At 42.6% G+C, this 288,358-nt stretch overlaps 2 protein-coding genes, 2 long non-coding RNA genes and 1 other non-coding gene across 9 annotated transcripts; 4 read left to right on the top strand and 1 right to left on the bottom strand.

Annotated features, from left to right (window-relative positions):
* Positions 1-49,672: 49,672 nt before the first annotated feature.
* On the top strand, positions 49,673-179,818 carry LOC149870661 (bifunctional heparan sulfate N-deacetylase/N-sulfotransferase 3). Of its 3 annotated transcripts, XR_016440808.1 has the most exons (15): positions 49,673-49,916; positions 66,881-68,013; positions 108,082-108,169; positions 111,300-111,454; positions 125,698-125,883; positions 128,897-129,025; positions 149,703-149,885; positions 155,269-155,365; positions 156,504-156,627; positions 158,159-158,333; positions 162,745-162,915; positions 166,987-167,096; positions 173,228-173,330; positions 174,816-175,010; positions 179,129-179,818. XR_016440808.1 is itself a non-coding variant. In XM_090036648.1 (14 exons), the coding sequence occupies exons 2-14, from the start codon at positions 66,991-66,993 to the stop codon at positions 174,933-174,935; spliced, it is 2,664 nt and encodes an 887-aa protein (XP_089892774.1). In that variant the 5' UTR covers positions 49,673-49,916; positions 66,881-66,990; the 3' UTR covers positions 174,936-179,818. The 3 variants fall into 3 exon arrangements, 2 of the variants coding, with proteins under 2 accessions (XP_089892774.1, XP_089892775.1); XM_090036648.1 differs by having other exon boundaries at positions 174,816-179,818; XM_090036649.1 differs by lacking the exon at positions 49,673-49,916 and adding an exon at positions 50,852-50,993 and having other exon boundaries at positions 174,816-179,818.
* Positions 179,819-186,262: 6,444 nt separating this feature from the next.
* On the top strand, positions 186,263-188,522 carry LOC149870659 (uncharacterized). Its single transcript, XR_016440482.1, has 2 exons — positions 186,263-186,499; positions 187,935-188,522. It is a non-coding gene; the product is annotated as an uncharacterized LOC149870659 (long non-coding RNA).
* On the top strand, positions 186,528-186,657 carry LOC149870660 (small nucleolar RNA SNORA24). Its single transcript, XR_016440902.1, has one exon. It is a non-coding gene; the product is annotated as a small nucleolar RNA SNORA24 (small nucleolar RNA).
* A 3,813-nt stretch (positions 188,523-192,335) lies between the features above and the next one.
* Positions 192,336-267,798, top strand: LOC149870658 (uncharacterized). Of its 2 annotated transcripts, none has more exons than XR_016440806.1 (5): positions 192,336-192,529; positions 243,059-243,244; positions 253,872-253,930; positions 266,305-266,386; positions 266,475-267,798. It is a non-coding gene; the product is annotated as an uncharacterized LOC149870658 (long non-coding RNA). The 2 variants fall into 2 exon arrangements; XR_016440807.1 differs by lacking the exon at positions 192,336-192,529 and adding an exon at positions 237,213-237,336 and having other exon boundaries at positions 253,773-253,930.
* Positions 195,908-286,637, bottom strand: PRSS12 (serine protease 12). Of its 2 annotated transcripts, XM_090036646.1 has the most exons (13): positions 286,355-286,636; positions 274,560-274,698; positions 269,577-269,755; positions 265,259-265,409; positions 252,281-252,459; positions 249,426-249,567; positions 244,265-244,461; positions 237,156-237,297; positions 221,153-221,358; positions 218,019-218,097; positions 208,719-208,841; positions 198,902-199,182; positions 195,908-198,737 (listed from the first exon to the last, which is right to left on the bottom strand). In XM_090036646.1, exons 1-13 carry the CDS (start codon positions 286,584-286,586, stop codon positions 198,430-198,432), a joined length of 2,358 nt encoding a protein of 785 aa, XP_089892772.1. In that variant the 5' UTR covers positions 286,587-286,636; the 3' UTR covers positions 195,908-198,429. The 2 variants fall into 2 exon arrangements, with proteins under 2 accessions (XP_089892772.1, XP_089892773.1); XM_090036647.1 differs by lacking the exon at positions 208,719-208,841 and having other exon boundaries at positions 286,355-286,637.
* Between the last annotated feature and the right edge of the window lie 1,721 nt (positions 286,638-288,358).

Genomic DNA, 288,358 nt, shown 5'->3' with positions numbered 1-288,358 from the left:
CAGCCTTGCTGGGGATGTAGTGACACCCCATCGCACCTGTTTGGATCCTGGTTTGGTGGAGGAGCTGGTGTTCTTCAAGGTGAACCTCCCACTGCTGGGGTTCCCCAAGCTCCAAGTGCAGGCAGACTGAGTGCTACCCTCCTCACTCCATCTGCACCAATTTCCTTTTTTTTATTTTTTTAAAACCTGAGTAATGCCCCACTCTCAGCTGGAGGGGGAACTAAGTGCAACACCAGCCAGCAAGGGAAGAACATGTCCCTGCTGAGCTCATTCCCCTGCCAGGACGAACTTGTAGGTATGGGATTGGAGCTATGAGAAAGAAGAACACCCCAGGTCCTGGGCATGACCAATAAAACTGCAACCTGCCAGGGTAGGGAGGCCTGGTGGGACTGTTGGTGGCATGGCAGCCTCATAAATGCCAGGATCAACCATCCCCTGGTGAAAGGCGGGTAGGAGGTGCCTGGCTCTGGCCTCTGAGATATGATGTGTGGGTGCACGCACACACAAAGTCCTGGGTGGGGAATGCCCAGACCTGTCATGTCTTTGAGAGGCCTCACGCTTGCTGGTTGCAGTGCAGTTGTGAGGCTCCTGGTGAGCACAGCTTAGCTGCCCAGGATGCCAGCTTTTGCATTGAAAACCCCTTTGTCAGACTGAGGAAGTACTTCAGTTGGTCCTGGATGAAAGGAATAGCAAAGAAGCCAGAGGCTGGCCTAGTCCACAATGCAGGCAAGAAAGCTAGTCAGTGAAAATGGAAATGGAGGCATCAGGGGGTCAGGGACAGGCTGGTGTGGGAGGTAGGGGATATTGGGGGTGTAGCAGCACAGGTAAAAGTGCAGTGGTGCCTGGGGAGTCAGATGTCCGGCAGGTCGCAGAGTGCCAGAATTCCACGGTGTATATTGAGTCCATGAGTTTCTGTACCTACTACCTCGGAGGCTGATAAAGGCCAGACAGCAATGCTGGGAGGCAAAGGCTGTGTCCATCTCCAGGAACTGTGATGGGCACCTGCTCCACTCCTTCAGAGGGTCTGGGGCCCCCACAGTCCTATGGGGACTCAGACTATCCCTGAAGTGGGCAGGGAGTGGCTCTGAATACATCAGGAGGGGTATGGGTGGGGTTTTCTACACTTTAAGGGATTGGTATGGGAGGCACTGTTGAGGACCAGGATGGGGCCATGATGTCATGGGAAGGACAGTTGTTTGAAGGGTTGGTATAGTGACTGAGTCTTGGGGTCACCTGGCACCCACAGATTTTCCCCAGGGATCAGATCAGAGGGGAGGGGAAAAGTGCTGGAGTTCCACTTGCAAGCCTCTCCAGGTATATGACTCAGGAGGCACCCTGGCAGCAGGACCGAATCAGCTGAGATAATGGCTCCCATGTGGGATTCCTGCCATCACATCTGTGCCTCTCTTGGACCGGGAGGAAGGGAGAGAGAGGGGTTGTTTGGCAAGGGGAAATTTTTCTCATTCCTGTCTCCTGTCCTTGACCTCAGTATCCTCTCTACCACCTGGCCCTCTGGTGCTGCTAACTGAGATGGGGTACAGAGTACCAGCACTTGTATCTGTTTATTACAGTTTACCTGCAGAGATAAATGTACTGTTTTAGTGTCTTTCCACAAGTGCAAGTGGGGAGAGGGACACTTTCAGTGTCAATGCTCTGGGCAGCTAGGAAGGAAGCTCAGTTTTTCCTGGTAACAGAGTATGGCCCTGAGAGAGAGGCCAAAGAGATGTGAATGAGGTGTACAGGCAGTCCTCGGACTTACAACACAATGGGTTCCTGAAAATCGCGTCTGAAGTCAAAACATCATAACTCAGAACCAATTTTCCCATAGGAACAATGTTGTAAATAGGGAAATGGTTCCTGAACCAAGATCTGATACCTTACTTTCACCAAAATAACCCAGAATTTTGTACTCAATCAATTATACATGAGTAATATAGCTACATTCATGAATTTATATTGAAAATAGTAGAAGTGCACCAATACATCGATTCAATATTGGATCAGTACCAATATAAAGAAAATTTGCTGTATCAGATATTGACCTGATGAAGCCAATAATTTGGCCTATAAATGCCCATGCTGCACTGTGGCTGCATGCAGCATGTATCAGAGCTGGCAGGTGGAGAGCTGCCTCCAGCTGGTAAGTCAGAAGAGGAGGGTAGGGGAATGGAGGGGGCAGATCAATGCCCATCCCAGTGGGGGAGGGAGGTGGCAAGGGCAGGTGCTGCCTAGGTGAGGCAGGGGTGCAGGACAGAGGCACTGCTCATGGAGTGGGGGTGGCTCACACTACTGCTTGCACCCTGAGGCATGTGCCCCTGGATTTGTGTGGGGCAGGCAGGCAGGAGCTGGAGCTGGTGCTGCATGGTGCTCTTCTTGGTGGGGATGACCTCAGAGATGGCACTGGGAGGGGCTGCAGCCACCCCAAAGTTCACCACAGCTTTGCTCCCAGAGCTACCACCACCAGGTGCAGCCTGGCACCATGTCCTGCCTCCACCTGTGCACTGGAAAGAGCCAAGGCTGTGTTGGGCACCTAGTGGCAGCGGTGGTGTTGGGAGTGGACCTGCAGCAAAATTTGGGGTGGCTGCAGCCCCCTCCCAGTGCCTGCTCTCAACCCACCATGACCAAGAAGAGCCCTGCAAAGCTCTAGTACTCTGGAAGCCTGTAGATGTAGGCCAAAAAACCTTTGTGGCACCTAAGTTTCACATAGCCCGGGTACCTGCTGACAGTGGTTGAGCCATGGAGGTAACAGGGTCACCTCCACAAAGGCCTAGTCCCAATGTTCTGCTCCCTGCCACCCCAGCTGACTGGAGGAGAGCTACCTGCACCAGCTTCTTCTTGGGAGTCGGGGGGTGTCTGTGCTGGGGTCTCAGTTGCCTGGCTCTGGCCTCTGAGATGTGATGTGTGGGTGCCAAATTCAGGGCCTGTGGGGCTATGCTTCAGGGGTTCTCCTGAGGTCAGTGTTAGAATCTATGTGTACATCACAGGGTTCTTCATGATGGGGCACTGGGGGGTGCAAGGTCTCGGGACTCAGGTGCCCAGGCCTATAGCTGTCAGATGGCAGGAGGCAGGGCTAGGGAGAGGGGTTGTGCTTTCTCAGCCCTGGGAGAACTCAGGAGTGGGGCCTGCTGGGTGCTTGGCTGGAGCAGCCAAGTGTGGGCCAAGTGCCAACTCACCTCCCTGTGAGGGAGGAATGGGGAGGGGCACAAAGCAGGCTGGGATGCCAAAGGACAGCAATCTAACTTGAATCTCTGGGGAAACAGCACAGAAGTTTTGTGCATTGGTCTAACCTAAACAGATCTGAATTGAGTGTACCTCACACTTGGTCTATCTTAGGCTGCTTGCACCATTTTTAGACCAGTCTATGTGCACCAAATTTCTGTACAGTTGCACATTCACTTACACTGGGCTAAATATAAGGTATATATGTGCCCCTGCTAAAAGCCAGAGGACTGCTCCCCTTTTTACTATCTTGTCAAAATAAACGTATGAGTGACATTCTGGATATGGTATCTTTATGAATATTAGAACAAGAGAGATACCACTTTTTGAAACACTACTGCTTGTGGGTAGCAGTTGAAGAAATGAGTCAAACAGAACATGCAATGTAATTTAAACTCCTATTTCACTGAAGACCAGTTGAACAGGGGGTTGCAGAAAGGTCAATGTGTTTTAACTTCTCCAAGTCTTCCTATAAGACTTGTGCACTCAATTTAATGCAGGAGTAGCAGAATACTTAACATGCTGACAATTTCCTGGCTCTTGAATGGGTATTGGATTTTTTTCTGGTCTCATGAAACAGTTTTAAAGACAAATTGCTTGGTAACTACCTGCTTGCAAAACATAAAACTAATGTACTGTATTTGTTAATGGATAAGGGTATGTTTAAAAATTCATATTCCATCAACTATACTAGAATTAACACTGCATTTTACTAAGTCTTGGCTCCATTTAAAATTTGCATTGACAGATGTTATGCAAAGTTGGATTTTTTTCCCCCTCATGTAAGGTGTACTTCAAATTGTGGATCTAATTCAATAAAGAAACATGAAAAGCTTATGCAGACAATGTGACCATGTGCATGATTCAAAATTCAATTAAGCCAAAAGAAAAAATGCTGCACAAGGGAGCCTCTACTAAAACATACTGGAGAAATTTTCACATGATGAATGGCACATTAGACATATAACTTCTGTGGTAGATACCAAAAATGTCATAGTTCTTAGATCCTATTGAAATATACATTTTGATTTTATGGGAAAATGGTTTTCTTTTAATAAAAGGGGGGGAAAGGGCTTTATTTGTTGTAAAACAAAGGCATCAAGGTCTGCCTCAAGGGCCTAATAATTGGTCATAGGGCTTTTCACATCTAGATAGGATGTTTCAGTTTGGCCACTGTCCATTTTGATGGAAAATCATTATTGTCTGATACCCAGTCCTACATTTCTTGGCATGCAAAACGTGCCCGTAAGTGAATGGTACTTTCGCATGCACAAGGAATTCATAATAAGTCTCTCTTAATTGCTATTCAGTGGCTTTTGTGAAGTTCAAGTTCTCTGTTTAATTCCACTACAGCTCGCTTTGGACCTCTGTTTCATGTCTCAGCTGACAGGCAGGGAGTAAATGGTTACCTACACACATTCCTAGAAGCAGTCTCTCCATATCAGGGTACAGCACATAGGAAGGGCAATATGAAGAATCTTGCCTTTCCAATATTGGTTTCATATCTGTTGGGCGGAGTAATGAAAGAGTTCATGCAGTATTGCTCTGACATCTTTCCTAAGCAATGAATACACTTTAAAAAGGGAAAGCATGACTGGACTAAATGAGATGGGTATAAAGAAGCATACAATCAAAATCTAATGTAAAAGCTTCCAGGACATGTCCACATGGGATAGAGAAATCATAACAATGAGAGGCTTTATGGTCCTTGATCAATATGATTTTTCAAAGCTAAACAAAAACAAAAAAATCTCAGTTAACCATTAGCTTCAGCCCTTAGTACATTGTGTGGTTACTAGGCTGCTATCCAGTCGAGCTCTATTGGTTTTTAAAATGTCTTCACTTCTCTCAGTGAATGTCATAATGCAGTACCAAAAGAGTAGCTATAAACTGCAATGCTGGGGGTATCACTCTGCACAGTTAGCAATACTGACCTATGGCATGTATAATAAATGCAGGTCCTTTCTCCTTTTTCTCAAGACTTTCTAGCAAAAGTTAAACCTCCCACCCTTCAAGGAGTAGAAAGAAATAATTGTAGTGTATCATTTTCAAGCAGTTCATATTGTACAAGGCTCTGTGACAGCTATTAACTAATACAGATGTGTGCAACCTTTGGCCCACAGGTCAAATGCAGCCCACAGAGGTATTTCATCTGGCCCACAGAGATTCACACAGATCCAGATATTTGGTGGTGAGGGAGTGGTGGTGATTAATATGGCCAACCTCCCCTACTGCCAAATTACCAAACCTTGTATGCATCTCCTTCCCCTGCCCAGCTGCTCCACACCCCTTTCCCACTTCTTGATCAGTGCCAAGCCATGCCCCCTTTCCCTCCACACAGGGCCAAGTTGAGGCCAGGCCATGATCCCTTTCCCTGGGGCCAAGTCAAGCTCCTTTCCACTGTGGGGCCACATTGAGGTCAGCCTGTCTGCCATACCTCTTCAGTGCCAGATAAGGACCACCAGCCAGATTCGGCTCATGGCCAGACCAGGCACTGCCCATCTGGCTCACTGGACAAAAATGTTGGGCACCACAGGACTAATGCAAAAGACCAAATTCTGCTACCAGATGCATGTGTACATCTCCCATTGAAATCACCATGAGATGCATATGAGTGCTTGATTACTGTTAATCAGCTTAGCCTCCCAGATGTCAGTGAATGCATACTATATACACCTGGTTCTGAGGGCACATCATTTGTCTGCACAGCCACTGCACTATCCATATCCATCTTGCTATGGTTCTTCATATAGCCCTTACGATGGGAAGGCATGATATAAAACCAGATGCCATTGTCCTACTAGTTTAGCTTGTACTCTTCAAAAAGGGATAGGCTTGGGACAATAGAACCCCATGCTGTTGACTTAGGATTTGTCTCTAGGCAAGTGACTTAACTGTGCAGTGCCTCGGTGTTCCCATTGTATAAAATAAGGTTAATACAACTTTCAAACATCCCAGTTTAGGAACTGGAAGTGCCTCTGCAAGGGAACACCCAGTAAGGCTAGAATTTTAAAATAGGAAGAAAATGGTTTAGTTCCCTGTCCACAAAATTTTCCCTTTTTGCAGGATATTAGAGCTCAATTCTGACAGCCCTTAGAATTTATTACAAAACACACCTGTTTCAAATGACAAAAATGCTGTGTTGGAAGACACTAAATACAGAACAATTTAATCCCATGCATCCAATCAACACAAAGCCAGTTTAAAAAGAGAAGAAAGAAGGATTTTACCTCTTTTTTTTTCTTCAGTATTCAAACACTATGGTGATAAGTGTAACTGGTCAAACTATTATTCCCTAACTTTTTCAGACATAGAAATCTTTTCTGCCTGTTGATTATCTGCAGCTTAGTTGTGATTTTATAAAGTTGTTTTGAATTTTTCCTTGGTGACTAGCATTTATGAACACAGTTTGACCTATGCATTCTCCATAAACTGTTTGTATTCGGTATATGGAATTTGCTGTTTAAACTCTGCAGCTGGTCTCTTATATCTCACAGCAAAGCTTGTTCCCTGCCTGAATATTTGAAATGTTATAAATAAAAGCTACAGCTGAAAAAGATGTGCATTCTTCAGGGAGGGAATCATAACAGGAGATAAGAAGGCCTGAGAACTGTTAGGGCATCACTTTCTTAGCTGCTTTCACCTACCATACTTGTTACTATGGATCCCTTTCTCCTTTACTGGTGCTGCTGTTTACTGGCTCCCTATTCTTCTTTTTTTCTTCTTTTTTTTTTTAAAATACAAGCAGTTCTCAACGTTACATGGGAGGGCAACCATCTATTTGCAGGACTATTTATAGCAGAGGCGGCCAACAAGAGGCATGGACAGCTGCTGTGCGTGGCACGTGAGCCCTGGGAGCTCAGCAAAACGAGGTGCTGGAAAGGCGGCAGGGAGTGGACCACTCAATGAAGCAAAGTGGGAGTAAGATGGTGCTATAAGGAGAGGTGTCAGGTGTCATTGCTGAAAGCCAAATTAACGCTTCCCTGGCTCTACAGCTGCCACTGAATTCAGGATTTTGGACCCTTACTCGCCATATAAAACTGCAGCAGTTGCAAGGCTAGAGAAGGGCTAACCTGGCTCTAGTAGCAGCATCCTGCCCCTGCTCCACTAGGAACTCAAGGCCCACTATCTTCATTCTGGTGCCAAAGGGCACAAGCATTATCAGGTATGCCTGCATTCAGGGAAGGGGCACCACAGATTTGGCCAGCACTGATATGCAGTGTGCGTGCCCCTGTGCCCTGTGTCTTGGTGGTTCAAAAGTATAGCTAAGCATTTTCACCAGTTTCCTTCTTCTTATCTGGTCCATTTTAAGGATTTAAATGTATGCTAAAGGTTTCTGGGCAAGACACTTTTCTGTTGTTTAAGCATTTTTTTTTTACCTGCTCTTCCTTCAGGTATTCAGGCTAACCAATCACTCCATTTTGGGGGGGGAAATCACTGGCTTTCTCCCTCTGCTGTTCTTACACTTTTATTCTTATATGTACACACTTTGAATACCTGAGGAGTGGCTGGATGAGCAGCTTCAGTACAAATATGCTAGTTCATACACCAATAACCAATTGTCTTTGTTCCAATCCAAGTCCTCATGAAAACAGTGTCCATGGAAGAACATTTTTCAAAAATGGATTAAAAGGGCAGGAAGGAATAAGGGCTATGATTTTTCTGTTATATGCCCATTCTAGTGAAGAGTGTTATAGAAATATATGTACATTGGAATTGCTTAATTAGAAACTGGTGCCCAGCTACTTTTGGATGAAATTTTATTAAAATGTTACTGTTGTGGGGGGGGGAAGGTTATATATATTTGAGATCTCTACTTCTGTTCTGTATTTGCATTAACTAGAGAGTGTGGCACCCCCAGCTGGCACTATAAGTATAGTCCTGCTCTGTGGTTGGAGTCCCCAAACTCTCCTGCCACAACTCGATGGAAAATGTAAAGAAGGCAGGGGTTCAGTAGTGTTCCTTCCCCCTTGACCCAAAGCTGGGGTACTCACAGACTTAACGTGGTGGTCCTCAGGGCTCTGCCTCCCCTACATCCTGTCCACTCACCAGCCACTTGGGTCTTCATGCTCCCACCCCAACTCAGGGCTAAGGCACATGTGTCAGCACAAAAAGGAGTTCGCCCCACAACTGTGGGTACAAGTGGGGACTGACAGTCCACCTGGCTACCTGACCCCTAATTCAACCCTGAGGCTCCAGATGCCAGCTTCAGGATCCAAGCTGATAGAGTCGGGGCAATTCTTTTAGAGAGAATTGCCGCCTTGGAGCCCTAATGCTCCGGGGCCAGGAACTGCCCATTCCCAGCAGGGTGCCAGTAACTGCCCCTGCTCCTCTGCCATAGGACAGTGTTGACAGGACCACTTCTGCTAGTGCTCTGGGTCCCTGTGTGCCTGGCGTGCTCCCAGTTGGCTTCTTCACCCTGCCTAACTCCTGGTGGGGTTTTTAAATCTCCCGTGGCAGTGGCTTCAGCTGATGTCATCAGCTGGCCGCCGCCCAGCTTGACTGACAGCTGCTTTAAGAGCCGGTAAAACACTGGCTCACGTGGCTCCTTCTCTGCTCCAGCCTAGGTGTCCCTTTTTCCTTCTTTGGAAGCACTGGGGACTGTTCCCAGTGCTTCCAACCCCTACGGGTATCTCCTGCCACCACAGAGAGGAAAAAGAAACAGGTAAAACTATTGTGAGTTTGCCCACTCAGTGATGAACATTCCTTGTAGGAAAAAAGTAATAATTTTAACTTTTGCATTGGTAATCTTTCTTGGGAGGAGTCATATCTATGGTATCATGAAATTTTCTGACATTCTCTGACTCCTTCCTGGAAGTTGTGATGGGTGGTAGATTAGAATGATTAGCTAATGTAACTTCCAGTTCATTCTAGCCATAAAGGACAATGTGGTTTCTCAATGAAACTTGTGGTGTGCAACAACTATTTATTATTTACAGGAATTTATATACAGGACTATTTACAGTACAGAGGTAACAAATTCTACTAGTGCCCTTGCAAGGCTCTTGCAATTGGTCTGTTCCTGTTCTGCCACTCAAAAGTTCCAGCTGATCTCACCCAGACCATTTCATGGGATGCCATATTTCCTAGACACTCCACATGTCCTGGAGGGCTTACTTTATGTTACATGTCCTTTCTAGGCTGCCTGAAAATAATCACCTCAGTTGCTATGCCTGTATTGGGTGGTGGATCCTCTGATAGGACTTCTAAGTCCAGAATCAAATTAGTGCTCAATTCAATTTATCATGGAGAAATTATTAGTGGCTACTCGGCATATTGAATATAACTAACATGTTTTCTCACATACAATATGCAACTTTTCCCAAAAATCAGTGCCCCAAAAATGGGATGTATGTTTTAAATGGGGAAGCTTTAAAAACTTTTTTTGCTGGATAAGAAGCAAACCTGGAGACACTGTGCATGCCATGCAACTGCCAAGATGGTAAAGTATTAACCCTCCAACAGCCATAGCTAATAGCTTAGCAGTGTAGCTTATGCCTGAAGCAGAGAATGATCTGCTTGCAATATCCAAATGAGGCTGCTGATATGGAAACCATATTTTATTTACAGAGGCTAATATAAAGAACTACTTTTGCTACTTTCCATGTAAGGGTCTGGGGCCTAACTTTATGTGGCATAGAGTACATCATTTCAAAAACATAGTGTGTCCAGGAAGCGAGGCTCCCAGAAGATAAGGAAGGAAGGAGCTGGAACTAGCAACTTCTTGGTGCCACACTTTCTGGACACCTAGTGTTCCCAGGAAGATTTATTCTAAGTCATACGGTTGGCCATAGCCCTGAAAAAAATTTTTTTTACAATTTCCCTTCCAAAAACAAGGTGCACATTGTATCTGAGGGTGTGTTGTATGTAAGAAAATATGGTATAACAACTTTTTTTTTCTTCCCACAGCTGTCCAACTTTTTGTTCCCTTGATTAATAAGATCCTTCCCTCTGTGCTATACAACAAAGAGGAGTTTGGCAGCTTGTTTCAGCCTCATCCAGTTTCCACTTAAGTTGGTGAGAATCCTATTGATTTCAGCATGGACTGGATTTGGTTTTTTGTATGATTAAATACTAATATTAAATAATGATACATACTTTTGTATATCAGTACTTTGTGTATAAAAGAAAGCATCAAACTAGTATAAGTATAGTATGACTCCCTTTAAGATAACAGCTCCAGCTTTCATGCAAAACAACTAGAGGTTTGATAAATATTCTGCGTATAAATCTATTGACTTCTTTAGTAGAAGGTAACTGCTGAGAGATTGAGTGTCACAGATGCAACAAAATGAAGAAAGAAAAAGGGGTGTTATGGGGGAATGATTTCTTAAACAACATCAGCCACATCTGGCAAAAGCTGGAAAATGGCATCTGTCATAGGGTACTCCAGAAGAAATCACTTGTGAAAAAGTAATAAAGAGAGCTTTATCTTGCAGCTATAGCATTCTGCTTGCAGTGGAACTCATCTCAGAACTCCTTCAGGGCCACATATACTGTGCAGCACATAGCAAAGATCACAGAGTGGAAAAATAGCAATAGTATGCTAAAATACATTTGCAGAAGACATGAGATTGAGCATTAGAAATCTACAAAGATGGATTTTTCAGAAGAATGTGTCCCTGTCTAGTATAGTAATTCTTCTTCATCTAATAAGATATAGAACACAGTCAAGTGTGCATAAATCATTTCATGTTTGTTCCATTTGTACTGTATGTGGCTGGGATTGGAGTGCTTTGGACACTGCTTATATCAAGGAAAAGAAATATTACAGAGTGAAGAGAAAGAAAGAGAGAAAGAAAAGAATATTCTTGTGCTACAGGCACAACATTCACCTCTATAGCTTGCAATCAAGAACAAGATCCAAATGGGGTCTGGAAGATGAAAGAGGCTGCATCTAGCAAATTCATTTAAGGGAAATGCTCTTTGGTAACATTCAGCTCACTGAAAACGTGTTTCAAACACCAGCTACACAAAATACCGAGCAATATTACCAGACATGGATTTTTTTTTGTTTGGTGAACTGTCCTGACACACAAACAAACTGAAGTGGAAGTGTTATCTGTGGCTAGAGCTGAGATAAGTGTTAGAATGCCTTAGTTCTGTTCGCAGCTCCGCTACTAATTCATTGTGTGAATCTGAGCATCTAATCTTACTTAACTTTTCTGTGCCTGAGCCTTTCCATTCATCTTAATGAACTGGTTAATAGTTACCATACTCAACCTGGTGTTACTGGCAACAGAGCTCTCTGAAATTATTGGATAAATTCCAGCTGTCATTATAGATGTTAAATGATAGAGCTGGTTTAAAAACTTAAAAATAGTTTTGCATATAATTTCAAAATTTCAGAGTTTTCGTTTTAAAAAGTCAAGATTGAACTCTTTTCCAAGTAACATAGAACTGGGAGGAACCTCATTTATTATCAAGTCCAGTCCCCTGCATTCGCAAGAATCATGGAATATCATTCTCTTCATAAATTTATAAATCTTAGAAGTAGGTAATATTTTTTGCCTCTGCTATTCCGGTTGGTCAGCATGCTAGAAAAAACCACCAATGGTGGTGAATATTATTACTGATATTCTTATCAATATGTTGTCAGCCAGAAGGAGAATGGCAGATTGAAATGGAGACTCAGAGAACCCAAACAGCTGTACCAGCATTTCTGTTGACCTCAGAAGATCCAGTTGTTCTAAGTCTGAAACTCCTGTTCATTATGCTGGAGAGTGAGGATATTCCTATCCACACTGTGGACTGGCAAGCAGCAAACAGAATAGAAATTGCTTATGTGCCTTTCCTATATATACAGTGATTATGCCATCAGTTACTTTTTTATATCTGACATTAGCCTAATGATCTCTTTTTGTTTGATTGTTAGCTATTTTACATTTTATCTTTTACACTACTGTAGCTAAATAATATTCAGTGTTTTATAGAAAGGAAAACAAAAGAAAATTGTTTTTAGGGAAAGAATGAGAGAGGAACACATACCAGATTTTATGCAGTATTTTGCTTCAAATCTGGATTGGTTCAGCTAAAAATCCAAGAAAATTTCTTTGGTGTCTGACTTCAACCCCTACAAGGTCTTCTTGGTATCTGCAAAACTTTTCATCAGCTATTGGTGTCACAAAGCAAAAGAATTCTGCCATATGCAGCCAGAGGATGAACAGTGATTAGGCCTCATGTCACAATGAACTATTGGCTATTATTGTTTACAAGGAGTACTCCATACTAAATGCTGGGGTGAGGATTCAGAACTAGTAGTGCTTGTAACATCTTGTTCTGTCATTCTACTATATCACTCTCTTTGGCTGTAAAATTCTTTTACAAGTACTCTTCAATCAGTTCAGTTTCATCTTGGAGCTCTATCTTCAGATCCCTGCCCTTATTGGAATAAAAGTTGGTGGGTAGGGACTGTTGAATTATTATAGGTTTGCACTTCACAGTGCTATGGTTAAAATTGTGTCAGCCTATCCATAATTTCTGTAATAAACCTCTTTCTTTTAGAAATTTAAAATTTTCTGTGCCTTGAAACACGACATAAGTTCTTAACGAAGTGTGAGAGATAAGGATTAACAAAAAAGAATATTAATTTTTCAGAATTTGAAAGAAAATGAATTTGGTTAAGTGTAAAAAAACCCTACAATAACTGGACTTTTTCTACCGTAATTCATGGAAAATATCAAATTACTCTTTCCAGAATTTGAAATCCAGAACAGATTAAAATAGTACAAAGCAGCCTCTATGCAGTGTACATGTTATAATATATATCAATAAGAAGAAGATATAAATATTCTGAAATCTTATACATTACAGCTAGGTACCAACATTCAAAAAGCCTGAGGCAGAACTGAACCAAGTTATCCAGTTTTCTGTAAGCAGTATAGTTTAGATCAGTAGCAAACAGAACACACATTCCCCTTTTGGTGGGGGTGCAAGTCTTAGACTAGTCAATGTGCACCACATTCTGTTCTGTTACGGATATAGACTGGTTTCTAATAATTTATACCAGTAAAAGTATAATGTATGTACCTGGCTATGCTGAATATAGAATGTTTCTATTTCCTATAGTTGCTCAAATTTGAAAAAATAATTTATTTTCAAATAAGTGTGTGTGTGTGTGTATACATGCACACATGTACACACAAACACATTCATACATATATATATTTTAGCAAAATAGAGTCAGTTGTTAGAAGGATATTATCAGATCTCTAATGTAAAAACTTGCAAAATTTCATTGTCTGATTTAAAAGAGTATAACATTTTTTTTTCCGAAAAAGGAAGACAATAAAATCTCAGTACATCCAGATTCATCAAAATGCAATCTCACTGATAACATCTAAAGTGGAGAGTTTTCTAGTCAGATGGCCTAGATATTTTAATAGAAACTAGGAGCAGCTGGATTTATGTTTTTATAAATTGGCATACAGAGGTTGACAGTGGTTCTAACAAAGAACCTATTGCATGCTTTTTAGCTCATAAATAACAAGGGCTAAAATCCCTCCTCAGTTATGCCAGTATAGCCCCCCTGCCTTCAGTTGCATTGTATAAGTGTAACTGAAGAAGACTCTGTACAGCACGTGGGACACTTGTACATGTGATGAAATTGCCCTTTTTAGTGGTTCATTATACATGCAGCAGCATATTGTGATATCACTTTTCACAGGCAGGCCTATGAACTGTACTTCATCAGCCTCCTAGGTAGTAGGTAAAGAAACTCATGGACTCAATATACACCGTGGAATTCTGGCAGACTACAACCTGCCAGACATCTGACTCCCCAGGTACCTTTCCACTTTTACCTGCGCTGCTACATCCCCCCTCTCCCCCCACACCCCAGCCTGTCCCTCACCCCGTGATGCCTCCATTTCCATTTTCACTGACTGGCTTTCTTGCCTACATTGCTTCTGGCTTCTTTACTATTCCTTCCATCCAGGAACAGCACACACACCAACTGCAGGTGCTTCCTCAGCCTGACCAAGGGCTTTTCAATGCGAAAGCTGGCATCCCAGTCAGCTAAGCTGAGCTCACCTGGAGCCTCACAACTCTGTTGCAACCAGCAAGACTCAGGCCTGTCAAAGATGTGACAGCTCTGGGCTTTCCAGGACTGTGAATGTGTGTGGTAGCTGGAGGTTATGCGCCTCCTACCTGCCTTTCACCAGGGGGCTCCATTGTCTTTCCTGGGACTGCTGCACCACCAGCAGTCCCACCAGGCCTCCTCAACCCTGGTAAAGTGCAGTTTTAGTGGTCATGCCCAAGACCTGGGGCCTCCACCTTCCCCATAGCCCCAGCTCATACCTCCAAGTTTGTCCTGGCACCAAAGCTCAGCAGGGACATGTTCTTCCCCTGCAGGCTGGTGATGCAGTGAGTCCCCCCTCCAGCTCAGAGAGTGGGGCATTAAATGGCTTTTAAAAAATGAAAAAAGGAAATGGGTGCAGACAGAGTGAGGAGGGTAGCATTCACTCCGTCTGAACCTGGAGCTTGGGGAACCCCAACAGTGGGAGATTCACCTTCAGGAACACCAGCTGCTCCACCAAACCAGGATCTAAGCAGGTGCAGTGGGGTGTCACTACATCCCCAGCAATGCTGAACATCCTCTCATGTGGAACACTGGTCAGTGGACAGTAGGGGTGTTCCCAGGCAACCATGGCCACATCTGGCTGCACTTGCCCAGTAGGACAAGGGGTAACACAGCAGCAGCTTCACATCCTTGGTGAGATAGGCAGCCACCAAGGCCTGAGTGCTACCTGACTGATGGTGGGGTCTGGTGCCTCTGGACTCCACCATGGAAGCTAGGTCCTTGGCCCACATTGGCAGCACTTGTGGTGGAAGAGGAGACTGGCTGGTGGATGGCTTGCTAGCATGGGACATTGGATCCCCCTCTTCCATGTCCCCCTGCCTCTGCCATTCTGCCTCCCTGGCTCTCTTCACCAGCATCTCTATCCACTGATTCAGGCTTTGGCTGCTGCATATGCTGCCCTTCACCTTCAGGTCACATATGGCAGCCAGTACATGGACCATACTGGACTGCAAGGGATCAAGCCATTTCCTGATGCCGTACTTCAGCTGCCTCACCAGTGCCTGCATGTCTGGTGACAGTGGCTTGCCCCAGCCAGGAACATTAATCCCCTGGAAGCTCTTCATTTGGTTCTGAAGTTCCCCCACTACAGGGATTACATGGCTAAGGGGGGCATCGCCAGCACTGAGGGTCTCAGTGGCCTTGAGGCAGGGCTTGAGGACCACCAAGATCTGGGAGATGGTATCCCACTCTGTTAAGGGGGCTAGTGATCCCAATCTCCCCAAGCAAGGCCTCTCATGGATGGCCTTTGGTTTCTCCTCCAGCCTTTTGAGCATCAGGTATGTGCAGTTCCACCAAGTCTCCACATCCTGCATGATTTTGTGCTGTGGGATGTTCAGCTCTGCTTGTTTATCCTGCAGCATCTTGCCCCCTTGATGCTCCGGTGGAAGTAGCCTGCCACCTTCCTGCATTTGAAAATAAGCTTGCAGCCCCATCCCCATCCAATGCATCTCCGACTATGAGATGGAACTTGTGTGCCACACAGCAGATGGCAACAAAGTTGGCATTACAGACCACCTTGAATGTATTGACCCCATTGTCAGTGACCGTGTATCCATGGGTGAACTTGCCCTGCCCAGCGAGCCACCCCTGCACCAAGTGGTTCATGGCCCCCTGTGACAGTGGTGCCTCCCTGGGGCCGTTTATTCATGGCCCCGCCACACCAATCCAGAGCCAACCACCCGCCTCCTCGTCTGCCACGCCTTATTGTTATTTTGATTGATTGAAAGATCTTAATCAAACGGGAGGCTGCCTATTTTTGGTCTCGGTGCCTTAGGCACTATCTGCGGCTCCTGTCCTCCCCTTATACCACAGCCCAAGCCTCGCAGATGTATCTGGTGTTGTTCAGGTCTGTCCTACTCCCTGCCACACGGACGCCCTCTGGCTTATCCCTCCATCTGTACCCTGGCTGGCGCCTTCTAGCTCATCTCAGAGTCCGTGCTCCTACCGGCGCCCTCTAGCCTGTCCCACACTGCCCGCTCCGGGCCTTCTCGCCCATGCCAAATCTGGGGCTCCTCACTGCCCCCTGGCTCCGGGGCCTTTCGCTGCCCCCTGGCTCCAGGCTCTTTGCTGCCCCCTAGCTCTGGGCTTCTCACTGCCCCCCTAGTCAGGGCTCTTCGCTGCCCCCCTAGCTCCGGGGCTGGGCCAATGCGCCCCAAACAAAGCTGTACCCCCTCCAGTGCCAGGAGACCCCACGCTATCATGGAGCTCCTATGAGGCTTCCTCCAACCACCTTATAGCCTCACCCGGTCCTCCGGTGAAACAGAAAACACAAAATACAAAGCCCCCGGGCTACAACATAAAAGCTAGACCGTTCTGGTCAAAATACGAATCTCTCCCTACCTGAGCAAGAGAGAGAATGCATCAACCCCCAGCAGGAACCAGGGGATGTTCCAACCATCAGAGTTCTCCCCTTTGTTCTGGCTGAGTTCCTCCTCCCTTGGCTGCCGGAGGGGAACTGCCCTCCTGGCCTTCTGCCTGAGCTTAAGAAGGGCTAAGCTCTGCCCCTTCCTGGCTCTAGGTTTCCCTGGTTGCTAGGGCAACCAGCACCTGGCAGTCCTGGTGACTGGCAGCTGCGCTTCCCCCTTCCTGCCACTAGGGGTCTCTCCCAAGCCATTTCTGCTCTGAGTCGCAGGGCACCTGAGAGCTCTGTGACACCCCCATAATTTCGGTCGCCATGTGGGACTCATCCATCACCTCGGCTTGAATGAGAGGCCACCAACACCCTAACTGATCACACCAGTGCCCTGTGATGGAGAGGTAGGTGTGATCTCCACCCCGGCTGCTCCAAATGTCCAAGGTGAAATGTAAGGCTGCTTGCAGACCTGCCTTGCACAGCTCCTCCCTCAAGTACTCCCTACATACCTTATAAAGGGAGGGCACCACAGTCCTGTTGAAGGTGGTCCATGAGGGCACTTGGTAGGATGAGGTCATGAGCACCATGAGCTGCCTAAACCCTGGCCTCTCAACTAAAGGGAAGGGCTGCCCATCAACAGCAAGCATCTCCTCAGTGCTGTAGGTCATCTTGCTCAACCTTGAAAAGTGCCCCACTTTTTGTTTGCTTTTCCCCCACTGTACCAGGGTAGCCTGCCTCTGCTTCGGAGGAATGGGGGCTTTGGACCAAGAGGGGGACTTCCCTTTGGGCATGCTCCCACTGGTGCCAGGCTGAGGAGGAGCAAGGGCAACTGGGTGGTGCCTGTGGAGATGCATCAGCATCCCTGTGGTGCTCATGTGTTTTGTTCCCTTGCCCCAGCTGGTTTTGGCTTGGCAGTACAGGCAGACAGAGTATGTGGGATCATCTGCCAGCTCAAAATGATCCCAGACCACACTACCTGCTCACTTCTGGAGTGTGGGTGCATGTGTGGATGCTGCAATTCCCCCTACTTGAGCAGGAAGAGGCACAGCAACAGGAGGAGCAGACTCAGCTGAGCTGCCTGCCTCCGCAAGCTCTACCTCAGACTCCTCTGAAGTGCTTTCTGGGAAAGAAGACTTGGCTCTAAGGGAAACTTAAGGAGTGTGGAGCACAAACTTAGCTGATTCCCCCTCCTTCCTCAGAATTTCTCTTGCTAGGGCACTGAAATCCAGATACAGCTCCAGTTCTTCCTCTGGCACTGGAAGGCTCAGAAAGTGAAATGGGGGTGGAGGAGACTGTCATGCTGGTGCTGGTACTGCTGCTTGTTGTCATGGTGGTGGGGGGGGCAGGGATTTCTCTTGGAGAGGATGCAGACTCAGGCACAGACAGTGACACTGGCACTGCTCCCCTCTCCTTGCTGCTTCTAGAAGTCTCATCCCTGCTGGTTGTAGGAAAGAGGCTGTCTCTCAGTTTGGGGGGTGGGGGGACTTACACCTCCCCCTCTGCCCCCTCTTCTGCCCCTCCCTGAAGGCCTGCCAGCTGCCTTTCCACCATGCTTCATGGTGTGTTTCATAGTCTCTTGTTTTTATACAAATATATAAATGTATCTGAGTTCCTATATAAATTCTATAATGTATGTAATATACCACAAGGTATAAATGTATAGAAATAAAATATAAATGTATCTCCCTTCCTGTATAAATTCTATAGTGTAATATCCAATATAATTATAAAATTGAAAAGAAAAAATCAATGAATATAATAATAAAATAAAAGAGTCTAGAAGAAAGCAAAAGGTATTGTGGAATCCCACTTGCTAAGCTAGCAAGTAGGAAATCATTCAAATCAATGCTACAATAGCCTTTGTTGTCTAACACTCCTGAACTGCTGGAAAATAGCTCAGTAACTGTCAGACCCCAAGGCAGAAAGCAAGCCAGTTTAAACAGTGCTGCCTTTTATGCACTAGGATTGGAAGGGACCTCAGGGAAGGATCTCAATCACTGGCCAGCTACACAGTCAATATGAGAGCAGTCCTTCCCACCTTTTCCCCCCTCTTCCCCTTCCCTCTCCATACTTTCTGTTTGCCTGCAGGCAAGCCCAGCTTGAGCTTTGAAACTCAAAATGTTTAGAAACTTTCAAAATGGTTCGACTGCCCTCATTTCGCTTCAAAGCCCATCATTTCATTTCAGTTCATTTCAATTTCTCTGTTTTAAGCTCAAAATGAGTCGAAATGAAACAACCAGCAAAATTTCACACCGCCCTATTGGCAGGCTTCCAGCACCCTGTGTACCATCCCCACCACCTTCTTCAGCCATCAGCACACCCAGCCACCCTCCTGCCACCTTCCACCTTTTTAAATGGTGGAATTTTAATTGTGATTATTGAAAAACTACCATTTCAATTTAGGGGAACTAAACCCCTGTCATGTGTGCAAGCGGCCATGCATTTTAGGTTTAAAATATATGGGTGGTTGTGCACATGATGGGGGTTTAGTCCTCAGGGTTTTATTCTATGCTTTTAAATGAAACCCACTGTTTCAAATTTTCATCATGTTACAGCGAGGGGCCCAGTCCTTTTTTTGTCAGAGCCAGAGCCTGCCCGGGGAACCGCGCTTGGCGGACTTCCAGTAGGCAGGCTCCAGGAACAGTTGGATCAGGCTAGGTGCTGCCTCTGAGCTGGGGCAGCACTCAGCCCACTAGCATCTCACTCTGGCAACCCCAGGGGGCACTGCTGCCACAGAGGAAAGGACCAGGGCCCTCCACAGCTCATGGACCACTCAGTTCATCAGCAGTTTGCTACCTGGCCACAGGAGAGGTGGGCAGGCTCCGCCAAACAAAAACAAAAGATCAGGCCCCACAGAAGCAGTGACGGGCCAGATCCTTTTTTTCTGCGAACCTGCTTGATTTTCCCGTGGCTGGGGGATGTGCTGACAGCTGCAACATGTTGTTGCAAATGAACTACAATTCAACAGTGCAAACTTATCTAAATCCCCCAAAACTGCCGCACATGTAATGTGTGACACCCTTAAGTCACTTTCATCACATGTACATTGTGATAACCATTACCTGTACAAGCACCCTATAGAACTAGGTTCTGAAAGGCCTTTATGTGAGTTAGCAGGAATGAGTGTTATACAAGAAGTCGGCCCCTTCAAGTTTCTATGCCAGAACTTGTCACAGATGCCGTTCCCTTGCTTCCTTTGTGCTGCCTCCAGAGGGGGAAGGAGTTCTGCAAAGAGCTTGTGAGGCCTTCATCCTGTTTCCCTACTCAATCTTTAGATGAAACTACTAAGGGGGAAATATTGTACTGCTTTCACATGCTTTTCACCCCTGAGGAATCCGCTCAATTTGAAACTTTGGTCTGCTCCCTACTGAGGTCATTGATAAACACCACTATTTGTTCCACAAAAGTCACCTGATCAAAAGGGAAGTAAAGGTCCCTATTCATGTGCATTTCTCATGATCACATCACAGCACTGTAAGCTTAGATGTCGTAATCTATCCCTCCTGAAGTATCATTTGAATAAAGGAGCTCTGGAGAATTATTCGAGGCTTTCACACTGATTGGAGAGTATGCTTAAAAAGATGCCATTTGTAAATTGCTTACTATTTTTCTTTGGCCTTTTGTTTCTTCACTTCATAGTGTTCCCATGTTTTTTTGGCTATTTTACTTGGGTATAAATCTACATTCCAAAATGTCACTGATTGATTAAGAGCTGGTTCATAAATGTGTATGGACTGCCATGGCGATGACAACCGGGGATGGGATTCATGCCTTGCAGTGGACAGGTGTCGGGGAGGAACACTTGGATCCATGCTTTAGGGTCCCAAATGGCAGGTGATTTGTGACTGGGACCATTTTCACTTTTCTGCATTCCATTCTTTCCAAAACAGTAAGCCTGCAACTATGGCGGCTGTAGGGAGTGCTTGGACTCCTCTCTTTGGGTTCCCAGGGGCCGAGACAATTGTGATGAAAGGGCATGGTTGAGTAATGAGTAAGGACACCACTGGTTTTGTGAACAAGCAGTGCAAGGGATCTCATTGATTAAAAAGTGCCAACAAAAAGGGGAAAAAGGGCAGTAGAGTTTTGGATGCATACGTAAGCAGGCAGTTGGGGGGGACAGGGGGAGGGAAGATCTACAAAGTGTGATGCCTGGAGCAGCGATGTACTGTGGGATTCCTGGAGGATCGATCAGACCTGTGTTACAAAATACCTGGTGTCCACATGAAACATTGAACTCATACACGGTGAACTAGTTCAAAAAAGTACTTGATTTTCCTGGTATACTTTTGAACTATTCCAGGTAGTTGTAAACATATTGTCTATCCACTTCTGCTTTAAACTGCATTTGAAAAGGTCTGAGTGTTATATGTATCCATATCTTCTCAATCGTATGCTCTGCCAAGAGTTAAGTCCTCTAAGTCAGGGGAAGATAGAGCCTGTGGGCAGGACATGGCCTGTGATGCATTTTACCCATAGAGCTCCTGGAGAGGCCAGGAATTCAGGAGGGGCTGCTGCCACATTTCCAGGTGTGGAGCTTTGTTGGGAATGCATGACACTGGTGGAAGGACACAAATAAATGGCTGTGTTGACTGCAGCCCACCGTCATTTGCCCCAACATTACTGTTTGCCAGGTTGCCACTGCCAGACCCAGATCCAACTCATGAAGACCCCTGGTCTGGACCCATCCCAGTGGGCAGGCAAGATTGACATCAGTGCTCTAAATACAAAGAAATGTCCGAGCTACTAGGTCCCAAACCAGAACACAGCATAATTTCAATAGGACTTCTCCTGTGCTTAAAGTAAATACCTGAGCATTTTTCTGAGCTGGCAAACTCTTTATATCAAGGTATTTGCAAATGAGGATTCTTCATCAGGGGCATCCGTATCTTTATGTTTCCATCTTTTTTGTCTTTCCCTTGAGGAAGAAAGAGGTCACCAAGATACCACAGGGACATCCAAATCAAATGGCCAACAGTGCTGTTGTTTAATATAGATTCTGTGTTGTACCCACCATCCTCAACCGTAAGATTGACAGGATTGTGGTAGAAGTTGAGGCACTGCTTACTGTTTTTCTTATTTCTATGTTGCCAAAATAGTGCGTCAAATTTTACAGGAAAGTTAAAAGAAAAAATTAAAGAGTCATATCTCTATCTGGTACAAATCAGCCTAGCTCCATTGTTCCTTCATTATTTCTGGCCTGAGGGACTTATGTTCTGAGGCAAGACAAAATGCACACAGAGCACACACACAAATACTTATCAGGTCAAATTAAAAGTTGTCTGACATTTTATACTGTGTTGAACCATCATTTTTAAGAAAAATTCCTAATAAATTTCTGTCGGTAATTTCCAATAAAATTTATTGTTCTGGTACCAACTATGAAAGCAAGCCCACTTCAATTTCTTCTCACCACACCAACATGAGCTAAAATTGAACCCTGGGAGATAGGGGATATCATTTTGTCACATGCTTGCGTATTGCAATGGGGGTGGGATATCAGTATGCTACTGCAATGAAAAACATAAAATTACTATCCAGCTCTTAGTTTTATTTTCCTATTTTTTCTGGGTTGTCACAGATCTATAAAGTAGCTTAACATTCTGTATTTAATTACATTCTCTATACCCTTCATATACCAGCCTCGGGGGGGGGGGGGCTGGCCAAGGCAGGGGTCGGGGGTGGGGGGTGGGGTCAGGCAGGGCAGGGGTCAGGGGGCGGGGAAGTGGGCGGAGCCTGTGGGGGTCCCTGCCATGGTCCCCTCCCTCCTCCTCCAACCCTCCCCAACCCTTTACTTACCAGCACTGGCTGGCCACGTGTTGCAGCACCAGAGCGAAGGGCCAACCAGAGACGCTCTGGCAGCCAGAGCATCTCCATGGAGGACCCAGCCTCTGGTTGCCTCAGCGCATGATCCGGGACCATGTCCTGCTACACTTTTTTAAACTTCGATTTTTTTTTAGACCCCTGGATATCCAGGGGTCTAATTTTCTCCCTGTGCTGCAAACTTGCAGCATGGGAAACATTTTTTCATTCTCGCATGTGCCTCTTGCCCCACTTCAAAGGGGTTTGAGGTGGGACAAGGGGCATGTCTGCGCTCATCTGGACACAGCCTAACAGTTTTTTAAATCCCTGCTTGTAAATATACTACAGTACATAGTATGTGACAGTCCCGCAGGAATATGTGCTATCAAGAATCTCCCTCACATAATCAACAGGGGAATTAAATTCCCTGTGTATAATGTATGATCACATATTGGCAACCTATTAATGGAATCTGTTATGACTGAATCAAACAATATATGACATAACACTCCCAGAGTATCTGAATACTTCAAAAAATCTGCTGTCTCTTATAACAGAATGGAAATACTAATAAGCAGAAAAAATAAAGCATTCAGATTAATTCTTGTAGAAAGACTAAGTTGCCTTCTTTTGCTTCTCATTTTTTTAAATAGGTTTGCAAACCTGGTCCATTTCCCTGGAGGCTAGCATATTATGCTCCTGAATCTAAAATTTCATTTAAAAAGTACTTAGAAGGTTATGTTCACATTCATGTGAACAAAATGCAGTTAATATTTTTTGTCTGAGTCCATTGACAATCTGAAACAATCTTTCCAAAGTGCAAATACCCCATTTCAGATAAATGGATGTAAACTTTAAATCCTGTTTATGATAATATCATATCAATAAGCTGATCACTGCTGTTCAAAGTGCATAAAAGAACATAGAGACTAAAAGAATCTTCTGAGTCATGAATTATCATCTCCTGATATTGCTGGCAACCATGTCATATAGCATACAGACATTCAAAGAGTTTTGGGGGAGGTTAGATCATATTAAAAATGGCTGCTTCACCCAGGTATGGACCTTACACTAGTTACTTGGATCCATATATGAACCGTACAGAAGTTCAGAACAGTTAGATTTCATAGCTATGCAAACTTTATTTCTTTAAATAAACTGTACAAACTGTACTAAATGTGCAAGTGTGCTAAATTGTGCTGGGGGGTAGCTATGGGTATACTCACATCCCTTATCTACAGGTCTTCCTGCTGGCTGGGAAGAATCCTGGAAGTGCTGTGGCATGGAAGCAAACCTTCTCATGTCTGAGCTGGATGGTTCCAAGGAGCTTAGTAGCCACATCTGTATGTTCAGATCCAGCTGCACACTGCTAGGAAGCTGGGTGGGGGAAAATAGCCCCAGCCTCCTGTTCCATCATCAAGTTCAGGTAACCTTTTGTGGCACTGCCCCCTTTGCTGATGGGGTTCAGGCACCTGGAAGCGTGGTGACATTCCCTGTCACCCTAGGCAAGGGAAGGGCTGTCTCTGCCATGGTGTTTGGCAGATATGCAGCTCAGACTTCCATTCCCTGCTTGGCATCGAGCCATGCTAGGGGAGTACAAGGCTCTGGCTGGCAAGAGAACCTGGAGAATGGGGAGGTTTCACACAGACTGACAACATTTTCCTTGACGCCATTGACCATCTGACAGCAGCCATTAGCCAGAGGAAGTTGGGGGAGGATGGGATAGAAGTAGCTAGTATCCAAGGTAACCTGAGCTAGCTAGAGGGTGATGGAAATGCCCTCTATTCTGGTGGAGGAGGTTTTGCAGCTACAGGTGCCTGTTGCCTTGCTAGTGTGCTGTTGTTGTTGCCTTGCTGACATACTCCTCCTTAGCAGTAGCCATCCTGTCCAATAAAGACTTGCATGGCTCCACAACAGACCAGATGAATGCATGGGTATGGACCCTCTCTGAGCCACTTAGCAGTCCCTGAACAAGTTCCAGGAACTGGAAGTTATGAACTGCAAAAGTCTGCTGAAGAGTTCTTAGGAGCTCCTCTAACCAGTCCTGCCAGCACTCATAGGCAGCAAGCCAGCCATCGATAATGCTGACTTGGCATGCAGGGGACTCCATGAGGTCCTCCAGCACCTGATCTTGCTGGCTCTGCCAATGACTTGTCTACAATACATCCCCTGATGTCCTCTGAGTGGAAGTGTCCATTTGTAGGACACTTGGGGCAGCATCAGCACTAGAACTTCTGAAGCTGTCACAGGCTGAAGAAAACTCTGAGAAGTAAACATAGTAGAAGCAACCTTGGATGTGTTTCCATATTTAGCAGATAATATAAGGAAGAAGCATGGTGTAGCAGGGCACTAGCGTGCCTGCTACTGATAACAGGAATATGGGCAGCTGCCACTCACCAGGGCAGCACAGGTGTGGATTGCTGGGACAACCCCAGAGGTCAGTTGACCAGAAGGGGGCAGGGCCTGGCCTTTATAAACAGCCTAGGCTGAGGCCAGGGAGCAGTTTCCCTTCTGGCTGCTGAGGAAGTAGGAGCTAGGTGGAAGCGGGCAGAGGAAAGAAGCCCGGTGGCCTGAGCAGTTTCCGTTGGGAGTAGACCAGGTGGAGGAAGCCCTGGTAGGGATTTTTGGGAGGAGAAACTTCTTGATGGTTTAGAGTTTATGTTTAGCCAGGTGGCTTAGTTCTTGAGTTCTAGCCAGTTGGCTTATGATATTGTTTTGTTGTTTGTTGTTGAGACCGGAGGACCGGGCGAGGCTGTAGGGGTAGAGGAGGCCTCAGAGGAGGTCCCCAGTAGTGTGGGGGGTTCCTGGCACCGGAGAGGGTGCTGCGTTTTGGGGTGTCCCGAACCCGGCCCCAGTGTGGGCGATTATCAGGAGGAGCCCCAGTGGGGCATAAGACCCAGGAAAGGGGTCCGGGGCCAGGTAAGGTCGAGGCTGCCTGAGCCCCAATTTACAGGAGTCACGAGCAAGGCCCCAGTGTGGGCGAGCATGAGGCACAGGCCCCAGTGGGACGTAAGACCCAAGAAGGGTCTGGGGGCCAGGTAAGGCCAAGGCCACCTGAGCCCCGATTGTGAGAAGCCCAGTGGGCGCAAGGCCCAGAGAAGGGGGTCTGGGGCCAGGTAAGGCCGAGGCCGCCTGAGCCCTGATTGCGTGAGTGCAAGCCAGACTCCAGTGCAGGCGTGGGCGCGAGCGCGTGGACAAGCCCCAGGAGGGAGCGAGCGCGTGGACAAGCCCCAGGAGGGGACAAGCCTACTGAGAAGCCCCAGGAGAGGGCAAGCACGTTGGTTGAGAAGCCCCAGGAGGGGACGAGAGCATACGGAGCAGCCCCAGGAGGGGGCGAGCACATTGAGCAGCCCCAGGAGGGGGCGAGCATGTCGAGCAGGCCCCAGGGTGGGCGACGCGAGCGCGGGAGACAGGCCCAGTGCAGGCAACAGTAGGACTTACGGATAGCCCCTAAGGCTAGAGTGCACCGGGGCAACTGGACAGTCATTAGCTAAGTTAAATCAAGGTATCGTGTCAAAGCAGATAGAAAAGGCAGCCTTCCCTAAACATGTAAAACATCAAAGATGTGGTGGGTGAGATCGGTGAGGGTGCATTGACACCGGCTTGACACGGTAGCCAGGGGGCACTAGAGGAGGTCATGGCACCTCTAGAGGTCATCCTGCCACACATAGGTTAGATGAATGAACTGTAAGGTGGATAGAAAACTAACTGTAACATTGGACTCAGAGGGTAGTAGTCAATAGCTTGATGTCTATTTGGCAGCCAGTATGAAGTGGAGTGCCCCAGGGGTTGGCCCTGGGGTCAGTTTTGTTCAATATCTTCGTCAGTGACATGGAAGATGGAATAGAGTGCACTCTCAGCAAGTTTGCAGATGACACCAAGGTGTGAGAGTAGTAGATTTGCTACAGGGTAAGGCTAGGATTCAGACATACTTAGACAAATTGGAGGATTAGACCAAAAGAAATCTCATGAGGTTCAATAAGGAGAAATGCAAAGTCTTGCAATTGGGATAGAACAATCCCATGAACTGACATAGGCTGGGGACCAACTGGCTAAGAAGCAGCTCTGCAGAAAAGGACCTAGGGTTACAGTGGACAATAGACTGAATATGAGCCAACACTGTACTCTTGTTGCAAAGAAAGCTAACAACATACTGGTCTGAACTGGCAGAGGCATTGTCAGTAGATCAAGGGAAGTCATTCTTCCCCTCTACTCAGCACTGGTGATGCCACATCTGAAGAACTGTATCCACTTTTGGGTCAGCCATTACAAAAAGAATATGGATGAATTGGACAGAGTCCAGCAGAGGTCAACAAAAATGGTTAGGCACATGACTTCTGAAGAGAGGCTGAGGGAACTGGGCTTGCTTAATGTAGAAAAGAGAAGACTGAGAGGGGATTTAATAGCATCTTTCAACTACCTGAAGGGTGGTTCCAAAAAGGATGGAGCTGGACTGTTCTCAGTGGTGGCAGAGGACAGAACAAGAAACAGTAGTCTCAAGTTGCAGTGGGGGAAGCTTAAGTTAGATATGAGGGAAATCATTCTCACTAGTGTGGTAGGCTGGCCAGTGGGCTCTGTGGCAGCCTAGATTGTTAGCTTGAGCCCAAAGGGCTCAGGATCCCATTGGTAGAGGCAGTTTTCCCTTCTTCAACAATCAGGGGAAGGTAGAAAGAAGGCAGGCCCACCCTGACCCAGGAGTGGGGGGAGAAAGAGGACCTGAAAGGGAACTAACCCCTTAAGCTTCCTTATTTGTCCACTCCCAATCTGGGGACAGAAGCTCTGGAAGGAATAAAAGGCCAGTGTGCCCAGCACATGGGCAGCTTTATGTTGAGGGACAATGGAGACAAGGGCTGTAGAAGAACTGGTTGAGCTGACCAGCAGGGGCGGAGCAGTTGCCCCAGAAGCACTCTGAAGACGCCTCTGGCAGAGAGAAGCAGCAGGTGGCCCCATCCCTGGGGCCATGGGAAAAGCACAGTGACAGTGCATGGGTTGGTGCACAGAGAGTCCGGGAGCGGATGGGACCTCAGCAGCTGCACGAGGCAGCATGGGTCTCCAACCCTGCACAAGGCAGGGGTGATTGTGCACAGGTCAGTGTGCAGGAGCAAATGGGATCCTGGCGGCTGCATGAGGCAGACTGGGTCTCCGACCCTGCATGAGGCAGGGGCAACAGTGCACAGGTTGGTGCACTGAGTGTCCAGGAGGGTTGATAGGCCCTGGTGGCTGCATCAGGCAGCTCAGGCCTTCCTGTTGCACGCAGTGACTAGACGGGTTGACCACCCCTGTGAGGGAGGACGCTGGGAGTCATGAGTTACCCAGAAAGGATATTCCCGCAGTGGAGGAGGGGCCTCCCTCACTGTGGTGGAGGATCAAGGGGAAGCCTCCTGAGGGGTGGGGATGGATCATCCTGGGCACAGAGGGTGCCTCTCTAGGGCCTGTCTTTATTACGAGTGGTGTCATGGTTATGGGCCTTTCCTAGATGAGCAATCCAGGAGGGGATAATGATGTTCTTTTAGGTAATGGGATCTTTCCCTGGGTTGCCATTTCTTCTTCAGGCATAGCTGCTGTGCCATTGATTGCAGTCTGGTTATTTATGCCACTGGGATTCTGTTTGTAATATTGCATCCTTATTGTTGTTATTTGAGAGAATTGTAAGCTGTTTATGTCGGAATCTATTTTAGTGGTTATTTTTGTATATGTGATGTAAACTTATTGTGTTCTGTTTAATTAGTGTCCTGTCACCACCAGGCATTCCTGTGTTGAGCTGATGATTAACTTGTGTTTTGTTATTGAGTTCTCCTTTGCCTGTTGAGGGGCAGAGGCTGCACACTGAATGGAAGGTCACAGGGGATTAGGCCTGTGTCTAAGATAAGGGTGAATAAGAGTTATTGTTGGTGTAAATCTATACTTGTAAATAATATATGTATGTATGTGTGTGTGTGTATGTGTGTATATATATATGTAGAGAGAGAGAGAGAGAGAGAGAGAGAGAGATAAATATTTGTATGTAAGTTTATGATTAAAAGTTTATATTATGTTGTGTCATTAAACCTGTAAATAGTTAAGTATCACTGGGTGTTCTGGTCTCAGCTTTGGTTCTGTAGATAAAGGAGGCAAGCTGGCCTGGTATTAAACCACCATGCTCCTGCAGCATTCCCACACCAACTGACATTTCTTCAATTGAAGAGGGGGTACCCTCCGCATACCGCCCAGGTACACTAGGAGGGTAGTTAAGTACTGGAACTGTTACCCAGAAAGGTTGTGGAATCTCCATCAGTGGAGGTTTTTAAGACCTAGATAGACAAGGCTTTGGCTGGTATGATCTAGTTGGGGATGGTCCTGCTTTGAGGAGGGGGTTGAACAAGATGAACTCCTGCAGTCCCTTCCAACCCTAATTTTCTATGATTCTATGTGTGTGTCAGTTCTACGTTCCCACACATACTCTGTCAGTATACAGACAACTATGCATTGCCAGAAATGCAGACCTTGAAATTGTTGCAAACATCTAGATATTATAAGGGAATATCTGAGCATCTTGCTGTCCCAGCATACTTATAGCAAAAGCCATGTTATCTGCTACTTTACCAGCTGGAAAGCTCCACTAACTGGCATCTGTAAATACAAATCTTCCTTCCAAAGGACATGGCAAAAGCAAAACCAGAAGTCCCGCTTCCAGTTTTGCCACTGCAAACGAAGTTCTTCTTCACTTCTTCCTTGCGGACCATGGCCTGGGGCAAAGCAGCCTGTGTGGGGCCCCCCTTTCTGTCCCCTGGCACACTGACACCAGGGAGTGTACTAGATGGTGTATATTTGTTTAACCAGCATCCCCCATTCCTGGGGGGATGCCGGATAATACAACAGTTAACAGAAAGATAAATGAGATAAGCAGACAATACAGTATTAAAGAGCTAATAGTAAATAACAGATAATAACAACAGATAGATCAATTCTGTCACAGGACAACTGGGCATTGTGAGGGTATTAGCTACTGGCCTGTGTGATTCCAGCGAAGTCAGGTGTCCCTGATCTACATTGTCAGAGGGATTACCAGGGAAGGTCCCTTGATCAGGATCTGATTCTCACTCACACCAGGAATCCAGGGTCCAGGCGTGGAACAGAAATGACCATTCTGTTCCCTCCTTCTTGTTGGTTACCTGATGCATGTGCTTTTTATACCTAGTCTTATGCAAATCTGTTGGCCTTAGAGCCACTCACAATGCTGCCCTATAGCAGTTACCCTATGGGATTGAAAGGTGTTAAAAATGATCATAAAAGGTTACTACCTAGACTTGGGTTTATCCAAGAAGCAAATTACAATGCAGCACCTTTAGGTTTGAAATTGACATTGCTCTGCCTAAGCCCCAACCCCTTTTAGGTTTCATTTGAATATGCTTTCTTGGGAATGTGCTTTCCTGGAATGTGTTGGGTGTGCCAGGCAGTTGGATCCAGTTTTTTATCGTCAAAGCTGAACCCGGAGCAGAAACCGTTAGGTCAGCTACTCTCACATCTACAGCTTTGCCTATGGGGACCAGTCAGTTCCACAAACAGTTAATTTTATCGTTTTGGTTAAATTTATAACAGACAACTTACATTTGCAGTTTACAAACTTATAAGCTTTATATTAACTAGTATTACCTGTTTAGGCAAAATAAAAAATGCCTCTAAGAAGCACATATTTATTGCTTATTAATCCCTCTGGTTCTGGTTGTCACAGAGGTCCAAGAAGGGTATTTTCTGCTTTAGTTCAGTTCAGTTTACATGGCTAGATGGTTCAGTGTTTGCACCAGACCACTCAGGCAAATGTGGGAGGCCTTTGAGAACCTTGAGGCTTTGAATGGGTACTCAGAGTGATAGCATGTGGGCAAGGGTCACCCTACCTCCCACCAGGGCAGGTGGGCATGGGTACCTGTGTATGTGTGAAATGAACTTAAAATGCCTACAATGCCTTCCACCTACCCTGGGAAGTAGTTTGGGCAGGTGGATAAACCTTGGAGTGGGGGCAGAGGCTGGGAGCAGCACATCCCAGAATGCTGGAGGACAGTAAATTGTTTGTATTATATCCATGGAGCTAGCCAGCACATCCCAGAATGCGGGAGGACAGTAAATTGTTTGTATTATATCCATGGAGCTAGCCAGCAGTAGCTGAATAATACATGTTACTTAATACAATCTGGAGAAAAGTTGTAAATGTACTACAATATGATTACACATAGTATGTGTTTTACTGCTTTGAACATATGGATTCTCGCATTTTAAGTTCATTTAACACAAACTAAGTGTCCTGTGCAACATGCCCTTAACTCCACTTTCTTGAACACAGGTAACCAGAACTGGTCAATGTTACAGTTATGGTCTTACCAGGGCTTTGTACAAAGATATAAATACTTCTCTATGTCTCTTGGAAATACTTCAATTGATACATCCTAGAATATACATTTCACAACCATATCAGAATGGCAGTTCAATCATTTTATGATAATTAGTAAACTCTTCCTTCTCAGTCATTTCTAACTGTTCCAACTTATAGCAAAATTTCATTTTATTATTCCCTAAATTCATTACTTTTCATTTTCTACTACTGGATTTCTTCCCTTTTCTATATAACTCTAAACATTATGGTCATCTGAGTTTTCTTGTAGGCCACTCCCATCCCCTTCTGTTCTGACACTGCCTCTTAATTTTGTATCAGCAGCAAATTTTATCAGGGCACTTCTACTTTTTTTTTGCTGAGTTCATTAATGAAAAAAAGTAATCAGTCCCAAGACTGATCTTTGAGGAATTCCACTAGTAACCTCCTACAATCTGATACTTCCCAAAGTTTTTGTGTCCATTTCAAACAGTTCTTTGTGTACCTGATAAACTAGAAAAAATGGTGAAGACATAATAAATAATTTTCTATATGTCACTGTATCATATTACTTACAGAAATCCAGATAAATAACACCTACTCTGTTTCCTTTATCCAGAAAATCCATTTTCTTATCAAATAAAGCTAATAGATTACACAATCTAGGTTTGATAAACCCATATTGCATTTTATCTCACTTCCATTTACCTCCAGTTTTTAAATCGTTCTTTCCTGTGATTTGGCAGGAAATGGCCTGAAGCCATGAGGGAAAGGAAAAGTAGGCCAAAAAGTTTTAAAAGTTAAAAAAAAAACCCCCAAAACCTTACCTGGAGCACAGAGGAGAAAGGCAGCAGAGACCCAGAAACACTGTGCAAGTGTCATGTATTTCCAGGGGCAGCCTAGTCAGGTTGTTTGATTCCCTACTTTGGCAGGGAGTTTAAAAGCCCAACTTAGAGTGGAGCTGGTAAATACCTCCTGCTGTAGGGGCTATGGGCCTAGGCATGCCAGATGCCTGCCCCCCATAGGTGACTAGTAGGGAGTGCATGGAGGTGCACATGCCTCCCCCAACGGGGCCGCTGCTGTTGCCAGTTTCTGAGGGTGCCCCCCAGATTCAGGAGGCACCAGTCACTCATGCTGTCCCCAAAGCTGAGCATGGAGTGCAGGGTTCCTCTGCCGGAGAGGCTTTACCTCACCTAGCATAGCTCTCCCAAGCCCAAGTTTGTTTTGCTGTCACATGGGACTAGAAGGGAATTTCCCCCTCCCCTTCTCTGCATGGTGGGGCAGAGTGGGGCTCGGGAGTGATGAGCTTTACTGAAAAAGTTTTTGTTTAATAAGTCATAAGCTTTACTTTCTTAAAACAGCTGAAGAACAGCCTTTGTGCTGCTTTTCAATAATAATCAGCCCCATAGCAGGCTCCTTCAGCCAATCAGAGGCATGGGAGAGTCCATCCTGAAAATCACCTGAAACTGACTCTGGCAAATCTCCAGGGAGCCCACTTTTCCCCTGACTGGAGCCTGAATTACAGTAATTCCTAATTATATCTATACCTGTGTTGTAGTAAAAATGGCTATTCTGCTATGTTTCTGTTATTCTTATACTAGCCAGTTTTACATTCTGTATCCCTAGCTCAAAATCTTCCCTTTTGTTGCTCAGGATCTGGGCATTATACTGTATTTACTCGAATGGAAGATGACCCTGATTATAAGACAACTCCCTTCCTTCCCCCCGCCCCCCCCCCCCAAATAATTAGATTCTATATAGGAAAAATTTATAAATTTGTTATAATTTTCCAGGTACAGAATCTAATTATTGAAGGTTTGCCTTGTCCCATCCCACTGCTATAGCTATATGTGGTCCTTTTGCTCTCTGCTTTCCCCCAGCTTTTTCCCCAGGCAGCCTTTTCCCTCTCTCCTCACTATCAGGCCCTACTCTTTCTAAGCACATGGAAGTAAGGAGAAAATTTCAAATAATCTTGTTATTAAACATAGCTGTAGCAATTTGTATTTAATACCTCCATTTAATACCTGTGAACTTAGTTCATCCAGAATTGATGCATGTTACCTTTTTTGAAACTGCTACAAGTTTTAACACAGGTATTTACCAACAAGCAAGTATCCTCCCTCCCAGACCCATTGGTCTGGGGCTTCAGATACTCCCCAGGTCCAGGCAGGCATCCTACTGCAAGTCCCAGGCCCAGAAGCCTTGGGGTTCAGATGCCCCATGCCCTCTGGATCCTAGCCAAAAGGCTGATACCATGGTATCTCCCCTGCCAGGTGAACACTTTCTCTTTTTCTTTAAGAACATTTTTTCATGTTCCAAGTCAAATCAACCAAATCAATTCCAAATCCATTAGTCATTCAAGAGCATATGTAGCTTCCAAATCATTTGGTGGGCATCCTACCTGCAGGCCCAGGCCTGGAGGCTTGGACTTCCAATGCCTTCAAGCTTCATTTTCCCTCAGCTACATGGCTGCAGGAGCAAGCTAGGGAAGAGTCTCCCATTTCCATAAAGTGGATTTAAAGCCAAGATCTTTCCACTAGAAGAGAAAGTGGGAGGTACCTTGGTCAAGGTACTACCCCAAACAAGAAAGTGGTTGTCCCCTGCAAGTAGGAAAACTGCCTGATTGGTCATGGTATTTCTCCTGCTCTGTGAATTTTTTTTTAAAGAAAATGTTCATGTTCCAAGCCAAATCAGCTAAATGAAGTCCAAATCCATGAGTCAGTCCAGAACCATACGTGGCCCTACAACCAGCAAACATCCTCCATCCCCACCAGGGGCTACAGATATTTCCAAAGTTTTTTGACGGGCATCCTACATGCAGGCCCAAGCCCAAAGGTTTGGGGTTCAGATGCCCCCAACTTTCACCTGCCCTCAGCCATATGGCCACAGGAACAAGCTAGGGTGGAGACTTCATTTCCATAAAATAGGCATTAAGCCCCAACACCTTGGCAGGTACTAAACTACATCAGAAGAACAGCTATCCCTGGGAGAGGTTAAGGAAAACTGCCTTCTTGGACTCAGATTTTTTTTTTTTTGGAAAAACATGTATTTATATATATATGAGGTTATATATATCTACATTCTGAGTATCACTCTTCAAAGAAAAAACATAACCCATTACAAAAACCCTACCTGTGCACCCATACAAAGGCCTGCTGGCCACCGGACCCATTATAATATCCACCCTGCATGTTACACACACACAAACAAACTCTGGTCTCTCAGACCAGTCAACCCCTTCCTTTCATCTCCACCCTGCCTGTGGGATCACTGACTCAGTTCACCTGTCATCCATGTCACTTGCTCCAGCTCCCGCTGGGGGATCTGCTGCTGTTGTCACTGTCCTTGATTCCGTTTGTCTCTTCCTCTTCCCTTCCCCGTGACGGGGCAGTTGAAAGATCCTGTGCCAGGTGTCTTTGGCCACGTCCTCTCCATCCTCCACTATTGATTTCTGATAGTAGGTGTGGAGTTTGCTTAGAGGCATTTTGACAAACCTATCACCTCTATGTCTGTGTGCCTATACAACAGGAGGGTCCTGGCTTTCCACAGGGTGCTCCTGGCACAGGATGCAAACTGGTCAAAATGGACTGATGGGTTCCCCTGGTATTTGGCAAGGTGCCTGTACAGCGCCATTTCTCTGGTTAGCCAGTTGATACCAGTCACCGCTTCACAGACCTGCTTCACCCTTTTCTATACCTCTTTGGCACAGATGTAGAGCCAGAGGAGATGGTCAATCATCTCAGTGGCTCCATGGCAGTTGGGCCATGGGCAGCTAGGTCTCCCCAGCTGATCCTTGGACCTAGATCTAAGCCAAAAGGTTCATGATTTATACATAGCTCACTGGACTGGGCACCACCAGAGTCAAGAGCATTTCATATCATGATGAAATGCAACATTACATACCCAGAATCTCTCTGTCACGCCCTCGTTCAGCCTGGTTCATATGATTAGTGTGGCCCTGCCCTCCAGCCCTAACTCAGCACTACTCAGTATGCATGCATACTCCAGGTCCCCCCTACAAAAAGTCCATGTGCTAATTAGACCCCACTCATGACTGGAACTCCATGTTTGTGTCATGGGGTGCTCCAAAAATTTATGTGCAAATGAGGTGCAGGGCAACCTGGCCTGGCTAGGTTGGGGGCCACACTAATCATATGCACCAGGCTGAGAGAGGAGTGACAGAGAAAGCAATGTTGTGATTCACCATGATTTGAAAAAGAGTCAGTAGTGAGGGGGACTGTGCTTAACGAGCACTACTTTATTCAGATGGGCTGAACTAATGTTCCATACACTCCCCCTGGTGGTGACATGCTCCAGAACCCTGACCAGAGAAGTGGTTTTCTATGGGCACTTGATCAAACAGGAAAGGGCTCCAACAGCCTGCTTTGACCACTTCATTTTCTGCTTCCAGTATGCCTCGTGGAAGACTTGCTCACAAACAGGCACTCAGGTTCCACAGTTGAGGACTCTATTAAAATGGGGCTGAGTGAAGTGTACTGGTACTACAGGAAGACAGAAGGAGGCGATAGGAAAGAGATGGTGGGCCTCATATGGAAAAGATGGGACTGGCATAAATTTTCAGAGGCAAAGCCTCCAAAGAGAACAACAAGGAAGACAACAGTAAGGACAGCAACTATGATGACAACAGATACGGCAACGATGTGTGAAAGCACTGGAATGGTGATGGGTGTGTGGGCGCGTGGGTATGTGGTGCAAACTTTGTAACAGAACTAAAATAGTTTAACTTCTAAAGTGTGATTTTGGTTTGTCAAGTGAACCACAATGGTTATATGCCTGGTTGTTAGAGGTACAGTTATAGATTTTTATATAGAGAAAAAGAAATATAAAAATATATTAGATTTTTATAATTATATAAAATTATATAGATGTTTAATATAGAGAGAAATAAATATTTGGGGGGGAAAACAAACTTTGACTATAAGCTGATGGGCAAAGTTTCTCCAGTGAGGGAGAAAGCTGAATGCCACCATTCTGAACCTCAACTTGGAGAAGGCCTATGACTGAGTGTCCCACCAGTTCCTATTTGAGACACTGAAGAAGATTCCGACCTTCATTGTCTGGATAAAGACACAGTACAGCAATGTGAGCCACAGGGTGCTGGTAAACATGTTCCTGACAGCCCTGATTATGATGGAGTCAGCTAGCAGGGCTGCCCTCCTATCCCAATCCTGTTTATCTGAAATCCAGAAGCTCAGGTGGGATCCTGGAATCAGCAGAGTAGAGATTTCCAGGAGCAACCAGGAAGAAATGAGGGTCCTGGCCTACATACATGATTTGAACTTCATATGTAGGGACAAGTAGACTTGTAACAGGCTGCAACTGTACCCAGCCAAGTTTACTTGTTAGCAACCATAACAGGCTGTAGTTCCACTGAGCTGAGTTTGTTAGCAACCTCAGCCAAGAAGGTGTACCCCCAACTCCAGACTTTCCTGCCATGACTTGATGTTAAAAGGTAGAATTTTTTTGACAGGAGCCCTCCCATCCTGCTGGGTTGGTAGTTCTGGTTAGCCTTGTCTACTCTTGCATATGTGATGATGCCTGCCATCCGAGCACAACCTTGCCATCTTTACAACATCAGGTCCATCTATCCTTCCCCTTTTGTACGATAGCCAAAAGAGCAGCCCTGTCTCCCCTGCAAATGGACACTGTCCTAAGCAAGGCCAATGGGGACTATTGGGAGCTCCTCCCCCTACACTGCCTCCACAAACCTCTAAGTCTTTAAATCAGTCACAGGGGTCCCGGTTCGGGCTGGGAGCACTTCACAATGTACCTAATCTCCTGGCTCAGGTTGGAGTGCATTCCTAAGCAATAAGTCCTGGGCTTCCTGCTTGGGATCCCTAAAAGTCTATCTTGAATAAACAAACAAACCGCTTCAATAAATAAACAAACAAAAATGCGGGCAGATGTGGGAGTTCCTTCCCCTCACCAATTTCCAGTACTCATTCTTCAGCCTCTCATCCAGTTGCCTTCACTCTCCTGTCCCATCCCTCTCTTACGACTGTCTCCATGGTACTCCAGCTGGTCAGGGTTAGGACAAATGAGAGGACTGTGGAGCTGGAAATGACAGTGGATGGACCCACTCCTCGCTCCAGAAGGGACTGGCTTTGCTCCAGGCTGGCTCAGGCTGTGCTCCAGCAAAGCTGGTGGAGACTGCAGCAGTCCCCTCCCCTTGCTTCAGAGGGGGAAAGGTTCTGCTCTGTACCAGCTTGGGCAGTGAACCAGCAAGGTTGGCAGGCTCTAGGACTCTCTCCAGTAAGAGGGAGGTGTGAGCAGACTTCCTACCCTCTTCCTCTCTCCCTGCTACATGGTCAGTTAAAAGATCATTACAAAAGTATATGAAGCAGCAGAGGGGACCAAAGTCAAACAGAGACTGGGACTGTGGCACATATGCTGCCTGTCAATGCGGAGCACATGGCACTTATGAGGTCAGTGTTACTACCAGTGCTTCTGTACACCATACTGGTCTTTCCCCACTCAGAGCAAGTCATCCATAGAATCCAGCGTGTCATGGGTGTCTTCTTTTGGGGCTCCAGATGAGTGAGAGTTGTGTGGACCACATTATATAAGACTAAACAGACTGGGGGCAGAGGAATGTTATGCTTCCTGCTGTTCCTCTGGGCCAAATACATGAGCCAGATCTTCAAATTGGGGCAGAATCCAAAACAGCCTGTTTGCCTGGCACCTGCTGCGATACTGGAAAGTGTACATACCATCCAACACAATCCCATGGATCATGGAGCCACCATCATTCTACAAGATCCTGAAATGCTTCTGGAATAAATACAATCTGCACAACAAGACCTCAGTGACCCTGATGAACCAGTGTAAGATGCAGAAAATGGTAAGGGCAAGAGACAGTTTGGCAACCATGGACTTTCTAACCGGCAACAGCTGCCAGGCTATATGGGAATGAATCTTCCACAAGGACCTGCAGAAGGAGCACAGGGATTTGAACTGGCAGGTAGCTGAAGGGGCACTCCCCATGAGGGTAAGAAAAAAACAGGAAGGGATAGAGAGGTCCACCAAATTGCCTCAGACAGACCTGCCAGTGGAAAATGGAAACAATTGACCACTTCCTCTGATTCTGCCCATATGCCAGGGAGATATGAAGAAGAGTAATTGTATTTTCCTTATGGTGACAGGGGTCAAGATCCTAACCAGAGATTTGGTGCTGTTCAGTCATTTGACCAAACACAAGGGACCCCAAGGGCCCACTTCAGCCAGTTCAACTCCTACTTCAGGAACACCCTGTGGAACACCTGAAATTTGCTCATGAACAGACACATGAACCTCTCTGCCAAGGACTGCACCAAAATGCAAGGGTACTACAGAGAGTCGGTTGAAAATGATGGGGAGGAGACAGCAAAGATCATGTGAAAGGGAAAGGGTGGCACAGATTTTTCAGAGGCAGAACTACACTAGAGATAATAACAACAGAGATGATGACAGTAATGATGTGACTACATAGACAAATGAAAGGACTGGGGAATCAGGTGGAGAATTGGGGAGCGGGAGAAGGAGAGAAGGGGAGCTCTGAGGCGGTCCTTTGGCAGATTGTGATGGTTAAAGGTGATAGTGATGGGCATGCAGATGCGTGGGTGCACTGGCATGGTTATTGTAATAGGAATGAGAATAGTGTAATTGTAAAGGTGTGATTTGGACTATTAAGTGAACCATATTGGTTACAAGACAGATTGGAAGAGATAGATAGATAGATAGATAGATAGATGTGTGTATAGAAATAAACAGTTTTGCAAAAAACATAGGTTCCCATCAGCATGTGTAGCTGGCATAGGACAGCGGACATAGGACAGAACCCAGACTGGCTAGAGCAGGTACTGTACTACATATGGTGCCAGCTAGATTGTGCCACACATGGCACCCACTCTAGAAACTATGCTGCACATAGATCTGCTTCAGCCAGTCCAGGACCCATGCTGCACATCATGCTCACAGGCACTGTCCCAGAGACACTGGGATGGGCACTGGTAATATGCAGGGAGTACATGCAGGTGCATGTGCATCCCCTGAGCATGGCGGTCCACCCCCTAAGAAAAGGAGTTTTGGCGATGCTTGTGGGTGGTTGCCGCTTGCCACCCCCGCTGCCGACACTGCCGGCAGTGTCTATGAGCAGTCAGTGATTAGTTTTACCTTTCCTTTGCTTTATCCTCATGGTTATATACTTTCACGGCTCATCCTCCTCATCAAATTATTTGTCTTCTAGGTCCTCTTGTTCAGCAGGCTTCAGCAGACTTCTGCAGATCTTGACTTGCCCACTCAGCCTCATCTCTCTTCTCCTTTAATTCTTGTCTGAGCTCCACCATTTTCCCCAGCTGCAGTTCTCGTCCTCAGGTCTTCTTTCCCACAAGTTCTCTCTAGTGACTTTTCATGTATAAAAAACTTCCATCAAGTAACCACTCCAAGGAGTGCATACTCCCAGCAGCATCAGTCATCTTCATAATATCTATAATCTTTACTATTACACCCGCTGCTGCCTCTGTCACCATTCTTCCTTGTTCCTACTGCTAAAGAACTTCTGTCCCTACAACTCTAAACTCCCTCTATAAATTCCCTGTCTTACCACTGTGTTCACATTCTTCTTGGGAATTGTGCTCTGAAAGTAACTGTCTGCTTGGGTTTTAAGGCTTTGCTTAGATCACCCCTACCCACTCATTTAAGCACCATAGTTAACTGAAGAAAAGGAAGGATCAGATTATGAAGATATTCACTGATGGACTGTAGATGGAGTGCAGAGCAGGGCCAAAGGCAAAAATCACTGCTGATTTTTTTACCCATCTAAACCTTGCCTACATTGTTTCTAGACAGACATTACCACTGGCTAAACAGGTTCCTTTTCTTTAGAACTCCAGTGCTTTGCTTTTAAACATAAAATGTGCATAGTGGCAGGGAATTATCACAATAAAAATTGTTATGGAAAAGGAACTGAGATTAAAAGGCTGAGATTAGTGACAGGGGTACAGTATTTGCTTTGCCAATGACTAGACTTTTTTTTAAGACACTTGTTCCTACATGACTGAAAAGGATTTTTTGTGAGTTTTTCTGCAGAAAAAATATTAATTCTTCTTGTTCTAGTTTATGTGCTATTTTGCAACATTTCCTGAAATTAATTTTTAACATAAGTTTTAATTAAATACTATTTCCTGAAATGAGCAAGGTTTCTTTAGTGTATTAATAGCACTGCAGCAACTCTTTAATCCTCTCCTACCCCCATCACCACTTTTCTCTAACCAGCTTCAATATTACCAAGGACCTTTCAATCAACTTGATATATATTCAAAACAGCTAACTAAAATTAATACATTCTGAATTTTCTCCTGCCATTTGTTGAATATTTATTAACTCCCACAGCCCCTTGAAACGTACAGACCTGATATAATGAAAAGGAAAAGTCTTTTCTCTCCTTTCATAAGCAAATTTCCTGGTAAATTGTGACAGAAAATATTCTCTCTTCGCTAATGAATCTATCTCACGGTGTACATGGCTGGGGCTTAAGCAATAAATGATATTTTAATGTTGCAGCTCAGAACTAAAAAATACTTTAATGAATTTTTAGCTCCCTGGGTTCTGGAACTGGCCATCTGAAGTTGCATAGGACTTGTGTTACAAAGATTGCAACTGTTCGGATCCCCTGATTTAAATGGAACAAAACATATTTATTACAATACTTTATAACAAGCCCATAGACAGAAACACATTTTTACTGCCAAGTAGTCATAACCTAACGCATGTAATTAGCAGCTTGCCATCAACTGGCTTGAAAGATATTACTGTAGCGCATGTAAATGGTTGGATTTTTTTCAGGATAAAGTGCTGAAAATGAAACAAAAATTACCAAAGAGAAACCGAAAATGTATTTTCCAGCAAAAGGCTGAAACTTCTTAGAGAAATTTTTCAAGCGTGACTGATTCCCATAGATTATTTGTTTCTACAAATAATCTTTATGAAATTCACAAATGGAAAGCATTGTGATATTTTTTACTGTTTTACCCTGATAATATAATCCCTCATTAATGTTTAACTACCTCCATCTCACAAAGAACATCTATGATTGTTTTTTCCTTTAACTTACATGACTGAAACTCAGTTGAAGCCCATGGAGTTGCCAGCATAACTTGGAAAATTTGCTTTAGAGGAAAACCGTATTTGTTGCTTCAAAACCAGCACCATCTATTATAATAGTGAATTACGTGGCCTGAGCCCAGCACTGGGAATCAAGACCTTCTAAGTTCTAATCATAACCCTGACCCTGGGGCTTTCAGTGACCTTTGACAAATTATAGGCTAATCCTTTTGTCTCGCTTCCTCCATCTGTAAAATGAGAACAATAAGATCCGTGTCGCAAGGCTGTTGTAGGAATTCATTAGTTAATATTTACATAATGCTTAGAAGATGAATGTACTAAGCATTGTAAACATTTAGTATTTTATTTAGACTTTTTTAAATTCTGGATTCTGATTTGCAAATGCTGCCTGCAGTAACTTTGCATTATGTCTGCTAAATCTGGCAATAGTTAAAAAGCAAAGGAAAAATAAACAGAAATAAAAATAGGCAACAAATTACTGCCCAGATGCTCCATGTTTGGAAAACTCCATGTGGCTGTTACAACCCTCCCCAGTAAAATTTATACAACTAAGCTTTTATTTGATAAAAAAGATATAATAAAGCAACCTGGCACCCGATTTTACACTGGTATGGCTGAGTAAAATATTGCCCTACTAAAAGTAAACACTAATCATTATTAAAACAATTACTACTGCTGCTGCTGTTACCAAAAACACTTTTTGGCATATGGCAAGATGTATAAGGCCATTAAAACATTATTAGTGGTATTAATATTCTTATTGATAATTATAGCACCCCAGACTTGCAGTGTTTGCAAAATTTAAGTTGAAGCCAATATGACTGTATGAAAGGCTAAAAGCCCCTTTTAGAATGACAACCATTCCCTGCCCCAGAGAGTTTACAGTCTAAAAAAGAAAACAAGGTAAAACAGGATAGTAGTTCACTTGGCCTAAAGCAGTGAGTATGGCAACAAGGAGCTTGTATTAGAGAGAATGTTCTGGTGTTAAGAATCAATATGATATAAGGCAAGGAGCTGAGAGTGAAAAGAAGAGACAAGTAATGTGTCAATTCCTAATCTCCCATAAAGACAAGGAAAATGGTTTTGCGTGGAGGCAGATAGGGTTCAGAGGCTGGAAGTAGGTCAGCGAGTAGTAGGTTTTGGAAGTTTCTGCAGCTTGCCAGCTTAATTATAACTAATCCAGCTCCCTCCTCTGTAGGCCCACTGTTCAGGCTTGCCCTCAGCCCTCCCCATATTTCAAGATGCTACAGAAAACCCAATTTGTAGTTCAACTGTAAAATGCAAGGGAGGCTGCAGAGTTTATTTGCATGGCTTCTCAGCCTTACACCTATAGGGGAAGTGTGGGGTCGCCACTGCACTTTTAACAGGAAGGAACCAGAAAGATCTGGCTCTCATTCAGTGTAAGGATCCCGTAGAAGTAAGTGTTTAAAGCTATTAATTTCCAAGGAATGGACTATTTATATAACTGATTTTACATTTGCTATAACAAATGCAAAACCAGTTGGCTGAGAGGGATTCTATCCTGCTGTCTTAGGGCCAACTTGAGCCAGGCCCGGCACCAGATCCCTGCTATGAAATGGGGCAAGCATTGAAGCTGAGAATTGGAGATGAATTAAAAAATAAAAGAAAGGACTCAAACAGAGCCCTGGGCCCCTGATCAGTTGAGAGAGCTCAAATGCAGGACAGTTGGCAATGCTGGATCAGAAGTAAGGAGCTGAAAGCCAAAAACAAAATCCAGACCTCTGGCAGTACCCATGCCACCTGTTTGTATTTGCTGGACAGGATTTATCCTGGGATGCTACTACTGAGATGTAACTTCTCTGCAGGCAACACAGAGGGCAACAAAAGTACCAGTTTCAGTAGTTGGAATAGACTAGTTAGAATAGACCAAAATATCTTCCTAATAAAACACTCGGGAGTAGATGAGAAGGACACTTCATGGATAAACCAGTCTGATGGTCCTGGGATCAAAGGACTTTACCCCATCTTTCTAGTGACCTATCACATTTATTATAAAGAATATTAATTACAGGCATACCTTGTTTTATTGCACTTCGCTTTATTGCGCTTCACAGATATTGCGGTTTTTTACAAATTGAAGGTTTGTGGCAACCCTGCCTCAAGCAAGTCTATCAGCGCCATTTTTCCAACAGCATTTGCTCACTTCTCATTTTTTAGCAATAAAGTATTTTTTAATTAAGGTATATACATTGGTTTTTTAGACATAATGCTATTGTACACTTAATAGACTACAGTATAGTGTAAACATAACTTTTATATGCACTGGGAAACCAAAAAATTCGTGTGACTCACTTTATTGCAATATTCGCTTTATTGCGGTGGTCTGGAACCGAACCCACAATATCTCCGAGGTATGCCTGTATTATGAGATACAATTGTTTGCTTTGAAGGCAACCATTTTGGGCAGGAATGGGGGGAAGTAGAAATGTCAATATCATTAATGTCCAGAGTGCTTGTGGGTGCAAATCTACCTTTTTCATTAAAAAAGACAGACATAGGTTCCGAATGATTCTACTGAAGGGTAACAATAAGGGTTTCTAGAAGTATGTCAGTAACAAGAGGAAAATCAGGGAAAGTGTGGGTCCCTGACTGAATGAAGGAGGCAACCTAGGATGCAGAAAAGGTTGAAGTGCTCAGTGTTTTTTTCACCTCAGTGTTCATAGGCAAGGTCAGCTCCCAGACTACTGCACCTGGAAACACAGTTTGGGGAAGAGGTGAGCAGCCAACAGTGGTGAAAGAACAGATTAGGGACTATTTAGAAAAGCTGGACATATACAAGTCCATGGGGCCGATGGGATGCACCCAAGGGTGCTGAGGGAGTTGGTTGATGTAATTGCAGAGTCACTTGCCATCATCTTTGAAAACTCATGGCTATCAGGAGATGTCCCAGATGATTGGAAAAGGGTAAACATAGTGCTCATATTTAAGAAAGGGGAAGAGGGGAGATTCTAGGGAACTACAGACTAGTCAGCCTCACCTCAGTTCCTGGAAAAATCATGGAGCAGGTCCTCAAGGAATCCATTTCTAAGCATTTGGAGAAGAAGGTCATTAGGAACAGTCGGCATGGATTCACCAAGGGCAACTCATGTCCGACCAACTTGATTGCCTTCTATGATGAGATGACTGGCACTGTGGATGTGGAGAGACTAGTGGATATGGTATACCTTGATTTTAGCAACGCTTTTGATATGGTCCCCAACAACATTCTTGCAGGCAAGCGAAGGAAGTACAGGCTGTAAGGTGGCTAGAAAACTGGCTGGAGCATAAGGCTCAGAGGGTAGTAATCAATGACTCAATACCTAGTTGGCAGCCAGTATCAAGTGGAGTGCCCCAGGGGTTGGTTCTGGGGTCAGTTTTGTTCAATACCTTCTTCAACAATCTGGAAGATGGCATAGAGTGCACCCTCAGCAAGTTTGCAGATGACACCAAGTTGTGGGGAGCAGTAGATACACTGGAGGGTAGGGCTAGGATTCAGAGAGACCTAGACAAATTGGAGGATTGAGCCAAAAGGAAACTCATGAGATTCATCAAGGACAAAGATGTAGAACAGAAGAATCCCATGCACCGGTACAGGATGGAGGCTGACTGGCTGGGCAGCAGTTCTGCAGAAAATGACTTTGGGGTTACGGTGGACAATAAACTGAATATGAGACAGTGGTGTGTCCTTGTTGCCAGGAAGGCTAAGAGAATACTGGGCTGCACTGGTAGGAGTGTTTCCAGAGGGGCAAAGGAAGTGATTATTCCCCTTTATTCTGCACTGGTGAGGTCACATCTGGAGTACTGTGATCAGTTTTGGGGCCCCCACTCTAGAAAGGATGTGGACAAATTGGAGAGAGTCCAGCAGGGGGCAATGAAAATGGTGAGGGTGCTGGAGCAAATGATTTATGAGGAGAGTCTGAGGGAACTTGGCTTACTTAATCTAGAGACGAGAAGACTGAAAAGAGATTTAATAACAGCCTTCAACTACCTGAAGCAGGGTTTGAAAGATGATGTAGCTAGACTGTTCTCAGTGATAGCAGATGACAAAAAAGGAAGCAACGGTCTCAATTTTCAGCAAGGGAAGTTTAGGTTACATACTAGTAAGAATTTTGTCACTAGAAAGGTAGTAAAACACTGGAACAGGTTATACACAAAGGTTGTGCACTCGCCATCTTTGGAGGTTTTTAAGACCTGGCTAGACAAAGCCTTGGCTGCAATGACCTAGTTGGGGATGGTTCTGCTTTGAGCAGGGGCTTGAACTAGATGACCTCTTGAGATCCTTTTCAACCCTGATTTTCTATGATTTTCTATCATTCTAATATCATGACATTTTCCAAACTATCCTATAATAATGCTGGTATACCTGTGCTCTGGATAGACCAAGCAGCGAAGCCCAATGAAGATATACCCCTTTTTATCCTTGAACACAAGGGTGTGGTGAAACAGACAAAGAATAGGAATATGAATTCCATATTGCTCTAACACAGTTTGGGAATCCCATAAAGGAAAATTCATCAATAGCTTCCTGGCAAGTGTTTATAATCCATGCCAACAGTATGCTCTTAATAGCAGCATGCACTTCATTCACAACAGCCCCAACAGTCTACTCCAGGGGTACGTAACTTCCATTATGGGTGCCAGAGGTTGGCACATGAAGGCATTTTGCTTGGCATGCACCCCTCAGGGTGGGCAGCGGGGAAGGGGCCAGGATTGGGCCCCTCCTGGCTCCCCCACCATCTGCCCTTGCCACACTAACATCTTACAAGTCAAGGTTGTGGGTGTTTTTCTCACTCTGCCCAAAAACATTGCCAACCCCTGGTCTACACATACCAAGTGGATTAGCTTCTGAACTCTTGTGGTGGTGGTAGCAGTGGCTGCTGCTGTCAGTATTATTGCCAACCCTACTGCAAAAGCTGCTTGGCATCAGGAATCAGAGCAGCAAAAAGGCTGACTAGACCCAGCTGGCCCTGACTACTTATGTGGGCTCAGCTGTCAATGGTCTGACCTTTCCAGCTGGCCCAGTTATCTGCGTGGATGTGTCTGCCTTATAAGGAGCAGTCCTTTTGGTACCCAAAAGGCTGCTCAACAGGAGTGATACCTCTCTGCCAAGTCCCCAGTTCTTGCCTATTGACTCTTTTCACCTGATTCAAATCCAAATCTTTGTTCCCTAACCATCAGCTCCTGGCTTGTGTGCTGGTCCCTTACAGACTTCTGCCAGCTGAGCCAGCTTCTCTTGATCTTCTGACTTCTGATTCTAGTTTGGACCCTTGCTTCCTGACCTTGCCTGCTTAGGCCTGCCACACCTTCAAAATCTTTTCTTGACCTCCTGACTCCCAGGCTCCTGATTCTCTGCTGTTAAGCCTGGACTGCCCAAGCCCTGATCATACCACAATGTTTGTTAGTGCAGCTGCTGCCTTGAAGCCACCTGGCAGCAAAATGTCTAGCACATGTCCATAAACATCCAACATCACAGCACAGAGCACTATTTCATTCAGTCAGCCAGTAACAGTTTGCAAATGGTGCCAGCTAATTTAAGGGGGATTGATCATAGGACAATGGAAGAGCAAGTCCAAACATTTTGCAATTGATGTGACCTCCCAGCGTCCAGAATTTCAGTTGCTTCTGGCTGGGCTTCCATTATGTATCTGCAATAATTAGTGTACCCCACATCAATGCACAAAATGCTCCTCACATGGTTGAGTCCCTTGTCTCACTGAAAGTTAGTGTCTATGTTGACCCCCAGGCAAACCCAGGACTGCCACCACGAAACAAGCACTTAGTCTCTCTCCACTTAAGCCCAAACCCAAACCCAGCAATTAGGATTAGTTAGTTTACAGGGGTCCTGAGCACATACTTCATCATAGTTTTAGGGCTCTCTGTTTTGGGAGAGCCCAAGAACAGCACAAAGATATGTATTCAGTAACCTTTCTCTATCACTTGCTCCCAGCAGAGTAGGAGAAGGCAGGTTTTTTTCCTTCCTCAGTTTGGGAGTGAGGCAGTGTAGACAGGGCTCTAGGCATGCTAAATGCCTAGGCCATTTTGGAAAATGAGACTCAAATGACAAAAGAAGCAACTTCTAAATATCTTTGGGGATCTGGACATCCTAACTCTTCAAATGGGATTGGTTTTTCCCCATTACATATCAATTTTAAAGTTTCTTTTAATCCTTTGAAAGTTTTAGTTGAAAGTTTGATAGCTCTGCAAACCTTTTATGTAGTGCTCTTGGAGGACATTAAACTATGACACAGATAAAAAAGGGAGAACAATCCAATAAAGCAGGAATGGAGGAAAGGACTAAAGTCATGGCATTTTCTTAAGGTGGCATTTTCTTCTAGTTTCCATAAACTATAAATTCAACTGATATTTGGGGATGGAGCAGCTAGATGAGCTAAGCTACTTCCTCACTTGAAATCTGTCCTGAGTGGACCACAGCATGAGACTAAAGCACAAATCATTTCAATGAAAAACAGAACAATGTAGAAGGTATGACTTCAGGCTGTAATCAGTTTGATGTTTAGAGTATTCTTATAATAGGCTATGGAAGCATTGTGCTGATTTATGATGTGAAGAGATTTATGATGGGTTTCAAAGTTTAGGTAGAGAGACAAGGGGTTCACTTTACATTGTATGATGCTGAAACTTGGTTCTTGCAAGATTCGGCTGCAAATAGTTTTGCAAATAAAGCTGATCTTGTAGGATTTCCACCACTGTGGATCCAAAATGAATTTGGAAAACAGGCGTCTCTTAGGTTTGGATCTGATACAGACTGTACTGATATATACTAAAAACAGGGAGGTTTGATTGGAAGATCCAGATGAAATTCCCTCCTTCCCCCCACCAACATCACACTTGGAGTACTGAGGTAGGAGGGAGGTTTGGAGGCTGCAGTCTGAGACTGTATCTTATCATAACTTTATTATTAGCACATTTTTATGTAAGCAAAATAATTTTTATTTTCTTAACTTGGAATTTTGCTGGAGAAAGTAAAGAAGGATTTGACCAAAGTAGCATAATTTATAAGTACCAAGCAAGCTGGGTTTTTTTCTTAGCTGGGAATTTTCCTGGAGTAAAAACAGCAGGATTGGTAGCTCATAACTGACACTCACTGCAGTGCTGTCCACGCCTGTGGCACTTATCATTGCATTGTAATTCTTATTCCCGTCTATATGAATAAAGGACCAAACTTTGCTCATCTCACCCATGAGACCACCCCAGCTATTGCTGTCTCTGAGATCACTGCCATGAGAAAAATGAACAGGATTTGATTATGGCTTCAGTGTTACAAAATGTAGATGAAGGGTATGACACAGTGTCCGATTTCTCATAGTTATACATTCAGTTTAGGACCCAAGTATTTTTCTTCCATTGCCTGGCTTAAAGGAGGTGATTGGAGAAGATGAGAGAGGCATAAAGCATCTTCCTCTGCATGTGAAGTCATGGGAGAAATATAAAATACCAATTCTAGTACTCCTGTGGGTTTCTGTGGCAAGAGCTTGGGTCATTTGGGGTCAGGAAGGAATTTTACCCCATGGTCAGAATGGGACCGACTGGATTTTTGCCTTCCTCTATAGTTGAGGTGCAGCCCTCAACCTGGGATCTCTTCAGCATATATTGGTAACATTTCCTAGAAGCAGGAGGTTGACTGCAATGGTTCCCTGGCTCATCCTGTGTCAGGTTGGGGTATTAAGTCTGTGTGGTGTCAGGGATGATTTATATTGAGTTAAGATTAGGAAGTGTGTGGGATGGTTTGGAGAGGGATGATCCTGCCTCAGGCAGGGGTTAGACTAGAGATCCCTTCCAGCCCTGCATCATTATGATGGTTTTACAAACAGGTGCCAGGTATCTCTATGAGCTGGGAAACACAGCCAGGCTTGCCTTCAACCAGGAAGCCTGGCACTGTAGGGAGTTGTTCAGGGGCTCTCAACAGAGCTGGGAGACCCAGGCTCCTCTCTCAGTTTGTGTGTGCCACTGATGCCACCAGCAGAGCCCTCCCCAACCACACCAATCCCTCTTGCTGTGGGGCACAGCCACCCATTAGGAGCAAGAAGGCTAATGGCATACTGGGCTGCATCAGTAGGAGTGTGGCCAGCCGATTCATGGAAGTGATTATTCCCCTCTATTTGTCCACATCTGGCATACAGTGTCCAGTTTTGAGTCCCCCCCCTACAGAAAGGATGTGGACACAAATTGGAGAGCCCAGCAGAAAGCCATGAAAATGATGAGGGGGTTGGGGGGCATGACTCGAGGAGAGGCTGTGGGCACTGGAGTTATTCAGTCTGGAGAAGAGAAGACTGAGGGGGGAGTTAATAGCCTTCAACTCCCCTAAGGGGGGTCGAGGCTAAACTGTTCTCAGTGGTGGCAGATGACAGAGCAAGGAGCAATGGCCTCAAGCTGCAGCAAGGGAAGTTAGGTGAGATACAAGGAAAAACTCCCTCAGAAGACCAGTAGTGAAGCATGGGAGCAGAGGCTGTGGACTCTCCATCCGTGGAGGTTTTGAAGCCTCGGCTGGGATGTAGTTGCGGCTGGTCCCGCGTGGAGCGGAGTGGCTGGACGAGTACCCCCTCCCAGCCGCTTTCCCTATGAGCCCCTGAACCTCGCGGGGCAGGCCGGGCCCGGGGCTCCCCGGCGGGCGCCGCTTCGGGGCGGGGGAGCCGGGCCGCGTCCTCCCTCCCCCACCTCGGGGCGGCGGCGGCCGGGCGGGCCGAGGCCAGGGGCGGGGGCGGGTGAGGGGAGCCTCCCGCGCCGGAGCGGATTGGGCAGAGGCGGCCGGCGAGGGAGGAGCCGGTGGCGGAGCGCCCCTCTCGCTGCCTCCGCCCGGTACCAGCAGCCGCCGCCGGGGTTCAGGAGCATCCCCTGCCCGCCGCCGCCCCCGGCTCTCGCACGGGGAGCTGGCTCTGCGGGGGCCGGCGGCCGCCCCATCCCCTGCCGCGCTCGGGGCAGCAGCGGGAGGCGCCGCGGGGAGCGCAGCGGCCCGGCATGGCCCTGGGGGGCGCCCGCAGGTGATGGGCGCGGGGCGCGCGAGCGGGCGCGTTTTGTTCCCGGGGAGTCAGCGGGGAAAGTCCGCCGGGGGCGCGGGGCGCCGCCCTGGAAAAGTTTAGGAGGGGGCGGGGCGCTGGTCCGGGGGGGTGGTCCGAGTGTGTTGGGTGGGAGGAGTGTCTGGGTGTGTGTGTTGTGGGGGGTGTGGGTTGGGGGGGTTGTGTTGGGGTGCGTGTGTGGGGTGGGGGTTGTTGGTTGGGGGTGCTGGTTTGGGAGGTGGGGGGCGTGTGTTGGGTGGGGGGTATCTGGGTGTGTATACAGGTGTGTTGGCTGGGGGGGTGTGGAGAGAGACTCTGTGCCTGTCTTCTGGGTGCGTGCCTGTCTGTTGGCTGGGGGCACCTCTGTGTGGGGGGATTGTCAGAGGGGGTGTTTCTGGTGTGGGGGGGTGAGCTTGTTTGTGGGGGTGGGATGTGTGTCTGTTGGCTGGGCGGTGGGGGTCTGTGTGCCTGCATGTGTGGGGGGGAGGTGTTTCAGTTGGGGTGGGGGAACTGTGTGCATCTGGGTGTGTGTCTACCTGGCTCTGGCTGTGTGTGTGTGTGTGTGTGTGTGTGTGTGAATTGGCTGGGGGGGGGGTGTGCACACACGCTCTTCCCATTCAAGCCCCCGCTCATCTTTTAAAAATAGACCCAGCCCAAGTTTAGCATCTGTGCCTTGGAGAAGAGTTTGCCTTGATTAGCTCCGTTAGCCTCTGTGTCCCCGGTGTGGTACCCAGGTCCGCCTGGCAGGAAAGAGGGTTGCCTTTTTTTTTATTTTTTTTTTCTGGCGTGACACGGTTGCCCTCTAGTGTTTTAGGACATTGGGAGAGCCATCAGATTGCTGCGCTCAGTGAGACTAAAACAGGATCGTAGCAGGGCGGTAATAATGCTGGTGCCGCATTCATAATCCTGGTCACTGTTCAACAGCTTGAAGTTCTCTCAAGCCCGTGCAACAATTGGCCTGTGCTGATGTTTGTTTCGAACAGCACGTGAGGAACTGAGAGGTTGACTTAACATTTGGAAATCTGCCTGGGTACTGAGAACGTGAGTGCATCCTTAAAGAAGGTCAGATAATTGTTCTGGAAATGCAGGGAATTTTTTTTTTTAACCAAATGATGACACTAGGAATAATGGTATGTCTTTTCATCCACTCTTGCAGCAACGTTAGTGCTTTATAATTTAGAACATCCCTGTTCCTTAATTTCTTGGCAAGGAGCATGTGGGAGATAAATCATGAATTTGTGAGGAAATAGGGGTTTTGCTGGTGAAGGTTCAGGGTTGGGAGGGAAGGGATCGATGCCTGCCACACATTACCTTTGTGACCTTGGGCAAGTCAGCTAACAGTTGGATGTTTCACCTTCTGCATCTGCTTAAAAGGTTGTAATAGCTGATTCACAGTAGTAATGTGCGAGTTACTTCACTGATGTTTGTAAGGCATTTTGAGATCCTTAGATGAAAAATATGTATGAACATGAGGCAATCATTGGGGTCAGGGAGTGGGGGATAGTTTACTTTTGGGAAGAAGAATTTCTGTCTGGTTTAGATGTTTTTTTAAGAAAGAAACAAGGGCTCTATATGCTACTTCCATGACCTTTACAGACCTTCTTTTCTAACAGACCTCCATTCAGTCACCCCCATCATGCAGGGCAATATACCCTACTAGGACTTAGAGCAATGCAACAAAAAGCTGAGGATAAAAGATATAATGAAAATTAAATACTGGTTGCCAGGAAGATTTGGACCGAACGTTACAAGCATAGGAAATATAAATGGAAAAGATCTTTTGGTCCATCTGATCTATTCCCCTTGTTGGTAGGCACAGCAAGAACTGTTAAATCTCCAGATACTTATCTGTTCTAGCCTTTAAACCATATGATACTTAAAGTTTTCAATTAATTCACTTGGTGGCTCATGACAATATCCCGTCATGTTAAAATTGTATTCCTAATATATAACCTAAATATCTCCTTTCTTAACTTTATTTTCCTTAGTGTTCAGTGCTTGATTCATATGACAAGTGGAGATTAGTATCAAATACTTAAGAGCACTATACATTTTCCATTGATGATCCAAAAATATGAATACTATCATCTATCCTATGATTGCTTTTAATCACCTGTATGTTGCTACTGTGTAGCATGTCATTCTTTGTCAAACTGAAAGGTTTGCATGTCTAGTAACATGAATGTAATAATTTCAAAAAGAACTCCCTTAGGAATGACATTTCATTTTCCAGGAAAGGTTTCATGATAGTTTCCCTAATCCCCCCAAACAAACAAAAACCCTTTTACATTAGAGATGTTAAATAATGTGTCAGCTATTACAGATTTAATGCCTGTCTGTGCTATACTTCCTGGAAAATATTTGCTTTGTTTGTAGCTTTCATTTAAAACAGGTTTTTCATTTTGCATTTGAGTAGTATATTGCTGTTGTGCTGGCAGTGGTCACTGTGGAAAGGAACAGTGCCAAAATGTAATTTTATGGGGTTATTAGGTTAAGAGACAAAGAAATAAAGATCTATGCTATATGTAACTGCAGAAATGTAACGTACAGTAATATTGGATGAGTAACTCATGAGCCCTGATTTCACATATTTTTTGCCTATTCTTTGTAAACCAGTGATGTTTTCCTTATTATACAGCTGTCAGAAAGGATTTATGTAGACCTGTCTGTAAGAAGAGCATAAGCGTGACATGATTTTACTGTTCCTACTGAAGGATCAGAGAGTACAATGTACACTAGAGGTAAATCTTAGGTTAAGCTAAATGTACTTGCTAGCAAGCAAACTGTTTCAAAAAGAGAACTTTATTTTTAAAGGCTTTATTTTCTCTTTGGGTTCTGTACATGATCTTTTCATTAATTTTGCTGAAGAACTTGACTTGCTGTACCTACTGTTTTTAATATAGTTGAGTTTGAGAAAACTGCTTCTGAGTAGAAAGGATTGCTGGACATCAACACAGTTTTAACAGACTGCATTTGCACACACACGTGTGTGTGTGTGTGTGTGCACATGCGCATACATGCACATGTGCACTTGTGTGTAGTGCGCTCAGTTTTCTATCTAGTTGGACATTATTTGCAACACAGACCCAAATAGGGTAGTATTAACCCCAAAGGGTATCATTTCAGTTCTTAGTTCTAAAAACCCACAAATACTAGTTATGAAGCTAAAGAACATAATTTTCATCAGTTATCTGTTACATCTTGTGCATATAAAAATGTGTATATATAATTCTCTGTACAGTATATAGAGAACAGCCCATGCAGAGTAACTTCTTCCTTGTGCATCATTGAGATCTCTGTAGCATGTTGCTGAACCATCCTACCCAGGTCTCATTTTGAGTATCCGGCAACTACATTCACATGGTACAAGTTCACAAGGGTTACATCCCATGACGAATGCTGTAGGTCATCTGCATATATTTGAGTGCCTTATCCACAGACTAAACTGTAAAGATTTATGTGCAAAGGTAACTTGCATGTTTCAGTGGCTTGGGGGTGAGGGGGATTATACTACATTGTGAAACAAGACACGGTATTTATTTATGCTTCAGGCTCAGTGACTACAACCCATTAATGGCTCAGATATTCAAGTTGTCTAAACCACCATAATTCAACTAAAGGTAATGTAGAGCCACACCAGTTTACAAAACTGAGGACTTGTTCCTTATACTTAGGTATGAAGCAGCACATCAAGGAAAATCTGCAAGCAGTATGAAGCAATGTAACACAGCCTCTACGAGCACTTTACAGTGCCATTGTGGTTTCAGTATTGAATACAGAAGCCAATTCAAGATCTGTGACTTAATGTTCAAAACCCATTTCAGGATTGGCCCTAATTACGTGAGTGTAGCTACTACTGTAACTTCCCAGGTATGTTTTGGTGGTACCCTGAAACTCAACTAATAGCTTGTGTCCACAAATGCAAAGGGAACAGAGTTTCTGTAGTAGGAGGACTTGGATTCTGGAAGACCATCCTACAAGAGATGGGAATGACCAGGGACACAGTGCATTTGGAGCTAACTGCAAACTCATCTTTTGGTTTAGCTTTTCCCTTAGTAAGTTCTTTTCATGCTCAGGAGACCCACTTGCATACAATCAAAAATTACTTTTTTGTTAATAGTGAGAACAAATGGAAGAGTGATTTTGCTTGACTTCTCTTTAACTTTGGAAAGCACTTTGAGCCTACGTATTAGAACAACGCGAGGATGTAGGATAGGCATGCATTTTAGCCTGCAGGTGGATGCATGATGAATACAAAGTCCTGCATGAGATCAAATTTGAGATTATCAAGCAGTGTTGAAGAAGTGTAGCTTGTGCTGCTGCTGACTCTAGTATATTTTATAAAATCATTGTATTGGGCTGTAGAATAATGATCAAATGATCTACAACATGCTGTGTTTGAGCTGCTTGCTAAATATTGTGGTACTTCTTACATGTATATCCAGAGCCTTATCTTTGTATAAATTTTTATCGTTCTATTGACATTAATGAACGATGCCAGTTTACATCAGCTGAGGGTCTGTTCCATGCTTTTCACAGATAACAAAGCAAAACAATGCCAACAAACCCATAACTCTTTTGAACAGTGAGATGTTAAAAAGCTGTGACTTCTGGTGGTATTCCTTAGGTTTTTAACTCTGTTTCTGTTTCCTTATGAATCAAACTATCACAACCTCTTTACTATTTTTATAGCATATTTCAGACTACTCCGCCATGAAAAAATAGCCTTAAAAACATAACAAGAAATCTACAAACACTGAAACTGCTCTGAGATCAGCCTCCAATTGCTCACTCAACCAGCACTGATGTATCTAAATTATATTCTTTGTTTGCTTTATGTCTAGTTTTATTGTTTGAAAGGAAATTGGGCAAGAACTGTTTTCTCTGAGGCTATGTATATACTGGAAGGTTACCATCATATGGTCTGCTAGCTTACAACAGCTGGCATTTCCATTTTATGAAAGCACATGCGTACCTGGGGGCTTATACTAGTGCTGCATGACTTTATCGCATCTGTTGTGTTACTTGAAGCTAGAATGTACCCCAGACCAGCAGCAAGTGTTCCCCTTGCCCCCTTCTGACACCATGTACCAAAACACTTTTGCAATGAATTGTGGGATGTTTTTGCCACCACTAGAGAATTATGGGTCTCCAAGACGAATGTCCCATCATTCCCTTTTCCGTGTTCCATATTTTGCATCCTATCATTTGTAAAAGTTTTACAGTTCTTTGTATTTTTTCCCCTCTATCTCTCTGCCAAGTTGCCACAGTTCTTGTGTCTGTTTTACAGACAGGCTGCACAGTTCTTCTGCATTTACAGCATTTAAATGACCATAATTGCAATAGTGACAGGTGGCACAATTAAGATTACACAGGAATTCTGAGAGAATGAGTCAATAATACAGAGAGTGCAGGTTGATACAAAGATTCACTGAGTGGTATTATTATTTCTGAGACCTGAGAAATGAACACCAAGTGATAGGATTGTGTTGTGATGAATATTTTCATTGGCTGCAGAACTTTTAAGATGAGAAGGCCACTTTTCTGGTGTTGTTGGTCCCAGCTTTCCAATGTAGGGATGAAAATGAAAGCTATTCTGATGGTACACTGAGGCTGTAGAAACTTCCAAGTTCAGACCGCTGTTGGTCTTAGTGGGGGCAGTTGTCATGTAGTGGGCAAAGCCATTGAGCACATCCTGCTATGTGGATGGACATGAGCTGCCAATGTGAGGAAGCGGTCAGTAAGGCTAACCGCACCTTGTACAGATGCAGCACAGGCAGGTCCAGGGAGGTGATCCTTCCCCTTTATGCGGTGCTGGTTAGGCCGCAGTTAGAGTACTGTGTCCAGCTCTGGGCACCGCACTTCAAGAGGGATGTGGCTAACCTTGAGAGAGTCCAGAGGAGGGCCACTCGCGTGGTCAGGGGGCAGCAGGCCAGGCCCTATGAAGAGAGGCTGAAAAGCCTGAATCTATTTAGCCTTCACAAGAGAAGACTGAGAGGGGATCTGGTGGCCATCTATAAACTCACCAGAGGGGACCAGCGGAACATAGGTGAGGCTCTGTTTTCCCGGGCACCACCTGGGCTAACAAGGAATAATGACCACAAATTGATTGAGAGCAGGTTCGGGCTTGATATCAGGAGGCATTACTTTACGGTTGGGGCTGCCAGGCTCTGGAATGGGCTCCCAAGGGAGTTGGTGCTCTCCCCTACCTTGGGGGTCTTCAAGAGGATGTTGGATAGATATCTGGCTGGGGTATTATGATCCCAGGACTTGTTCCTGCCCAGGGCAGGGGATCAGACTTGATGGTCTGTTCAGATCCCTTCCGACCCTAGAAACTATAAAACTAACTATGAAACTATGTGTTGTGCACATGTTGCAATATATAGGACATAATAGAGGGATATGAAGCAATCAGTTTCCTGAACTGTGATGGACTGATATATAGAATGCATATCCCAAGATCTAGTTCCTTACATTGTGCAACTGGCAGTATAAACAGAAAAAAATGATGCAAGTGTTAGTGGATTACAGAGAATGTCTGAGAAACTTTAATGTTGAATGTATGCGGAAAGCATATAATTTGTGCATCTTCAAAGATGTAACTTTTCCATGACCTCACCAGTATGAATGTACTGATTAGGGAAGAATCTCAGTAGTAATTCTCAGGACATGGCCCCGTTTCATTGCTCTGACTCATGAAGCCTTCCACTACACACCTGGGGCATGAACACACATAACACCTAGTGGTTTAAATGTAGGTTAAGCCTTAAGTGGAAAGACATGCAAGCCTGTTACAAAGGTATAAGGCTACCTGGAGCAGTTCAAAAGTATACCTGATAAATCAAGTACTATTTTGGACTAATTCACTGTTATCTGTGGACACCAAGCATTCTATGATGCGGGTTTAGTCCGTCCTTCAGGCATTCTGCACTGTATTGCTCCTCCCTATGGTGTTGCAACTGTCTGCTCTGGTATGTAGCCAGAACTCTACTGTCCTCTTCCTTCCTTCCCACTTCCCCTTTTTTGTGCCTTTTGTTAGCACTTGTTTTATCACTGAGCTCCCTTGCACTGCTTATTCAGTAAATGCTATCTAACAATGACCTGTCCTCACTCCCTACTTGACTGCAGCCCCTCATCATGCTCCCCACCCTCCTAGACCCAGGGAAGCAGTAAGTGTGGATCCAAGCACCTCTTTCCCGCTCCCCCCAAACTCCTCAAATCAGGCAGGTATACTTCAGACTTTAGTCAACTGAAGTTTAGTGAACTCATGTTTAGGAGAGAAGGGAAAGTGGAAGAGTGAAAATAGCCCAACCACAGGTCACCCACCCCCTGGGATCTCCAAAACATGTGAGTAAGTATTTACTACCCCTCAGTTGCAAAGTATGATGGGTACTCACTCCTAACCCCTGGTGTAAAAGCCACAGCACTTTATATAATTATAAAATGGTTCCCTATCAGTAACATTTAAGGATGGTTCAATTGTGATGTGTGCCTGCGTTACTGGATATAGCAAAAAGAGATTCACTTCCTGTCTTAAGTAGGCACAGGGTAACAGTGAGCACATGCTTTTTTTCAGTTGAAAGGATGCTGGTTATGTCTCATGACTAGGCTAAATCTCAGCAAGTCTCATATTCCTATTATTACTGGTGCATGCCGTGGATTACACTGTGTTTGTGAAGTGAAAGAGGAAACCTTGCCCACTGGGTGGCAGTGGACAGATTGTCTGCCCATTTTTACGTGCAGTTAAATTCAAACTTTCTGCAGAGTTGTTCAGCCAAGGGTGACCTTAAAAGAGTAGGTCAGTGCTGTGTCTGAAAGTGAGGGGCAAGTTTTTTCTTATTGTGTGGACCATCTCAATAATAAGTAATAATGGCATATGAGATAATGGCATCCATTCTTATGACAGATAGTGACTTAATGTGCAGCACTTCAGGATAAGTTACCTAGTTATCTTAATCAATGTTATTATTTTGTTTAATCAAATAAAGACAGAAAGTGAATTTATTTGATGCAAACAAGCCCAGTAACAGTACAATTTATAAAGAATCAATATTAAAATCCATTATTGAAAATATTTGCTTTTGTACAAGAACTTGAAAATTGTTTACAGATCATTTAAAAAGTATTAAAAGTGTGAAAGGCTTGGATATGTATAGTCTTCTTTCTGTTTTTCTCCTCTTCCCTTCCACCCTCCCACTCATGGCAGCGTTTGCACCTCACATTGAGGGGCAGGTAAGGGTACTTGTCCATGGCATGTGAAGGAGTTATGGAGATGGCCCCTGGGTATTTTGCTCCATATTAGTCTGCAACATTTTGACATGCTGTTTGAGGAGCTTCATGAGATTGTGGTGTCCTTCTTTGCATCTCATTGTCCTTCTAAACATCCTGCAGCATGATATCCACCCATTCCTGAGCCTTCTCTCTCCGGCATCCACCCTCCTTTCTCTGTTTGCAGCCCCTGTGGAGTAGAGAGCTTACAGGACAGGTCAGCTCTAGTATGTTTCTTTTGGCCGTGTGTAGACAAAATGAGAGGTGTGTGCGCACGATGCTTTAAAGCGGGCTAAATGCTTTTGCACTGTTTTAATGGTGTCGGTGTTTGCGCGCCTCAGCAGCATATTGCATATTCATTCCAGCTGCTGTAGAAAATTTGGGGGCATAATGTGCCTTAAATGACTTGGGGCACAGCAAACTAAAACTTCTTTGAGGAGTTTTAGTTTGCTCATACAGCTGCAGAGCAAAGCACTGGCTCTATGCAGTTCCATGGCTCTGCAGGCAGCCTAGCAGCAGCCCAGGAAAGCAGGCTCCACCCAAGAAAAGCGGTGAACCTGATCTTTTTTTTTTTTCCCCGTCTGGAGCCTGCCTGAGTTGTTCAGGGACTTGGTGCTTTCTTCCATGGCTGCGGTGCCGCCCGGGACCGCCCAAGCTAGAAGCCTGTGGGGAGGGAAGCAGCAGTACCGCCCCCCTCCATCCTCCCTGCACCCCAGAGACTGCTCCGCCTGCCGGCAGCTCACCCTTCCGTCCCCACTTGAGAGGCAGGTGAGGTGTGTGCATGGCATGGGGGTTTAATCAGCCCTAAATTGAAGTGTTGTTTTTTAAAACCCACCACTCCAGTTTAAGGCTCCTGTTTCATCCACACACACCTTTTGTTTCCTCCTCTGGGTCAGTTTTCAGCAGCTGTTGAGGTTGTCTCTCCCAAGGACACTTTAGCTGAGGATACGGAGAAAGATAGTTTATTAAATCACAGTGTTACCGAAGGGGGACAAACAAATTATGAGAACTCCCTAAATTTTTTTTTTCTTTTGAAGACCTTATGGGCAAGCTGCAAAGCAGCTTGCTTCAGGGCAATTAAAGTTAATGTAGCGCCACACCAGTTTACAAAACTAGGGACCTGTTCATTGTATTTAGGTAGGAAAAGCAACACATCCAGTTGCTTCTGTGCAGCTCTAGGCCTGGTGAGTTGCACAAAGTTTGTGTAGTCCCAAAATCATCAGGGAGGAAAGTTAATGAACAGTTATGAGTATTGGAAAAGCACCGTCCATATTGACAACGTTATTTTACAGGCAGTGATTCTTATGGTCAGCACATCACTCCTGAGGGTGACAAAGGCTCAGAGATGGTAGATGCTGCAGGCAGATCAGGATTGCATGAGCTAATGGCTGCATGACTGTTCAGTGGTGGTACCAGTATAACTCTTTGCTGAGTGACATGATGGAAAAAGCAGAGCTGCCATACCTAGAAATCACAGAGAAAGGATCTACTGGATTTTATTTATTATGTCTCTGAGGATAAAAGGGATCTCTTTGTACAAGAGCGCAAGATACTTTAGCAAAGAAGTAAGGACTGCTGATGCTGCCTAGCATTGGAAGTCAAAGAAAACACGCCCCCTGGGACAGGAATATTGGCTTTGCTATGCCACTCTCCTCTACCTCTCCCTAACATGCTGTGACAGTGATTCATTTTAAACTGGGCTGCTGCCTTTAACATTTTTACGTGCTTGCAAAGTTTTCTTCTTCAAAAAAAATATTCTGCCAAACACTGTGCCTCCAAGAAAATAGCCACTTGAATGCCTGCAAAGGAATATGTTTTATGTTCTTCTGCTGCAGTATGCAGGTCACTCTATTTTTTCCAATTTTTTTGCAGTGAAATGGCTTTTTGATATGTTACAGTTAAAATGCTCCAAATGGTTCTAATGTTATTTTATTGCTAGTAGATGTTTGTGAAATAAAATCACAACTGTAAAAGTCTATTCTTTTGTCCTTCCAGGGAGTGAAAGGACATCATTTTAAATAAGGAAAAGAGTTGGAGGTTTCCAGATAACTGCATTTTTTTATTTTTTATTTTGAGGTGATAAGTCATGCAATGTAGTATTTACCTGTAGTTTTTTCCTTTGCTTCAAAGATCTCCCTCTCTGCAGGCGAGCAAGATTAACTTTTTTCCCCTTCCTTTTCTTTTGCATTGTGTACTTCCAGAGATTTTTATCCTGTAGTTCATATGAGAATCCACAGGAGGGACTGAGGTGAAAGTAGTGTCCTCTCCAAATATGAAGCTCTTCTTAAAAAGAATTAGCCTATAACATAGCTCCACATTTTCTGTTCTATGCCCTTGTCCTATACTTCAAATTTAAGATGACCCTTAATAAGTTGATCCCATGTATAGAAAAATATACAGTTGTTTTATAGTTTTCCATGCATAGAATCTAGTTTTTGGGGAGTCATCTTTATTTCTGTTGGGTCCAAGAAAGCAGCAGGAGGGGGAGATGGGAGTATGCAGGCACCAGAGAGGGGCATGGTGGAGGGGGGGCAGTCCAGCCTCCTGCCCTGCTGTCCCTCCCCAGTAATCGCCCTGCCCCCACACTAGGTTTTTCTATTGTTTTGTGCTGTTACGTTCCTCCACGCTGGGTCCCCTGCCACCTCACCCCTTGTCCCTCTGTCACTTACCTTCTGCCCCTTCCCCTGCCATTGCCTGCCTCTAATCTGGACCCTGCACTGCCTTATGCCTTGGCAAGCAGATCCCTGCACCATCTTGTGACTGCAGCTGCTGTATTTTTACCTGACACCCAATGCTAAGACAAGGCTTTGATTTCCCCATGTTGAATGGAGAGGGAATGCCATCTTGGAGTTGAGTAAATACAGTAATAGGCTTGCTGCAGATCCCTTGCTTTTTCTTAGCACTGGTGCTTGTTTCTTTTGTAGCCCTTGGTTTGCATCTCTTCTGTAATGCCTGGAGAAACTTCTTTCTTCCTGGGATGGCTTCCCAGCTGGTCTTACGGGGGCCTATTTCGCCTCAGGCAAAGGAAAACCAAGATTTCTTTCCTATTCTAGGCAGTAGCCACTGTGTTTTGGTGGCAGTCCCTCACCATCTCCTCTGTTTGCTTACAAATGAGAGCTAGCGGTGAAAGAGGCATTTCCCAAGCATGCTGGTTATTTTTCAATGGCAGGCTGGAGACCAGTTATTCTGACCCCTGGACGTTCAAAACCAGAGCAGTGACTCTTGCAGGAACAGAAGGATTGTGGGCCTGTAGTAGTAGGTGCACTCACCCTGTCATTGGACCGATAGCTGTGTGTCTGATAAGGGTTTGAGTTATTCAGGGAGACGGTTGTACTCAGCCAACAGAAGACTGGTGTCTGGCTGGCTTAGCTTTGTGTGTGAACACATGCACACCTATGGCAACAAAAGTCAGTTCTGATCAAATATAATATCCTAAGCAAATCCAAGAGCAGTATAGGGCTGTGCACTAAAGTTCAGATGCCATGATTATTGGACACTAATGTGTAGATAGACACAAAGCGTGCTGACAGTGTTCAGTAAGTAAAAAGTAAATTACAATGAATTATTAATCATGAACTTGCTCGTAAAAATTACCTAAGGGTACATTTTCTGTCAGCCAGCTCAACTAGAGATGCAAAACTGTGATGGTAAGTTTCTCAGGCGTGAGTTGTATCCACAAATGAACAGTCACCTGTCAGAAAATGTGCTACTTAAATTTCATCCCAGTCTCTGAAGACTGAGCTTTTCTTTTGTTTCATATTCCCTGTTGATTAACCATCACTTTACTGTTAGCTAGACTGATGGTCCCTCCATAGTATCTAACATAAATGTGTGATGGTGACTAGGTGAATAACCTCTCAAACGTCTCTGGCAGTGCTGTTTTCTCGCACAGAGTTGTTATTTAGTCTTTTTATAATAATTTGCAAATTGCATATTTTTCAGACCAGTGACTCTAGAATTATTGTGTTTTTAACCAATCCATGTTTGTGAAAAACAAAGTGCAAGTTTGTTGTGCTCCAGTGCAAGAGTATAAGGGTTTTTCCAATGACAAATAAAGTTAAGTGTTAAGTTTAAGCCTTTCCAGTGAGCATAGTGTCAGCATACTTGTGCACCTACTCCTGTACTCTAAAGAGCAAGGGTAAAAAAAGGAAAGCTATGGACAGAGAATAGGTTTGTTTGGTGGGTTTAAATGTAATCATCATCTGAATAAGATACAGCTGTGTGCTCATTTCCTTGTCCATAGTCCAGCTTTTATGTAGGCTATAACTGGAGTGCCAAGCTCTCATTAAAGCAGCCTCGGATGCCTCTGTCTACTCAGCTTGTGCTGCTGTTCATCTTTTTTTTAGCTTGTGCTTATATTCCTTATTTCCCCCGTTGGGATGTAGCTAAACCTGAGAAAGTTGAAAAGCCATTGTTAAGTACTTTGTTTGCTTCTACCCTGTTTTTTTACATTTTGGTAACATGCATTTTGAATGCTTCAAAATAAAAGATCTGTTCCTCTCTTGATGCAAATCAGTGGGGATTTTGCTATGGACTATTAGGAGTAGGACAAAGCCCAAAACTTCTTTTGCTACCAAACTTTTCCTTTATCTGTTTGTTAATTTTCTGCATATCTTACGGAACACAAGCCTACTAGGTCTTGTTCAATTATTTTCTGCTTTGTGTACCAACAATAAATGAAGCTAGTGAAATTCTAGGAATAGAAATTCTTAGCAAAAGACTGTTTTTGCTCACTTGGCAGAACAGTGCAGAGCACAAAATGCTGTGGACCAAAACTTCATTAGGTCTCTAAAATGAGCATTAGCATATTCCTGAAGAAAGTGTAAATGTGCATCTGTGCTAGTTTTTGCATATGGATACACTTTTTTGCTCTAGAGGTACTCACAAATATTGCGTGAGAAATGTTAAACTCCATAGACTTTATACACATCAGCACTGGCTGTTGACTAAATTTAGAGAGACTTCAATCTTAACTTTAAAAAAAAATCATTTTCAGTTCTATTAAAAATGCATTACAAGTATGTGAAAGATATCTATGTAGTTAAGTGTCAAAAGTCAGGAAGTGATTGATTTAAGATTTCATGTGCAAACTTAAAGGCATCCCCTTATATTTATGAACTATGATATATTATGAGATTATACTAATTTGTTATTTGCTATACAGTATTATACAAATGTTGCTATGACCTTAAGTCTACATCTTGCAATATTTCATTTTATTTTATATTTAAACTAATTTCATTATAATATTTTTCTAGTTTGTTTTTTAGATAGACATTTAAATTTTTTCCCATTATATTATCTTTTTGACTGTCAGCACAGTTCTTTAAACTTTGGACATAAAATGCAAAATTAGATGCCATGTACGCACCAGCAAATTTCATTGCTGCTCTTCGATGTTAAATTTAATTTTTAGCATGTTTTACAAAGATTAGGTTACTTTTTTACTTTGTATGTTTGTATAGATAATATTTAAATACGTGTGTCAGACAGCCCGATACTACAAATATACATTGGACATTAAAGGTGGGGGGAAGGTCATAGTACATTGTTTGAGAAGGTACGTGACTATACTGAAAGAATTGCAGCAGAATCCATGCATACAATGTGTCAGAGTTTAAAAATGTATATATATATTCATAAGCTTATGCAACTTTAACTTGAGTATTGCAATGTAATGTTGACATAAGATTGTTGCAAAATCTAAAATCTCCTGTGTGGAATGACTTCCCCTCTCCCTCCCTCCTTAAAGGTTTTGTTTTTTAAAATATAAAGATTAGAAATATAATTTTTCTACTGTATAAATGTTTGGTCAGACATCACAGACATTCCTGTGCACACTGGGGCAGGATTTAGGGTTTGGCAGGGGATGTGTACCTCTGCAGTTCTCTGGTATCACACTTCCTGTGTTTGAGTTCCACAGGATGCGTCCAATACGAAGTTACCAATACAAAGAAGGGAATTTAGGACTATACTTGTAAAGGTATTTAGGTATTTAGATGCCTAACTAGGCACTAGACTAGCTAAGGAAATATGGGTTGTATGAATGGACAGTAATGTGGATAGAAAACTGTCTGGATCATTGGGAGTAGTAGTCAATGGCTCAATGTCTGGTTGGCAGCCAGTATCAAGTGGAGTTCCCCACTAGTACAGTAAGCTGAATATGAGCCAACAGTGTGCCCCTGTTGCAAAGAAAGCTAACAGCATACTGGGCTGCATTGGTAGGAGTGTTGCCAGCAGTTTGAGGACAGTAATTCTTCCCCTCTATTCAGCACAGGTGAGGCAACATCTGGAGTACCGTGTCCAGTTTTGGGCCCCCCACTACCGACAGGATGTGGACGAATTGGAGAGAGTCTAGCTGTGGGCAATAAAAGTAGTTAGGGGGCCAGGGCACATGACTTCTGAGGAGAGGTTGAGGGAACTGGACTTACTTAGTCTGGAAAAGAGAAGACTGAGGGAGGGAGTTAATAGCAGCCTTCAACTACCTGAAGCGGGTTCCAAAGAGGATGGAGCTGGACTGTTTTCAGGAGTGGCAGATGACAGAATAAGGAGCAATGGGCTCAAGTTGTAGCAAAAGAAGTTTATGTTAGACATTAGGAAAGACTTTCTCATGAGGAGGATAGTAAAGCACTGGGACAGGTTACCCAGAGAGGTTGTGCAATCTCCATCTTTGAAGGTTTTTAAGACCTGGATAGACAGAGCTTTGGCTTGGATGATCTAGTTGTGCATGATCCTGCTTTGAGCAGGGGGTTGGACTGGATGACCTCCTGAGATTCCTTCCAACTTTAATTTTCTATTATTCTAACTCCCATTGAAACACTTTTTGAAACACTTTTTGCTCATCCTCTATTATTAACATTCTAGGACAGGGGCAGGCAATTATTTCACATGGAGAGTCACTTAATGAAGTTTGGTGAGCTTTTGAGAGCCACATGGGTAGCACCACCCCTTGATAGTTGCCCCACCCCCGGTCATCATCTTGGGACTGGAAGTCCCATCCCTAACCCCTGGCCTTTGCCACTGGAAGTTCTTCCTCTTGCCTCCTGGAAATACTCCTTTTGGGAGTGAGGACTGCCATCTTAGAACCAGAAAAAAAACAAATCATACATTAAAGGCCAAACACCTACTATAATCTATTTTAATTTTATTACAAAAAATAGGTGTGTTATGATTTCTGTTTGCATACTGTATATAGAGGTGACTAAATAATAACTCAAAAAATAAATTGTAGAGTTGTATACTCTGTGTGTGTGTGTGTGTGTGTATGCTGGGGTGTGTGGGATGTGACTGTGTGTGGGGGGCATAGAATATGTTTGGGGGTGTATATAGGGGTGTGTGGATGAAGGGTGTGGGTGTGTGGCATTTGTGGGGTGTGGGGGGGATCCCCTCCGCACACTCCCCCCCCCCCCCATGGCACAGCAGCAGCAGATGGGCATGCTCATGGCGTTCATGCCTGGCACAGGGACTGCTGCCCAGCGGTGTGTGGCTCTGGCCAGCACTGCATGTAAGGGCAAGGGGCACAGCCCGGCCAGGCCACCTTTATCACTGGCACTCCCTGCTGCGCATGCACAGCCCCCACACTCACGTGCCACCAGAGGGATGCTCCATGTGGTAGAGCTGGCTGCCTGTGCCGCTCTCTGCTGTGCAGGTCCCAGGACTCCATGGGGAAGCAGTGGCCAGGGCTCCCCTCCACTTCTGACGGAGGGCCTTCCCTCCAGTGCTGCACGAGTGCAGAGGCTGCACATGTGTGGCAGGTAGCACCAGCGATAGAAGTAGCCTGGCCAGGCTGTGCTCCTCCTTCAGTGTGCAGCACTGGCCAGAGCCACATGCTGCCGGGCACCAGCGACTGTGCTGGGCATGAGCACCCCTGCCTGCTGCTGGCGGGGCTGCGAGCCGTGGGGTGAGTGTGGGGAGAGGAGACCCACACTTCCTCACATGCTCCGCCACACCCACACACTGCCCACCCAAGCCCTGCACTGTTGCCACCCCCCTGGGTGCAGGCTCCGCAGTGCCCTCAGCCCCAGCCCCGCACTCTTTGCTTCCACCCAGCTGCAGCGGTGCCCCTGTCCCCAACACTTTCCTACCTACTGCCCAGAGTGAGCAGGACTCCAGGGAAGCCGAGTAAGTCCCCCAGTGACTGTAGCAGTGGTAGCAGCAGCCCCACCCAGAAGCTGTGTGCTGGCCGAGCCAGGCCCTTCCACCCACAAGGGTGGGAGTGAGGCGCAGTAGGTTATGTTGGCAGGGGTGTGTATACATGGGCGCCTCTCTTCCACCCTCATGGACTGAAGGGCTGAGTGGGGTACAATTAGTTGGTGAATGCCCATGGGTGAGATGAAAGTGCCTGGAATTCTGCCAGTCCCTGTTCTAGGATCAATACAACCAACATGATGGTTGTTACACAGGTACACAGGCTAGCTGAGATGTGGCTGTTATGTGGGACTGGAGGAGATCTCTGACTCAGCCTGTGTAGCTAGGAAATGCAGAGATGAAATTTGTTTGGTTTTAAAATGTGGAAAAAGTGAATGGTAGAGGGGAGAAAACATTTTAACACTGTTTCAAACTTCAAAAAAAGACTTGATTTTTCAAACCTATACTTAGCAATGATTTGCCTACTATAGGATAATTAAAATGCAATGATATTTTAATGCATGACTTAAACCTCTAATTTTCTTTTCTTCTAGACTATACCTTCTGTAAAGCTTGTGGAAGATAGACATATGTGCTGCAATGGTGACATAAATTATTAAACAGGACTGGAACAAGTTGTTGAAAGCTGTTTATAATTTTTTTAATGCTGCTGCTGCTTGGGAACAGTCTAAGGCAAGTATACAACATGAGTTTTATCATGAAACTTCACAGACATTTTCAAAGAACAGTTATTCTGCTTGCCACTTTTTGTATGGTGAGCATTGTTATTTCTGCTTACTATTTGTATAATGGCTACAAACAGGAAAATGAACTTTCTGAGATCTCTTCAGACATGGAATGTGGCGATTTTCAGCTGTTGCCATACAAATTGATGGAACTGAAGACAGTGAAGCCCGTTGATCCCCTGAGGACTGATCTTGTAGTGCTGGTGTTTGTGGAAAGCCAGTATTCAACACTTGGTCAAGATATAATAACCATTCTAGAATCCAGCAGATTTCAATACCACATAGAGATTGCTCCTGGGAAAGGTGATCTTCCAGTGCTTATAGATAAAAATAAAGGCAAATACGTTCTCATTATATATGAAAACATTTTAAAGTATGTGAATATGGACTCCTGGAACAGAGGCCTTCTAGATAAATACTGTATAGAATATGGAGTGGGTGTCATTGGATTTTATAGAGGCAGTGAGAACAGCTTGCAGAGCTTTCAGTTGAAGGGTTTCTCTTTTCATGTTCACAGCAATCTAGGTGTTAAAGACTGTTGTATTAACCCACATTCTCCATTGCTTCATGTGACTAAATCATCAAAGCTTGATAAAGGCCCCTTACCTGGAAATGACTGGACAGTATTCCAAATTAATCACTCAGCCTATCAGCCTGTGATAGTCGCAAAAATAAAGGCACCAGAAAACCTTCCACCACCTGTTGCTAAAAGTGCTCTCTATGCCACAGTAGTTCATGACACAGGATTGCATGATGGGATTCAGCGAGTCCTCTTCGGCAACAACTTGAACTTCTGGCTGCACAAGCTGATCTTCGTAGATGCGGTCTCTTTCCTTTCTGGGAAGAAGCTCACATTGTCCTTGGATAGGTACATTCTTGTTGACATAGATGACATCTTTGTTGGGAAAGAGGGAACAAGGATGAATACCAATGATGTGCAGGTATAGTATGTGTGGAAACTACCCTTCTATTACAGCTAAGACGTCAGATGTGAATTCTTATTTGTCAAATGAAAAAGTAGTAAGATTTGAAACTCATGAAAGATGCAAATCTGCCCTCTAGCACCCAGCTAATATGCATGTGCTTGGTACAAGGGGGTATGGAGTTAGTCTTTCCTCATTGTAGGCTATAGAGTTCCTTTATGGTAAGTAGGTACTAGGGCTGTGCGAAATGGCACCATTTCCAGCACCATTTTGTTTTGACTGCCATTTCAATGGGACAGTGTTTTATTTCAAGGTTCATTTAGTTTTGAAAGCACTGTTCTGTTCTGTTTCATCGAAACTTTCACTGTTTCAGCGCTGTTTTGACATTTTGCTGTAATGGGGAAACACAAAGCTACCTATAACTTTGTCATTTCTAGCCTGATTCAGATGAAACTTGCAGGGATGGTAGCCCCCTCTGAGACCACAGAGCCTGCCAAGTTTCAAGGAGATAGGTGCAGGGTTTTCTGGGAAACTGCACTTCAAGTTGCTGACAAGCAGAACTTCTGATGTGTGACTGTGTATGTGTTAAGGCACAGCTGTTTTTCTGTCCCTTCCCCAGAGCACTGGGATTGGAAGAGACCTCAGGGAAGGATCACAGTCACTGGCCAGCTACACATGTCAATATTAGCACAGTCCTTGCCCACTCTTCCCCCCCCTTACTTTGTTTCCCTACAAGCAAGCCCAGCTTTGAAACCCGAAACGTTTCTAAACTTTAGAAACGTTTCAAGTGCCCTTGTTTCAAGGCTGTTTCAAAGCCTTTTGTTTCTTTCAGTTTTGCTGTTTCAAGCTCAAAACGAGTCGAAACAGCCTTGAAATGAAACATTGGCAAAATTTCACACAGCTCTAATAGGTACCTTGGTGGTAGTTGCTGCAGTTCTATGACTGAGTTCAGTCCACAAACTATCCATTCACTCCATGTATGGCTGCTGGATCATAGCAATAAATTGACTGTCACATCTCCTTTGCCCTTTCTGAAGTAGCACCTTTCTCATGAACCGAGGGACCTCTACATTTGTGAAGGTAGAGTCTCCTACCAGCACTCTCAATTGCTGAAAAGTTAGTAAATGTCAGAGTTTGATTCTACAAGGTGACAGGTCCCTCGTGGTAGATGCTTCATATGGTACTGAGGGCAAGCTTTTCCAGAAAGTACTCAACTCTTACCATGATTGGGTCCAAGAAGAGTTATTTTATATAAAGCTTGTATGTTGCTATCAGTCTCATAAACAGGAAGTGAATGTGTGTTGAACTAATAAAATATTTCAGCATAAATTTTAAAGAACAGATTGAATTATTGATAGATTTAAAAGTTTTTTAAATGTCGGAAGTTAGTGGTTTCTCTTGCCTACTTTTTGTGGTTGTAGCATTCAACCAAGATAATGTTCGTGCATGTTGGAAAAAATGGCTGTGTTTTCCTAACTGGTATCTGAAAATTTTCTACCATTTTAAACTGCAAATACCCAATGTAGGACGCATTCTTCCTCTGTGAGGATAAGAGTGACCATGAAGTGAAATGGATGGCCAGAGAATGCTTTGCAAAAAACTGATGTATTTGATATAACTGCTAAATAGCTATCAGGCATTTGTAATGTTTAGTACCCTGGTTATTTGTACTAAGAATCCCAGAAGATGCTTTGAAAGTTAGCAGTTTGACTGTTGAAAGAGAATTCAGGGAGAAAAGGATATATAGCACTGGGTAACTTTTTGGTTATTACATTTTTTTTTTTTAAAACTTCACATAACTGAAAAAAAAGAATCTTATTAAATTGCCACAACATGCTGCAAGCTATAATAATCTCAAAATATTGCTCCACTGAATAAAAGGTTTTAGATTGGCAATTCTGCACTCTTAAAATTAAAACATGCAGGTCATTCTGTCTGTTTTTAAAGAAACAGCTGCAACAAATATATTACATTTTGAATGTATTTTTAATAAACTGTTAGTCACAATTGTAAATTGCTTTCATCACATATAAAACCTTACAGTATGTACCTCTTGGATACAAGCAGTTTTCTAAAAATAGTTATAGAAGCAAAAGCGAGCACTGTACTCTAACCAGTGTGTGCGTGTGTATGTGTGTATAAAATGGTTGCATCATTTCCTTTGTGTATGTATGAGAGAGAACTTGAATGAAAAATTCAGTTGCAGGAAAGAAAGGTATAAGGCCTAATTCTGTTCCTCCCACATAAGTGGCAAAATTGCCTTTGCTTTGAAGAACAGCACAATTGGATTAATGAAATTATATAAAAATAAACCATGTAGCCCCTCTTTAAGAAATAATAAAAGTGCTCCGCTCTAATAGACTCTAAGGATCTGAAATTATATGTTTCCTATTATTTCTTTTTGTGAAATACACCTAAAAATGACATTTTTTATTATGCTTAAGTCATTTATAAACAACAGTTAACTATTGACTTCATTAATAGATAGTCATTGGATATAAAACGTTTTATTAATAGCTAAAGAAAATGCAAGAGTTGAATCCTGTTAATATCTCGTGAGAATATATATAAAATCAAATTAAAAGGAAAAATAATATAGAGGAGATAAATTTAGAAAATGACAACAGAGACTATCATTCAAAGATAGCTGTTTTCTGAAACACTGGATTTTTTTTAAAAGCATTCACTTCATATCCTTAATCTACTCAAATGTAATGTATTCTATTAAACATGTTGTTAGCACTGTCAGATGCAATGCATCTCCATTACTATTAATATCAAAGAGTTATCCTCTGAAGTACTTTGACAAACTGAATGAATAAGGTAGAATTAATTTGAAGCAGCTGAAAATGTTATTGAAAACCATACTTGTGCATAAATACCATCATATTAGATATGAGTGATAGTGTTTTGTTGAGTTCTGCTGCATTGACTAACACAGAGAATTGTGCACCTCAAGTGTGAAAATAGCTGCCTAATTGTGATTTTGTATATATTCAGTACCCATGATTAACTAATTTCAGCTAAACTATCATTTAAATACTGTACTAACAATACTGTCATTGGGCTGATGCTTTTCTATGACCTTTCAATTAAAATTACAGAGCTTTTTGACAGAATTATTTATTCTTTCCTATCAAATGTAATGATGTACATTTCAGACCATATAATTTCCAGTGCAGCTCTGCTGGAGTCTCACACTGGTCTCTAAATCACTAATGGTCTGCAGAATAAAGGCAGTTGGAACAATTTGGTTCAGGTTATACTTGGTTCTACACAAGTGCTCTGGAGAGAACTAAATTCATAAAAACTTTATGCACCCCATGCTCCCCACTCAGAGGGTGGTGATCATTCATTTCACTGTCTTGGGGAGGGAGTACAGGATTCATCTGCATAGTTTGGGTTTATCCCTTAGCTGCCTTAGTGAGGCTATGTATATCTTTATTTCTTGAGCTATATATTTTATATATCTATATATATCTTTATCTTGTTTCTTGTGGAATGAATCTCCCTGCCTAGAAGACTACCCCAGCAGTATTTAGGCTTAAAAATACATAGTAACATCATTCTAGTTACTGACTATTGATGAACGAGAAACAGAATTGTTAACAGTGTGAATCAGTGCTCTTCCATACACCCTAAAAGAGAGGGCAGTAGTTACAAAACATACCACTGAGTTGAAGTAGTACATATTATGGATTTACAGTTCATTTATAAATAGGGTTAGATACTCAAAAGAACTCAACATGTAACAGCTCTAATTCAGGCACCTAAATAAGTAGTCGGAACAATGGGAATTACTGCATATTGAGCACTTCATTCAGGTGTCTGAACAGGAGCTGACTGCTTTTGCAAATAGTTGTTTTGAGCCTTAAGTATACACGTGCTATTGTCCCAATATAATTTTAGCTGTAAAAAGCTGAGACTGTGCATTAGATTGTTAGATTACCTAATCATTACTGATGTGTGACTGTCACTGTATGAAATCTAGGCCAATAAGGGTGTAATCTTTCAATATGGCACAGTGAGTAACTGTCACTCCACATCAGCAATATCCATCCATCTTATTTTATTTACTTTGTCTTCATTTGTCATAATAGAAAGAATACCAGCAGAAGGCAACATTGTTGCAACCTAATTGTCTCCCACTTTGAAAATAAACTTGGTAACATCACCTCAGTATTCATTTTCAATATTTTTTTTCTTCTCTTGGCAGCAAGAGACCATTATTCTGTGACAACGTTATATTCCATTCACGTTATCTGTTTCTTTTAGTAGACTAAAAGCCTGTGCAGTGCAAATAATTCATTTAAATGGACATATAAAGAAAAACCTATCTGGACATCCCTAGGGTAAGTTTATCTTGGTAGCCCATGGTTGTCCCAGTTGGCAGTCTATTAAATTAATATATCACTCTTTCATTATAATGATTTTTTGCAGTGGTTCTCAAACTCAGAAGCATAAAGCTCTTCCAGGAAAGGTTCAAGCAAGAACAGAAGGAAAAAATAAAGTGCATATGTGTGTATGTGATTTATATGTATATGAATAGATGCCCAAAACAGCTTACAGGAGGAAATTAACAAGCTGCTCTATTTCTGTATTTCTTTCTGAATAGCCACCTTCCCCTCCTCCACCCTCCTCCCCAAGACTGGATCTATTTTTTGGTTTTGGTTTTTTTTAATGGAAAACTATGATATTGTGAAGTGTTGGCAGAAAGAAAAAAAAGTGTGTGCTTTCTTTTTGCCTTGTCTTGTTCCTTCACCCTTTAAAAATAGACCATTTTTCCAGTAAAGGCAGTACTGATCTCCACGTCACCCTTCTGTTTTCTCACAGATCCAATATTTCCGTTATGACCCTTAACCCTAATGAAAATACATGTTTGAGGCAGGGGGGTTTCTGCCTGTTTTTGTTTTTTCCCCACATGGTGGTAGATCAGGCTGGATTTGCTTGCAGTCTAACTTGAGGATTACTGAGGGCTTTTGAAAAGAAGAGACAGCCATCATTGTCAGAACTCGTCTGTTACACACAGTTCCTTCAAGAAGTGTCCTAGACAGCTTAATATTGTTTGTGTTTTTACCCTCATGTGACATTGTAGAAGTGGATGGTCACTATTAGAAGGATACTGCATAATTTAAGAAAGGCCAGTTTCACACTAACCATATCCACCTTTTTGCAGGTGGCATGAGCTCTTCTACGTTCTAGTCTTACCTCTTTTAGTGAGTATTAGGGTTTTGTGTCTTTGATAGATTTTAATACACCTAGGAAATATGAGATCAATCCTCCAAGCCTTATTCATCCAAATAATACTTACTTATATGAGTAGTTCTTTGGAATGCAACAGGACTACTTACAGGGGTAGGCAATACTCAGGAATTATTCAGGGGAGAAAGAGTTGCAGGATCAGACCATTAATCTTTGATGTATCTGTTCTATCTTTTGTTTTTGATGATATTTTTATTGGCACATACAGTTAAAGAAAAAAATGATAAATCCATTGAACAACCAAATGAAATGAACTAGTTCAGGACAGTTTAGAGTTTGCAATAAGATCTACAAATAATTTAAGTTTCTTTACACATTTAAATGCAAGTAAGAAGTTCATACAACCTGGAACACAGGCACAGGCTCTGTGGCCCATTATAATCCATTTGTACCATTCAGGAAGTTGAAAAATATCCTAACGTGGCTACAGCGGCAGAGTGCAGACTTCCACTGTCAAAGGGATAGACTGCTGGTCCATCAGTGCTTCTGTCAGGACTGCTTTTCCAATTCCAGAGTGTCAGGAGCATCAGAGTATATCATGGGCACATAGTTGGACTCTGTCAGAGTAGCACTCCACTTTGCCAGATCTCTTCTGAAGTAAAGTCCAGTAACACAGTTCAGGGCAGGTTGCTATAAATCACACCAGGATTAAGACCATTAATAAGAATTGGTTACCAGTTTCCTGGTGCTCGCTCTCTTCACATCTTCTGATAGTGGAGAAAATGAAGCCCTGAAGAATGAATTCCCAGTGTCTTCTACACACATACGGCATGTCCCCACATACAGGGGTGTGTGCATGCAATGGCAAAAATAGTAGCAGCACAAATTTGTGCCCCTACTTTTTGCCACAGTGCATGCCCCTGCATGTGCACTTTGATGTGAAGCAAATTGCCCTGCTTCAGGAAAACTGCCCTTTCCCTGCTCCTCCCAGCATGCTGGAAGAGCCGGGAGACAACTAGAGGAGTAGAGGACCGAGCCTCCATGTCTGCTGATGCATGCTCCTGTCACGTGCACTGCACCACTTTTTTCACACCTTTTTTTTTCGCTACTGAGCTGCAAATTTGCAGTGTGGGACACACTTTAATGTTTTGGGCGTGTGGTTTGTGGTGCTGCAAAGGTTTGTGATGTCACAAACCGCACATGCTCGCATGTCTGGATGCAGCTATCCTGTCTGTATGTGTCTGTGAACAGTTATCGTTACCATGACATTAAGAAGCGCACATACACAAAACAACCATTTCATCCACACATACACTAGATATAGTTACCAGCAATAGTTGCTCAATATCAGCCCAGGGTGGCCAACACGGCATTATTGAGTAGATGATGATGATTTGGAGATAGCAGATTTGAAGATAACGGCTGGAGAGGGGTGAACAGATGCATCTGTGCTCCGATGAAACAGCAGTAGAGAAAGAGACTCACCCCACTTGGCATTTTCAAAGTGTTCTTTTATAGGGATTGGCATCCTTTGTTTCAGTGCTTTGGGGGTTTTCTATACCCAGCTTCTGTTTTTGTGGTTGTTCTTCTTTTGTCTTTAGCTTATTTTAGCCCTGGAGTGTTTTTGCTGCCTGTCTGTCATTCCTTCTTGTTATCTTCTTTGTGCCCAAGGCTTAAAAGGGATTCTTCAGCTGTTCATTAATTAGTTTACTGACTGGTAACTTATATTTGGCGCCTTGTTGCTTACATAAACAGTTACATCTTCTTCTCCCATCTCTATGCCATTCTCTCATCATTCACCCTTTTACACACACTCATACATACATACAGGTTATGCAGAGTTGATTCACTTATGTCAGGCAGAAGGATACAAAATGGAGTTTTTAAGTTGCTTACAAGACAAGACTAACATGGTTATATTTCACTATTATTACACTTTTTGTTAACATCAGCCACATTAGTTCATGCTACACACTCCTTCCAGTTGCTGACTGGCTGCTGGCAGGGCAAGTGCCCCCCCGACTCAGGAGGCACCAGTTGCCCATGGTGAGGTTTGTGGCATGTGGGGAGGGTTTGCCCACAGCACACACCCCACACACCGCAGCAGGTGGAGCCCCTACCAGTTCTCCAAGCCCAGGTTCTGCACTTCTGCCACTCCTGGCCCCAGGGCACCAGTGCAGGTCCCATCCTCCCACTCACAGCCACTTCCCCTTCCCATCTGCCACCGCTACCCTTCTGCCACTTCCCCATCCCCTCCCCCGCCTGACTCTCCAGCACCATGTTCCAGCTGCACAGCCAAGACCACAGGAAGCAGCAGGAGCTGAGCCAGCCTGGCTAGCACCGCACAGAGCCAGCCAGGAATTGCGGGGGCCAGGCCAACTTCTGCTGAGTCCTGCAGTCCCAGCACTGCAGCCAGGAACCACATGGTGCTGGAGCAGCAGGCAAGGAGTGGGGTGGAGTGGTGGCAGCAGGCAGAAAAGCAGAGAAATGGTGGGGGCAGGTAGGGGAGCAAGTGGCAGTGAGTGGGCACATGGGAGTGCAGCAACAGCTGGGCAGAAGCGCAGGGCCCATGCCGGTGCTCTAGGGCCAGGGCTGGCAGGGGCCTAGAGCGGCGGGGGGTGGGACAGGATAGAAGTGCAGGGCCTGGGCTGACAGGCCCTCTATGGAGCCAGGCTGGGCTGTGCCAGCAGGGAGAGTGGGAAGCTGCCCCAGCCCAGATCCAGCCTGTGGGCGGTGTTTTGCCTACCTCTGATTTACCTTGTCAGGGGAAAAGCCAGGTTTGAATCCCTTACTCAGTTTGCTTTGGTGCAAGTGGACATCATCAACATCAAGCTATAGAGGCAGTTTTTCTTTGGCTAAAGTAAGCCATTTATTTATGTGTAAGGTACCTAGATTCATGTCTGTGCTTCAGATCAGACAAAGCGGTAATTTAACTTAGGTCTCCTTTATCTGAGAGAAGTGTCCTGATGACTGAGTTAGTGGCTATGTGGCATGTGTGCAGTCTCTCTTTCTTTTGTGAGTTATTTGGTTTAAACAAAATTCTGAAGTCTCAGAAATTTTTATATAATGGAATTCCAGTTTTCTGTAATCCAGAAGCTAACATATGCAAATACTTTTTATTGATTTTATTGAATTGAATAGGAATTGGTCATTATTTTGAATTTTTTTCTGTTCCTAGATATCATTACATGACAAAATTGGAGTATGTTTTAAGCTACTCTGTTACATTTTTTGAAGTATCTTTCTACTCTATTACTTATATCAGGTACATAAAAGGAAATAATAGAACTTCCACATATTTAAAACACACCACTAAAATGCACTTTTTAAAAATAGTATGAAGGAAATAATTGATTATGGCTTTTAAGTTAATTTTGGCAAGAGTTGCTTGTGTAGTTCTGTGTGTACGGGTGTTACAGGGTGGTGGGAAAGGCTATAAAAAACATTAAACAACTAACAGAATACGTTAGATTGTTTAGTAGAATTTTCCAAAGAAAATTCAATAAACAAATCTTCAAAAAGTCTTTGCATGTTAAAGGGGGATTGTTTCTATGTTTTTATTTTAGTTTATTTTTAAAGGTCTTTGTAAATGAGTGACAGCTCATCAAAAACAAATTCTAGGAAAGTGAAGTAGACATGCAGATAAAATAATATTTATTAAATGGATATTAAACTGCAAGTTTTTTTCCATAGGCAGATGTGAGTCTTCTTGTGAATATATAATATTGAGAAATTTGTCTTTAGGGACCATTTAAAAGGTGGGGAGGGCAACCTGTACTATGGGTGCCACAAGTGGCATGGGCATCCTCTGTGTATGATATGCAGCACACTAGGGAGAGGACAGGCAGCACAGTAGCAGATAGAGCAGGGAGCAGAAAGCAGAGCATCAGATCAGGCAGGGAGCACAGGGCAGGAAACCGAAAGAGCAGCAACAGGCTAGGTAAGAAAAAGGGGTAGGAGTGGCACATGGGGAAGGTGTGGAGCTAATATGTGACATGCCTGTCAAAAAGTTGAGCCCCCGCTGATTTACTATATACACTATTATCTGGTTCATTTAACTATTTGCAACTTCCTCTTGTGCTGAAGGCTTCTTGTATTCCAAATGTATTGGCCAGCTTATTTTTACAAATTCTTAGTGCATTTTGTATATGTGTATGTATATGTTCCATCTTTACAGGGTATTTATCATATTTTATGATGAGATGTCTACAATAATAAGTAAAATAGATAAAATATCTTAACAGACAGAATGGACAAGGAATGTTATTAACTGTGTATGTTCCATTTTCCCCTTATTTCCTGGGGAGACTGACTTAGCTGCTGAAGCATATTTCATATGCAACGCTTATGGAATATTATGCATTATGAGGTAGTAGGCATATTATACCAATTAGATCTTAAAATTATAACTTTAAACTAAATTATGAAAGCTGCTCAACAGATTTTATGTGCTGCTACCAGTGCGTAGAACATTTTGCCAGTCAGATATATTAACATTTAATATGTTGATACAGAAGAACTTGGCCTACACACACAATACTGCTGTAAATTTCATTGCAGTAGAATAGTTTATGATCTCTGCTTTTTTGCCTTAAAAGTGATATATTGGTGATGATGAACTGGAGCGTGGGTTGAAAGCCACTGTCCACAAGGAGAGAAGTGCAAGCCAAGCAGGCATTCCAAGTACAATATCTGTCTTAATCACAATGCTTCTGGGCTTCCCTGGGATAGTGAACCACAGTACACCTTTCAAAAGAATGTCAGTGTGAACCTCTGTCCTTTCCCCCTATCCCCACCTCCTCCCCAATCTACCTCCATCTAGCAAAGTGAAGATGGCTGTATGACTACAGCCCCCACATGGTCCTTTCCCCTCCCATTGAGGAAATTATAATTTTCTTGGCACTAGAAAGATCTCATTGTTACTCTCAGAAAATACAAGAACTGGATTTTTACTTAGCCCTTGTACAAAAATGAACATTGGGACTGCTTTCCATGCCTCCTATCTTTGTGCCTGTAGGTAAAAGTAGTTTAATCTATTTCAAACCTGTTGCCTCTATTTCATGGAATAAATTTTGCACTATTTTAAGAGACTGTTTACTTGGATTATACACACTGCCAAATACTGAAGGCCATTTGCTTTGAATTAATTCTGGGTTGCCCCTGTAAGCAAAGAAAAAGAGGCCACATTTTTCCTTTGTACAACTGATCATGAATTGTCTTGTATCCCATAGGTGAGTACACTCCTTGCTTAATGCCAGCATGCATGTAGCCCAGGCATGGGCAAAATACAGCCCACAGGTTGGATCCAGCCCACCAGTTGATTGGATGCTGCCTATGGCTGCCCCCACCGTGCTCTGCATTGGGTCAAGTCCTGCCTGCTCCCCACCTGGGGCAGCCTGCACTGCACTCTTGCCCACACCTAGCTCTGGCCAGCATACACAGTTTCCTGGAGGGACTGCTCCTGGTGTGGCTGTAGCTGCCTGGGTACTGTTTAGCTCCTTTTCCTCCTCTTGCCTCTGCTACATTGCTCGAGGCAGCAGGTAGGGTGAGGAAGCAGCAGCAGGTTGAGGTGGGGCGGGGGGAAGCTACTGCTGGGAAGCTTCTGCCCCAGCATGCATGGACCCTGGCTCCAGCTTCCAACTACTTTCCACCCATTCTGCCTGCCTGGCACAATGAACAGCCACCTGCAAGCAGCCAAGTAGGTGGAAAGCAACCTTACATCCACCCTCCCTCACATACCCCCCCATCCTGTCATGCACACGGTATACAAGAGTAAGAGTTTATATTGGGCTGTTATGCAATTGCCTCTATATATACTACTCAAACATAAATCAGGACAATAATTATTTTTTAAAATAAAATTGAAATATGTCACAATAGATGTTTGATTTTTAGTATACAATTGCGGTTTTAGCTGTTATTAAAATGCCATCATCTGAAAGATTGTATGTGCGTGTCCTTCAGTGCCGCACCAAGAATCATGAAGTGGCCCTCCAGCTGAAATAATTACCCACCTCTGATGTAGCCATTAGGGGTTAAATCCTACTCTACTTTGTGTCTAAATCTCAACTAGACATGATAGTGTCACATGATAGTTTTTAGTATTTATTATTTGAAATTCAGCTCTAGGTGTACAAGTGTCCATGTGCCTACTGCACTCCAGCTGGGAAGATATACAGTGGGCTACGCTTGCAAGGCCACATAGGTTCAAAATGTATAGCCAGGCAGAAATTCATGACTAATGGGCATTAGACACTGGAGGAGGAGGAGGATTTTTCCCCATGCTTAGCCCACTTATTAGGCTGTAAAAAGCAGGAGACTCAGGTTCTAGGACCCCTCACTTGCAGGGGGTTTGAACCTGCATTTTCATAGATTTCATAGACATTAGGGGCTGGAAGGGACCTTGTAAGATCATTGAGTCCAGCCCCCCAACCACAGGCAGGAAGTCAGCTGGGATCAAATGCTCCCAGCAAGCAAATATCCAGATGCTTTTTGAATAAAGTCCAGAGTAGGTGCTTGTACCACCTCTGGGAGGAATCTGTTCCAAACCCTGAACATTGCACCGTAAAGTACTTTTTTCTTACGTCTAGACTAAATTGGCTTTCCTGGAGTTTATGGCCATTAGACCTTGTTATCCCTCGGGGAGCTCTGGTGAACAGCTGTTTTCCCAGGTCTTGATGTACCCCTCTTATATAATTGTAGGCTGCTACCAAGTCCCCCCTGAGCCTTCTCTTTTCCAGACTGAAGAGTCCTAAATCCCTCAGCCTCTCCTCATACGGCCTGCCCTCCAGGCCTTGGATCATACTAGTGGCTCTCCTCTAGACTGTCTCAAGCTTTTCCACATCCTTCCTGAAGTGAGGGGCCTGAAACTGGTTGCAATACCTGCTTGCCTTTGTTCCAGCTTACTAGGAACAAAGTGCTGTAACCATCAGCCCACAAGTTAAGCATGATTTCTTCAGCCCTTCTCTGGAAGCTGACACAGTGCAAGGTGCAGTTGATATTCATTGGATGAAATGGATGGAGAGCTATGGGAAGTCTCTGTCCCATTGGGAGCAAGGGCCTAGACTAGAACCCCAGGCACCTCCCATCCAGGGCACTGAGCTATGCACCCTTTAGCTTCTTGTTGTCTTCCTCCTAGTCCCACGTATCTCCCATTTCTTGAGGGATAGCGGGGAGGTCAACTTCACCAGGTGGGCTGCGGAAAGATCTGGATAATACCTAAGATCACTTTTGGGAAGCAGAAGATGCTGGCTCAGCCTGCTTTTGGGTGAGGGGGATATAGACTCTGGGTCTCCTGCCCTCTAGGCAAGTGCTTGAACGACTAAGCTAGTGATTCTCAACTGGGGTTCTGCACTGCCTGGTCTCTGTGTTCAGAGATAAAAGCCTGGCATCCTACAACTTCCCTGTCTATTCAGTAACACCCACGTCTGCTTTGCCAAGGACTGCCAGTGCTACTAGCTTCCCACACCCTTAAATTTAATAGATTTCGTAGACATTAGGGCTGGAAGGGGTCTTGTAAGATCGAGTCCAGCCTCCTGCCCAAGGGACAGGAAGTCAGCTAGGGTCAAAGGATCCAAACAAGATAAACAACCAAATTTCTTGAAACAAGATAAACAACCAAGTTTCTTGAAAGTGTCTAGAGTAGACTCTTGCACCACCTCTGGAGGGAATTTGTTCCAGGGCTTCGGGCCCTGGACAGTAGAGAAGTTTTTCCTTATGTCCAGCCTAAAATAGTCTTGCAGGAATTTGTGACCACTGGACCTTGTAATCCCCTGGGTTGCTCCGGTGAACAGATCCTGATGTATACCCCTTATGTACTTATAGGCTGCCACCATGTCACCCCTGAGCCTGCACTTCTCCAAGCTGAATAGTCCCATAGCTCACAGCCTCTCTTCATAAGGCCTGTTCTCCTGCCTTCTGATCATGTGTATGGCTCTCCTCTGGACTCTTTCAAGCCTCTCCATGTCCTTTCTAAGTTTTGGAGCCCAGAATTGGATGCAGTACTCCAGCTGTGGCCTCACCACAGCTGAATACAGTGGAAGGATTACTTCCTGGGTCTTGCTCGAGATGCATTGGTAGATGCAAGCCAGGGTTTTGTTTGCTTTGCCAGTTGTGGTATTGCATTGGTGGCTCATATTCATCTTTAGGTCAATCATGATTCCCAAGTCTCTTTCAGCCACGGTGCTAGCAAGTGTAGCATTACCGAGCCTGTAAGTGTGATGTAGGTTTTTTTATTCCTGAGGTGGAGCACCTTGCATTTCTCCGTATTGAATGCCATCAGGTTTCCGTCCGCCCACCTTGCAAGCCTATCAAGGTTAACCTGGATAGCCAGCCTATCCTCAAGTGTGGACAGGACAGTCTTCCTGAAAATTTGGTGTCATCAGCGAACTTGGCCAGTCCACTTTTGACACCAGTGTCCAGCTCGTTTATGAAGACATTAAAGAGTACAGTTCTGAGATTGGAGCCTTGGGGAACGCCACTAGTCACTGAGTGCCATGTTGATTCGGTTCCGTCAACTCCCACTCTCTGAGTCTGACCTCGGAGCCAGTTTCCCAGCCATCAAACTGTGGAGTAGTTGAGGCCACAGTTGCCCAGTTTTCCATGAAGACATCGTGGGACTTTTTTAAAGTCCAAATATATGACATCAACCTCTTCCCTTTTGTCCAGGTGATAGGTCACCTGGTCATAGATGGAAAGTAAACTGGTCAAGCAAGACCTACCTGCAATAAATCTGTGCTGGCTATCCCTCAGAATACTGCCTTTTGTAATCCTGTCAAGAATGGTTTCTTTGATCATTTTTTCCAAAATCTTCCCAGGGATTGAGGTCAACTGATTGGCCTGTAGTTTCCTGGGTCATCTTTCCTTCCTTTCTTGAAGATGAGCACCACATTGGCGTTCTGCCAATCTTCAAGTATTTTGCCCGAGCACCACGAGTTCTTGAATAATCCTCACCAGTGGCTGTGCTATGATGGCTGCCAGTTCCTTTAGCACTCTTGGGTGCAGCTTATCCAGACTAACTGATTTATGGGGTCCAGCCTCTCAAGATTCTCCCTCATAAGATCCATGCCAATGGCAGGCATATATTCATCTTCATCCTGGTCACCCCACATCATGTTCAGGAAGGTGGTCCCTTTGGGCTGGTGAAAAACCGATGCAAAGTAATTATTAAGCAGATTGGCTTTTTCCCGGGTGTCAGTAGTCTGCTGCCCCAGCTGGTTTAGCAGGGGTCCAATGTTGCCCTTGTTTTTCTTTCAACTCCCCACATACCTGAAGAAAGACTTTTTTTATTGTTCTTGATACATGTAGCCAGATGGAGTTCAGTTGCAGCCTTGGCTTTTTTTCTTGTTCACTCCCTGCATGTGCGTACCAATGCAGTATGCTCCTCCTTAGTGGTCTTTCCTGTCCTCCATCTATTATATGTCTCTCTTTTTAGATGTAGGGGGTCCATGAGTTCCCTGTTGAGCTAAGGGGGTTGTTGATCCCTTTTACCACCTTTTGGTTTTGCAAATGTTGATTAAAAGTCTACATTTTATCTTATTTATTAAAAAAGAAGAAAAGGGTATGTGCCTTTGTTAGGAGTTTTCTTTCCAGTTCAGAATCATTCACACTGGTATTGAAAGTGTGAGTGCTTTCATTTCTATTGATGTATCTGTTCTGAAGAAACACAGAGGATTTACATTTCCCATCCTATCAGTCTGATGTCTTGTATTATCACTGTGTTAATTTAATATATCACAAGATCTCTGTTTAAAAATATAAGAAGAGGTTTTGTTGGGCTTTGTAATGCTACCTCATTGAACTTGTGAGTATTATGTATTTTATTTTTAAAATCAGTTATTCTAGTCCTAGGTTTTTAAAAGCTCTCATTATCAATATGGTAAGACCTCTAGGGACTTCCACTGAAGTCACTGGACGTTTTTTTATCAAGTTTTAATGGCAGAATGATTCCTTGATCACTGGAATAAGTAATATTATTCCTTGGGTCTTTTTTCCATCTGTTCCTAAAATACTAAACACCTTTGATTCCAGTTGAAGCCAGTGGGAATTGATACATTCAGCACTTCACCAGAGGCAAAGTCCTGCACATGGCTGGGCCCAAGAGAACCATATTGACGTGGGCTTTTTCCATTAGTAATTAACCAAAGGTATGCACCCCCAGCTGCTAAATATTGAGAGAAGTTTTAGGACAGCAGCTATCTCACAAAGACAAAGTGGTTAATGGGTTAACACAAGTTAATAAGAGTTATCTTTCCTCCTGCTTAATTTGTTAGTGCCCATTGAACTAGTATTATTTTGACGTAAAAAACAAACAGAAAACCTAACATGATAGATGTTAAGATCTCAGATGTTAAATCCTCAGATTGGGTTCATTGTTTATTTAGTCTTTCTTCAGGCAAACTCCTATTAGAAGATTGTACCATCTCTCCTGCCGTTGTAATTGCAATGGCAGAGGACTCAGGAAAGGAATATCTACACATATGAAAGATGAACTAGAAGCGTTAGTGGTTTTTGTTTTGGGAAGGGGTTGGGGGGGAGGAGTTGCTTGTTTTAATAAAGCTCAATTTTTTTTCTTTCTAATGAAGGCCAGGGAGAGAGATGACTAACTTTAGAAATGAATGTGTGTAGCATGTAAAACAACTTCTGTTGCCTTTTATGAGTTGCTTTATGTTTCCATATTAGCATTTTGTAGTAGAGAGTAATTCTGTTTCTCCACCACTAATGTTGTTTTCCGATCTGGTTTGCTCAGTGGACCTTTCCTTTGGATGGACTATGCCAGGATGCTGTCTTCTGGGACTGTCATTTATTTTCAATAGAAGACCTTAATTAATACGATTAGAGGGATGTAGAGAAAGGAAGTTGCTGATTATTTGGAACACCCCTTCAATACACACATGCATGTGACTATTGAGAGAATTCTTTCTTTTAAATAATGCACTGCAATTCTACGAGCTGATCTACGGAAATAACAGAAAAGAAATATGATTCCCTTTATACATAATGAAGGTGAAGACTTAGAGGCTTGTCACATACTACATGCAACAGGAAGGCTTTGTTACATGTGTAGTAATTTGTTGCCATTCAGTAGGCTTATTAGTATTCACAGGAGAAAGTTGTTATGATCTCATTATTTTCTCCCCCAGTGGCCAAACCACTCTAATTAAGTACATTTAAAGGAAAAAAATAATGCCCTCCCTGTCTGTGTCCTCATTAAGTGACTGCTACTGATGCACTGCGTGTTACAGTTTAACTCTGTATTATAAAACAGGACACTGTATTGCTTTTCTTGCTTGTTATCTGGTATAAAAGGAGCAAGAAGTTACAGCACTGGCTTCCTGAGTTGTTTGGAGCCACATATGGCTATATAGAATTCCAGTGAAAAAGTATTGCTTTTGTGAAGTTAATTTTGATTCTCATGTTTCAAACTGTAATTTCCATAGTGTGGTTAGTGCACTGCATGTTATTTTGACAGTTATGTATATTCATTAATTTCCACTAAATTACAGAATTGTGATTGGGGTTTTTTTAATATCTACCATTCTTCTCAATATCAATCTATATGTTGGTATCTTTAGGTTGGATGAACATTTCTAGTGTCAGGGGTTTGCTTGTTGCATTCTTACCTTAGTACCTGATGGTATTATAATTAAGAGCTATGTTATTACAGAATTTATAAACATATATTCCATACAGTATAGACTGAGCAAGCATCAATCTTTGTTTTTCTTTTTTCTTTCTTTCCCCCAACACCTTTTCTGTTTTTCACCAGAATTAGTTTGATTATGCAGAGATGGCTTTCTGTTTGAGATGACCTTTCCCTCTTGCAAAGAAACCCATGCATCCTGTCCACGTCCTACCCAATAATTAGAATGCCATTGTTAGTTCACTATCTATGGTTCAATGGCATATGGTTATAGTAGGGACAGGATTCCTTAGCCGCCCCATTCTTCTCAGAAAGTTATGCTTCAACTTTATTGCTGAAAATACACATAGGTAAAAGTATCTGTTCATGGGCAGGGTAGAAATGAATGTTGCCATCATGCATGTTATTTTGTATATGATGCAAAAATCTAGGTCTGTCCCTGGTTGGGCATGGTCATGAAATCACCAGTATCACAGTATCTCTTCAAAATTTAATAAAGGGAAAAGTTGTTTTTAAAATAAAGTTAAAAAGCTGTAGGCCAGAATAAGTGGAAATCTCATTCTTCTACCTAACAGGTTCATATATACTGGAAAATATTCTCCCTAAATTAAAAATGATGATGGTAAAGAAGTCAGCAGACCTGTATGGTTCAACCTTCTGCACTCCAGTGTAAGCAAACAAACTGTAGTCTGGGTTTTTTTAAATAAGTGTACTCCCCTATTCCTAGTGCTTTAATAGGGTAGAATAAAAATGGTGTGCCATCAGCAAATATAATTGCCTGCAAATAGATTTACAAACAACAGCAAAACATCAAGGCTAATAAAACCAATATACTAACTTTCCACTCCTAAACTTGTATCAAGCCAGAACACAGCTTAACAAAAATGACAGAGCAAGTTGTGGGGAGGGAGTGTCTCATTAACCCCCATTCCTCAGTACAGAACATTTCTTTTCATCTCAGTGGTTCAGTCAGGGGGAAAAAGTCCCTTTAACTATGTGACTGATTCTTCAAGTCACACTTACACAGCAAAGAAAAAGATATCTTGGTTATCAGCTAATATTGAGTTCCTTTGGGAATTCCAGTACAATGTCTATTCCTAATTCCAGCTTCTTGTTCTCTGCAAACTTCAAAGTGATTTTTTTTTGTTTTGCTTTTTTCCCCCTTCTCCCTAAGATAAAAGCATTACCATGTTCTACAGATGGTATTATAGACTTGGAAGCCATTAACCAAAATTCCCATTTAGTCCTTACAAGATTCCTTTCCAATTAGCTTATCACTAATTCCGCTGCAAGTTTTGCAGCTTCAGATTACTGCTGCATACTTGAAGAGAGCCATAAAATAGTAAAATTGCATGTAGCAAAAATGTTGCAGAACAACAGGTGACTTTTGTCTTTCACCTTCATTGTTTCTGGTGGAAAGAGAGTATGTCCTTGATTGTTTGCCAGCTTAGGGGTAGCAACTGTGTTAAGTGAGTCTGTTACTTTTGCCACTGAGCCCAGCTCTTTTGGCAAATGAGAATCAGCTCCTGTATTTCTTTTCCTTCCTCCTGCTTCCCCCTCTTTCCCCACCACTTCTCCCCACCGCTTCCCTCCCCCCCCCCCGATTCAGTTAACTAGGAAATGACTAAAGTCAGGATTTCACTAGGTGCCTCACCTTGAACTTCCCTCAGACTCCAGTTGTAATAAGGTTTTTATATATTATTTACCTCCATGGTACTATACTGCCTAGATACCATACTTTCCATGGCCAAGTTCTTGCTGCTCAACAACTATTTTTCCTATTCCAAATCCTTTGCCTTTTGTCTTGATTGTTGTCAGTGACTCTACCTTTTTTTTCCTAAGCCTTTAATCTATCTGTATAATGGAATGACTTTAAAGAACCTGGAAAGTAGATATAATACATCTACCACTTGTGCATAATATAGTTAGAAAATGCCTGTCATCTTTTACCTCCAGGGAAAGGAATTTGAAAAATAATGTCTTATTTGGCAATTTCTGTGCTCCAAAAATCTAAAACCAATGGAAAATAAAACCCAACAAATCACTAATCCAAAAAAAAGAGTTAAACTTAACATATACGATCCCCTGATTTCTTGCATCTTTTCAGTTCCTAACGTATCTATGGTCCTGTAAAATTATTTTTCTAAAAATAGGTTACAGTGAATTAATCTTTATCTACTTGAACAGAGAACTGTTTGCATTGTAATGGTATCATCATGGCATGCTTTGAAAGATTAGTAGTTTGCTTCATAATCTGGTAGCTGTATCCAGAAGCCCAGGACTCAGAGTTTCAGACATAGGTATGCACACTCTTCCTGTATATCCAGATTTAGGTACATAAGGCAGTGTCTGAATTTCAGAGATACTGAATGCTGGCATGTCAGGTCAGCAACTGATTTTGGATTTTTGGAAGTTAATGGAAGTCCTGTGTGTTTAGTACCCCTTCAAGTGAGGCCACGGGTTATAGATTGGCTGGATACCTAGTCTTGAAAACCTTCACCCAGAATTCTAATTTATCACTTGACTTTTATTCAAGTTAACCCACAGTCTTTATAACTTAATTGGAATGCTTTTGGAGACCTACATTTAATTCCACCCTTGTAAACTGGTAACCTTTGTCTAAAACTATGATAGTAGTAAACAGATAAAGACTAAAGCAATGCAAGTGAACTGGAAGTGGTGGATGGGTGATGTACTCTGCTTCCTGAATGATTCAGGTCAGTGCTGTGACTTTATTATCCATCAAATAAAGGATATTTTGAAATATTCAGGTATAGCAAGTGCTGATCAGAAACTGGACTGTTAAGCCCTGTTTACTTTACTTCTGAACATGCTAGAGAGCACTGCTGTGAAAATGTGGCCCATCCATTTGCTCTAGTTCTTTGTGCCAAAAGTCCAAAAATGTCACATACCTGTTGTGGGACTGTGTGTTTTACTGTAATATTTCTGTGTTAACTGTGTTAATGTTGTAATAATAAGCGAGTTCTCCCAGCTAATTTTTATAAAGGGGGGGGCAGGGAAGAGTAGGTGACAAATACAGTGTATCCCAAGTGGGACAAGACAAGATGGAGCTCAGCTCCAGCATCCACAGGATGTGGTTAGCTCTGTTTACACATCAGCAAAGATGGGATGGTCAGTGATACCCAGGAGCTTGCATAGAAGCTAAATGATGGATAAACATGACAATAGATAGGGCAGCCAAGAAAGGAGGAGTGGGGCAGTCTGAAGACCTAGACCACCCGGATAGCTTCAGGGGCTCAAAAATTAGCTAAATTCAGACACTAAGAAATATTCTTCTCATAATAATGTATCCCACTTACGTTTGTAGTGCATGTGAGAATGAGCATGCCAACATCTAGCCCTGGAAGTCCAGTTCCCCTATTCCTTGACTCTGTGATACATGTTTAAATTGTTTGCTTAGGGGTGTCAAACATACAGCGCACAGGCTGGATCTAGTCCACAAAAGTGGGTCATCTGGCCTGCGGGGCTTGCTGATGCCGCTAATAGTGCTGCTTATCAATGTAGCTCTAGAACCCAAGGGGTTCATGCCCCCACTGTTAGTCTCCCACCCACCCTTTGCTAACAACAATGCTAAAATTGGTGGGGGGTGGTTATTGTTGGTGACTACAATTAGCATCAGGGAAAAAGGGGTGAGGGTGGCTGGCAGCTGTTGAACATAGGCCATCTTTCCCTGAGGTCTGGTTGTGGCACCTGAGAACTCCTGTAATCCAGATGGGGGCCCTGGGACCAAATGATTTTGACAATCCTGGCTTAGACCAGTGGCCTAATATTCAAACTAGGACACCTATATGAAGCAAATTTGCCATTTCTTGGATTTATCAAAAGGTAACTTGGGTAATGCTGACAGTGACCTAGAAAGAAGTGTAGACTGTAAATTAGATATGAGTGTGCAATATGAGATTGCTATCAATAAGGCCACTGATATTACAAAATGTCTATGCAAAAACATCACATTCTAGGTCAGGAAGTTACTTTTATTAGTTCCTTTCAGTGACTGTGGTGGTTTCTCAAATATCGTGCTCAATTCTGGTCACCATATTACCATAAAGAATTGGAAAGAGTTTAAAACAAAAAAATGGTCGGAGACAGCGGGAGTTAATTTCTGTAAAAGGTTTATTAGAATTCAGGGGTTCAGGTGGTAGCCGTGTTGATCTAAGGATATAGGCAGCATTGGGTGAATCTGATATCTTTTATTAGACCAACTTAAATAGTTGGAAAACAATTATTAAGAAAGCTTTCTGGTTCAAAAACCATTCATCAGGCCTTGTCTGCCTCTCGTAAGAGTTCAGGAACTTAGAAACTGATGACTTGGGCAAGATATGACAGACTACAAATAACTGCATTGTATGCACAGTGAGGATAGACAGAAATTACTTGGCGTGATACAGTAAAGTGCAACAGAAAAAGGAAAATTTTAGGTCAGTAAAATACAAGATCTGCTTGTAGACAAATTCAAGAGAGTCCAGCAGAGGGCAACGAAAATGGTTAGGAGGCTGGGGCACGTGACTTCTGAAGAGAGGCTGAGGGAACTGGGCTTATTAGTCTGGAGAAGAGAAGACTGAAGCGGGATTTACTGACAGCCTTCAACTCCCTGAAGGGTATTTCCAAAGAGGATGGAGCTAGACTGTTCTCAGTGGTGGCAGACAACAGAACAAGGAGCAATGGTCTCAAGTGGTAGCAAGGGAAGTTTAGGTTAGATATGAGGAAAAACTCTCTCACTAGGAGTGCAGTAAAGGACTGGAACAGGTTACCCAGAGAAGTTATGGAACCTCCATCCTTGGAGGTTTTTAAGACCCGGCTAGACAAAGCCTTGGCTGGGAAGATCTAGTTGGGGGATGGTCCTGCTTTGAGCAGGGAGTTGGACCAAATGATCTCCTGAGGTCCCTTCCAACCATCATTTTCTCTAATTCTATGATTCTATCCTTATAATGAAATATAATAATGTGTAGAATAGTCTCCAAAAGGAAGAATTTGGAAGAACGGGCAAAATGCTCAAAAATGTGCTATAGAGAACAATATTACATTGGCAAGGTGATTGTATTAAAAGTACTGCTAAAAAACCCATTGTTTCAGAGGCACGTGTATCAAGTTGAGTTCTCATACGGAATGTAGTGCCCATGTTTGGAAATAGGTCTGTAAGTGGCTGGGGTGGTTATATTTTAGTTTTCAGAAATCTGTATGATCATTTTAGAAAAAAGTAAAAGTAAATTAGTGTCGAAACAAAATATTAATGCTGTTGAAATTGTAATATATTATCACTATTTTTCTCTCTGTTTAGTCATGTGATCTTCCCAAATCCATAAAATTATACCTCTGCTGCTAAACAACATCCTTACAGATCACTGACTTCTGTGGATTTATGCCAGTGAGCACAGTTTTGCCAGTTTTGACTAACTTGGGACAGCCCCTAGGAGCTGTTCTGTTATTTTTAGCTTGATCATAAAATATATGTTCTAAAAAGGAGTCTTAGCTGTTCTTTTGTGAGCGCCTTCCTTTTCTTTCCCTTGAATTTGCTACGTCTGGTATGGAACTAGTTACAGAAGCTCAGTAAGCAGCTTCAGATCCACTGAAAAAAAGAGAACATGTATGCATTTGTTATCTTAGCTGATTATCAGTCACAAAGACTAACTTCCAACCTGATTTTGAGATGCAGTTGTGAGAGGGAGAGGGGGAGAGACTATAACAGTGGGAGTCCACTAAGCCAAAGATTCTTCCTGGAAATTAAGTGGAAAAGAGTCATTTTCCTGTGATGAACCAAACTCCCATTACTCCCCCATTTGGTTTTGCCAGCTCAGGAATCAGGATCAGGAACTGTGTACTTATTATTAGGGAGTCAGGACTAGGAGATCATTTGTGCCTCTGGAGAATGAGTGAATTATGCCACTTCCATTCCTCTGTCTACTTGACCATCCCTCAAGAGGGCTAGCATATCCGTTACACAGTCTAACTGTGGCATTAACACTTGTACAAGCAAGTTTCAAGATTTGATCTCCTGAGATTCTATCTAAATGCAAGTGGGAGTGGGATTTTTTGCCTGCATCCTGAACTTTTTAATGTTGTGATTCCCAACCAGGATGCAGCATCTTAGAGATCCTTTCAAGGGTTTTGCAGGGTGCCAGACAATGTTGTTACTGTTACGCTAAGTATAGACAGTCAAAAAGCCCAAGGCTGAATCAATTCAATCTTCACAGGTTAGTCTAAGCTGCACAGACTGAACTGATAAGCAAGTGAACAGACATTCACTTTTGAGTCCAGAAATGCAGCCACATGCCTACAGTGGCCCAGGCCAAAAGCTGGTGGGAAGGAGAGCACACCTGCCTGCTTGGCTAAAGCAGACAGCTTGGACCAAAGTTAGCCTTGTCCACCTGGCAAAGGGTGTGGGGGAGGATTTGCGGGGAGGTGCAAAGCATGCTGGGGGACTGTGAGTTAACTTGAATCTGGGGGGGATCTGGGACAGAAGTTCAATAAGCTGATTTAACTTAGAACAGCTAAGTCTGATACTACATCCATCCAGATTTATCTTAAACTGGTTTCGACCATTTGTAAAGTGGTTTGTGCACATCGAAATTTTGTGTTACAGATTTGAACCGGTTTCTGATCACTTATAGTGGTTTATGTATAATTTCTGTCCCTAGCCTTAGGGTACAAACATGATTCTCAAAATAAACCCAGAGATTTCAAACAGAAAAACATAGAATTAAAAACATTTTAACCTGTTGTGGTCTTTCTCAGTTCTTTGTAACAAAAGAATTGCACTGCTATTTTTTTGTAGTCAAAAATGAGTGAAAACTAAGAGCTGGCATTTTAAAACAGTGGTTCTCAGCACAAATCAAACACGGATATCAGTGTATTTTTCTTGTCTATCAGCCTTAGCTTCAGGGTCAAATGTATAAACTAAACTAAAAAAAGTAATAAAACCAAAAAAACCCCCCAACCTAGAAACTAGTTTTCTCGGACCAGAATCAATTTTTAGTCAAGTAGTGACTGATATGTTTTTTAAGCTATCCAAATTACAGCTGGTTATATCTTAGAATACAGACTTGAGTTTCTCCAGGAGCATGCAGAGAATTTTTACTATAATTGTGGTTCCTGTTTTCCAATGACAGCTCTGAACTATGGAAAAAATATTGAAAGTGTAAATGCTTGAAATATTTTCTGTTCTGGGAAATAGTTGAGAAGTAATACCCATTATCAATCTGATTGTCTGCAGTATTACCCTGTGTAAATAGACAGGCTGTGGAGGACATGATTTTTTTTTTAACTCTGCAGTTCGAAGATTATCTTTTAAGCTGATGGGGCAGTTGAGTCTTTTTTTTCTCCAGAGTGCAGAGCCATAGAAGAAACATGACACCCAGGCACAAAATTTTGGCCAAAGTTTTTTTTCAAAAGAGCTGTATCCATAACTGTATGTGTTTGGTGTATATACTTATAAACCTGTATGTGTTTTGTGGACAAACTGAGAGAGAAAATGTTGGCCTGCTAATCTTATATACAACTTTGAAAACTTGGATTGTGGACAGGGAGACAGAGTAAAACTTTAGTAATAGAATCCTCCAACAAACCAGATAGCCAAGTACAAGGGAGATGTACAACTGTCACAACCCATAGTTATTTCTGCCCCTTATGCCAGGAGTGTAGCTGTAACAAGTGCCTAATCTCCTCCCAGCCTCAGAATCAGTGACTAACTTCCATGCATGTACATATACTAAACTTCTTCAGAAAAAAAAGCAGAATACAGTAGAGCTAAATAATTCACAGTGTATCAGGAGTATGGACTTCTCCATAGATTGCCTTCCAAGCAGCATAGCCCTATGGTAGCACAATGGAAGGAAGAGGCTTTGTGACTTCAGGAAGCAGCATATGTCCCAAAATTACGACATACAAAAAACCAGAACTCTTGGTTCCAAAATGATACCTTTTATTAGACCAACTGGAAAATGGCAAGAAAATCTAGTTTTTTGTATGTCTTTTTGTCTCAGACCAACACAGCTACCAAGTACACCCCCAAAATTATGAAGATTTTGAATAATTCATTGTTCTGCCACTGGCTCTGATGAAAGTTTAAATGGGAAGTAGCATTCGAAGAAGCACTAAATAAAAAATAAACATCCTGTTAGAGACTGAGAGTTAGAGTAAGAACTTGAATATGTCTTGGTTCTTCCTGAAGTGTATGGAATATAATACATATGTTACAGTAGATCTAATGACACTATTTTTTTTTAAAAATCACTGATTCTGGTATTATGCATCCTAGTGAACTGTAAATATGCGACTGAAAGTGTGGAATTTATAGAAAGCAGTGGGACACTGATCCTTCATACCTTTGTACATAGGTATATAGGTCATTTTTAACCCATTAGTAAGGACTGAAATGTATTGCTGTTGGTCATTCAGTTCCCTATGAAGTAGTTGTTCATTTCAGCCTGGTTTGTATTAAGCATGTGTCCAACCTGCTTCAGAAAACAACTGCATCTTTTGCTTATAGGATGCAGTCAACATCAGCAACATCAGGCAGTCATAGCAAAGTGGCCAAGGAGTGAATTGAAATAAAATGGGAACTAGTGTATCGCCCCAAGATGTGGGCTGTCATGTTCAGATTTAAGGCTGCTCAGTGGTGTAAGGAATTTGCAGTGCAGCTACCTGAAATGCCCTGAATGTGACTAAAAATATATCAACTTCCAGCTCTGTCAGTTCATCCCATTTCACAAGAACTTAATTAATGCATGTGCAGTAACTTTAATTGCATGTTGAAGAGAATTTACTTCATTTTACTTAAAGTTTTATTCTGTTTTGGGAATTCACTTATTCATTCCCACTATTTTATAACACATGGAAGGTTTAGGCAAAAATGAAATAGAATCAATGTACTCTGTTGAGCCTAAAATCCTGTATATCAAAACCCATGGAAAAATATGATATGCACCAGCATGGTGCTTATTAGTTCTACTATTTTAATTGGCCTGGGGTTTTTTGACCTTTAATTAAAAGAAATGGAGGGGTTTTCTTTCCATTAAAAGCAGAATAATGAAATAATTTAGCTGGGCTAGTAATATTCAGGTCCTCTATCAAGCTACAGTTTAATCAAGAACTAATAATGAAGAATTCCATATAGAATCCTGAAAACAGCATTGCTAATTGCATTACTTTATTAAATACAGTTGGTGCTAGGTACTTAAAGCCTTCAACCTACCGTCTCATAATTAGCTTACTCCCTTTAGCTTTCCCCTTCAACCTTCAAGAAGAAAGAAGTTAGTGAAAGAAGTTAAAATTTAAAGTGTTTCTTGAATCTTTTGGTTGTGCAAATGATTCACTGAGATGAAAGAGCATAATATCTTGATAGGGTGTATCATTCTATCATCAAAACTAGTTCCAGCATATGATATATATGAGGATGCCGAGGGTGAAACCAGTAATATTAAATTAAAACAATGTATTCTGATAAAAACTAGAGGGATGCTTCTAATCTTCCAATCACATTTTTATAGCATTTTATTAAATGTTTCTATTTTACTATCAACAGGATAGGTATTTAACACTAAATTTTACTGAATTGTTTGTTTGCTTTCCTTCTGGTTTTGCCCTCCATTTCTCCTACATTTCAAATAATATTAATTATCAGAATTCAGCCACTGAGTCAGTCTGACCCAGAAGTTAGCAACTGACTCAGCCTGTGACCTGTAAGGCTAAGTACAGACAGTTCAAAAAGCCTGAGGCTGAATTAATTCAATCTAGGCAGTTTCCTCTAAGCTGCATAGGTTGAACCGATAACCAGCTGAACTGACATTCAGTTTACAACTGGGAAAGGTATGGGGAGGCCTGCACTGACCTAGGCCAGTAGGTGGGGGCGCTAGAGCACATCTCCCAGCCTGCTGGCTATTGCCAGCCCAGCCAAGAGTCCCCAAACCCCTGCTGTCCCCCCACAGATGATTAAGAAGCTGCCTGTCCAGGTACTAGCCCACCTTGGGGGAGCCTCCCCATCAGGAAGTTTCCCCCAGCCTGGGTTACCCAGCCCAGGCAGCCCTGGGGAGCCAAGGAGAATTCCCCCCTCCCCCTTCCCAGCTGCTGATTGCTTTAGCCACTGCTACAGGAGGGAGGGAGAAGAAGTCCTCCTGGCCGAGAAGCATTCCCCTCATTTCCCCGGGGGCTGCCCTGGGCTGGGGTGGGGGGAAGCCCCCCAAGGCTTCCCACTGCTCCCATGGTGGGCTGCATGCTCAGGCACCCAGCTCAGGGGACTCTTTTTCCCTCTGTCCTATGGCAGCTGCTAAAGCAATCAGGAGCTGGAAAAGGAGAGTGGAGAGAGCTGCCAGGATCTGAAAAGCCCCCACCGCAGGGGATCTCCTTCCCCCACCATGCTGTGTAGACCCCGGCTAGAGGGGCTGGGGGTCTGGTCTCCTGCCCTCCATCCCTATGGACTGATGGATGCAAGCAAGAAGCAAGCTAAGGAGCACTGGAGCTGGCAGCATAGTCCAGGGCTGCAAAGCATCCTGGGATGCTGGGGGACTGTGAGTTAACATGAACCAAGAAGGGATCTGGGACAGAAGTTCTATAAACTGGTTTGACCTAAATCAGTTGCCTGATACTACATTCAGCCAAGTTTGTCTTAAATTGCTTTCAAAAACTGTGGGGAGAAGTGGACACACCGGGGGGCAGGGAACAACTACAAGCAGACCTGGACAGGTTGGACAAATGGGCAAAAAACAATAGAATGTGATTTAACAAGGAAAAATGCAAAGTGCTGCACCTAGGGAGGAAAAATGTCCAGCACACCTGCTGCCTAGGAAATGACCTGCTCGGCAGCACAGAAGTGGAAAGGGATCTCGGAGTCCTAGTGGACTCCAAGATGAACATGAGTTGTCAGTGTTACGAAGTCATCAGCAAAGCTAATGGCACTTTATCATGCATCAGCAGATGCGTGACAAACAGAACCAAGGAGGTGATGCTTCCCCTCTATTGGGTGCTGGTCAGACCACAGTTGGAATACTGAGTCCAGTTTTGGGCGCCACCCTTCAAGACGGATGTGGATAACCTGGAGAGGGTCCAGAGAAGGGCCACTCATATGGTTAAGGGCCTGCAGGCCTACGAGGAGAGACTAAGGCGCCTGGACCTCTTCAGCCTCCGCAAGAGAAGGTTGAGAGGCGACCTTGTGGCTGCCTATAAATTCATCATGGGGGTGCAGAAGGGAATAGGTGAGGTTCTACTCACCAAGGCGCCCCTGAGGGTTATAAGAAATAATGGCCATAAGCTAGGAGAGAGCAGATTTAGACTGGGCATTAGGAAGAACTCCTTCACAGTTAGAGTGGGCAAAATCTGGAATGGACTCCCAAGGGAGGTGGTGCTGTCCCCTACCCTGAGGGCTTCAAGAGGAGTTTAGATAGGCACCTAGCTGGGGTCATTTGAACCCAGCACTCTTTCCTGCTTAAGCAGGGGTTTGGACTTGATGATCTATTGAGGTCCCTAACTTCTGATCCTAACATCTATGAATCTATGAAAATGACCAAAACCAGTTTATGTGCACTGAACCTATGTTCTGTTACAGGTTTTAACCAGTTTCTAGTCACTTAAACCAGCTTATATGTAAATTCTGTCCCTAGCCTAAACCATTTGGCTCATTATTTTTTAAAGTTGTCAATGGGACTTCCTCCATTTGGGGTCTCACCTTGTGACACTTTATGAGGTAGTTATGCCTGTGCTCTGGAGGTGGGCAGTTAAAGCACCTGCGCATCATGTGTCTCAGAGTCCCCATGCTGAAAAATGGTGGCAGGAGTACTTTAAGTAATTTTTGAAGGTGCTGACCACCCCATCACAGTTTCAGTTTACTTAAACTAGAGTTGTGGATGTTGATCTATTCTGAAAATCAGGGCCAATGTGTTTTGAGTGGGGCATTAAAATGCTAACATACAATATCAGAACAAAAATCTTAGACTCAGTCTCTTTGGTACAAGCATTGCATTTGGTTTGACCTAACCAGGGAAGCTCTTTGAAGTCCGTAGATAACTGGATGTGATTATCTGCTCCAAGTTATACTTAAGGTACAGTCAATGGGAGCTTTGCTTATGCCATAACTGCAATATTGGGCCCTAAGTAAGACTGAAGAAATTTGACATTTTACGGCTGTTACAGAAAAAATCTTAGCGCCTGTGAACAACAGCAGTTCTTGCATGTTTGGCATAAGATACTTCATTTCCTTCCCCAAGGAATTTGTGCATGTAATTTATGCTTTAAATGTTGCCACTACATTAGCTGGTTAACTGTAAATAACCATTCCACTAGCATACAGTACATTTAAGCTGTTGCATCTAAAAAGGAGGTTTTGTAGGTTTTTCAAAGCCCGTGTTTGCTTTTAATTGAAAGCAGGATTGGGAACTAATAATTTCCTGAAGCTGCTATATATGAAGAAACGTTGAAATACGTTTTGCTGTTTTAATTTTGTTATTCAAAGTAGTGTTAATGGTTATCATTTTGTTCAGGTCATAAACTAAATCTAGTAAGTCTGAAACTTAAAATGTTTGTCTGGTGTCAGCAGACATCCTTCCATACTTATTTTATCAGGCTTCCTATCTTTTCTGTCATCAGTTGGCTTCTCAGTTCCCACAATTCCAGAGCAATGTTTTTCCACCTATGTAATTTTCAGCGTATTTATAATTTATTTCTGCCAGCTCAGCTGTGTTGAACAAGCTAAAGAGTTCTTTAGTTCTCTTTTCTTTCATTTACCCCCTCTGTTTTTGCAGTTCAGATAAGAGAATGCAGTGTCAAAGAAAAATTTAAGTATTTTCCTGCCTTTATTTGAAGAATATTCCAAATATTTTTCAAATGTATCTAAAGTACCCACAGCAGATATCCTTTCTGCTATGTATATTAAGAATTTATGGTATTGGGTCTCAAAAAGAATACTCTGGGAATTCCAGAAAGAACATATATTGAATTTTAATGTTATTCCACAAATACATAATTTATCATGACTGAAACAACTTTTTCTCATAAACAAAATAGTCCTTCTATGAAAATACAGCAAAATGTACCTCCAAATACTTCTGCAAATAAATAGCACCACACTTTAAAATGTTAAAGGGATACTTTTAAACTATCTTAGATAAAATTAAGAAATTATGGTTCTTTAAATTTGTTGTGTGGACGTGTTTGTAATATCCTCTGTACGTGCATATCACATTTTTCAGTTCTGTATCTGAATCCATTTTAGTTTTGATTTGGTTTTGATTTGAATATTAATGGAACTTAGAAGGAGGAGCAGAGGAAGAAATAGTGTGGAGTATGCACCAGGGAAACAGGTTTTTGAGCATATCCCAAATCTGACCAAGGGTGGCTGTGCCTTAAGGAAACGATCCTTCGGGCACAGAGGGAGACGATTCCGATGCGGGGGGAAAGGGGCCAAGAGGCTTCCTTGGCTGACCAGAGAAATCCAGAGCAGCCTAAGGGCAAAAAGGGGGGCATATAAGCAGTGGAAACAGAGAGAGATTACTAAGGAGGAGTATGCCTCCTCAGCTCGCAGTTGTAGGGAGGAAGTTATAAAGGCCAAAGCTACCATGGAGCTGAATATGGCATCCCAAGTTAAGGATAACAAAAATTGTTTTTCAGATATATAGGGAGTAAAAGGAAGGCCCAGGGCAGTATAGGACCACTACCGAACGGGCAAAAGCAATTGGTGACAGACGGGGAGGACATGGCTGAACTCCTCAACAAGTTCTTTGCCTCAGTCTTCCTAAACGAGGGGCAAGGCAAGTCTTACATTGTAGAGAGGAGACAGCTGGGCACCAAGCGTTGACCCTGAGATGTTGCAGAGTCACTTGAAAGGACTGGATGTGTTTAAGTCGGCAGACCCGGATGAGCTCCATCCAAGGGTACTAAACCCACTGGTAGATACCATTGCACAGCCACTGGCAAGAATATTTGAGCACTCATGGTGTACGGGACAGGTCCCGGAGGACTGAAAACGGGCCAGTGTGGTCCTATTTTCAAGAAGGGGAGGAAGGAGGATCCAGGCAACTATAGGCCAGTCAGTCTCATCTCCATCCCTGGCAGTCTTTGAAAAGATTATTAAGGCTCATAGATGTGAGAGCCCAGAGAAAAAATTATGCTGAGGGGAAACCAGCATGGGTTCATAGCAGGTAGATCATGCCTGACTAATCTAGTCTCTTTTTATGACAAGGTTACTAAACACCTTGACACAGGAGTAGGGGTTGATATTGTTTACTTAGACTTCAGGAAGGCCTTCAATATGGTATCCCACTCCATACTGGTGAACAAGTTAAGAGGCTGTGACTTGGATGATTACACAGTCCAGTGGGTGGCAAATTGGCTAAAGGGTTGTACCCAGAGAGTGGTAGTGGATGAGTTGGTATCAACCTGGAAGGGAGTGGGTAGTGGGGTTCTGCAGGTCTCGGTCCTTGGACCGATACTCTTCAATGTCTTCATCAGCGACTTGGATGAGGGAGCGAAGTGTACTCTATCCAAGTTTGCGGATGATACAAAACTGTGGGGAGAAGTGGACACACCGGAGGGCAGGGAACAACTACAGGCAGACCTGGACAGGTTGGACAAATGGGCAGAAAACAACAGAATGCAATTTAACAAGGAGAAATGCAAAGTGCTGCACCTAGGGAGGAAAAATGTCCAGCACACCTACTGCCTAGGAAATGACCTGCTCGGCAGCACAGAAGTGGAAAGGGATCTTGGAGTCCCAGTGGAGTCCAAGATGAACATGAGTTGTCAGTGTGACGAAGTCATCAGCAAAGCTAACTGCACTTTATCATGCATCAGCAGATGCATGACAAACAGAACCAAGGAGGTGATGCTTCCCCTCTATCGGGTGCTGGTCAGACCACAGTTGGAATACGGCTTCCAGTTTTGGGCACCACCCTTCAAGATGGATGTGGATAACCTGGAGAGGGTCCAAAGAAGGGCCACTCATATGGTTAAGGGCTTGCAGGCCAAGCCCTACAAGGAGAGACTAAGGCACCTGGACCTCTTCAGCCTCCACAAGAGAAGGTTGAGAGGCGACCTTGTGGCTGCCTATAAATTCATCATGGGGGCACAGAAGGGAATTGGTGAGGCTCTACTGACCAAGGCGCACCTGGGGGCCACAAGAAATAATGGCCATAAGCTAGCAGAGAGCAGATTTAGAGTAGACATTAGGAGGAACTTCTTCACAGTTAGAGTGGCCAAGGTCTGGAATGGGATCCCAAGGGAGGTGGTGTTCTCCCCTACCCTGGGGGTCTTCAAGAGTAGGTTGGATGGACACCTGGCTGGGGTCATTTGAACCCAGCACTCTTTCCTGCCTATGCAGGGGGTCGGACTTGATGATCTATTGAGGTCCCTTCTAACCCTAACATCTATGAATCTATGAGTTCCAACCCCTGCATTAATAGTTTCCCTAGAGCCTGTCTATCTGGGGATACTTGGATCATTTAAGACAAATGAGCTCATACATGATATCAAAGGGGAGCAAGATAAAATAATCTTTATAAACCACTTCTGAATGTGGTCCAGAATGCCCTTTAAAAAACACGCTTTCACGTCACACTTTTGTCTTAACATTTCTGGAGTGTCTTAAGTAGACAAGTCCTTATAAAAAGCCAACAGAGATTTAGAAACATGGAATCTTGTAATGTATATATTAAATAAGTAGCATTTGCTTGCTGACAAACATGTACAAAACAGACTTTCTTGAACAATTAGAGCTTGTACATACCTTATTACTGAGATGAACCAATAACTGAGCTAAAGTTGTATTGCAATATCACAGTCGTGCTAGTAATCAAAGAAATATTTGGAGCAAATCCTGCTGGCCTTACTCATATTAGCATTGTTAAAATCAGTGTGGTTCTTTATGGAAGGCAAACAGGATTTTGCCTTAAGTTTCAGTGTATACTGGGGAAAAATATTATAATATTATCAGTCTGACTACAGAATCAAATTACAGTTACTTGTAGGTAGAGATAATAGAGCTTAACTATAACATCTGGCTTATCATCTGAACTCTGCTAATGCCGAGGGATGTTTGGGCATATAAATTTGGTTTATATTGAACAAATTGTTGCTGTTTATTAAAGACAGCTGACATTTCAAAACTTCTCTGAGCGGATAGTCAAATGAAGTCACTCTAAATAGAATGTGAGGCAGGGTGACAAAGTGATTGTGGGGGAAGGAAATGGATAGGAAGCTTGGTGACCCAAATTTTATTCCTGGCTTTCTCAGGCAAGTGACTTCTATGTCTCAGGTGCTCCATTTGTAAAATGAGACTAAAAAAATTTACTTTCTTTTGTTAATAACATGGAGATCTTTGAAAGGAAAGTGATATAAAATACGTAAATATTATTGTCGTGAGGAGGAAGGAGGCTATGTAGGAAAAAGCAAGAATTCTTCAACTTCTCATGGCCTGGGCAGCATCTGAGTAAAAGATATCTCCATCCATGTGTGACCTTATTGTCCACATGACATCACATGGTCACAGCCATTTCTTCATTGGAAAATGTGAACATTTTAAAATTAGGATGTATTATATTAAATGTATTAAAGTATTATGAATATTTTTGTAAACAATTATTGTAAATTATTAAATTTCATTTGGCAGCTAAAACATGGTGTCATTGCTCTATAACCAGCTAGCTCCCAATGGATTGCCCACAAGGGCTCCATGAGCCTTAGAGCACAATGGGAATCACTGCTTCACAAGAGCTGAGTTATTTTAAATTATTTAGGTTATGATCATCATTAAATTAAGTCTGCTTGTAAATAGTCATGGCAGTTTATCAGACAGGAAATGACAATGACCAAAATAGGTCTGTGGATCCTGGAAAATGCTAGTTATGTACTCAGAGGCCTACCTTTACAGTGATATAAATGTCAAAAGAGAACTGAAGTAACTCCAGTGACTTCATTGGAGCAAAATGGATAAATATAAGTTGAGAGTACATGAATATTTACTACATCTATACCTATCTCTGTTACTTATGATACCTATATACCAGATGCAAGAATTAAAAAAGTGTTATGTTTTATGATCACAATCACTTTTATCACTTTCCTAGGTTATATTGTCCTTTTCAAGGATTTGTTTTGGGAAGCTTGCCGCTGAAGAAAATGTCATCAGTACTTGAACAACCATCGTTGTTGTTCCTGTCTTGTACACTGAGAAACTCAAGCTTGATGAAAGGAATTTCCAGAGCCCTCAATCTTAGCTAGGAGAAGTTACAAAGAAATAAAATATTTTTATTTTAAAAAGTACATGATAATACTTGAAAAAAAATCCATTCAACTATAGTAATTAATTACATATTTATAAATATATGTAGATGGCTATGAACAATTTGTAAGATACTAATAACACAGAACTCTGCTTATACCAGGGGTAGGCAACGTTTTTGGCCTGAATGCCAAAAAACCCTGCAATGTCTACCTTGTAAGATGCCGGACTGCTGGTATACCAGAACCAGGGTGGGGGTATGTAGCGGGATGCACTGCATATTAATATCGTTAATAATAATAATAAATGTTGCTTTTTCTACAATAAATACCAGGTTTTCTAAAATTTCTAAACCTGGTAACAATAAACAAAACTTCATATACTACCTTGTATTGTAGTCTTTTTTAGTTAAGCATTATTGTGATGAAAGTGAGAAAGAAGAGAAAAGGAGGAGAGAGAATGTGGGAAAGACAAAGGAAAAAAAGAGGGAAAAAAGGAGAAGAGAGAGAGAACCAGACATACAGACATAAACATACTTGCACAGAACAGATATACACATACACTTGCCCAGACCAGACAGACACACGTGTGTACACAAAATCAGACACATATGTAGACAAACATATGGAACCAGACACACAGATACATAAACAGCAACACACACAGAACCAGACACACCTGGGCCGCAAGACAAAGTCCAACTCGATAATGTCCTGAGCCCGCCACAGCCTGTGTGCTTCCCCAGGGAGCTGGCTCCCGGGCTGCAGTGCGGCCTGCTGAGGCCCCGGCTCAGAGTTTTCCCATCATCCAGCTGCAGGGGCGGCACTAGGGGGGAAGCCTTGGGAGGGCACCCCAAAATTTGCCTTAGCCCCTTGTAGTCACCTTCCTAGCACTGCCATCTCCTGCCTACCCCACACAGCTGAGCCCGCAAACATGCAGCACTCGAGGCAGGGGAGGCACTAGCCTCTTCCTAGTGAGGGGGGCTGGGCTCGGAGCTGGCGGGAGCAGGGCAGGCAGGCAGATGTGGCAGTGCTGGGAGGGATGGAGCCTCTCGGCTCCACTGAGCCCAGGCCCAGCCTAGCCTCCCCACTGAGAAGAAGCTAGCACCACCCCTGCTCCAGAACCCCGGGATCAGCTCCGTATAGCCGGTGGGTGCACATGCACCTCAGAGCAGACAGCAGGAGGGGAGCCTGAGGCAGCACAACCCCAGCCTGACCCTGACCCCCGCTGTATGCTGGGGCTCCAGAGCCCGGTGCAGCTGTGTGCAGTCTATGGGCCGCAGTTGGCCCAGGCTCTGAGTAGCTGCTGCCAGCCATGGAGCCTGGGCTGCTTGCAGCAGGGCTTGCAGCCTCCCAGCTGCCTGCTGGAAGCAACAACCCAGGATGGCAACAGCTGCCCGGCAAAATGGCCTCATGTGCCATGCTCTGGTACATGCCAGGGGTTGCTGACCCTTGGTTACACAGATACCCTGAAGAGATTTTCGTAAAAGCAATCATTTAAAAAAACCACAAAAAACAAAATCCCCAGCGTACTACAAGCATACAAAACAGAATTTAGAAACAAAATTTTAGATTTGGCCCTCTACACTCTCTCTCTCTCTCTCAGAAATGCAATAATAGTCCTTGCCATCTGCTGCTGTATATTTTTCATGGGTTTTAACATTTTGCTTTTAAAATCTAAATGATGAGTAAAATGTCAAGTCACCCAGAAAATAATCATAGGCATGCTAATCCAAATGTTATCTCAGTTTGTCTGCACAGAAGATAGTTCACAGTAGGTCTGTACTCTCCTGCTTTAGAGACAGAACAGGTAGCATGTGGGTAGGCACATGTAAGCACGGTTGACTTTATCTGCTAAATTTGCGAAATAATATGCAGGCTTTTAGCAGCATGACTCCTGTAGATTTTAATGAGCATCACATGCCTAAGCTCCACACTAAATCTTTCAAAATTTACTCTGTAAGGGACTAGCTTCAAATTTTTTTGGAGATTAATAAATGCTACTACTTCTAATAAATGTGGGAAAAAATCAGTTAGGATCAACAACAAATCACTTTGTCATGCTTTCTAGCCTAAATGAAATTGAACTAAAGGACTCACCATTATAAATGCATGAAGGTGAAAAAACCCTCTTCCTTCCATTTACTTTCAACCATAGAAGGAAGCAAAAAAAACCCTCTTCCTTCCATAGACTAAAAATCAATTGTCAAGTTATCACAGAGATATCATGCAGTCTCTCCCGCTCTCTCTTTTCGTTTTCAAATACTTTGAATGGTGACTCTCATATCCATGATGCAGTGACTTTGACATATCAGAAAAGTAGAATTTGAAGAAATTGAAGAATTTCTGCAAAGGTCTCTTTCTCTCCAGCATTGCTACAGTTTTCTTCTTCCTCTTTTTCTTTTGATAGTCCATCAGTTAGAAACTATAGTGGAGATGATAGGTTCAGAGGTAGGTAGAATATTCCCAGCAGGATACAGATAAGGCCTGTAGCTACAGCACATTACTACAATTTAAAGATGGACACCACCACAATGAATGTAACATATAGAAGCTGTTTCCGGGGTGTTGGTTGGAGCCGTGTTGGTCTAAGGACATATGCATGCAAGGTTCTTTGGGTAGATGTGATGTCTTTTATTAGACCAACTAAATAGTTGGAAAAAATGGTTTTTGCCAGCTTTTAGGTACAAACACCCTTCATCAGGCAGAGGGAGAAAGGTGTTTGGACCCGAAAGCTTGCAAAGAACAGTTTTGCCAACTATTTAGTTGATCTCATAAAAGATACCATATTTTCCCAAAAATCTTGTCTACACGTAGAAAGTGTCATACAGAAAGTGATCAGACACCAGAGACAATATTCCACAGAGAACGTTTATGTTGTCGCAGATGGATGCAGTAAAGAACATAAATGTTGTCTGTAATAAAACTTATTCAAGTTACAGTGTTTTGAAGCTGTTCATTTAAGGATGACTGCACTTTATCTAGCAGCTGGAGCAGAATGCATATTTAAGTGGATGCAGATTTTTCCCTTAAACTTCTGTTTCAGATACGTAGCAAAAAGATGTTTGGTATCTATATCCATGAGGATTGTCATTGTGTTGTTTTATGTTCTTTCTTTCTTCTTCCGGGTATATTTTATATATATAGGTTCTTTGGGTAGATGTGGTATCTTTTATTAGACCAACTAAATAGCTGGAAAAAAATGTTCTTTGTAAGCTTTCAGGCACAAACACCATTCTTCAGGCATATAGAGAGTCTGCTGATGAATTGTGTGGTCTCCTGGGTAGAATAGAAGCCAAGATACCAAATGGAGGACTGTGAAAATGCAAATGTGTGGCAGTGAAGGTCTGAGGGATGGGAGACAATAGATGTGCTATATTTCTCAACTTACAATCTGGTGCCCTTAGTGTTTTGCTTTTAAAATAGCTTGCATTTTTAAATGAATTAATAACATAAAAGAGAGTTAAGAAAGGTATACATTTTAAAAGACTCAAATCATTAACATTTCGAATGAGATTTTCAAAGGCACAAATGGGAGTTAAGTCATTGAATTTCAAGAAAAGTTCTGTGCCTGCTTGCTCTTTGTATGTGGAAAATCTTCAGTAATTCTTCCTATTATTCCCACTGTGATTTTAAATGCATTCACTTTTCCTTAATATACTATTGTTGTTCATTTCTGAAATAAGCAATAAGGACACCATTAAAAGACATCTTTGTGGAATGTCTTTTTGCCTATGTCATTTTGAAGACCCTTGTGATGACCTGCAATACACCAACTTTATTTTCTTTCAGCCATGTGGTTTCAGGGCTGTTGCTGCTTACTAGAATCAGTGTGTATGTGTGCATGAGTATGTATGTATGCTATGTATAAGTATAAGATAACTGTACATTTGTTTTGGAGGGCGTTGTTTTTTGTTCTTTGGTTTTGGTTTTAGGCTTTTTTGGCTTTAATCAGAAGTAAAAGTTTGGGGGGGGTTGTAAAGCAAAAAAACAAAACAGTAACATAACTGTGTTGTTCCATTTTACAGTCTCAGTGTTTGGGAGACATCTGAAATTCTTTGTAACTCTTCAGAGTAACAGAAGATAAACAGTGTAGAAATATGAAGAATTAAGATGTATTTGATTAATAATAACTACCCGTTTCTTTCTTTGCATGATGCTTTTCTGTTCATACTAATTTAATGGAAGTACACTCATGCTAACAGTCAGTAAGCTAACTGCTTATGCCAGACTTTGTGCAGAGACATTAGCAGAGCCTTGGAATATAAGAATTGCTGTTTACTGGGGCATACCATAAGTCCATTTTGCCCAGTATCCTGTGTCACAAATGGCAGAGAGTGAATTCTGAAAGGGAGAATGAACTGAGAATGACCAGGGTTTTTTCCACTGTTTCTCTTTCACTTGTAGCCTCCAGCAGTTCGGCTAAGTACAGAAGTCAAAAAGCCAGAGGCTGAATCGGTTCAGTCTTTGCAATCGGTTTAATCTAAGCTGCATAGATTTAACTGGGAAGCAAGTAAACAGACATTCACTTCTGATTCCAGAAATGCAGCCACTTCTGAGATACTGGCTGCCAGGGGCAGACATCAGGGGAGTTGAGGGAGGCCCAATCCTTGTTATGGCAGTGCAGCCCTGCCTGCACCTTCCCCACCGCAAAATCCCAGTAATAAAAAAACACACCACAAAAAAGTTTAGTTTCTCTGCCTGTTGTCCTTTAGGGACCCTTTAACACCCTGATTATCCAAAGGCCCAACTGACTCCTTGGAAGGTATTCAGTTTCTTGTGTACTTAAAGATATTTTTATTGCTATCTTTTGTGTGTCTACCAAGTTTTTCCTCAAATTATCTCTTATCTTGTCATATTATAGTTTTACATTAGATTGGGCAGTATTTATGCTCTTTTGTTTCCTCATTGGGATTTGATGTCCGCATTTTGAAAGTGCACTGCACTTCAAGAGGGGTGTGGACAGCATCGAGAGGGTCCAGAGGAGGGCCACTCATATGATCAGGGGACAACAGGGCAGGCCCTATGAGGAGAGGCTACGGGACCTGAACCTGTTCAGCCTCCAAAAGAGAAGGCTCAGGGGGGATCTAGTGGCCTCTTATAAACTAGTCAGGGGGGATCAGCAGGCATTGGGGGAGTCACTGTTCCCCCGTGTGCTGCCAGAAGTGACCAGGAATAACGGTCACAAGCTGGCAGGGGGCAGGTTTAGGCTAGATATCAGGAGGCGCTACTTCACAGTCAGGGTGGCTAGGGTCTGGAACCAACTTCCGAGAGAGGTGGTCCTGGCTCCTACCCTGGGGGTTTTTAAGAGGAGGTTGGATGAACATCTTGCTGGGGTTGTTTGACCCCGGTATTGTTTCCTGCCATGGCGGGGGGTCGGACTCTATGATCTACTCAGGTCCCTTCTGACCCTAGAAACTATGAAACTATGAAGCTTAATGCATCTGCAACTCTGCCATTCAACTATGCTGGTTTTCTTTTGGGTTCAAAATAGGCTTCAGTTTTCATCTCAGTTCCTTTTCTGCTCTTAAGCAAATTTGCCAGTAAATTTTAAAGAAGAATAAAATATCCTACAACTATACATACATATATATGATGCAAAGAGTATCTAGGAGGGTAGAACTGGGGTAAGTTCAACAGAGTAGGACTCAAGAGGCTGGGCTCTATGTGAACATAGAAAAATCTCTTCTTGCTGTTCCTCCATTTTTCCAACTGTAATATGGGGATAATGATACTAATGTCCCATGTAGTAAAGCTACAGATAAAACATAACACAGTAATTTTTACTAGGGGAAGTCTATTATAAGTTTGACCTCCATGAAATGGCATGTAATTTACTTCAGTGCTGCATTTGCTCTTTAATCCTTAAGAAGTGAAGACATTTCATATTATTTAGCTCTGATGAATAAAGATCTCTTTTTATACATGGAAAATGATGAGAATAATTTATAATTAAAAACACAATCCTTATATTACAGTACTATGTTCTTCTGCATCTGATGCACTTTTTACGTTTATTTCAGGCCCTTCTTGATACTCAGAATCTTTTGCGATCTCAGATTACAAATTTTACTTTCAACCTGGGATTTTCTGGGAAGTTTTATCACACAGGTAAGAATTAAAATTTATAATAATTTATATTTTGGTTATTAGTATTCTTGAAAGTGTAAAGGATGTAGAAATGACTGTAATAATATAGTATCGCTTTATTATTCAGAATAAGAAATAGGGAAATGGCCTTTTTTTTTTTTTAGAATAAAGTTTTACATATAGTATTTAAATACGTATTTACAGTTTTCCTATACTTTATATTTTAATAAAACTGATACAATTTATGTAAATTATGCTGCATATATTTATACTGTGCCCTGATAGATTAGATACACATTTTAAGCATAGTAAGATATGCTTAAAATGTTCTAAAAATTGTTAAGAATCCATTCAACTTTCATAACGTTATGATTCAGGTATGCATGTAAACTATTTGTTCCATTGCCTTCCACTTTCCCTTTATTTCTTGATATGTTTTGTAATTTAACAAAGTAATTTCCATAGAAAGCTAGGTAAGTAATATTTTCGGAACTTTACATATGAAAGCTTTTGACAAAACCAGAGAGTTAAACCATTTATGGTCACTTTGGTGGATACTCTAAATCAAAGATAGCCAACCTGCAATATGCATGTCACAAGTGACACAGGCAGTCTGTGTGTGTGGCATATAGCAGACTGGGGAGGGGACAGGCATCACACTGGCAGATAGAGCAGCAAGCAGAAAGAACAGAAGATGGGGCACAGGTCAGAAAGCAGATTGGAAGACTGGACAAGGGAAGGAGATAGCATGGCATTTGGGGATTGAGGAGGGTGTGGGCATAATTTGTGGCACACCAGCCAAAAGACTGTCAGTTTGACCAAATAATATGTCTGTTTCAGAAAGAAGGTGAAAACACCTTGAGTGATATAGAGCTTGAGTGGAGTAAAGCCTAACAGTATATTATTATCTGGCACTGTCCTGCAATAAGAAAGAAGCAATGTGGCCTTTTCACCTAAATTTCCATGTTTTAGATGATACTTATAATTTTCCCTTGTTCTCCCTCCCCGCCATCATTCTGGAAAAATTTGGAACTCTGTTGAACAGAGGAACACAATCTGTGATGGTTAATCTTGTTTGGTTTATGGAGAATTTTGTACGTTAAAGGACCACAGATTTCACCTTTCATATTGCCAGTTGTTATAGCAGCTTAAATTGGTGAAATAGCAACAAAAAAAAACCAAAACAAAATGTATGCAGGCAAACTAAAGTAGCTGTATAAATAGGAATGGGGGGAATGAGTCATTAAGTTGGGGAAAAATAGAATATGGCCCTCAGCGATGAAGAGCATAAAAGACAACACAAGTTCATGTCAGACTTGAAGAAACAGGCACTGTACCTTTAAGAGGCTACACTGTCCTTCCTAAAACTCCTTTTTGGTAAGGGCAGCTGTCCTGCAGGTTGGTAGTACAAACTGGCTCACATTGCAGTGGTAAATTAGTAGAGACTGTCTCCTCTGTAGTAAACCCTATACTATTTAGGGTTTGTCTCCTTTTTGAGTTGCTCATCCTCTTTTTGCTTGCCTGGTTAGTTTTAGCCAGTTAGTTACTTTGCTGGCATGTGTAAAAAGCATAGTCCCATAATTACTATAGTCCTGGACTCTTGATGTTGGATCACCCCTGAAATGGCCATATTGTGAAACTGACAAAACGACTAGCTTTAATAGAGTCCTAAAGTCTAATGATCCCAGACAGACGGCTGCATCATTACATCTGACTGCCCCCATTTTATCCTTTTTCACATGTTTCTCTAGCTCTGTTCTCTCTGATGGAGAGAGGGTAAAATTCTGGATGGCAAAGGAATAAATCTGACATGATTCACTGATGAGAAGAGGAAGATATGAAGGGGATAGAATGTTAATTGGGGCAGAGATGAATTGAGGCATAAATGGGGATAGAGTGCTAGAGACAGCACAATACATCTGGTGCACAAAATAGAGTACTGGAAAGTTTTGTAAGGAAAGAAGTCAGAACAATAAAAAGGTGAATAAACTAGTTACATTTGGTGTCAAATTATAATGGCAACATGATGCTTGGAGAAAGACCTGAAGCAAGATATTTAAATGTGTGTGGTTTATGGGAAATATACAAAAGGAGAAAATAGCAATTGGACATACCAAGAGTTCTGTTAAACCACAGCGAACAAAATGAAGCAACAATTAGTCTCATATAAGATACCCTGAAGAGGCTGGTAGGAGAATGCTACAGAATAGCTAGAGTTAGTGGTCTCAACCTTTCCAGTCAGGGCATCCCTCCCCAACTTGAATGTGGCAGCACCACTGTTGTTCTCAGCTTGCCTCAGTGGTTCTCAACTGGGTGTCACCATGCTGGTAAAACTGCTCTGCATGCCTACTGTACAGCCAGACCGGGAAGGACTATGGCTCAAATGTGTACCCTCCTGCCTCCTTAGAGTTCTCTGCTAGTCCTAAAAGCAGGCAGGAGGGCCAGCTGATACTGCCATCCTTCCCAGTCCAACCCTACGCGGTATCTCCTGGAGTCAGCAGCATGCAGGGCAGGTGGAACCAACCCAGGAATTTCTGTTTTTGGAAGGAGCATGGGGTGGGGGGCACACTGGGAAGGGCTACAGCTTGAGCTGGCTCTCCTGTCTGCTGTAGGGGCTATCAGGGAATCCTAATGCAGGAGGATTGCACGTGTCACAGCCCTGCACATGGGCAGTTTTACCTGGCCCACACTGCAATACTTGCAATGTGGCACCCTGGCTGAGAGCCACTGTCTCAGGTAATGTAAAAAGGATAATAGAACTGATTGCAGGGATGATCTGGATAAAGAATCCTGAAAAGGATTCGTAAACACTTTCTCTTAACCTCTTTATACACCACCTTCTACATAGGTTATTTTACTAATAGGTTATCTCCGCCCCCCACCCCCATATAGTACTGTCGTCTAACTGGTCAAATGAAAATACAATGCTGAACTACTTATTTGAGATCTATCTAACAGAAGCTGGGTGGTGCTTTATTTTTTTTTAATGATTTTAATGTATTTAGGAGGTTTTAAAACTCTTGCTTGCAATCATTTTGAAATAATATTTTATACATCACATTTTATATGACTAATATTCAGCTTATTTTTTCCTAACGATTTTAACCCTGTAACAAAACTGGAGATATTGTTCTTGGGGATTTCTTTGCAGGAACAGAAGAAGAGGATGAAGGTGATGACCTGTTGTTGGGGTCAGTGGATGAATTCTGGTGGTTTCCCCATATGTGGAGTCACATGCAGCCTCATCTTTTCCATAATGAGTCTTCACTAGTGGAGCAGATGATTCTCAACAAAAAATTTGCATTAGTAAGTAACATCTGTGCATTGTGTACTGAGTAGAACTGGGCAGGAGCTATAATTTTTCTTTTATGGGAAATTCTGTTATTAAAAGATTTGTTTTTCCAGTACCCAAAAATAAATTAAATTTTATATACGGTGAACTGTAAAATAATAATAAGTTTAGGTCAACTGAAACAGTCTGTTACTATAAAACTGAAATCTTTTATTCTGATTTAGGTATTTTTATTATAAGTAATAACTTACAAGAGGGCTGTCCATGCAGCAGGGGGAAGCGAAGGAAGAAATGTGCTGCCCAACCACCCGAAGGGTTAGCATGCAACCTATGGGCTCCTTTCTGTTGGGATGTCAGAGATGCATGCATGTTTGGTGGTGGGCAGGGTGCCTGTGCTCTATGGTGGGGGACAGAGATGGGCTGCCCATATGGCATGTGGGTGGCACACATGGCTGGGAGACAAGTGGGGTGGTACACAGTTCAGTGGGGGAGCCAGGCTGAGCCAGGCAGCCTCTGAAGTACATGTGGCAAGGACAAGGAGGTGTGTTGCACTGCCCATGTAGTGGGAGAGAGCTGGGGGAAAGCCATGCTGGGGTGCCCATGTGGCAGGAGATAACATAGGGGGCTGGCCACGCATGGTCTCCAGCTGCCTGGAAGCTGGCTTACAGTATCTTTGGTTTATATGTAAAATACACTTTGCCATGAAAAGCTGTTTGAAATGAAAACTCAAAACATTTCACTTCACTAACATTTAAATATTATCAGAATTTTTTTTATATTTATCTATGAAATGTCATTGGAAAAAAACACGTTTTTTTGAAAGTGGGTATTGGAATGAAGACTTAATTTGATTAACTATAGTCCAAGTCTGCCACATTAGGAACTTTTAAAAGAATTTTCTGCTATGAAATCTAGTAAAGCGTTTCATGTTCCCTAGCCCTGTCTGTTATGGCCACAGAGAAAATACCATCTTCATCCTCTCTATAATGAGCCTTCAAGAATTTGAAAACTGATATCGATCCCTGCCTCAGTCTTCTCTCCTCCAGACAAAATAACCCTATCTCTGTCAGTCTTTTCTTACAAGTCATGCTTCCCAGGCCTCTTATCATGTGTGCTGCTCTCTGCTGTATTTTTCCAATCAGTCCAAATGCTTCTTGAAGTGGGGGGCCCAAAACTGGAGATGGTGAGGCCTCATTAATGTTGAGTAGCGTGGAAGAATCATTTCCCTTGATTTGTGACACTCCTGTTACTACCACTGAGTAGGAACATCTATATGAGACGCTACTGTGCAATAGTTACTGTGCATTTATTTAGTACTTGTATAATCGGCGTTACTGTACAGTAGCACCAGCGAATGCCTTTTTAGTAACACTACTGCGCAGTAGCCTAATAATATAATGCAGTAGCATATTAGTACTGTTTGTGCTGGGACATGCTACTGCACAGTATTATTCAGCTACTGCTCAGTTAGCATCTCGTGTAGATGCACCCAGTATGCTGTTGGCCTGTTTTTGCAACAAAAGCACACTGTTGGCTGTTATTCATCTTATGGTATACTGGAATCCCCAAGTCCTTCTCTGTAGTACTGCAGCCTAGCTAATCATTCCCCACTCTCTAATTGTGCATCCAGTTATTTTGTCCCAAGTGCAGGACTTTGCACTTGTCCTTGTTGAGTCTCATCTGGCTGATTGCAGGTCATTTCTCTAGTCTATCCAGATCATTCTGGATCTTAGCCCTGCCCTACAGAGCATCTACAGTTCCACCCAACTTGCTGTCATCTGCAGATTTGCTAAGTGTGCACTCAATCCCAACATCCTTTTGTTAATGAAGATGTTACTATCAGACCAAGGACAGACTCCTGGGGATTATGATGGGAGTTTCTCTGCAGAATCCCCCTGTCAGCCTGGAGGTTATGACTGCCTCAATCCCAACATCCTTAACATTAATGAAGATGTTAAGCAATATCAGACTCAGGACATACCGCTGAGGACTTGATGTCTTCTCCCAACTAGACATTGAGCCATTGATGACTACTTGTTGAGTGCAATGACCCAACCAGTTGTATATCCAGTTTATAGGACTTTTGTCTAGTATGTATTTCTGTTGCTTGTTAATGAGAATGTTATGGAGACAGGGTCAAAAGCCTTGCTGAAGCCAAGAATGTTGCATCTACTGCTCTCCCCCATCCACAGAGCCTGTCACCCTATAGAAGGAAATCAGATTGGTCAGGCCTGACTTGCTCTTGGTGAATCTATGCTGGCTGTTTTTGATCACCTTGTTCTCCTCTAGGTGCTTCACGGTAAATTCCTTGAGGACCTGCTTCATAATTTTTCCAGGTATTGAGGTCAGGCTGACTGGTCTGTAGTTTCCCAGATCCTCCTTCTTCGCCTTCTTAAAGATAGGCACTGTGTATTTGCCCTTTTCCACTCATCCAGGAACTGAGTTAAATTCCATGAGTTCTCAAACAGGATAGCAAATGGCTCTGAAATTACTTCAGGCAATTCCTCAGGGCTGCATGACATCCAGCTCTGCCAGATTGAAACTGTAGCTTTTTTAAGTAATCGTTCTGCCATTACTTTAAGATGTTTGACTCCTTTCCTCTCTTTGTTGCCAACTGCGCTCATCATCTGGTAGCTGCCCCTATTTGTGAAGACTCAAGTAAAAAAGGCATTAAATACTTCAGCCTTTCTGCATTGCCTGTAACTAGACTACCTTCTGCATTCCATAAGGGACCCACAGTTTCTTTAACCTTCCTCTTACTTTTGACATATTTATAGAATCCTTTTTATTGCCTCTCATATCCTGTGTCAGTTGCATCTGAAATCATTCCTTGGCCTTCCTCATTTTCTCATTTTCTCCCTACATATCTGTGTGATACTCATATTCTTCCCTAGTATATGTTTATATTTTTACAGCAAGAATCTGACAAAAAAGTTACTGTAGTGAGAATCTGAGAAAACACAAACAACCATGCAGGCATGAGCATGCAGGCATAGATATGTGCTTGATGTTATTCCGTAACTTGGTTACACGCGGTTTTACACATGCATGCCATACATTATTCTGTTCATAGAACTGAATGCTGCTGATTTTGAACTGTGATATTCTGATATGAAACGCATCTTATTATTTAACATGGGTTAAAACCATATGTATTTTCACTATTTAAGAATTCATTATAGGCTAAATTATGCTTCACCTTGTTACCTTGTGTGGGAGGATTAGATAAGTGGCGGCAGAGAAGCACAGGAAGCAGTTCTCTCATAACACATTCATACATGTGCTAGTCATAATTTGGCTCTCAGAGCTGGAAAATATATAGAAAATGAGGTGAAATTAGCACTACTGAAGCCCCAGACAGATTTGTTTTAGTTAACTTTTAGTGCAAAGAGTAAACATAAATTACTGTGGTATATTAATAAAATTTATATTCCGAACAAAAATATAAAAGCAAGGTCAAGAGTCCAGCCAAGTCCTTCCACCTAGTGTGGTTAAAGTGTGGCAGTGACTCCAAGAGAGTGATGTAATTCTCATAGAATTGTGGAAAAATATGGCTGGAAGGGTTCTTAGGAGGTCATCTATACCAGGAACCCCTACCCCTGTCCTAAACACTGACACAGAGCCAGGCAACCTAGCCGGGCAATGGCAGCCCACCACATGCTGCCCCACTTTGCTTTTACCCTAAATCTCTTTGCTGAGCCCCTGATGACCTGTCACAGACACTCAGGGTTCTGTAGAATGCTGTTTGGAAACCACTGATCTACACCTTAAGGCAAGATAAACCATCTCCTCCAAAAGTTTGATTTAAAAAAAAATCTTTTAACGATGGGAACTCCACAGGCTCTCTAGGTAATCTGTTCCAATGCTTACCCATGCTCATAGTGAGTGCTTCCTAATATACAGCCTACATTTCCCTTGCTGCAGTTTAAAATTGTGACTTCTTCTCCAGTCTACTTGAGCAACATTATCGCCATCATTGTTATAACCACCCTTCATGTACTTGAAGACTATTAGCAAATCCCCCCTCAACCTCATAGTCACCAGAGTAAATAATCCCATTTCTTCCAATCTTTCCTTGAAAGCTGTGTTTCCTAGACTTCTAATTATTCTTGTTGTTCTCTGCAGAATGCTTTCTAGTCATATCTGGCCATCTTTGAATCCCCAGTCTTAATAACCAAGTATTGATTCACATCTGGGTTGGCTGGTTGTAGCCTGGATTTCAAATTCTGAACAGGGCTCAAACTCTGGAACTAGAAAAGGCACCTTAATTATTAGCCACTCTGAGTTCCAGTTCAACCAAAATATTTTGTATAAATCAGCAGTATGCCCTTCCTGGAATATTATGTTCACTTCAGGCACTGTATCTCAAAAATATATTACAGAAATAGAAGAAATTCAGGCACAAGAATGATCAGAGCCATATGAAAAATGCACATATTGAAAGAGACTGAATATATTAAGACCCTTCTTTAGAGATGAGGTGAATGAGAGGGGAAGTAATGAAACATAACAAAAATGTCCAGGGTTATTATAGTATTTTAAAAATGTTTTGAAAGGTATATAAACCCTCATGCTGATGGAAATAAGTCAATCTTTAACTATTTGAAGTTAGGAGGAAATTTTCCCTGGCATCTTTTTCAAAAGCAGCTGGTATGGTGTCTGTTAGAGATAGGATATTGGCCTGACAGATCAGTACTCTAATCCTTTTTTCGCAATTTCTAGTTCCAAAGATGATTTGAAGATGGACTGAGGTATGACAGACAGTTGAGGTTTGAGGTGATAAAGATAGATTTAGATTTTTTTAAATCTTACCTGTAACAATATATATCTGTTACTATATATTTATATGTATGTGTGTGTGTGTGTACATATATACATACATATACATACACATATATATATGTGTGTGTGTGTATTGTATAAAACTACATAATATTCTTTCATTTGTATATATATATGGACCTTTCCCCAGTGGAGAGAAAGAAGTTTGTTTATAAACTGAATATTGATTAAGAATCCTACACTTCACTAGAAATGGTTTGTTTTAACCAACTACAAATAGACAGCATGAGTCAGATCTATGACAGATCTCAGAACTCTTTGCTATGTACTCTGAAAGTGGAAAGCAACCAAAATGAGTAGCATGTCCAACTTAGCTAATTTACTCAGTGTTAGAAGGTTGGTATAGCAAATCCTGTGGTACTATCTTTCTATCTAGTTCATGGAGTCCTGCTATAGTAAGGAAGGTATGTTCAGAGAATTTAATGTCCATCTCATCCCTGTGTACTATAGCAGTTCCTGAGGAGTGGTTAGCAATTAGTACAATATAGAGAAACTTCAGATTGCTTGAAGGCACAAGGTGTGCTGGATGCATGGGATGGCCTCTAGAATCTGCCCTTAAGTATGAAGTGCTGAAGTCTACTTAGTCCTCCCTCATTCTGGCAAGTTTGGATGGAAATCTTCTGCATGAGTTTTATATAGGAATATAAGTAAGGATTGTGGGCCTAATTTAAAAAATAGGAGGTCTGCATGCGGTGGGGCTAGGAAATAAGGACCTTTATGGTCATAAAAAACTATAAAGCATCGGTCAGTTTATTAAACCACCATCACTTTTTCTAATACTGTTTTCTCTTGGTTTCTGAAAGGCCAGGAATGTGTAGGTATAGTTTGAAATGTGAAATTTTGATCACAAGGGAACTTAATATAATGTAATTAAAAACCAGCATATTGACTAAAGTGGTAGTAGGCCATATCTACACATTACACTTAAGGTGTGATTAAGCAGTTAATCATGCCTTAAATTGTGATTCAGCCACACATTCAATCAATTAATGGCATGATAAAACAAGGATTAAGCTACAACATTATTCCACAAAAAATATGTAATACATTATGGCTTGTTCTTATCACAGCATTAATTGAAGTATGGCCAGGTGTTCCTCTGTGGCTGGAAGCCCCATCAGTTGACATGGCTCCTGGGTGCAGGGGTTCACCACCTGCTGTGAGTCCCATTAGCTGTGGGGCAAGAGTGCAAAACTGCAGTCCCATGCCCCGCCTTTCACTGGCTATAAGGCATAAATAATTTCACCGGATGCTGGATCCCAGTCACACTTACTGCTAGGTACATGTGGCATGGCAGGAGACATGATTGTGTGACTTTTGCTTCAGATCCTATCACGCATTTACCTCAACATCTAGAGAGGCCCTTAGATGACTAGCACAGATTCTTATATGAATGTGCCTGAGTCTAAAATAGCCATGGGTTTTGCAATTACAAATTTAAAACCAAAAAGGAAAAAAAGAGAGGTTTTGGCAAACCATTTCTTTTCATAACTTAAAACAATCAGTGATGTCCCTAACCAAGTGTGTGTGTCATACATAAAGTTGATTCAACTAAGTAGTTGTTAAACTTGTATGGGGTTAACTTGGACTGACGTGCCCTGGAGTAAACATTTCAGTCAAAATTAGAACCATGCTAGTTTAAAAATCACTTAGTCCAGTCAGCTTTATGTATCTGCAAGTTCCACTGGAGCTTGAATAAGCTATGGTACACTTCAAGCTGAAAACATTAAAACTGAACAAGGACCACTGGGATTATAGTCCAAGCTACACGGTACTGAAAATATTGGGTTAGAATAAATGGTATGTACTTTGATTTCAACTTAATTCTCAGGTCAAGCTGATTCATGTTTTCCTCATCATTTTATTAATGCTTTAAATATTTTACATTGATAGTCATGTTTAAAAATGCTTTTAATGAAGTGACTCTGTTACACTTGCTTTCCCACAGAGTAAGGGTGTTTGCCTTCCTCTGTAGCTGGAGGCATGGCCTCCTTCCTTGGATCTCTTGAGCACATTTTAACAGTTCTCTCAGCAGCAAGGCGTTGGCCACTATTGTCCCCCTGATTTGGTGGTGGCAGGTTAGGGTATTATGCCTTGTGGTTTGTGAGGGTTGACTATGTAGTTGTATTAATAGGTCAGACAATGGATTTGTATAGGAAGGTTTGGGTGATAGGCATGATCCTGATTCTGGTGGGGGGTTGAACAAGATGACCTCTGGAGATCCCTTCTAGCCCTACTTTTCTGTTCTATGAAAATGCGCACCTTTAAAATCTGTACAGTCTGTAAAATGATTGGCATCAGAAGCACAGTGCTTGAGAAATAATAAGGACACTATTACATAGGAAAAACAATAGGCTTATAATTATAAAGATTTTAATTAAATTGCACATTTGTATTGCATATTGGTGAGAGCTCCAGAAATCCCTTAAAAATTCAGACTTTTGTTTAGAGCTGGATAAAGAAAATTAAATGGAACATTAGAGAATACAGTCTCAGATATTTCTATAAAGTTTATTCTTTGTGGTGCTTTTGCATGCTCAAGTGAAGTAGAAAAGATTAAGATAAGAGAAAAGGGAATTGAAACATCCATAATGGAATTAAGTAGTTTAAAGTGGTATAACTGATTGTGTTTCCATCTTTTATCTTCACATGCACTGAAATCAATGGATGAAATCCTATACTATTTACATACTGTTGAAATACATTTTCATTACACACTTTGCCTCTATAGTAGTGAATCAGACATATTATATTTTATATATATAATATGTAGCGTAATTGATGGTATGTTGTATAGTTCCTACTGGCAAGACTTTTGGGTGTCTGTAAAGCCCCCTGTAAACTAAGCAGGCTATGCCATCAGTTTGCAGTTGTATGTGCTATAAGTTGTCAAGGGAACATATATTTTAATTAAATAAAGTAAGTTATTGAGATTTTGAAAAATTGCTGCCTCTTTAAACCAGGTTATTTTTTTTACCAGCCTCACTTAGCTAGGATGAAACACTTACCATGATGAAAAATAGCTTGCTTTCTTTACAGATTTTGTGAGAGGTAAGCATTTCTTTGGGTAATATCTTTTACTGGACCAGCTGCATGGTGGGGATGGAGTTAGACAAGCATTTAAATGCAAGACATTCTTCAGGTCTGAGGGAAAAAGAATATGTTGGCCTAGTAAAATATATCACCCTAAAAAAACCTTCCCTCTTGCATAATTCCTAAACCATCACAGCTACAATATCACTGTAATACAAATTCTACAACTTTAAGATCTGATTTCCTAGAGTCTTCCAGTCTACAAGAAAACATTTTGCATTCCACTGAGAATCTTTTCTTTCCAGCCTTAATTGTTTGAGCTTGAACTGCTTGAAAGATTAATCAAAGAGGCAGATGTAAAGCATCAAGAATTCACTGATGTATTTACGTGTGTGTATGGTACCTTAGGCAAATGGTTGCACAAGAAATTCGCTCGAAGAAGGGTGTTTATGCCCGAAAGCTTACGAAGGACTTTTTCAGCTGGTTAGTTGGTCTAAAAAAAGATATCACATCTACCCAAAGAACCTTGCCTGCACAAGAAATGTGATTTGCACCCTTCACACCTTTAAGGGCACCTGAGCCTCAAAGAGAATTCATTCCACAGGCACAGAAAGCATTAGCTCTGACTTTACGCCCCCTCCATAGGTTCTGTCCATTGGGCACCTGATGGCTCAGAGGACTAATGAGCCCTTCACTTTTAGGTCAGAAATTGGAACGTTGCCCTAGCAAGAACTGACAAAAAAGCAGTTACTATTTTGTGGATCACTGTAGACTATGGGTACAAGCAGAGTTACAGTTAGATTGACCGTTAGGGGTTAAGTTGATCTAAGTGACAGTCTGTACGGACTTCAGGGAGGTTAAATTGGGCAAAAAATGGCTGGCTTGATTTAACTTAGTTCACCTAAGGAGGTGAACTAAGTTAGATAGGAATTGGGTTATCCCGATCTTCTAAACCTCTGCACACATTTGGACCATCTGTGGGTGCACTTTTCTGATCCTCCTACACCATGACTGAGCTGTTTTTAGCCTCCCAGTACCTCCCCCTCATGATGGACACCCCCCACCCACACACCCAGCAGCCCACTCCTCCCCAGCTCCCACCCTGACTTACTTAAATCAGGTTTCCCATGTGAATCCTGGCACCAGTGAACACACACGCCACACATGATCTACAGTCACATGGCTTAAAGCAAGCCACATGATCATAGATCGGGTATGATGACCATGTACATGTGTCCTGTGTAAAAGAGCTAGTAGTCTAGGTCCAGCCCCTGGTGGATAAGTGGTCACAAAAATAATTCCCTGTCAGTTAGGAGCATTATTGGCAGTTGCAGTCCAGCAACTAGGGAAAGTGACTTCAGAAAATGAAGTGCCATTTCACTGAAAAAGGTTATCGGGGTTAAGGAATGTTAGCAAAATATATTGAAGAAATTTGCTCTGCTACAGCCACTGCTGTTTTGTGGATAAAAAGCAAGTTTCATTCTTCAGGGATGTCAATATGCCAGCATCTGCAAGCACTAAATTTACTACAAAAGAAAAAAATGTATAAAAACCAGTAAGAAAAATGATGCCATTGCAATATCAACTGATTGTGTCTCAGAAGAAAAGTGAGGTTATGTTTTTGTTATAATAAGCCATTCAGTACCAATTCTAAAGTATTAAGAAGTTGCTCTTTTCATTTTTTTGTGGGATTATTGATGTTTTAAATACTTTCACACTTAGCTTCATCCCTGTGCATTGTACATGTAGGTAGGAGGTTTTATTCTAGAGTTTTTTTGAAAAAATCTGAAAAGAAGTAGGAGCTTAGGGAAAATTCTTCACCCTTTGACTTGTGAACAACTTATGATTCTGTCTATGAGCTACAGGTTGAAACCTCAGTAGCTAATATAGGATAATTTCAGAACTTAACTTTAGCACAGAAATAGATTTACAACCAGAAATAACCAAAATCAATAATTAAATCAGCAAAAAGGAAGTGAGAGATTTGAAATTGCAGGAGTTGACATTTTAAATTGTAGAAAAACAACAATGTGAATTTGGAGGGACAAATTAACCATTGTTAAGGATGGGGCTGACTATCTAAGATTTTGAAATTAGTCAGGCAAGGCTATTAAAATTTACGTGAAACTCACTGATTGTTATTTACGTCAGTAGATTTCTAGGTGGAAAAGAAAGAAATAATTGTATGTGACAATGACAACAAAATAAAGTCCTTGGTGGTTAGCCATGAATATTTGTCAGATTTCAAGATCGTCAGCATATTTGTACATATCTATATATAGCTCTCTCACATGCTTTCTCTCTCTCCCTCTACTTCAATAGATAGAGAGGGAGAGAGAGAAATATTAATTCATTAAAAACTTGAAGAAAATGGTGGTGGAAAGGCTTCATGAAGGTTGGCTGGTTTGGGGTTTGTTTTTTTTTCACATCTTGTGCAATTGTATAAATTTATCCTCTTTCAATGCAGCAATGTAGACCTTGGACCTAGTGTGCCTAAGATCTTCTGAGTCTAAGTAACCACCAAACATTTTTCTGTGGCCTTTGGGCTCATTCTTCCCTTTGGAAGTAGGGATCTTTGGCAGAGCTGCTGTAGGCCCCAAGATCAATGTGGAATATAGATTTCCAGTAGCTTAAGTCTACCCTCTCCGGCTCTTAGTTCAGCCGTTCGGAGTCATGTAATAGTTGAAGCAAATAAGATACAGACCTTGCCAGGGTATTACTAAAGCAATCGCTGTTAGAGTGCAAGAGGGATTTATAGATCTAGGCAAAGCACAAAATAAAATATCTGTTCAAAATTCCTTTCCACATATTTACCTTTATAGAGGATTATTTAGGATTTCATTCTCCTCTCATGGACCTTACTCTTCCGACTCAAGCTCCTCTTCCAGATCATGGAGCTGGTCTCAATCTGCCCCAAGCTTTTTTAATACCTTTATCTCAGTCCTGGAAAGATTGTGGAGCAGATCCTGAAGAAATCCATTGTGAAGCACCTAGAGGAGAACAAAGTGTTCAGGAACAGCCAACATGGATTCACCAGAAACAAGTCAGAACTGACCAATCTGATTTCCTTTTCTGATAAGGTGACAGGCTCTGTGAATAGGGTATTGTAGCAAATGTTCATCCCAGGGGTTGTCACGATGCTCCCTGGTGGCTGCTTAGTAAGCCTGTGTGAAGCGGCAAGCATTCGTTTCAGATTTGGATCGAGCCAATTCAGAGGGACAGTGATTCGATTCGGTAATTCAAGTCACTGTCCTGATTCAATTTGTCCTAATCGGATTCAAAGATTCGGCACCAATTTGGAGATTTGTCCATAGACTAAACAGGCAGCAGTCCTCAACCATGCTGGACACTGCTGCCTCCAGGACAGGGGACAGAAGGAGTGTGTGTGTGTGTGTTGGGGGGGGGACAGATCAATGCCCCCACAGTGATGGAGGGATTGGGGCTGGGGCTGGTACAAGCTGCCCTGCTGGGGTGGGAGAGTGTGGGATTCAGGGAGGGGGCCTCCTGCCACTGCCAATCTGGGAGGGCATGAGAGTGAGCACGTGCCTCAGATCTGCACAGGGCAGGCTAGACCGGGCTATGCTTTGGGTGGGCAGTGAAAGGTGCTGGGAGTGGGGGCTATGCTCTCCTACTGCTTGTCCAGCTGAGGTGGGGGGAGTGAGGGATGCAGATGCAGCAGCACTGGGAGCAGAGGCTATGCCATGCTGCCACTTGCCCAGCGAGGGCAGGGGGTGTGATGCAGGCGTAGCTCACTCTGGGTGGAAGGTGCTGGGAGCGGGGGCTTTGCCCTGCTGCTGCTTGTCCATCCAGGGCGGGGGGGGGGAGGGTGTGGGATGCAGGTGCAGCAGTGCTGGGAGCAGGGGCTATGCCCTGCTGCTGCTTGTTCAGCTGGCGCGGGGGCGGGGGATGTGGGTGCAGCAGCACTGGGCGTGGGGGCTATACCCTCCCACCACTTGTCCAACCGGGGTAGGGAGGTGTGGGACAGTGCTGCTTGCCTGCCTGAAACAAGCGGCTCATAGCCTCCCTGCACCTCTTGGACAATCTGTGGCTTTGCCCCACTATGCCCCAGGTGGGTGAGCATGGGGGCAGGTGTGTGCCCCCATGACTGGGTATATGATCAGGTAGGGGCCAGCAGTAGGGGCTATGGGGGAATTTTAGGGTGGCTGCACTGCCCCCCATAGACCCCACTCCACTGCACTCTGTGGAGCTGGTGTAGCCAGGGCTGTGCTCTGAGCTGCAGCTGGGGCTAGCCTCCCAGAGCGCAGCCTGGCCTCGCCCTCCCTGTGCAGATCTGGGGGCACATGCCTGCTCCCATGCCCTCCCGGATAAGTGATGCATGGTGGCGTGCAGTGATGGGATTCCCCCTCCCCAAGTCCCACACACCTCTCCACCCTGGCTGAGAAGCTTGCCCCAGCCCTAATCCCTCCCTTACTGTGGGGGCATTGATCTGCCTCCACACACGCTCATTCCCTTACCCCGTTGTCCACCACAACAGACTTACCAGCTGGAGGCAGCTGTGTCCAGTGTAGTCGAGGACTGCTGCCTGTTTAGTGTATGGCTGAATCTCTGAGTCAGCACTGAATCTTTTCTGAATCGATTTGGGGGTTTCTGATTCAATTTGGACCTCTTAATAGGTCTCCCAATTTGATTCAGATTTGGAGATTCGGCCACCGAATTGGGCCAAATCTCCTCTGAATCAAATCAGCTACTAAAGCTTTGCACAGCCCTACTGCTCAGCCTTTGCCAGCTTGTGACTCCTTGGGATATCTCCCCTTCACTCTTGCTATGCCTTGATCTTGTTGTCTTTAAAGAAAAGAGAGGCCACCCCAGGGCTTCCCAAGCCTGGTCTCACTCTTATGACCACAAGTGTCCATGGTCATTGCCTTAAGGGCCAATAACTTGGACCTCCTCCTCCCCAGTACCCACTCCCATGCCTCACAGATGACATGCTGACACATGCCCTTCCTGGCCTACATGCTCTTTGACCCCTATCATTGGTGTCACTTGCAAATCAAGGGAAATGATTCCTCTGCACTATTTAGCACTGTCCAGTTTTAGGCCACACACTTCAAGAAGGATGTAGATAGTTTGCAGCGTCCAGCACAGAGTGACCAAAATGATTAGAGGCCTGGGAGATGAAACTTACAAGGAAACGCTAAATGAGCTAGGGTTATTTAATCCAGGGGAGAGAAGACTGGGGGGCGGTGTTGATGACAGTCTTCATATACTTGAAGGATGATTATAAAGAGGATGGACAATGAGCTTTTTTCTGTGGCTATAGGGGACATAGCTAAGATCAATGGCCTCAAGCTGCAGCAGAGAAAATTTAGGTTGGAGATTAGAAGGAACTTCTATGAAGACAGTCAAGCACTGGAACAGGCTACCTAGAGGTGATGTGAAATCTCCATTCCTGGAAACTCTTAGCTGGGATGTTTTAGTTCAGCCTTGAGCTGGGGTCTGGTCTTCATGACCTCATGGGGTCCCTTCCAACCCTACTTTCCTATGATTCTTATGTTCCCCAAGCCTCACCTGAAAGGAAGGAGGCAAGTTACCAACATTCTCCAAAGCACATTAGATATTTTTGTCAAGCATGTATTTACAGGCAAGACAGGAAAGAAAAAGTGTCCAGTCTGAACAGAAAGAGGAAAAAGCAGCAGAACCTACATATAAACTGTATAGAATATCTGCATATATTCTCAAACCAAAAAAAAACCCTAAAAAGAAAGTATTTGACAGTGGCAGACAAAGCCATGTGCCACATCCAGCAGCTTTCTAAATAGCTAATATTTCTACTTTTGCAGTGAGACACTATTTCTAAGACCATGGGACTGCTTTTGGCATTGGTGGTGTCCAGTTAAGTTTAGCTACAGGAGTAGCTGTAGCAGTTGAAAGATTATGTGATCTGAAGAGAAACCACACTATATCAGTTTTGCGAAGGTTAGGAGAAGTTTGCCCAAGTACAGGTGTTGTAGAGGCTCATATGGGATTAGATGCGTATTTGTAGACTTCAAACTGTAGATGTCCTTGAAATGAAACGAACAAGTAACATGCTGTATACATTTTCAATCTATGAGCAAATTTGTCTTGAAAACTTGAAAAAATGCCATCTTATGTTTTGAGTGATTGGCATAAAACCAAAATAAGTGCTTTTTACAGTTCTATTTTTTTCTCTCTCCTTATTCCTAAGCCCTAATCACAGGTTAGTTTATTTGCTGATTTCATCTTCAGAGTGCCCCCTACCTTTTCATACTTCCACACATCTTCAGATCATCCCTTCCTGAATTTTAGGCACGTCTTTGCTACCTCCATATTTGAAAGCTGCCCAAACCATTCTGAACTCTTTTAATTTCCTAGAGCTGTCCTTTTTCCTGCTGTGTTTCAGGAGCACGGAATTCCAACTGATATGGGCTATGCGGTGGCTCCGCACCATTCTGGGGTCTACCCAGTACATGTTCAGCTCTATGATGCCTGGAAGAAAGTCTGGAATATCAAAATCACCAGCACAGAGGAATATCCACATCTGAAACCTGCACGATACAGACGGGGCTTCATCCACAAAAATATCATGGTGAGTTTTATTTGTGATTCCTATACTCTAATTATCTTTAGTTTGTTATGACTAATATAAAAAGGGTAAAAGCACAGCATCCTGAAAGTTCATATTGTGAGAAGCACATATTGCGATACATAAATAGTTTGTTATATATGATAATAGCTTATTAAGTAAAATTAGTATATGTATGCTGGTTGCTGACATCTACCATACTGCTGTTGAAAGTGACACAGTTTCTGATACTAGGAAAAACTTTTGGAGATTGCAAACCTGTTCAGTCCCAGCTATCCATGCTAGTTTAAAATCGTGATGAAAAATGTTAGTGTTTCATCGTGAAGTAAAGTGTCGAGAGTAAGATTTTTTTCATCCTAGCGCAAATTGCCATAGGTCCATTTACTGCCAAGGACTTATGCCAATTGACACCCTTCATCCTGAAACAGTAAAGTTCTTCCACTTACATTCTTTGAAATGGCCCTCACATTGTAGCAGTGCACTTCTTACAGTGACTCACACCCAAAGCCAGGCTTTTCGCCCAAGTGACCAGGCTTAATGCTGGCCAGATGCCCAGAAGCTTGCAGGAAAGAAAGCCTCCTATGGAATTATTCCACTTGAGTTGAAATCACCTAATGCCATGTACTTCATGTAATTCATCTTGTCAGATAGTGACTGCATTATTTACTGAAATTGGCTTAGTGATAACTAAAATGCATACTACCAAGTAAGTGATTTAGGCAATAATCATTGAGGTATTAGATATTTTCTGGGAGTTTCGTATTTGTGATATCCTTGTCATGTTCTTATATTTTTATTGTCAGTGAAATGTTTTAAAACAGCATAAAATTATTTGACAGTATATTTTTAAATGTCTTCCATTTTAAATGTGTGTATATGAGAGTGAGGGAGGGAGAACAATCACTGATGTTTAATACCATATTATATTCTGGGTTCTGAGTTTCGGAGGATGCCTGGTGCATTAGTACTAGTTAAGACTTCCAAGTACTTTATCTTGTAATTATGGCATTGACCTAAAGAGTTACCATAGATACCAGTTTTCTCAGCAAATTAATTAATAGTACTCCAAAATTTAATGTATGGATCTATTTTTGGGAGAAGTCTGTTAAAATGATCTGCAGCCAGCCAGGGAAAAAATGGACACCCTACAGATTTGAGCTCAAGCTTATTCTCCTCAGAGCATTAGCTGTAAGGAAAATAATAGGTTTGTAGATATGCTCAGGGGGCATGAAGAATTTGAATAGGGTTGATTGATTCTGAGGACTCTCCAAATATCTCTTTTCATAAATTTTTGTAAAAACATATCATTTTGAAGACACAGATTGAATAAGGTTTAACATAAGCTTTGAAAAACAGGATAGCAGGGCCGAAAATCAATTTACCAAGAACAATCAGTATAAGACCACCTGTCTCAAAAATCTCAGGCTTTCTGTTCCTCAGAACAAATGCATTAATTTTCTGCATCTGCAGGCTTGGAGTGATGAACACATGCAGTAATAAAGTCATTATGTAAGATTTATTGAAAGCAGTTGCCATCCCCCCCATATCTTTGCTCTGTACCTTTGTATAGAATTGCACTGGTATTTTGTATGGGAAACTAGGAGAATTTTAAAAAGCATGTGTATAATTATAAAAAAAAATTAATTCTATATATTTTATGATTAAGTGGGATTTATGGTCTATGCTCATTGTAGAATACATGTCTTTGAAGGATGCTGAAAAAAATTGCCACAAAAAAGACTTATACAAAGACAGTCTCTTTCAGTAAGGTACTTGCAGGAAAAGTTTTAGGCCTTAAAAGTCTATTAAGCATACAGCATATCCAGCGTACAGCAAACTTGTCAAACTGGACTCAGAAAGTTGATAACTACAAGGACTTGAAATATAGATATTAGTTCAGCATTAAGATGTTGGTTCTATCTGAAATACATCTCTTTCCCACATAAATATTTTCCAAGTTTGGGAGAAAAGGAAATTTTTCAAAGGCAGTTCTGCTGTATGAAGTGAGATAATATCTTTTTACTCCATTGAGCATTTAGTCATACATTCTCACTTTAGTGAGAAAAATAAGCTTTGTACTATGTTCTACAGTCATTAGACTTGCAGAGCTGGCACAGCTGAATGAGTGTGAACTGAATCCTGTTGTAGCCTATGCGTCATCAACAAAATTAGATTTGAATGCAAAGTTATTATTGTCAAGAAAGAAACCATTTGATTTTCAGATTCCAGGTTTGGCACTAAATAAAGACACTGTTTAATGGAAAGATGAATGAAGATGAACCGCAGTCAATAAATACAGAATATATTCCTCCTTTTTTAATAAAGTAATTTTTCAAATTATGACCTCACCTTTAGGAACTAGGAAAGTAGTAGTGAACAGCTTTAAAACACTGCACTGTTATATTATATTGCAAATACAGAAATATTTTTGGAGATTCATTTACATCTGAGTTTTTGACAGTACTTTTTGTGTTTCATATATTAAAGCCAGGAATTTATGGAACACATGATTTGACTTGTGGTTCCACCATAATACAAAAAACACTTCTTGTTTGTTTCAATATGTATTATATGTATTGTTATGTATTATTGTATCTGTAGATTTCCCTAGGTCTTAGCTAAACTGTCTTTCTAATTATTGACTTCAGGCAAAGTTGCAGTGCCAAACTTGCATATGGTTTACATCAGTGGGTCTCAGCATTTTTAGACTTTAAGCTCCTTTCCATAACTTTTGTTAATTGAGCAGCACCCATTTTAAAAAACAATTTGTTTGCAGTACTTTACTTCCGCATACAAGGGCTGAAGGATGGGGGGAAGGAGGAACAGGTGGCTAGGGATGAGTCTGGGCTTACCTCTTTGCATCCCACAGCACCCTTCAAAGGTGCCTGGTTAAGTATCACTGGTGTACATGAAGGAAGGCAAACAGTAAAGTTTATCTTAAGCTTGCTATCATACAAAACAAATTATATAATTTGGTTTGAGAATTCTTTTTCTTGATTGCCCCATCCTTACATAGGTTCTCCCCAGGCAAACTTGTGGTCTGTTCACTCACACCATTTTCTACAAGGAGTATCCTGGGGGTCCAAAAGAACTAGACAAGAGTATCCAAGGTGGAGAGTTGTTCTTCACAGTTGTCCTCAATCCAGTAAGTACTACACCCAGCTCTCAAAATGATTGAGCCATTTGCTGAATTAAGAACTGATCTCCTAAGTAATACTGATTTGTCATGGTTTGCAGTAGTCTCCTTTAAGGTTTAAGGTTTAGCATGGTGCAGATCTACTGTAGAATGTTATATTTGATACTACACTCCATTTTGCCCACTGTAAGATGTTATCATTGATGCTTAGACTCTGTTTTGCCCACTTTGGTAGTGTCCACACACAATGTGGACAGTTGGTTCCCAGGGGACAACTAGCGGCAGCACACCTTGTGCTATTGCTAGTTATCCCTAGAGAACGTCTGTGCCATGCGCGCTCTGGTGCACGGCAAGTTACCCGAAAGGTGATATGGGAGAGCAGCCTTACCTGGGGTTCTGGGGGCCTCCTGGGGCTGCAGCAGCAGCAATTCTGCAACGCAGAGCCTGGCCAGCAGCCGCAGTGCAGCTCCAACTAGCCCAGCTCTGGTTTTGAGCTGCATGCACTCCCCTCCCCGCCCCATGTGCCGCTCCCCCTTTTTTTCTGTGGGATATCCAGGGGCCAGAAAACCCCTCCACACTTCTCTCTTGAAGTAGAGAGAGCAACTGAATGTGCAGTATGTGGTGCCAGAGACATGTCTGTGGCATGACATACCACAAGGCCGTGCTCATCTGGATGTGGCCTCTATGGTTAACTGTGTAGTAGTTAAAAATGAAGCATCTGTCTACCTGGTTTTGCTCTGGTATTTTTAGATGTAGTAGGCATTTCATTTCTAAAAGTATTTAATGTGTTAAGAAATCTTCTTGTTCCTGCAAAAAATATCATAGGTGAAGTCCTTTGAATCCTACTCCTGAGAATTCCCAGTCATAAATGTTAAAAACATTAATCGGTTTAGGGGAGTCAGAAATAAGAAGTGACTTTTCCAGTGCCTTCTGAGAATTTCTCATTTACTGATTCACAGGCACAGTTCATTGCAACTTCAAAGCAAAGTTCCAGTTAAATGGACCACACAGTTAATCAGTCTGTTTAATCTTTCATTTATCCATGATGGAAAAAAACAGAGCAGCTATAAACTGCAGAATATTGACAATTAAAATAGTGCTTTGCAGTGCTTTGCAATTGACTTGGGTTAGGTCAGATTTATCAAGACTTGAGATAAGACTCCTACCTTGCAGTACTTGGGTAAGTTTGGCATGCAGTTTCAGGGGAACTGGAGTTAAAAGGCAAATGCTGAAGTTGCATTAGAAACATGTACATAAGGGCCATGCTACACACTCAAATTAAAGCTGGATAGGAACCAGCTATAAAGTTGTTAGACTTTTTCAAGCACTAACAATATAACTGGTTGGCTCTTTTTATGTCTGGGTAGTCTTTTTTATCATGTGATAATTACTTTGCATGTGTGGCTGGTCTAAATATATTGTGCCATTACCCAGTTAATTGCATAGTATATACAGTGTGTAGCAGGGACCTAAGATATAGCATGATTAATTTAAGGAGAACCAACCATGAAAGCTGGAATTTTCAAAGGAGCCTAGGGGAGCCTAGGACACTTCAGGTCCTTTGAAATTCATGGCCTCATCTGTGAATTGTGCCCTCTTCTAATACCAATTTCTTCAGTGAAAGTCCAGAGGGAAAACGTAACTGTGGATTATTAGACTCACAATCAGCAAACAAGTCTTTTTTGAAGTCTGGAATTCTTTTGCACATCAGTTTTAATCATTTTAAGGGTGTATATTTACTTATTCATTTGTTTCTGTTTTTTATATTTAGTGTTTACATAGTGAATTTAAGAAATTAAAACTCACTTCTTGAGCACAGCAGCAGTCTCCCTAATTCAGGATGCCTGTAGCTCTAGCTCTTACTTTCAGGCAATGAAATAACATCAGATACAAATGAAATATTAGGCATCACAGAAGGCCATAAATTTAGCAGAGTGAGTACTTTGGAAGGAAGGCTTCAGTGAAAATAGAGGTGCTACAGAAAGTTGCTACAACTGTCTTCTCAGGAGTTTAGTAGGTCTCACACAGAACGCTGGTATCTTGCCAAAATGTGGACATGTGCTCCCTCAGTTGTAGTTTTTTCTAGCTGGATAATTGGGAATGGAAGAAAAATATCAAAATACCTTTCATATACTTAACAGTGCCTTTTTCATATATTTTTTATTATTAATTCCATCAGTCTTATTATGGTAGTATATAGAGGCCACCACTAAGGATCTGGGCCCTATTTTGTATGGTAAAATATTAGTTGTTACACCAAAAAAGCTTACAGTCTCTACATATGGCAGCACATAATAGGTAGGGCTGTGCAAAGCTTCAGTAGCCAATTCAATTCAGAGGAGATTCGGCCCGATTCAGTGGCCAAATCTCCAAATCCGAATTGAATTGAGAGACCCATTAAAAGGTCCAAGTTGAATCGGAAGCCTCCAAATTGATTCAGAGAGATTTGGAGTTTTAGAAGGCCTCCAGCAAACAGAAACTGAGAAGAGGGACGGGGGATGGGGTGATCTTCCATATATGAGGATGGGGAAAGACTGCTCTGATATTGACACTTGTAGCTGGCCAGTGACTGTGATCTTTCTCTGATTTCCCTTCCATTCACAGTGCTCTGGGGGAGGGACATTGAAACAACATATAAAGCTGTGTCTGAATTGATCTGTGCCTTTTTTTAGCTCTCTGTCTTGGAGCAGCAGCATCTGAAAGGCTCTGGCTTCCTAAGTAGTCTCTTGCTAGCTAGTCTCTCTTCTTGTAAGTTGTATCCAATCCTTTCCTACTTACCCTTGCCTACAGTCCTTACTGTTATCCCTATCCATTCCTTTCAACTTACTCTTCCCCCCAATCCTCTTATTTGTTCTTGTTAGTCTGTCTTGATTGTTTCCCCTCAACAAAAATAAATCTTTGTTTTCCCTGACAGTGTGTCATCACTGTGCAAGAAATGAGCATGTATTACACACACACACACACACACACACACACACACTTTGCAGCACAGCAAACATTATAAAGTGAGCTGGAAAGGCAGGTGCCAGGTCTTCTGGCAGGGGAGGGAGAGGGGGCAGAGGGAGAGCTGTAAGGTCCCTCCGCCCCAAACATAGATGCATCGTCTTTCCTGGCAGTTGGTGGGTAGTGTAGTGTGGGATCATTTTGAAGTGGCAGATGATCCCAGGTATGCTACCTGCCAGCACTGCTGAAGACAGATCATCTGGGGCAAGGAGGTGAAACACTCCACCACGGCAATGCTGCTGCATCTCAGGAGGCAGCACCCCCATGCCCTTTTTCCTCCTCAGCCTAGCACCAGTGGGAGCATGCTGAAAAATAAGTCCCCCTCACACTCCAAAGCCTCCATCCCTGGACCAGTGGGGGAAAGGCAGAGACAATGAGACGTGCATTCCAAAGGTGAGCGAGATCACCCAGAGCACTGGGGAGATGCTTGCTCTGGATGGCCAGCCCTTCTCCTTTGTTAAGCACCCAGGGTTCAGGCGGCTCATAGTGCTTGTGGCAACATTCTACCAAGTGTCTGCATGCACCACCTTTAGCAGGACAGTGGTGCCCTCCCTGTATGAGGCATTCAAGGAGTACTTGAGAGAGGAGCTGTGGAAGGCAAGTTCACTGGTAGCCTTGCTTAGGACATCTAAAGCAGCTGAGGTGGATATCATGCCTACCTCTTCCTCACAGGGCACTGGTGCAATCAGTCAGGGCATCAGTAGGCTCTCCTTCAAGCAGAGGTGATGGATGAGTCCCACATGGTCAGGGAGATTCTGATGACCATGAACTGCATGGTGCAGGGGTGGCTCGTTGGGCAGGGTGAGCTCACCCGTGGGTTCATAGCCACTGACAACAGGACCAATATGATCAAGGCAGTGTGTGATGCCAACTTTGTTGGCATCTGCTGTGTGGCACACAAGTTCCACCTCGTAGAAGTCAGGGATGCCTTAGAGCGGGGCAGGGCTCCTGGTGATGGCACCATCACTGTCAGCCAGCTCATTTTGAAATTCAGGAAGGTGGTGGGCTACTTCCACCGAAGCATCAAGGTGGGCAAGATTCTATGGAACAAACAGGCAGAGCTGAGCATCCCACAGCACAAAATCATGCAGGATGTGGAGTCTTGGTGGAACTCCACATACCTGATGCTGGAAAGGCTGGTTGAGTAACAGAAGGCCATCCATAAGATGGCCTTGGTTGGGGAGATTGGGATCAGCGGCCCCCATAGCAAAATGGATACCATCTCCCAGATCTTGGTGGTCCTCAAGCCATTCCTCAAGGCCACCAGAGTGTCAGCGCTGGTGATGCCTTCCTTAACCAGGTGATTCCTGTAGTGAAGGAGCTTGAGAATGAAATTGAAAAGTTCTAGGGGATCAGTGTTCCTGGCTGAGGCAAGCCACTTTCACTAGAGGTGCAGGCACTGGTGAAGCAACTGAAGGAGGGCATCAAAAAATGGCTGGATCCAGTATGGTCCACGTGCTGGCGGGTATGTGCAACCTGAGGATGAAGGGGAAATGCTACATCTGCAGCAGCAAAACCATAGATCACTGGACGGAGGTGCTGGTGAACAGAGTCAAGGAGGCAGAAGGGCAGAGGTGAGGGGATGTGGAAGAGGTGGATCCACTTTCCTATGCCAGCACTCCAACCACAAGCCAATCTCTTCTTCCACAGCTGCTGCTAATGTGGGCCAACAGCATGGCTTCAATGTTGGGGTCCAGAGGCACCAGACCCCACCATCAGGCAGGTTGCACAGAGGCCTTGGTGGCTACCTATCTCACTGAGGATGTGAAGCCATTGCACTGTGATCCCTTGGCCTCTTGGGCACCCTGCAGCCAGGTATGGCAGGATCTGGCCATGGTTGCTCGGGAACACCTGTCCTATCCACCAACGAGTGTTCCATGTGAGAGGGTGTTCAGCATTGTTGCAAATGTAGTGACACCACATCGCACCTGCTTGGATCCTGGTTTGGTGGACCAGCTGGTGTTCCTGAAGGTAAATCTCCCATTGCTGGGGTTCCCTGAGCTCCACCTGTAGATACAGTGAGTGCCACCCTCCTCACTCCATCCACACCTATTTGCTTTTTTTATTTGCTTTCAGAACTTTGAGGTGCACTTTCACAGCAACTGCTACACCAGGCTGCCTGAAACCTGGCAGGCCTCATGCCCGCACAAGGGGCTGCCATCCTTGCTGCATTTATCCCGTCTGTCTTAACTCATACAAGTGATATGAGTTTTGCTTTTAACAGTTTGAGGTGCACTTTCACAGAAACTCCTGCACTAATCTCCTTGAAACTTGGCAGGCTTCATGCCTTCAGAAGGGGCTACCATCTCTGCTGTTTTCTTCTGAATCTGTAAAAAAAATTACAACGTTATAGGTATTTTAATGATTCCCCATTATAGTCTGTGGCTGAATCTCCGAATCTGAATCCACCAAATTCGAATCACTGTCCCGATTTGATCACTGTCCATCCGAATCAGCTGAATCCAAATCCAAAGTGAATACTTGTTGCTTTGAACAGGCCTAATAATAGGTACATGGAGTGGGGAAGAAGACAAGATCAATAGCAGAACAGTCATGACTATTACTTTAATACATAGACATTTTGGCATATCTGTCCAACAGTTGGTGAATATGAGAACAACACTATCTTTTTATGAGTTATAGTGTAGGCTTTCATTGCATGATTATACGGTTCTGGGCAATGTGACAGTACTATTCAGCATATGATACAATATAAAATAATAGGAGGTAAATGCACTGTCTTTATAATTGTATCTAAAGAGAAATGGAATGCCAAAACTTAAGCCGTAACAAATTGCAGTAGTGTTAGAAGCTGCCTTAAAATGGTGATTCAAGTTTTAAATATCTATTTATAAACAGTTCCTAAAGCTCATAGCATGGCCTGACAGATAATAAATTAAAAATAAGTCTTGTCATTTTTTAGAAGTTTTAAATCTGTTTATACCATAAATTGTGAGTCTAACAAAGACACATTTGTGCAAACAGTAGGCACTTAGAAGGTAAGGTATGTGGTTTTATATATTTGCATGATTGTAAGATGGTGTACTGTATTCCATGAACTTTCACATACTTCTATTAAAATAGTTGGGATTTCTTTTTGAGGAAATTGCCATAACATATTTGTCCCCTGGGGGTATTTTCTTTATATTACTTGTCCACAAATACAAGAAACATTAAGAGCAACTATTACAAAGGAGCCATAACATTGTCAGATAAATAATATTCTCTTTAAAAATAAACAAAAAAGACCTTATACAGTTCACAAAAATGTTGGATGTAAATTTAAATGAAATTTAGGTCTTAATTCTGACTTTATTTACTCTTGTTGGTTTAACTTGGACCATTAACATTATGTGAATACAGTTTTTGTGGTTGAAGTTATTAGACTGACTCCATAGGACCTGCATAAGAGCACCTCATGTTGAAGTCAGTGCCCATAAGGATCAGGGCCAGAATGTTCTTTGTGGTCTGAGTCATATAATGGTAGCTTTTCAACAGAGAGGTGGTGCTTCCTGTGGTAGGCTGGAAAAAACCACAAGTTACAGAATGAACCACAAAAAGTATAGTTCCATATGTGAATATGTAAGCTTTTGACATGAGAACCAGCATTCGTTCTATTTTCCCAAGGCGTTCTCAAATCACAGGCCCTACAGGTAAGAAAGCAACAGTCTACACAGGAAATCCTGTTCTGCAAATGATCTCTGCCAGTTATATGGGAAATGAGAGCCAGTGTGCCAGAGTAGCTAATCTTGTAGTTTGCAAATCTTTGTATTTATTTCGTGGCAATTTATATCCCAATACTGCTGGTTGGATAGTGATCTGATAGTGGGTATAAAATGATCTTGGCAGTGATGCTGGCTGTGTTCATACAGCAGTTAGAATGCTGAAGTGCTACCTGGCTGAGAAAAAGGAGTGAATAGGTTGTGCGGGGGGAGGGGAATTTAGCAAACTGACTACTTTTTAATAATATTTTGCCTTCCTGTACTGTCTTCTCCTGAAGAGCTGAAAATACCAGATCCTCTTTGAATTCAATAGACCTAGATCAGTTTACACTAGCTGAGGATCTGATTTTAAAAAAAACTTCATAACAGTATTACTGTATTTACTCAAATACAAGATGAGATTCCCCCACCACAATTGGCATGTGGGAAAAAGCCCCTCATCTTACAATTGCATACAAGGAAATCTCATTAAAACACATTGTCCATCACCAAACTACTCCCAGAAGCAGCGTGTACTCAGCAATGAAAGCCAACTATGAAGTTGATTAAATACAGTCAACACGGAGCATGACTATAAAACACATGGCCCGTATTGGACAAACATGCTGATGAGAACCCTTTTTTTGGGGTAGCCCTTGTTTCTTCTCAGGAGAAAATGAGAAGTGGCCTGGAGGTACTGTAATACCAGCCTGCCACTTGAGAAAGGCTAGAACAATCTCCAACACCCTCCCCTGGTGCCAGAAATGCTGATGATGCATGTGTGTATTTGTGTTTGTGTGTGGCCTTTGAGCAAAACAAATGGATATTTCCTCCACAGGGACCTGGCACCAGGCCTGGAGGTACTACAATACCAGGCTGGCACCGGGAGGGCCAGAACTATCCCTGACATGCTCCCCGTGCTGCCAAAAATTGCTATATATGATCTTGACCAAAAAGGCCAAGGTTTTTTTTTTTTGTAGAAAATTTGTCACGTTCCAGGTCAAATTCACAAGATGAGTTCCGAATCCTTTTAAATGAACAAAATTCAATTGTTCAAATACCATATGTGGTGCTGCAATTGGCAAGTATCCTCCACCCCAGATTTTTCAGCCGGGAGCTTCAGATACCTCCAAATACATCAGCTGGCATTCTCTGTGCAGGCCCAAGCCCAGGGGCTTGGGGCTCAGATGTTCCCGAGTCTTGCTTGCCCTCAGCCAATGGCCACAGGAGCAAGCTAAGGAGGGAGTTTCCCATTTCCATAAAGTAGATGTGTAGCTGAAATCCTCCCACTGGAAGATGGCCAGTGGGAAGCTAATTACAAGACTCATAGGGTGTCCTGGTCGCAGTGCATTTGGACAGGGGTGCACCGTCCACTACATAATGCCACTTAAATCCATTTCGGCTCAGGTACCAGTGCAGCAACACTTGATCTTACAAGTGATCTTACTCACTTGTTCTTAGTCCACAAGGATCCAAAAAGGCCAAGATACCATAAGGATAGGTTAGTGCAGCCCATCTATATAAGACATGTGGTAGTGTGCATTAAGTGCAATCCACCTCACTGCTGACTCTTTTTCAAGTCATGGTGAGCCACCACATGGAAACATTTTGAATTTCTCTTCACTTCCACAGCGAGGCTGTGCCTCTTTTTCAGTGATTCCAGTTTTTTCACCAGCCTTCGATGCCTGGCACACATCACGAAAGGGGGCCCAAACAGTTCACTCAGAATCTCTGTCACCCCCTCTCTCAGCCTGGGTCATGATTAGTGTGGGCTTGCCCTCCATGAGATGGAGCTGGACTAGGTTGCCCTGTGCCTTATCTGTATATAAGTTTCTGGAGCATCCCAGACTCATGACATGAATACCTGGTTCCAGTCATGAGTGGGGGCTAATTAGCACATTGATCCTTTGTGTGGGGTGTCTGAAGTATACACACATACTGAGCAGTGTGGTTAGCATGGCTTGAAATGCTGTTGACTTTGGTAGGGCTCAGCCCAGTGAATGATGTAGTAAATCAAAAACCTTTAGCTTTGGACTGGTACCATGCATAGTTTGTACTACATATAAATAGGTGCTGAAATATGTCATAAAGGTGTGTTATGGAGGACCCGTGGTAAAACTTGCAACGGTTTAAAAAAAAAGGTAACATGCATCAATTCTGGCTGAACCACATGCGATCAGACCAAGCCAGGCAGGCGGGCTGTGCGCCTTCATGTGCAACTTCTGGCTGGAATGACAGGAGTCCCACGTGAAGACATGGAGCCAGCTCAGCCTGATGGTGTGTGAATTTGTAGGTGTGCTTATATCGTAAAAGAGTTTAACTAAAATTTAAATTGAGAAGGAATGCTATTTATAATGATGTTTAAAAGGAATGGTTGATCATCAAGCCCTATATAGGAAATCTCTAGATCAATTATAAAAATATGGCATAAGTGATCCTTCCAAGGATGGGAGAAAATATGCAGGGGTTCTTGCTTAGTGAAGTAATATGTTATTTTCAGTTTTCTGCTTTACCATATATGACCTTGTGTGCAATCTAGAGCAGCTGTTGTCTGGTCAGGTCTCCAAATTCATGCCATGGCTCAGTGAAGAATAAGGCACTTGCTTGGGCAAAGGGACTGATGATGGCTAAAAGATGGGAGGATGTGTTACATAGCTTTCATTCTTCTCAGGATCAGAATGGCTACTTACTTATCAGACCAGTTCCATGAGCCTATTGTACTTTGGTTCCTTTTGTACTTAGGCTGACCATATGGAAATCTGGGAAATCCGGGACATTTCCCGGCTTTCTCTTTCTCCTTCCCCCCCCACCTCTGCACTCACACAAGTCAGTGAGAGTAGGGTCACATGCTCCATGCTGCTTTGACTGCCAACCAGACTGTGCCCTGCACCCCTGCATTTCCAGGACAACCATTATAATTCTTACAGCCAGCTGAGATCAGCCTCTGAAATCCGGGACTGTTCCCGGCTAAACCAGGACATATTTACCATTTACACCCATTTACACTACATGGAGTTTAGATTCTATATCTTGTAAAATAACCTGGCTTATTTTGATTAATTATTAATTTGGCCCCGAAACCATTATTAGGTAGCCCAGTAACAGAAATGAAAAGTAATAGAAATGTTTGAAACTGCAGCATGCATATGTGTGTTTGTACATTAAGGTACCATGGAACATACTCTAAAGCCATGTATATACATCTTCCTGCCAAGCCTGGGGTCGGTGCTAGGAAACGAGCCTTACCTAGCTGCACCCAGTCCAAGGAATTAGGCAGAGTGGATAGAAGATCCTGAGCATGCCTCTAGCATCACTCCCAGGCTCCTTAGGGTATTGAGGTGTACACTCAATACCCTGCTTGTTTTCTTCTCTGCCTTATTTCTCAGTTTGGGCTTTCATAGACCGAGGGTGCGTGGGCAGGGCTTATTTCTTGACACTGGTCCCAATTTCAGCAGGAAGGCAGTAAAGGCAGGCCTAAAGCTACAAACATAAAATGACTGGGAGGCTGATTTTGCACTAGTGAAGACAGTGAAAGTCTTGTCATTGCTTACAGTGGAACAATGTATATGTGCCTTAGATGTTAGGCAGGAAGAGCATATGGAAAATATTACAATAAAATTCAATGGTAGAGCCTCATCGAGAATATACATGTAGTACTACTTATATCCTATCTTAAAAAGGATACTGCATTATTAGAAGCACTCAAGAAAAGAGTAATTGGAAAGACCAAGGGACTGAAAAACTAATTTGAGGAGAAATAATAAAAATTTGCAATGCTTTTCTTTAAAAAGAAATTAAGAATAGAGGACATTAAAAATTATAAATACTAGTAATACAGAAAAGGTAGACTGGAAATTCCAGCCCTTCCTATTTCATAACACAAGGGACACATCCACATGAGACACTGAATGTGCAGCAGCCCCTGATTACTACACAGTAGCATTGTGTGCCAGAAAGTGTGACACAACACTACTGCAGAGTAGTCTTGGGCTACTGTGTCATGAAAAAGCTATTCGGTGATGCTACTGCTCAGTAACTCCAGTTACTGCACAGTCATTTAGTCTTTGTTTATACAACTACTAAATGACTACAGTAACCAGAGCTACTTACTGCTCAGTGGTATTACTGAATAGCCTTTTTGTGACATTGACTGTGTAGTGGTCTGACAGTTAGAAGTACTCTTGCAGCCTGTAAATATTTTTTCAGCAACTAAAATAACAGCAATATATTAAACTAGTTATGTCCATGCTTGTAGCACCTAACAGAGATTAACTAATTAATTGTTGATCATAATTTTGCTTCTTTTTAATGCTTATAATACAAGTACTAAATGACTGCGCAGTGACATCTGTGCAACCAGTGTCTCATGTAGACGTGGCCAAGAACAAATGGAAGGTCAATTAAAGGTGGAAAATTAAAAATGATAAAAGTTTTTGACACATCTAAGAAATTTGTTCCACAGGATGCTGAGGTTGACAATTTGGCTTCAAAAAAGAGATATGGTTTCAGAAAAAGATATTAGATAGTAAGCTGAAAAGTAAGAATATTCAAAGTTATAAAAGCTAACTTAATTAGAAGTGTCAAATGGAATATAGAGTTTTGTGCCTCAGTTTTTGACACATTCTTTAACTGTTAGAGATTAGGGTGAGACTCATACATGCTCACCACTTCTGTAGACTGGATACTAGACTAGGCAAACAAGTATGATGTGTTATGGTAATTACTATGCTCCCAAATTTAGTAATTATTGTTTAAAATATGTAAATACTTGTACTGGTTCCAAATGCAAATTTAAATATGTATATTTTTCATATATACTGAATACACCAGTCATATGAAAGAGTTCTTTGTTCACCTGCATCTGTTTCCCACCAACAGGTTGGAATTTATTACAAGATTAAGAGCTTATTTCAGTTTTATTAAATCTATTAGATTTACATTTCAGAAACCTAGCAGAGGTAAATATTCTAAAATCCAAGTAATTTATTCGGCCTGATTTGTTTTTAATATAAAAAATATATTAAGGGCATAATCCAACAAAATAATGAATGTTTTCCTTTCCCATTGATATGAGAGAGAGTTGAGGACTTCCAGCACTTCTCAGGAAGTATTTAGTTCATTGCAAAATAGGTCCTAAGAAGTAAATATAGACTATAATTTTAATTATGGTGGAAATATGCTACTCAAAAGCTTTGTGAAGGACATCAGTCCTTCATGGTGAAATCCCAGTTCAGAAGATCTTCTTAGACCTCAAAAGTAAAAAAAAACAAACAAGAAAAGGAGAAAATAAAATCGACACTGCATCAAAAGACATTTGTATATCTCTGGATCTAAAGGAAGAAGGAAAATTCACTGCAGAAAGGCATCACAGTGAGAGCATTCAAGTTGTTGACATCCCTACAGTGAAACTAATGTATACCTAGCTGTGTGTTCTCTGTATGATTAGTGCACAGCTGACCAAGGAGACAGAATAGTTTAGGCTCTAGATCTGATTCATCTTAAAGTAACAATAAGTTGGTGTTCATTTAGTTCTAAGTATTATTTTCCTTTAATTTGCACCTTTCCCAAGTTACAGTAAGTAGAACTGTTATTAACCTAATTGACTTGCTTCAAGGGAAAAATTATCACCTTTAGTAGAGAAAAAGGAAAGCACATACGTTTGAGTCAGCAGATCTTTTCTTAATGTGAGTTCCTGAACCACGATGAAAAGTCAGGTTTTGGCACTACTATAAATGCAGAGGCATTCAATAGCAGATCTTCCAGCCCCTTAAATCTACTTTGTAAGACCTATGATTTAGACTGTGCTTCAGAGACAGAATGCATGGCAAGGGTCAGCACTGGATACACTGCCTTTGAAGGAATACTGATATACAGATGTTTCCCAAGAAATCAGACATACCACTACACACCTCTGTGGAACAGAGCTTGCCCTTCTCTTCTGGGATGGTCAAAAAGGCAGTGGCTTCAACTCTCCTCTATCTCCTCCTGGGCATTTTGTAGTATATTTGCTCACCATGACAGTTGTGGGAGTATCTGTGAATTCATCCAAGTCAAAGGATTTCAATTCTGTTTGGCCTTAATGTAGGTGGACCAGATTGGTGAAAAATGTATTTCATCTGTGCTCATATTCCTGGCTATGTAGAGCCAGGCAGAATTTGGCTTTTTATGATGTTGTAGGAAAAGTACACTAGAAGGGTTGCAGTTAAATTCTCCTATCAAATTAGAAAATATTTAGTACATTCATTATACAGGTACTATTTAGTAGACCAGAGGGAAGTGCAGTAAAGAGATACATTCATTGCTTCCAACATTCAGATAAATGAACAGTAATAATAAAACGTTGTATATGTACAGCACCTTCTATCTGAGAATCCCAAAACATTTTGGCATCAGTGAATCAGGCTTCACAAGTATACATACACACAAATATATCTGTATATGTGCATATATATCAATGTATCCCTTTTTATAGAATGGCAAACTGAAACATGGATGGATTAAATGACTTACTCAAAATCACAAAAAATATGTAGCAAGGCTGAAAATATTTTTTGGGTTTCCTGATTCCCAGTTCGGTAGTCAATACACTACATATTTAATTGTATTTCTCTTAATAAAGGTTTTGTGGAAAAAATACATTCCATTATGCAAGTCAAATTAAAATTCCCATGCTATATCTTTACAAATGGACAAATCTATGAAAGCTGTGAGACTGTTGTGTAATGTGGAAGCAGAAAGAGTGAAGTTGCAAGCTGGATTCTTTTTATTAGAAAATCAAACACAGGTTTTCTAGTGGCACACAACTTAAAAAGAAATTTTTCTTAACCAATTTTTTAAAATATATTCAAGCATAGTCTGCAACCTAATTCATTATTCTGTCATTTTGTGAGTCTAATGGAGCGTGAACAGCTGTTACTGAGTCTCTGAATACCTGAAACTAAACTCTTCTGAGTAATATGGAGACAATATCAGAACTGCAAACACAGTGTACACAATGCAAAATTAATTGGAAAATAGGTGGTCTGAGAGTTAAACATACTCTTGTGGCCTGTAAACATTTGTTCAGCAACTAAAATAATAGCAATATATTAAACTAGTTATGCCCATGCTTCTAGCATCTAACAGAGATTGACTAATTACTTGTCAATCGTAATTTTTCTTCTTTTAAAGTGCTGAACTTACTGCATTGTATTAAAAGGCCTAAATTCTGCCTTTGGATATCGTTGCACAAATGTGAAGTGAATTTGAAAGCAAAATTGTGCCTATGACAGAAATATGTCAGTGAATGGTTTAACAATATGAAAATATGAGTGATCTAGTTCAAGTTCAGTTGCTTGAAGTTAGCTTGCTATAGTCTGAGATAAATAGGAAAATTGTGCCTAATCCAGGAGAAATGCCTACCCATCAGCCTTTTCCTTCCCAGTTAATCATGTTCCCAAAATGGTAACAACCTTGCTGTATGCTTTGGTACTGCTTTTCTCTGCCTGGCTTGCTTGAACCGAAGCCAGATCCAATAATCTTATGTGTAATTCCCACAGAAGTCAATGGGAGCTATTTGTTACTAAGGATTACAGGAAGGAAACATTTTTATAGTGTAAACTAAGCAAAATATTTGTATCAAAAGTTGATCTAACCAAACTGAATTTGCAGTTGGTTTGATATATTTTATGAATCTGTGAAAAGGACTTTGTGCCATGGGTGAATCCATAAACCCACAAATCCAGGCTTCTCTTTGCAAGCTAGCTAGCTTCTCTTCTCCTTCTGCCTCTAAATTATTTACACCACAGTGGGTGTGTGTACATAAGATGTTTTACTGTGCAGCAGACTCATTTGCTGTGCAGTAAAGTGTCACTGTCTATACGTATGCATCAGTTATGGCACAGTAGACTAATTTACCGTGCTGCCAGATAGTGCCATCAGATAAAAGTGGTGTTCATCAGCACAGTAAATTACTACACTTAAATGCACATGTAGATGGGGACATTGGGATGAGTTTACTCTGGCTCAGTTTGAGCTGGAGTATATTCAGTTGCATGCATTACATGTGTAGACACACCTAGTATGAACAGGTCTTACTAATCATCATGGTTACCTTGAGTTTCTGGGTCTCTGAAAGAAGAGGGATACTGAGGCAATTTAAGGAAACAGGGAGTAGAAGGATACAGAGATATGTACACACACGCACCCCTGCTCCAAATCAACAACTATAAAAGGGATCCCAGAGTTGTGTAGATAGAAGAGAAATATTTGGAAAGAGGACTCCTTTACTTCCCTTGTAATATATTTCTGCTATATGAAAGTTATAAAAGCTCAATGAAGAATTTCCTCACTTTGAGGAAGGCATAAGCTCCTAACAGTGCTGTTCTATAGTAAAATAACCATAACATTCTACAGAAATATGGGTGTAGGTTGTAGCCGTGTTGGTCTAAGGACACAGGCAGACAAGGTTCTTTGGGTGACTCAGATATCTTTTGTTAGACCAACTTAAATAGTTGGAAAACAATTATTAAGCAAGCTTTCGGGTTCAAAAACCCTTAGTCAGGCTAAGGAAGTTTCAGCAGTTGGTGTGTGCTCTTCCTGGATGGAATGAAAAGTAAAGAAGCCAGAGGCTGGGCTGGTCTGCATACAAGACAGGTAGTCAGTGAAAATGTAGATTGAGGAGTCAATGGGTGAGAGACAGGCTGGGGGCAGGGGGCGGAGGAGAGAGAGAAGGGGGATAAACAGTGGAGAGGTACCTGGGGAGTCAGATGTCAGGCAGGTTATAATGTGTCATAAATCCAATGTCTATATTTAGTCCATGTTTTTTAGTGTCCAGGAGGCTGATGAAGTGGAGTTCATAGGCTCGTCTCTGAGAAGTGTTCTGTAAGTTTCCTGTGAGGATCAGGACTGAGAGACTGGAGAGAGAGTGGTTTTCTTGTGAGAAATGTGCCCCCACAGGTAACTGGGTATTTCTGTCTGTGATAGATATCCAGTGTGCGTTCATTCTGGTGCGCAGTTGTCGTTTGGTCTCTCCTACATATTTTCCAGCTGGGCATTTGGTGCATTGGATGAGGTATATTACATTTCTAGAGGTGCAGCTGTAAGATCTGGGGATGCTGATGGCTCTGTTGTGGGGTGTAGTAATTGTGGGGGTGGTGGAGATGTGTTGGCAGGTTTTGCATTTCTTGTCATGGCATGGTCTGGATCCTTTTGGTGTGTTCTGGGCTTGGGGAAGTTTGCTTCTGGTGATGAGGTCGGCGAGGTTCGGTGCTTGTTTGAAGGCTGGGATGGGTGGCTCTGGGAAGATCTTTTTAAGAACAGGGTCTCTTTCTAGTATGGGTTGCAGTTGTTTGAGGATTTTCCATACAGGTTTGAGGGAGGGTTGATATGTCATAACCAGCGGTGTGCGATTTGTGGGGGGTTTTCTTCTGTACTGCAGCATTTGATCTACAAGCTGTTGCACCCAACCTGGGAAAAATGCTATAACAAAGAATTTCCATCAAACTAAGCAAGTTTGGAATTACAATTTTAAAAAATAAGTTTGTATCTCTTAGATACTTGCTCTGTTTTCCTATATTTCCTCAGAATCCAAAAGGGGTTTCTGATCAGGTTCCTTAAGGATTTGAAACGCGTGCGGCACAGAGAAAGTGCTTTTTGTTACTCACGTTCTGTGGAGGAAGGAAGACATAGATACCGACAAGAAGCCAAAAAGAGCTGATTATAGAGCTACCCAGGTGGCTTTGTGAGAAAGTAGAGCAGAGAGCACTTTTGCCACTGAGACTCAGAGATGGGTGGGAGCAAGAAAGGAGTTAGAGCAAGAAAGGAGATGCTGCCCAGAGGCCAAGTTTACTCCCTAACCATCACTTAAAAAATTGTCTGTATTCTGTTTTGGCCTGTTACGAAGGATATTAAGTCTTGTGGAGAGTGCACAATGAAGTGCAGCCAAGATGATCATTTGTTTATGAGGAGAGGCTAAGAAGGGTTATCCTGTTTGAACTGAAGTAGAGAAAATGGCTCAGATAATGGAGTTTGAAATGGTAGAATAAAATAAGTTGTTTTCACTGAAGACAACACACTGGAGTGCGAGTTAAAGCAAATAGAAGTCCATTCAGAGCTGTTCCTTTTTAAAAGAAGGAATGGAAAATATGGGAGACTATTTGTATCTCATAGTGAGTGACACAATGACCCAGCCAGACATCCAAGACAGCTGCCACACACAGGGGCAGCAGTAATTTCCAGTTACCAGCACCGCTGCAGCTAAGATCACATGGCTGTTTTTTTCATTCCCTTACTTTCCCCACAAGTCAGCACCCAGGGTGGCTGTCCTGGTCCCCCTACCTTTGTTATGTCACTGTTCCTAGGATTAACCTGGGGTGCCAGGTTATTGGGACAAGATTCTTGAAGAATTAATGTGAGTTACTGGATGTTGCAACTCACAAGATCCCACAAGTCATCATGATTGGATAGTCCCCCGTTAGTGCTGTGATCGGATGGTCCCCCTTTTGAGAGAACAAGACCATGTGTAGATGAAACAAGAGGCGTGTGTGCACAACACTTTAAAGTGGGCTAAATGCTTTTGCACCACTTTAATGGTGTCGGTGTTTGCACACCTCGGCAGCGCATTGCGCATTAATTCCAACTACTGTAGAAAATCCAGTGGTATAATGCACCTTAAATGACTTGGGGTGCAGCAAACTAAAACTCCTTCAAGGAGTTTTAGTTTCTTCTCCTACAGCCGCGAAGTGAAGCACCAGGCTCCATGCAGCTCAGGGGCTCTGCAGGAAGCCCTGCAGGCAGCCTGGCAGAAGCCCAGGAAAGCAGGCTCTGCCCAAGAAAAGCAACGAGCCTCATTCCTGTCCCCCCACCCCCAGAGCCTGCCTGCCTGCCTAAGCTGCACAGGGGCCCAGTGCTTCCCTCAATGGCTGCAGTGCTCCCGGGACCGCCCAAGCTGGGTGCCTGTGGGCGGCTGCTGCCTGTGGGGGGGCGCAGCTGCTGCGGAGGGAAGCACCAGGCCCTCCACCTTCCCCCCCCTCCCCCACCCCCAGCCCAGGGACTGCTTTGCCCACCAGCAGCTTACCCCCCCCCTCCCTGCTGGAGAGTCAGGGAAGCCAGCGGAGTGTGTGTACGACACAGGGATTTAATTAGCCCTAAATTGAAGCAGTGTTTCTTAAAACCCACCGCTTCAATTTAGGGCCCCCATTTCATCTACACACACCCCAACATTTTAATTAGTATATTTTTAAATAGCACAGCAGTTATTAGTAAGGGTAGGAACATGAAGCATTTTTCCTTTGTTAAGCGTTTCTCAGGAGTTTAGAATATTGTGGCCACGGGGGGGAAAATGCCTCAATTAAAACTCAACAAGAAAGACAAAAAAACCCAGTGGCTTGTTATTAGATCAGATGTATGCCTGTGAATGGAAATACAGAAGGAACTTCCCTGTCCTGCACAGGTCTGTGGGAAGGAAGAAGGCAGAGTCTCAGCTCTGTCCTAAAATATGCTATTCTATGCAGCTGGACCAGCATGAAAGGGAAAATAAGCAACCAAAATGGTTGGTGCATATCTTTTCCCTTGCTGGAACAAGGAGGAAATGGGGACCAGATGGTATCTCTCAAACTGGCTATAAAGTCTCTGTAGCTCAGCCCTTGGGGTTTCCCCTAACATTGGGGGAAGTCCCTGACAGGTGTGGAGTTGGCATAGCTGGCTGGACTTCTCTCCTAGGAGCTTGTGGTACATGATGCATGCCAGGTTCAAGGGGAAATGGGATTGTGGCCAATACAGTTAGATTACAGTTACTGAGCTGCCAGAACAGGCTATAGGGACTGTTTGCAGCTGAAAGCAGGCTCAGGCTATCCACAGGCTGCTATAACCTGTGCCTTAGCAAGTGCCAGCAGTCTCCCAGGTCTGTGCAAGAAGCAGATCGGTGAATTAGAAATTTTTCTTTATTTACAGTGTAGCACAGGATGGAGTCATTATTTTATAACTTCATACACTCAGTAGGATTGGCAATGACTTTAAGAGGAATTTGTATGCACAACATCTACAGAAGTAGGAAAAATGCTGTTCAAATTTTCCTGGAGAAGATATCTGATTCAACTGTACTGGATTTAGTATAAAAATAAAGGAGACTTTTTCCATCATAAGAATATATATTCATCCTTTATTTGGTAATAATGTACATGACTTTCTTTAGCGAGTTAGTAATCCAAGACTTAAATACGTATTTGATCAACTCTTTTTAGCTGCAGGTAATTATTCACAATGTATCTCTAGTAGGAATCATAGCAAAATGAGAATTGAAGTCTGTGATGTTTTTTTCCTCTTATTGACAATACTTCATATATTGAAAATGATTTATTATGATACATTCCATCTATTTTTTAACCTCACCTCTATAGCATTCTTAAAATTATAGTGATATTCCCCGCAGTAAAAAGAATAATACATATTTCCCCTGAACTGGTAACCTTTTGAAGTTCTCTTCCTTTTTTCTTCCACTGCAGTGCTGAAGTTGTTGGCAGGTAAGGAATTGCTAGGAGGTGAACTCATATTATAAATGTCAGAGGTCAGAACAGGTGTAGAAAAGAAAGAAGCTGCCAAGAAAGAAAGCTAACCTTTTTTGTGGAAACATTCCAATTATATCTTTATTGAGAACAACAGTCCTATTGTTGGTTTGCTCATGTTTTCAGAACCAAAAATAAAGAAAACTTGAAAAGGTTACGTATTTGGCAGAACTGTGAATTATGTCTTGCCTAACAGGAGTATTCCCATTTATAAAAAAATAAATTAGGTCCTGCTTAAAAGGGAAGTTGTCGTGATAAATTCTCCTTTTGTGAACCTCCTTATCTTTCTGAAGTCATATAAAATGAAGTCCAAAGTTGCATTGCAAGCCAAGAAGTAGCACAAAATGGTACTCATTAAACAAATTTTACTGTGAAGCAGAATGTTCACTTGTTACAAAATATCAGCCTGAGAGTTTGTATAACAGGAACAGCGTACTAATTTTTGTATGGCAGGCAGTCTGGAGAATTCAGTGCTTTGCTGCCTTTCCATATAGTCATAATGTGCTCATTCAACATAGTGTTTGAGCACCCAATTCTGCATCTCCTATGAGGTTTTGCACAGAATCGTGTGGGCTTCCTGACTGAGAAGACTCGCCTGAATAAGAACTGTGTATTTTGGGCTTTAAGAAAACAAACTATGCGCTAGTTTATGAGCTGTTATTAAAGTGAGCAAAACTTTTCATTGAAAATATGACATGTATAATCCATTGAAAATGTTGTCTTGCTGCAAATATCTTTTCCTCATTTCTACATTTAATTCGACCTTGTGTTCAGTGTATGAGGTAATATGTCTACTGTAGACATTGTCAAAAGATTTGTTGCATCAAATAATGAGAATTCAGGGTATTTAATTACTCTATCTGCCATAAGAAGAGCCTACAATCTATAAATCTTGTATAAGATACTATTGGTTGGTATACACAATATTTTTCAGATTAGTTCTCTGCCATACAACATTAAATAACAAACATAAATATCACAGTATTTTTAACACACAAAGCTCAGACATCCTCTTGATTTCAAACCAATTCTCTCTTACTTTAATATAGGGTACATCTCTTTAATGTTTATTTCCAGCTCCTACTACGTATGTATTTCATATGTAATGCCCTTTTCCCACTCCTCTGTCTGTCTGTACACTTCTAATAAAGGTACTGTGAATATTACACAATTCAATAAAATATGGGCAACATTCTTCCAGACCAGTTCCCAGGGAATAGTACTTTAACTTACAAATAGTCATGTTGATTTTACTGAGTTCATTTGAAGAGGGATGTTTTATGCAATGAAAAAATGGCAGAATTTGTCCCTAAGTGAACAAAACCCCTTCTTGGTCTAAATGAAAGTAGCATACAAAAGCAAATATATTATATGTCTGGAGTGCCACCTAGTGACACGATGACAGTGTGTTATTTCTTTCCATTTTTTTTATTATTAAAGATCAGTATCTTCATGACACACTTGTCCAACTATGGGAATGACCGTTTGGGGTTGTACACCTTTGTGAATCTGGCCAACTTTGTTCAGACGTGGACGAACCTGAAACTGCAAACTCTGCCTCCGATTCAGCTGGCTCACAAATACTTTGAGCTCTTCCCTGAGCAGAAGGACCCTCTCTGGCAGGTAGGGTTGTTAAAGAAGAGATGAACAAAGAATATTTTCTATTAATTGTAAAGAATTTTTTTAACAACCCATTAAATAAAAGTGTGATACTTAATAGCTTGCTCCATAAACTAGCCTGCTGCTGCTGCTGCTCCTTCTTTCATATGGCATCAGATATCAACTTCCAAATCCATAAGCCACTGTCTGGTATTATAGCTCAGTGTTGTCATTCCAGCTGCCCCGTCTAGGCATTTGTAAATATTGTAGCTTTCAGTTAAGTGCTGTGATGTTTGTTGGACACTGCATTCACACAGACGTTCATCTTGTGTAGTGTTGTTTCAAAGCATCCATATATCCAGATATATAAGCACAATAGTTTTTCTTGATTTAAACATATTTAAATACACTTTCCAAAACATGTGAACTCATTTTATTGACTGCACCTGATTTTTATAAATACTGTAAAATCTTGAAAAAGTGGCCATTGGCACCTTGACATCATTGTGGTTAACATCCTGAAAATAGATGAGATAAATTAGAAAGTAATACAGAAGAAATGGCCAAATGAGAAAAGTACCAGTATTGGGTTTTATTCACTGATGGTTATCAAATGCGCTAACTCCATTATCGATTTCTTATAAGTGAGCAAGTAGATACTGCAGTCCACTGACCTTGGAACTAATACCTATTCAGTGACTCACCTAATGATTAAACACGGTCACAAGGGGCGTTTTTACACATGTAAGCGCTGTAGTGCTGGGCACTTTGAAAAGCGCCCAGCACTGCAACACTTGCAGTTGTATAAGTGGCAAAATGTGTGTCAGCGCTGAGAAAATGTTGGCAGCAGGCTTTTAAACTAAAACACCTCAGAGGTGCTTTAGTTCAAAGGTGCACCACCGCCATTTTCTTCATGCTGACATGTATTTTGCCACTTATACAATTGCATCTGGCGCAGCACAGTGCACATCAGCTCACGTGAGAAGCAGTGGATCTCCAGCACATCACTGAACAAAAAGGTAAGTGTATAAATGCCCTGAAAATACAGAAAAACAACTGAAGGAACTAGTGAAGAGCGCAGTTTCTTTTTGCACAGTATCAGTGACAATCCCAACATTTCCACATTAAGTTTTTTTTATAATATAGAAAATTTTTATATTTGAAATTATAATTGTTGGGCCCAGTCAGGTATAGCCAGGGGTGAAGTAGTACCAGTCACGTTAAGCTCCCCCAACTAATATGGTCCATACGTGCACTGTCAGGATTCTCTCTGATGCTATAGTCCTCCTCCTGCTCCGAATGACCTTGTTAATTGTAATGAAGAGCTCATAGGTTCAGGTTCTTGGTAACAAAGACTCTTCAGGGTTTATTGTCCACAGACAACACCAGGCACTAACATATACCCATTCAGCCATGGCACCAGCATAAAGTAGGGCCCCTAGTTCAATGCGAAGTATTCAGGGTTCCCAGGCCTCCTTTTGTACATCAGTCAAAACAGTATTTTGTTTATAGTGTATACCTTCTAGTTCTACAAATCACTAAATGTATTAAGGTAATATCATTCACATCTGATTCTTCACTAGACATTGTGAGCTTCCCTGTTTTAGTGTCTTGTACTTATCCATTGTTTTCCTTCCATTGACCTTCTGAGGTTTCTAAAAATTAATAATCTTAACTTAGGCCATGTATGGTCCACTTTCCAAACAGCAAGGCCTATGGCTCAAGCTGTTACTGAGGCGTACTTTGGTTCATGCTGCTAAAAAGTCTCTGGATGATTTCTGTATGCACTGATCAATGGCTGCACCAATCCAGGTTCCAGCAAGGCCTACAGTAATTTCTGCTCAAATATTCTGAAGCTTGTCTAAATATTCACTCACCTGATAAGTTCATTCACTTTATTGTGATGGTTCTTCTTTTGGGTTGGCATGCCCCAAATATTCTAATAAACAAGCTCTACTAAAGTAACCTACGAGAAACACGTTTGAAGCTTTCACACACAAACTTTTCCAACTAAATGCCCAACTTGAAATTCACACTGCTATTACTTTCAGATATTAAACATCTATCAGGAAACAGAAAAATACCCAAACAGCAGCTCATATAAGGAACTAGCAGGGCATATATTTCAGATATTTTCACTGAACTGTACCTGAAAGACCTACAGACTTAGAATTACTCGTAATTTTGAACAACTACTGAAAAGTTTTCAGTTTGTATGTAATTCATCTGAGTATGAATAAGTTGTTTACCACTGCTTTAATTCAATTGCACTAAATGGTAGCTATTGACAGCATGTACAATTTTCCTATCCATTTCACCAAATTGCATTAGCAATATATTCATTATTTTGGGTGGTGGAATACAGAATGATCCTTTTGTAGTCTAAAAGATTATTGGTTTTCCCCTGCTATAAGGTACATATCACTAAGTGTGTCCGAATTAAGACATTTCTTTTAAATCCTGTATTTGTAAAAAATTCATTTAAATGGGATCAGGCACAGGGAAGGGGTACACTGGCAAGAGTCTTCCATTAAAAAGAGGCTAAGGGCTCAATCTAAAAAAGATTCAGGTACCTAAAATAGGAGTTAGGCGGAATTGAAGCACCCAAATCCAAAATTGTGTTCCAAACAGCCTTTCTCAGCTGTTACCTAATTAAACTCACCAAACCTCTCTGCTCACCAATCCCCACTCTTTGACCATGAAGTTATCCAAGCACCTAGAATTTTGCCTCTTTTAGAAGTCCAGAAGTTCCTCATTCTGAACTTCTCAGCTTGGTCCCAATCTGCCATCTAGGTCCATTTCCCTCAGAGGTGGTGCAAGCACCTACTCTATCTAGACTCTTTCAAAAAACATTTGGATACTTTTCTTGCTGGGATCACTTGATCCCAGCTGACTTCCTGCCTATGGCAGAGGCGGGGCTGGACTTGATAATGTCACAAGGTCCCTTCCAGCCCCTAATGTCTATGGAATCTATGAAACCCCACTTTACTGGAAGAAGCAGCATATTACTTTGACCTGGCTCCGCAACATCTGTATAGATCAGGAGCTTTAGCAGGGCTTTTTGGCACTTTTGTCTACAGCTGATCCAATCAGCTATTAGATAAAAGCCCAAACCTCCCCCCAACACATACACACACTAAAGAGCCTGATCTATACAGATGTCAGGCATGCCAGATCCAACTAAAATGCTGCTTCTTCTGAGCATACACTGGGCTTGGTGCCGAAGCACACAGAATTTAAAGTAAAGCACTGTCTTTGTTTTTTAATGTCTGCAAACAGCCTAGTAGGTTAACAGTTGCACAAGCAGTACACCAGTTAACCTACACCAATGCATAGCTACTCCTCATTTGGTAGTGGGTAACATCACTCTAGTAGAATGACTTCCACCACTGTAATGCTCTGTCTTGTGTCTCCACTCCACTTTTACTACAAAGTAGAACCTATTTCCTCCATATGAAATGTTTTTTGATACCACACCCTTTGTTCATTACTAGATCTAGCTGTAGGTCTGGATCCTAACTCTAAAAGAGCTTGGCTTGTTTAATCTAGTAAATAAAAACTAAAAGTGCTAAATACTGAAAATGATCAATAGCTCATTAGGAAGCATTCCCACATCTAAAATATAATGGGCTAGATTCATCCCTGATACACTTCCATTGTGTGCAATGAAGTGATGCTAGGAAAAAATCTGGTCCAGTTTCTGTTTTGAAGGATGATAGCCTTATAGTTTCATAGTTTCATAGTAGCTAGAGTCGGAAGGGACCTAGGTAGATCATCTAGTCCAACCCCCTGCCTTGGCAGGAAAGAGCACCAGGGTCAGATGACCCCGGCAAGGTGCTTATCTAACTTTCTTTTAAAAATCCCCAGACTAGGAGCCTGCACCACTTCCCCTGGAAGCCGGCTCCAGGCCCTAGCCGCCCTGACTGTGAAGTAGCGCCTCCTAATATCTAATCTAAACCTACCCTCTGCCAGCTTGTGACCGTTATTCCTGGTCACTCCTGGCAGCACACGGGGGAACAGGGACTCCCCCAATACCTGCTGATCCCCCCTGACCAGTTTGTAGCAGGCCACAAGGTCCCCCCTTAACCTTCTCTTGTGGAGGCTAAACAGGTTCAGGTCCCGTAGCCTCTCCTCATAAGGCCTGCCCTGCTGACCCCTGATCATACGAGTGGCCCTACTCTGGACTCTTTCCATATCGTCCACGTCCCTCTTGAAGTGTGGCGCCCAGAACTGGACGCAGTACTCCAGCTGCGGCCTGACCAGTGCCGCATAGAGGGGGAGGATCACCTCCCTGGACCTGCTCGAGATGCATCTGTGGATGCATGACAGGGTACGGTTGGCCTTCTTGACTGCCTCCCCACACTGCCGGCCCATGTTCATCGTGGAGTCAATGACGACTCCAAGATCCTTTTCCGTCTCCGTGCTGGCAAGAGGGGAGTTCCCCAACCTGTAAGTGTGGTGCCGGTTCTTCCTCCCCATGTGCAACACCTTGCACTTATCAGTGTTAAACCCCATCCTATTCTCATCCGCCCACCGTTGCAACCTGTCAAGGTCAGCTTGTAGCCTACTGCACCCTTCTAGTGCACCCACATCCCCCCACATCTTAGTGTCATCAGCAAACTTGAACAGGGTGCTTTCTACCCCCTCATCCAAGTCACTGATGAAGATGTTGAACAGTGCGGGCCCGAGGACCGAGCCCTGCGGAACCCCACTGCCCACGTCCTTCCAGGTCGAGAAGAACCCATCCACTACCACCCTCTGGGTGCGGCCCTCCAACCAGTTAGCGACCCATTTGACTGTGTGGGCATTGACACCACAGTCTCCCAGCTTTTTGATGAGGACAGGGTGAGAGACAGTGTCGAAAGCCTTCCGGAAGTCCAGAAAGACTACATCCACAGCAACCCCTGCGTCTAATGATTTGGTGACCTGATCGTAAAAGGCCACCAGGTTGGTCTGACAAGACCTGACACTGATGAACCCATGTTGGTTGCCCCTGAGCATGCATTCCCCCGCAAGGCCCTCCTGGATGTGTGCCAGGATAATTTTTTCAAAGAGCTTAGCCTTGTATATATAGAAGGTAGGGTTGGAGTGTTGTATTTTCCATCTTTCAATACAATTTCCTCAGAACATTTTCAATAGCTTCCTCAAAACTTCTGTTAACACAAAGATCAATTCATAGACCTAGACTCTTGTTTCTGTTACATTGTATATCTTACGTAAATCCATTTATACAAGTATAATTGACAACAGTTGGCCCCCTAGCATACAGGTGTCCGTCATAAGAGGCAGATAACCAGATGTCTTGTAACCAATGGATTAAATCTTGGAGAAATATACATGTAGGTTAAAAAAAAAAGAACAAATATCAGGAATAAAATGCTCAGTCTTTCCTTTTTTCCCCACTTAGAATCCTTGTGATGACAAGCGGCACAGAGATATCTGGTCTAAAGAAAAAACCTGTGATCGATTACCAAAATTCCTAGTTATAGGACCTCAGAAAACTGGTGAGATTTTACAGTATCTTCATGTGATGCAGCTTCAAGTGACTACAATAGCAAATTAATTTTAATCACTCTTACCTTGTTGTATATGCATTAATTATCCAGTAATATTTTTTATTATCCAAATTTAGCTCAGTAATGTGAATGATAAAAACAGGTTTTACACAATTTAAGAATATGGTGTAATGGAGAGTGTTTTGCCTTTTTGTAGAAGTATTGTGATTAACACTGATAAAGAGATCATGTGGTGACAGTGATTGATTAGATTTAAACAGAACTGAGGGAAGAAAGAGAGTAATTTATTTTTAAAAAATCATTATAGGCATTTGCATACCACATGGGCAGTATTCTTGATGGTGCTGATGACAATCACACCTTTCCCACCCATTCCTGCTCCAGACATGCCAAACCAGAAATGAGGCAACCCTGATAATATTCCCACTAACTCTCTCAAATTCACCAAAGACTGAGATCTCAGGAGCAGGAGTGGAGAATGAGCCTGTGTGGCTTCACCAAGTCATGTCCAGCATACAGAGTAGGAATGGGTGGGCAGGGTGTGCTTCTTGGTCGTTCTCTCCTAAGTGCCACAGAAGCAGTATAAAGATATCCATAGGGTCCCAAAAAAAGAGCATATTGTTTACAGGAACTCATTGTCATTCAGTGGAATTTACATTGCAAGGCAAGAAATCCCTGCAGGACTGGTAGAACAGTAAAGCTGTGGTACTTTTTGTTAATAAAATGTACTACTGCTTCTCTTCTCCATGATAAGAGAAAGCTGCTTTTGTCATGTACTCCCATTCACGTACTACCAGTCCCCTATAGTTAAAATGTTTAAAGGGAAACCTAGAGTTTAAATACCTTTTATGACAACCTCAGCTTGGAAACAATTGTTTGTTCTTCAAATCACATTTTAAAAACTTCCTTATATGTGTCATACACAGAGGAGCTCAAGTCTTCTGTAGTAACTATACATGTTTCTTTAAAAGTTTTTGGTTAAAAAATATAGTACCAGATCCGTGGGTGGTATAAATCAATCTGGTTTTATTGAATTCAGTGGGACAATGCTGGTTAACACCAAGTCAGGTTCTTCCTCGTAACATATATATGCTTAGTTAATCTTTGGACTTTATCCTATTTTCAGGTACCACAGCTTTGTATTTGTTCCTGATTATGCATCCTTCCATCATTAGTAACTCCCCCAGCCCAAAAACCTTTGAGGAGGTACAGTTCTTTAATAGAAATAACTACCACAGGGGGATTGATTGGTAAGATGGGTTATTAGTATAAATATAAAGCTTATATACTGTGCACAATACAAAAATGACAATACAAAATATTTGTAATGTAAGTGTGTGTACACAGATTGATAATTATGTTTGCTTTTCTTTTAAAATGATAATAAAATGTCTATGAACAATGTAACTTCAGTCATAAAAGACAACATATTCTAAGATGTTTATTTTCCTGCTGATATAGCATATAAAGAGATATCTATTCCCATCGTAAGACACTAATTAATTTTAAGGAAAATTACATGTGTCTCTCAAGATATTAGCATGTTCAGAATGTGCAGCTAATGAATAAAAGGAGAACAGAATTGTGTTTTTATTGATGCAACTCTTCAAAGACAGAGTCTTATACGTTTGTGTGACAGATACTATTTCCTATCACACATACCTTTGAAATGATATCAATAAAAGTAACATTATAGGTGTGATATATGTTCCAAATTGAATAATTTATTTCTAAAATACAGAAAAGAAGTCTTTAATAAAAATTTCAGGCATTATTTTCTGCCCTCTAAACAGAAATTAGATATTAGCAGTCAGCTACTGACAAAAGTAAAGCCTCTCAAAAATATTTTCAATGCTCAAGCATCCAGGAAAACATTCAGCAATGCAGCAAGTAACGATAAGAAAAGAGAATGCATCGCTGCTATCTTATTCTCATAGCCTATGCAAGAAGTTGCTTGTATTTTCTTTCTTCAAAAAGTGATGCCAAGTGAAATGCTCAAAGGTGAAAAACAGCTTTATGCAGTATTAAGTGGGGAGCCACCAGTAAAAGATTATTGATATTTTGTCTTGTTCCTTTACTTCTCAGTGCAAGGGAAAATGGTTCCCATAGACTGTATTCATCCGTAAAATTAATAGTGCAAAGGCTGTTTATATGGTCTGAGTAGAGATGATTTAGACACAATTTCTTTTCAAGGTGTGTGGTTTTCATAGAGTTATAATTGATGCAGTGGATTCTTATTACAAAGTTCAGTGAATCAACATCCATTACTCTGTGTCAGATAACAATCTGACGTGTAGAAAATAAGAGATGTCTGCTAGCTGATAACATCTACAGACTATCCTCAAACTCCAGTGCAGATTCTTAGCCATTTTTATCCATGTTATTTATAGTTATAGTTATAGTTAAATTTACCTCTGTACAAAGCACCAGCATAAAACCTGTGCTCTTGGATGAATTTCAGCCACTCAGGGCAGTCCACTAAAAAGAGGTTGCTTCTGAAAGCCTTTTGTATTGTAAACATCAGGAAACTTTAAAATGAAAACCACCAGATTTTTTGAGCAGCCAGACACAGCTAACACCCAATCAGAAAATACCTCCTGGCACCCTATAATGTTGTCAGAATATGCAACACAGTGTTTTGTTTGATTTTATTTAGCAATGATGATGTCTGTTATTTTAGGTTATTCTCTAATAAAACCTATTTAGCATGCTCATTAACCCTCCTTGCTTTACAGTGTTCAGGACCTTTGAGTATTTCTGAGGACACTGTTCTTTTTCTAGGTATATGGATTTCTTCCCAGTACCATCCAATGTCAGCACTGATTTTCTCTTTGAGAAAAGTGCCAACTACTTTCATTCTGAGGAAGCTCCTAGACGAGCAGCCTCCCTCATCCCCAAAGCCAGAATCATCACCATTCTCATTGATCCATCAGATCGGGCATATTCGTGGTATCAGGTATGGTTTTTGAAGAACATGGTCATCTTGTAATTGAGTAAATACAAGGCAATCTTTTTTACTTGGATCCATTCTATACTGAAAAGCAACAGATTTTGGTGAATTATATATTTATTGGAATACCAATCATGAGTGGATTTATGAAAAAACTCCCTATGAATTGAAACAACACTGTTTTAAAATGTACAAACACCTGCGATTTTCACAACTCTGAGTACAAATACATACATGCAAAAGGAATGTTTATACAGACAGTTGCATGTACTAAATGTGAGAATCACATGTGTTATTTGTCAAGACCTCATACTTCTGCCAACAAGGGTGTGAACTGGGGGGAAAAAGACCCTTTTTGACATTTGTTAAACTGACATAACAGAGGAATATGGGCCTACACTGTAACTAATTTGACGTACTTAGGCTTGGATGCATAACACTTGCATATGTCTTAGACTGATAAGAGAATTAAAACATGCAAAGATTCAGAAAAATGTTATCTCCTACTGGAAAATTTCAGCTAAGTAACAATTGAATTAACTTGCATTCAGCTTTTAAATCCAATGTCAGATTCAGTATTTTTTTGGGAGAGTACAGACAATAAAAATTAGTATTTTACTATACTGTTTAGTATATATCGGGGCTGTCCAGTGCTTCTGATGCAGCCCATTCATGGGGAGGAGGCACAGACTTAGTGGCGGGTGGATGGGGACCACACCAGCACAGCCCAAGTAATGGGAGTGGATCTGGAGAAGGGGGACACCAATGCAGTGTGTAGCCCAGAGGCTACATGCCTACACCATGTGCAGCCCCAGGCCACACTAAAGTTGGATAATCCTGGTCTATATTACTGAAGTGTCATTCTGCTTATAATCCCCTCTGAGTTATTATATAAAAAGCTAGGTTAAAGTTGAACAGGATTTTTTTCATATCAGAAACTTGAATGCAATCCCCAAATATAATTCAGACTAATTAGACAAAAAAGTAATACATTTCTAATATAATTCACAAGCACATAGATGAAAACCTGGAATAGTCCATATGAATTTAGTTTAATATGAAGCACAAACATGGATGGATCTAAGATTTCTTCAAGAGTGGTTCAGATGGTGTAGCACATCAGCACATAGAACACAACATATTTTTCTCCAGTTGAAGATAAAATAGAAGCTTTATTAATATGCTAGAGGGAAAGTGCTATATTATTAAAACAAATATAGTATTGGAACGTGCACTGATACGCTAGATTATATATACACTTTTAAAAAACACAACAAATTAGGCAAAAAATATTCAAAATCATCAAAAGATATTGTGTCAGTCCTGTAGTCATAGTAATTATATATCTACCTTATTCAGATTCATAAAAAAAAAGCCTGAGTGTTTTGACATTGCCTTCAATACTTCACTGTCTGTTATTTCTACACCTGAGTCATTATGACCACAACTGAGTAAAGGTTTTTAAATAAAGCTAAAAACAGTTTACAGGGCAGTGAACTTGAAGACAGAAATTACCAGGAATGGCTAATAGCAAAACTGCAAAAGAAAGGATAGGCTGAATAGCAGAGCATCAAAACCATTACAAAAGGTAGAGGGTTGTTGACACCTGTAAATTGGGGAGAGAGTAGCAGGAATAAGGTAGATGATAATGAGCCCTGGATTCAATTGGCTGTCTCAGCACTGCTTGAATAGAAAGGTCGCTACCCCTCCTAGGCAATTGGTTTCAAAATTTGGGTGGAGCAGGAATCACAGGTTGTAGGGAGAGGAGGAAGGGGTACAACTGCATCACTGCATTTGCCCCCAGCTGTGCCCCTGAGCACAGATGAGCAATTGGTTTAAGGATTTGTGACAGATTATGGTATAAATGGCCAATGTAGTGCATTCAAGTTTTGAAGGTTAAAAGTCTTTCATTTTTTAAGAGCAGGAGCAGCCTATGGAACAAATGTTAAAAGCCTATACCTCTCGAGTAATTATTCCATAACTTCATACAAGCTTCCACCTCATTTTTGATCAAGGAAGCATTCATATGTTATTGGGTTGTAAAAAAAAAAAAGAAAACCCCTAAGGATGGAGATTCCACAACCTCTCCACATAATCTGTTTTACAGCATTTACCCAAATCAAAGACAACTCGGATCCAAGATCTCCAATAATTAGATTCTATATGTGGAAAATTATAAGTGTGTTACAATTGTGCATGTATAGATCTAAATAGTGGAAGGTTGTCTTAAATTTGTCCTTTCTGCTGTGGCAGGGAAAGCAGCAGCATAGGGCAAGTGGCCAGACCTTGCTCCTTGCCTTCCTGCCCCATTGCATTCTCTGCCTGTCCCCCTGCCCTTTGCCCCCCATGCCTGCGCCTGTCTCCCCAACTAGATACCCCCTGTTGAGTATCCTCCCATGACTGTCTCACCACCCTCCCCCATTCCTATTCTGCTGCAGCTCTGCTTTGGCTCCAGGGCAGTCAGCAACAGTGGCAGCCCCAGCCAAACCCCAGCCCAGCCAGCAAGTCAGGGCTGGAGGGACTGAAGCCAGAGGTAAGGTGAGGAGGGGGCAGCTGGTGGCACACAGGCTGTGCAGTATCCCCCACATCCCCCTCAAACCACATATACACGTCTTTCCCAGTCCCCCCTACAGACTCTGCGTCTCCCCCATACTCCTCCAGCTGCAGGCCCACTCCTCCCCTCACCAACCAAACAAGCTACCCTAGCCCAAGGCAGGCAGCAGCTCAGCTCTGACTTCTGCCCCAAACCTAGGGCTGAAATTGAAGCTGAGCCATCCTGAGTCTGTATTCAAATCTAAGACAAGGCTCCCCTGCCTCCACCCATGCTGATTCCGGGCAGAAAATCTTACTTTGGATTTGAGTCAATACAGTACAGGCAGTCCTCAGACTTACGGCTCAATTGGTTCCTGAAAACCACTTCTTAAGTCAAAACATTGTAACTTGGAACCAATTTTCCCATAAAAAACAATGTTATAAATGGGGAATTGATTCCTGAACCAAGGCCCTATACCCTATTTTCACAAAAAAAAAACCCAGAATTTTGTACTCGATCAATTATAGATGAGTAATATAGCTACATTAATGTATTTATATTGTAAATAGCAATCATATTGATTTGGAAGGACTTCTTTGAGGTGACTTTGCTGGACTTTTTGAAGGGTTCTTGGCTGGAGTCTTCTCAGGAGTCTTGGCTGCAGGTTTTTCTGGAGTCTTGTCTGCTTTCTTAAAGAAAGTGTCCAAAGAAGTTTGGACAGATGTTCTCCAGGGAGATGAGCGACACAGCGAACTTGTTTGCTGGCATGGCATTGCATCAGATCAAGCGTTGTAAAGTCGAAAATGATGTCAGAAAGTTGAAACAGGGTGTCAATTTATAAACGTTGTAAGTGCGAAACATTGTAATTCGAAACGTAAGTTGAGGACTGCCTGTATTAAATGATTTTATCTGTAAATGTTGTTGTATTGCCTGTCACCAAGGCATCTGGTCTCTATGCCCAACTTATTTGAAAGAGTAGGAGCTGCTCAGAACAGACAGATATGTGTCCAGTACTACTCCTGGTTTTATTGTGGGTCCTTATTCCAAAGGAGATCCCTTTCTTCTGGTTCTTTGGTTTCAATAGGAGTTTGATAAATTAGGTAAGAGTAAATACTGCGTAAGGATTTATTTTACATACTTTGTATATAAATATTATTTATATTACTGTTCCCATAAGCAAAAAATATCCATTATCTATCTCAGCTATCTTGAGCCGCTGGGGGTCACATGCCCCTGACAGAGATTGCAGGGCCCTGGGCTATGCACTGTATGGAAGCCCCACTTTCTGGATATGTTGCATATCCATGCATCCTTCATCTGCACATCACAGCCCTGTGACACCCTCCCACCACTATAGTGATCCAATATGGATGCCCCCCTCCCTACTTCACTGCATGCCACGCAGCCCCAGCCTCATCCTGAGCTACCTGGGCGATGCCGTATCACACTGCAATCCTGGGACACAGAATGCAGAAGCCAAAGGCTAGAACTGGAGTCCAGAAACTCCCCGGGGAGCAGCAGGCAGATGGGAACTAGGGGGGCACAACTTAACCCCTCGTGAACTGAATGTGGCCCACAGACCAACAATTGGATGCCCCTAATCTATAAGATAATTCTTCTTCAGTAAGTTTTTTCTGAATATATACCATGTAAGGACTTCAAGATTTAGCCCTGTATGGATTTTTACCATATTTGAGTTCATTATGTTGGATTTGGTTATACAATGAACTAAATATCTATTTTGTCTGTTCAGATTTGTCATGGTTAATACTGGTCTGGTGTTTGGATGGTTAACAGTGCTTATCCACCCCTATTCTGTCTTATTTCCTTGACTTTGAACTTGAATATTCATGATGTTCCTGTAATTTAACTTTTTTTTCACAGCATCAACGATCGCATGAAGACCCCACAGCTCTAAAATTTAGCTTCTATCAGGTGATCACAGCTGGACCTCGAGCTCCATCAGAGCTTAGAGCTCTACAGAAGAGATGTCTAGTACCTGGATGGTATGCCACCCATATAGAAAGATGGCTAACTTACTTCCCACCTTATCAGGTGAATAAGAAATTCTTATTTCCATTCCTATTTCTGTTACTGTTTCTATACATATTTTTTCATTTGTATTTGATACATTGGAATATATCATACTATTATGATATTTTTGGATATTTTCCTAAGCCTTCTTTACTACACACCGCTATTCATGGATATATATATGAGAGTGTGACTGGGCACTTGTCCCCTAGGCATGTTATTGAATGGCTGGACCCTACTGGGTACGTCATATGCATGTACAACTCTCAGTACTGCACAGCTGACTTTGTCAACAAATGGAGTAGGGACAGAAATTTGGGCTTTACATTTATAATTTATCTCAGAGCCTTGGGCTGAGGAAGCTACACCATGGCTACCACTTACTCTCTTTCACCTGCTAAACTACCTTTTTTACTTGAACACTGAGGCTGCTTACAGACATTTAAAAAAAAAACCCAAAAACATGCTTTACCAGAAGCAGCAGCACGTTAGTTTGACCTGACTCTGCAGCATTGGTTTAGATCAGGCACTTCAGTGGGGATTTGTAGTGCTTTTATTTAAAGCTGATGCAATCAGCTATTAGATATAAGTGCCCAGAAAGCCTCACTAAAGAGCTCAATCTACACGGAAGTCAGGCAAGCTGGGTCCAGCTAATGTGATGCCTCTTCTGGGCATGCACTGGGCTTGGCATAGGAGCACTCCAATTTAAAGTAAAGCTCTGGGATTTTTTGTTTTTTTAATATCTGTAAGCAGCTTGAGTTGCTTGCTTCTTGCTTTTCTTTTACTATCTTTCACTTTCTGACTCCTTACCGGCCACAGCAGAAAGCAAATCAGAGGAGTTAGTGCCTGATGGTACATCTGAGTTTCATCCACTTGATAGCCCTTTTGGGCTTCCAGCAAAACTTGATACATCATGGTATATTACTGGAGTGGGTGCTGTGTAACGCTTCCATCTGCCCTCTACATAAGAACTTGGCCAGCATTAAATTAACCCTTTATGAGGTTGGGAAAAGACTTGCTTGGTATGCTGAACACTGTGCAGCCTCAAATACACAGAAATATCTTTGTCTTTGGCAGTAAGGTAGAACTGTGTGATCCCAGTAAGGTAGAATTGGGTGAGTAAAGACTTAAGACCCAATTGTCCTCAATTACATCAGCTTCTTAGTGCTTCCCTGAGCTAGTTGCTTCAGTCACTCTGGTTATGTCCCCACTGCATCATTTGCCTCTGTGTATCAACTCCTGCCTCTAGCACTTATCACATTCCAGGGTCTTTTAATGCCTGTACAAATTCCTTTGCCCATCACATCTTTTCCAAAGTTGTCTGCATTGTGTCTCTTGTGCACTGGGGCCTCTGCTCCTCTGCCAGCTCTTCTTCATGCATGTACTTCATTAAAGTCCTTGGCACATTAGCGCCTGTGTCAAATATGTTAGCATGTCGACACATCCATTGAGGCTCATTGGTGCGTGGCCTTATTGCACATTAAAAATATTTGGTGCATTGCAGCTCCGCTGATCTTCAGTTGGCACCCTACTTACTGGATGTCAGGTGCCCTGAATTTCTTTGTATTAACAGAGTAGCTTCCCTGTGGGCCACTCATTGAGCATCAGTGGTTATGTGTTTCCTGGTATATGTATCCTGTTAGCTCTGTGTATCCCATGAATTTCAAAATAGATGGCTTAACAAAAGCTGAAAGCTGCATGCTTCTGACAAGGCTTTAAGGACACATACTTCACAAAGTTCTATCTCCTGCATATTCTCTTTCTCAGTGCATGTCTCAAAAGATACAGAAAGGATGTGGAAAAGTTAGAGAACCCAACAGAGGGCAATGAAAATAGTTAAGGGGCTAGCGCACATGATTTCCAAGGAGAGGCTGGGGGAACTGGGCTTATTTAGTCTGAATAAGAGATGACTGAGGGGGTATTTGATAGCAGCTTTCAGCTACCTGAACGGTGTTTACAAAGAGGATGGAGCTAGACTGTTCTCAGTGGTGGCAGATGACAGAACAAGAAGTAATGATCTCATGTTGCAACAAGGGAAGTTTAGGTTAGATATTAAGAAAAACTTCTTACTAGGAGGGTGGTGAAGCACTGGAATGGATTATCTAGAGAGGTGTGGAATCTGCATCTTTGGAGGTTTTTAAAGCGCAGCTCAACAAAGCCCTGGCTGGGACAATCTAGTTGGGGATGGTCCTGTTTTGAGCAAGGGGGTTGAATAGATGACCTCCTGAGTTCCCTTCCAGCCCTAATTTTTTAGGGTTGGATTCTATGTGTGTGATAGACTCTTAGCATCTTCTAGTGCAAAGCACAGGGGCAGCGTACATCATATGACTCAGGTTTTAGTCAGATATTTTATGGGATTGGTTTTTGTTTGGGTTTTGTTTGGGTTTTGTTTTTTGTTGGGTTTTTGTTTGTTTTTTGGAGGGGGTGGAGGAGGTTGCACACTGATGTGTGGGGCACTCTTTCCACTAAGCTAGTCCTGAGATGCTCTGAGAAGAATCTGGGCTTTTATTTTCAAGGGCATACCAAGGCAGTTCAAATTCAGCCATCTGGTATTAGTATCTCTTTGGTGCCAAACTTTAGAGGCCCAGTATCAGTATATCAATATGATACTCTCTATGCTATGCTTAATTTTGACTTCTCCAAAAGGCCCCATTTTGGAGCATAGGTGACAGGATAGGTACTTCAGGGATGCTGGATTTCATATCCCTTGATGATAAGAACAATAGTCCTTTACACCCTCTGTAAACTCTCACCAATTAATCTAACTTCTCAAAGCAACAAAGAACTTCTGACCTGAAAACATCTAGTTTAACTAGAAGAGCTGAGGAAGAATGCATGGTATTTGAAAGCTTGTTTATTTCAACCACGTAGTTGGTCCAGTTAAAAGCTATCACCCACAAAAATTCTTGCCTCTAGCTCAACTATGTAATTTCTAACTTGTTCTTTCCCTATTCTGTGTATTTTATTTCTTTCATGCTTGACAGTGACTACGTTTGTCAGCTGATAGTTGACTTTTTTGTGAAGATTGAAGGCATTAAACATTTCAGCGTTCTCTGCATCATCCATTACTGCATTCAGTATTGTCTGCATTCAGATTGTCTGCATTCAGTAAAGATCTTCCTTTTACTTCTAACATACTTAGAGAATGTTTTTTGGTTGTCTTTTATGCTACTTGATAGCTGTATCTCAATTTGTGCTTTGGCTTTCAAGATTTTCCTCTGCATGCTCTTAATGTACTCCTGTACTCATCCTCCAGAATGTTGCCACATTTCCATTTTTTGGAAGATTCCTACTTAGTTTTCAAGTCATTGACAAACTCATAGTTTAGCCAAGAAAATCTAGTCTCTTGTTCTGCCTTCTATTGTTCCTTCCTGTTGGGATAGCAAGTCCCCCTGCCTTTAATAGTCTATGCAGTGCAAATCTACCCTGTCTTATTTAAGGAACATCCAACTTGCCTGGACTCATTTTAGACTTGTCTCCTATTGGGTCCTGTCTGTTACAGCTATGAGATTGTTAAAAGTCTGGTTTTCTAAAATCCAGTGATTTTTTTTTTTATCCTTAGGACCATGAAGTACTGTAAGTCATTTCATGATCACTCTCACCCATGTTCCCTTCTACCTCCAGATTTTCCACCAGTTCCTTCCTATTAGTTAGCATGATGCAAATCAACAAAAGCCTTCCCTTCCCCACCCAAACTGTTGGTTTCTCTAGCATTTGTACCAAAAGGAGCTGGGGAGAGTGTTATGTCAGACACACACACACGCGCACACAAACACAATTTCAGGTTATTGTTTCTAGATGTATCTGCCTGTATCCTGTCAGTGAAATTCTCATTTAATTTCCTGCTAATATTTCTAATTTCTTTAGGTCCTTCAGCTTCCAATTTAAAATCATTTCAGATTTAATTAGTGTGCCATTTACCCCTCTCCCAGATCATAAATGATGATGATAAATAAGATTGGACCTATTACCATTCCCTGGGGCACCTCTCTTCCTTTTAATGAATGAGCTTGACATAGGTGAAACTTTTAGTTTGAAGCTTGAAATATAATGAATTTTAAATGTAACATTCATTTTATTTTATTCTTGCAGTTGCTAATTATTGATGGGCAGCAGCTGAGAACTGACCCAGCTACTGTGATGGATGAAGTACAGAAGTTTCTGGGAGTCTCTCCTCATTATAATTACTCTGAAGCTCTAACGTGAGTTAATTTTGATAATTTATATAATTCAGTATAAATAATGTAGTAATTTAAAAGTAGATAGTAGTGTAACTGTGTTTTTATGTATTTAACTTTCTGCTTCAGTGTAGTATATATGAATAGAGAGAAAGTGAGAGACAGAAAGAGAGAAAAACTAGAGTATATCAAAAAAAATAGCTCTCCATCTCCAAATATTAACAAAAAAAGGACAGGGCTAGAAATAGACTTTAATTGGTTCATTATAAATGTGGAAATTTGTAATAAGATAAAGAATATCTAGATTTACTGTAATTATTGGCAGTAAACATTTTGGGAAAATGTTCAGGCTTATCTCTGTTGTTTAGAGATTCTAGTGCATATACGCAGCAGGATAAATTAACCCACCTCTACCTACTACAAGGTTCTTACACCTCCTTTAGAAGCATTTGCTACCTGTCACAATCGGAAATAGTTTGTTGGACTAGATGGGTCCAGATGGATCCAGCTGGACTAGCTGCATCTCCTCCATTTTGGTGGTTCCTGTATTCCTAAAAAGAATAGGCTTAATTTTGTGGGAACTGAATGGCTTTTGGAGGGTGTTCATATATTGTGTGTGGTAGCTGGGAGTGCACAGCACCTTTCAGAAGTCCCTTGTTATCTTGTAGGATCAAGTCTAATGGTGGAATATCTGTCAACTGAAGTCAATTGCCTTCCACTAGGAATAGGACAGGCAAAATGTTAGATAGACCTTAACCAATTTATGATGCCTACAATAGGGGGAGACTAGACCCAGGGATCCAGGAGGCTCCATCTTATTTTTATATCCCCAAAATGACATTGGTTCTTGTAAACAAAATTATTGCAAAATGAAGCTACCAGCTCTCCTTTAATTAATTCTTCATGTAAGCCACGTTACTAATCCTAGTTTATGAAACCTTTGTTTGAATTTTGGATTGGTAAGGGAGAGATACCTTCCCATTTCCTCCTCACCCTGATAAGGTACAGCATGCATAAACAGACTTAGCAGCAGGGTAGTTTCCCTTAACTTCAGCATCAGCTGGAATAAAGACTCAACAATATCAATCTCAGCAATGTAACATGCTCTTTGTATATAATAGACACTTATGTACACAAACCTTTGGGATTTTGACATTTAGATTCACTTGCCCTTAAAATAGGATTGATAGCCATAGGCTGCTCTTTTGAATACAAGCTCTTTGTCTGTTTTTATAACAAGTTCTCAGGAAAGAATGCTTTTCTTACCTAGACATTTCTCTATTTAATGTTTTCATCCAATTGTGTTCTGTTCTTTTTTGTGGAGTATGTAGCAAAACGGACTTTATCTTTTATAAGATAAAATCAAGTGCATTGTAAAGACATAATGGGCCAAATTTATCCCTGGAGTAGCTCTATTGAAAGCTCATTCTCTTTTTACACCAAAGCCCTTGACCTCAGTGCTCTGAATTATTCCCATCTGCATCTAATTCTGTGACATCCATTTCCTTCATGTTTGCCCTTGAACACTGATAATGTTCACTGAGGGTAACTGAGATTAAAGCAACTTGTTCCATTAAAGAGACTCTGGAACAATTCATCCCTTAAATTTAAAGCAGTGTTGTAACATCAGTAATGAATTTGGCCATGTCTGTCTTTTGGTAACAGATATAAGTAGTAAAAAAGAGCTATCTAAAGTATTGTGAATTTTTAGGTGAAAGAAACATAAAACATATCTTTTGCCCTTACAGGTTCTTTATCCAATAAACTCAATGTATTTTACAACTTGCAATTAAGCTTCAAAATAAATTGTTGTGCTCAGGCACAGAGGATAAGAATTTAAGCAGTGAAAAGTGAATTTTAAGGGAGGAATTGCAGACTCAAATATGAAAGTGATTGGCATTGTATAAAATGCCTATGTAAGAATGAAGGTTTACCTATGGTTTTTCAGGCCGTAATGTCAGAAGATTGCCAAGGAGTCCTAGTTGACAGTGTCCTCCTTTGCCCATTAGAATCAATAATATTTTATAGCCCTAATTTGAGACTGATACATTGCCCTTAAAACAGTGCGATTACAATGTTGGTGTTTTGATCAAGCAAGTGTAAATTGTACTGCAATTTTAATAGACTGTAGACTCTGATTATATCAGCTTTATAGTATGGTTTGCTGTGAATTTAAACTATTATAATGTGAAGTCTGTTGTTTCAGAACATTTGCTTATGGATGAAGTGCATCTCACAGTCTTTTTTTACAAAGACAGATTTTAATTAATTCACTATGAAACTTGTCAATAAACTTTGGTTACAAGGCATGTTATTTTAATATAAACAGAGAAAGCATTTGAAATTTTACAATATACCCCTACATCATCCTTTTACTAGCTGATACAGTGTTTTTTCCCCCCACAGTCAGCTAAGTAAAACTTGGCATGCAGCATCATAAAAACTGTGCTTCTGTTTAAATTGCTGGTTAAATAATATTGGCCAGCAATTATTCTAAAAATAATAGGGAAATTGTATTGGCAGAGGGGGATTTTTTTTTATTTCTGTTTAAATTAAACAATGTAAAATCTGAATAAATCTACTGGAGATCTATAAATAAGATTTCTTGCTTGCAGCTTTCCTAAGTATTCACATAATGGGGAATTGATACTGTTGTGCCAGTTGAGTTAAAGCATTAAAATGTGGAGAACTATTGCACTTTTGACTAAAGTGTGAATGCACCTAGAACTAACACTCAGCAATTAGCAATTCTCAGTATTTCACTAACAGGTGAAGCCACCCTAGAGCAATTTCACATTTACTGACAATAGATTCTTTCCATCCATCCATTTACATTGGACTGACTCTCTGTACAGACATTCATAGAATCATAGAAAACTAGTGTTGGCAGGGACCTCAGGAGGTCATCTAGTCCAACCACCTGCTCCAAGCAGGACCATTCCCAACTAGATCATCCCAGACAAGGCTTTGTCTAATCAGATCTTAAAAACAGCCAGGGAGGGAGAGTCTACAATCTCTCTGGGTAACCCGTTCTTGTGTTTTACTACTCTCCTAGTGAGAAAATTCTTCCTGATATTTAACCTAAACTTCCCTTGCTGCAACTTGAGACCATTGCTTCTTGTTCTGTCATCTGCCACCACTGAGAACAGTCTAGCTCCATCCTCTTTTGAATTTCCCCTTCAGGTAGTTGTCGGTTGCTGTTAAATCCCCTCTCACTCTTCTCTTCTCTTCTCTAGACTAAATAAGCCCAGTGCCCTCAGCCTCTCCTCAAAAGTCACATGCCACAGCCCCCTCACCATTTTTGTTGCCCTCCTCTGGACTCTCTCCAATTTGTCCACATCCTTTCTGTGGTGGGGGCCCATTGTGGTGTTAGGGGTATAACAGGGACACAGGCAGTCAAGTTTTGACTCAAGAGCGACACAGCTCAGGAGTTGAAGGACAGACAAGGTCAGGGAAGCAAAGATCCAAACTAGAGTAGGGAATCCAAAACCCACAGGTCAGGGGAATGAAGCCAGGAAGCCAAGAAGCAGAACCCAACAGGAAACCAGGAAAAAAACACAGGACCTGGGATGGGTTGGCAGCCTATCTAGCCCATAAAGGTCTGAGCCAATACAGGGGAATCAGTAATACAAAACTGCATCATGTCACCCATTCCCTCCGTAGTGCTCCCCTCTGCAGCAGGGCCTGCTGCTCCACTGCACCTGTACTGCCTTTGCTACAGAGGAGTTAGGGGATCAATGGTGAGGGTAAATACAGGCAGCTGTCTTCTCCAGGCGCTGGAAACTTGTGGTTTTAACCTGGAAGTCAAGTCACAAAGGGCAGCCCATGTCAGGAAAGGTTAGGTTGACCTAGGTCACAAAGAACAACAGGCAGGACCCAAGGACTAGCAAGTATAGGTAAGAATTGGGAAACTATGAACGAGGTAGTCAAAGCTAGACAGAGAGGCATCTGGTAAGTAACCTGCTGTTTATAAGCAGGCGTTCATGCCCATGCAGGCTATTGGGGCCACCTGGGGGTAGTTAGACCACTCAGTAACCCAGGCCCGATGGGGGCAATTTAGCCTGCTTGCAACTCTGACTTCTTACACAAAGCTTTGTGTTGCAGCACACTGAAAATACTGAATCTATTACAAAAATTTAAGGGTGCTAAATCTTTAGCTCCAAATTTTAGAATTGTTTGGCTGACGGCAGGTTTTATATTGTTTTGTGGTCAAATGGAAATTTTGTGAAATGTTTCCTATAAAATGAGTAACATCCCAGAAATCAGAGGTGTTGCACAATTAAAAGTATGTGGGCTGCACTGTAATTGCTCACTAGAAGTTTAACTCCATGAGATTCTGTCACTGCATACTGGATATAGTTTGCCTTATACAGTCAAAGCAGTTACCTACATCTGTGCTTATAGGCTAAAGCCATACCCTTGATCAGCATGCTCAACTCCTACTCATATCCTGGGAAATTGCAGGCATTAATTGAGGTCCTGATATGAGCCTTACAACATGCTCTTAAATACAGAGTCAGTTTAATCATGTCCTGCTACAGTTGCATAGATGCTATTTATTATGATCAGTTGATTTGATATGCAAAAAGCAAAGAGCATCTATCCAGATCACTAACTCACACTGAGCTTGTGTCTATATATAGACCTGTGAATGTAGTTCTTGCCTGATGAATGATGCCATGGATGGCTGTGTACAGTAGTCATACCAAAATAAACAAGCATTTATAATACATGTGTGTTATTGTAAATGTGATTATCTGTAGCGTGTGCTATCTGTAGTGTGTGTGTTACATTAGGAAGAGCAGAGAGAATCTTATATTCCCATAAAAATTAGCAGAAGTTTTGTCATTAACTGATAGAAGCCAGGTAGGAGCCACATATTGCAGGTTTGGTAAAGATATTTTAAAGTTAGTATTACTGTACAGTCAAAGTCTCTGATTACCCATTATTGTGGGATCTCAGTGTAAAATATCATTATCACCTTTAATCCATAGTTGAACAAGCATTGGTTTTAATCTCAACTACCTAAGAAGGTATATGTGAATTGGGAATAGTATAACAATACTTCTCTAGAGTACCAGTGAGTGAGGAGAGAGGCCCACAGTCAAACGGAAGGTACTGTGTCCAGTCTAAGGCACCAAACTAAAAGTGCTTCTGCTTTGTGGGGAGAGGGCTCCCAGTGATAGTACCAGCCCTCAGGAGGGGAGAGTCTCTTCACAGCAACAGTAAGGGATGTTGCTCTTACAATCCCCTGAACAGAAGTCATGTTATAATTAGCTTATGCTTGCTTCAGTTTGATGTTAGGTGCTATTGTACTGTCTGGGCCTGATTTTCCCCATCACCTATGCCCCGGTTCATATTCTGGACATTCATTCTTTCGGGTGACTGGTTGAGCGGTTGTCACAGCTAGGGTCAGTTTCTCTGACTTCTGTGCTACTTTTTTTGGTCCTTCCTCTCCCATCTACCCTCCCTCCCGCCCCCCTTCATTTTCTCTCCTATCTCAACTCCAACTTCATATCCCCCATCCTATTCCCTTCTTTCTTGCTCCTATTACTTTACTCCTTTCTTCTCTTACCCTACTCTTTGCACCCATAATATGTTAAAAGACAGGACTGCATTCAACTCTGGAGCTACTGTGACATCTGCCAAACATCATCCTGACCATTTGGGGACCAATTCTACCATCTATACCCAGAGTAAATAGCCCTTTACTGTGTAAATAGTTCCTTAGTTTTCTATAAAACAATGCTCAAATAAGGTACTACTCAAAACAAGCATGTCCATCTTGACTATTTAGATTATAAGCGTCTCAGGAAAAGGATGTGTCTGTCCTCTTACATGTTTGTATAACATCTAGCTCATAGGACTATGTACGTAACTAATAAAATGAAAGGGTCTATTTGAACCTAGATACTATGGGGCCTGTACTTAAGTTATGTGTACCCTAAAAGTTGCAGACCCTAAAAAGGTGACAATAATACCGTTATCTTTTTGTCTTTCCCTCAAGAAAAACAAATCCAGCCATTGTTAATGGGTGCGTGAATAACAGGAGGAAAGTAACCACAAAATATCAAGTTACTAAAGTAATAAATACATTCTTAAAAAGAGTGGGAACTTATTTGTTGGATTAAAAGTGTACAAAATATTCATTTCAGGTTTGATTCACATAAAGGTTTCTGGTGTCAACTCCTGGAAGAAGGAAAAACGAAGTGTCTTGGAAAGAGCAAAGGCAGAAAATACCCTCCTATGGACTCTGAGGTAAACCATGTTCTTCTAAAGCATTTTAGTATTTGAATGGCTTACAGGAGTTCCCAGTATATGTACAAAGACATTGCATGTACAAAATTTTAACAAAAAAGAAAAAGCAATTACATATACTAACTCTTCCTGTAACTAAAACCTTCCTGAAAGCATGAAGTAGATCATCATTTTTCAATCTCTCATTTCCAATGCAAAGCATAAAGGCCAAAGGTATCTACAAAATAGCCTGTTTTGAAATTGTCCTTTAAATGTTTTCCTCATACTATAAAAAATAGTAACCCTCAAAAAAAATTACAACTTAAAATCCTGGTTCCTGAATGGAGGGCATGTCTACACATTCATTAATACACAGTGGTTACAGTGCATTTAATATAGTACTTGTATAATTAAGTACTAAATAAATGCACGGCCACCAGAGTTACTGCGCAGTACCTTAATGATACTGCTCTGTAACATATTAGCACTATCTGAGCTGTGACGCGCTACTGTGCAGTGTTTTTAGGCTACCGTGCAGTTAGCGTCTCGTGTAGACACATCCGGAGTGAACCATACTCATAATTAATTCACGTGCATGCTTTGTAGTATTCATGGCCAGATGTGTGTATGTGGTGCTAACCCTGTTCCTTTCCACACGTTCCATTCTTGAGTAGTTAGTCTGTGAGTAGTTACATGGATTCTCTGCACAATTACATTTTAAAACTGTTCAGTTTCGATTTCCATTGCCTTTGAAAATATCCATTTAAAAAAATGTTCAAATAAAGTAACCTATTCTAGGCCCAATACTGTCATTTTCATTCAGGCCCAAATATAGATCCCTCATGAGGGGATGAAATCATAGCAAGAGTTTAGGGCTTCTTTTTTTATTCTGTCATGACCAAACTGAAATCCTATTTGGTTTAGTCTGAGTAATACCTGAATTAAGACTTCAACATTTGGTCAATAGTAACTGCTGTTGTCCTATGTGGACCTGATTTTTTTTCCTCTCTAGTTGCTATAAAACAGGAAGTCAGTGGAGTTATAATAGTATATGATCACTGAGAAAAGACATTCAGGATTTGGGAAGAGTTTGTTTGTATTGTATTTGTCATTCCTAAATGTGTCTGAAAAATATAAATATCCAAGCGACAGACATCCGGTCATGAGTAGCCAAAAACTTTTGGATCATATTCTGTTCTCAGTTAACACTGGCATAAGCTCGGAGTAACAATACACTTACATAGGACACTCTGAGATCAGAATCTAATCAGTTGCTCTGATTGCAATGTACATTTTGGAAATATTATACACCCAGTAATATAAGCTTCTGCCATTCAGCTCCTGAAAATTTAGATTTTGTGTGTAATACATGGGATAGGAGAAAGTATACATCGTAAGCGAAAGCCTGGCATAGTTCTGATACTGGTAAAACTGCAAAACCTGGGATCAGTAGCACCGTATAGTATTTCATTAAATAAAAATATCTACTTTTATTATATCCACCAGTGCAGGGCTTTTCTGTCAAGCTACTACAGAGATCACAATGTGGAACTGTCAAAACTCCTACATAAATTGGGACAACCGCTACCATCCTGGCTGAGACAGGAACTGCAGAAAGTGAGATAGCATTGAAAGGAAAGCTTCTTGGAATCGCTCTTCCGCACTTCAGTCATCTTACCTAGAGCCTCCAATAGCTACCAGGTGGTGTTGTAAAATATATCTTTTCCAAATGAGTATAAAAGAATGAAATTCTTTCCATATGCTGGCATGTGGATTGTGAAAATGTAGGTGTTTCTTAGAACTCTGATGGCCCAAAGTCATTCTCCTAATTATTTCTGGGCCAGTGGAATTATTGTAGACTACTGTGCACACATGTGGAAGTCAATAGCAACTGGTATAAGCTTCAGAAGTAAAGATACAACTGTCGGGTTTCATAGTAAATATTTACACTTTTATATATCAACCTAAGAGTATTGTGTCTCATGTAGATTTTGTAGCCCATTGTTTGCCTGCTCACATTTTTTCTTACTATTCGACTATTATGATGTGTCTTATACAGTATGAAATGTAAGAAAATACAATGTAGCACTTAATAATACCAAATGTACTCCTGCCTTTGGAATATGCTTGCCAAATTTTGAACCTGATACCTGAAAATATATGAACACAATTGAGGAGTACAAGTCCATGTTACGTAGGTATACACAATGGACAGACTAAATCCTGAGAGCTAAATCCTGATTCCACATGCTAAAACCATATAACAAAAGTTGGTATATGAAACCTGACCCCACACAATGAGGATAAATCATAAGGATGATGTTGATCCCGTAGAAGTTCCTGGCGTATGCTTTTAACCAAGATACCTCCTATATACAGTCCAGTGAAACAGTAAAATATGGAAGACAGACCATGTGTCTGAACAATACCAACTCTGCTTTTAAAAAGAAAAATAAATATATGCAGCACAGGTTAAAAAACTAAAATGATAATAATCGTAGTGAAAGTCTTAGCCTCCTTAGACTGTGAACCATGCCATAACAATGGACTGATGAAACAATGTTAGTAGATGTTTTACTCAAGGTACTGTGAATTACAAGACCTAGGGCCTGGATTCTGATCTCACATTTTTGTAAGTCATAAATAACTCCAAGTCTGTTTCACAGTGGACTTGCACCAGTGAAATTCTGATAAGAGCAGAAACAGATCCATATTTAGATTACTTTAATTTCTGCTGCTTTTTTTAATGCTTTTTTCATTCAGTTAGTAGCTGTATGTATTCTAAAATCTTACTTATGCTGATTGAAACGTGTAGGATGTTCCAGTGTCCTCCAATTTAGTATATGTAACTTGCATATGCTAATACACCTTCTCCGAGGAGATGAATTTTTAATATAGTTGGAATTAAATGTTCATAGTAAGCTAAATAAAAGAGAATATACACTGTGCAGTCATGATATAAAATTAGGCACTAATTGTGCAAACACATATGCTTAAGTTATACAATAATGTGTACTTTCACTGAGGCTATTAATCGCTCATCAAATTAAACATGAGATTATCCTGTTATTGTTAATGCTTCAAATTTTAGGATACAGATCATTAAAATTGAGCCAAATTTTAGCCTTGGTATTTCTTCACTGAAATATGATTACATGTGTTTCTAAAAAGTATAATGAATAAATACTATGTGAAGTAAAGAAACCACAATGGTAGGTCAACCTTACTGTCTATGTATAGTAAGGGGGGGATGTAATTTTTATCCCAACACAGTTTTCAGTAAATATGTCCCCCAGATTTGTCTTAAAATGGACAGTTAACGTGCATCAAAAAATTATATGTATCAGTACTGTTTTATTACATGTTCATAAACTATACAATTTAATGACAATGGGATGGAAGCCAGTTTGTTATTGACTAAATAGAAAACAGACATTAAGATCCTTATTGTACCTCTAACTAGTAACTTTAAGTAGTTATGAATTTTGTATTGTAATAGCTAGTTTTAATAGCCTGGAAAATCAAATACATACAAATCTGTATATAAAAATATTCAGTATTCAGCACATTATTGCCTAAAGGAGAATGCATGAACAAGAGAGAGGATCTAGCAGAATAGATGTTATTTAAGTTGAATATCATTTTTATTTATTAGACAAAATGATTTCATTTCCATTTAAAAGGACAGAACTTTAGTGAATTAGGCTCAGCAGTTGAGTTGTCTAAAACTCTGGGAAAAGTCCTCTCAATATCTATGAAGGAAAATTCCTCTGCATGCTATAGGCTGTTAATGTGACTTACAAATTGCTGTATGGATTTGCAACAACTGCTGAATAACAGGAGGAGACACTTAAGATTTTATCTAGTGCTACTAGTTTCACTTTTACTGCAAATATAACCTCACCAAACAGTAAAAAGAAAAAGCATTTGTAGGCTTTGTACAAAATACCAGAGGCAAGACTCTATTCCACCTATTAAGAAATATTACAGTAAAAGCCCTGTTATCCAGCATTTTACTAACCAGCATTTCTATTAACTGGAATTTCCAGAGACGTGTGGGGGTGGCGGGAAGCTCACACCCGGCCACCGCCACCTCCCCCCTCTGCCCCCAGGCTCCACATGTGGCTGCCCTACCCCTCCTCCCCCAGCTCCACATCTGGTCAAAAAACCCTGTGCCTCAGGTAACCCACGTTTTTAGATTACCGGCACCCCCATTCCCCACTCATGCCAGATAACAAGATTTTTACTGTAGTTGACTTAAGTGCCTGAGTGTAATTCTACTGTAGTCTGAGACCCTGAAAAAAAAAAAACTAGACAAAGGTTGGGTGGGTCCTCCTCCTCACTGATTTTTTTCCTGTTATTCACCCTTAAGGGCAAGATGTTGATATGTTACAAAAGTACATGCATTAATTCATTTCAAAGGATTTGAGTAGAGTAGAATAGAATTGCATTTACATGCCTAAGTCCACTTAGAAGCCTAATAGGTAGAATAGAATCTGGCCCTAGAGTTTTTGTACTTTGGTTTGTAGTTACTCTGTTCTTTAAAGCAGTAATTGCAAGACAAATTTCGGGCCAGATCGGGTCCCCAAAATTTCCACATGTGGAGGGAACATCCTGTACACAGATCTCTCTTCTCCCATATATTAGACAGATGGGTGCCAACCATGTTTATAGCACAATCATAATTTACGGGGACATCACAAAGGAGTCTGCACAACCTAGATCTATAAGGAGATGGAACGCAGGTGGGCCAGAGAATGGAAAACCTCAGGTTGGGTAAGACTTGGAGTAGAATATGCTAAATGTTTTCACTGTGCACCCAGAGATTTTATGCAGATAGGGTATCTCAGAGCCATGGGTCCCATTCCATAGAGTCCTTTGATGGGACCTGGGAGGTACCCCTTGCATAGGGACCTTTGGCACCATGGATATGTGAAGATCTGGTAGAACCATCACATTGCTGAGAAGAGTACAGAGCACAGGATAGACATGGTTTTTCAAATAGCTAAATTTTCTTCCAGGTTTGCAGGGCTGGGCCAAGACTCATACTCAGGAAAGGAGTACATTGGCAGCCCTCATAACTTGAAGTGAAACATTGTGGAGGAACTCTGAAAGGGGATCCTTTAATAGATTTTCTCACCTTCATCTCCCTCAGAGAGGTTTTACTGCCTTAAGTGACAATCAAGCTGTAGAGCCATATCATTCAGGTCTTACTCAAGAAAACCTCCAGTTAAATTCAATGGGACTTTCATGTAAGTAAATGCTATGAACAAAAGGATTTCAGCTTTTGTCCCAGGGCATGATCCTGAATTTTTTATCCGTTAAAACTCCTCTTAAAGTCAATGCCTGAGTAAGATCTATAGGATCAGGCTCTTAAATATCAGCATTTCTAGTAAGATCCAGCAAAGGTTGCATGGCGCGTTAAAAATACTACTGTCACACACACAAATGGATAATTACAGGCAAGATCATGCTGCCCTTTCAGTTGACAACAGTATGATAGATTTACTGCTCTGAATTTCCAGATATGTGGAGCTTAAATGTATTTCTAAATGGCAAAGAAGGTATATATCCACATCTTTTTCTTCAGAAATAATCTATTAAAATATGTTTTTTTCAGTATTCAGCAGGAGCCCATAAAAATGAGCTTGGCTTTTACTGGGTGGTCAGCCTGCTTAGTGATGAACAATGAGTCTCAGCAAAACATGCAGACTCCAGACCTTGTGTACAACAGCTCAAATCAAATATGCAGGAGTGGAGCTGAGCAAGCAATTCACAGACAGAATTTATCTGACAATTTTACCCTCTTCTTTTCACAGTTTATCTTCAGACAAGTTGCAGGTTTATTTCAAACGGACTCACTTTTTCACAAATGATGCTGTCAATTTTTATTTATTGTTTCATGTACTGATTGATCATAAGGAGTTTATTGCAAATCGTCACGCTGAGTTGTTTAGTTGTGATGGTCAAATAGATCATGTGGTATGGTTTTGTTCTGTGGTGGGTAAATGCGCAAGCAATCCCTACAAATACTTGTGTATGTGAACTTAATATTTCTCTTCTGCAAATACCCAAGCATTTGACTTTGAAATTTGCATTCCACAAACATCTGTTCCAGTAAAAATCAATGCACAGGTATTTGCAAAAAGTGAACATACAGGGGTATAAATACAGAGGATATAAACTCACTTAAGTATTTAAGCAAATGTTCTTGAAAATGTTGTGGTATTTTCCCAGCTTTACCTGTGAGAAAAGAATGAGTTGATTGATTTGCAGGCTAGCTTGTACAGAATACCCTTTTTGATTGCTTAAAATGTGAAACTTCCTCAGGAAGAAATTAAATAGATATTTCAATGTTTATAGATGTAATATTCTTGTCATTCACATTGAATGAAAAATTGCTGGAAACATTTTTCTCAAAAATTTTTTAAATTTAAATTTAAAAGAAACCTGAATATTATTCTGATAGTAGCATGATCTCTGAGGTGCAGAAATAAACTCTGATAAGAAAACAAACTGCTATTTGGTAGTGATTTTTATATTTATAGAAGTTCTTCTCCTCTGGGCTTCTTGACAGCTATTGTGTCTTGACTCTGAGGTGTAACACAGTCCAGAGCACGTTAGCTGCATGAAAGTTTTTCATATTGCTTACTCTGTCAATAGGGGGATATTACTGCTCTATGCAACTGCTTGTTTTACAGCTTTTGCTTGCTGCTTGCTTTTTATTTCCTGTGCCAGAAATTGTGTATGTGCTTGAATAACATTTCCAAATCTCGATACACTCATAGCAAGGGGACTGTATTTGAAGTATTGGCCCTGAGGTGAAGTTTGGAGGAACATTGTTCAGTAGTTGAGCCAGTCCAGCAGCTTTTGCTAGGCATCGGGGGGGCTTTAGAGAAGCCCATAAAAATACTATGAATGACCAAAGAAAGAACATGCACTGAAGTCTATGAACCATTTCACCCTAGTGCTACCTAGTCAAACAAAAGCTAACAGTTTTCTTGGAGAAAGAGAAAATGTATGAAACATTCTGTTCATTATACAGAGGTGATGTAACCTATATCTTTTAATGTTGGGTTTCTTTTATATTGAATACAATGACTTAAATTTTATAAGAGTAGCAGAAACAACAGTAAATAGTAGCTCAGGTGTTTTTAAAAACATTCCTATGGTGCAACTTTTTATAGAAACTGAGAGTGTTTGCACCTTAACTGTGGGGCCCTTTTTAGAAAGAAAACACTGGGATTTAAAACAATTCAGACACATCAGATAAAGTCATTGTTTATTTGCATAGCATAGTCTTGAGCACCAGTGGTGCAAAATCAGAATAGCTGAGGTATAACTGACAGTATAAACTAATGATCATACCTCCAATGTGACTTTTTCCTTTTGCACTGTAGTGGGAGTAATGTTACCTTTCTGAAATAACGCTCAGTAGTCATAGTACAAAGCAATAACATAAAAGCTGGCCTTTTAAGATCAAAGCTGCTTTACAGGACTCACGTTTTTCCAATCTTTTCTACTTTGCCCTAGTTTTCCAGGAAAATAAGTGGCCAACAACAAAAGCCTGACATAAAATGGAGCTTCATACACTAGCCATCCCTCCCTGCCTCATCTCCAGGAGTTTCATCACCAGCAATCCACTCTGGAAATAATATTTTTTTTCACTGGAAAATACTAATTCTCTGTTACTCCAATATAAAGTCAGAGTGACACCTGGCCTGTTTCTAAGGTGCAGAAGTCCATATTATTTGTAATCTCGTACCAGGCCTCTACACAGTCCAAAAAAGAAGAGGAGTAAGTGGACTAGAGCATCTAGTATCAGCACTGATTCATCGTCAAGGCGGCTTTAGCCGGGGTATTGTCCGTGGAGTCTGTAATAGATTTTAACACTGCCTTCTCTGGACAGAAAATACAAGATGGTGTAACAGTGCCACAACCTTGCTCTCTGAGGTGAATCCTCCAGTGCTGCTGCCCCAACTTGTACAAATTGTACAACTGTGTTCCCCATGTGGATTAATCAAAACCCAAAGGAGTTATACTGCGTTCATTTCACTGTAACTGGAGAGCAGAATTTAGCCCAGAGTATGTGAAAACACTTTCAGCCTTGGGCTAGTAAATCCCTTTCTGGGTAGCAATGAGAACTTTAAGCAGTTTATTTTCTTCCAGTGTAATTTATTTACAGGAGAAAACTGCTGCTGCCCCACCAAGCTTGCCCCAGGCAAAAAAGTAGAGGAAAAGGAATGAGAAAACCGAACGTTTGTTGACCAACACTTAACAGAGAGAGATAACAGAAAAAGGAAAATAAACCTTTTTATTCCTTCCTTTTAATGAATATGTCTTCATTAAAAGGAATGCTCCCATTTTTCAAATAGCTAAGTTTCAGTCTCTACCTTGATCTTAAATCCTGATCTTCAGGGAAGTACAAAAGGAAAAAAGGCATACTGGAGGTATGGTCACCAGCTTATACTGTCAACTGTGCCTCAGCTGTTCTGATTTTGCACCCCTTGTGATCAAGACATTTGTTTCACATTGTTCAAGATTGACCAATTCCAAAAAAAAGAAAAAAATGACAATTGCATAGATTAAAATGTGTGTTGAAACTAAAGAACAAAACTATAGTCCAGGAGCTCTAACTATGATTCTCCTGAGACTGTATCTTTGGGGATCTGATTCTGTTCTCAAACCACTCTCTCTTTGGTATAATTTAATTCAGGGTAAGTCTATGTAGCATAATGTGCTGCCCTGTCCAAGTACCTTTAGAAAGCTAGCTCAGGTACCAAATTCTGTGCAACCACATTAATATTGCACTATACCCAGACTAAACATCCCTGCTGAAAAGCCTTTGGTACCTAACCTAGCTTGGGTATCTCTGTGCACAGATATTGTGCTGTGTAGACAGCCCCCGTCAGCATTACACATAATTTATATTTTTAAATAGCTTTAAAATCTGGCCTTCTCTTATTAATTTACAATTCCTGAACTACCCATTCAAATACAGAAGGTGATGGCAAGCTAGAAGGTTGGCTGGAATGTCAGGAAAGCGTCACTGTTACACATAAATGTATTTAGGTGCTGAATATGAATATAATCCATCACTATCCCTGCAAGATAGCAATTAGAAGATAAACAGGGTTGTCCAGCTATCACTCAAAAATGCAGACAAACTCTACTCACTTTAGCAAAATAAATTATTCTTGGAAGTGAAAAATCTGCCAAGGTGCCAAAGTCTGAAAATCTCAGAGGCCTATAAACCCATTCCTATTTATTTTATAACATTTTATGATCCAGCCAAGTGATTACAAAAAGATTGATGTCAATTCTAAATGTTGTAAAAATATATATATAGCAGCAACTATGACTGCACTTTTCCAGCTACAAACACAGCAGTGTTGTCTGCATGCATAGCACATCTCCTTCATCCATCATCATTTTGTAAATGTGATCACCAAGATCAAAGAAGTCTCTCCTGCCAACATGGCACAGTTCCTAACAATGGGCTATTGGTACAAAGGCTGTTTTCACTAACAATCTGGGAAACTACTAGTACCACAGTGATACTTTAAAATCCCATAAATTGTGTCCTCATAGATATTTGAAGACCATGTTTATCTCCATTAGCGAGCCTGAATAGTTGTAATACTGTCATCATTTAATTAAAATATTTTGCCATGTCAGTAGAAGCTAATGGATTTGTAAAGCATTTGGCATGTTAATTTAGCATAACAGGTTGAAAATATAATATATATTCGGTAGCTTGATATATCCATTAAGAACACTGTAACCCTACATGACATTCATCATTAGATTGTATATTTACATGCTTGTAAGCAACAGTGGATGAACTTTCTTGAACCCAACAACTTTCAGAGAATAATACATTTTTGCTAAATATCAAGCCCAAATAGTGAGACAGCAGAGCCACCCAGTGGTTATGTTGATAGCTTGCCTAAGTAACATCTGAATATAGTAGTTTGAGAGGAGAGGTATATGAGAGCAATCCTGAATTCTGATCACTTCTTAATTTTTCTAATCAGCTTGTATAACCACCATTTTCTGGCAGGACTAGTATGAAACACTCAACTCAGTGGGACTTCTTTGTCTGTTTCTCATGCACTAAGCTTCGAATGTTGCGGCCAATCAATTGCAAAATTTCAAAGAGTGTTGTTGACATCTGTGGCCAGATTCCTATTGATTTTGTTAAAACTAAAAAATCCAAAGGTAGGCAATGTGGGAACCCATGGAATCCCTCTGACATCTACTTTGCAGATACTTTGTGTAACTGTCAACCATTAACATTCCAGCTAGCAGGTCCCTAGCTCAGTTCTGCTGATTGTCCAATTTTAAAAACAAGTGGAAGTAAAAGAAAAAAAGGAGATAGCAGACACATGAATAGAGGGGCCCAGAACTCCTGGTACAGGTAAAGGAGAAGATTGGGTGCACAGAGAAGTCCTGCTGAGTTCAACGCGGTATGGGAGAAACGGAGATTTCAAATGGAAAGGGGGAGAATATGGGTACACAGATAGCCCTTGGAAGGATGGGGAGGAAATCAAAGACATTTGCCTTCATGGGAGGGAGGAATAGATATACACAGAGTCCCTTGTATGGCAAAGAATAGGGGACATGGGAATGTGGAGGTTGACAGAAATTGGGTTCACACTGAATTCTTGACATGATGGGCCAAGTGACAATTTAAATGGCAGTGACTCTTTGATATAGATGGGGGGAGAAGAAATGTAACCCAGGGGGCATGTCTACATGTGCATTAATGTACTTTTCCAAATGTGCATTAAATTTAGTACCTCCAACGTGAGGTACTAAATAAAAGTACATTAGGCTGCTCTAATGCTCAGTAGCGAAAGTGATGCTTAATGTGCAGTAGCTTATTTTACTGCATATTAGTGTAATTACCTTTTTTTTTACATGACAATTTAATGTGCAGTAGAATAAGCTACTGTGCATTCAAGTGCATGTGTAGACATGCACAAGTATAAGTATATTTAAAGCACAGGGGCTCTTCTGGTATAAAACAATTGGCTCTGATCCATCAGAGGTCTAGGGATCATAATACAGATAAGACTGCTGCAAGTAAGCTCTAGCCTCCCTTTCTCTTACTGATGTGTTGCCTACACCATGGGAGAGGATCTTCTCATTATACAGTGACATCTTTACTGCTGTTATTTATTCTGTGAATCCGCCTTTTACCCAAATACTTGGCAGTATCCCCAACGTGTCCTGTGCAGTTTGGTTTGACATCAAATACCACACTTAGCAGGTAAGTGCTTTTTATTGATTTCTAGACTACAAAATCAAAGAAAGAAAAACAGTACATGTGTAAGTCCATGTGTATAACACAAGATGTAATTAGCCTAAAAACAAGCATTATCAATTGCAGAAATTCAGGCATAGGGCCTTGTCTCACATTCACTTGCAACAGCTGCAAAACCCTTGGGTGGCGTGGTGCGGTAGTGCTCAACCTTTTTGCCTGGCGGGCCGGATGAACAGAACTCGGTCTGTCCCCTGGATCCAGCCAGTGGTTCCAAGTGGGCTACTGAAGCATGGGTGGAGCAGGCAGCCTGACCCCAATCTAGACACACAGGGGAAGGGGCTTTGCCCAGCCCTAACCCAGACCCACAGGGAGGGAGGGAGCATAGCCCAGCCTTGCCAGAGAAAAGCAGGCATGGCCCAGCACCTATGCGACCATGCACAGTATGCTCTGCTGAGGAGAGGGGAGGTGACGGAAGGCAAGAGGCAGACATTGGGAATAGACAGAAGCTAGTTTGCCCTCTAGTAATGTATGGCTGCTCATCTTGTCCATGAGTTGCTACATCTTCATATCCACTTGTCCAGTCCCCTCTGTGGCCTAGCACAGGAAGGGGTCATGCCCCAGCCCTGGCCTGGCACACAGGGGACGGAGTTGTAGCCCAGCAGAGGAAGGGATCACGGCCCAGCCCCAATCTGGCTGTGTGAGGAGCAGTGTGTGTGGCCTTGCCCCAACCCAGCTGCACAGCAGGAAATGCAGGGCCTGGACCCATGGGTAGGAGGGGGCACGGCCTGGCGCTAACATGGCTGCATGGGGGGATGCGGGCACGGCTCAGCTCCCAGTCACTGGTGGGGCTTGGAAATCTGTATTTATTGCTACTGCTCCCCCACTGCCAAATTTCCCAACCCACAGGGAGCCAGCCATGTGGGCCAGTTGCCATGGCTCTGCCAGCCTGAATTGCCCCACGGGCCAGTGGTTGAGCAGCCCTGGTGTGGTCTAGTAAAGTTAGTACATCTTAGGATGGTCTCCCATGTTCGCTGGCAAGCCACCGGACAGATAACCCCCAAAGCTCCCACCACATAACACTGGATTGGATGTTAGGTCTGACCATCTCCCAGTTCTGGGTGCTGCACAGAAGCTGGGGCTGCGAGGGACAGCAAGCAGGACCTCCACCAGGGGTTTCCATACTGTTCCTCTCCCCCAGCGACCTCCAACATGTCAGCTGCGCCCCAGGAAGCTCCACCCCCCGACTCCCAAGCTCCCTGGCTCCCACCACATGCTGGGAGAGCTCTCCCCAGGGAACCACTTGCCAGCAGCACCAGGGGCTCAGACACTTGGGCCTTGAAACTGCACTTCGCCACGCACTTGAGCGCCCAACGGCCGGGCAAGAGCTGGCCCGTGACGTCACCGCTCACGCGGCGTGACATCATGGGAGGGCCGCGCTGCCGCCGTCACGAGATGGAACGCCCACTTTGAGACACAGTTGGGGGCTGCGGGCAGCGCCCCCTCGGGGGCGGGGCCACTGGGGCGCGCCTATCAGTCAGGGCTCTCTGACAGCAAAGAGCTCCACCCTCTCAGGCGGCAGGCACCGAGCAGGGCGCTCTGCGCCTGCGCCGGGAGGAGGCGGAGGGGGAGGAGGCGCGGCCCATGGAGCCTCCCCTTCCAGCCCGAGGAGGGGGCGGGGCCTTGGCGTCACCCGGAAAGGCGCTTCCTATATCAGGAGACGGGCGGGGGGAGGACTTCCTCTTTAGGCAGCGAGCCGCGGGCGCGGGCTGGTCTGTGGAGGGTTCTACTCTCCCCTTCGCCGCGTGGTCTCGGCGCTTCCGGCCCCCTCGCGTCGTTGGTGGCGGCGGTTGCCGGCGATGCGGGGGGTAAAGAAGCGCCCGGGCGGCGGCGTGCGGTGCCAGGATGGCGGCGCCTCTCTGAGGTAGGCGCCATTGCGGGGGCGGGTGGTGCTCCATGAATCCGTGGGACCTGCCGGCTGTGGCAGCTTCCCTTCCTAGACATGGAAGAGTAATGCCTCGCTATTTGGCAAGGCTCGCACCGCGCCGTCGGTGGCGGAGCTGACTGGAGCGAGGGACACGCGGGAAAGGGCGCGGGACGGGGCCTGGGTGGGTTGGGCAACTAGCTCATCACGTGCTCCCCGCCCAGACTTACTGACCCGCGGGGAGCCGTGAGCTTTTGAGGCTTTTTTTTTAATTGCAAAAAAATGTATCTTTCTTTTATATGAATCACTAGTGATGTATATACACCGTCTAGTTACTGTTCCTTCCTGCTGTAACCCATTTTTAGAGCCCTGCACAGGAACTCCTTTTCTTATGCTTCTCATATTCTAGCTCAAATTAGCCAAATCAGTTCCAAATGCTCTTGATTGAGCAGAGCTCAATCGTTCAAATTGTATATGTGGTGCTATCCAGATGGCAAGTACCCTCCAACCCAGACTTGTCAGCCTGGGGTTTCAGCTAATCTATTGGCAGGTGTCCTGTGTGCAGGCCCAAGCCCAGAGGCTTCTTTTTCCAAAAAAAAAAAAAAAGACCTGATTTAGCTCACGGGGTGGAGGTGGAGTGCCCCTATCTTCAGTTCAAACAAGGCTGTAAACTCCCATTTGGCACCACAGGCTTGACTGGCTCTATGAATGGCTGCCCCTCCCCTTCCCAGCCTCCAGTGTGCCACATGAAGGGCTCCAGGCAGAATCCTTCCCAACTCCTCTGGGATTTAGGCCATGTGTTTTTCCCCAAACAGTCCAGGACTACCACACACGGTCCCTGCCAGTCTGGGCATGTGGAATGAACGGGCAGTTTGTGTCCCAAGCCCGGTGGGCAGGGTGGGCAAAGACATGGGTCAACTGAGACCTGGGGCAGCAGAGGGAGGGCTCTGTAGGCCAGATTTGGTATGTGAGCCATGTCTTTCAAACCTCTCGTACTGGCAACAACAAATTGAAGGTACTGTAGAATAACCAGTGTGCACAACCTGAGGAAACTTTTTAAAATGTAGATGCTGGCTGCTTTTGTTGGGGGGGGGGGGGGGTTGGTTTTGGGAGGGGGCCGGTGTTTTGGGGTGAGAGCATATATATCTGGTCCCATTCACAAGTTGCTTCAATTTGATCCTGTTTGCATCTGAACTAGTAGGGCCCTTCATTTCAGTGGGAGCAGAAACAGATGCTTCCTCCTCTTGTACTTCTATTTTTACAATGTTCTACTTTCTTTGACATTGTATTATAAAGTTGTTAGCTTAATTTATAAGCTCCAGAACCCCTCCGCTTCAAAACTCCTGGAGCTAAGATGTATGTTATAGCACTGTTCTTGAAGACTGCTTTCAAGAAGGCATGCAAAGATCACTAATTCTCTCTTATTTTTCTACAGGTCAGTGTTGCTCAGTTAAGATGACTTTTGAAGATGGGGTAAATGTAAGCTTCTGGAAAAAAGCTGCAACTAGCTGCTAATTGGGACTGGGTGAGCTGGACTGCCTGGTTGGCCCCTGTTCACAAGCTTCTCCTTGCCCACCCATTGCAATTCCGTGTCCTCCAGTGAAATCTGGTCCTGCAAGTAGGAAAAGATCCTGCTTATATGGGAGAGTGCATTCATTTGCTGGGAATGCTGCTCGGTTCTATCTAGTAAAAGGGGGAGATGGCATGAAGAGGTGAGAACTGGCTACATAATGAAGTGTCCTGGCACTACTGTGGTGGATAAAGTGAGTGTTGCTCATGCTAAAGCAGCCTCCAAGACCTGTGCACCCTCTCGCCCTCTAACTAGATGGCTGTCCTCCCCCTGCCACTAATATGGTACTACTTTCCAAACCAAGTAGTGTACATCCAAAATTGTGGCTTTTTACCAAATTGTATATATGTATAATTTTTATATTTTAATGTTAATATATTTATAAAATATGTTAAACTATATTAAATGGTCCTTCTAGGATCCAGAACTACTACAATAAAAACCAAAAACTTAGTGAAGCCTCTGCCTCTTCCATTCCCCAAAATATATATTTGTGTACACTGAAGTTGTAACTTCTACTTTATGAAAAATAGAAACTTTGATATCTTTAATTTGTTGCAGGAGAGCTCAGTATAAAGCAGTTTTTAGACTATCCCCAAAATGTAAAATTACTTCCCAGTCTAAGTATTTGAACAGTACTTTAGGCATCTCTCTAAGCAGGAATTCAGCAAATAATGTCAAAACTAGTGGAAATATTCTTAGGAGGCATGAAACCACCTCTGTCTGGAGCAGTTTGTCTCAAATAACCCTCTGTGATTAATGTTCAGTGGGAGGACCACACCCATTAAAGACAGTGGCCTTAAAACTTTGTGTGTGTTTGTTCTCTTATCCTGTTCTCTGTTGGGCTGCTGCTAGTACTTTCTTATACTCAGTTGCACAAAACTCAGCTTATTTGCTTTTACACTGTTGGTGTGCCTATAGTGGTGAAGTTCTTACACTGGCTAAATCACATGGGGTGACATAACATGCAAACAGAACTTGCAGCTTTGGTTTGGTGATTTTAATAGAAAACTACAGTTACCTGCCTGGGTTACTGAAAGTGAAGCATGACAGCAGGCAAGGCTAGGCAACCTTGCCACCACAGAATAAACTTGTGCCACCTAGAATGCCCAAGCTGCCTGTGATTGCCCTTGATACTAATAAGTTTCCACTGACAGTGCAGTAGGTGGGGGGGGCCCTCTGGAGTAAGGTTAAGTAGAGAAGATAATAGGGGGGGGGTGGCAGTGGCAAAGTCCAGTTGGCTTACCCAAAGCTGTATCTGACTTAAGTTGCTGACTCCCGTGAAGGTCATCAAGAATGTATGTTCCTAATTGCTCTTGAAAAACCAAATTAGTCAATTTTTTTAAACTTCACATTTGGTCTAGAAAGTTCTGGTTACTTCAGTGTGGTATCCCTGCTACAAGAGTGATGGTAGTGCCTCCATTTCCTGGGAGCTAAAATGTGGTTTAAGTCACTGGCTTTTTGGTATTGGCATTTTAGCAAACTTAAGTATTTGTATTTTTTTTTTTTTCCATGAGCGTAAATGTTCTCAGAAAATGGCTTTGCCAATGTGAACAGGAGTCAAAAACAATTACCCCCTCCCCCGCAAATATCTGGGTTTAACTAACCGTTTTAGCGCTTAATGATCAAGTCAAATGGTCTTGCTTTGTCATTTCTTAGATATAAATATGGGATGTACCTAAATTTCTGTCTACACTCAGTACAAACAATGAACAAGAACGTTCTGTCTGGTTTTCCATTGTTGAAAAACCGAGTCCTGGTGGTGGCAGCAGCTAACAAAATTATGATGCCTAAGGACCTGCAGTGTGGTGATCATCAATCTTCTGGCTCCCCTTGAATGGTGCCTAATAGGATTTGGTGCTGATTTTAGATGCAGATTGGTCAGCCTGGAGCATGTGACATGAGTGGCACAGGCAGCTTCTGCGGCATGCAGCAGGTCAGGAAGACAAACTGCCATGTGCCATGTAATATAGTTACTGTGCATTACATTTAGTATTTGTAATAACAGGTACTAACTGTGCAGTAACTGGTACTACTGTTCAGTAGCACATCCAGTTCTGGGTGCCACACTTCAGGAGGGATGTGGATAGCATCAAGAGGGTCCAGAGGAGGGCCACTCACATGACTGGGGGCAACAGGGTAGGCTCTACGAGGAAAGCTACAGGACCTGAACCTGTTCAGCCTCCACAAGAGAAGGCTGAGGGGGGATCTCATGGCTGCCTACAAACTTGCCAAGGGGGGCCAGCAGGTAATGGGAGAGTCCTGGCTCCCCTCAAGCACTACCCGGAGTAACAAGGAATAATGGCCATAAGCTGACTGAGAGTAGATTCAGGCTGGACATCAGGAGGCGCTAGTTCACACCTGGAACCAACTTCCAAGGGAGGTAGTGCTCACCCCTACCTGGGGGTCTTCAGAAGGAGGGTAGGTAATCACCTGGCCAGGGTCATTTGACCTCAGCATCCTTTCCTGCCCATGGCAGGGGGTTGGACTTGATCTGCTTAGATCCCCTTTGACTCTACCAACTATGCAACTCTACCTTTTCAGTGAAGCTAATGATCAGTACTTATTCTACTGTGCACTAGCACAATAGCGTAGCTTTTGCCATGATGCACTAATGCACAGTAGAATTACTTTACTGCTCATTTAGCATCTTATGTAGATGGGCCCAGCAGCAGATAGGTTCTGCTTTCTGCACCTGATCTAAACTGCAGGGGGAAAGAATTGGAGAGACACTTGGGGATGGTACAAGGTTTAATTTGTAGTATGCCTGTTAACAAGTTTGGTCCTCACTACTTCAGAGAATATACCCATTTTCTGTGGTTACTGTGTGTATAACCAATGGGTCTTAATTATGAAGATGTCTGCATGACTCTATAGAACTTTCCCAAAATGTGGGGGTTTACACCATATGATAGTAAAGTTGGCTATGCTTATGCACCCCTCTGGCTGCTAAATTTTCATATTTCTGCATCTGTTTTCAGTTGATTCTGCTCCTTCATACCCCCTAGGAAACTTTCAACCTCACAGTTTGGGAATTGCTTCCATAATCTTGCCAATCATATGACTGTATTTTGAAAGTATTCTTTTAACATCGTAGGGAGGTGAGCTATTGTCAGTATCCCTTTTCCTCATATTTTAAAGAACACGTAGGGCTCATCCAGATAAAGGTGAATATTTGTTTCCCCAGGGACAAATAGCAGCAGTGCCCCTTGCGCTGCTGCTAGTTGTCCTCAGAGAACACATGTGCTTTGGTGCACAGCAAGTTACCCCAGGTGGGGTAGGGAAGGCTGGGGCCAGCAGCCTTACCTGGGGTCCCCTGGGGCTGCAGCAGCAGTGATTCTGGCATATGGAGCCTGGCTGGCAGCCTCAGCACAGCTCCAGGCGGCCCAGCTCTGCTCTTGAGTGGTGTGTGTTTTCTCTGTGTGTGCTGCTCCACTTCTTTTTTTTCCATGGGTTTTTTTTGGCCCTTGGGTATCAGTGCTCCCTTGCAGGACGGAGAGCATTTAAATGTGCAGTCTGTGGCACTGCAGACAAGTTTGCAGAGCCACGTACTGGACTGCCACACTCATCCAGATGCGGCTACAAGGGGCAAGTAACAGAATCTTGCTCTTAAACTGATCAGTGGAGCAGTGACTCTCCAAAGTAGTAGTTCACATGGAAATGGGTTTTCAGTTTGATCTGCTGCTTCAAGAGAAAAGACATATACAAGCAGCAGTAAGCAAGAAGCTGAGCAATCTTTCTCCCTCGGTGGTTGCTGCTACAGAAGAGAGGAGATACCCGCTTATTTGAAACAACTTTTTTTAGGTACTAACTGCAGCTAGTGTGAGAGGAACTATTGCAGTTCCCAAGAGTGGATTATGTAGCACTGGGGAAGATGACTATTACGTCCTATGAATAGGACTGGGCAAATATGAGCAGGGAGATAGGGAGTTGCTTAGTAGGCAACAAGAGTACATCAAAATACTGATAAAAGGGGAAACATACAAGACTAAAAATAACAAAATTTCCTAATCTTTCATCCTAATGTTGATAAATGTGTTGCATGAGGGTGAATGTAACTCCTAAGTGGACATGGTGTTTGTGACTATTAATGAGGTTGTAATCCATTCACGCATCTGGACAGTACCAACAGATGTTCGCAAGTTTTAGGGGGTGAGCTGCGGGTTGGAAAACCACACAGCAATGGAGCGCCTGGACTTCCAATAAAGCTCAAATAGTGGCCCCTTTAAATCTTGGGCTGCTGGCTACTTCTAGCTCCACCCTCCCAGAGATTATAAAGCCTGGGTATGGTGGAAAACTTACTCTAGGTTGAGAAACCAAAACAGTAGGAACAGAGTAATGGAAAGGAATTCTTCCCATTCATTGACATATTGAAGGCTCAGAGGTGACAGAGTTGTTTCTGTGATGGATTAAGACGGCTCCAGGAAGGAGAGGAAGATTATTGACAATGGAGGATAGAGGTAGGTCACGGCTTGGGGAATTTGAAACTGAGGTTTGAATAAGGCCTGCTGGTCTGATACTTGCAGCCTATGTAGGTCCCTGGACTGAAGAATCAGTAGCGCAACTGGGAGTGAGCAAGAGGGACACCTGCCCAAGGCACCAAGTTAGTAGGGGTGCTGGAATCGCATCCTGCTCCCAGAGCCTGCCCCAGTGGTCTCAGAACCGCGTGCATCTCCTTCCTCACAGGGTTTGCCTAGGTGCCAGCTGGGTTTATGAATGCCACTGAAGTAACCCCAAGTTTCTTGGAGAGAGAAGTCAGAGGTACCACAATGGGAACTTGTGGCAGTTGCAGAGGTTGGTTGGAATAGTTGAGCTGAGTGAGAAATGCAAAATGTAATTACTTGGGCTTGTAAATATGGCTCTGGAGGCTAATACGGAGTGAGAATTCCAACCATTCTGTTGGGGTTTATGAATAACAGGGTTTTTCAGGGGTTTAAAAAGTGGATATTGCTGTATTTCTGGACTTGATTTAAATTATGTGCTGTAATTGTTTTAATTAAGTTTCATTAAGTTAAACTGATTTGACTTACTGCATTGAAAGCTAATTTAATGAGCTTAACTAAAAGATACTAGAAAACCACATTTTACTTCCAATTTCAGGATATCAGAGGTATTGTTGTTGAGTCTCTGGGGAGCATGAAAACCCTGTCCTACTTGCAGATATTTACTTTGTTTTCTTGCATTCAGTACACCCAGGAATAAGAATAAAAATACACACCTTGGTTTTGAAAGGCAGAATGAAGGAAAAAGAAGGTTGTTCTGTGTAGTAAGTAACCGAATAGCAGCAGCTAGCTAGAGAGCTGAACTGCTCATTGTTCTGCTTCCTGCAGATCTCATGCAGACTGTACTTTGGCTTTTATCCAGTCAAAAGTTTAACCAGCAGAAACCACTGGCATTGTATTTCCTAGTATATAATGCACATTTCAGTTTCCAGCAGCTGGACTTTAAAGGGGTGCATGTTGTATGTGAGAAGAAATACAATATTTGGAATGTTATAAAGAGGCTGTAAATGGGCTTTTCTCTGTGGCTGTAGGGGCAGGACTAAAGAGCAATGGCTTTAAACCACAGAAAAGGAAATTTAGGTTGGAGATTAGGAGGAACTTTCCGACTATGCAAGTGGTCAAGCATTGGATCAGGCTACCTAGAGAAACTCTGGAATCTCCATCCCTGGAAATTTTCAAGAGCAGGTTGGACAGCCACTTGACTGATATTGTTTAGTCAGGGATGATCCTGCCTTGAGCAAGGGGTTGCATGAGATGATTTTGTGAGTTTCCTTGACCTGCTTTGCGTTTCCATCATGTTGGAATCCAGTTCAATCCATTTCACCTAGAGGGGACAGTGCCCTATTATCTAGGCTATAGGCTGGGCAGGGTCAAGGAACCTTCTACTTCTGTTGAAGTTGGACAACTGGATAGGAAGGAATGCTAGGTTTTGAAAGACAAAAAGAAAACATGCAAAAAAGGGCCTGACTCACTCCTGAGCAGGAAGAGGGCTCCTAGTTTTCTGCTCCCAATATATTTATGTATTAAGCACTCTGTTAAATACATAAACAGTGACTATTGATGAAACTGTGGCTTGGCTTGATCTTTCTTTGTTAAAGGAATTGGGGACATGGGATGGTGGAGTTTATGAACTTGGTGGCCGTCCTGCATTCTAACCTTCACAATAGGCCAAGTTTAGGATAGTTCAGGGACAAAATGGTGAGAAATGTAGAATCTATTCATCCTAGTAGTTCTGTAGCTGTTGCATGGGGTGGGATAGGATTGGGGTGTCACAGGGGCAGTTTAAACTAGGCTTCAGATTCTAGGATGTACCACTGAGCTCATAGTTTTCTATGTAGTGTTACTGCAATTATTTGGAATTTTTTGCATGTTGTTTGTGGGATTTAAAATCTGCTCACAAATGCAGGAGATAAGAAAACCTGAGAGTTAAGGGGGCAGGGGTTGAAGAAACTGATGTATGGGGAAAGTATATATTTAATAGCTTGACGTAGAACAGTTGGGGGGGTGAGGGAAGGGAGTACTGAACCAATATAAATTAAAATGTGTAGGTATTTTAAAAAATCATGATGTGTTGAAGCAGGATAATAATATAATTTTATCCAAGGTGACAGGAATTCACCTTGCAAAAATTTGAAAAACCTTAACCCCTAAAGGTCAACTTAGACTGCATCTAAGTAATGACAATATAATCGTCCAGTAGCAGGAGCCGTGGATAATGCTCAGACGTTTATCAGTATCATCTAATCTGTTGATAAAAATGTGCATGCCTTTTTAAAGTTTCTGCCATTGCCGCTCTGATGCACTATTTCAGTAAAACAGAATAATATAGACTATATAGGAATATAGTTCCTTAAAAGGAATTTCTGACAGTGGTACTTCTATTGGAACAAAATTGAGCATGAGGTAAATTAAAATTTACTTAGTTTTGAGAGTATGAAATAGGCTCTCAAGAAAGAGAAGCCTAATTGTGCAAACTATATTCAGCTAAAGAACTGCTATACTGTAGGGACTAATCTCATGCTAGTAGAGATATTGATGTAAACTTCATCTTGTTTCTTAATTTCCATGAATATATAAAGATTTATCTTGGTTCACTAGAAATTTTAGAATAAAATCCCACTTGCTAATATTCCATGAAAGAAACTCATGCCTGGAATTGATCAGCTTTGGAGAAAACTGATTCACAAAACTCTTAAATTACCCCATCTTATCTCTCGTACCAAAGTCAATTGACTAAACACTATGACAGGACAGGACTAAATAATTCACTGGATTATTTGTTGAGTTTCAGCTAAGAAGCAGGATTCCATTGTGTGGCAGCTTGTATTATACCAGCTTACATTATTTAGGGTGACAGAACAAAATAAGTAGCAGAACATGAAATGATTCCATTTACATTAGACATTGAAAAGATATATTGCCTGAATGACACTTTTAGTGCAATTTTTTAAAAACTATTTAATTGCTAAAGCTGCTTATTAAAAGAACCCAGTACAGAAAACAAACACTAATGGGCTCCTTAACAGATTGTTAAACTACTACACTAAAAGAACAAAATGGTTTCCAAACCTGATACTCAGTGGTAGAAGACTGGAATCCCCTTTCTCCCTCATGCATGCCTAACATACTGCACTATATAGCCTACATGGACTATTCTCCATCACAGAATTGCTGCCTACCCACTCCAGAAAAGTCCCCCATGTATCTCATGTGGCAAGGTTTTTGCCCCTCTCATTCATTTTAATTTCTTGAAACAAAAGACATACTTGTACATAAGCAGTGATTTGATAACAATCATGGATTCCATCAGCTGTTTTAGGTAATAGTAAGACATCCTACTCTTGAACCCAATATTTATTAGTAGTATATAACATACAATATCTTACACTATTCATATGATGAAAAAATACAGAAAGTTGTGCAAAAGTTGTATAAAAGCACCTGGTACATAATGATTTAGCACCAATTCCAACACAATATTTAAACTGATTATGGCCCTGAAAATATTAGTTTGAAAGTCTGAGATGAACTGAGGCCAAGTTTTAATAATTAAATCACATGAAGGAGTTGATAATACTGCCACAAAACACTTACGGTATATGCTAACTGAGGTGTGTACTGGATAGTTTTAGAGGTACATAAATACGCCTAGATATTTATCATAACATGAGCACAAGCTCCCCATTTTGTACACAGAAGCCAACAGCGGAGCCACAGCTGGAATTTCTGGGGACGGAAATCACAATGAAATAGTAGCTAAACTAACAATTTTGTACAATCGCAGAGACAACTTGCTAACAGAACTGCCACACCTCTCATGCTCAAGCATTCCTTGGCCCACCAAACGTTTGTCACATCTAAGAAGTGTTAGTCACAAACAGAATATTTGTATACAACTGCCGAAAAGGCCCTACATCCCAAAAAGAGAATGTACATTTTCTGTTTTTCAGTTTGACAATTCTGACAATTCTACAAAAAGCATGACAGTGATTGATGGGTTTTATTATTATGGTCATATATTTCATATGTGCTGTGTGACAGTGAAGCTAATTGAGTTGGTCACTTCCTATGGGCAAGTAAATGGTTGTGTATGATTGATGCTTCTAATTTTTATCACATCAGAAACTGCAGCTTTCCTCATACTCATTTAATGTAAAGTTAAATCATCAGGGTTACTATACTCTTGTGAATATTTTAAGAGAACTAGCAAAGAAAACACTAAGTATAAATGAATACTTTTTTATTGTTCTATCAAATGGGCTTTTTCAATTCTTTTTAGCCATGGATTTTGAAAAGAGATGTTTAGAATCTACATGACTTTGGGCTTTGTTTTTGTAACATCATTTTCCCGTGTTTCTAAACTTTAAAATGACAAAACTAGAAATGAGACTAATTGGATGAGAGACCTGTGATGAAGTACATTGCAAGTTTTGGTACTGGGTATCTTCTGTTCTTCCTGCCAGGCCTTATTGAATCAATGCTCCAAACTAGCACTAGGGAGCACTGTTAGGGCATCTGTCCCGATGTTTTTACAAAATCATATTTTGACTGAAGAACTCATTGACCTTTCCACATAGGCTTGGCATCTGGGACACATTCTAGCTCTGATGATAGCAGTCTATATACTAATTGTAATCTTACCCTGTAGTGTTGATAGAGATACTACACCCTGGAGTTGTTTGAGAAAAAGGCTCCCCTATCACAGGCCTATAAACTCTGTTATTGGGTGATACTGTGTTAATTTTTTACTAGAGAGAGAGAATTTGGGGGCTTAGCCTTTAGGCTAGTTCTTTGTGCCTCCAGAGCTAGTGATGGCTATCAGGATGGGACAGTATAATTGCTACCAAAACCACTGAGTCTGTGTGCCCTTTTTGATATGTCTTTGAAATGATAATCTGCTTATTACTTAAATTCCAATGTGTCTCTTTTTTAACCTGATGTGGCCAATATATATGTGTACAAGTTACTTTCTCTTCAGGAAGGTTAGACAGTACTGACGACTTTGAAGTTGTTGTTTGTTCTTTTGGTAGGGGCTAAATCATGTGAACTTGTTCATAAAAAAAAAAAAAGTGGGGATATAATTACTAGAGGTAATTTTAGATCTTCTGTGTTATTAAAGATGAGCCAATGACAGACATGAACTGTAAATGACTTGACTTATGAAAGAAACATGACACAGAATCGAGAAACTAGGATTTGAAACTCACAGCAGTAATAAATAGGTAATGGTTAAAAACAAATTAATTAGGAATTTGGTGGGTTACAGATAATTCTAGAGAATCCTAAAGCATGAATAACTGCCAGGAACATCTTCTCTGGGAAATGAGAAATGATATATCGAACTCTCCAATTGTCCTAATATTGGAGTAATATGAAGTTCATTCCTCCAGCCGTGTGTGTGTGTGTGTGTGTGTGTGTGTGTGTGTACACAAAGCTGGAGGAATGTCACACACAAGACAGTGTATATATATTACATGGAGGAATATACACACACAAGGCTGGTGTCACAAAGATGCCACACAGGTAGTTTTAAACTCTAGGCTTCAGGTTCTAGGATGTACCACTGAGTTCAGTTTTCTATATAGTGTTACTGCATGTATATATATTCCATGTATATATATTACATGGAAAAATGCAATGCCTGAACTCTGCATAAAGGAATTGTGTTTGCACATTAATCCCTGACTGGGAAAGTAGTGAAAATATAAATCCTTGATTCAACAAAAAGAACACGTGCAGAAAAATGTGTCCATTCCCACCTACTGTGGGCCCCAGCTGTGCACTGGCCATGCTGTTCAAGCTGCCTTGTCTGACTCAAAACATCAGTTAATGTGCTTGCTGTTTCTGAGTAAGGAGGCTCATAGTTTGGTCACACTTTTTATCCAGGGTACAAAGGATGAGACTTTTGTGTAGACACCTGGAGAGTCTTTGACTCCGCAGCCATAACCCCAGGAAGTCACCCCATACACAACCCAGCTTTCCCCCGGCCGTTCACACATCAGAGGTCCACCACTGTCTCCCTGGCAGCTGTCCACGTGTTTCTGTTCCTGGAGATTTCCAGCACAGAGCATCCTCCCTGTGAACCTTCTCTTGTAACGCTCTTCACACACCCTCTTAGGAAGCAGGGGGATGGCAGCTTGTTGTAAAGTTCTTGAATAGGCTTTTCCTGGAATGAAAGACCTAATAACTAAAAATCTATGTTTAAATGAGGGAACCTGGTTTGGTAATTTCAAGTTAAATACAGTAAATAACTGCTCAGTGTGCTTTCAACAAATAATCCAATTCTCAGAATATCAAAGGAAAATCTGAGTGTATTTAGCATACCCTTACCTGTATCGCCCCAGCCTGTGATGTAACAATTGGGGGCAGTTTTCTGTGGTCTCTCCCGTCTTAGTGGCAAACAGGCAGGTAAGACATGGGTGCTGAATCGGGCACATTGTTCTTCTGGTCCCTGCAGCCTCACTAAAGCAATGTCATAATCACTGCTTTCCGGCCTGTACTCTTTATGCATCACAATCTGCTGGAGCCCAATTTCTTCTTCGTACTCTTCAGGTACTAGTGTGTGATAATCCCCAACTCTCACAATATAGTTCCGAGTGTTGTTGCCATACCTAAGAAGGAGATTAAGCAAATAGAGTTCACATCAGGCGCACTTCAGTCCTCCTTGCACAGCCAACTGTATTCGAAGAGTCTTTTTAAAAACATAGAATAAATAAATCCATTATTAATAAACAGCCCATAATATTTGATTATGAAAATGGTAAACTCTAATTATCTGAAATGTGAATTATCTAAAATTCAAACGGTCAAAAAAATTATCATTTAATATTTTAGACATTCCAAATTAAGACACCTTCTCCCTTTTATGAGATGTTCAAATAGCCTGGGATTCCTCTGTTTGTTTATCAGAATAGGTAGCTATCTGGACAGAACTGCCCCATACCCCGGGTGACTGAAAGACCTTTAATCACAGACGGTTTGATTGTGCAGGACACAGCCATCTGATTATAAATGACCATTCTTGTGTTGTGCTGTAAAGAAAGTTCAAAATCTGTTGGAGTTGGCCTGACCATGGCCATAATATGCTTATTATTATAAGAATTATTTTTCATAGTCTTGTGAAACCAGGATTTACAGGGTTTATTGATTCACGTATCCTGGCTACTGTTGGTTGTATTTCTTTTTAAATCAAACCAGGCTAAGCCAATATTTTTCCCTTTGATGCATTTCCTCTTCCTGATAAGGCCCCTGCAACATCAAACAGGTTACCAGGATTTGCAGTATTTCAACCAATATAAAGGGGGCAGGAGGGGAAGGAGAGGTAGAGTTTCTCTAGTACCTTCTCCAACCACTTCCACTCGCACTTCCCACAGGAGATTTGTCTGCCATCCAGTGGCACCAGCCTTCCCTTGTGTCTAGTGAGATTTGCAGAGAAGTAAGGAAGAGTCCTAGAAAGCAGCACAGGGATGTTTTTCTGGAGTTTTTACTTGGTATATCATTGCATCAAGTCCTGCAAATTTTGTTCCATTTTTAAGCCAAACTCCTATTGTAGGTAATAGGATTTTCACCTGATGAAGAACTGAAACCTACAGTATCCAGAGTCTAGCTTAACAAAATCTTGAGCATGGCCTGTAGGATATGGCCAAATATATTTCCATACTGTTTGCTTTAGGGATAGTTATATAAAATCTCTGCAAGAAGCTAGCTTGTATTTGAGGTATACTGCATTTTTTCTTATGTGAAGGGTACTTTATGCTGCTAAAGAAATGAAATAAGACTGTGTTAGACAAAGCTGTTGTTAGGAAGCCTACTTTACAGTGCTAATATCGTTCCTTCTGTGCAATACTCTTACCACTACACTGTACTTCCTTTGTGGCAGGAATTTATAATACACAAAACTGTAGCTGACCCATAATAGTTGAAAATTGCAGAGATATAGAAAGTGATCTTTTATTCATTTTGTGGGCGTATCCCCAGGAGCACAAATATGTGGCTTGCAGCACCTCAAGCCCGTTTGAGGTACTGCAAACTGCATGCAGTGCATGTGCACCTTTGTGCCATGCTGCTAATTTGTAGTGCGGCAGGTTTTTTTTACTTCAGTTCAAAAAGACACGCCACTTAAAAAAAACCGGCATTGTACATCTTGGCAGAGGTGTGTGCCATTAGAAACTGGAGCCTGGCTGGCCAGAGCCACACTCTGGCTGCAGCCAGGCCCTGAGCAGCTGGCTCAGCACTGCTGTTGCCCCAAAAGACCCCCAAAACCCCAGGAAAGGCTGCTGGGGCCAGCACAGGTGCTGGTCCCAGCCTCCCCTACCCCACCCCAGTCCCTTTGCCGCACACACATATAGAGCCATGCCACAGCATGCATACAGGGTTGTGCCCAGGGACAAATAGAAGCAGCACATATTTGTCCCACAGGAAACACCTGTCCCTGCATGTGCATGTTCATGGGGATATACCCTGTGTATTCTTAAACTACAGCAAAACTAAACAGTGACTATGCATGAAAATGTTAATTTCATGTGGAGATGAAACTTTAGTGACTGTTTACCTGAAACATGAAAAAGAGGGAAAAAAAATCTTTCATCTTCCATTGATTAGGTTTATTTGGAAGTTATTTAACCCCAAACCTTCATTTTGGCAATACCAGCCTCCTGTTTAGGTAATAAAACGTTAGTAGTTTGAAAACTTTTACAAAGGCATCAATTTCCATTCTCCCATGACAAAGTTTCAGCATTAATGTCAACATGAAAGAACATAAGCAAGAGCAAGAAACACCTCTCTTCATATAAGGACAGAGCAAGGCGAGAATTGCTCCTATTATTCATGTCTTATGACATGGTGGTTTGTGTCTCGTTTCCAAACCCCTCTGAACAGAGATTTTTCTTAAAAGAGAATTTGAATAAGTTTCTAAATCCTCTTTCCTCCCCATACACCATAGTGAAAACTCCAGTGACACCCAAGGGCTCAGTTCTGTTCTTGCTGAATCAAATGACAATGTTCTCAGGGGGCACAGCACTGGCCTCTGAAGTATCCCATTTATTCCTGTAGTGCTCCCAAGGAGATTTTCCACAATAACTGAGTCCATTAGGCTGTAACTAGTTTCTGGAGCATGATACATCCTCTGAATTTGGCTATCTGAACTATGACATCAGCAGCAAACTCCTAAATTCTGCATCAAAGTAGATCATCTGTCAAAACCTCCAACACCTGCTGCCCATCGGTAATGCTAATCATTTCCTGCTCTGAAAACCAGGAACCCCTTCTTCCGCATCTAGATCAACACATACCTTATTTCAGACAGGGCAAGTCAATTATATAATGAGTAATTTTATATACTGTGTCATTGTATCAATTATCAGCCTCAGGTGTGCAAGGTTAGGCACAGTCCTTGGATGTTTGTGGGTTTTTTGTGGGGAGGGAGTGGTTTTTAATTAGTTTTTTCTGTGTGTGTAATTGTCATTTTCTTGTTAGCCACTGCATAAAAGTAATTAAGGGGAATGATAAATATCATATCTGAAAGAACAATACAATTACAACACAGAATATAGGTAAGGATTTGGGTTGGTTTTTTTAGGGTCACATTAGACTTCTACTGTTATATTGGTCTCAGATAGCATTGACGTCTCTTCCTGTTTTCATATTTAACAACTAGTTATAATATGTATTCCCTATTTTGTAGGACCCAATTATTGCATGCACCAGCAGGATAAGGCAGGAGGCTGAGAATTGGGAAACCAGTGTTTTTCTTACCATTATCCCTGACTTGATGCATGTTGGCCTTTTATAAGTCTCTTCCTGAGCCTTAGTGTCCCCATCTGTTATGAGCAGTTTGAAATCATGGAATGAAGCATGTTATATAAAAGTTTTAATACTGTTTTATTTTTATACATAGCTTCACATCGGTCTGTAACGGGTCAAATGTGTCTGATAGCAGAGTCCCTGCCTCGTGTGGCTTCACATCCTACCAGTTTTCCAACATTTTCTCTCAATGTTCTTCTTCATTTATATGAAGACATTTAACATCTCCAGTACAGTGCAATGTCTAAGCTTTTACTGTCACTGTAGTACTTAATAGAAATATAGTACAGATATCCTTTTGCCAGCACTGTTTGAGGACTGTTTAGTAACTGACTTCTACATGTAAACATACTAAATGAACCCAAAGATGGACCAAGCTGGTAAATTTTCAGCAATATTTCTAGAAAATCTTAGGCAGAAGGCAGGACAGGGCAGCACCACCTTAGAGACTAATTTATTCAGAAATGCATACACTTTCGTTCACAGAAGCCTGCATCTAACGGAACAGGCTGTTGCCTGTGAAAGTTTAGGTATTTCCGAATGTGTTAGTTTCTAAGATGCCACCCTACCCTGCCTTACCTTCTGCCTGACTTCAGACTAATATGAATAACTGCCTCTCTAGAAAGTCTTAGAGCTCAAAGTGTTTATAAGTATTTCTATTTTTTTTTAAAAAAAAGGTGTGTGATTGGTAACCACAATTACTCTGCCTGCGGAAATTAAAAATGTTGGTAGTGTGATGAATCCATTTCTTTTTCTTTTTTTTTTAACCATGGGTATCTTTCTCTGCATGAAGATCTGAACACAAGTCATTTGGAAAATGTGTGGGCAATCTTTACTACATGCTTTTGTTAAAGACTAGAGGCTGGCATGTTGCAGATCTGATGTTGCTACCTTCTGGAAGGTGACTTAAAGGTTTCTGAATGAGAACAGGCAAAAAGCAGCACAAGGCTATAAGATGTGGCATTACTAAATCAAGGATACTCAAAAGTCTTCATTTTTAATGAAAATACCTGACACCAAGGGCTTGAACGTGTCCTCCTTAGTAATAAGCCTTCCTATAAGGCTTTCCACAATCTATTTATAAGACTTTTGATTTTTGTTCTCACTTAAAGTTGATGGAAACCACTCCATAGTGATGTATATGGCAAGCTGAACACACTATCAAAGTCAAATTGGAAATTGTGGGTTGCTCATTTTATTTCTGAAGCAAATCACTGAACTCTACTAATCATAGTCATACAACTATAACAACAGGAATCAACATCTTTAGAAATGTTTTTATGCTGCCAAGTCAATTAATTCCACGCTTATCTTTTGGACCTCTCCATACTGCACATGGTCAAGGTAGCTGAATGGTTAAGGCTGCACACTATTGAACATAGTCCCTTTTCGCTCTTGCAGAGATTATTTACAGAACAGATGTAATGCTTGGAATGTAAAGAGTGTCCTGACACTGGAATGGATTAGGTTGCTAGCCAAATACTTTTCCTCCAGTGTCACCTCTCCCAGTGGGTGAGATTAAAAACTAAGAGAATAACAATTTGGCTGATGTTACCCACACACTAGCTAACTTTATATATCTTTTCACTGAAGAACTCTAGAATCTACAAATACAGAAATGTCTTTTATTTGGTAACAACGTAAATGGACTTTCTAAGCGTGGTGTAATGACATGATCTCTTGTATGTTCTCTTAAATGTGAGCCCAAGAAAAGTGAGGTATACAAGGACATTTTGTTGACATTGCAGTTGTTTTCTCTGCTCATATTTCATAACTCCATAATGATTAATCAATATTTGGCTGAACCCCAACCAGGAACCTAAACGATGCAGCATTAGCTGCACTAAATCAGTTTAGCAAAAGATGCTCTTTCCTCCGGCATGTATGCAATGCTAAACAGTCAAATAATGTTTGTTATAGAGCCTACATTTTTTAACTGTCAACCTAATTGTCATAAAGAATTATGTATTCCTAATGGAAGCCTAGACACACCACAGACATTCCTTCTTTTTTGAATATTATATATGAATGTCCCTATATTATTAGGACAGATGTATACAGCTTCACTAGTACAAGGTAAATATCTTTCATTTTAGTCCGACATTATCAAAACATCTCTGAAAATGCTCTCATAAAAGTTGCAGATATACTTTTGTCTGCACAACCCTCCCCCCCCAATGTTACCTTGGAGTAACATTGGGAGTGCGGCAATGCTGACTTTGTACGTATAGATAGGCATATGCTCACACAAACACCCATTGTGTACTTTGACATGGGTTTTGTGTGCACAATAAATACAACCACAAGCTATCTTCTCTTCTCTCATATACTTAATTTTCCCCCTACATATCATTAATGTGGCAGAGCCACATGACTGCTTTATCACTGATGCTTCCAAGTTCCTAATCCTGGGTGCATGCTGCACATGTGAGGAGGTGGTCAGCAGCCTATGGTGCATCACCACACTCATGTATTGGACTGTCCTCTAAGCCAATCTTATAAAGTGTGGCATTAAAGCATCCAGCTCCAGGGCAAATCCTGCTTAGTTTAGTTTATAAGTTGCAGAGGAGCTCATGCCTGGGTGGATAGCATGTTCGTTTGCTTATGAAGCGCTTAAAATGAGAATCAGTCTCATCCCACTTTTTGTGGTGGTGTTCAAATGCTTATAAGGCACTGCTCCCGACTCCATGCTGTTGCAACCTACCTACCTCAAGCGATTGAAATTTGTTGTCACTAACCTATGGAAATTTGGCAGTCTATACTCATATAGACACTTCTCTTGGATAATCTGACCTTTTTAAGCATTGTGTTTTGCTTTTCAGTAGATAGGGCTTTATCCATAATGTTGAGCGAGTGCACTGTTTTGAGTCTGCGAGTGCACTGTTTTGAGTCTATGTCCTAATGGCTGCCACTAAATACTACATTTTTAAATCTCCTGGATGTCAGAATTGTATGAAACGTGACAAATGTGCACCATTAACTATAGGACAACATCAAAAATCAGTCTATTTTCATTCGTTCTCCGGTACTGGTTTAACAATCAAAGAGACTCTTTCCCCCAACTTCTCTCTCTCTCTCAATATTAAAGTGTTTCCTCTGCTAAACCAGCAGTAATGCAGGAAGGAAGATGGTTTATGTTATTTGATACTGGGCTCCCTACCATCAATCAGGGCTGGGATGGTAACTAAATAGGCTTGTTTTCCTCTTTGTCCTCTTCCCCACCATATGAAATAACTTTTCCTTGACTTTTATAAGGGGAAGTGCCTTCTGCAATTTGAAACTTGCAAGCTTCCTGTGTTACAAATTACGGTAATTTTTAGCAGCCTGGCAAAAAGATTCAAGAAGGCTGACTTGAATTAAGTTCCTGTTTGAAGTTACAGTTCTTAACAGGGTGAGAAATGCTATTCCTCATGGCTAATGCACAATTCTGTGCATTTGTATGGTACTGAATGAGCAAACCACCAAATACAGATTTAACCTCTGTCAGTACACGGGCATAAATAGGTATCCCTTAAAAATATTTCTGAATTCATGTGACTTGCAGGCAATAACTATGTTTTCTTTCCCATGATTGTGTATTTGGCCACATTTTAAATATTAATGCTCGAGTGCCAATAGCAAAAAGAGGCAGAATGATCCAGCACAGGAGTCAGCATCTCACTGCCTTTGAACTAGATCTTACCCAGAGCTTCATTCCCACTGCAGCTGTGGACCAGGGTGCTTAGCCCGTGCCATGGCTGGTCATGCTTTGCTGATGCCACTGCCAGGCAGCTGGAAGAAGAGTCAGCAGCCATAGCTGGGTCCTATTGCTGGCCTCCTTTTTAACCAACCTTTTTACCCTGAAAACATTGTTAACCAGTGGTTTGGTAGGTACAGGAGGGGTCTACGCTGGGGAAATCTGGGTTCTGGTCACAGTTTTGCTAATGACTTCAGTGTAACACAGAATGTTTAATCCACCTATGCCCCAGCTTCCTTCTCTGTAAAATGAGATTAATACTTCCAGGAGTGTGGCAAAACTTGAATTCATTGTTTAAAAAACACTTTAGCATTTCCTAGCAAAAAAGAAGTTAGAGAAGTGTTTTTCTCAGATTCAGACTTCAGAAAGATTAATTTTAGGACTGTGTAGCTGGTCCAATAAGTGTCTTCATTCTATCCTACTCACTGTTGCCATAAGATCCTGCATATTTATCTTTCTGGACTGGAGAAGGGAAGATGCCAACTGGTGTTTTTTTAATCTTGAATATGGTGTGTTATGGAAAGCTTTCTAATATGTTTTGATAACCTCCATCCTTGGTTACAACAGAAATGGTAATTTGAGACAAAGAGGCTAGTTTATGTTCATTTGGAAGGTAGCAAACCCCAGACTCTTCTTCACTGTCAGTTTATACAATACAGACAGCTTTGTCGCTCAGTGGAAGTGGTCTGCTATTTAATAAGCAGTCTGACCACTATGGCTTGAAGTGTTACAAGGAAGAGTTCCTCAGGTCTACTGGAAACATGAAAATGAAAAGATGTTGAGTAGCTATCACTAAAAGAAGATACCAGTTTCTTTTCACTCTAATGAAAATAATCACCTCCCCCTTCTAGAAGGTGAGAGGGAGAGAGAGAGGGAGCTAATAAAACTGGGAGTTTTTCATTCTTGGGCAAATTTTAACAAACTTCCTTTAAAATTATTCCTTAGTTCTTCTCTGTTTCTTTACCAGTCACTACTGCAAGATTTATTCATGCGCAGCACAAATACTTCTAAAAATTCTAGATAAAATCAGAGAAAAGCATAGCTGGAACCTTCCTCCTTTACAATCGTTAATTATATCCATCTTCTTGTTACTAAATGTAGTGTTTGTGATACTGCAGTAACGTGAACCTGTGCCAAGTTACTAAAGTCATGATGGCAAAGTGTTGAATTTGGCTGTTTTTGAAGAAATGAAGCAGGAAGACTGTAAAAGACAGAACTGCTATTCATGCCAAAAGCAAAAGGCATTTATATTTATTTGCTATAAGTATAGTAAAACTAGATGACAGTTTAATGTCGGGCTAATTAAGCAGATCAAGTCAATTCAGGTATGACATAAGGGAGCTTAAGTTATGCATCAGTTGGTAAACTGAAGGAAGGGAGCTGAATTTACTATTATGTGTTGTGTAGCAGTCTGACTAGACAATGGTGTAAGTTATATCAGTGCTGGTCGCTGCCATGCTACTAGCACAGTCGTGCAAGTTGCTTCTCCCCCTCCCTCACTCAATGCCCAAGACAGCTGCTTGGGTCACGCAGCCCTAGTTGCACCACTGGCTGGGAGTATGCTCCATGGATATAAACTAGGATTGTACTACCAGCTCTCCTAGGGATGGTGATTGGGGTACCAGCCCTGGGTGCAATTTTAGTATCTTCTTTGTATTTAGCTAGTGATGTTTTAAAGTTTCCCTGAGTGTGCTGGAAGCATCCTCACAATGCCTACAAAACACTTAGTTTTTTCATACACTAAGAAACTACAGAACAAGGCAGTTGTTCCCAACCTGGCTGAAAGAATAAGAAAAAATAGTTAGACTCAGACATGGTTAATGTGCTTTTCCCTCAGACTCAACAAAATAAGAATAATACTTTGATTTAAGAGAGGTTTTTACAGGTTAGTCCAGTTACAGAGCTGTAACTAGGAATTTTGGCACTTGGGTGGGGGGGGAAGCTGAGTGTTAGAGAGTAGGCTGGGGCAGGGACGGGGCAATGGTGCTTAGTGCTGAAGAGTCCTACCTCCCCACACATGGACTGCTGATATTCCGGTGCAAGCTGACATGATTCAGGTTCCCCTCCTGGGTTGCTACTGCTGCACAGGCTCTCCGGGAGCTGCCATTCTGGTGTACGCTCTAAAGCATCACCCAGGGCTGGTGCCCCACTCATCCACCCCTAGTTATTCTGTTGAGTTGCCAAAGCATTACAGGAAAATGTCAGTGAAGCTTGATGTCTGACTATGTCCTGCCAAACAACATAACAAAACCAACCTGTGATTTGGATGGTGTTTGCTTAAATCTTGTCCTGCCAGGGTACCAGAAAGGAGTTATTTGGAAGAGGTTGGAGAAAAGTTAAACAATTCTTCTATGGAGATTTTCACTGGAAAATCAACTGTAACTTTAAACTTTTATCATAAATCTCCTGAATGATTAAGGATATATAAGTAAAGCAAAATTATGAAAGCAAGAATAATTAAAGCATATGAGGTAAGCTAAGGAAAACAAAAGTCCCAACCTCTTTGGGGACAGTTTTCAGTCTGGCATTTATATCATTCCCACAGGACTCACTAAGATGGCAATGCAGTTGTACTGAAAATGTGTCCCACTGTTAATAATGCCAACGCACCTCTTAAAACAGTGTGCAGCAGTGAGTACCCAGCAGCTGCTGATGAGAGTGGCACCACACAAAAGTCTTCCATCTCCATGAGATGATTTCAAGCGGAGGGCAACCTGCCAGGGCCAGCCTCCCCTGCACACAGAACAAATCAGTCATTTCTTTACTGCACTAAACAAAATGGAAGAGTAAAGGTAACTGGCAAGCTCTCGCAAGTCTACAGCCAATATCAGCACCTTGGTTTAAAAAACTTCAGACCTGTGATACTTACAGGGTAACAGCTGAGAGTCCATTTAATCATGTTCGTATAGCATTTGGAATTCCATTTATCAGCCCTCGAGGCTAGTTTACAGACCACTTGGACATCTAACTCTCTCAGCACTTCATTCTACTCTGACTTGGTTTAATCATTCCTTCTCATGTTACTCCTGCTGTGCCAGAAACACACTGTCCCCCCACAAAATATCAGGCAAGCCAAACAAAAAATAGAGTGTATTCTTTTCCATACAGAAACTAAGCATAATGTAGCTACAAGGCCCAAAGTTTCCTGTGATCAGGCAGCAAAAAAGATTCCAGGAAAAAACTCTGCCTCTCCTGCTCTCAGTTTGGATAGGGATGAGGTCTGGATAGGGATGATCCTGCCTCAGGCAGGGGCTGGACTAGGTAGACCAGCCCTACTTTTCTATGACTCTGACTATTAATCCCATCTTTACATTTATCCTGAGCTGTATGAAAGGGAAGCCTTTAGTCCATTAGACTAAGCGAACAGCAGAAACCACAAGAAATATATGGATTAGCTTCATCTTTATACAAGTGGTCATATGCTGAACATAAATTCTAGCACTTCGGCCATTCTGGGACACGCATTTCCAACTCTATAAAGGTGGGATTGGTAATAGATTCTCAAAACTATTTTGTACTTATGTCCTTCCACAGACTGATGGGACTAGCAAGAATGGAAGCCATGAACTACTAGGAAATATGTAGCAGTTATCAGACAAGAGTGAAGTTAGTTCTCAACAAGCCATAGACCTGCTACACAGCAGTAGACACAGAGTTCATCTAGTCTAGTATCCTGTCTTTGATAGTAGCCCATACTGGATGCTTCAGAGGAAGATGGGATATTCTGTGCTTCACACAGGTGTACTCCTGGTCCTTAAAAGTTAGAGGTTGGCTCAAACACTGAAACATGAGGTTTAATATCCCTTCCAAATTTTTTCTTAATGTTAAGTAGGTTAACTTGGGATACTCTTACTACACCCATGTAAACTATCTAATCCCTTTTTGAACCTTGTCAAATTCTTGGCCTTGATAACTTCCTGTGAGAATGAGGGCTAGTCCACTCACTGTATTTAGTCAAATATAAGACAACCCTGAATATAAGATGGCCCCCTGGTAATTAGATTCCATACAAGAACAGTGTATCCATTTGTTATAATTTTCCAGGTATGGAATCTAATTATTGGAGGTTTCCCTTGAATTTGTCCTCCTTCTACAGCTACAGCAGGGAACATAAATTTGGGGGTCAGGTAGCCCCTTTTTCTTCTGCTCCCTGCAGCCACTTCCCATTTGCCCATTACTGTCATACCCTGCTCTCCCTGAGTATATGGAAGTGAGATGCAAATTTGAAAATACTGAACTTCAAATAAATATACTTGTAGTAATTTGCATATAGTATCCATAAACATACTTCATTCAGAATTGATACATTTTATAATTTTTACAGTTGCTATAAATGCACTTTTAAGTAACTTTTGTACCTACTTATATATATATTGCAAACTACATGATATCAGTCCAAGACCAAAAACCTCATGGCCTACCATATAGTTCACACGGCTGCACCCCAGCAGAGTCAACAGGATTTCAAGCCATGGTGGCCCCACAGCTCAGCACTGCTCAGTATGTGTGTGTACTCCAGATACCCGCACAAAGGATTCATATGCTACTTAGCCCCTGCACTCATGGCTGGAACCAAGTGCTCTTGTCATGAGTCCTGGAATCCTCCAAAAATGTATATGCAGATGAAGCATAGGGCAGTCTGGTCTAGCTCCACCTCATGGAGGGCAGGGCCACACTAATCATGTGTGACAGACTGAGAGAGGGTGCAACACAGGGATTTTGGGTGAAGTGCTTGATGCCCCATTTGGTGATGTTTGCCAGACATTTAAGGCTGGTGAAGAAACAGGAATCACTTGAAATAGGAAAGAAAGGCACAGCTCAGCTGTAGGAGTGAGGAGGGTGTTGAAATGTATGCAGTGCTGTAGCTTACCATGACTTGAAAAAGAGTCAGTGCTGAGGGGAACACAGCTCAATAGGCATGACCATATGTCTTACTTAAATAAGTTGTATTGGTATAGGTAAGGATGGCTTTCTGAACCCAACTGCAATTAAACATCTAGCTAGGGCTACAGGGATGCAGAAAGTGGGGGAAGACACCTCAGAACCCAGTAGTGGCACAGATGATTTATGAGGCATATTTCTCTCTGGAAAATATCCTTGATGTCATTGACCATAGCATCCTTAAATGTAAGAAGTTTATACAGGAGGCAGAGATGGGATTCAATGTATACCACCTTACAAGGCCTGGACACACAAGTGTTCGGCTTGCAGGAGTGCGGGATTCCCTGGAGGAGAAATTATAGATATCTGGAGAAGCACTGGGAGGTGGGACCATCGTGGTGAGGGGGTTCAAATGAGAATAAAGCAGCAGGAGTAGGGCTCCTGGCAAGGGGGGGGGGGGTTGACAATTAAAGACCAGCAGGTCCTGGAAGAAGGGTGACTGGAAAAGGCAGTGGTTGAGGTGGAGGGCGTGGAGGTGACTTTGTACAACATCTATGCCCCAGCCGAGAGAACAGAGAGGGTGTGCTTTTTCCGCAAAATGGGGATGTGTATGGGGGGGTGGAGAACCGCGGATCGTGATGAGGGATTTTAATTGCATACTTGAAGAGGGTGGGCGGATTGGGATAGGGCAGGGAGTCAGGATGGCTAGTACGGGGAAGTGGCTGTGGGGGTGGATTAAAGATGAGGGGCTCCAGGATATTTGGGAAGGAACAGGAGTTTTTACAAGAGTGGATCCAGGTGGGCGAGGGCAATCGAGGATCGATTTTGTGTTGGTGTCGAAGGGGTTGGCAATCCGCAGCAAGAGACTGATAGATGTCAGCTTCTCGGATCATTGTGTCCTGTGGGTGGAAGTGGGCATCGGGCAAGGGTTTAAACACGGGAGATGGGTCTGGAAATTAAATGTGTCCTTATTGGACGACCCAGAGGAATGCATTGCCTTTCAAAGGGTGTATCGCCAGTGGCAAACTTTACAGCCCTTTTTCCCAACACGGGACTGGTGGGTCGAAATCAAGAAGCGTGTGCAGGAGTGGTTCACTGGTGTGGGAAGAAAGCAGGCACAGCAGAGGAAGAAGGAGCTAGCACACTTACAAGGGGAAGTTCAAAGATTGTGGGAAGAGCTGAAGAAGGGGGCAACAGTGAAGGGAGAATGGGAACAGGCGAGAGAGGGAGTGCAAAATTGGTTCCGGACCAGGATGCAAGAACAGATGTTCCTGGCCAAGGTGGAGTGGGTGGATGAGGGAGAGGAATGGGGCAGGTTTTTCGCCTTGCAGGTGAGAAGGAAAAAGCGGGCGATGGCGGCGGTCCGCACGGCCAAAGGCGGGAGGGTGGAGGACGTGGATGGGGTATTGCGGGAGGTGACTAGGTTTTATGGGGAATTGTTTCATAGGAAAGCGGTGAGGCGAGAACAATTGGAGGGACTGGTGGGGAGTTTGGAAGCAAAAGTGGGGGAAGAAGGGAGGCGGGGGCTGATAAAGAAATTGATGGAAACCGAGATGCTGGGAGTCTTGAGGACAATGCCATTAAAGAAGACCCCAGGAGGTGACGGGTTCCCGGTGGAATTTTATGGGAAGTTTTGAGATTTAGTGAAAGGGGATCTCTTGGCCCTGTTTAAGGAAATTATGGATCAGGGTCGGGTCAGGGAGGGCTTTGCCCAGGGAGTCGTGGCCTTGATCTATAAGAAAGGGGGATGGGAACACATTAAGAACTGGAGGCCGACCGCCCTGCTGAATTCCAATTATAAATTATTCTCCAAGATCCTAGCGACAAGGATGGGGGAGGTGTTACCACAGATGCTGGGTGGGGACCAAATGTGCGTGGTGCGGGGGGCGGCGGATGACACAAGCACACTGGATACTATGGGATATGCTGTTGTACATTACTGACTGGAAGTGGAATACGATAGTGGCGAGTCTCGACCTGCAAAAGGCATACGACAGCATTGGCACAAGTTTCTGTTCTGGGTTCTGACAGGGATGGGGATGCTGGGGGAATTTGTGGGGTGGGTGCAGACACTCTATGGGAGGGCAACAAGCAGGGTGCTGGTGAGGGGCTTCCTGCGAGAACCCTTTGCAGTGGACTCGGGGGTGAGACAAGGGTGTCCGCTGTCGCCAGGGCTCTTTGTTTGTGCCATTGAGCCTCTGACACAGTGAATCAGACGCGATAGGGTGATCAGTGGGGTTAGAGTGCCGAGGGGCGGAGAATTAAAAGTCCTCCTGTACATGGATGACATGACATGCGTGGTGCGGGACAAGGTGTCCTTAGGAGGAGTGGTGAAGCACGCCAATGAGTTTGGGGAGGTATCTGGAGTGAGAGTGAATGTGGACAAGAGTGTAGTCCTGGTGGTTGGGAATTGGGGGGATTTGGGGAAATTTGGATTGAAGGTGGAAAGGGAGGAACTGAAAATACTGGGCGTGTGGATGGATACCCAGGGGAAAGGGAAATGGGCTTGGAAAGTGTTAGAGGGGAGAGTAAACCAGACAGTGGGGTTGTGGAACACACAGAGTTTATCATGAAGGTGTAAGGTCCAAGTGATCAAACAGTGCCTGTTGCCGATGATCTTGTACACAGCGATGGTGTACCCCCCGTCCTGGCTACAGGCCCGGCAGGTCCAGCGGGCATTATGCCTCTTCTTTTGCGGGGGAAGACAGAGAAGGTGGCCAAGACAGAGTTGTATAAGGAAGAAGGGCTGGGGGGATGGGGTCTTCCCAACATAGAGGTCTTTGTTTATGCGCACTTTTTGAAGATGGTTGTGAGGGAAGCGAGGGGCGCACCGGGAATGGTTTCCAACTTTTGCATTTTCTGGGGGGGAACACTCCTACAAAGGCTGGGACTGTTCGGGAGCGGGTGGCAGGGGGTGTGGGCTTGGCAGATGTCACTCCCTTATTCGCGCCTTGGTTCCTTTGTTGAGAGGGAAGGCTTGGCGGGGTTAGGGATCGAAGGGCTGGTGGATACCAGAAAAGTCCTTAAGTTCATGAGGGGGAAGCGGAGGATGTCAGATGTTGGGGATTTGAGAACGGAGAAAGTCAGAAGGGTGTGGAAAGGGCTAGTGGGGAAGGAATGGAAAAGGGAGCACGAGGAGCTGGCATGGAGGGCCGTGCGAAACGCACTGCCAGTGTGACAGGTGCTGAATCGATGGAGACTTTCATGGTCCCCCAAGTGCCCACGAGAAATCTGTGCTGAGCCTGAGTTGGTGGCACATGCCTTGTGGGACTGTTTTTATGGACAAAAGGTGTGGGAGAAGGTAGCCATCTATTTGAAAGAGACAGGAAGGGGAACGGGGATCACTATCGAAAATGTACTCTATGGGTTAACAGAGGGGACGGATGTGTCATGGGGTGTGAGGGTCCTTATCACATGCACCAAAGTAGCGCTATGGAAAGTGCATTCCCTGTTGGCACTAAAGGGCTTGTGCTTTTCAACGTCAGAGTGTTTGCAGTTAGCAATGCACGAGCTGCACTTCTTATAGAGGCACAGAAAAGCATGGGACGGAAGGAAGGGATACAGCGCTCTGGCAAGGGGTGGACTTCAGGGGCTTGTTTCAGCCCCGTATAGGTATAGGATAGACTAAGGGACAACTTTTGTTGTCAGAAAGAGTGGGTGAGGGCTTTGTCAGTACCTTTCTGTTAAGTATCGATGCATGAACCTGTAGTTATATAAGAAGAAAGGGTAAGATGTTCACTGAATAACACTGGAGTTTTAAGCAAAGTGAATGAGACGTTATCATGTGAGTATTATGTAATTTCTTATTTGTATTCCCTTTGTGAGACCTTAGATGGGGTCCTTTTTAAATCTGTTTGATATTGCCTGTTTTCTAATAAAATGTTACCAAAAAAAAAAACCTAGTCAATTTGTGATTCAGCAGAAATCAGGTATTGTCTATGGAACCTACCAACAGGAAAAAAAGAAAACCAAAAAACCCCTTCCTAAAAATAAAATGCTAGCTTTCTAGAGGGCACCAGTAGTCTGTGTGGCTGCTGCGGTCTGCCAGCAGGGAAGGGCGGCTGCTGGTATAAACGGGGGGAGTCAAGATGGCTGCCACCCCTGGCCCTCGCTGCTGATGGGCTGGGATGACTCCTGTTGTGTGGCCTGCCCCTCTCCAGCAATTAGTAGCAAGGGATGGAGCCACATGACAGACAGTCTTCTCAACCAGTCGGGGGTGAGGAGCAGGTCTGTAGGACAGACGTCACTCTCAACCAATCAGCAGCAAGGGGTAGAAACACCAGGGCCCTTCGGCCAATTGGGAGCAGGGGAGGAGAACCATGATAAGCCCACAAGAAATGATAGTGCTGCCTGTCTCCTCAGTGTCAGTAGGCCATAGTCATGCATTTAATCATCTTTGTAACTGATTTCCATTACTGAACCTATGCTGCTTTTGGCAGTTTAATGATAGTCTGGACAGTTTAATTAATGAGGTTTCCTTGTATGTGAGTGTGAGATGAGGGTTTTTTTCCCCCCATGCTGATTGGTGGGGGAACCTTGTCTTGGTATATCATATCACTGGCTCTCAGTCTTTTAAGACTCAAGGCACCCCTCAGAATAATGCCAGCTCTTGGTTTTCACTCATTTTTGACTACAGAAAAATACTAGAGCAATTCTTCTGTTGCAAAGCACTCAGAAAGACCAAAACAGGTCAAAATGTCTTTAAAGCTATGGAATTTCTGGGTTTCTCCTGTGAATCATGCTAGCTAAGAGAGCATAAAAGTCACATCACCATGGCTGAGAATCACTGAATTGCACATTATGTGAAAAAATATTTCCTTCCTGATGAATGTTTGGTGTTTAAGTGTTCCTTCTTTTTATGTGTTATGAGACCTAAGTTCCTGATCTACCTCTCTGCACAATTGATTACATTGTATACTTTTATCATCCCTTTTTTATCTCCTTTCAAAAATAAAACAATCCCAATTTATTTACTTTCCCTGCGTATGAGATTTTCCAAGTCCTTAATCATTTTATTGTCTTTGTCTAACCCCCTCTATTTCTACATCAAATTGAAAGTGTGTGAAAACCAAAATGGTGACTTAGATGAACAGTTTCATTATATTCTTGGAATACCAACAATATTCACCTTATTTCTAAACCCGTAACACACTGTTCATAACGTTTGTGGTTACCTTAGCTCACAAATGTAACTAGTAATTTATTTAAAGAAAAGTTTAGTTTTGCAGCTCTAGTGTCATCAAAAAAATAGGAACAAAATGTTTAGAGGTGCACCAATAGAGATTGTTTGGGCCAATACCAATAGTTGATTTTTAATGAGCCGTGTTGACTTATACCGATCCAATTACTAATATGCAGCTGGGCAGTGTGGGGAACAGTTGGGTCTGGCTAGTAAATCTGTTGTGGTGGAAGGGGTACAGGGAGGGAAGGGGCATGGTCATGGGGGCAGATCGAGGCCCCTGCAGTGGAGGGAAGGAGTGGGGCTGAGGCTGGGGCAAGGGCAGAGGTAGGTGCTACCTAGCCACAGCAGGTTGGGGCATGAGACAGAGTCACAAGAGGCTCATCCGGGTGGCATGGGGAGGTGGGGTGCAGTTCCCACTGCTATGCGCACCCAGAAGGGCATGAGGTGGGGCGTGTGCCCCTGGAACTGTGCCTGAAGCGAGCTGCCGCTGTGGGCTGGGGTTCTTCCTGATGGAGCACTAGGTTGCGGTGCTAGGAGGCGGCTATGGGGGTGGACTGCAGCCATCCCAAATTCACCATAGTCCCCCCAACCTCCCTCCTCAGTGCTGCTGCCACCCACCCTGAGTGCAGCCCTGGCACAAGCCCCCCATGCCCTCCCACCCCGTGCCCTCCCAGAAGAGCTGGTAACAGCACCATCCTGCACCCCGCCCTGGCCAGGAAGCGCCTACCCCAGCCCTGGCCCCAGTCCCACTGCCTCCCTCACCACAGGGGCCCTGATCTGCCTCCCCCATCTTTCCCCCACAACAGACTTATCAGCCGGACCTGGCTGTTCTCCACACTTCTGTGCTGCGCTCCTCATTGCCTGCGTTCTGCACTGTGGCTGCACACATGCACAGAGCATTTATCAGTCACATTATCAGCCACATCAGTCAAAAAAAAGCTGGCCACATCAGTCAAAAAAAGCCGATTGCTGATACTGTCATTTTTGCTTATTTTGGTGCCAATTCAATATGGGACCAATTTATCAGAGCACCTTTAAAAAAAAAAAAAATTTGTGTGGTTTTAACTCTTTACAGGCCTTTTTAATAATGTATGACAGACCCACAGCTCTGTAGCTGTGAACCACAGAAACTTTTTCATATTTGCTTCTCAAGAGAAAGTGAAATAGTTATCTTGAAAGGAAGACAATTCTTCCTGATGTAAAAAATAAATTTCCAATGTACCTATCTTCCAAATGAACTAAAGTATCCATCCACAGTCTGGCAAAAATTGCAGCCATTCATCAGTGAATATTTTTGAACTTCCCAAAAAACTTGCTTTGTGTACGCTGGCTCTCTGTGTGTGTACTTCTCATGCGTATATTCTTGCCAATAAGTTTACTAACAGGCAGGTTAACTGAAACCATATCTTTTCGGTTCATCACTGCAAACAATCCCAGTAGAAACCTATTTCTTAGTTTCATGAAGTCAAATATGAAATTGACATATGCTATGTAATTTGTGTTTCCAAACATACTTCCTATATGCTTCTAAGGAGGTCTCTATGCACCACAACCCTGGCATAGAAAGTATGGATACAAACTGCTATTCTAGCTTGTATCTCCCATTAATAACTCACCATAGATTAATGAATAAATAATTTACTCAGCTGTAACTGACCCAATCAAAAATAAAAATTACAATGTGCCTACCTAGACCCCAAATTGGCAACATTCAGAATGTTAATCTATATTTATTTCATGAGAAGCAAAAATGCAATCAAGTTCTGAATAAGGCAAATGGCTAATGGAGATTGCATATTCCCAGAGTTTTACACAGAAAGTGACAATTTGTACTGAATATCCTTTACCTTAAAGAATTTTTCCCACCAATAATCCGTTTCTGTCGGCGATGTAGTAATCTCAGCCCACAGACAGAAGCAAGGGAATCTAAACAGGAAATAAGGTGTAAGCAGCAGTACACTATCACATAAACACCATGTGGGGTTTGGAAAAGAAAGAAAAATGCCCTCTAATTTCACTGATTAATAAGGATGCAGTTTTGTAAGGGTGCTAAATGCCATCATCATCCAATAATCTCAGTAAAAGTGAAGTGTGCTCAGGCTATACCTTGTAGGATCACACACAAAATTTAAATGATTATTCTCTTTTGAGAACGACTTCTTTGCCTCCATTTTCCTGAGCAGAGACCGGATCAACACCCACACTGGGCCCCCCTCAGGCCCCAGGGGAGGCACACCTAAGCCAAGGGTCAGCAAGGATCTAGTTGGGGAATTTCTGAAGGGACTGGATGTATTTAAATCAGCTGGTCCAGACGATCTCCACCCCAGAGTGCTGAGGGCATTAGCTGGGACCCCTGGCACAGCTTTACGAGCGCTCGTGGTGCTCTGGTGTGGTGCCACAGGACTGGAAGAGGGCCAATGTGGTTCCCATCTTCAAAAAAGGGAGGAAGGAGGACCTGGGAAACTATAAGCCAGTTAGTCTTACCTCGATTCTGGATAAGCTTTTTGAAGAGAATTATTCTGGCACATGTCCACGAGGGGCCAGCAGGGGAGATTATGCTTAGGGGCAACCAACATGGGTTCATTAGGGGCAGGTCCTGTCAGACCAACCTGGTGGCCTGCTATGACCACGTCACCAAATCCTTAGATACAGGGGTAGCAGTGGACATAGTCCTTCTGGACTTTCGGTAGACCTTCGACACTGTCTCTCACCCCGTTCTCATTAAAAAACTGGGGGACTGTGGTGTCAAACTGGGTCGCCAACTGGCTGGAGGGCTACACCCAGAGAGTGGTGGTGGATGGGTCATTTTCGACCTGGAGAGATTTGGGCAGTGGGGTTCCGCAGAGCTCAATCCTCTGGCCTGCACTGTTCAACATCTTCATCAGTGACTTGGACAAGGGGGTAAAAAGCACCCTGTTCAAATTTGTTGATGACACTAAGATGTGGGGGGATGTGGACTCACTAGAAGGGAGGAATAGGCTGCAATCAGACCTAGACAGGTTACAGGGGTAGGCGGATGAGAATAGGAAGGGATTCAACACTGACAAGTGCAAGGTGATGCACCTGGGGAGGAAAAACCAGCAGCATACCTACAGGCTGGGGAACTCCCTTCTCGTCAGTGCAGAGGCAGAAAAGGATCTTGGAGTCATCATTGATGCCAAGATAAACATGGGCTGGCAGTGTGGGGATGCAGTCAGGATGGCCATCCGCACCTTGTCATGCCTCCACAGATGCATCTCAGGCAGGTCCAAGGAGGTGATCCTCCCACTCTGTGCGGCACTGGTCAGGCCACAGCTGGAGTACTGCGTCCAGTTCTGGGCACCGCACTTCAAAAGGGATGTGGACAACATGGAGAGTGTCCAGAGGAGGGCCTCTCGCATGATAAGGAGGCAGCAGGGCAGGCCCTACAAGGAGAGGCTACGGGACCTGAACCTGTTCAGCCTCCAAAAGAGAAGGCTGAGGGAGAATCTAGTGGCCTGTTACAAACTAGTCAGAGGGGACCAGCAGGCACTGGGGGAGTCCCTGTTTCCCCAAGCACTACCAGGAGTGACTAGAAATAACGGTCACAAGCTGGCAGAGCGTAGATTCAGGCTAGACTTCAGGAGGCGCCACTTCACTGTCAGGGTAGCTAGGATCTGGAACCAACTTCCAAGAAGTGGTGCTGGCTCCTACCCTGGGGGTCTTTAAGACAAGGCTAGACAATCACCTTGCTGGGGTTGTTTGACCCCAGTACTCTTTCCTGCCATGCAGGGCATCAGACTTAATGATCTGCTCAGGTACCTTCTGACCCTACTAACTATGAAACTATAAGTTAAATTCAACTAAGAAACAATGATTACATATTCCACTGTGGCACCTGTATACTGTATTTGGATCCCAATATTCTGTTCTCCATTTTTATAGTGTTGCCTAGTTTTTAGAAATGTACTTCACTGAATCTGTCGCATACTAGGATCAAAATCTTTAAAACACAATCCATGCATGTGTACATTTTCCCCCCACCAACTATTAGAATCAATGAGTAAAATACAACAATCTGCAGAAATCCCCCTCTACCTACATGTAGTAGAATTGCAAGTTATTAGAATGAAAAATGTTCAATGTGATTCTAATAACCAGCAGACTCTGTACTCTCCCAAACAGTGAGGTTGACTCTGTGTCTTTTTAAAAGTTCTGCATGACCAAGAATGCGTTTCTGGAGTATCCTCATTAAGCAATATGCACAATTTCAAATGCATCAGTAGAAATGTTAAAGGATTTCATTTTACATTTTAAGAGAATTGTGTTAGCCTTCTGACCATGATCCATTAAACAGACATCTTTTTTAAAATGTATTAACACTTATATACATTCATATACATACAAAGAGGTAGATGCGTGGGTAAGGGGGTTGTCTGTTTGTTTTTGGGTTTGGGTTTATTTTGCTAATTTTATTCATCAGTTTATTTTGTTAATTTATAGTTTTTATTGATGAATTTTTGTTTATTTTGTTAATTGGATCTGACAATTAAACAGAAGGCCAAACTGTGCTGTCAGTTACATTAGTAAACATGGAATCACTTCTTTGACTACTACAAAATAACTCTTGATTTACATTAGGGTATGTGAGAGCAGAATTTGATCTTAGTTGGAACTCAGTCCTCAACTACATCTGCAGGGAAGGAGACAGAGTGAGATACATCTTTATGCCTGATTTTTGGTGCTAGTTTTATAATGACTATAGCTTAGAACTATACCTGCTCTAAGCTGTGCCATTTAAATGGGCTTCATGCTTCCACTGAACAGCTGGTTCAGGATAAAGGCCAAGCATGTGGCCATAAACTTTAAGACAGACAGAACTTCTCACAAGCTTTTTCTTTAGTTGTCTTTTTTTTTTCTATGAGGTCAGTTTTTCTTTTTACTTGTCCATATTCCTCCTCCTAGCAAAAATAGCAATACTCAACTCTAAATCTCTAACACCAAGCCACAAAAAACTCTTTACCTTTATTACTGTTCCCAGATGACTTCTTGCCCAGGTAGTCACAGATCACCCCAGCATCCTCGCTGTGACGGCAGTTGTGTGTTCCAATATCCTGTTTAATGCAGTCAGCCAGGGATCTCTCATTTCCTGTACATTTGACATTATCCACATGGATTGGGCCTTTTCCCTCCCCAAAATATGCCATTGTCCTTGCTCTTGCTGGGCCTCTGGAAACAGAATATCCTAATATAATAAATACATTTTTAAGCAGTCTTCTATATTTGTCTCAATGTAAATGTATCTGAGACAGTGTAGAAATGAAATAGAATTTAGGACTGTAAGGTTTTATTCTAAGATTTTTCTGATTCACTGGAGAACAACTGCGTGTCTTCTTATCATCTTTTTTAACTTATCTCCAAACGGAAAAAACATTACCTAACTAGCAAACTTTATGAAGACTGGTTATTATTTGTAATAGGATTTTATATCTTTAAGCTAAAAAAGCTTCATAGAAATGCATACTATTGTAATAACATAAAAACAACAAATTATCTCTAATAAATCAAAATCCAAGCAGTCCTTGACTTAGAACGTTTTGACTTACAATGTTACACATTTACAACATTTATACATTGACACCTTGTTTCAATTTCTGATGTCATTTTCAACTTTACAATGCTTGATCCGACACCACGCCATGCCAGACAAGACTCCAGAAAAACCTGCAGCCAGGACTCCTGAGAAGACTCTAGCCAGGAACCCTTCAAAACATCCAACCAAGAGCCCTTCAAAATGTCCAGCAAAGTCACCTCAAAGAAGTCCTTCCAATTCAATATGATTGGTATTTACAATATAAATACATTAATGTCGCTATATTACTCATCTATAATTGATTGAGAACAAAACTGTGGGTTATTTTTGGTGAAAATAGGGTATCAGGCCTTGATTCAGGAACCAATCCTCTATTTACAACGTTTTTTCCTATGGGCAAACCACTTCCAAGTTAAGATGCGGTTTTTAGGAACTGATTGTTTTGCAAGTCCAAGGGCTGCCTGTATGTAAGATACTTTAACATAATCTGTTAATTTTTTCATAAAATTGCTGTTCTTGTATTCTGAACATAATTTATTTTCTCATGATTCCCTCAAAAAGCTAAACAAGTTTAAACATGGAACACCTAGAATTTACTTAAGAACAAAGGCTTATAAATCATGGCAGCATACCCCAGAAAATGAAGACTACAACTGGGGACTGTACAATCCATAATCTACAGCCCCACATAATCTGGTTTTAGCAGTACAATGTTAAAATAAATAGATCAAGAAAGTAATTTCATTATTGTGATAACACTTTTGCAGAAAAAAAAGTAAAGTTCAGGTTTGGGCTTTTTTTAGTCACTTGAACTAAAGAATGTTATAGCCATTAAGTTAGGCCCTACAACAAATTGCTAAATCTGTCAACTGAAGATGTTAGAATTAATCACTGTGGCATAATGTAAGACAGAAATTACTTCAGTGTATTTACCAGTCAAACTCTGCTTTCCCTGGAGCACATATAAATCAGATTTGTGGCATGTTCATCCATCTCTACAAAGTTTCAGCATGTCTCATTAACACTGAGCTTGTTTCTGTTGCAAGCCAGGATAATAACATAGCACTCTCACACACTCCCTAACTGCACCAATTAATAAACATATCAGATAGGGAGGATGACCCTGATCTTCTGTTGCAGCTGTGGAGTATAGAGGATAAAACTTGGCTAAATGTGTTGGGGTTTTAACACCTTTGCATTCAACCAATTCTGCACTGGGTGCATACAAGTCAAAATATCCAAAGCAAGAGTCTGATCTACATCTCCTAAACACTAATAAAACACCTGAAGAAACCCATACTATGGCCCTATATCAGTAACTGGTAAGGAGTTATACTGGCTCAAAGGAGATGGTGTCTACAGACACATGGCTAAGTTTCAGACAAAATAACTAGACCCTATATAGTGACAGATGCCATCACAACTTGTAGATGGAATGCATCAAATCTGGCATTTCACTACATCAGTGCTGTTACACTAGAGATTAAAGGTATGCACAAGTCTTAGATACAGATCACCCTAACCAAGGTTAGGAAGATCTAAACGGTTCAGTGTTCAAGAGTTCATCTGGCTTAGGTCACCCTGAAAAAGTGATGCAACTTAGAGGTGAACTAACTATAGATTCATAACAGGTTAACTAGATCTAGCAAGGGTTAACCCTACCATTCACAACACTTCCATGACTGACTTACCTCTGGCTAGCCATGCCTCTCCTGACAAGGGTAAACACATGCATGTGACACTTCCAGCTCAGGCATAGGTGGCTTAAGCTAAGACACTTAAACCTGACCCAGGTCTCGACAAATGCTTGTTTTGCACCCTACCGTGGCCCTCTGAAGCCATATCTACACCCTCAAGTGTCCAATGTGCAAACCATCCCAGTAGCTGAGTATCTAGAGAACTTTATGTTACTGACCCTTAAAACCTTAGACAGGTCTCTGTGGTAAGCTTCTTGTGCCATGCAGTGGTGCCCTCAAACACACTGCACTGCTTTGCCCAGGCTGCCCACAAAACCATGGTCAGGTTCAAGTGGCTCTTTGCAAATGAGCCTGCCCCACTGTTAAGTGAAGGTCCCACTTATTTTACTCATGCTCGTGGTAATTAGCCCTCTGCCGTGCCATGCAGGTATGCAGCTTCTGGTTCTGGAAGCAGCCTCCAGAGAAGTGCACTGCACTGGAAGACAGTGCCACCTGGTAGGATAAGTCTGCCATGTAGACATAGGATCATAGGAAAGTAAGACTGGAAAGGACCTCACAATGTCATCTAGTGCAGCTGCCTCAAGTCAGGATCAACCCTGAATAACCAATCCCAGCCAAGTGTCTGTGAAAAGTTCCAGGGATGGAGATTCCACAATTTCTCTAGGTAGCCTGTTCCAGTGCTTGACCGTCCTCATAGCTAGAAAGTTTCTTCTATTCTCGGCACTAAATTCATTTTGCTACAGCTTGAGGCCATTGTTTCTAGTCCTGTCCACTACAGCCAAGAGAAAGGTTCATCTCCATCCTCTCTATAATCGCCCGTTAGCTATATGTTCATAAGAAACTAGAGTTGTTTCTTAGTTGCTGCTCCTGTGAGAACTCCTGTTCGAAGCCTGTTTTTAAATATAAGTTTTCAGACAGAATGTCCAAAAATAAAGTTGGAAGGTGGAAACAGCATTTCCATGCATCATAATAATGCTTACCACACCTAACTTTTACATCATGTTGTTCAGCTGCGATGTCAAGTCTTATGCAAAGCAGGTCCGTTATCTCGCTGCATTTAAAAGTGTCAGCCTGAGCATCCAAACATGGGACTCAAATCTTATTACAGTTTGAAAGTCTGGCGCACATAACTTAGTGGCCTGTACACATTCACCAATGACTGAAAGGCCCATTTGGAATGGCTGAATGTTGCAAATTAGCAAATGATCAAATACAATAAAAAAGGAAGAGTTATACATTGATATCCACTTGTTTCGTTTTGTGATGGATGTAACTTAGTTTAATTCCTCACCAGTGTATTAGTAAATGTTCCACAGTATATGGTGTAAGATTAAGTATTAGTAATACAAGACCTCCTTACTATCTTTTCCTGAGAAGCAGGAAACCTGCCTATGTGTTTGTCTCTGTCTCTGAATTATAGATGGGCTGATTAGTAAAATGCCATTTAGGGAGGCTTTATTGCAGTTAATACTGTTATACAAGTGTAGTACATTTCATTGCATGTATGTATGTTTTACATATACCTTGCATATATTTTTACGTAAGGTACACAGAGGCTACATGACATTACTATGAGTATGAATGGGTACCCACATGTCCATTGAAGAGCTCAAGTGTATTTGTGCAGCCTGGCTTTTTAAACAGAGGAAATTTAAAAATGCAAAATCTATTAAGCAGGAAAAGAAAGTATGGTACTTGTGTGATTCCACCCCAGTGTTGGATGGGGTACATGAGAGTGACAAAAAGGTGGTGGTAAGGATCGGTGTACTGGTTGGGGATTTCCTGGTAATAAAGGAATCTCCATTCACCCCTTCATATTTAGTCCTTTCCAGCACAATGTTACTGGATCAGAGGCTAAAAATCTGCCCCTGAATCTCTAATTGCTGTATAACATAGACATAGCAGTGCTAAGTGAAACTCTTCTCTTTTCAAACGTGTGTGTGTGTGTGTGTGTGTGTGTGTGTGTGTGTTTCCCTGGATGGATTTTTTGCCTGCATGATAACCAGGAAATACTGGTTCAAACAAGTGAATTGTAAACTCAATAAAAAAAACATAGAAAACATCTGACTGAGACAGTAGCACAAGGGCAAGCTGTCCCTAGACATCTTAGTTTGCATGGCCAACACACACACCAGATAATCCAAAATCTCATTGAGTTTGGAAGCACTATAGACTTTGAATGATTTGTTTAACTTGCATGTCTCCTTGTTCCAAATCTTTCATTTTTTTCCCCTCTTGAACAACCATACTGATTGCAGAAGCTGCAAGGGATGTACCTGATATCCCTGGTATCACAAAAAGTGAGGAAAGTATAGTTTTTGTTGCAAAATCATATCTGCCTTTAAGAAAACTTTATCAAGAAGCAACTAGTAATGTGCTTGATGAAAGCTCAGTAAACATTTTCCGATAAGTCCCCAGAGTACTAAAATTTACGTCATGTTTAATTTCCAGAGTACCCTTCTCCTACAAGTATTTCTTACCATTGTGTTCCCCACTCTTTAACAAATATTTAGCAAAGTCTCTGCCTCAAAGACATTACCAGCTAACCCTCACACACAACAATAAATACACTACTCAGCCCAACAGTTTGTAGACAGAAAGGTATGGAGACAAATGAAGTAAGTTTTACAGCGAGATATGAAGATGTAGGAGGGGGCTTGTTGCATGTGACATGAGATTATTCATTGGTGCAAAGTCATCAGAAATGGTTACGCTTCAATGAAGCGTTTCCACTGTTTGTCAAGGAAAGTGGCTTTCAATGTGCACTGGTAAAGCCTCCCCCCTTTCTGACAGCTGTTGACTATGCAAAGAAGTTAACATGCACATTCAGTAGATCTCCATCATTTAGAGCAGCAGGGTGGCTGTTGGTAAGTTGGCGCACCTCAGGCCATCACTCCTCTCTGGTAGGGGGAGATGGGCAGGAAAAGTGTGGGGAGGGACATGGTTAACAATTTCAGAGAGAGGGAAAGGCAGAGAGGAAGAGAGTTTACCTCCAGTAAACAGTGTCTTCCACAGAGGAGAGGGGAAGGAATAAGCAGAGAGGGCTGTGGAGGGGATCAGCGGCACATAGCAGGGCCTGGAATGGGATTTACCATGCCAATCTGTTTACCACTGGTGCCCCACATTGCGGGCTGAAACCTGTTGCTTTAGGAGCCAGATCCAGGCTACAGCCTGTAGGTTGCACATTACTGTGTAAATTCAGTACATGGTACTTATTTGGCACTTGCTGAACCAAATGGGACATATCCCAGGAAAGATAGGTCTGATGTTCTTCAACAGCTTTGAAGGACGACTTATGGAGAACGTATGTAACTGGAAGGGCTGTAGATTTAATAGTATTAAATCTACTTGTCTTGTGTGGCCTTGTGTGTTTCAGTTTCATGCTAGAACATGAACCTCTGTTAACACCTATTATTAGCCCACTGCTATCAGAGGGAGAGAGAAAGTAATATATAAATGATACAAACTTCCAATCCAGACAGGACATGCTAGCAGGCAGCCTACAGCTGCCCATGACAGGAAAACCAGCCTGGCTCTTTATTGAATGGCTTCTGTTAAATTCATGGATTGTGCAGTAGCAACACAATGTGCTCTTCTGCAGTATTAATCATGCCCAAGATCAGAAAATCTTCTTCAGTAGTACAAAAGGCCAATTCCCTCAAATCACACTTGTGTGATAGTTTGTTTGAATGGGATACTATTTCGTGTGTGTGTGTGCGTGTGCGCGCGCGCGTGTGTCTGCATGCCCGTGCGTGCATTTCTATTGTATATGTAGTGTTTTATTTGATATTTTTCTGTTAGTCCCTTCCTGACAGAAAGACTATTATTAGTCCTGTGCATAGGTCATAGGACTAATAGTGTTAAGTGAAGAGCAGAAGGTGAAGGAACTGGCATAACTGGCTACTGAACTAGTTAATAAACATTTTCCATGCCCTCCCACCCAACATCTCCCTGTTAAGGGTTTTGTTTGAAGGATCTGAACCTAGAATTCTCCATGGAGCTAAAAGCAGTTAAGCACCCGAATTCCACTGAAATTCAAGTAGACCAAGTAAGCATTTCCCTACATTTACATACACACAATTATAGCAAATAGCATGGAAAATAAATACATGGGGGTGCACATTCCCTTTTTTATCACCATCCAGCCTTGTCTATTATCTCTTCTGCTTTCCACCACATATCATTAGCAGAGTGACATTAGCCTCTGTCTTCAGTTACCCTTTAATCTCTCCAAATCGAATTGGAACCCCCAAATCAATTCGGGGAGATTAGGAAATATTCGACAATTCGGACATAGACACAGCTTTAAATGTTTTTTCTATGTACCTCAAGGTACGAGATGGCTCATCAATGCTGCAATGCTGGGGCGGATGGAGCATCCCACAGGAGTGCGGAGGGCTCCCCAGCACTCTCGGCAGCAGACCCACAAGTGAACCAGAAGCACTTCCAGGTCTGCCAGGGAGCATACTAGGGGGATCCCCTGTGCCCCCCCAGCTCGGCGACTGGTGCCTCCTGGGTCTGGGGGGGCACCTAGGGGTCCCCCATGGCCTATTACCAAGTTGGAGGGGGTGCAGGGAGGACCCCCAGCGCACTCCCCGATGGACCTGGAAGTGGACCAGAAGCACTTCCACTGAGCATGTGGGGGGCCCGCGCATGTAGGGGGCCCTACTGCATTCCTCTGGGACGCTCCACCCACCCCACCATTGCAGTATTCACGAGTCATGCCTGGTACCTGGAGGTATGTAGAAAAAACATTTAAAGCTGTGTCTATGGCTGAATTGCTGATTTTTTTTCCAAATCAGCATCGAATCTTCAGATTCGGCCGAATCAAATCAGGACGGTGATCCGAATCAACAAATCGAATCATTGTTCTTGATTCAGGCCAAATCAGAATCAAATACGGCCTGTTTCACACACCCGTACTAACTAGGATTTAGGGACAGCTGCCCCTGCAGCCACAGCTCCTGCCAGCAGGTCTCATCCTGTCTGGGCACGATGGCTGTCTGATGGGGGGATATGGGGTTTGCAGGAGGGGTATGGAGTGTGTGGATAAGGTGTGGGGGGATTGCAGGGCCCACAGCTCCCCCTGAAAGGCCCCAGCCCCTGCTGCAGGGCCCAGCTCCACCTTGCAGGGCCCCAACTTGCCCAGAGGGCCCCAGTTCCCTGCCTCCCCCCCCGCACGGCTGCAACCACTCTGCAGGGCTCACAGATCACCCCCACAGCAGCAGCAGCTGTGAGGTGTTGAGGGCCCACTGCTGTCTGAGCTCCCTCGCAGCGTGGCTCCAGCCAACTCAGAGCTGGTGCTACCCGTGCCGCCTGTTGTGGGTGCAGCCTGGCTCAGTGCAGTGCCACATGGGGCCCTATGCCTTTTTGCAGCCCCAGGCCACTTGTCATGCAAGGCCGGGTCCTGCCTCCATGGGCACTGCGCACCATTGGGCCAGGTCAGTTCCATGGAAGTGGGTCTCAGCTCAGCATGACACGTGATTCCTGAGTCCGGCTGGGCCCCGGGTGACAGCCCGAGCGGCCCCAGTGCTGTCTGAAGCCACACGGCCCCACGCCAACCTGGGCCAGCCCCACACCAGGTGGCACCGGCTCTGAGGCGGCCAGAACTGCACCACTGGGGACTCTGGCCGCAGCAGGCCCTGAGCGCCCACGGCCACTGCTGCAAGAGAGAGCTGGGGCCCTGCAGGGGACTCATGTCCCCTGACCAGCCCCCCTACCCTCACACAACCCCCACATATCTACAGCCTGCCCCCCCCATTGCAATCCCTACTTACAGCCTTGCACCGGGTCACTCCTGCTTGCTCCAGCATGTGAACGCAGAGTGCTAGGGCAGTAGGGGGCACCATAGAGACACTGGTTAGATGCCAGAGTGTCTCTGGAGATCCAAGTCCCAGCTTGCCTCCAAGTATGGTGGTGAACTGTGCCCTGCACTGCTTTTTTCCAGGGTGCTTTTATTTGATACATGGAAATCCACGTATCAAATTCTGAGCTTGTCCTGCAAATATGTAGTGCGCTGAACATTTTTTTGTTCTCAGCGTGCCTCTAGCAGCATCTCACACTGGTTTTAGGGACAGTTAGGGAAATTAAGTTATAGGGTTACAGGGACAGTTAGGGAAATGAAGGCCCTATCTTTTAAGCGGAGATTAAAAGGAGCTTGGCTTGTTTAAATTAGCTAACTGAAATCCGAATGGGAAAATGATTATATTTTTTAAATATATTCACAGGGTGAATATCATGGAAGGAGCAGAGCTATATATAAGTTAAAGAACAATACTGATGCAAGATCAAATAGATATAAACTGGCTGCACACAAATTTAGACAGGAAATCAGAAAGAAGTGTGTTAACCAACACAGGAGTGATGTTCTGGCACAGCCTTCCAAAAAGGTGGTGGCAGAAAGGAATCTGAATTGCTTCAGGATGGAACTTGACAGGTTTATGGACAAGGTGATATGATGGGACAGGGGTGTTCTTGGTATAGTAGTTTGTGTGTGTTTGTAGATTTAAGATTTTGGTACGGAATAATGAAAACCTAGTATTCGCATGGATGGTATCTGAAAATCACATGCTTCAAGCTTCTAGCAGTTGCCTGTAGGGTCCAAGAATGAACTGTTGCTCCCTTTGAATATATTCCTGGATTTGTGCATGTGGAAGATGGGGAGGTGGAGTTACTTTCTTATAAAGCAGGGGTAAGCAAAATGGTGGATCCAGCCAGCAGCTGGATTTCATTTCCCAGCAGCTCCCGCCTGCATCACTGCAGCTGGTTTCCACAGAGACCCCAGGAGTGGTGGGGCTGTGGCAGCACAGGACCAGGGTTTCCATGGAGACTGACCCAAGCAGCACTGGCAGGGCGCACAGCTGGGCAAGGAGCTGCTCCGGCAAGAAGCTGCTGGGGTCAGGCTCTTGCGGCGGTGAATGCATAATCTGGAGTGGGGCAGAGTCAGAATTTGCTGCCTGCACAGCTCTTTCCAGAGCATGTGGGCAGTGGACTGCAGCTCTGCCCCAGCTCTGTACCACCACTGTCACCGCTGCAAGATCCCAGCCCTGAAGTAGCTCCCCGGCCAGCTGCGTGCCCTGCCATCACTGCTGGGGCCAGTCTCCATGGAAACCTTGACCCTGCACTGTCACAGCCCCACTGCTCCTGGGGTCTCCATGGAAACCAGCAGCCATGATGTGGGCAGGAGCTCCTGGGAAATGGAGCCTGCTGAGAGTCTGATCTGGCCCATGAGCCAGACATTGGCTGCCCCTGTTCTAAAGCACTGAGAAGGGATCTTAGCCAGAAGTGGGTGTTTGGGCATGCTAATAGTAAAAACCTCTTAGGTGGCTACCTAATGGGTCTGGCTCACATGCTCAGGATCAAGCAGACTGTCAAATTTAGAGCCAGGTGAGATTGATATGGATTGTGAGGCTTTGCTTTCCTATGTAGAGTGTGGCAATGATCCTCTTCCAAGAATCCTCTGAGCATACCTTAACCCAGTGATTCCCAAAGGGTGTGCCAAGACACACTAGTGTGTCATGAGAGCAATGCAAGTGTGCCATGAAAAAACACCAGTGTGAGGAAGTAAATGTGCTACTCCCTTGTACAGCACCCTGTGCCTTCCACAGCTACTCCAGTGGTCCCTGCAGCTGCTTCTCTGGGGACTGCTGCTGCTGCTTCCTTCCTCCAGATTTCACCACCCCCAGGGAAGCCCCTGTGCTGGGTGCTTTGCAGTTGTGTTGTGCAAAGAGATGTCAGAACACCTTGTGGACACTTGGATAACTGAGTGCCTGTGACTGTAGAAGACTAGAGCCAATGGCCCAGGAGACCCTTGGCACTTTTATATTGACTATGCATGATTTGGTTCCTGTGTCAAGCAGGAAGTAGCAAAACACCACCCCAGGTAGCTTTGCCAATAAAACAGTACAGTACAGAAATATATAAAGGAAAAAATCTGAGTTTTGTTACACCAATGTAAATCCAAAGAAGCATTATTACACTTTGTTCCCTAGCAAAAACAGAGGGTACAATTACACTTCAAAGGTGAACTTCCAGGCTTTTGTTATAACACATTTAGAAGCAAAATGCTATATTATTAACTAAATACATATTAGAAAGAAACATTAAAATAATTTAAACCATTTCTTATTCTTTTTCATGCCAAGTTTCCAACAGTAGTTTCCCAGTAGATTGTTTTCAAAAGCATTTGTTGTTGGCCTAATAGCATCTGTAATGAAATCAGCAGAAAAGCCTAATAACTTCAGCTGTAGAAGAGATCAGCCAATTCTAAATACTTTAAAAAATCCTACTCTCTATTCCTCCACAGTGTCAGCTATTGAAAGCAAATATGGAACTCATCACTCAGCATTTGGCTGGCATGTAAACTATAAGAAAAAATGTAAGAATCTGTATGTTAGTACAGTGAACTGCATCAACTCAGTTCACAGGTATGTAGCAGTGTATATGGATGTTCCTGTTTGTGTCATGCAAACACAAAACCTGTTTTGTATAGAAAGTCCACATTAAAGAGGTTAGATGCAAGGTTCAGTTAGAGTAAAAGATTGTATTTAAAAATATCCCCATCTTTTCCTTTTGTATTAGAGTATGTGATTAGTATTCTTTTCTTACTGAAAAGTACCCAAATATATCTAGGATTGTTCATCATGCCAATTAATACATTCTGCAAATGTAAGAGTTTCTAAAAATCTCTTGTATCCTTTCCCCTCTCTACAGAAATACTCTGCTTGTACACTGGACATTTTCAGACATTAGGTAATGTTTCACATAGGCTGCACTTTCTTTCAATTCTGCTCGGCTTTCAGTGTTTTGATTAGGCATCATTAATTATTTTTATGATTTCATGACTGCTTTTCCCATTAAGGGGGACTACTTTTTAATGTCCTTTAGATTACATTTTTCTGCAGCTGGCATTAATAATCTGCAAGTCTGGAAAGCTGGCATAATGACAGGACCTTTAAAAATAATACAACTTGAAGCCTAGACTTCTTGCCAACTGAGGGTTTCCTTGCTTCACTCTCAGAAACAAACCTCAGTGAAAAGTCAATTACCAACATTCCTGAAAATAAATAATACTCACTAACATTGGGAGTCATATACAGTACAATGATATATCCATTTTTCCACTCTTTCCCAAGTCTGCATTTTAAGGAACTCTTTCCTCCCCTCTTGCCTTCAGTCAGAAGTGTCTGTGTCTGATTTACAGGCCTTGTATTTTCCAAGAAAAAAAGCAATGCAAAGCTAGAGAAATGAAACTTCCTCATAGCTGTAGTGTACATGTCCATCACAATCTGTTAAGAGAAACAGCATACTTTATTTAGTGTGGAACTTTTTAGTCCCATGATCACTCTTCATGAATACTGACTCTTTCTTCCTGTTTTCCCACACTTTCTAGAAAGAGAGCAGCATATATTTATCTCTGAATTTACACCTTTCTTCACATTTGGATATGTCCAAAGGAGGTGCAAACCTGGTTTGGGACATTCAAGTCAGCACCCACTATGAAGTCTGAACCACAGCAAAAAGATGTATGCAGTGACAGCCTAGGACCAGATTATTCCCATTTGGTGCAAGTAAGCAAAGTTGTCCACACAAGCAAGGATGTGTGTTTGCTGCAGCACAAATGTGTGTTTGCTGCAGCACAATGTGGCCTTGGGCCACATTGCATACCCCCACCTGTGTAGTCTGCAGCAGGACACAATGTCCTGCTGCTCCATGTGCTGTGGGGGGGGCTGCCTGGGGCATAGGGTTGCCTCAGTGCAGGGTTAGCCACCAGGCAGCCCCTGTGCTGTGGCACCCTGTACCCCAGCCATCTGGGGAGAGGCATGTGGAGATGCGGGAGCAGACCTGGGCTGCCTGCTCCCCCACCTCTACAGTCTGCAGAGCTCCTGTACTGAGGCACCCTGCACCTCAGCCAGCCATTCCCCAGCTGGCTGGGGAGCAGTGTGCCTTGAGTCGAGGGAGCAGGCAGAGCCCCTGTGTTGAGGCATGTGGAACCCCTGCACCATGGCTCACTGTACCACAGCCGGCCATGGAGAAGCTGGCTGGGGAGCAGTGTGCCTGAAGATGGGGGAGCAGACAGCCATGGGCTGGCTTCTTCCCTGTCTCTGCGTGCCTCAGGGTGGGGGCTCCACAGCACAGCCCCTGCACTGAGGCATACAAAGACAGGGGAGAAGCCAGTCCAGGGCTGCCTGCTCCCCCATCTTGAACTACCCATCACCCCAGCCAGCCAGGAAGCAAGTGGCTGGGGCTCAGGGTGCCTCAGCATGGGGGCTTCATATCCTGGGCTCTCTGCTCCCCCGTCTCCACATTTGTCCTGGCACACGCCATAAGTGACGCATGCCTCTAGAGGCTGGGGAGCCATGGCAACCGCCTGCAGGTGGTGTTGGCGGTGTCAGCAAGTGGGGACCACCCACAGGCAGTGACATGGGCATCAGCAGCAAGGGTGGGCGAAGCAGGGACTGTCTGCAGGCAGCACTGGCCGATCAGGTCCCCCCAAGCCGGATGGTAAGCCAGGAAGTGCCGCTGGCACCTCTTGTAAGGGACACCAGCACTCTGCCTGCCTCCCCCCCTGCCCATCACCTAAGCCAAGAGCGCTCGCTGTCGGAAGGGAGGGGATCACCAGCGCTCTCAGGGGGAGCACGTGCACCCCCTATGCATCACCTATGGTGCACACCACTTTGGCATGCTTTGTGCCGCTTTTTCCTTCAGGTTTTGTTTTGTTTTGTTTTGCTATCAGGAAATCTGGGTAGCAAATTTTGACCTGTTGCTACAAATTAGCAGTGCCACACATGGTTTAACATGCAATGCATGCAGTTTTTAGTGCCGCAAAGAGGTCTGCACTGCCACAAATGCACATGCTTGCATGTTTGGATCCACCCAAGGAGTGAAACTGGAGTCCTGGGGAAACCAATGCTCCGCATAGACTTTCAGCTGGCTGACTGCTGGTAAAACCTGCTGGCTGACTCTGCAAGTAAAAACAAGCCTTGGATTTATCCCATTTCTGACTGTTCCAGGGTTTGACTTGTATCAAAACAGATACAGGACATTTACACAGGCAGCCTGAATGGCAATTAACTCAAATTAAGAAAAGGTGTTGTCTCAAGATACTTCACAGATGCTAAAAGTGAGACAATGGGCCTGTAGGATACTAGGATAAAAGGAGAGAAATCCAGTGTCTGTTATTGCCCTAAGTTATCAGAACTCTCAAGCCCCCAAAATGTGTGTTCTGTCCTGAGTCCTTCAACTAATACATATTCTACTGTATTATCTACCTTAATTTTAAACCCATATTATGACATGATACAAACTGAAAGTCTTGGAAATTGCCTAAAAGGCAAGGTCAGGATGAGTGACAGGTTTGGTGTGGCTATGACAGAAATATGAAGTGACTGCAAGTCTGATTACACTGTGGAAAAAGCAGACACTCAGGGGGTAAAACAAATCAATAAGTTTCTTTAGCTCAGAATTTATTTCTAGAAACACTCAAAGGAGGTAGATTTCATTAACTTTCTGCTATAAAACAGCCTTTTCTTGGCATTTTTCAGGTCTTATTAGCACTGCCATTTATATGTCTGCCCTTGGTTGTCACAACTACAGTGCTCCCCAGTGCCCCAGAAAGAAACTTCTAATGAGTGAAGTTAGCTGACTGAGTGGCTTGGTTCAAAGGTGGCATGGGAAAGTTACATTTTTTTTATTACATTTTTGTCTGTTTTATTTCAGCAATTTTATTCAAATTATTAAAATCTAACCACCAGCTACATTCTTGTCATACAATCCCATCAAATCCATACTAAGCAGGGTCAGGTCAGGTCAATAAGTAGATAAAAAACTTCTCAGTGCTAGTAATTCAGTAGCTAATAATTCCGTCTTTGAATTAGTGCTGAAGCAATTCCCATGCCTGGTGGCACTGGACAATGTTCTGCTGAAGATATTAATGCTATTTAGTGGAGTTGATATTAAACCATGTATGTCATTACAAAACCACTTAAGGTTTTCCAAGTCTTTGTGTACAGAGGTGATTATCTGTTACTTGAAGTCAGGCAGAAGGTATGCCAAGTATCTACATGAGCTATTTACTGCAGTTGCCTAATTAGCTATGCAATAAGCATCTCAGCATCTACATGTGCAGGACTATTAGGATGGAGTCAACTAATTAACTCTGCCATAGGTTAATATTTGTAAACACAAGTACTACGATGGAGTTTTTTACTCCACAGCAACACACGTGTAGACACTGATGGGGCTAGCTGGGGCAACAGGGTGCTTCTGTGCAGGGGCTGTCTGCTGTCTAGCCCTGCACCAGAGCACCCTTGTGCCCCAGCCAGTGCCTCCACAGCATGTTGAGCTAGGTTGAAGCAGTCGTGGCTCAACACGCCGCAGTCCTGGGCATGCCCGGGAGCAATAAACTCTGTGACATGTGCTAGAGTTTATTGTGTCACATTATGCATGTGTAGATGTGCCCACTGAGATCATGTCAATATCTCTACCTGCTGTGATCTTTAATAACTACAAAGGGTTGAAGGTAGAGTAGTGGTACATTAGAGACTGACATGTAATCCTGCCATAACGTCAACCCTTTGTGGTTATTAAAGATCACATTATGATCACAATGTATACAAACACTTGTGAACACAATAACAGTACCTAGACTTTTCTTCTTTGTAAGAATAAAACTTATTATCTTCAATACTCAGGCCAAATCCCAGCCTGACTTTACATTCTGCCTATGTTTAATTTCTTTGCTATTTTATGAACAGGCATTCTTCACTACCTCCCCTTTTCTAAAACATTCTGTAGTATTACTCACCACTGTTATAAAGTTGTATTCCAGAGGTGGCCATGTTTCAAGGGTTATATAGATTTTGACCCAATATACACAAATAGAATTGTTGTGATCAAAGGTGTTTATATGAATAAAAAAATGTTATTTGCCACCAAATCCCAGAAGCTTTTTAGGACTGAAAAAACTCCAGAACAAAAACATGGCATCTCCAGGTCCAAACATATAAGTAGTAGTAATTTTTGCTTGTAGATATGAAGATTCTACTTATTTCCATGACTTTTCCCTTCCTAAAGGATTTTAGTTAACACCCTGGCACCAAGCTGAGGAAGGATCAAAGTACTAAGTTAAAAATAGCTTGAAGAGTAAAGAATACTGAACAGATACACCGAGCCAAATTGTCATCTCAGTTTCATCAACGCAACTCACTGACAAGTGTAAATGAACATTTGGTCCATTGCAGAAACAATAATATTAATATATAGCTGTTAAAGTAACAAAAATATAACATTTATACAAGAATTTAGTCATCTGGAAATATTTAGCTTTATTAAAGGTTTTTTCCAATAGTTACTATAAACCTGCACTTCAGCTGCTAGGTGATCCTAATAAAGATGGTTATGTGCCTTGGCAGCAGTATAGCTTTTTGCAGAACCATTAGTTACTATGCATTTCTTATGGGTAAGTATCATAGTATACCACTTCTTGTACTAGTGTACTAATAGTATATTTTACTTGTGGTATATCTTTGTAAGGCATACTTGTACTACTTGAATAATTACTGTATTGAACTATGTCATCATTTTTTGAAATGCTTCCAAAATATTTTGTGTGTCAAGTACAACAGAGAAAAATAATTCTAAGAAGACAGGATAAGGTGATATTCAGTTGCGCAAAGTTTATGCATTCAGACATAGTAACCAGATAACTTGAAGAACAGTTGAACGATTTTTCTTACTTGTAGCCAAGCTGTCGACAGACCACAGCTGCATCCTTATCAGACCATCCATCATCACAAATTGTTCCCCACTGGCCATTGATAAAAATCTCTACACGTCCCTCTTTCTTATTCTCGCCATCCATCAGCCTGATCGGAAGACCTGTGAATAAGATACAGCTGTCAACACACAACAGCAGAAGTAAGAGCTCATGCTTTTGGTCATTTCCATCACATTCCAGGGATGAGGTCAAATCTTGCTTATGTTCAACAAACTTTTCACTGTTTCTTCCATTACATATACATATATATGTAGCACAGCTTGTACCTTAACTGGAACCTGCACATTCCAATACTTTTCCCAGTAGGAGAGGGCAATCAGGTAAAATCTGTCTTGATAGTCTTCATGCAGAACATCTATAAGTGAGTTTAACCAAACCTCTCTTCATGAATCTATGCACCCAGTTATTCTCAAATTACCTTTACAGGTGCTCTAACCCTGGGTCTCAACAAAAATGTCACAGTACTCAGAATACATCTGTTAATAAGAATTTATTCCTAATGCTTAGTATTCAACAGCATGTTTACTAATGCAGTCTGATGTATTGGCATAATTAAACCAAACTTTCATTTGTAGTAAGACATTTTCTTTGCCTTTTTAAATTGATTCTTAATCCAGAATTTCTTATAATGCAAAATTAATCTGATACTCATTGATCAGAGTTTGTGGGATTTTGCCATCTTCTCATACTCAGATGTGGAGAGATGAATACATTATATGGAGTTAAAAGCAGAGGATTAAGTCAAATCAGCTCTCGACAGTAACAGATTTGTGTGTGCATTTTATGCCATAAGTGGAAGTTAAACTGCAATAATTCCATAGTTGTTTCATCCAGAAGTGAACCATCTCAGTTACTCCCATTTACAGTAGGCACGTCTACACAAGACACTTTACTGCTCAGCAGACTAATTTACTGCACAGTAAAGTGTCCCTATCTATACATGTATGGCAATTAGAATGCAGTAGACTAATTTACTGAACTGCTGGATAGTCCCATCAGATACAAATGGTATCCAGTAGCGCAGTAAATTACTGTGCATAAATACACATATAGATACTGACTTCTGAACTACTTTAATCCAGCTCAGATTGAACCAGACTATATTCAATTGCTATAATTGCCCATGTAGATGTGCCCAGTAAGATGAACCATGGATTTTACTATGGAAGAATTGGTATCTAGCAAGTCCGCTGCCCCCTTTTAATTTACCTTAATTTTTTCATCTGTCCACATCCTCAAAAGTGAAAATCGTTGATCAAATACTAAAATAACCAAGACCTTTCCATCCTAAAACACACAACCAGCTTGGTTCTTATTTACTTGGATAGTGCAAAGAGCCTTAATGTAAAGGAACTTTGGTGTAAAGCCAGTAGCATAACTAAGGAGGGGTGACCAGGGCAATAGCCCCAGATTTAGACCAGGGCAATAGGCACAGATTTAGGGGTGGAGGGCACAAAAATAACAGCTGCTGCCACTACCCCATGCACTGCTGCTGCCCAAGGCACAGAGCTGCCCTGTTGCACCTCTCTGTAGTCTAATTTACTTCAAGATTACTTTTACAGCTTTTACACCTAAATGAGAATCAACTATAAAATTTTAATATGTGTAGAAGTCTTTTTAGAATCTGGAAAAGCTCCTCATACACAACTGGAACACAAGTTAGCAAGTCAGCTACCTTCACAAATCTCAAAAGGGCTTTCACTCAACAAGGACACTCCTCCAGAAAAATAGACTGCACTTTTGAAAGAGCAACCCAGCTACCACATGAAGAATTTCTACAGTAGAAAAAAGAAAATCCCCACAAATCGCACACCATTAGTTATGACATACCATCCTGCCATTCCCTTCCCTGGAACCTATATGGAAAATTCTCAAACAATTGCAACTCATACTAGAAGACCCAATTCTTAAAGAGATCTTTCCAGAACCACCTATCCTAGCCTTTAAACTGACACCAAAGCTTACCAACCTCATCACCAAACTTCCTATGGCCCAAAATATAACAAATGGATCCAGACACTGCCGGGCAAGAAATGTAAAACCTGCCAACACATTTCCACCACTCCCACAATAACTACACCCCACAACAGAGCCATAACCATTCCTGGATCTTACCCATGAACCTCCAGAAATTAATATATCTCATCCAGTGCACTAAATGCCTGGATGGAAAATACATAGGAGAACCATACAACAACTGCACGCCAGAATGAAAGTACACCAAAAACCTATCAAAGACAAAAATACCCAACTACCTGTGAGTGCACATTTCTCACAAGACAACCACTCTCTCTCCAATCTCTCAGTTCTAATTCTCAAAGGGAATTTACAAAAAAACTTGTAGAAGAGCCTATGAACTTCACTTCATTAATCTACTGGATACAAAAAACCATTGACTAAATATAGACATTGAATTTATGGCACATTATAACCTGCCTGCCATCCAATAACCCCAGGTAACCTCTCTAGCTACATTCTATCACCAGGCCAACATTCCCTCTTCCATCCCCGCCCTCCCTCCCTGCCCCCATCTTGCACCTATTAACTCACATTTGCATTTTCACAGACCTGCATTTTGCATATTGGTTTAAGGTTCTACTCTACCCAGGAGAGCACACAAACACCATCAGATGCTCCGCATGCCTGAAGAAGGGAGTTTGTTCCCGGAAGTTTGTGAAGAACAATGTTTCCAACTAATTACTTGGTCTAATAAAAGATATCACATTTACCCAAAGAACCCTGTCTACCTTCCCTACAGGAAAAGCAAATGATTTAATTCTGCTCTTAGTTAAATTGTTACTAGTCTTATCTTGCACTGAAAAGTTCATTCAGCTTAAGTTAGGGTGTGAAACTAAAGCACAACAGCTATTCCTGAATAACACAATGTATAGATAAGCCCTTAGGAATAATTCTGTCGTTCTTGGGCTTAATTCACCAAAGGTCTTATGAATAAAAGTTAAAAACTTTAAAAATTTATTTTTTTCATTAGAAAAAGACATTCACTACAAATTTATTTGTTACAATTAATAGCATACTGTTTACGTCTAGAAATTCACACACATTGAATAATTACATTTTTGGCCATTTTCACTTGCTTTCTAGTCAGCTAGTAACATTTACAGGGACTTAAAGGTGAGATTGTAATATTCTTTATACTATGAGGATTCTTACCACTCCAAGGGAACTATTTAAATCTATTCCCCAAACTGTTAATTGTCATAAAAAATTAATTGCATATTAACACCTTCAAAGTGTTATTTTTAATGTATGTTAATTTTAAATGTGGTGGCCCTTTTAGTGTTTCTATTTAAAAAGCTGCTACATTGTCTACTTATTTCTCTCAGTTCTCCTTCACATAATTCATGTTTAAAAGAAAAAATGAATACTGTCTCAAGTGCAAAGAAACAAATAGTAACAGTATAGCCTTTGTCTTCTGTCCATCAAGTAAACTTACAGTAAACATCACATACATTATTTTCATTCTTCTCGAGAAATGAAATGCTATTCTGGAAGAATGATTACTGTGTAAATTATACTCATATTACCCAAAAAGGGACATAGGATATTAGTAGTAAAGTATACAGATTTTATTGTCAACCTACCTTGTTACATTTTATCAAATGTGCATAGACATGGGAAGCTAATATCCGTTTCAGGTGAAGTAAGAGGAACATGGAAATGTTCCATATGGATTTGTTTAACTGCACCGGACCGTGTTCAGCTCAGATTACACTTTATAGTAAGCTGAATGCAACAGAACAGATGGTTTGAGTCTGTGCAGACAACAATCATGATGTGAATTCCTGTTATTCTGGCGATGAGAGGATTCAGTTCTAGCAAATACCTTGTAGCTCTCTCACCCCCACAAAATCATTGGCTATATGATACTACAAGTATAAATACATTCTTTTCAGCATTTATGGGGCATAAGGGCTATGAAACCATGGGGCTAAATGGAAGCCAGGAAAGAACAAAAAACAAGAAATGTACATGTGGAAAAATATAGGAAAATACTGCATTGCTAAAATGTGGGATAGATATTTAATGCAATAATCCATAAAACGTATTGAGGTTGGGCTTGTCCAAAAATCCACAGGGAGCTAAGCTCCCAAATGCATCCAGATGAGGTTCTGCACTTCCATTGAACTGCTTTAGGCTCCTTTCAAAATCCTACCCTCTAAAATGATTTACAATAGATGTTGGCAAAACTTAAAAAATACAGATCAACATGTTGCTTAAGGATAGGTTACTATGTTAATATTTTTAACAGATAAAGACCAGATTCCAACATACTTACTAGGTGTTTAACTATGATCTTATTCCAACATGCTATAGTCCCTGAAAAACAGTTAATACAAAAGGTAGATGGGTCCTTCCACTCTGCTTTTTGTGACATAGTCTTAAGGCTAATATGATTGCATGTCACAACATGAGGTGTTTAAAGGTTTTTTTCAGGGACTTGAGCAGGGTGGATTAGGATTAGGTGCCTAAATCCACTTCACTGTCTAAGAACTGGAATAGAATCTAGCTGTCTACTACTCATCAAAAGTGCTAATTGCTCTTTCATCCCCTCATAGCTATTACTCTGCATTTCTGAATGGCAGGCTGCTTACTTAGTTACCTAAGTATAGATTGAGGAGCCTATTCTTAGGCACTCTATTTAAAAAAATAAAAAACCCTTGGCCAAAGTATCTTTCCTCCTTTGAATGCACCTGAAATATACTCAGTCCATATTTCAGGTCAGGAAACCTTCTGTTATACTGAATGGATTTGTTAAACTATGTTTAAGTAACTGAGGACCTTGGCACACATTAGACTTAAGACATGATTAGCCAGTTAATCACCTCTTAAGTAGTAACCCAGCCACACATTCATTCTATTAATGGTGAGATAAAACAAAAAATGTATAATAACTTTGTGGCTAGTTCTTATTGTGCCTTAAGTAGAACATGTGGCCAGATCCCAGGCTTCTCCTGCACTGGCAATTTAGCGCGATTGGGATCCAATCCCAATTCCACAGTCGCACCTCCTGCCATGCACTATATATAGTGTCTTGAAGTACATATAATTCTAGCCACTTTTTATAGACCATGCTAAAGATCTTGAGCCATGCTAAGGCTCCTTATCTTTAGCACCCACTACAATTTACTGCTAAAAATAAAAAATATATTTCCCTTCATGATCTATTTACTGTTTTGTCTGTTACTAAAAGTTTGGCTCGGCTGTATCTGTGCTATCACTCCAGTTTTAATTGCAAAGTGGTAAATATAAGGGTGCTCTTGCTTTCTGGGTTTTCCTTCAACAAGGCTTCATGGTATGGAATCAACTGGTATTCTTCTAATACAGAGCCTAGACAAAACTACAGTCTCTTTTGGTTGCCTATTTTGATGCCAAGAATGGCTCTGTACTGAAAAAAATCTAGGTACATAGACAATAATTAAAAAATTACCAAATTCAAATCCAAAATAATTGACAAAGGTTAATGAGGTAATCTGAGTTATTGGTAAGTACCAAGCTCTCTTTTGGTACTTTTGTGCTCTGTTACCTAAAGAGATTCAGTAAAACAATGCCATTATAAGCAAATAGGGATCACCCTCTTATGCCACAACTATCATAGTTTCACATATTCCTATTCATGTTACATTGTTTATTGCAAGGTCTAATCTTTTTTTCAATCCGAATAACGCTCCAGCCCTTGATACCTTGTATAACCGTGTGCTCGTTTTTCAGATTTTAAGTATTTTTGCCGCCTCATAATATTAAATGTCTCCTTCCTAGTTTGTATCTCTAGCTCTCTCTCCTGTCCTTTCTTATTCATTTTCTCACAGTCACTTCATTCTTTCTTTGTATTTCATTATAAAGGGACTGCAATAGGTTGAACACCATTGCTCTGTGAACCACATGCTGGAGCCAGGCTGCAGAGCCATGTCACCTAAACCATGGGACTCCCCATGCATCTGAATATTTGACAACAGGGGAGTGAAAGCAGCATTTATTGCCCCATCTTTGGATGTGGGCTGACAGACCAGCCCTGCACATGGACCCCAGGTACCAAACTGTTTACTGATCAGCCCTATGCCACTCATCTGGTCTACAGGGCTGAATGGGTTGGGCACACTGGGATAGAGGTTTCTAGGTTTGTTTATTGGTTAGTGTAATGGGGTTCTGGTTAGGGACTGAGGCTTCTAGGTTTTACTGCTCTAACACAGAAATCCTTCCACAGAGATCATAAAAAATGACTGTTGGAAGGGACCTCGTGGTCATCTACTCCAACACCCTGCTCAAAGCAGGACCACCCCCAACCAGATCATCCCAGCCTGCTTTGTCTAGCAGGGTCTTAAAAACCTCCGAAGATGGAGAGTCCATAGTCTCTCCCAGTAACCTGTTCCAATGTTTCACTACCCTCCTAGTGAGAGAGCTTTTCCTAATATCTAACCTAAACTTCCCTTACTGCAGCTTGAGACCATCGCTCCTTGTTCTGTCATCTGCTGCCACTGAACAGTCCAGCTCCATCCTCTTTGGAACCTCCCTTCAGGTAGCTGAATCCCCTCTCAGTCTTTTCTCCAGATTAAATAAGCCCAGTTCCCTCCATCCCTAAATGCTTTCATTGGCTGCCTCTGAAAATCATCTATTTCACTTATCTCATCTTTTCAGAGGAGGGTAAAATACTGATCCATTGTAGTGTAAATTTCTTCTCTGTGTCCTGATGACATGAAACAAGCAGTTCATTTCGGCTTTAATGGTGTTCCATGAAAGCATACTATTAGGAAAGCCCCGTGGAGGCACAGATTGAAGTTACAGTGGCTCTGAAATTCACAGTGTTCCTTTATGCTTCAGAAAGGCTTTGCATATGGGAGGAAATATAACTGTTTTGCATTATCTCCATGAGCAGTCCTCCTTTATATTTTTATACATACATATATGCACGCACACTTATTCTGACTGAGACAACCTAATGGCATGCAGCCAGTAGAGGAAGTAGAGATTTGGATTCTTATCAACCTTGCAATGGATGCAACTGCTTGAATCTGTACCACAGAGAAACTGTAGCTACTAAGAATGCTTTACCCAGTAAGAGTCTGTGGCCATCATTATCTGGGTGGCAAATTATTCTGACATCTTCTTGATGACTGCAGTCATGTTTCCCCCACTCCCTCTTTGAGCACTGAAGAATATTTAACTCTTTTCCTGAGCAGCTGACATCATCCAGCCAGATAGGCCCACTGCTCTCTTCAAAATACTTTTCCAGTGCATGTTTTCCATACCTGTGTAAGACATACATACGCATTATTTATTGTCAGTACTGCATAAAAACAAGATACTTCAGTCCCAAAATGCTCTGAAATAAAACCAAAAACACCAAAGCCAGCAGGAAATATAGCTCTGGCAAAAGCAAGTCTAGCATCCATTAAAGTCCCTGGCAGCTGTCTATTAGGGCTGTACAAAATAACTATGTTTCATTTCGGTTTCGCCATTTCAGAGGGACAGTGATTCATTCTGGTGTTTCAGATCACTGTTCTTTTTTGAATCAGCCAAATCTGTTTCAGAGTTTTGACACTGTTTCAGTGTTTCAGCCATAGGCTATAAGGGAGAATCACTAAAATGCCTATAACTTTGTCATTTGTTGCCTGTTCAGATGAAAACTGCAGGGATGGTAGCCTATTCTGAGGGCATGAAGCCTGCCAAGTTTCAAGAAGATAGATGCAGGGTTTTTTATGAAACTGCACCTCAAACTGTTCAAAGCCAAACTAGTATCACGTGCCGGCAGCAGAAGCCTGCTGTCATCCCACATGCAGATCTGGGGGCCTGCGCCACCCTGGAAGAGTCCAGCACAGACATGCAGCCCTTCCAGGGGGTGTGGGTCCCCAGATCTGCATACAGGATGACAACATGCTGCTGCTGCAGGCTGGGGCCAGCACCAGCACTAGGTTCTTCTCAGCGCTCGGTGCATGCTGTGCCAAGCACACTCGGGTGCTGGCGCTGGCCCCAGCTGGCAGTGGCAGCATGCTGACATCTGCATGCTCCACAGCCAGTGAGTGCGCAGCTTTAGCATGACTTGGCAGGGAGCCACGCACTGTCTAGGAGCTGGGGTTGAACATTGCTAGGCTGCAGGTTCCTGCTGGAGCTGCCCCAGCTCCCAGACAGGGCGCGGCGCCCTGCTGAGCCACGTTGCACCTGTGCCATGGGGCAGCTGCCGTGCCGGTGCCAGGCAAGGGAGGGCGATCTCTGCTGCCCTGCACTGCATGAGAGTGCTCTGCCACGAGCTTCCAGAGGCCCTGATTGCTGCTGCTGCTGCAGCTGATGAGTCCGGAGCTTTTTTTTTTTGTTTTGATATTTTTTAAGTGCCGGAAGGCTAGGACCAGGTGCGGGATGGGGCCGGGCAGGGCAGCATGGGGGCTCCTCCTGCAGTTCCTCTGGCTGTGCCTGCCTCTGCCTCAGCTGGGGGAGCTGCAGGAGAAGCCCCTATGGCTGCCTTGTCCATCCCTATCCCCTGCCTGGCCCCAGCTTCCTGGCACTTCAAAAAAAAAAGCCCCACACTCACCAGATGCAGCAGCAGAAATCAGGGCCTCTGGGAGTTCATGGCAGAGCTCCCTGCACAGCGTGGATCATCCTCTCCTGCCTGGCACCTAAGCAGCAGCTGCTCCATGGCACAGGTACAGTGCAGCTCAGCAGGCTGCCGCGCGCTGTCTTGGAGCTGGGGTGGCTCCAGCAGTCAGCCAGAGCTTCTGGTTTGATTCCCAAGCTCTCTGATTGCTTCCCCCAGCTCTCTGATCATTCCCTGAGCTGTTCCCAGGGGGTGCGGGCACCCAGATCTGTGAGCCAGGTTTCAGCAGGCTGTTGCTGCTGGCTGGGGAAATAGCCCAGAGCCGCTGCCATCCCCAGCTGGCAGCAGCAGCCTGCTGTCATCCTGCCACAGATCCAGGGGTTGCACCCACCAGGAAGATCTGGGGGAAACAATCAGAGAGCTGAGAGAAAGATTAAGGAAGCGAATCAGGAACTGGGGAATCAAACTGGAAGCTGGGGGAATGTTCAGAGACCTGAACATTCCCTCAGCTCCCAGTTCTATTCCCGAGCTCCTGGTTTCATTCCCCAGCTCTCTGATCACTTCCCCCAACTCTCTAATCCTTTCCACAGGTCCTCCTGAGGGGCACAGGCCCCTGGATCTGTGCTCCGGGTTTCAGCAGGCTCCCACTGCAGGCTGGGGCCCACTGCAGGATGGAGCACCGCAATCTTCCCAGCCCTCAGCAAAGACTGCACAAAGTGGCTGCTGCTGGCCCCAGCCTGCAGCAGCAGCCTGCTGAAGCCCCATGTGCAGAGCCAGGGGCCCACACCCCAAGGCACAACAGGGGGAAATGATCAGAAAAGCAGGGGAAAGCAATCAGAGAGCTGGGGAATCAAACCGGGAGCTAGATGTCAATATCAAAGCAGTCCTTACTGCCCTCTTCCCCCTCATAGAATCATAAAATCAATGAGTCGGAAGGGACCTAGACAGATCATCAAGTCTGACCCCCTGCCATGGGGAGGAAGGAGCACTGGGGGTGGCTGGGGTCATAAGACCCCAGCCAGGTGCCTATCCAGGCTCCTCTTGAAGTTCTCCAGGGAAGGTGAGAGCACCACCTCTCTGGGAAGCCTATTCTGGCTCTGGCCACACTTACAGTGAAGTAGTTCTTCCTAATATCTAACCTAATCCTATCCTCCCTCAGCTTGTGGCCATTGTTCTTTGTGAACAGACTTTCCCCGAGTCCCTGCTGCTGGCCCCTGATAAGGTTGTAGGCAGCCACAAGATCCCCCCTCAGTCTTCTCTTGCAGAGACTGAAGAGACTTAGGTCCCTCAGCCTCTCCTCATAGGACTGGCCACGGAGCCCCTCAACCACAGGAGTAGCCCTCCTCTGGACCCTCTCCAGGTTCTCCACGTCCCTCTTGAAGTGCGGCGCCCAGAACTGGACGCAGTACTCCAGCTGCAGCCTGACCAGCGCGGCATAGAGGGGGAGCAAGACCTCTCGGGACCTGTTAGTGATGCCCCTGTTGATGCATGACAGGGTGAGGTTGGTTCTGCCTATTGCTTCATCACATTGGCGACTCATATTCATCCTGGAGTCAATCCTGACTCCAAGATCCCTCTCTGCCTCTGTGTTGCCAAGAGGGTCAGCCCCTAACCTATAACCATAATGCTGGTTCCCTCTCTTCCCTCCCTCTTCTTAGTTTTTGTTTCACTGCAAGCCCGGCTCCAAAACTCCGAAATTCTCCAGAATATTTCCAAAACATTTCGGAGCCTTCCATTTCAATTCTGATTCGGTGTTTTGGGCACCGAAATGGCCTGAAACACCTTTGAAACGAAATGGCTGCTGAAATTTCGCACAGGCCTACTTTCTGTGCCTCTTCCTGGGTAAATTTGCTTCAATTTTTTTTTGAAGACTAACTGATGGTTATGTTCAAGGAAACTTTTAAAACATATTGCCCAAATCTTCATATACCTTGTGGCCCAATTCAGCCAAGACCATAGCAAATGCTTAATTTTACAAACAACCTAAAGTTCTATTTGCTGACTATGGGGTTTTAGGTTATGCTAAAAATTAAGTACATGCTTAAGTGACTTGCTGAATTGAGGTTTTATTGACATGTGGTTTTCTGTATTCTTTCCTTTATTCTTGCCATGCGCTCTCTTTTAATTACAGTAAAAGCTCGGGTAACCGGCACCTTACAAGCCGGCATGCTCTGTTAACTAGCATGCCAGCTTGTAAGGCAAAGTGAAACTGGAAGTGCCCACTGTAGCACTTCTGGTTTCTCCAAGCCCCCACAGCCCAGGACAAAGCAGCCTGCGCTGCCAAGCTCCCATGGACCAGGGCATAACAGGCTATGTGGGGCCTGCCTCCCTGTCCTGTGTGGTCAGCAATGCTGTGGGAAGGTCGGCAATGCCACAGGAGGGGTAGCAACGCCCCGGACACAGCGGCAGAAGCGGTGGCCCAAACAGGCAAGGACGCCTGTTCGGGCCGCTCAATTAACTGGAATATTTTGTTATCCGGCATCCCCTATTCCCGAGGGATGCCAGATAACAGAGATTTTACTGTAGTTATTTTCTCTTTTATCCTACTTACTTGGTGTTATCAAAATCCTGAAAGTAGGAGAAAGGTTATGCCGTAAAATATATTCCATTTACTCATAGTCACCTTTGTTACCAGACATAATAGGAATGTGACTACAGACTAAGGCCACAAACAGATATTATAGTTGTTCTGGGAAAAATACCTTTGTGCCAGCATAAAAAACATGCATAAAACTGTTCAAGGGGATTTTCATGGAGGAGAACTGGTTTCCACAAAAAAATGAGAGGACTTCCCTCTGGGAAGATCTCTCCTCTTGAGCCAGCTTGTAGGCCTGTATGCTTTTTTCAGTGTTGGGATACCATCAGTGTCTCACAGTCCTCTGCTTTCCCTCCCTCTCTTCAAGAAGCCCTCTTCCCCTAGATATATGTCTGGACTCAGTCACCTGGTAAGGTGATAGGAATGAGCTTGGTACATGTTTTGGGGACTGCTCAGTCTCAGGATGAATACAAGCTTTCCAGTCTTTCTCTTAAGAGGCCATCATCATCTGAGAGAGTAGAGGAAGTCAGAGTGGAGTTTGATAGATTTCAGCTTACTTCACAAGGCCCTCAGGTAATGTTGTTTAAAAAATTCAGAGTCCTTATCTTGCTCCTGCAGCATACAGACAATACTCACAGAGGTCAAGGGTGGAAGTTACTGGTAATTTGCAGAGGACAGTCGGGGTCCAGGTAGTGTGTTGGTAGTGCAACCGACAGCATGTCTGTTTTTAAATTTAGGAGCATAAAACTATGAAGGTCTTTTCACATCAAGGAGAAATGTTCCTCATGTCCTGCATACTTACCATTAGCACTTCTCACAGAAGGCCTGATCCAAAGCCTAGTGAAGGCAATGGGAGCCTTCTCTCTGCTGTTGGTTTTTTTCTAGTTATTTAAAAGAATAAAAAAAATTGAATTGACATAGAACAGCAAAGTGCCAGTGTTGTTCCAAGGCAGAAAACAGGCACTTATGAAAAGGTTTTTAGGGGGGCGTTGATTAGCATTCTGTTGCATAGTACAGTGCAATTTAAAAACATATTCCATACAAAACTGATAAACATAAGGTAAAAAAGGCAACCTGCTACATCCATTAGACCATACTGCCAGAAGTATTCCACAAAGGGTTAGTTGCATTATGTAAACAATTCTTACTTAAATCCCATCTGCCGACAAACCACTTGGGTATTTAGCTCAGTCCACCCATCATCGCAGACTGTTCCCCATTGGCCGCCGTAATGTACTTCCAAGCGTCCCTCATGACTGCCTTTTCCACCTGTTAGTCTTACTGCCCCATCTATGGCATTAACAAGAAAAAACAAGAATCAGTTGTCTTCAAGGTGCACTTATCTTGTCACCCAGTAAGAAAAGAGATAAGAGTCTCAAATCTATTGTACAAGATCACACCATTACGCTACAAGATCTAACTCCTGCCACTATTTATTGTTTGAATAGAAGATGAAAAACCCCCACAATATGCCTGGCCAGGGTTTCACACAAGGAAGCAAATAATCCTACAAACCGTCACATGATGATTAGCAGAGCAAAGTTCTAATTGTGCAATTTCAATGGATACAGAGTTTCTCTATGGCACCACAATTTCTTTTGCGCATTCTATTACTAGTTTAAGAGTAAGATATTTAATGATTATCATTAGAAGCCCAAGAAGCAAGAATCTTTGGTGATATCTTTTATTTGACCAACTATACTGATGGGAGAGCTGTTGGACAAGCTTTCGGACATCAAATGTCTTTCCTCAAGTCTAAGAGAGAAGCTGTTTCTCTCCCACAATGCTGCTTCTCTCTCAGACCTAAGGAAGGGCACTCGATGGCCACAGCTTGTTCAACAGCTCTCCCAACTATACAGTTTATCCAGTAAAAGATATCACCAAAAATCCCTGCCTCTCAGACATTGTCTGGACAATGGCTACAACAACACTCCAAGTCAACATTTATTCAGTTATTTTACCACAGTGAGAATTAAGATACCACTTGGGGAAACATAACACTATTTTTTTTATGCCACCAAAGAACAGTCGTTGGTAAATGCTAACTTTTGATAATGGTCACATTACTCAAAAATATTTTTTGTTAATGATGAGAGATAAAATACAAAATACAAATGGCATATGCATGGATCTAATCTCTTATTCACAGGAGATAAGGGGATCAGTTACTTAATAGGTTCCTGAGGGGTTAAAGGTTCACACTGAATAAAAGGGTGTAGGTTGTAGCGGTGTTGGTCTAAGGACATAGGCAGACAAGGTTCTTTGGGTGACTCTGATATCTTTTATTAGACCAACTAAATAGTTGGAGAACAATTTTTAAGCAAGTCTTCAGGTTCAAAAACCCTTTGTCAGGCTAAGGAAGTTTCAGCAATTGATATGTGCTGTTCCTGGATGGAATGAAAAGTAAAAAAGACAGGTTGTGCTGGTATTCATACAAGACAGAAAGTCAGTGAAAATGTAGATTGAGGAGTCAGTGGGTGAGAGACAGGCTGGGGGTGGGGGAGAGAGAAAAGGGATGAATAGTGGAGAAGTACCTGGGAAGTCAGATGTCAAGCAGGTTATAATGTGTCATAAATCCAATGTCTATATTTAGTCCATGATTTTTAGTATCCAGGAGGTTGATGAAGTGGAGTTCAGGTAATCGAGTATTCATGTCTTTGATAGATTTCCGGTGTGCTTTCATTGTTTGAGGATTCTCCATATGGGTTTGAGGGAGGGATGATATGTCATAACTAGCAGTGTGCAATTTGTGTGGGGGGGTGTTCTTCTGTACTGCAGCAATTCTTCACGCGGTATCTGGGTGGCTCTTTCAAACATGTGATCTATCTCTCTGAAGGAGTGTCCTTGTTGGGTGAAAGCCTGTTTAAGATTGGTGAGGTGGCAATCAGGATTGTATGTTTGAAAGAACCCAGCCAGAAAATCCTCAAACAATTGCAACCCATAATAGAAAGAGACCTTATTCTTAAAGTGATCTTCCCAGAGCCACCCATCCTAGCTTTCAAACAAGCCCCAAACCTTGCCAACCTCATCACCAGAAGCAAACTTCCCCAAACCCAGAACACACCAAAAGGATCCAGACCATGCCATGACAAGAAATGCAAAACCTGCCAACACATCTCCACCACCCCCACAATTACTACACCCCACAACAGAGCCATCAGCATTCCCAGGTCTTACAGCTGCACCTCCAGAAATGTAATATACCTCATCCAATGCACCAAATGCCCAGCTGGAAAATATGTAGGAGAGACCAAACGACAACTGCGCACCAGAATGAACGCACACTGGATATCTATCACAGACAGGAATACCCAGTTACCTGTGGGGGCACATTTCTCACAAGAAAACCACTCTCTCTCCAGTCTCTCAGTCCTGATCCTCACAGGAAACTTACAGAACACTTCTCAGAGACGAGCCTATGAACTCCACTTCATCAGCCTCCTGGACACTAAAAATCATGGACTAAATATAGACATTGGATTTATGACACATTATAACCTGCCTGACATCTGACTTCCCAGGTACCTCTCCACTATTCATCCCCCTTCTCTCTCTCCTCCACCCCCTGCCCCCAGCCTGTCTCTCACCCATTGACTCCTCAATCTACATCTTCACTGACTACCTGTCTTGTATGCAGACCAGCCCAGCCTCTGGCTTCTTTACTTTTCATTCCATCCAGGAAGAGCAGACATCAACTGCTGAAACTTCCTTAGCCTGACAAAGGATTTTTGAACCTGAAAGCTTGCTTAAAAATTGTTCCCCAACTATTTAGTTGGTCTAATAAAAGATATCAGATTCACCCAAAGCACCTTGGCACACTGAATAAAAACCTTCTGTCCTAACAGTTTTGTATGTGCATGCAGCTGTTCCTGAGAGAGGGATAGCATAGCTTTTCCACCTGTTGTCTGCAGAGCAACAAGAATTCTAAAATATTTCTTTTCCAAAGTCTCTCAGTTCTGGGTTTGTCGCTGTCTCCTAGCATGACACCTGCTGACTGAACTACCTGTAAGAGGTATGCAGGAAACACCAGCGTCTTCTTTGTGGCCACAGTTGTGTTCTTGCCAGGAGCTCTTTGGGCACTGTTCTATTGACAGCTCATTCCCTGTACAACGCACTTCATCCAGCAGCACAGGGCCTGAACCTTCTCCAAAATAAGCTTGGTTCCATGCCTTGGCAATTCCCCTGTAAAAATATAATAAGGAAAGACTCTAGAATACAAGGAGTCAGAAAGAGCTTTAATTTACTGATAGTAGCTAAAACTTTGGTTATCCTTTGGTAAAGATGCTGCAATCCAACAACAGATTTTCAAATAGCAAATGGGATTCACTATTTGATTGGCCATGGAAATCCAACCTATCTAATATGGTGTGTGATAGCTACAGCCAATATAATTTTATGGAGCCAACTTCATAGATTTCAAAGATGTTAGGGCTGGAAGGGACCTCAAAGAACATCAAGTCCAGCCCTGTCCCAAGGGCAGGAAGTCAGCTGGTGTCAAAGGATCCCATCCAAATAAGTATCTAAACGTTTCTTGAATGAGTCCAGAGTAGGCGGCTACACCACTTCTGGAGGAAGTCTATTCCAGGTCGTGGGGGCTCGGACAGTAAAGACATTTTTCCTTATGTCCAGACTAAAACAGACTTGGAGGAGTTTATGTCCATTGATCCTTGTTTTTCCTTGGGACGCTCTGGTGAACAGATATTTTCCCAGGTCCTGATGTACACCCCTTATGTACTTATAAGCAGCCACCAGATCCCACTCTGAGCCTGCGCTTTTCCAGGCTGAAGAGTCCCACAGCTCTCAGCCTCTCTTCATAAGGCCTATTCTCTTGCCCTCTGATCATGCATGTGGCTCTCCTCTGGACTCTCTCAAGCTTCTCCACGTCCTTCTTGAATTATGGAGCCCAGAACTGGATGCAGCACTCCAGCTGCAGCCTCACTAAGGCTGAGTACAGCAGGAGGATGACATCCTGAGATTTACTTGAGAAGCATCTATGGATGGAAGCCAGAGTTTTGTTTGCTTTACCAGCTGTGACATCACATTGGTGGCTCATGTTCATCTTGTGGTCAGTCATGACCCCCAAGTCTCTTTCAGCAGTGGTGCTAGCAAGCATAGCACTGCTGAGCCTCTAAGTATTCTGCAGGGTTTTTTTCCTTGAGGTGGAGTACTGTACATTTATCAGTATTGAATGTCATCAGGTTTGTATCTGCCCATTTACTAAGTTTATCCTGTCCTCAGGTGTGGACACTATGCCCCAAAGTTTAGTGTCATCGGTGAACTTAACCAGTGCGCTTCTGACACCAATGTCCACATCATTGGTAAAGATGTTAAACTTGGAGCATGTTGATTGTTCTCCCCTCACTGTCATATCATAGTCATGTCTTGCCACATTCCACACAAGTTTGTGCACTAGACATCATCATCAGATCATATCATATTTTATTAACATATTTCCTATCCTGTCCATTTAGAATTGTTATATTTGACTTTCCTAGGAAATAGCTCAGAGAAAAATGGACAGATAGACATGAACCATCCTGTCAAAATCCTCATTTACTGCATGCAGGTAATAATAATTATCTTGTTCATTTCAGCTGTGACTTGAACGTGCTTTCTTAAGCATCGTTATTAAATGTCAAGGCACCAATTTAAGGTAGGCAAGCTTGCTTACTCCCTTTTAACAGATTAAGAAACTGAAACACTGAGAGGTAAGTGGGCAAAGGTCACAGCAGATCAGTAACAGAACTGAGAACGTAATTAAGATCTCTTAACTTGTCTTATATTTATTTGCACTAATGAAATGTATCTCCTCTTTCTCTTTCTTTTTCTGCTTCTTCAGGACAGCTTTAGAAATTCAAAATGTGTCCATGGTGATCTATCAGGACCTTTCCAGCTATCATTGCTGGGACCTTATTAGCCATATCTGTTAATATTAATGATCTTAATTGCTTGATCCCTTCACATAGTTGTTCTTTGGTTCTTTGTCCCTATTCTACCATGTATAAAGAATGCACAGTGTTTTATACAGTTGAGGGGATCTGTGGGCTGTACAGAGAAATGGTTGACTATTGTAATTTCATTTCAATTAAACCCTTAAGTAGTTATCATATATATGTTTGTTAAACTACTTTTGCGCATGGAGCTTTGTGCTACTTATTAATAATTAGCCTTGTGAGAGTTAGCCTGTGTCAATCATATATTCTTAAACAGCAATCATCATCCTTTTGGAAACAGGGAGGATCCATTTTGTATATACCTAACCCAGTCCAAGTTTCAAATATTTTGCTCCAAGATTTAGTATTTCATCTCCTAAGTATTTTGCATATGCGTAGATGTTTTATTGTTACGTTTACTTTCAGACTTCAATTTAAAAGTCTGATAGTCCAGCCAGATGAGAGATTTATTTTTCTGCAACTGATCTTTTTAACTCAGGTAATTTGTGTGTGTGTCTGGGGTGTTTTTTATCCATTTGATCTTTGCTCATCCACCACGTGGTACATGTCTTTGAGGTCAGGTATGCACATCATACTTTTACCAGTATAAGAGATTGGAAACGGGTTTATACCCATAACAAAACAGGAGTTAGGTGCACACAGACTGGGTTAAAAATGGTGAAATCCAGTCTAAGATTTGCCCCACCACTAAAGGGCGAATGTGTGTTCTGTTTGCTACCAATCTAAACTACGCCACTCACAAAAAATTGTGCAACTTAGAGCAATTCCACCTCGGGCTTTTTGAAGGTCTGTACCTGCCTGAGTGCACTGCAAGCAAAGATAAGAAGGGCTATCTAGAACAGGAAGAAAGATATCAGTAGCATTATTTTAAATGGGTCCAAACATGTCTTAATTAGCAGCATTTTCAGCCTCGCTTTGCATGTACTGCAGGTAATGAAAATATCTGATTGGGGTGAGCTGGATAGTTCTGGTAAAGTAAATCACAGAGGCTAAAGGAACCTAGAAGCTGCCTAAGGGCTTGTGCATACATAAAAGTTGTAGCTATACTGGTATTAAATTGCTTTTTCAGTGGGTGCTTCTACACATTCATTAATTCACCTTTGCCACTGGGCATTAAGTTTAGTACCTCTACTATGAGGTACTAGACAGTCTGAATCAATCTTCCACGACTTTGTGGCCATTACTCCTGGGTTTCCCCTCAGGTGCCCTGGTGAACAGTTGCTCACTGAGCCCTTGATATAGTCCCTAGTGGAGCAGTAAGCTGCTACCAGGTCCCCTCTCAACTTTCTTTTCTTCAGGCTGAAGAGCTCCAGATCCCTTAGCCTTTCCGTTAATAAAGATGTTGACAAGTACTAGACTGAGCACTGACCCCTGTGGGACACCGCTGTCCACTTCTTGCTAGGATGACACAGATCCAGTCGTTTTGACTCTCAGCATTGTATCCTGCAGCCAGTTTCTCACCCACCTGACTATCTCACAGTTACGCTCACAATTGATCGGGGTTACAGTACCTTCACACTATTAGCCCAGTGAACTGCTGTACTTGATCAGACCTTTGACTTTGATTATATTTTATGAATACATAATTATTATGTAATGCAGAATCTAAAGAACTAGACTACACTAAGACCAATTCTTTTCAAGCCCATGTGACTAAGCCATATTAATATCTAAATTAATAAATAGCCCAGTTTTCAAGGTGCTGAACCCTTTCAGATTTCATTGATGCTGATGGCAGTGAGAAGAGTACTCTAGACTACTTTTATGGACTACTAAATAAGGACAAAGGGCTCCTATACACATGCAGGGAGCCTGCTCTGATGCACTGGAAATCAGACTCCATTGAGCAATGTCACTGCACATCTCCACGCTGACAAAATAACAAGTGGGGTGATCTGAAATAAAACACACCCAATGAGCTTTAGTTCAAAGTGCCACACCACCATTTCTTCAGTGCAGGGACGCATGGTAATGCTGATCTACGTGACATGTGGGCACTTTTAATTAGTGTGGCTCACTAAGTAAAGCGCTCAGCGCCGGGTCGGGCAACACATATAAAAATGCCCCAGGAGTCCAGCTTTAAGGTTGTATTGAAAACGTTGGGATAAATTGACTACTTCTTTTAAGAACATAAGAACTTCCATTTACTGGGTCAGACCATAAGTCCATCTTGTGCAGCATCCTGTGTCACACAGCGCACACCTACATGTGCCCCTGACTGCGCAGTTGGTATTGTACAGTTATTTAGTACTTACAAGTACAAAGTTGCTGGTACTGCACAGTCCTGGCAACGCACGGTTGTTTTCAACCCTACTGCGCAGTAGTGGGGGCATCATGGTTAGTGCCCACTGATGCTACATTATTGGTCACCATAGCTTGTGGCTACAGCGACATAGTGTCTCATGTCAACGAGTCCACTGTGGCAGAGAGTGGATGCTGAAAGGGACAGTGAACTGAGTATGACCAAGATTTTTTCCACTGTTTCTCTCTCACTTCTAAGATCTAGGAAGTTCTGATACAGAGGCTGTATCCCTAACTCCCATGATCAATAGCAACTGATGCCCCTTTCCTCCAAGAATTTGTCCAATCCCTTTTTGGATCTAGCTAAACTGTCAGCTTCCACAACATCTGGTGGCAATGAGTTCCACACTTGAATTACACACTGTGAGAAATAGAACTTCCTTTTGTTACTTTTAAAACTTACTATCTTCTAGTTTCATTTTGTGACCCCTTGTTTCTGCATTGTAAGAGAAAGCAGATAATAAATCCCTATTTACTTTCTCTTTGCCATTTAGTTTTGTGTAAACTCTTATAGTGTCCCCCCTCAAGCATGTCTTTTCTAAATTGAATAGGCCTGGCCTCTTCAGCCTCTCATGTGGAAGCCCCTGCATACCACTAATCATCCTTGTTCCCCTTTTTCTGTACCTCCTCTATCCTTTATGAGGTGTGGAGACCAAAACTGGGTACAGTATTCAATGTGTAGATGCAACATGGTTTTATAAAAGGGCACAATGATACTTTCGTTAGTATATGAAAGTTTTCCATAAGGTAAATTCTATATGCTACCTGCAGACTCGCAGGCAGTTCTAATTGCTGGCATAAGTGAAACCATTTTGCATAACAGTTAACTCTGGACCACTGGTAGGAATTTTTTTAAGTATCTGTATTTATCTGATTTAACACTTACATAATAAACTAACCATACACAAAACAAAATAATTCTGTTATAGTACTTCCTGTTTTTTGCATCTCATTGCACTGCTTCCATGGCATATGAACACATGAAAAAATGTACCTTTTAAAAGCCTACAGACATCAAGGAGATAATATTGTAATTGCTTTGAGTTTGGAAAGAGAGTATATAATATTCTAATGAGAATCTCTAGATTTCCAAAGCAGCAGAGACCACAAATAGGATTAATATAACAAGGGCAATTTGCATTTATCAGAAAGTATGTGGGAAACCAAATAATGAAGTAAGTGGACAGGATTGTCTGCTTATCATCAATAGATTACCATATTAACTCAAATATAAGATGAATGCAAGATAACCCTCCCTCCCAATAATTAGATTCTATATCTGACAAATTTAGAAATTTATAATTTTCCAGGTATAGAATCTAATTATAGATAGAATTTGTCCCTCTACAGCAGGGAAAATAAATCTGGGGGTCAAATAGCCCCCTTTGCCCTCTGCCCCTCCAACATTTACTCCCTGCAGCGCCTCCCCAGACACCTCCTTACTGTCAGACCCTGCTCTCTATGAGCCAAGAACATAGAAGCAAGGAGAAAATTTGAAAATACTGTGAAACACATGCCAATAGTAATTTACATATAGACAAATTACTGTGGATACCCACAGACTTAGCTCATGCAGAATTGATGCATTTTACCTGCTGCAAGTTTCAGCATAGGTATTCCATAAATATACTTTTAAGCAGCACTTTTGTACCTACTTATATGTAATACAGTTTTTTGTTGTTTTTTTTTTAATTTCATGTCTTGGGCCAAATCAGCCAAATCTGTTCCGAATTCTATCACCTGAGCAGAGCTCAATTATTCAAGTCTGTGGGGCTTCAGATACTCCCAAATCCATGGCAGGCAGCCTCCATGCAAGCCCCAGACCCAGAGCTTTGGAGTTCAGATGCCCCCTAGTCTTGCTTGCCCCTAGCCAAAAGGCCATAGAATCAAGCTAGAGGGAAAGCCTGAGAGCAATATATGCATAATATTAGTCCAAGGCCAAAAGGCTCATTGTTTAGCATATAGTTCATTGGGTTCAGCCCCAGCAGAGTCAATAGCATTTTAAGCCATGATGACCCCACAGTTCAGTACTGTTCAGTATGTGTGTGTACTCCAGATATCCTCCCCATAAAGGATGTATGTGCTAATTAGACCCACCCCCATGACTACAGCCAGGTGTAACCAGGTGTTCCTGTCATAAGTCCTGGGATCCTCTTCCAGAAATTTATATGCAGATGAGTAGGGATCTACCAAATTCACAGCAGAAGTAAAGTGCATGGCAACTCCTTTAATCTTGCATGTTCCCCCATGCGCAATTCACCCCTTGCCTCTCCTTCTACCCCCCAACCTCGCTGCTGATTAGCAGAGGACCCTGCCACTCCCCCTGATCAGCAGGGAAGCTAAAACTGCAGTTTTAAACATGGCGCCATTTTTACCTCCACACCAGTCAGCAGCAAACAGCAGATCCGTCTGGGGCTCCATATCCAATCAGCCACATGAGGCAAAAATACACCATATTTAAAACCACAGTTTTTGCCTCCCCACTAATCAGGAACAAGCCACAAAGACCCATTCACCAATTGGCAGAGGGGGAAGGGGATGCAGTGGAACCTGCAAGATTAAAGGAGCTACAGCACACCCCACTTCCGCCATGAATTCAGTAGGTCCCTACAGACGAGGCACAAGATGTCCTGGTCTGGCTCTACCTCATGGAGGGTGGGGCAACATTAACCATAAGTGACAGGCTGAGAGAGGGGGTGACAGAGAGATTAAGATTTGGGACGCCATTTGGTGATGTTTCCCAGATATTTAAGGCTTGTAAAGGAACAGGAATCATTTGAAATGGAAAAGAAAGATACAGCTCAGCTGTGGGAGTAAAAAGGAAGTCAAGATGTATTCAATGCAGTGGCTCACCATGACTTCAGAGAAAGTTGGTGCTGATTGGGACTGAGCATAATGGGGGCTAAGATACATGCTATTCAGCCAAACTGCACTAAATGTAGTATTTTTTGTACTGAGGGGAGGATACCACAGCAGGCTCTGGCTATTTGGGTGCTAGCCTGTTATTGCAGTACCTTCAGGCCTGGTGTGTTTTCTGCAGAGGAAACACCCACTCATTTTTTTTAAAATGTTACACATACCCCACACACACATGCACACAAAAAAAGGTTTTGATCAGTATGTTTCCCCAGTATGGGCCAAGTGTTTTATAGTCATGCTTAGTGTTGTCTGCATTTAACTAACTTCATAGTTGGTTTCCATTACTGATCAAATGCTGCTTTTGGCAGCAATTTAATGATAGGCAATGGGTGTATCTACACAAGACATTTATTGCACAGTTCACTAACTAGCTGCACAGTAAACATCTCAATGTCTACACATACACCCCTATTAGGCTGGAGTAAACTAATTTACTCCACAGCAGGTATGGCCATCCAACATCTTGACAGATGAAGAGACACGACAAAACCAATCAGTCAGCAGTGCTTGGCGGTGGTGTAGAAGAGTCCAGTGTGCAAGCAGCAAGCCTTCCCACAGTGGCTACAGGTCCACACATCACATGGATGCTGAAGCACACTCTGCTTCCTGGCTCACCTGTGGGCCTCATCCTGGGCCCTCTGATGGCTCTCCATGGTGACTGCACCAGCCTTGACCTAACTTCTGTAGACTAAGTGGTTGTTAGGACTGTGCGAAGCTTTGGTTCCTGATTCAATTTGGTGGCGATTTGGCCTGATTTGGTGGCCAAATCTCCAAATCTGAATTGAACCAGAGGACCCTTTTAATCTCTCTGAATTGAATCGGAACCCTCTGAATCAACTCGGAGAGATTTGGAAAGATTTAGAGATTCGAACATAAACACAGCTTTAAATGTTTTTTCCACATACCTCTAGGTACCAGGCACCTCGTGAACACTGTGATGCTGGGGTGCATGGAGTGTCCCACAGAAGCATGGGGGGCTCCCTGGCATGCTCAGCAGCGGACCCAGAAGTGGATCAGAAGCACTTCCAGTTCACTTCTGGGCCCAACAGGCAGCGTGTGGGGGTGCCCCCCCATACCCCGCCCTGGCTCAGCAACTGGTGCCTCCTGGGTCTGGGGGGGTGCACCTACGATCCCCCCGTGGACGATCAACAAGCCACAAGAGGTGTTGGGGGGGGGCTCCCCAGCATGCTTCCTGGTGGACCTGGAAGTGAACCGTAGGTGCTTATGGTGCACTTCTGGGTTCACTGCCAAGCATGTGGAGGGCCCCCTCCCACACTCCTGTAGGACACTCCATAAGCGCCAGTATTGCAGCATTCACAAGCCACGCTGGTACCTCAAGGTATGTAGAAAAAGCTTTTAAACTTGTGTCTATGTCCAAATTGCTGATTTTCCAAATCCTCAGATTCAGATTCGGCTGAATCTAATCAGGGACAATGATCCAAATCCACGAATCAAATCACTGTCCCTGATTTGGGCTGAAACCAGATCAAATAGGGCCTGCTTTGCACACCTCTAGTGGTTGCGGGCAGAGTTCTCCCAGCTGTCAGTGGGAGTTGTCTTCGGCAGAAGATCTTGAGACACACATTCCACGTATCCCAGCCAGCGAAGCCTGCAAGTACCCAGCAGTCTGCACAGACTGTAGGCTGGTCCTCTCAAGGATCTTGTTGGTGGTGATGTTGGTCCCAAGTGACTCCAAGGATTGTCCTGAGACAGTAAAGGTGAAAGCTGTTTAACCTCCACTCCTGTTTGGAGTATATGACCCAGATTTCACAATCCTAAAGGAGGTTACTGAGGATATAAGTAGCCTGATAGTTAGAAACCTTTGTGTTCATGGTTAGCAACTCATTGTTCCAGACATGTGAGATAAGTTTGCTGAAGGTGACAGAGGCTGTGCCAATTCTCACATCAAGTTTTCCATCAAGGCACAGTGAGCTGGTAAGAGTTTAGCTGAGATAGCAGAAGTGGATTACACTGTCCACAGCTTCATTATTGCCATAGATTTTTGGGTGAGATGTTGGTGCCCTGTAACATGACAACTGTTTTCTTGATAATGATTGCCATGCCAAACTTGTTCATCATAATCTGAAATTCATTAGGTGAGTTACAGACTAATGCAGCATCATCTACAAAGAGCAGATCCCGGATTGTGAGCTGGGTGACATGCCTTTTGCTCTGAAATCATCTGATTTTGAACAAGCTGCTGTCCATTCTCAATTCAGTTAGTATACCAGATTAATCTTTTCCAAAAGTGTACTTGAAAAGGATAGAGAAGATGCCAAAGCCAGTAAGTGCTAAAACACAGCCTTGCTTCATGCCAGTCTTAATGCTAAACTCTGATGATGATTCATTTTCTTACTGGTTGCTTGTCTTCATTCCCTCATGGAATTCCTTAAATAGGAAGAACACCTTTTGTGGACTGCAAATTTTCCAAAAGAATCTTGTAGATGCCATTCCTGCTAACCGTGTGAAAGGCCTTTTGTAGATCAGCCAGTGCTACATAGAGGGGTTGTTCATGGCCTGTTGTTCATGGCTTTTCTCTTGCAACAAACACAGTGTGAAGGACATGTCAGTCATGGAGCATCCAGCTCTGAACCCACACTGGCTCTCAGGGGTGACTCTCTCAACAAGGACTTGGTGTCTTTTCAGCAGGACCCTTGCAAGCACCTTGCCAACCACACTGAACAGAGATATCCCTCAGTAGTTGTTGCAGTCTGCTCTATCTCCTTTATTTTTGTATAGAGCAATTACTTTTGCATCTATCAGATCCTGGGGTATATGGTTTTTTTCCCAACAGGCACAGAGTAGTGTGTGCATGTCACTGCAAGCTTTCTTCCCACTACCTTTAGGAGCTCCAGAGGTATCTGTCCATTGCCTGCTGCTTTCCCAGGCACAATCTCTTTGACAGCTTTCTCTACATCTTCAAGAGTTGGTGTTTGGTCCAGCTCCTGCATCTTTGGAAGCTGGGAAAAGGCAGCTAAAGCAGCATGCAAGTACTAAATACAAGTACTATCCTCCTGCAGAGTAAAAAACTCCACAGCAGTGCATGTATAGATGCTGGAGGGGCTGGCTGGGGCATGCAGGTGCTTTCAGTATGGGAGCTGCCTGCCAATTAGCCCCACCCATGCCCCAGTCAGGCTGTTCACAGCATATTGAGCTGCGGAGAGCAGCCTTAGGCTTCCAAGCTGACACCCAGGGCCCCCTACCAACTCAGCTGCTCAGACCCAGTTCATAATGTTGTGCGTGAATAAACTACAGAGCTTATTGCTCTGGAGTTTACTGCTCCCAGGCACATGTTCAAACCACATGCCCAGGAGCAATACACTCTGAAGCAATAAGCTCCAGAGTTTATTCATGCACCTTAATTGCTCATGTAGATGTGTCCAGTGTATTTAATGAGGTTTCTTTGTATGTGAATATAAGATGAGAAACTGAAGCAAATACAGTAATCCTTGGTGTTCTTATTTTGTAGTAAAGCTAAAAGAAAGCTGAAAGGGCATAGGAAGCTATTCCTAACAAGTTTTATTTTATGATGTGCAGTAAATTTCCAGACATGTTAACTATAACCTAAATTATTTTTCATTTTGTAACTACTGGGTCCTTCTCCTGTTTCTGAAACTTCAACCCAGGGTTTATGAGCATAAACCTGTCAAGACATCCTCGTTCCTTATAAATCTCTCAAATTTGCCTCTACTTACAAAGGAGCTCCTATTAGTCACTTTTACTCTGAAGATAAAGTAGATCCACGACCAAAATAAAATCTATGAAAATTAAGCAATGTAATAAGTAATGTTGAGTAATGATGATTGTAAGTAACTTTCCCAGTGACACTAATACTAAATGCAGTTCAGGAATTATTGGAACTTAATGGGCATGTCTACACAAAATGCTGTGTTGCCATAGCTCGTTGATACTTCTGCACTAAATGGGGCACTATCATGTAATTAGAATTATCATAACACATATGCACAAAAACCTTACACTGAGATTATTCTAGAAACCTGGCATTTGAGTACTTGGTTTTGTAACTTTAACATTCTTTTCACGTAACTTTTTGCATGTGGTTTCCTCAGTTTATAAAAAGTAACCTGAAAAGAAGAGAAATCCATCATGATCTCCACGTGGTTCATCACCAGGGATAGAAACTTTTAGATCAGAACTGTCCAACTGGTGGCCAAACAGGCCACATGTGGCCCCTGAGGGGTAAATCAGAGGCCCCAGACTCCTATTCCAGGAACTGCTCCCCCTTTTGCTGTTCCTTTTCTGAGTCTCTGGGCCCCCACTCCCTCCCGCTTTTGCCCCACTCCCTCCCGCTTTTGCTGCTTCCCAGGTGTGAGATGGGACAGCATGGATATGGAAAACAAGATTTTTGTGGTCAGTGACCTCAGGGGAATCAAAGAGAACCCATTCAGTATAGAGGTGCTGCCACAGTACAGCAGGAGTCCGCTGCCATGAGATGAGGGTAGGGGAACTATGTGGCATTGCACATTTGCCTGGTGTGGCAGGGGCCACATGGTGTGGAGGGTCACATGATGCAGCAGGGGGCTATGTGGTGATTGGCTAGGGGTTCTGTGGTCCCCAGCCACTAAAGTTGGGCAACCCTGTTTTAGACCTACTATACCGACCTCTGCCTTCTGAGCTGATAGCAGTAGTAGGGCCACCACTAGAGGGCAATGAGGAACACATTTTGCTGACACTTTGACTACAAAGCTGTTTGCTCAGAGAGAGCACAAGAGTGTGTAGAGGGACTCAGGTTTTGTAGCAAAATGGACTCCAGTACCTAAAGGCTTGTACTCCTTGAATGTCCCAGGCCCCTCTACTGTCATCACCCTCCATGGCTCTTCATCCCAGCCTCATGCCCTGGGCAATAGAGACATACCTGATAGAGTTTGCACTGGAGTGCCAGAATGGAACCAAGGATAGATGTTGCCATGAACAGCCACATTAGCCCTGACCCACAGCCTCTATGGACTGATATAACAAAATACAATGCACAGCCCTTAGTTTAGCAGCAACTGCAGAGCCAGGAAAGGGTTAACCTGACTATTGGCAATGACAACTGTCCTTAGCAGTGGCATTTCCCCTGGGGAGTAAGGATACGGCTGATGAGAGGACTCAGCTATGTGCTGCTAGAGCCTTGAGCCTGCCTCCTGCCTCCATTCCAGCTTCCCTTTTCACTAAGTGAAAGGGAGTGAGCTTCCCTTATGCTACTGGCTCCATGTCTCCATCTCCTTCACTACTGTGGTTTCTCAGTTTCCTCCTTAATCTGGATCATCACCCCTTAGCATTTTAGTCAAGCAGGTCCCTACATCTCTTTCTCGCTGGCTGTCAGAGTACTGAAGAAAAACATGATGAAAAGAAAAATCCCTGCGTTCAGCTCTCAAGCCAGGAGGCATAAGTCCTGCTTAGCTTCTGTAGACTCAGGACAGAACATACCTAACCTGAAATTTTCAAAGGACCATGAGCTGGTCAAATGTGGGGAATTTTGTTAACAAGGATGGAATGGGAAACACCCCGACAGCAAAATGATGCCCCTGAAAATTCTGCGTCCCCACTCCAATTCATTGAGCCCCCAAGGTCCCAATGAAATGGTTATAAGAAATTTTTACAGCATGTTTCCTTAACCTCATGCTTAGAAATGGTTGGACCATGCTTGAAATTTTCTAACAAGAAATCTTGGTTAGCCTGAAACAGATACCTGGCATGGAAAATATCAGGCTTAACATGGACTCCCTTTGACATTCCCGAGGTTTGCTCTTTAATTTTCCTGCTTTGTTGTTGAAGTAAAACATATTTAGAAAAAGACGAACCCAAGGCCAAGCTGCCTACAAACCACTTCCGCATCTGCATCATCCCACTGGTCATCGCAGATAGTCCCCCACAGGCCAGCATGGTAGACTTCTACTCTTCCTTCATAAGCATTGCTCCCATCAGCCAGGCGTATTGGAATAAAGACAGAGGCTAAAGTTAAACACAAAGCAAAGGAAAATGTCATTTATTTCCAGAGATGTTATTTATAAGACATAGATAAATGGAGATAGTTAAGGTTTACCTGGCAAGAATTAAAAAACTTCATAATCAGTCCCATTTCAAGATTTATCAAGTTAAAGAATAGCTCATATTGACAGAGTATTATTATACAGATGAGAAGCCATACTGAACTTACCAGTATAATGGTATGCAAGTGCCTGTGCATTTACAGAAACTTAGGGCAGTCAGGAAAAATTCAGCCGTCATTCATGGGAACTGCACCAGTATAAGCAATGGCCACATTTGCTTCACTGACTTAATCATGGACTCAGTGGGAATTCCTGTCCCCCTTGAATGCAGTGAAAAAATTCCTGATCACATGCTGTACCTTTCATTTGAAGTATTATTTTAATGAATACGCTTTCTCCCAACCTCTTGGCTGGATGAGTTCTTTGCTTATGCTGGAACCAATAGGCCCCCTCCTGTGCCTCTCTTTCAATGTCTACATACCTCAGCAAGAAGGTATAATGACATAAAAAAGACAAATTAATATATTTAACTTGACCTGCTTTTAGTGTTTGAAAAAGTTAACAAACATATGTTATCTAAATGACAGTTGAATCATGACAACTGAATCATGACAAATGCATGATTCAACACAGTTTTTGCTCTTCATTCAATTAACTTTTACCCTATTATCTTTCCATTTACTGCTATGCTGAAGATTAATCTTAGAATTTCTGCAGACTCATCTGGCCATTTCACCTGTCACGACATCAGATCGTATTGTTTTTTTAGGGGGGAGGGATTGAGTCACTTGGAAAGGCTGGCAGTAGCAAAAATCTGAAAAATAAACAAGCCATTTGACATTGTTTTGCCTAATCAGCAGGGGCTCCAAATGGACTTATTTCAGCTACCAAGACTCTTTAACCTCCTTTCAGCACTCTTGAAATGGACAAGGTATCCAGGTACGTATAATTTGTTTGCAAATATCGAGTTGGTTTAATAACGTATAAACTCTTCCACAAGTTTTGATTCCTTTTGCCTTTAAACCAGTACAACTACAACCTGGATAACTGACATGGGGAAGATACTGAATTTTAGCCATTATTTGAAATGAAAAGTTCATAATTTTACAAGAAGGAAGCAGTTTACCAACAGAAATACTGACTTTTACAAACAGGAAGCATTTTACCATCTGAATTGCTAACACCAGGCTCCTGCCACTGTTTGAGTGAATCTGCATCTCACAGAGCACAGATACCTCACCACAAAAGAAACTCCTGCCCAGAAGAGCTTTCCATCTTTCCAGTCTTCTGTGAAATATGAAACATCATAACCTGAAGGAAATATGCCTCTATATCCAGCTTGCCACCAGACAACTTTGAGGTAAAAGGCTATTTCAACCTTTCTCTGTGCCTAACCTGGACAAAATGAACTATTCCAAACAGGAGACTTTACCACACCTTCAGTTGTCCTGTGATATATGAATTTTCATTTCTACCTAAGAGAACGTTTACAATCTCTGCTCTCCTTTGCCTGATAAAGGGTGTGTGCACCCAAAAGCTTGCAAATAAATACAATAATTTGTTTGCAAATATCTAGTTGGTCTAAGAAAAGGTATTATTCTTCCAGGAGTTTTGATTCCTTTTGAAATGGATAAAGCTCTTTTTTTCTCTGAGGTGCCTGAGGTCTCCTTGCACAACTACTGTTGAGTGGTTTTCCCCCATTTAAATACAAAGGAAAGCTTGATGATCTGGGAACTGTGATTTTTCAAAATGTGTATTTCTTCTTGCCTTATCAAAGTGTTAGAACTGAATGTTTTCTGAGAGGAAATACAGATTCTATGGATGGTAATATGTACAGAGGCTCATATGAAGTCCTCTGCTTAGGTAAAGCTTAACAAAAATAAACGGGTGGTGGCTGTGTTATCTCTTCCCACTGGAAGGTAATCCATTCCTATCAAGATTGTGAGAGGTCTCACACTACAGACTGGTCAGTCTGGGGCTGCCAAAGTAGTTCTTCTCTATCCTGAACATAAGGTATAAGAGACTGGGCTTCCAATAAGTGTGTTAGCTTTAGATTTCTCAGCAAAGAACCTGATCATATCTTAACTTTAGTCGAATTATATGTAAGAAAGCAGGATAAGAGTAAAAGCATGGTTAGTTGCAAAAAAGAAAGTGGGATTCTAAATACACACTCTTCAATGATTTGTTTGTTCTTGCTGTTGTAGTTCGTATTACGCAAAACACTATCACCATTATTATATTATTGTCTTAAAGCAGCTCCTGAATAAAAAATGTACCTAAGTACAAAAATAGAGCTTAAATTTGACTATTTTTTCTTGTGTAAATGATAATAAGGGTCAAACATTCACATTCTAAACTACCTGATTTGGAGATATAGCCAAGTATTTAAAAGTCCCTGGGCACATCTACATGTGCAGTTAAAGTGGAGCAATAAACTCCAGTGCATATCACACCTGAGTTTATTGTTCTCAGGCACACTGTGTGAATATACACCTAGGACTGAAGCACATTGAGCTGGGTCAGAACAGCCCTGGCTGAAAGGGGCTCCTGGGGGTCAGCTCTGACATGCTTTAATTAAAGCATGCCATTTTGAAACACAGGCTGGCAAATACATGAGATGTTGTGGCATGCTGGAGTGTCACTCCAGCAAACTCAATTAATCAAGTCTGCTCTGACATGTTCTTATTAGAACACATTGGACCACGTGTAAAAGTGTCCAATGTACTGTAGAGGGACTGGCTGGGGCACAACGGTGCTTCAGTGTGGGCCTAGCTGGGAGGCTGCCCCCAATCAAAATACCCTCATGCCCCAGGCAGCCGGGTCTGCATCTACACGTGCAGTGCTGTGGAGTAAAAAACTCTGCAGTAGGATAGTACTTGTAAATACAAGTTAATTAGTTAACTCCATCCTAACAGCACAGCACATGTAGATGCTGAGATGTTTACTGCAGAGCTAGTTAGGCAACTCCGCAGTAAACATCTCCCGCACCCTCCAGTGTCCTAAATGATACGCACAATTATTTAAGGCTTCCTTTCCACAGCTATGAAAAAGAATACCTAATGTAAGCAAGGAAGAAAAATTGGCTCTGAATGAAAATGTGCAAGATTGTTTAAATGCCAGATATGACTTACCTTTAAAATTATATATTTCTGAGGAGACGTGGGAAGGGAAGAGATTTAGATTGTGCAAATAATTAAAAATTTAAAAGAAACATGATACATTTTCATAAAAATGTGCTACAATAGTAGAGTTCAGAGGTAACCACTCTGCTAGCAGATGTGAAGGGTTTTGCATGCAGAATGTGCACAAGGCGTTAAATCTTTGTTTCACTGATGCTGATGACAAAATGCCATTTGGCTCTTAGAAAAGATATTGTTTTCCTTACTTCAGTAGTTTATTTACAAAATAAATTGAATGGAACACAACCCCATTTCCTGGTATAATGTTCAAGTACAAATGTAAGAAGAACCAAAACAACTCTCTTTACTTTTCAAAAAGTCAAATCAACATATTCCTCACAGTTACTGAAGCATCAGGGCAAAAATGTGTCTGTCACTGCTTGGGCACCGTAGGTAGAATAAAGGACACAGACTTCCACTTCCTTGCACCCTAGTGCAGGGACATTCACAATGGAACTAATTAATAGAACTGTTGTTCTAATTAGTATTTTGGGTGCTATACCATCCAATGGGAGGACCACAGCACTGCCACATGGCTCAAAGGAACTGTTCCGTATAGCAAATCATCACTCCTGTCTGTACCGTTACTTTTAGACACCTCTCTCCATTCTGAAACAAATCTATTTTGACTTGAACTCCTCAAAGTGGTTCCCACTGCAGCACAGCTGCCCCTTCCTCACAACCTGTGTTTTAAAGCCACAGAGTCTTTAATCTGGTGCTCCTAGTGTTCAGTATATAGAAATATGTTTTTAAGAATGATGCAGCTATTTGCTGCTTTCATAGTGGAGGGAAGTGTTTTACAAGAAAGAATTGTGCTATAATGGAATCTATATTTAATTTCCTCTTCCAAGAGATCCAACTTAGATTTTTTTAAATAAATTATTTTATGCAATTATGACAGTTCTGTTCAAATAAGGTAAAAAATTAACCAATATAAATGTATACATTACCTTGGGAAAAGCTGCACATGACAGCAGCTGCCATTCTTTGAGGACATGTTCCACCATGCCAGATGTCTTTTTCACATAACAGTATATTTTCTTCATCACCATGGCAACGTACATCACTCCAGTACACAGGAATAAGGCCCAGTTCAGCAAATGGCATGTGTTTTGCTGTGCCTCTTTCGCTGTAGGAGGAATGATTGGATATGAGGAAAAACAGCTGTAGAATTTGTTTCTGAAATCACCCCAGTCTCCATAATCATATTTTATCAAACCAAATCCATGAGATGAGAGAAGGAGAAGGTTTCGCTCAATAAGTAAAAGTTTCAAGGCAAAATCCTTGGCTCAAACCAAGACATTTATGGAAGTAAGACATTTCCAAAAACATAGGAGATGGAGAGAACAAGATGTGCCCTTTTCTTGTTACTACAATGTGAGATGTCTGGGTTCATTGTAGTCATGAACAAGAACAGGGGTTGTCAACCAGGGGTACACACACTCTTGGGGGTACTTGGAAAGGCTCTAGGGCGTATGCATGGGTAGGCAGGGACACAGCACCACCACCCACCACCCCGCACCACTGCCTCCCAGGAGCAGGGTTGGGGTGGGGGGAGCGAAGGCAGCCACTCAGGCGCCACTCTGCAGGCCACTCAGGCGCCACCCGGCTGGCCAGACGCAGTGAGGGGAAGATCGCACATGGCAGCCGCCACCACCATCCACCACCCTGTGCCGCTGCTGCTCCAGGTCTGGCTGCGTACCCCCCGCCCTCACTCTGCATACAGCCACCAGGGGTATACTTATTTAAAAAGGTTGAAAACCCCTGACATAGACAATGTGTAAGTGTTGACAGTGGGGAGGCACTACTCTATAGTACTGCCACTGGCCCTATTACTGGTAGGCCAGGCTACAGTCCTGTGCCCCACCATCAGTATAGATATCACACCTCTGCCACCCTCATTGCTGCCAGACCCTGGCTCTGCTGGGGCTGCAGCCCTGCACCCCACCACTGGCAAAGAAATCAGGGGGCATGTGCCCCACCCCCCCCATGCTTCCTCCATGTATCACCTGTAGTCATAACCTATTGGAGCTGCACTGCTAAGCCAATCACACTATCCTCCTCCGTGTGCTGAATTGGAGAAAACAACCAGAGAGCTGTTCCACAGTCCATGAGAGGGTAAGCAGTTCCCCTGAAAGAGGTCTCTGCTGCTTTCATCCTACTATATAGCTAACATATCTCTTAAGGTACTTATGGGGCCCTGTGTGTCCCCCCAGAATACCCAGGCCTTGGACCATAATGAATATAATGAAACTTTGGGAACAAGAAAGGAACAGGTACAATAAGGTCAAAGAAGCAGCGTGTATAGAACTATTGAGCACTAGCAGTTCCCACTCATTTCAGTAAGAGCTGTACCTCTTAGACACAAACTCTGGGCTAAATCCTAACACCAGTTTTCCACTCATTTTTTTTTAAGTCATTCCTGCTGAAATGGCCTATGATTTACATCTCTTACTAAACTGCTTTTGCTGATAAGGGCTGTATACAACGCAAATAGTCAGAGTGCCAAAGGCAAGAACAATTTCACATGAAAACAGGATAAGGAAATATTGCACGTAGACAGCTGAAACCATAAGCAAAATCACAACCTCCAGATGGCTGAACTTTTATCTCATCTAATCCGTGTATTTTTATAAGTTGGCTTGGAACATGCAGATTAATATTGGACATTATAAAACAGCTTAGATTTGGTGCTGACTGGAACTCTTCAAGAACGAATAATCACTAGAAAAGTTACAGTGTAAATATACCATGCTAACCACAGCAAACAGTCAGTGATTTCACGTGTAGCTGAAATGCTAGAAAGACACCAAAGCCTACCATACTTTGTGGGTGATTGGGAAATTATAACCTAGTAGACTGTAATTAGATTGGCTAATGCACAAGGCATTGATTCTCTAGAAGCTGAAATGGCATTGTCCTTAAAGAAAATCCATATACCTATAAGCGTTTTCCCCTTACCTCATTTTCATTCTATAATAACAATTAGAAGAACTAGCCAGGCATTTCCTAAAGACAAATGACCAATTGGTTTTAAGGGACTCAGTTCATCAGCATCTTCCAGATGGTTCTCAATCTCCAGAAAATAACTTTAAAGTTGTTATTTATTAAACAGACCCAGAGGAACTATTCATAGCAACCTATGAAGTGTAATATTTTATAACACTAGTAGTTACACCTGTTTGTCACATCTTATTATTTAATTAGATAGTCATACTATTTCTATCTCTGTCAAAGATAACTGTACAGGTAATGATAGATTAAACCCAAACCTAAATTAATCATTTAAATATATAACATTCCCTTGTTTTTCAGAAGGTAATAGATATGTAGGAACTTTTTATTCTCTAGTTCTGTTTTTCTACAGGCAGCTTATATGGACAGATGCCATGGGGCAGTGGAACCATGAGATATTTGCCTAACACAGGGCTTCTTGGTCTGAGTAACATGATGAGAACTATGTCAAAAATCTCCATAAGACTATGTTGAAAAACTTGAAGGCTTCAGAATTTGCATGATTTCAGGTTTCATTCCCAATATGAAACTCAAACAAGGCTTTTAATAGGACTGGCTAACATGCCAATGGTTAAAATTAGGTCCAGGACAGGGAATGCAAATAAGAACACCTCGGTTTCCCCAAAAAACTAGTTGCAAATCGAAAAGCGTTGTTGGAAGGTATTGGAGAATAATGTTAAGATCATAGCTAGGGATAGACATTCAGGGAGGTTAGAAGGAACTTACATCACATTAAAACTGGCCACCCAATCTACCTTAGTTTGCCCAAATGTAGATCTTAAATTTAGATTCCTAGGTAGGTCGATCTAAGTGCGAGCTGTACAGAAGTTCAGGAAGTTTAGATCAGTCTAAAAATGACCAACCCAATATAAGTTAACTAAGGGGTAGTCTAATTTAAATCAGGTCCAGAGAGACTGATCTAACTGAACTTCCATACAGTTCCCAGCTCAGCCCTGGGACTAGGAAAGCCCAGCCACTGGCTCCAGCCTAGACTGCACTTCTTTCCCCACCCCACCCTCAAGCACTGGGCTATTTTTAGCACCCCAGCTCTTTACCCCACCCTGAGGCAGACAACACCCCCATGGACCAGCTGCTCCCATCCCACAAGCCCATCAAACTGCCTGAACCCACAAGCCACTCCTGGTGCCAGTATTAACAGAATTCACTAGTGCTAGAAGCCAAAGAAGTAAGTTTGGGTGGTGGGAAGGGTGGGCAGGATGGAGCTGTTGGTTCGAGAACGGGGGTTACTTACCTGGGTGTGTGGTGGGTTGGGGGGCTAAAAATAGCCCCTTGTCCCAGGGAGAGAGAACCTTCCCTTCTACTAGCCCCCCCACCCCCTCCCCGATCGCCAGTCCCTCCCCACAAACCCGACTTACTTCAGTCAGGCTCCTGGGACCAATGCTGGTAAAACTGGCACTGGGAGCACTTTGTGGGATTAGGGACAATTCAGCAGCACTGGGGGTGGGGGGCTTGGGGGATCTGGGGGGACCTGGCAGGATTAGACAGCCTTTCCAATCCTGCCAATCCCCCCCCGAAGTCCCCCCACAGATCCCACTTGCCCGCCCCCCCGCGATCCCCTTCAGACCCCCACTCTGCTGGTCGCCTCAAGCCCCCCCACTAGCCACCCCATCCCAATTTACATTAGATCAGGTGGCCATTTCTAAATTAATCTAACCTCCCCAAACCTCCCCAAATGTCTGTAAGTACTCCATGTGTCCCCTGAAACTAGGGATTGCTCTGCTTTTTCAAGGAGTCTATATAGACTTTACAAACACTAGTAGGCTTGCTTCTGATCTCATCTACACTGTTGCAATTTTATTAACTTCAATGAATTGCTCCTGATTTCCACTCATGCAACTAAAATCCTAATCCTAATCAAACCTGTATTTTTTCCCATATCAGTTTTTAATCCCCTGCTGATTTTAGCTGCCTGAAGGCGCAGAGAGACAGCTGAGCCCATAAAATCAAAAGGTGTGCATGCACTGCGAAAACCTCCCTGCATTTTGTAAACAGTCCTCTGAGACTTTTCAGTGAGCTATCTCCTTCACAGAAGTCATCCCTTTCCTGCCTGTAAAATCAATTGAACGGAGGTGGGGAAGTGGAGGAAAACAGATTTGTTTGACAGCCTTTTTTTCTGTCACTATTGCATGTACAACTCATGAGTGCTCACCAAGAGAGTCTTTGTCTGCCCTAGCTTTTCACGATCTGCATCCTAGATTTTAGCTTTGAAATTCTGGTCACCTTTGCCTCCATTCCTCTTCAGATCCCATAAGCAGCCTGTAAATCAAGTGCTGATTCTCACAACTACTATTTTGAAGCATGTAAAGAATAATTGCAAAGGAGTCTGGAGAGGACCAGTTCTTAGCACAAAATAGAATAGGCAATCCCTAATGTACAAATAGCAGGGATTGCAAAATGTTTTAGTATCCTTTTACTTTGTATCTATGGATTGGAGGTCTTTTTTACTCTTCAGCAAATACTTAGAACTGGTAGTACATCTCTGCAGTAATAGTTTTGAGTGTAAGAATGAAAGGAAAGATATTATAAATTTCATCAAATGCTAAATTGTGCATCAGTGATGTAATCTTTTTAATAGAGTTAGACACGTAATGGATTCAGCCGCAAAACCTATAACACAATACTCATTTCCTTCTCTTAAGATGTTATATATAGATTTTATGCATATATTAACAACCCTCCTTCCTAATGCCCTAGCTAAATAGAAATACAACTTGCTTTGTGATTTAGAGAATCTATGAATTAAGAATGAAGCCATTACTTATGAGCAGCATACCTGTATATTTTTCTGGAGAACTATCCCATGCAGAATGTATTACCAAAATCTCTCTCAAATACAGAGATCTTTTAATGACATTATTGAAATAAGCTGATTGATTTGATCTAGGTCTAAAACTTACCCAAGTTCAAGCTGCCGACATATGACTGATGCATCATTATCATCCCAATTGTTGCTGCAGATGATTCCCCAAATTCCGTTCAAATAAACCTGCACAGTGCCTTCAAACTCATCTTTGCCACCTCGAAGTCGTACTGACCCTAAGTAAAAGAAAATGTTAAATACTTCAAAGGGGAAGATGCTGGCTATTTCCACAACCGCATTAGTTTATGCCATGTAAAGGACTCAGTTTCAGTTCCATTCAGCTCTGAATATCACATGTAGCCTGTTTTTACTTCATGTTCCTTTGGAAGGTTATTTCTAATTAACACTCTCTGGTACTTCTAAAATACCTTACCCATTGATTCACAAAAGCAAGTGACCAATTCTTTACAATAACTTACTGAAGAAACGTCTTGGCTGTGATACTGTAGCCAAAGTATTAGTTAGAGATTTAAAGAGTGAAGATGTGTTTCTGCATATCAGTGTAAATGTTGTAGAGCCTAGACATGATTTCTGTTGATGTAACTGATAATGTTGTTAAAGAAGGAGTATTTTTATCTTCTAATTCCATCTGATTTAAAGGAATTAGAAAGCAATCACATGGATTGCATAGCTTCTGCACTGACCCATATAATATCATGAATGTCATAGATGCCTGCAGTTTATTTCAGGCCAAAGAATGCATTTGTTCATATCTGACCTCAAACAAAACACCAGCTGACATAGTTAATATGAATCTATGATAGGTCAAATATCCATATCAAACAAGCTTTTAAAAAAAAAATCCTCGAACCACAAGGATTGGAGAAAAATGCATTACCAAAATACAAGTTAAGAGCACAGCATGAAAAATCAAAGGACTTGAAGGGTCTTTCTATATTTTAGACACCAGGATGAGGGTGTATCTTGTGTGTTTTCTGGCAGTGTAAGAATTCCCTGTAGCTGCATGCATTCAAATGTCAAATACATAAGTATGAAAAAGGTCAGTCCTATATGTTGTATTAGGAAGACAAATCCAACAATGAATGATGCAAAAAATCAACATAAATTTAAGGTTCTTCTGATAAACTTTGTGGATAAGTATTTTATGAAATGTTAAGTGATCCATATGCCCATGTTCTCTTCCCTCTTTAAGAACAAAAAATAGACCTTCACCCAGACTGCAATTCTATTAGCCAAGAAAGATTATTAATCTCTCTCTCTCTCTCTTCCCCCCTCTCCCTCTCTCTCTCTCTCTCTCTCTGTGCATGTATCATACACGTTACAGTGGTTGGATTTAGTTTTTTTCCTTTCCTACAACTTTCACTGAGGGCAGGTTCTGTTTTTAATTTAGCTCACCATAGTTTGTGAAACCTGAAGGCAAATGACTGCCACATAACTCAAGGAATGAATTAACCTCAGACTCAGTCTGTGTGTGTTCCTTTTTTGCCTTATGATTTATTTTCACAATATACTGTACAGTAGTATACAAATATCTATTAAATCAAGATTATAAATTGACCCATTTTATCAAGACGTGTTTTATAATGGATTAATTGTAACATTACGATATAAAATCAGTGAACAGAATAGTATTTTTAACAACCTACTGTAAATCTGGAAACAATCAATATTTTTATCACTGTCTTCTTCACACTTGGATATTAGACACACAGACATGCTGTCCGGTACATCAGTGAGGCTTGGGGCATGGTAAAGTGACAGCTGGAGCCACACTTTGCCCATAAGGCTGGGGTACACCAAGATACCCATTTCAGAATGGGGCCAGGGTACAACTAAAAAAATCGTGGCCTGGAGGACAAAAGGCAGCCTCCCTTTAATATATATACAAGATCAAGACATGGTGGGCAAGATTCAAGGGTGCTTTGAGACGAAATTGGCGTGGTAAGGGAGTGCCAGGGGAGATCACAGCCACCCCTAGGACCCCGCGCCATGACAATAAGATTTAACTATGTGAAGGGATAGACCTAACTTTAAATAACATTTCAAAAATACTACTTTCCCTTTTTTAAGTTTGGATATCTTATCTTGGTAGATGAAACTCTCGGTTTCATAATAAAAAATAAACCTATTTCCTTTAAGCTATAACATGTACAATGTACCACAGTAGACTGAGGGAAATTATATTTATCTACATTTGACTATGCTCATAAATTAACTAATTAATATTCAAGACTACATCTGTCTTCTTAAAAATTAATAGATTACAGGCAGTCCTCGGTCTTACGACACAATTGGTTCCTGAAAACCGTCTTAAGTCAAAACATTGTAACTCGGAACTGATTTTCCAATAGGAAACAATGTTATAAACAGGGGATTGGTTCCTGAACCAAGGCCTGATACCCTATTTTCACCAAAAATACCCCAGAATATGGTACTCAATCAATTATAGTTGAGTAATATAGCTACATTAATGTATTTATATTTTAAATAGCAATCATACTGATTTGGAAGGACTTTTTTGAGGTGACTTTGCTGGACTTTTTGAAGGGCTCATGGTTGTACTTTTTGAAGGGTTCTTTTCTGGAGTCTTGTCTGCTTTCTTAAAGAAAGTCTGGATAGATGTTCTCCAGGGAGATGGGCGATGCAGTGAACTTGTTCGCTGGTGTGGCATCGCATCGGATCAAGCATTGTAAAGTCAAAACTGATGTCAGAAAGTTGAAACAGGGAGTCAATTTATAAACGCTGCAAGTGCAAAATTAAGCATGTATAGAAATAGAGGCCTCCATAAATCCTTATAAAGGATTTAGGACCTGGTCTGATTGAAGTAAATGGGCAAAGTTAGCAGCCTCCTAGAAGCTGCAATGGGCATTTGTCACTGACTTCAACAGGAACAGATGACCTTTCAGCTGGAAAACTTTGCTACTGTCAAGTAGCTAGGTCCTATACCTGACTGGTACTAAGCTCAAACTAGGTTTTCATAAATTGTAACTTATATCAGCACAGAAAAAGCCAAGTTTAGGCTAAATCATTTAACTTAGTATTAAGTGAAACAGACTTCCTATTGAACTTTTCAGAAACTGGTTTCAGATAAACCTGATTGAATGTGGTATCAGACTTAACTGATTTGGCTCAAACCAAGTTTATGAAATGTCTGTCCCAGGCCCCTTCCTGGTTTAACTTAAACCAGAGTCCGCCAGCATCCCAGATGCTTTGCGGCCCTGGGTGGGACTCTCTGCTCCAGAGAGCTGGGCTGGCCCTTTCCTTCTGCTCCCTGATTGGAGCTCCAGGAGACTGCAGGCAGTGGCATCTGCCTGACTTCCCTGTGCTGTTCCCCCCTACCACCATTCCCTAATCAGAACATCCTGCCAGGGCCTGGCCTCGTCCCCCTTCAGCTCAGAGTAGTGCAAGGAAAAGGAGGGCTGCTCTAACACCCCCTGGCTTCTAGCCCGAGCCACTGATGGCATATGCCTGCATTTCTTCAGTCCAGAGGGGATGCTTGTGCCATTGCAAACTGGTCCAGCCTAGCCAGGTTAGATGAACCTGCAAAGATTGAATCAATTCAGGCTCAGGCTTTTTGAATGCCTGTCCCTAGCCCGGAGGGAGAAAGCCAAGTTGGTTGTAAAATAAGATATTTTTGGCAAACCAATTTGAATTATTTCATACAAATTTTTCATCAAAAACATGAAAAAGGAATTACCAGCACTACAGGAAATAATTCCACAAAGACCAATAGTGAGTCATCTGTGCTATCATCCTACCACCCACACCCTCTCATTCTGTTTGTTCATTTCCATATCACACTACCTCCTTCCCCCTCTCCCTTCTCCATCCACCCATTTAATACTAAGGAGTATCTAGTCTATTGTTGGGTGCTGATGGCCACAGACTGCTGTAATCAAGTGACCATATCTCAGAATCTCAGTTCCATTTTTAAAATGCAATCTTTTTAAACTTGAAAATAAAGCTTGAAATATTGCTGGAGTATTTTCAGTGTAGTGATACCTGCTTAAGCCTTCAGAAAGCCTGAAACAATGCTCAGAAAGGTTTGAACTATCCCAGTCATCTCAGTGGACCATTGAAAAGGGCCCTATCAATGTTAGTCCTTTGTAGCAGGCTCCCATTCTAAGGCATCAACTGTCTACCCAGACAGATACACTCAAGCTGCTGGCCTACTCCCTTGTGGGCAGCACCATGGTCCTCTGCTGTCAGTCACATGTCCTACAGGGTAGGAGACCTGCTGCTTTGCCTTTACCAGTCTGAAAGGAAAGAGGTGTCTCTGCAGGAAACAGAACCCTCTCTCTCCCCAAAAGAGAGAGTCCCATGGAAATGGAGCCACCCAAGGTCTATGCTGGGCATGGGAGAGCATGTTATCATTAACCCAGAACCCCAGTTAGTCTTAATCCAACCTTGAATTGAAGACTGGGTATTGAAGAACAACAAACACTAGATTAGACAAGAATTTTACTCAGATATGGAGTTTTACATAAGCTTTTGTTTCATTGGCTACTTAGTTCTGCTTTGTCTGCTTCTCTCCAAGAGACCCAAGAAAGGGTACTCTGGTACTCAAAAGCTTGTCTGACTCTCTCCCAATGATGCAGATGGTCTAGCAAAAGATATTAGCCACAAAAATTCTTGCTTCTCATATATCTCCTGTGCCATCAGTTATAACATCACCTCAACACTACCAAAACACTAGATTACAACCTTACACCTCACTTAATGCTGCTATACTTTTTATATGACTGAGGAAAAATATATGCATTGAGTTTCTAACTCCAGGGGTTATCAACTGGGGGTACGCATACCCCGGGGGTTCTTTGAAAGGTCCCATGGGGTATGTGGGGGTAGGCGGGGATGGAACGCCCCACCCCACACCACTGCCTCACAGCGGCAGGGCTGGCGCAAGGTGAAAGCAGGGCCATACAGTCACTGCACTGCCACCACTTGCCATCCCTCCCTCCCGCCCCCCAGTTCCATGTCTGGCTGCTCACACCTCCCCACACCCCCCCGCTTGGCATCTAGCCGCTCACCACCTTCCCTGCTCCCCAAGGATACACTTATTAAAAAGCAGGCCGCCGGGGGGGTACACTTATTTTAAAAGGTTTAAAACCCCTGTTTTACTCAAATAGTTTCATCCAATATCAGCAGGCACTACATGTTGTTTATGTAGTGTGGTAATTTTAGTTGCTCTGGGATCTCCCCCAAGTCAGAATGTTCCATATCAGCTATTGCCTATTACCCTTGAAAGCAGGTTGAGTGATACTTGATTGCATTTAAAAATAAGGGTATCTAGTTAGGTAGTGCTGAGACTTGCTTTGCAACACCTCCCAGATATTCTCAGAATGAGACATGAGAACAAGGTTGTGTATATAGTGGGGGAGGCAGGGACAGGGATGGGGCAGACTCTCAGCCAACTTCTAATTAGCTCTAAAGAACAGAAGGATTTCAAAGGATTCTGCCTGAAAGCAGCAGGACTTTCCCACTTTCTTATACTGTTCCCAGGTCCCAAGATTCTGGGTGACTGTAAACCCTGTTTTACTCTACAATTCACAAACAGCAGACAAAGAATAGATTGTAAAATGGGATGGGAGATCATTTCCACTTAGGTATATGCAAACAGTATAGCAACCATGTTTATGATGTTAGCAAAATATTTATCAGCATGCCATTGTTGAAAGGTTTACAATGTGGCTGTAACTATATTTTCTCAGAAGGAAAATAGTTCAAAACTTGTTGTAGCTGCACTTTGCTCTGGTGCTGGCTCTTTTAAAGGAACAAGGATGAAGCAAAGCAAAAGCAACATTTCAAATTTGGGGATAATGTGAAAAACCTACATCTTTATTTTCATATATAGTTTTAGGATATTATCCAACAGTGGGGTGTGTCCATTTTACTCTTTTTTTTCATTTGTGAAAAGATGGTGCAACACAAAATATTTGATCTCAGAAGGCCTTTAAGAAAAACCATTTAGTTCCAAGCTGAAAATAAATGTAATGCTCTTAGTTTATATGTAATGAACATTTTTACAAGCCTGGTAACTCATCACAAACTGTAATCATTCATCAAAATGGAAAAGAAAGAAACACTTTGCATTTTACAGGACATGTCCCAAGTAAGGATTAAACTGCATTGACTGTTTTGCATGCGGAATTTTGTACATGATTTGCTAACATGCATATGGGCTCAGTCCATCATAAGCTGAATCAATGATAGTCTTGCCACTGATTTCAGCATATAGCGATCAAGATCTGAGGGCCTGATTCAATGTCTGCCAAAGTTATTAAAAAATTTCCATTGACTTCAGCAGATTGTGTATCCGCTGTCATGCCTCATTCTAGCTAGTGCTATTAGTCCCCCATTGTCATGAGCACCAACTGATTGTAGAATGATAATGAGTCATTTAACCTTGAAAAAATTGATGCATCTACCAGAACTACTTTTTCAAAAACTATCAAGAGAATTTTAGCATACAGAGTTTCAGCACAGTCAAAGATCCTTAAATTGGAAGCCTCATAAATACTGTATGTACTGGCTGAGTAATATACTGAAATGGTTCTTTTGAAGCATTACAGTTCATCATGTCAACAATCTATGGTTTAAGAATCCTTAAAAATAAATTGAAATGATAAGCATGTAATGGACTCAAAGGAGCTGCAATTGTCTCCTGTTCTATTGAGCTGTGGAAAACCACATTTCATACTGCAGAATTGCAGTGATAATGGTTTGCTCAAAGAGAGAAATATATTTTAATGTTAAATTATCAGGTTCCTGTGTTCTGGTAACCTGCACTTTATTTCCAACTCAGCCACCGCGAACAAGTCACTTAACTGGTATACGACTTGGTTTTCCCATTTGTAAAACAGCGGAGAAAGAACACTGACCCACTTTTCTGCAAGCTCCTCAAATGAAATACATAAAATGTTATTAAAATAATATCAGCAGAAACAAAATCTTTTAACATGACATTATCATAGTAATTTACTTGAATCTATAGTTACTTTGAATTACAAATGCATATTTGTATTTGATGTTAGACATATTGGGCATATAGGCCTATGCACATCCAGCAAGGCTGTTCCAACATGCTGTAATTACAGCGTGTCAGAGCAGACTCGATTAATCAGGTGCTGGTGGGTGTATGGGAAGTGGGGTCTGTGAAGAAATCCCCTCCCCCTCTCTCTGACCCTCACTTGGGTCAGCCCAGGTGACCCCTCTCCCTTCCTGCTCAGTGTGGTTCAGGCTGGTCAATCAGGTGACCTGGCCAGATAAAATTCCTAGGGGTAAGGGGAAGTTCTATCACCTGGCATGGGCATCTTGAACTGCAAGCATAGCCTGGTGATTTCTTTAAGTAAAGATCTGGAAACCTACCAGGAGTCAAGAATTATGTATAGGCAAGTCGCATTTTAAAAGAGTCACTGTACCTTGTGTCTGTAAAGACCTTGTGAGGTGAGTCAGTATTCTGACACCCCCACCCTCTCCTCCCCCTGGATCAATAACAGGGTTGGGCTACATACTACCCTGTGTTGGGCTGCTGAGAGGAGCACAGATTGAGAGAGGCCTTCTGCCCACTGCCTGGCCAGCAAAGATTTTATTTTGATTTTCCCTCAGTTTTTCTTGATGCTAACTTGGGATGCTTCGGGCTGAAAGAAGCACCCAGAAATATTACTGTGGGCAAAGCACCCCCTAGGTTTATGGGGTCTGTGTGCCTCAGACTACACAGAGCCCTGCCAGAGGCCAGTGCCCGGGTGGTGGCAGAATTGCTTTAAGCTTGTGGGGGTTCTCCAGGAAACAGAACAGCTGGCTGTAGGCTTCCAAAAGAGACCCTCGAAGTGAGGTTTTGGGCCTAATACAGTAAGGCAGGTGCCGCCACAGGGTGTGTGTGTCAGGGGGTGCTTGTGTATGTGGCGGGCTGCCTATGCATTAGGTCCCAGGAGCCAGTTGGGGGTAGGGGAAGGGAGTCGGGAATGTGTGTAGCAGAGCTCACCCAGGTGGTGTGGTGAAAGTACAGTCCATCCTGCCCCCATCCAGCCCATGTCTGCCCCTGCAGTGTTCTGCATGGGGCTAAGCACTGCCTTCTCCCACCCCGGGGAGCACACACTGTGCTCCTGCCCACACCCACCCCATGCCTGTCAATGGCACTGGCCTGGCCCTGGCCCTGGCCCTGGCCCCTGGCCAGTGGACACAGCACTGCTGTTGCAGTCACATGGGTATTGCTCAGCCCTCCTTGTCTCCACCGGCTCCTCCTCCTCTGCTTCCTGCCTCTACTGCACTGCTCCAGGTAGCAGGTAGCATGGGGAAGTGGCAGTGGCCATGGGGACTCATGCCACATGTCCAGCCAGGCAGGGGAAAGATGCAGCTGGGCAGCTCCTGCCCCAGTGTGCAGGGCTCCAGGTCCAAGTCCCGGCTGCCAGGCACAATGAGCAGCCACCTGTGCTCAGCTAAGTGGATGGAAAGCAGCCCCACTGCGAAACTGTGCTCACTAGCCAGTGCAGGGCAGAAGCATGGCACAGGCTGCCCTGGGTAGAAGTGAGCAAGGCTTAACCCCATGCAGAATTCTGCAGGGGCAGCCACGGTCTGGACATAATCAACTGGCAGGCCACATTCGGACCACGGGTTGTATTTTGCCCACCCCTGAGCAAGGTCCTGTTATCTGACTAGTAATAAGATCAAACTAAGTTTTCATAAAGCTGTAACTTAAATCAGCACAGAAAAAGACAAGTTCAGGATAAATCCATTTCAAGTGAAACAACCCTTCTATTGAACTTAGTAGGAATTTTGCAGAATCGGGTTCTTACTAGGGACTGTGCGATCTGATATTTAACTCCTGACTTAATAGGTCCAAGGTACTCAAAGAATCTACTGGAAACCAGATGGAAAAATTTTGTAAAGAGCTTCTAAAATGATGAAGTAAATAAAAGAAGAACATTAGGAACCTCCTTCCTCAGACTTAAGACAGTATTATCATGTTTGAAAGGTTTTTGCTCCCATCTGTATGTGATTGGGGGGGGTTGTTTGTTTTTTGAGGGGTTTCTTTGTCATTAGCATGTGGTATTCTCTCTAAACACCTGTAATTTATAACCATATTCTATCTCATTAGGAGGGGGAGGAGAGGTGCAGAAAATGTGGTGTTTTATATTGAACAAAAATGTCTTACAGGTAAAGAGGGTATCTAATTTTTATTAAATATATGTATACATGAACAATATAGACCTTCGTGCTCCATGTATTCATCAAGTAATATTGTGTATCACTATGTATAATGATCTCATCACTCATATTTATCTTACCTCTGGGATTATTATTGGGGAAAAAAGAGAAGAGCATTGTCAGATACCTATGGCTCTAGTATTTGAAAAGTAAATCAATCCTTCAAAAATGCATAACAAACCCAAGAGGAACAAAAGTAATTAAAACATGCTCCCATCTCTATGTGGTGATGTTGCAAATGATGTAAAAGTGAACTTGTCCCATAACAGAGAGGAGAATTTTTATTTTCATTGCAACAAATGCATTTGAACTTACTTTTGGGGGAAAAAAATTAATATAAACAGGCAATACACAGGGCTGGTAAAAGAAAATGTTTACACATAAGGAAAAATTCAGTGCCAGATTGGCCATGTACAAATTTGACCTCATGGAAAGCTGTCAATGTTAATGAAACCTAAGGCTAATCTGCTGTTGTAGGGGCCCAACACTGACGTCACTACTCAGTCCTCACTCTGGCATAGCTTTTATTAAAGCCAACGGGAGAGTTTGAGAGGAAAGAAGTGAGTGCAAGATCTGGCCTGTTGTATTGGTACACAAAATAGATGCTAAGTGGCAGTGTTAATTTGTGCATCCAATTCCCCGAAATAAAAAGACCCCAAAAACCCAGTTTGACAGAGAATGCGCAGGCTGCCTTTTTTAAACGGTTCCTTCTGATTTTAACCTATTGCATAATTAATGTTTTAGAGACCAGCAACTACCCAATCAGGAAAAACATATGAATCTCATCTAAATTGTGGGTGAGTGGTATCCGGGGCAGAACTTTTTAGTTCGAGATATCTAATATAAGGAATACATTAGCAGACATAAAGACACAGCCAGAGCCTGTTTCCTCTTAGAAACGTCCTGCTGATGTACAGATAGAAAACATCCTGCTAGGAAAAAAAATGTCTCAAAGCATGCTCTCATTCTTGTAGCTTTTCTCAGTTCTAGTGCCTGCTGAACAGAGGAAGCACAGTGTGCATTTCACTCCCATTTCACCTGATGGTGAAAAGAATCAACTAATCTAACTTACCTAAGAGAGTCCTTAACGGTAAGAGGCAATGATTCCTTAGGGTAATATATATTATTGGACCAAATGGATAGTCACGATAGAGTTTTTAGCCAAACTTTCCAATCAAAAATCTTGAAAGATCACTTGGCACTTAGTCTTATAAGTCAAATTCAACCCTTCCCAGTTCTAACAGATTCTTAACTACCAGTGCTTATATGGATGTGTCTAAAAAGACAAGCTTTCCAATCAAAACTCTATCACAATTATGCAGTTGGTCCAGTAAAGGGATCACCCTGCAAATTCCTTGTCTCGCATAATCCCTGGACATTGTGGCTACCACATCACTTGTAACACTATCATGGTGAGAGATAAGTTGCTCTCAGTACTAAAATGTCCTTGTGCTGAGCTACCCCATTTCAGAAAGAAGGAGGCATGTAATCATTCGGTCTGATGCCTGGACCTCTTTTCTCTGGCCAAATTTGTCAAAAGCAGCAGCACACACACAGGGAACCCAGCGGGCTCACACACATACATACTCACACAAACTACTTAGCATACATAACACACATCCCAGCCATCATGTTGGGCAACCGGGGCAGCCCCTACACGTGCAAATCACACACATGTGCACATACATCACACACACAAACTACTTACCCAAAACAACATATACAACACACATCCCAGCCACCACATAAGACAACCGTGGCAGACCCTACATGTATATCACATCAGACTTCACATACACACGCATGGCATACACACATCACACACATGCATGACACACACAAACTAGTTAGCACACACAACACACATCCCAACCACCACACAGTGCAAGCAGGGCAGACACTACAGAAACATTTGACATGCATATCACAAACAGGACATACACACAATCTCCTCAGCATACACAACACACAGCCCAGCTACCACATGAGGCAATTGGGGCAGACCCTACACACACTTCAAATCACACATCACACATGACACATACATCACATGCACAACACACATGTAAACTATTTATCACACACAACACACATCCCAGCCACCAACATAGGGCAACCAGAGCAGACCACACACACGCATGCACATCACACACACACATGTAGGACACACACAACCTATTTAGTGCACACTACACACCCCAGCCACCACACAGGTCAACTGAGGCTGACTGTACACATCACACACATCACTCCCACATGCACAGCACCACCAACCTGCCTCCCAGCTCACATGGGGCAGACCCTGCACACACATCATACACACGCATTGCACACATACACATGCACGCACGCACACACACACACACATTACCTCGCATGCTCAACACCCATCCCGGCCACCACACAGGGCACCCAGGTAGATCCTGCACACACACATCACACACATGCACTGCACGCACATGTACATCACACACCCACACACGCGCATTGCACACACACGCACATCGCGTGCGCGTACAAACTCGGCACGCTCAGCACCCATCCCAGGTAGCGCACAGGGCACCCGGGCAGCCCCGCACAGACATCACACCCCCACCCCCACCCCCCGGCGTGTCACAGACGCCCGGCGCCCCCGGAGCCCGCGCCGCGCGGGGCCGCACTGACCTGCGCTGCAGCCGCAGGAGCCCGCGCACCAGGGCCGGCCCGCGCCGTCGGGGCTGCGGCAGGGGCTGCGGGGGCGGCGCTCCGGGACGGCGGGCCCGGCCGGGCGGCACTGCGTGGCGTTGTCCCCGCGGCCCGGCGCGCAGGGGCCGGGGCCGGGGGAGCCGCGCCCCGCGGGGACGACGCCCAGCAGCAGCAGCAGCGCCAGCCCCAGCGCCGGGCGGCTGAGTGCCATGCTGCCCGCGCCGCCGCCTGCGCCCCATCGCCGCCTCCGACCTAGTCCTGAGTGGGGAGGCGGGGCCGCGGCGCCCCCTCCGCCTGCCCCCCGCCGCCAGCCCGCGGGGGAGGAGGAGGAGCGAGGGACGCCCACCAAGTGCCTGCTCCCCTGCGCCGGGGGCTCCCTCAGGCTCAGCCCTCCCGCCTGCCCCAGCTCCTCGGCTCCCTCCCAGGGTGTGAACTGAGGGGACTGAGCCCCCCGTAAGAGACGAGAGCCCCCCTGTAAGATGTAAAAGACATAACCTGGGGGGTCTCCGGATTGCTCCTTCACGGAGGTGCACTTGTTAATCAATGAACCCCTTTCATTTATTTATTTATTTTTGCAGACAACCCCCCCAAGAGTCAAAGTGTAATTTGCGCACTGCTCCCCTCACAGCCTGGCCTCTCCGGTCAGCACCGGACCTAGACAGCCTGCAAACTTCTAGTATCAGCCCGCCTTTGCCAGAGGTACTGATAATAATTTTTAAAAATTACCATTTTCGGGTCTCCTTTCTGCCTGGGCCCTGGGTGGCCACCCAGTTCACCCAGGCCTGTGTCTGGCCCTGCTCTCTCGCTGCTCTGGTGCCCCATTTCCACCCACTCCCATCTCAGCTCCTCCACTCTCTGTGGCTCCCCCACTTTAGGAACTGGTGTCTCAGCCTCTTTTTTCTGTCCCAAACCAGCACCCCTCTTTCCCTCCTCCCCTAACTATTCCCCCTCTCCTGCCTTTGGCCTCTTTTGCCACCAACACAAAGGAGCCTATTCACCAACTCACAATAAAACTTCTTGGGGGTGGAGGGAAATGGGAAGATTCAAAGAAAAGGAAATACCCAGGAGTCGGGATGAAGGAGGGAGGAAGGCAGAGAGCTTCCCCAGTGGAGCTGGAGACAACAAAGAGGGATGGAAACAAATGGAGAGATGTCTTCCAAGTCTTTTCCCCAGCCCCATGTGCTTTGAATAGTAATCCTCCCACTCCCCTCATTGTGTGTGTGTGTGTGTGTGTCAAATACGAGCCCGCAAACTTCACTTCATAAATCTACTGGATCCAAAAGGCATGGACTAAATATAGACAGTGGATTGATGGCACATTATAACCTGCCTAACATCTGATAACCCCAGACCTGCATATTGGCTTCTATTCTACCCAGGACAGCATACAAAACACCACCAGACTCTCCCCATGCCTGAAGAAGGGTGTTTGTGCCCGAAAGCTTGCAAAGAACAATTTTTCCAACTATTTAGTTGGTCTCATAAAAGATATCACATCTACCCAAAGAACCTTGTCTGCCTATGTGTAAGTAATCCTTGATTTCTTCCTTCTGTCAGAATAACCATCAGTTTGCATGTTTGTCTCTCTCCTTTTTTTTCTATCCCTCCCCACCCCCCAAAAAAACAAACTATTTTTAAACTGCCTTAATATTTTACAGTGCCTAGGGCTATCTGATTAAACACACATCCTTTCTTTGGCAGCTTCTCTGTGTAGCAGGAGATTCCACTCTCTCTAGTTGTCTGCCTTCCCCCTAGATGTTTTTTGCTTGTAGAAAGCCTTATTCTGGGCTTTACAACCTGTCTGTCTTTCCTCATCCCTTTACTATAACTAGATCCCTGGAGGGAGTCAGAGAGCCCGAGGTGTGGTTCACTTCAACGCACCTTCCTTTTCCAGGAGTGTCAGTTGTCGCCGTGTTGGTGTAAGGACATAGGCAGACAAATTTATTTTGGTAAATCTGATTTCTTTTATTACACCAACTCAAA

The sequence above is a fragment of the Crocodylus siamensis genome, chromosome 2, assembly GCF_052110815.1.
Source record: "Crocodylus siamensis isolate JL-2025a chromosome 2, ASM5211081v1, whole genome shotgun sequence".
In the NCBI taxonomy this organism is placed as follows: domain Eukaryota; kingdom Metazoa; phylum Chordata; order Crocodylia; family Crocodylidae; genus Crocodylus; species Crocodylus siamensis.
The sequence above is the reverse complement of the archived record's forward strand: the minus strand, read 5'-3'. Positions and strand labels throughout refer to the sequence as shown.

Coding starts and splice junctions, on each gene's coding strand:
- LOC149870661 (XM_090036648.1), top strand. CDS start 66,991: ATGCTGCTGCTGCTTGGGAACAGTCTAAGGCAAGTATACAACATGAGT. Junction 149,886..155,268: donor AGAAGGACCCTCTCTGGCAG/GTAGGGTTGTTA, acceptor TTCCCCACTTAG/AATCCTTGTGATGACAAGCG. Junction 155,366..156,503: donor TATAGGACCTCAGAAAACTG/GTGAGATTTTAC, acceptor TCCTATTTTCAG/GTACCACAGCTTTGTATTTG.
- PRSS12 (XM_090036646.1), bottom strand. CDS start 286,586: ATGGCACTCAGCCGCCCGGCGCTGGGGCTGGCGCTGCTGCTGCTGCTG. Junction 265,410..269,576: donor CATGTGCAGCTTTTCCCAAG/GTAATGTATACA, acceptor GTTTAACTTTAG/CCTCTGTCTTTATTCCAATA. Junction 218,098..221,152: donor ATCTGGGAACAGTAATAAAG/GTAAAGAGTTTT, acceptor TTTCCTGTTTAG/ATTCCCTTGCTTCTGTCTGT.